The sequence below is a fragment of the Bombina bombina genome, chromosome 4 (genome assembly GCF_027579735.1).
Source record: "Bombina bombina isolate aBomBom1 chromosome 4, aBomBom1.pri, whole genome shotgun sequence".
Taxonomy (NCBI): Eukaryota; Metazoa; Chordata; class Amphibia; order Anura; family Bombinatoridae; genus Bombina; species Bombina bombina.
The window spans coordinates 863,953,903-864,242,260 of NC_069502.1; the positions used below are offsets into that span (position 1 = coordinate 863,953,903).

Below are 288,358 nucleotides of genomic sequence, written 5' to 3' on the forward strand. Positions count from 1 at the left end.
TCATTTTCTATCAGGCCTGTGTGTTTCTGGCTTACACAGCATACTGTGGTTAATTGCTGTCCTAGCAGCAGCCAGCCATCACTCATATCTGCTTAACATTATTTTAAATTTAAAAAAAAAGTTGTAAATCATTTTGCTAGTGTAATCTAATTTATTTTTCTATCATGCCTGTGTGTTTCTGGCTTACACAGTATACTGTGGTTAATTGCTGCCCTTACTAGTAGCCACGACTCATATCTGCTTAACATTATTTTAAATTTTTAAAAAAAAACGTTTAAATCATTTTGCTAGTGTAATCTATTTTCATTTTCTATCAGGCCTGTGTGTTTCTGACTTACACAGTATACTGTGGTTAATTGCTGCCCTACCTAGCAGCCACCACTCATATCTGTTTAACATTATTTTAAATTTTTTTAAAAAACTTTTAAATCAATTTGCTAGTGTAATCTAATTTCATTTTCTATCAGGCCTGTGTGTTTCTGACTTACACAGTATACTGTGGTTAATTGCTGCCCTAGCAGCCACGACTCATATCTTCTTAACATTATTTTAAATTTAAAAAAAAAAACTTTTAAATCATTTTGCTAGTGTAATCTAATTTCATTTTCTATCAGGCCTGTGTGTTTATGACTTACACAGCATACTGTGTTTAATTGCTGCCCTAGCAGCCACGACTCATATCTGCTTAACATTATTTTAAATTTTAAAAAAAAACTTTTAAATCATTTTGCTAGTGTAATCTAATTTCATTTTCTATCAGGCCTGTGTGTTTCTGACTTACACAGTATACTGTGGTTAATTGCTGCCCTACCTAGCAGCCACCACTCATATCTGTTTAACATTATTTTAAATTTTTTAAAAAAACTTTAAAATCAATTTGCTAGTGTAATCTAATTTCATTTTCTATCAGGCCTGTGTGTTTCTGGCTTACACAGCATACTGTGGTTAATTGCTGTCCTAGCAGCAGCCAGCCACCACTCATATCTGCTTAACATTATTTTAAATTTTAAAAAAAAACTTTTAAATCATTTTGCTAGTGTAATCTAATTTAATTTTCTATCAGGCCTGTGTGTTTCTGGCTTACACAGCATACTGTGGTTAATTGCTGTCCTAGCAGCAGCCAGCCACCACTCATATCTGCTTAACATTATTTTAAATTTAAAAAAAAAGTTGTAAATCATTTTGCTAGTGTAATCTAATTTCATTTTCTATCATGCCTGTGTGTTTTTGGCTTACACAGTATACTGTGGTTAATTGCTGCCCTTACTAGCAGCCACGACTCATATCTGCTTAACATTATTTTAAATTTTTTTAAAAAACGTTTAAATCATTTTACTAGTGTAATCTATTTTCATTTTCTATCAGGCCTGTGTGTTTCTGGCTTACACATCATACTGTGGTTAATTGCTGCCCTAGCAGCCACGACTCATATCTTCTTAACATTATTTTAAATTTAAAAAAAAAACTTTTAAATCATTTTGCTAGTGTAATCTAATTTCATTTTCTATCAGGCCTGTGTGTTTCTGACTTACACAGCATACTGTGTTTAATTGCTGCCCTAGCAGCCACGACTCATATCTGCTTAACATTATTTTAAATTTTAAAAAAAAAACTTTTAAATCATTTTGCTAGTGTAATCTAATTTCATTTTCTATCAGGCCTGTGTGTTTCTGACTTACACAGTATACTGTGGTTAATTGCTGCCCTACCTAGCAGCCACGACTCATATCTGTTTAACATTATTTTAAATTTTTTAAAAAAACTTTTAAATCAATTTGCTAGTGTAATCTAATTTCATTTTCTTTTTTTTTTTTTTTTTTTTTTTTCAATTAAATTTTTTTTTTGAGATTCATCATATTATACAATAAACTTGATTCAGAAATATATAACTTTGTATATACACACATGTACATTAACGAAACATATCTTATGTCCAAATTATCTTAGATTCCTCCCGTACCGGGAGTGACTATATACACAAAAACGTGAGATAAGACACTTTTTCTGACTTCACCTCTTCCATACTTGAAATAATCCTTCCAAAAGGAAAGGCAAAAATCTACTTTACGTGCACTTGATTTTGACAAGGAGTAGAAAAAAAAGAACAAAAAGAAAACAAACAATCAATCTGTGTACCTCGACTGCCAGAAAATGCAGTGCTGCGGGGGAAGGGGAGAAGGGCGGCGGGGAAAGAAGGGGGAAAGAGAGAGGAGAAAAAAAAAAAAAAAAAAAAAAAAAAAAAAAAAAAAAGTTTCTGGTCAATGCACCCCCTGCTTACATTACCCTGAATCAGCAGACCCTCTCTGTTAGCCATGACCTAGGCAATATGCCGGATACCGTCAGATTTAAAAATGGTACTGCGTTCTGAAAAGGCTTTAGAAAATAACCCTGCTGCTCTGGTGACAATGAGCTGATCAGGCTTCCCCATTTTTTAAAGTAATTCTTAAACTGTTTTTCTGAATCAGCCTTAAGGTTCTGCCTCTCTACCAGCATCTGTGTTTTAATGATGTTGGTAACTTCCCTCAAACAGGGAGTTTCTCTTTGTCTCCATTTTTTGAAAAGTAGACTACGTGCTATCAGTATAACTAAATTGACCAACTGTCTGTCCCCCATAATGGCCGACTTTTTTAGAAAAAATATATGTTCTGCCTGTAGCTCTATTTTACCCTGAAGATGACAGTTTAACCAATACTGAGCTTTGGCCCAGTATTGCCTTACTTTTGGGCAACTCCAAATGCAGTGTAAAAGGTCTGCCCCTGCCCTTGTGCATTTAAAACAGCTCCCTGTCTTTGGCTCCGTCCATTTTGCCATTCTAGCTGGAGTCAAGTAGAAATTGTTTATGATTTTGCACTGTGACTCTCTCCAACTGATACTTGAAGTCGCCTCGGCCGCAAGTTTAATACTTTCTAATATATCTTCTCCTTGTAGCCTTTCAAAATATTTAGTAAATTTTTCTTTGGCCAGGTTGATATGTTCCAAACCCTTATTTGTCAGAACTTTTTGATACCACCAGGCAATCGACCGTTTCCCTGCATGGTAGAGTTTTAGGCCCGGAGCTATTTGAGACCATCCCCAATCAGTTGCCACTTCTCTGTTGGCTCTTTCAATATAATGGCGTACCTGTAGGTATGCATAAAAATTATTGCTTGGGAGGTGATATTGTTCTACGAGGCTCTGAAAGGTACAGGTCTGGCCGTCCCTATCATTTTTTAACTGCGCAAAATAGCTTAGGCCTTTCTCCCTCCAGTCAAAAAATACTTTTTGGTTGAGACCTGATGGGAAATCCACACAACCGATGATCGGTAAATATGGAGACACCCGATATTCCTGTCCCACTAGAGAGCAGTATAGCTGCCACCCTCTAATAATATTAACAAATGTTAACATTCCGTCCACGTTCTGGGGCAGCTTCCTGTATGGGCAATGTAGCATGGCTAGCGGGCTGAAAGGTCTGATCAGCTCCACATCTAGATTGTAGTATGTAACATATTCTGATCTCGTCAGCCAATCTAATCCAAATTTGGCCAGGGCAATTAAATTGTAATGTCTGATATTTGGAATGGCGAACCCTGCATATATTTTGGAGTTGCTCATTTTATCCATAGAAATTCTTGGTCTCTTTTTCCCCCAAATAAAGGAGGAGCAAGCTTTATTGTATCTAGATATATCTTTCCTTGTAACGAGGAGGGGTAGGTTTTGCAGCAAAAATAGGATTTTAGGGAAAATAATTGTTTTGATAATCATACATCTGGCCGATATAGACAGAAAGAATAGGTTCCACTTATTAAAGTTAATTTGAATATTATCAAAGAATTCCTTGAAATTTAGTTGGTACCATTCCCTAGGGTTCCTTGTAATCTTAATTCCTAGGTAGTTAATGGCCTTCACTTCTCTAAAGATATGGTTACAGCTTTGCCTTGTTTTGTTAACCCATAATAGCTCTGATTTTTTAGGGTTAATTTTATACCCCGAGAAGGTACTATACTCTGTGATAATTTCCAGGACACATGGAATAGAGTTAACTGTATCTTGCAGGAATAAAAGTATGTCGTCCGCATATAGAGAAATGAGTAACGTCTCCCTGCCAATCTTGACTGGTTGTATAGCTTGCCGCAGGTATGCTGCCAAGGGTTCTAAAGCGAGATCGAATAAAAGAGGAGATAATGGGCAGCCCTGCCGAGTTCCTTTCTCTAAAGTAATGTGTTGTGTTAATTCCCCGTTCACTAGCAGCTGTGACCTTGGTTTCCTGTAGACCATTCTCACCAGATCGACCAGCCGGCCCGAGAACCCAAAGTTTTCAAGAGAGGTTATGAGATGATTCCATTCAATGGAATCAAAGGCTTTTTCAGCATCAATGGTAATTAACGCAAAATCTTTTTTAAGAATATTATAAGACTCCCTATTGCACTGCTGGCCGATCTGGTAAAAATGGTCCACCACTGTCAATACTCTTCTCATGTTCCGAACCGAGTTCCTATACGGGATGAAACCTGCCTGGTCTGTATGTATCAGTTTACCTATAACACTCTTCAATCTGTCAGCAATAATTGCCATCAATATTTTATAGTCCTGATTTAACAGGGAGATTGGACGGTAGGCTGATAACTCCTCTGGGTTTTTACCCTTCTTATATATCAGGGTGACGATTGAGTCTGAGAAATATGGGGATTTTAAAGCTTGTGATAGGAAGTAATCATTATATAAATTCTTTAATGTGGTGCCAATATTGGCTGATAGAGTTTTGTAGAATTCGATCGGGAGACCATCAGGGCCTGCTGCTTTTCCTGCTTTTGTCCTTTGTATTACTTTATCTATTTCTAGCTCTGTTATGGCCGCATTAATGTGTTCTAGATCTACTGATGTTATTTTGGGTAGTTCGATTTTTTCCCAAAATTTTGCCTTAGCCCTTTCATCTATTCCGCTACTGGAGTATATGTTGTGAAAATACTTATAAAATGCTTCCCTGATCTCTGCGGGCTGCGTTATTACCTTGTTGCCATCTTTTATTGTTACTATGGTATTTTTCTTTTGTCTAAACTTGACTATTTTAACCAAATGTTTAGCTGAAACCCCCTGGTATCCTTGAAATTTGGACCTCGACTTAAGATCTTCCCCTGCCCATTTCTCTCTGAAAAAATCCTCTCTTTCATTTTTAGCGGAAATATATCTGCTCCATCTATCTTGATTCGATGATTGGAGGTATCTGTTGTATGCATTCCTAAGCTGGTTGGCCAGTTGTAACTCTCTTGCTTTCAATTTGCGTGTTAACTTAACCATGTATCCCTTAATTTCTCCGCGCATGACCGCTTTCCCTGCCTCCCAAAAGGTTTCAGTTTTGTTAATATATTCTTTATTCAGATCACAGTAATCTGACCATTTTAATTTTAACCAGTTAGTGAACTGAATATTATGACACATATAGGCAGGAAAATGAAACGAATTCCCCGGTCTTCTAACCCTCTTGTCTGGCCAGACCCGCATACTTATAATGGCATGATCAGATAACAATATCTCTGCTATTTGGGTTTCAACTTCAAGCTTAGCTATTTGCTGACTTATCAAAAATAGATCGATACGAGAAAAGCTCCTGTGTGCTTTAGATTCGCATGTATATACCCGCTCATCCGGGTGCTGCTGTCGCCAGATATCATTCAACTTTAATGTCTTGATGTAATTCCTGAAAAATTTGGCCTCTCTATTATTTGCTTGACGGCTGCTAATTCTGGACCTGTCCATCTCTGGGAATAACGTGAGATTCATATCTCCCGCTATTATCAAATTCTGTTCTAAGTGTGGTGTGATTTTCTGTTGGATCCTTTGCCAAAAGTTTTTCTCCAGTTTGTTTGGAGCATAGATGTTGCAAAAGGTCCAACAGACGTCCTCTATCCGCATCTGGAGGATCATGTACCTACCCTGCTGGTCGCACTCTTGTTTAAGTATTTTATAGTTAACCTTTTTGTTTATGATAATGGCCACCCCACACTTGCGCTTATTACATGAGGTAGCTATAATATCTGCCACCCAGTTGGCTTTTAATTTTACTATTTCATGATCCTTCAGATGCAGTTCCTGCAAAAAAATAATGTCCGCCTTCTCCCCTTTTAGCATTCTTAAAACATTTTTCCTTTTAATGGGGGAGGTTATGCCCCCCACATTCCATGACACTACCTTTAGCGGTTCTACCATTTTAGTCTAAAATAAGGGCCAAAAGAGAGAGAGAGAGAGAGAGAGAAAAAAAAAAAAAAAAAAAAAAAAGGAGAAAAAAAAGAAGAGAGGGGCTGCCCATTCTCCCCCCCCCCCTTCCACAGTCTATTATAAGATTGCATATTTTATAATTCTGGTTCGTACTTCTTGCTTTTAATAACCTTACAACATACAACTTCCTTCTAGAGCATTTGGGATTCAAATACATTCTTATTACTTTATATAACCTTGTAGAATGAGAATACCCATTCAGACTTCAATGTTATTCTCTTGACAAAAGTCTTGTGCTTCTTTTACTGAGTCTAACACAGCTCTCCCTTCCATTGTTAACACTGTTATTTTGGCTGGATAAATCAGTGCGGCTTTAAGCCCCGCCCTGATCAACCCTGAGCAGAATGGGGCCATGACCCTCCTCTTTGCGGCTGTCTCGGCCGAAAAGTCCTGAAATAACAGGACTCTTTTCCCTTCAATTGTTAATGTTTGTAGTTTCCTATAGTGTTGCATAATACTAATTTTGTCCTGAAAATTCAAGTATCTAATTAAAACCATCCTGGGGCGTGTGTTTCCATCTGGGTGTGTCCTAGCACTTCCTACCCTATGCGCTCGTTCTACCTGGAATGTGTCCCTGTCTGCCTGGATCCCTAATAGCGTGGGTAGTGTGGTTGCTGCAAATTTCAGAAGGTCCTGGAACTCTCTACTCTCTGGGAGTCCTACTACCCTGACATTATTCCGGCGGGATCTGTCCTCCAGATCTTCCACCTTTAGCATAAGTACCTTAATTTTGTCTGTGTTTTCCTTCATTTTTATGTCTTGGATATTTAGTTTATCTTCAGCTTCTGAGACCCTCGACTCTATTTCTACCATTCTAACTGAAAACTGTCTGATCTCCTGTGATAAATCTGCAATATCCTTTTTTACTAGATCAAATTGCGGGAGTAAAAGATCCGCTAGTTGGTTTATGGTCATTTGTGTGTCTTGATTTGCAGCGGGACTTTCCAGGCTAACCTCAATGCCAGCTTCTTGACCTGTCCTCTGTTTCCTGTCTTTCCTTGGTGGCATGGCGGGGGACTTATTTTTTGAATTCGTCATGTATTTGTCCATCAGGACTGATAGGACCTATTCCTAAAGGTGGCTTAGAGTATATAAACTTTTATCAGGGATAGAAATAATCTGACTTTGTTTCTCCTTCCCCCTTCCCCTTCACAGCTACTTGGCTCTGTGTCCGTTTTGTACAACACCTCTGTGTTTTAATGCTACTTTACACTTTTCTTTCACCTCTTTGAATGCGTGCCAACCCACATGCGCTATTTACGTTTTAACCTGTGTGGGTCCCCAAATTATTACCTAACAACTACCTTACACGTCATAAAAATTCCAGTTAATGTGTCTGTGCTTGTCTTCTATGCAGTACTAGTGCCTTTTAAATTTTTAGAGAAAAACAGGAAAGAGTGAAGAGAAGAAAAAATGAAAAAGCACACAACAAAACAACAAAAAAAAAAAAAAAGAAAAAAGAAGGCTAAAAAAGGCAAAGCAGAGACAGAATTAATATGTCTGTTCTGCAATTTTTTGTGGGTGCCTATGTGTTTAAATTTGCCGGTGCGTTTATAGTGCGTACAGATATGTGATTGCCGTGTTATGCATTACTCTTCTTGCATTTAAGAGTTATATACATCAGAAAAAGGCAGAAAAGGAACCTACAAAGGATGCAGGCAGAAAGCCAGGAGGAGAGAGAAAAAGGAAGAAAACAACGTGTTTCTAGAATGCACCTCAAACTAGTGTACCCACCTTTCTGGCTTTCTATGCCTCTTTTATTTGTAGACTTGTGGGCTTGTGTACTTTAAAATATATGGACACAATAGGAAGAAGTCTAGAATTACTTCACCTGATTGAGAACCAGTAATGTTTATCTTATATATGCTCCACAGTTACTGACTGATGAACCTATAGACGTGTAAATATTCTTGTGACCTCTATTGGTCTTTATACAGTTTAACCAATATTTGTCTTGTTGGTTATTCAGCGTGCCCTTATATGAACCTTAATCCTTTACATGTACATCCAAAAAAACAAAAACAAAATAACAGAAAACAGGAATAACAAAGGGATGCAAAAAAAAAAAAAAAAAAAAAGGGAGAGTAGTAAAATGAAAAAGTAATAAAAAATAAAAAAGTAATTTCAGAACATACACCAATAGATAAACCAGTTCACAGGTTATACACAAACCCTGCAGGGGTATCACGAACAGATAATACTCAAAATCCTGTTCCGGGCTATAAACCCCTTATCAAAACTTTCCCTTTTGCCATATATTAGAGATAGTTGGCATGGAGAGAGAAAGAAAAAAGTGTTCTCCAGAGCAGTAAAGTTAGCTGTTCAATCCCAAGTCCGCACTCTGTTCTGCTAACAACTGGTAAGTTTACACTTATCTTGTAAAATCTGCTTACAGACTAGTCACTTTTTCGGGGGGCTGCTATCTGGAGATCAAAAGTTCTGAACCCCGGGTTGGAGTGCACGTTTCTTAATAGACACAGCTCCAATAGGTCAGGGGGCTGCGTGTATTATCTACTTAATTCTATTTTTCAGGAGATGAGTCTGTGCCGCATATTTTAATTGGTCTTTCCAAAGGCACCTTTGTTATCTTTTGACTACACAGAGGGTCCCTTCAGTTTGGGGGGAAACAAAAACCTTCAGCACTGGATCAACAAAAATATTCATATCAGCGGTTTGTGGCCATAAAGGAATGTTACTTACTTACCCCCCACTGTCTTCACGGCATCTGTGCTGTGCTTCTGTTCGTTGGCGTATCTCACTCTCTCAGGAGGGCCTCAGCCTATGCGTATTCCTTGCGGCCACGGCGTTCTAAGGCGACCAGGCGCCGACTCTCCACGAACTACCTGGCCCGCAAGTATGACGTCTGCTGTCTGTGCCGGCTTACGGAGGGGGGGTAAGAGGGTTCCGGACGCTGCTGATTCCGCAACACAAGTTCCTTCCCTTTGAAGGTAAGATCTGTGCCGCTTTCCTCCAAGGCTTTCTCCCGCTTACACTGTCCTCTGTACCGATGGCACCGGGTTCCCTGTCCCAGCTGGGACACCTCTCTCTCGGATCGGAGCACACCGCTGGCAGCTTTATTTCTGTGATGGTCCCGAACTCGGCTGTAGTAGGTCACTTGTCAGGTACTGTGTGATAGCCGGCGGGTCATGGCTGAACGCGGTGAGTCTCAGAGTCTATAACACGTCAGCTCTGTACTGCGGCTGAGTCCGGTCAGCCTAAAAAGGGAGTTATTGTGCTTCCTGGTGCCACTTTCCTTCCCCCAGGCAGGGTGTATCGTTTCCCCAACAATAGGGTTCAGTGGCTGGGAATCAGTTGGTTAGTTGCTCCGCAAACTGAGGAGCTGGAGCGCGCACTCCTACCTCGATACTCCTCCCACAGGAAGTCACCTAATTTCATTTTCTATCAGGCCTGTGTGTTTCTGACTTACACAGTATACTGTGGTTAATTGCTGCCCTACCTAGCAGCCACCACTCATATCTGTTTAACATTATTTTAAATTTAAAAAAAAAAGTTGTAAATCATTTTGCTAGTGTAATCTAATTTCATTTTCTATCAGGCCTGTGTGTTTCTGGCTTACACAGCATACTGTGGTTAATTGCTGTCCTAGCAGCAGCCAGCCATCACTCATATCTGCTTAACATTATTTTAAATTTAAAAAAAAAGTTGTAAATCATTTTGCTAGTGTAATCTAATTTAATTTTCTATCATGCCTGTGTGTTTCTGGCTTACACAGTATACTGTGGTTAATTGCTGCCCTTACTAGTAGCCAAGACTCATATCTGCTTAACATTATTTTAAATTTTTAAAAAAAACGTTTAAATCATTTTGCTAGTGTAATCTATTTTCATTTTCTATCAGGCCTGTGTGTTTCTGGCTTACACATCATACTGTGGTTAATTGCTGCCCTAGCAGCCACGACTCATATCTTCTTAACATTATTTTAAATTTAAAAAAAAAAACTTTTAAATCATTTTGCTAGTGTAATCTAATTTCATTTTCTATCAGGCCTGTGTGTTTATGACTTACACAGCATACTGTGTTTAATTGCTGCCCTAGCAGCCACGACTCATATCTGCTTAACATTATTTTAAATTTAAAAAAAAAACTTTTAAATCATTTTGCTAGTGTAATCTAATTTCATTTTCTATCAGGCCTGTGTGTTTCTGACTTACACAGTATACTGTGGTTAATTGCTGCCCTACCTAGCAGCCACCACTCATATCTGTTTAACATTATTTTAAATTTTTTAAAAAAACTTTAAAATCAATTTGCTAGTGTAATCTAATTTCATTTTCTATCAGGCCTGTGTGTTTCTGGCTTACACAGCATACTGTGGTTAATTGCTGTCCTAGCAGCAGCCAGCCACCACTCATATCTGCTTAACATTATTTTAAATTTAAAAAAAAAAGTTGTAAATCATTTTGCTAGTGTAATCTAATTTCATTTTCTATCAGGCCTGTGTGTTTCTGGCTTACACAGCATACTGTGGTTAATTGCTGTCCTACCAGCAGCCAGCCACCACTCATATCTGCTTAACATTATTTTAAATTTAAAAAAAAAGTTGTAAATCATTTTGCTAGTGTAATCTAATTTAATTTTCTATCATGCCTGTGTGTTTTTGGCTTACACAGTATACTGTGGTTAATTGCTGCCCTTACTAGCAGCCACGACTCATATCTGCTTAACATTATTTTAATTTTTTTTAAAAAACGTTTAAATCATTTTACTAGTGTAATCTATTTTCATTTTCTATCAGGCCTGTGTGTTTCTGGCTTACACATCATACTGTGGTTAATTGCTGCCCTAGCAGCCACGACTCATATCTTCTTAACATTATTTTAAATTTTAAAAAAAAACTTTTAAATCATTTTGCTAGTGTAATCTAATTTCATTTTCTATCAGGCCTGTGTGTTTCTGACTTACACAGCATACTGTGTTTAATTGCTGCCCTAGCAGCCACGACTCATATCTGCTTAACATTATTTGAAATTTTTAAAAAAAACTTTTAAATCATTTTGCTAGTGTAATCTAATTTCATTTTCTATCAGGCCTGTGTGTTTCTGACTTACACAGTATACTGTGGTTAATTGCTGCCCTACCTAGCAGCCACCACTCATATCTGTTTAACATTATTTTAAATTTTTTAAAAAAACTTTTAAATCAATTTGCTAGTGTAATCTAATTTCATTTTCTATCAGGCCTGTGTGTTTCTGACTTACACAGTATACTGTGGTTAATTGCTGCCATACCTAGCAGCCACCACTCATATCTGTTTAACATTATTTTAAATTTAAAAAAAAAAGTTGTAAATCATTTTGCTAGTGTAATCTAATTTCATTTTCTATCAGGCCTGTGTGTTTCTGGCTTACACAGCATACTGTGGTTAATTGCTGTCCTAGCAGCAGCCAGCCATCACTCATATCTGCTTAACATTATTTTAATTTTAAAAAAAAGTTGTAAATCATTTTGCTAGTGTAATCTAATTTAATTTTCTATCATGCCTGTGTGTTTCTGGCTTACACAGTATACTGTGGTTAATTGCTGCCCTTACTAGTAGCCACGACTCATATCTGCTTAACATTATTTTAAATTTTTAAAAAAAACGTTTAAATCATTTTGCTAGTGTAATCTATTTTCATTTTCTATCAGGCCTGTGTGTTTCTGGCTTACACATCATACTGTGGTTAATTGCTGCCCTAGCAGCCACGACTCATATCTTCTTAACATTATTTTAAATTTAAAAAAAAAAACTTTTAAATCATTTTGCTAGTGTAATCTAATTTCATTTTCTATCAGGCCTGTGTGTTTATGACTTACACAGCATACTGTGTTTAATTGCTGCCCTAGCAGCCACGACTCATATCTGCTTAACATTATTTTAAATTTTAAAAAAAAACTTTTAAATCATTTTGCTAGTGTAATCTAATTTCATTTTCTATCAGGCCTGTGTGTTTCTGACTTACACAGTATACTGTGGTTAATTGCTGCCCTACCTAGCAGCCACCACTCATATCTGTTTAACATTATTTTAAATTTTTTAAAAAAACTTTAAAATCAATTTGCTAGTGTAATCTAATTTCATTTTCTATCAGGCCTGTGTGTTTCTGGCTTACACAGCATACTGTGGTTAATTGCTGTCCTAGCAGCAGCCAGCCACCACTCATATCTGCTTAACATTATTTTAAATTTTAAAAAAAAAGTTGTAAATCATTTTGCTAGTGTAATCTAATTTCATTTTCTATCAGGCCTGTGTGTTTCTGGCTTACACAGCATACTGTGGTTAATTGCTGTCCTAGCAGCAGCCAGCCACCACTCATATCTGCTTAACATTATTTTAAATTTAAAAAAAAAGTTGTAAATCATTTTGCTAGTGTAATCTAATTTCATTTTCTATCATGCCTGTGTGTTTTTGGCTTACACAGTATACTGTGGTTAATTGCTGCCCTTACTAGCAGCCACGACTCATATCTGCTTAACATTATTTTAAATTTTTTTAAAAAACGTTTAAATCATTTTACTAGTGTAATCTATTTTCATTTTCTATCAGGCCTGTGTGTTTCTGGCTTACACATCATACTGTGGTTAATTGCTGCCCTAGCAGCCACGACTCATATCTTCTTAACATTATTTTAAATTTAAAAAAAAAACTTTTAAATCATTTTGCTAGTGTAATCTAATTTCATTTTCTATCAGGCCTGTGTGTTTCTGACTTACACAGCATACTGTGTTTAATTGCTGCCCTAGCAGCCACGACTCATATCTGCTTAACATTATTTTAAATTTTAAAAAAAAACTTTTAAATCATTTTGCTAGTGTAATCTAATTTCATTTTCTATCAGGCCTGTGTGTTTCTGACTTACACAGTATACTGTGGTTAATTGCTGCCCTACCTAGCAGCCACCACTCATATCTGTTTAACATTATTTTAAATTTTTTAAAAAAACTTTTAAATCAATTTGCTAGTGTAATCTAATTTCATTTTCTATCAGGCCTGTGTGTTTCTGACTTACACAGTATACTGTGGTTAATTGCTGCCCTACCTAGCAGCCACCACTCATATCTGTTTAACATTATTTTAAATTTAAAAAAAAACTTTGAAATCATTTTGCTAGTGTAATCTAATTTCATTTTCTATCAGGCCTGTGTGTTTCTGGCTTACACAGCATACTGTGTTTAATTGCTGTCCTAGCAGCCACAACTCAAATCTGCTTAACATTATTTAAAATTTAAAAAAAAACTTGTAAATAATTTTGCTAGTGTAATCTAATTTCATTTTCTATCAGGCCTGTGTGTTTCTGGCTTACACAGCATACTGTGGTTAATTGCTGTCCTAGCAGCAGCCAGCCACCACTCATATCTGCTTAACATTATTTTAAATTTACAAAAAAACTTTGAAATAATTTTGCTAGTGTAATCTAATTTCATTTTCTATCATGCCTGTGTGTTTCTGGCTTACACAGTATACTGTGTTTAATTGCTGCCCTACCTAGCAGCCACGACTCATATATGCTTAACATTATTTTAAATAAAAAAAAAGTTTAAATCATTTTGCTAGTGTAATCTAATTTCATTTTCTATCAGGCCTGTGTGTTTCTGGCTTACACAGCATACTGTGGTTAATTGCTGTCCTAGCAGCAGCCAGCCACCACTCATATCTGCTTAACATTATTTTAAATTTAAAAAAAGACTTTGAAATCATTTTGCTAGTGTAATCTAATTTCATTTTCTATCAGGCCTGTGTGTTTCTGGCTTACACAGCATACTGTGGTTAATTGCTGCCCTAGCAGCCACGACTCATATCTGCTTAACATTATTTTAAATTAAAAAACAAAAAAGTTGTAAATCATTTTGCTAGTATAATCTAATTTCATTTTCTATCAGGCCTGTGTGTTTCTGGCTTACACAGCATACTGTGGTTAATTGCTGTCCTAGCAGCAGCCAGCCACCACTCATATCTGCTTAACATTATTTTAAATTTAAAAAAAGACTTTGAAATCATTTTGCTAGTGTAATCTAATTTCATTTTCTATCAGGCCTGTGTGTTTCTGGCTTACACAGCATACTGTGGTTAATTGCTGTCCTAGCAGCAGCCAGCCACCACTCATATCTGCTTAACATTATTTTAAATTTTAAAAAAAACTTTGAAATCATTTTGCTAGTGTAATCTAATTTCATTTTCTATCAGGCCTGTGTGTTTCTGGCTTACACAGTATTTTGTGATTAATTGCTGCCATACCTAGCAGCCACGACTCATATCTGCTTAACATTATTTTAAATTAAAAAAAAAACGTTTAAATCATTTTGCTAGTGTAATCTAATTTAATTTTCTATCAGGCCTGTGTGTTTTTGGCTTACACAGCATACTGTGGTTAATTGCTGTCCTAGCAGCAGCCAGCCACCACTCATATCTGCTTAACATTATTTTAAATGAAAAAAAAAAGACTTTTAAATCATTTTGCTAGTGTAATCTAATTTCATTTTCTAGCAGGCCTGTGTGTTTCTGGCTTACACAGCATACTGTGGTTAATTGCTGCCCTAGCAGCCACGACTCATATCTGCTTAACATTATTTTAAATTTAAAAAAAAACCTTTGAAATCATTTTGCTAGTGTAATCTAATTTCATTTTCTATCAGGCCTGTGTGTTTCTGGCTTACACAGCATACTGTGTTTAATTGCTGTCCTAGCAGCCACGACTCAAATCTGCTTAACATTATTTAAAATTTAAAAAAAAACTTGTAAATAATTTTGCTAGTCTAATCTAATTTCATTTTCTATCAGGCCTGTGTGTTTCTGGCTTACACAGCATACTGTGGTTAATTGCTGTCCTAGCAGCAGCCAGCCACCACTCATATCTGCTTAACATTATTTTAAATTTACAAAAAAACTTTGAAATCATTTTGCTAGTGTAATCTAATTTCATTTTCTATCAGGCCTGTGTGTTTCTGGCTTACACAGCATACTGTGGTTAATTGCTGCCCTAGCAGCCACGACTCATATCTGCTTAACATTATTTTAAATTTAAAAAAAAAACTTTGAAATCATTTTGCTAGTGTAATCTAATTTCATTTTCTATCAGGCATGTGTGTTTCTGGCTTACACAGCATACTGTGGTTAATTGCTGCCCTAGCAGCCATGACTCATATCTGCTTAACATTATTTTAAATTAAAAAACAAAAAAGTTGTAAATCATTTTGCTAGTGTAATCTAATTTCATTTTCTATCAGGCCTGTGTGTTTCTGGCTTACACAGCATAGTGTGGTTAATTGCTTTCCTAGCAGCAGCCAGCCACCACTCATATCTGCTTAACATTATTTTAAATTTTAAAAAAAAACTTTGAAATCATTTTGCTAGTGTAATCTCATTTCATTTTCTATCAGGCCTGTGTGTTTCTGGCTTACACAGTATTTTGTGATTAATTGCTGCCATACCTAGCAGCCACGACTCATATCTGCTTAACATTATTTTAAATTTAAAAAAAAAAACGTTTAAATCATTTTGCTAGTGTAATCTAATTTAATTTTCTATCAGGCCTGTGTGTTTTTGGCTTACACAGCATACTGTGGTTAATTGCTGTCCTAGCAGCAGCCAGCCACCACTCATATCTGCTTAACATTATTTTAAATGAAAAAAAAAGACTTTTAAATCATTTTGCTAGTGTAATCTAATTTCATTTTCTATCAGGCCTGTGTGTTTCTGGCTTACACAGCATACTGTGGTTAATTGCTGCCCTAGCAGCCACGACTCATATCTGCTTAACATTATTTTAAATTTAAAAAAAAACTTTGAAATCATTTTGCTAGTGTAATCTAATTTCATTTTCTATCAGGCCTGTGTGTTTCTGGCTTACACAGCATACTGTGGTTAATTTCTGTCCTAGCAGCAGCCAGCCACCACTCATATCTGCTTAACATTATTTTAAAAATTTTTAAAAAAAGTTTAAAACATTTTAGGTTTCTCACTGAAATTATTTACAAACAGCTTGTGCAATTATGGCACAAATGGTTGTAAATGCTTCTCTGGGATACCCTCTGTTCAGAAATAGCAGACATATATGGCTTTGGCAATGCTTTTTGGTAATTAGAAGGCTGCTAAATGCCGCTGCACATCACACGTGTATTATGTCTAGCAGTGAAGGGGTTAATTAGGGATCTTGTAGGGAGCTTGCAGGGTTAATTTTAGCTTTAGTGTAGAGATCAGCCTCCCACCTTACACATCAGACCCCCTGATCCCTCCCAAACAGCTCTCTTCCCTCCCCCACCCCACAATTGTCCGCGCCATCTTAAGTACTGGCAGAAAGTCTGCCAGTACTAAAATAAAAGGTATCTCTTTTTTTTTGAGCATATTTACATATGCTGCTGTGTAGGATCCCTCTTAGCCCCAAACCTCCCTGATCCCCCCCAAACAGCTCTCTAACCCTCCCCCTCTACATTATTGGGAGCCATCTTGGGTACTGGCAGCTGTCTGCCAGTACCCAGTTTACCAAAAAAAATTATATTTTTTTATTTTTTCCCAACTTTTCAGTAGTGTAGAAAGACTAAACCCCCACCCCCTCCCAGATCACTTCGATTAACTTATTGTAACATTTGTAACATTTGTATTCGTGTAATGGTTCCCACCCGCTCCCTCCCCGTGCACGCGCCCGCCTCCTATGTGCACGCGCGCACATCCGTGCGTGCCCCCCAGCAACCCCGCCCACCTCTACACATTAGTAAGCCATCGATGGCCGCCCACCCGCCTCCCACGTCTGCTCCCACCCACCAACGATTGCTGCATCGATGTCCGGTGCAGAGAGGGCCACAGAGTGGCTCTCTCTGCATTGGCTGGGAAAAATGTTATTGCAGTGATACCTCGATATCGAGGCATCACTGCAATAACCGGAAAGCGGCTGGAAGCGATCAGGATCGCTTCCAGCCGCTTTCAACCCCAACTTCGTACAGGGTGCGTTGCTGGTCTATAAAGACCAGTTTGTGCAAGACGTACCCTGTACAACTTGCGTCATTAAGGGGTTAAAACATAATGGCAACACTAATATTTTTCAAATCACTCCCAATAGAACAGATCACCACATCCCACTTATACAATAGATTTAACAGACTTAGACAGAGGATTTTTTTTCCGATTAAATACCTTATTCCCCAAAGGTCTAAATATGAATATGGACCTATCAGCTTTCCATTAAATTACTCATACATATAGATTATCACTATACTATAAGAAACACCATCGCCTAGATTACGAGTCTTGCGTTAGCCTTAAAAAGCAGCGTAGAGGGGTCCCAACGCTGCTTTTTAACGCCCGCTGGTATTATGAGTCAGGCAGGTACAGGTGTACCGCTCACTTTTCCCCCCGATTTTAGCATACCACAAATCCCCTTACGTCAATTGCGTATCCTATCTTTTTAATGGGATTTGCCTAACGCCGATATTACGATTTCTGGAAATAGTGAGCGGTAGACCCTCTCCTGTCCAGACTCCTACCGCATTTAAAAGTCAGTAGTTAAGAGTTTTATTGGCTAACTCCGTAACATAAAACTCTAAACTAAAGTGCTAAAAGTACACTAACACCCATAAACTACCTATGAACCCCTAAACCGAGCCCCCCACATCGCAAACACTTAACTAAAATGTTTAAACCCTATTCTGCCGACCGGACATCGCCGCCACTTTAATAAATATATTAACCCCTAAACCGCCGCACTCCCGCCTCGCAAACACTAGTTAAAATTTATTAACCCCTAATGTGACACCTACCTACATTTATTAACCCCTAATCTGCCGCCCCCAATGTCGCCGCTACTATATTAAATGTATTAACCCCTAAATCTAACCCTAACCCTAACACCCCCTAACTTAAATATAATTTAAAAAAATATAAATAAAATTAATACAATTAATTAAATTATTCCTATTTAAAACTAAATACTTACCTGTAAAATAAAACCTAAGCTAGCTACAATATAACTAATAGTTACATTGTCGCTAGCTTAGGGTTTATTTTTATTTTACAGGCAACTTTGTATTTATTTTAACTAGGTACAATAGTTATTACATAGTTATTAACTATTTAATAACTACTTAGTTAAAATAAGTACAAATTTACCTGTAAAATAAACCCTAACCTAAGTTACAATTACATCTAAAACTACACTATAATTAAATTAATTCCCTAAACTAACTACAATTAAAAAAAACAAAACACTAAATTACAGAAAATAAAGAAGAAATTACAAATGTTTAAACTAATTACACCTAATCTAATCCCCCTAATAAAATAAAAAAGCCCCCCAAAATAAAAAAAATCCCTACCCTATACTAAATTACAAATAGCCCTTAAAAGGGCTTTTTGCGGGGCATTGCCCCAAAGTAATCAGCTCTTTTACCTGCCGTCTTCACCCAACCGGGCACAAGTGGACCTCCAGACCGCAGAAGTCTTCATCCGATCCGGCCAGAAGAGGACATCCAGACCGGCAGAAGTCTTTATCCAGGCGGCATCTTCTATCTTCTTCCATCCGGAGTGGAGCGGGTCCATCTTAAAGACATCCGACGCGGAGCATCCTCTTCCATCCGACGGCGACTGAAGAATGAAGGTTCCTTTAAGTGAAGTCATCCAAGATTGCGTCCCTTCAATTCCCATTGGCTGATAGAATCCTATCAGCCAATCGGAATTAAGGTAGGAAAAATCCTATTGGCTGATGCAATCAGCCAATAGAATTGAGTTCACATTCTATTGGCTGATTGGAACAGCCAATATAATGTGAGCTCAATCCTATTGGCTGATTGGATCAGCCAATAGGATTGAACTTCAATTCTATTGGCTGATCCAATCAGCCCATAGGATTTTTCCTACCTTAATTCCGATTGGCTGATAGGATTCTATCAGCCAATCGGAATTGAAGGGACGCCATCTTGGATGACGTCACTTAAAGGAACCTTCATTCTTCAGTCGCTGTCGGATGGAAGAGGATGCTCTGCGTCGGATGTCTTCAAGATAGACCCCGCTCCGCTCCGGATGGAAGAAGATAGAAGATGCCGCCAGGATGAAGACTTCTGCCGGTCTGGATGTCCTCTTCTGGCTTGATCGGATGAAGCCTTCTGCCGGTCTGGAGGTCCACTTGTGCCCGGTTGGGTGAAGACGGCTCAAGGTAGGGTGATCTTCAAGGGGGTAGTGTTAGGTTTTATTTAGGGGGGGTTGGGTGGGTTTTAGAGTAGGGTTGGGTGTGTGGGTGGTGGGTTTTAATGTTGGGGGGGTATTGTATTTTTTTTTACAGGTAAAAGAGCTGATTACTTTGGGGCAATGCCCCGCAAAAAGCCCTTTTAAGGGCTATTTGTAATTTAGTATAGGGTAGGGATTTTTTTTATTTTGTGGGGCTTTTTTATTTTATTAGGGGGATTAGATTAGGTGTAATTAGTTTAAACATTTGTAATTTCTTTTTTATTTTCTGTAATTTAGTGTTTGTTTTTTTTGTACTTTAGTTTATTTGATTTAATTGTATTTAATTGTAGTTAGTTTAGGTAATTAATTTAATTATAGTGTAGTGTTAGGTGTAATTGTAACTTAGGTTAGGATTTATTTTACAGGTACATTTGTACTTATTTTAACTAGGTAGTTATTAAATAGTTAATAACTATTTAATAACTATTGTACCTAGTTAAAATAAATACAAAGTTGCCTGTAAAATAAAAATAAATCATAAGATAGCTACAATGTAACTATTAGTTATATTGTAGCTAGCTTATGGTTTATTTTATAGGTATAGTATAGGTATAGGTATAGTATAGGTATATAGTATTTAGTTTTAAAATAGGAATAATTTAGTTAATTATAGTAAATTTATTTAGATGTATTTAAATTATATTTAAGTTAGGGGGGTGTTAGGGTTAGACTTAGGTTTAGGGGTTAATAAATTTATTATAGTGGTGGCGACGGTGGCGGCAGATTAGGGGTTAATAAATTTAATATAGTTGGGGGGCAGATTAGGGGTTATTAAATAAAATGTAGGGTTCGGCAATGTTGGGGGCATCAGATTAATATGATATATGATTAATTTTTGGGAGTAAAGTTAACATCTATTAGTTTAGGGTCTCTTAATTTCATTAAATCCTCTAGAAAACACCTTTTACTAAATACAATACACCCACTTCTTCATGCATAATAGAAATGGGTGCCTATTTTCAATTAGATACAATCAAGTCAGTTTAATATGTATTGAAGACCTATTGTGAATATCATTCAAGAGAGTGTATTTATGTTATGTGTTTCTTTTCTTTCTCTTTTTGTGACCAAACAATACAGGTCCGTTGATAACAGTAAGATTGACAGGGAATTACATATGGAATAATGCTTAATACTGCAAACTAAGACCAATTCATTCGAGGTATGAAAATGTGCCCCTTATTTATTGACTGATGTTATCAAAAACTGAACTGGTGAGAGAAAAGAAAAAATAAGGAAAAAATAATGTTCTTACCCATTTTGATGTTTAAAACATGGTGTCTTAAAAAAGGTTTAACTATCATTAGCTTTGGTCAAATGACATAAAGGGTATTAAGTTGTTTCATAATTTAATAAGAGAGAAATTAAGTATAATTTTCTAAATTGTATATCAAAACATGATGACATTGATCTATTTGTTGGTGCTTTAAACCTCTTCTGTAGCTGTTAAGGTGTTAAAGGGTTAATTGTTGCAGCAGACAATTGATTGTTTAATTGATTTTAAAAGTTAGCCAATAGAATCATGTCCTGTGCCTTTATAATGTGACAAAGGAAATAGCACATTAGGCTATGATTACGGCTCACCAAGCCGAAACGCGTAAGCCGGGGCTCTGCCTGCTGCAACACTCAATGTAAAGGTGCTTCCCATCTTTGTGTTTTAAATTTACCTATTTGGAATAAAAGTTTGTTTTTGACCTGGAACTGGATCGACTCTTTTCTTCGTTGCTGCTGTTATTCTCCCAGTAGATCCTAGCTTAATCCAGGACAGGATTGGTATGCTGCCAGCACCTCCGCTGTTTCCCTACAGGCTTCAGGCGATCCACGAGTGACGTCATCAGAGAAGCGCCCGGTAACCGCTTGAGAACGCCAAGAAGTTGGACGCCTGTCGGAGAGGCTTGCACTGCAGACACGCTGAATAGGGGTGAGTTAGGTAGGGAGCATAGCTCTCTATTGCACCGCAAATATAGCGGGAGGTCCTATCACCTATAGCGTTGTGTCTCACATAAGTGCATTAGCCTATTTCTACATTTAGAAAAGATTTTGCTGGCATGTTGTGGTTCATTGGAGGGTTAACACAAATATTACAAGTCACATATGCTTTTTGAGGATTCAATAGCGAACACACACACCCTCCACTTTTCTATAGATACATATAGATGTCTTGTTTTAGTAACGATTTTAATTATCTTATATAGAGCGCTTTTTAGCGCCATATGCATACAGGGGGGAGGGTTTGGGAATTGGTGTGTTACAGAATGTATCACTTGTGATTGGATATTATGTGTATAAATGACTAACAACAAATTGTAACAATAACAGCCTGATGAAACGGTGTTATACTGAGAAACGCGTCACTGTGTTTTTAGCTTTGATAAATAAATATCATTTTTAAGGAAAACGTATTTTATACACTTCTTTTGCATGGGATTTGTTTGCAAGTAAGAACTTGCACAGTGCTTAACCCCTGCTTTACTTTTTCAGATCCAATCACAACTGCAAACAACCTGCTCTTTTGTTCCTGAAATCTTGCATGAGTTAGACAGACTACTCTAGAATATCTGGTCTGCGAATAAAGCACTTGGCAGTGCTTCACCAAATGTGAGTGCATTATTTGCTTACTTTCTATTTATTTTATACATACATATTGCCCTATGGATGTTCTTCTTTGATCTATTTTAAGGAAGAAGATAATATCTCCATACCTACTGTTGTCACAAGAGGAGAGTTAGCCAGTTTACTCTTGAATTTCTGGCTGGCCTATATTGCACTTGACAGTGCTTTTATAAATGTGAGTGTAAATGATCCACCTTTTTACACCCTATATACATCTGAAACATATTACGCTATGGGCACCTTCATTTCTGTGTATTTATAGGTATATTAGCTAATAGGATCCACAATTTAATGGATGATATCATTCATAGGGATCAATCAGGTTTTATAAAGGGTAGATCATTGATATCAAATCTACAAAAAATACTTGTTTTACTGTCCTACATAAATGTCCAAGATTCTCTAGATAAAGACCTGGGGGCCTATCTATAAAGCTCCGAATGCAGCTTGATGCCCCGTGTTTCTGGCGAGCTTGCAGGACGTGTCAATAGTGATACTATCCAATGAATTTTTGATTCTCCTGTTGGTATTAACCAATGGGAGCTAAGGACATTTTCCATGTTTCACCTAGTTGTACATTATTATTTGCTTTGAGGACCAAGTACATAGATGTTTTGGTGTTTAGTTTGAAACTCTAACTTGATGCTTTTAATATGTATCAGAAAGAGTATTTTCGAACTTGCCGAACTATGTCACTATAGAAGCGGGATCTTGCTTTCTATGTTTGGGGAAGATCGGTACATGTTCAAAACTATACCTTCAAGATTTTAATCTGATAATGCTGATCTGGGACCTGTATCATTAATATTGACAGCTCACTATGTGCGATGAGGTTACATGCGCACTCTCACTGGTATAACTGTGTACTCATAACAAGGGGCGTGTATGCAAGAGGGTGTTTAACTCATACACCAATGAAGCAACGACCGGTCTGTGTGTTTAACCAATTATGAATAATGTATCCGAGTGACATCTTCACCACATACGCATTATAACGCCCTGTGAAGATTATACTACACTAGTGTAGAAAGGTAGAAGTAATCACGATTTTGATCATCTTACCTTTTTATCTACAAATGTACTATTATAATTAAGCAGTATTTGACTAAGTTAACGGTACTTGGTTTGGGAGTAAGGCATACTTTGCCCAATAGTAGGGAGGTGGTCCTACATCATACAACAATCTGATTGGCAAATAACAGAGGTGTGTTTTGTACTGGGCTTGGATTGGCTAACTAAAACATGGGTAGGAGTTAAAAAGAAGCCGCTCTCGGTCACTCGGCTTGAAAACTTTTGCAGTAAACATTGAGAAAGGCCGGCTCCACGGCCGAAACGCGTTTGTTTGGGGTCTTTGAACCCATGAGATCCCTTGTAACTTAGGGATATTTTCTGTCTTTGTATTCAGCCTTACGCACCAATTCTCTGCCTTGGGGTTGTGCTCCTGTCACCTGAAGCCAACGTATCCAGTTATTGGCCAGGAATACAGGGGAGCATATACCACAGGGCTTTGGTACGTGTTTTAGGCTTAGCTCACATAGGTTGTTTTTATATCACTATCTATCTTTACACAGTCTTGTGTGTAGAGGACTGTGTGGTCCTTACTAGTTTTTTAAATTAACCAATTAAACTTTTCTGTTTTTATTACCCTATCACATTACTTTATCCATGGTTTTGATACATGGCATTACTTTAAAAGGAGTGAGAGTGCTACAAACCCCTCTAATTGTCCCTGCTTTTTCCCCTTCCCTTATCTGAGCCTGCAGGCTCGCCAGAAACAGCAGTTATGAAGCAGCGGTAACAAAAGACCGCTGCTCCATAACCTGTCCGCCTGCTCTGAGCAGGCGGACAGACATCGCCGGAATTCAACCCGATCGAGTACAATCGGGTTGATTGACACCTCCCTGCTCCCTCTTGTGAGCTGCTGGTGCAATGCTGAATACGGAGAGCGTATTGCTCTTCGTATTCAGCTAGGTCTGGCGGACCTGATCAGCACTGTCGGATCAGGTCTGCCAGACCTTGTTAAATAGAGGCCCTGAAGTTATTTGACCCTATAATTCTCTCTTTAGATGCCGAAAAGGTTTTCAATTCTATAACCTATGACCATCTATTCACAACCCTACATAAATTTGGTTTTAAGGACAAAATTCTGGACTTAATAAAGTCATGTTATAATTTCTCTACTTGCTCCTTGATAGTTAATTCATCAATTTCAAATTAATTTATGCTATACAGAGGTACAAGACAGGGATGCCCCCTGTCACCACTTTTATTTTTTTTATTTTTTTTTTAAGTTTTTTATTGAGCTTAAATACCAGAACAACAAAAGAAGCAAAATACACTTTCAATAGTATGGAAAGAAGGTAGAATATCCCATGATAATACAGGCAACATAAATATACTGAATTATGCAATCCAAAAGCTGAATATTACACACTATTACATCATATGGGTATAAACTGGCATTTGTGTTAGGCAGCAAGTGTAAAGATGAAACCTCATTTTTCCTTTATGAAGCATAGAAAATCCTCTCAAAGCCCAGGTGGCCTCTTACAGACCAAACAAAGTGTATATCATTAGGCAGAGGAAAACTAGAGAAAAAAAAAAACTTAACTCAAATAGGCCCACTGTTAGGCCTTTGTTACTATGTTTACACATATACTAATGCAAACCGGTTAGGGAGGGGGTTATAAATGATAGAAAAGCAAAATATATCAAAATTTGTAGTTACATAGGGGCATTTAAGAGGATAAAATTCCATAATTTAGGAAGCAGACTATATGGGAGAGAGGAGGGAGAAGAGGCAGTGTGGACTAGGAAAATTGTGGAGAACTACGCCTGCTATCAAAGTATGGGTATTATATATCTAATACGGACTAGGATTTAGCACTACCCTGGAAATCCCCTCAATCATAGGATAGAGATGTATTGCTCAACAAGACAAAATACATAATATTATAGCAGATAATTAATATAACCCAATGTTATCAAACATGACCCAACCAACAAGAAACATTGTAAATATATATCAGAAACTAACACCACTAGCATATAAGTTCAATATTACTATCATTTGATTTTACACTATAGTAGAGACCAAAAGGTCCCACACCAATGTATAGAGCACTCATGCAGATTTAACTTTAGGATGTAGCTCTGATTCCATATAATGGTATCACCTATAACACTGCAATCTGCATAAACTGTTCGCTAAAAAGAGGCATTAGTATAACGGACATGTATAGCAGGAAAGAAACATACTCAAGCAGAGGCCCAACCTATTTTTGTCTCATATAGTACAGGCTGTTATGAAATGTACATCTCCCTATAACTGTCTAAGCAGCATAATACCCAATAGGGGAAACAGAAGAAACACAACAAGTCTATAGGCTTTCTTAGTCCTCTACAGTGACACTGGGCTTTTATATGGGAGCTTAACCTTCATTAACTTTTTAGAGAACATGGAGGAAAACGGCTTAAATGGAAACAAATAAAATATAGGAACATTTACCCCAAAAAATCTTCTACCCCCTAAGATATCATAAGTCTAGGGCAAAAGGAGAAAGAAACCAAAGTTGCGTCCTTATGGAGCTGCGGTATGCTCAAACAGTGTTGTAAGCTCCCGGCTCACCAAGAATACAAGGTCAGATTGGAAGCTGCTTTAGACAAAGAGTCACGCTAGATTAATCCCCATGTATAGTGATGCGAGTAGGCTAGCTGTGGCAATAAACTCCAAATGTCCCAAGCCCATCGAACTGTGTCATAATCTTCTCACCCCACTCCGATCCTGAAGCGACAGATGCTGGAAACTATAGGCATGTCCTCAATCTCCACTGCCTCCTGATCACGGGGCTTCAGTATTAAAATGGCAGTATCTATTCTCGCAGATTCAGAGCCCCACACAAATGCCACCTCCATAACTACCTTCCAGGCAGCCAAATTGTAGTCAGATATCAGCTCACCATCAGATTCCTGCACTCTCAATGCCGCACATGTAGATATGCGTGTTGGGAGAGCTTGCACTTGCGGATCCCTTAACTCGGTGCTGCTGTATGGAGGACATATAGTGACCCGCACCTGAGGTACGGCCGCAGCCCCCAGGGTCAGGTTGGAACTAGCTAGCTCAGGGCAGCTACTGACTCGCCGGAATGACTCCGATTCTTGAGGAGGCATTGTCATGAGCATCGGATATCCTATCTGTGTAAATGGAGGGGGCCAGAGTATAGAATCAAGAGCCTCAATCGCTGCTACTTTAAAATCTGTAAAAATAGTCTGCAGTATTCGCGAGATATCCTCCATGATGAGTAATATGAAGATTAGGCTAATAGTCCCTATTTAGGGATTGTTCTTACTTCAGCACAACTGGCTGGATAGACTGATCATTCAGAGTGATGGGGGGTAGAGACAAGTAGAGGCCGCTCTCAGGCCTGCGTACTTTCTTGATTAAGGGCTGCTTGTTCTTAAAGATATGCAACTGTCATATGCATCTGCTCCAGTAATAATGCTTGTCACACTTCTCGTAGAAAAAATAAAATCTGAAAGTTTTTGGAGAGACAAACAGCAGATTTGTCAGCTCCCACAGTCAGACGAAGTTTAACAAGCAGCCATCTTGTTCGGTGGTTAGACACGCCCCCCCCACTTTTATTTAATTTGGCAATAGAGTCTTTAGCAATTACACTGAGAGCTAGCATTGAAGGAATTAAGATTCTGGGTAAGGAAATATTGATATCTCTATATGCAGATGATCTACTATTATGTATGAATAAAGCAGATAAATATATTCCAATAGTCTTAGACATAATTACAATTTTTTTTCCCCTCTGGATTTAAAATAAACATATTGAAATCTAAAATACTCTGGTTATCTAGGGAACATTCTATAATAAATCACCCTTTTTGAGAAGTAAAAATCTATTTCAAATATTTAGGAATTAAAATATATCACTCTCACCAAAACTCTGGTACGAATTAAATTATAAGGAAAAATTGAATGATGTAATGGCAAGCCTACAATGGTGGTTTAAATTACCATTATCATTAATGGGCAACGTTAATATAGTTAAAATGATCATATTTCTCAAAACATTTTATCTAATGCAGACTATACCTGTATCCTTGCACAAATCGGACATATCTATATTAAATAAAAACCTAATCAAATTTTTTTGGCAGGGGAAAAAAAAAATCAGTATTAAGTCGTGAAAAGCTTCAAATGCCTAGGGACATTGGGGGAAATGAACTTACCCAATTTTGAAATACATAACAAAGCAGCTTTAGCAAAACACGTGCTAGACTGGCTGACTCAGGGAAATTATTATACAGACTTAGAAATTGAGCAAGAAATAGCCTCCCCATTCTCATTAGCTGCCTTAGCCTATATACAAATAAAAAACTTACCTATAATACATAAAAAGATGTCCGCTATAAAGGAACCTATAAAAGCCTGGCAAGATCTATGTCGACTAGGCAATTAAATTTTTTATATTATCCCATACAAGGTAACACCGACTTCATAGACGGTTTCACAACGCAACCATTTTGAGAATGGGCAAGACTAGTACAACTAGTTAATAAAATAAACAATTCATATAAAACTTTTCAAGAACTTAAACAGGAATTTAATATCTGTCAGGGGTTTTTCCCTGCTGTGATTGCCATGTGCTGCTGGCAGCCATTTTACTCACCTTTCTTGCTGACTTTGGTGCATACTGTGTGATGCTGTTCATTTCCTACACTTCCTTTTATGGCCAGACTGGTGTACATCATCTGTGTGAGACAGGATGCAGTCTCAGAATTGTGATGTCATCACTTATTATTTAAAGGGCCTCTGTTCAGTATGCTTTGCCCTTGCGTTGTCTCAGACCTGTTTGTGAGAGCTCCTGTGTATTACCTGGCTGTCTGACGTTCCTCCTGGTTCCTGATCCCTGGCTTGTTCCTGACTCTGCTGTTCTCCTTGTTCCTGATTCTGGCTCGTCTGACTACTCGCTTTGGCTCCTGACTCGGCTCATCTGACTATTTGCTTTGGCTCCTGACTCGGCTCGTCTGACTACCAGCTCTGGTTTTGATTCCTGGCTTGTTTTTTGTTTTGTGGACTTTTTATTATTTTTTGCTATTAATAAAGGTGTGATTATTTTTGCACTTCTCGTCTCAGTCTGGTTCCTGGCACCCTGACATTACGCAAGAGCCATGAATTCTGATGGTGCTAATAATCCACCTTTACCTGCCATCATTTCAAGGATGGATGAACAGGATCACCACTTTGATCAATTTGCACTAGCCCTGTAAACCCTGCTGATTTGCACTGCACATTTGGACCAAAGTGTTCCGCAAGTTATGGCTGCTCCTGTTTCCGCTGCTGCATCTAGTCCTACCAGGAGCATGTCCGGTTCTGCACCTCTACCTCAGCGATATGGAGGAGATCCTAATCAGTGCAGAGGGTTTTTGAACCAGGTGGGCATTTTCTTTGAGATGTTACCTCAGGCGTTTCCCTCTGACAGAGCTAAGGAGGGATTTATCATCTCCTTACTCTCTGATGCAGCTCTTGCCTGGGATAATCCCTTGTGGGAGACTAATAAACCTGTGATTTCAAATTACCCTGAATTTGTGGCCTCCTTTCGAAGGGTATTTGATGTTCTGGCTCGCTCCTCCTCTGCTGCTAAACGACTGATGTCCATTCAGCAAGGTACAAGATCTGCAGTGGTAGGTTGGAACAATGAAGCCCTTGTTGCCGCCTTTTTTCATGGGCTCTCTGATGCGATTAAAGACGAAGTTGCTGCCAGAGATTTACCAGAAGTTCTCGAGGCATTGGTGTCTTTTTTTATCCTAATTGACAGACTAAGTGAGAGGCCCTCTTTCAAGGAGCGCTTGCGGAAGCCTCCTGTTCCGTTGTCTCCTACGTGTTCGTTCCCACCCATGCCTCCCTCTCCTCCCATGCCTCCTGGTCCAGAGTCACCAGGTACTGCTGAGCCGATGCAGTTGGGATTCACGCGTCTCTCCACGGCGGAGAGGGCCTTCAGGAGGAGGGAGGGGCTCTGCCTCTATTGTGGGTTACAGGGCCACCTTTTGAAGTCTTGTCCTACACGGCCGGGAAACGCTCACACCTAAGGTCCTGTTGGGGGCAGACCTTGGGTGGTTCATCCTCGTCCCCGGAACTGCTAAAGGAGAAACCTTTGGTCATGGTTGTCCTTTCCTGGGTGGACTCCTCCATAGTCACTCAGGCTCTTGTTGACTCCGGTGCTGCGGGCTATTTCATTGACAGTGCTTTTGTATCAAAGCACTCCATTCCTGTTTTGCCTCGGTCCGTTCCGCTTGCTATTGAGGCCATTGATGGCAGGCCCCTTCAGCCCACACTTGGTACTCACAAAACTGCTCCGTTATCCATGGCTGTTGGGGCTCTCCATTTTGAAACCCTCCAGTTCCAGGTGATAAACTCTCCGCATTTTCCGGTTATTCTGGTTTATCCCTGGCTCCAAAAGCACAATCCCAGTCTCAACTGGCGCAGGTCAGAAATTTTGTCGTGGTCTCCGCAATGTATTTCCACTTGTCTTCGGAAACCAGTTAAAGTCTTGTGCACGTCTTTGGTATCTCAATTGCCAGAGGAGTACCGAGAGTTCCTAGACGTTTTTGACAAGGTGCGTGCCGGTACGTTGCCTCCTCACTGGTCTTACGATTGTGCCATAGACCTGCAAACCGGAGCCATTCCTCCTCGGGCCGGGTTTACCCTCTGTCTGTTGTGGAGAATAGTGCTATGGAGGAGTATGTAGCCGATGCTCTGTCATGGGGGATCATCCACAAATCCTGCTCTCCTGCAGGAGCTGGCTTCTTCTTTGTTAAGAAAAAGGGTGGCGAGTTAAGACCATGCATCGATTATAGGGGTCTTAATCGTCTTACCATTAAGAATGCTTACCCTATTCCGCTCATTACGGAACTCTTTGACCCCCTCAAGGGAGCTACGGTCTTTACTAAACTTGATTTGAGAGGAGCGTACAATCTCGTTAGGATCAAGGAGGGCCACGAATGGAAAACAGCATTTAACACCAGGAGCGGGCATTATAAGTATCTTGTAATGCCCTTTGGCCTATGTAATGCTCCTGCTGTTTTCCAGGAATTTATTAATGATGTCCTACGAGATATGTTGCAACAGTGTGTTGTGGTGTACTTAGACAACATCCTCATACACTCACCCACATTTGAGGCTCATCGTTCTGATGTTACACGGGTTCTTCAGAGACTACGTGAGAATGGCCTGTTTTGTAAACTCGAGAAATGTGAACTCCATCAGACTCAAGTAACCTTCCTAGGTTATGTTATCTCCATTGCAGGGTCCTCCATGGATCCTGACAAGTTATCTCCAGTTCTGCAGTGGCCTCTCCCAGTTGGTCTTCGGTCCATTCAACGTTTTTTTGGGGTTTGCCAATTACTATAGAAGGTTTATTAAAAACTTTTCGTCCAGCATAGTCAAACCTATCACAGACATGACCCGTAAAGAGAATGATCCACTCCATTGGTCACCTACTGCCATTAAGGCCTTTGATAGTCTTAAGACTGCCTTTGCTGCCGCTCCAGTTCAGGCTCATCCTAACCCTGTCCTGCCTTTCGTTCTTGAGGTCGATGCGCCTGAGACTGGAGTACGTACCCTCTTGTCTCAACGTCCTACGCCTGACTGTTCCTTGCATCCGTGTGGATTCTATTCTAAGAAATTGTCTCCAGTGGAGTGCAATTATGAAATTAGCAACAGGGAATTACTGGCTATAATTTTGGCACTCAAGGAATGGAGGCATCTTCTCAAGGGTACTAGCGTGCCAGTGCTCATTCTTACTGACCACAAGAATTTAACTTATCTATCTAAAGCAAAACGTTTGTCGCCCGACAGGCCAGATGGGCGCTATTTTTGTCTCGGTTTAATTATGTGGTCTCCTACCTGCCTGGTAGTAAGAATGTTAGGGCTGATGCCCTCTCTTGACAAATTTCGCCTCTGTCCAAGGAGGAGTCTGTACCTACTCCAGTTATACCTCCTGACCATATTTTGGCTACCATACGTACTAATTTGACTTCTCCCTTGGGGGAGGAGATCCTGGCTGCACAAACCAATGTACCTTCTGAGAAACCTAGTGGTAAGTGTTTTGTTCCTGAGAATCTTCGAACTAAACTTTTGCACACTTACCACTATCCTAAAGCCGCAGGTCACCCAGGCAAGAACCAAATGATTTAGTCTGTCACTCGACAATTCTGGTGGCCAGCTCTTCGTTCTGATGTTGCTGCGTATGTTGCCTCCTGCTCAGTTTGTGCACAGAATAAGATTCCTCAACGTCTTCCTGTGGGTCTTCTTCAACCTATTGCTTATGGTGAGCGTCATTGGACACATATTTCCATGGACTTCATTGTCGAGCTCCCTGTTTCCAATGGAAATACTGTTATCCTTATGGTGGTTGACCGTTTTTCTAAAATGTCACATTGCATTCCCTTGAAGAAGTTGCCTACCGCTCAGGAGCTTGCTTCAATTTTTGCCTGGGAGGTCTTACGTTTACATGGGTTACCCAAGGAGATAGTGTCGGACTGGGGTAGCCAGTTTGTCTCCAGATTTTGGTGTTCCTTTTGTGCTCAAATGGGGATCCAGCTTTCCTTCTCCTCAGCATATCACCCTCAATCCAATGGGGCTGCGGAACGGTTTAATCAAGCTCTGGAACAGTGCCTCTGTTGCTATGTCTCAGATCACCACAATAATTGGTCTGAACTGTTACCTTGGGCAGAGTTTGCTCGTAATAGTGCTATTAATGCTTCCTCCAAGTGTAAGAAATTACTCTTAAATAACCAAAGGATCTTATGTTAAAAGCTGTTCACGTTGCAAAATTAATATATACATATATCAATAATGGGCCCTGTGCAAACGAATTTCATATACCGTACTGTATATCTATTAAACCCTCCAGAAACAGACAACTATACTACCTTCAACTATTTAAACCATCACACATTTATTAAAGAACAGATAAATAACAAGATTACATGTTATTGTTTACAAGGTTAAACACATAAAAACAATATAACAGAGAAATAATACATAAAATGAATATTACCCCGTTTGTTTCTTGTGGGAGTCCTGGTTACAGCTTGTATCGTTGGTGTTTCCTTTCCAAAGATGAACTCTAGCTTATTCTCCTTTCTCCCTATTCTTATACACTTTAAAACTGCTGATAATACACTTTTGGCCATGTTCCAAACTAGGTATTGTGAGTTATTTGAAGCCCTTTGCAATACTTGTCACTCCCATATCCATATATGTTATATGCTTGCTTACTGACTAGGTCAGCATTATATCATGCCTGATGTTAAAATAGTCATAAGCACACACTAACCTTCTCTGTAACAATATGGACACCATTTATATACTCATTAAAATCTTACAGTCCACCCCTTTGCTAGGCCTTATAGTGTAACGGTAAGGTTTAGCACATTACTCTATAAACTATTCTCTTTATACAAAATTAACATAAACAAAATAATTATACATTTAACAATTAACATTTTTAAAGTAAAATCATACAATCAGATGTTGTAACGTTCTTTTGTTCCCAAAATAATGTCATTGTCCTTGACTTTTATATTTTGCAAAAACAAACTTAAAAATAGATGTTTCTTTGCCACATTTAACCCATTCTGTATAACTTTGTAACATTAGACTGGATCCTTTGCCCAATGCTATGTTAATACATTCAGGATCATAATGTTTATTTTGATGTTGTTGATCATCTTCCAAAACGAGTTCAGTTACATTGATTTTGATACCACATTCATGATTTCCATCTTGAAGTTGTCTTAGACAATCCAAAGTACCCATGTAGTCCTCTGAAAATGCAAAAGAATTTCGTCCAGTAAAACCCTCCATAATCAGTCATAACAACATTAGGACATGGATTTTCCCAACTTGAAGATAGGTTGTCATCTTTTTGGTATTTCTTCAGATTCTTTCTAAGAAAAATCAAATGCAGTATCTGTTAATTCATATATTTTTTAAATTGTTTAATCTTTTTTTTTTTTTTTTTTGTATAATTTCTTTTTATTGAGGTTCACCATATAATACAGCATAATCAAACCAAAAATATGATCTTTGTGGGTATGAACAGAAAAAAATAATACCTCACAATATAGAGATTTACATAACATGACATATAACATACGTGTATTAAATTTCTCCCACACCAAGATCAGGTAGGTAAAAAGAAAAATGACACAAAACACTTGTTCTTGACCTCACTTTTCCAAACTACGAACAATCCTTCCAAAAAGAAAGGAAAAAAATCTGATTAGCTTACATTTAGTTTCTACTAAGTTGAAGATCTGCGTACCTCGGCATCGAAAAATACCAGAAAGGAAAAAAGAAAAAGAGACAACAACAGGAAAAAAAGCACGAAATGCAAAAGGGGAGGGAGAGGGAGCGGAAGGAAGGGAAAAGAAAGAGAGAGAGGAGAAAAAAACAAACACAAAAAAAAACAAAAAACCAAAGGGTTAACCTATATCAAGTGGCCCTCTCTGTTAGCCATAACCTGGGTAAAACACCGGATATAATCAGATTTAAGAATGGCACTGCATTCTGGAAAGGTTTCAAAAAGTGACCCTGCTGCTCTGATGTCCAAGAACTAATCAGGCTTCCCCATTTTTTAAAATAATTTTTAAACTGCTTTTCTGAATCGGCCTTAAGGTTCTGCCTTTCTACAAACATCTGGGTTTTGATAACATTAGTAACTTCCCTAATGCAGGGAGTTTCTCTTTGTCTCCATTTTTTAAAAAGTAGACTGCGTGCCACCAAAATAACTAAATTGACCAACTGTCTATCCCCCGTATTGGCCGTCTTTTTTAAGAAAAATATATGCTCTGCCTGTAACTCAATTTTACTCTGGAGATAGCAGTTCAACCAATACTGAGCCTTTGCCCAGTATTGCCTAACTTTTGGACAACTCCAAATACAATGTAACAGATCTGCCCCTGCCCTTTTACATTTGAAACAATTCCCTGCCTTTGACTCCGTCCACTTGGCCATTCTAGCTGGGGTCAAGTAAAAGTTATTTATGATTATGCACTGTGACTCTCTCCAGCTAATACATGAGGTCGCCTCGGCTGCAAATTTGATACTTTCTGATATGTCCTCTCCTTGTAACCTATCAAAGTATTTATTGAATTTTTCCTTGGCAAAGTTAATATGTTCCAGTCCCTTAATTGTCAGAATTTTTTGATACCACCAGGAAATTGAACGTTTCCCTGCTTGGTAAAGCTTTAGGCCCGGAGCTATTTGAAGCAATCCCCATTCCGTTGCCACTTCTCTATTAGTTCTTTCAATATAATGGCGTATCTGCAAGTATGCATAAAAGTTATTGGTTGGGAGGTGATATTGTTCTACCAGACTCTGAAAGGTACAAATCAGGCCGTCCCTATCATTTTTTAGCTGCGCAAAATAACTCAGACCTTTCTCCCTCCAGTCAGAAAACACTTTATAGTTAAGACCTGGTGGGAAATCCACACACCCGATAATCGGTAGATATGGAGACACACGGAATTCCTGTCCCACTAAAGAGCAGTATAACTGCCACCCTTTAATAATATTGGTAAATGTTAACAATCCCTCTATATTCTGGGGCAGCTTCCTATATGGACAGTGTAACATGGCTTGAGGGCTGAAAGGTCTGATCAGCTCTGCGTCTAACATGTAATATGTTACGTATTCAGATTTGGTGAGCCAATCTAATCTGAATTTGGCCAGGGCTATTAAATTATAATGTTTGATATTTGGAATAGAAAACCCTGCAAATGATTTGGAGTTGCTCATTTTATCTATCGAGATTCTTGGTCTCTTTTTCCCCCAGATAAAAGAAGAGCAGGCTTTGTTATATCTGATTATATCCTTCCTCGTGACGAGGAGGGGTAGATTTTGCAACAGGAATAGGATTTTAGGAAATATAATTGTCTTAATTATCATACATCTGGCCGAAATTGACAGAAAAAATAGATTCCATTTATTAAGATCAGCTTGAATTTTATCAAAAAATTCCTTGAAATTTAATTGATACCATTCCCTAGGATTCCTGGCAATCTTGATCCCTAGATAGTTGATGGCCTTCACTTCTCTAAAAATATGATTAGAACTTTGCCTAGTTTTGTTGACCCATAGTAACTCTGATTTTTTGGGGTTGATTTTATAACCAGAGAAAGTGCTATACTCTGTGATAATTTTAAGGACACGTGGAATCGAGTTTACGGTATCTTGCAGAAACAGGAGTATATCATCAGCGTATAGGGATATAAGTAAGTTCTCCCTACCTATCTTGACTGGTTGTATTGTTTGCCGGATATATACTGCCAGGGGTTCTAGAGCGAGATCAAATAATAGTGGAGATAATGGGCAGCCCTGTCGGGTTCCTTTCTCTAAAATAATGTGTTGTGTTAATTCCCCGTTAACTAAAAGCTGTGACCTGGGTTCCTTATAGACCATTCTCACCAGATCAACCAATCGGCCAGAGAAACCGAAATTTTCAAGGGAGGTTATGAGATGATTCCATTCAATGGAGTCAAAAGCTTTTTCAGCATCGATGGTGATTAGTGCAAAATCTTTTTTCTTGATGTTATGATAATCCCTTCTGCGCTGTTGGCAGATCTGGTGAAAGTGATCTACTACTGTCAGGACTCTTCTCATATTCCGGACCGAGTTCCTGTTCGGGATGAAACCTACCTGGTCTGTATGTATCAGTTTACCTATGACACTCTTTAATCTGTCGGCAATAATCGACATCAAGATTTTATAGTCCTGATTTAACAGGGAAATTGGACGGTAAGCTGATAGCTCATCTGGCTTTTTTCCCTTCTTATGTATCAAGGTGACAATTGAATCCGAGAAGTAAGGGGATTTTAAGGCTTGTGTTAGGAAATACTCATTATATAGGTTCTTTAATGTAGTGCCAATTGTACCTGATAGAATTTTGTAAAATTCGATCGGGAGTCCGTCAGGGCCTGCTGCTTTTCCAGATTTTATCCTTTGTATTACCTTTGCTATTTCTGAGTCTGTTATAGCGGCATTAATATAGTCTAAATCCACTGCTGATAGTTTAGGCAATTTAATTTTTTCCCAAAATTGTCTCTTTGCCCTTTCATCTATTCCACCACTGGTATAGATACTATGAAAATACTTGTAAAATGCTTCCCTAATATCTGCAGATTGAGTTATTACCTTATTGCCATCTTTTATTGCTGCTATGGTATTTTTCTTTAGTCGAAACTTTACTATTTTAACCAGATGCTTGGCTGAAAGCCCCTGAAATCCTTGATACTTAGACCTCGCCTTAAGGTCTTCCCCTGCCCATTTCTCTCTAAAAAAGTCCTCCCTTTCATTTTTAGAGGAGATATAATTACTCCATGTAGCTTGGTTCGGGGATTGGAGGAATCTATTATATGCGTTTCTAAGCTGGTTCGCCAGTTGTAACTCTCTTACTCTCAATTTTCGCGTTAGCTTAACCATATATCCCTTAATTTCTCCACGCATAACTGCTTTTCCTGCTTCCCAGAAAATTTCCGTTTTGTTAATATATTCGTTATTTAAATCACAATACTCTAACCATTTTGCTTTTAACCAGTTAGTGAACTGTATATTTTGACTCATATAAGCTGGAAAATAAAACGAGTTCCCGGGTCTTCTCACTCTCTTATCTGGCCAAACCCTCAGACTTATGATGGCGTGGTCAGATAACAAAATATCTGCTATTTGGGTTTCGGCTTCAAGCCTTGCTACTTGCTGACTTATCAAAAATAAGTCAATGCGAGAGAAACTTCTATGCGTCTTAGATTCGCACGTATATACCCGGTCGTCCGGGTGTTGCAACCGCCAAATATCATTTAATTTTAATGTCTTGATATAGTTCCTAAAGAATTTGGCCTCTCTATTATTTGCTTGACAGCCTCTAACTCTAGACCTATCCATCTCAGGGTATAGCGTAAGATTCATATCTCCCGCTATAATCAAGTTCTGCTCTAAATGTGGTATGAGTTTCTGTTGAACTTTTTGCCAGAAGCTTCTCTAGAGTTTATTTGGAGCATATATGTTGCAAAAGGTCCAGCTGACACCCTCTATCTGCATCTGGAGGACTATATACCTACCCTGCTGATCACACTCTTGTTTTAGAATTTTATAGTTAACCTTTTTGTTTATAATAATGGCCACCCCACGCTTACGCTTATTACAGGAAGTCGCAACAATTTCTACCACCCAGTTCACTTTCAATTTTTCTATTTCATGATCCTTCAGGTGCAGTTCCAGCAGAAAAATAATGTCCGCCTTCTCCCCTTTCAACATTCTCAAAACATTTTTCCGTTTAGTGGGGGAGGTTATTCCCCCCACATTCCATGACACTAACTTTAAAGGTTCTGACATTTTAATCTTTTAACCAGATACATATAAAGAGAGAGAAAAAAAAAAAAAAAAAAAGGAAAGAGGAAAAAAAAAAAAAAAAAAGAGGGGCCGCCCGTTCTCCCCCCCCCCCACTTCCGCAGCTTTTTATTATACTGAGCATTTTAAAATTCTGATACATTCTCCTTGCCTTTAATAACCTTGCAAGATAGATATACCCAATTAAACATTTTGAAATTCAGATACAATCTCATTACCTTTCGTGACCTTGTAACATAAAAATTCCCACTCAGACCTCTATGTTATTCTCCTGACAGAAATCTTGTGCTTCTTTAACTGAATTTAGTACCACTCTCCCTTCCATGGTTAAAACCGTTATTTTGGCAGGGTATATCATCGCTGTTTTAAGCCCAGCCTTAATTAACCCTGAACAAAATGGTGCCATAACCCTCCTCCTGGAGGCGGTCTCGGCGGAAAAATCCTGAAACAACAGGATTTTTTTTCCTTCAATTGTTAATGTTTGTATTTTCCTGTACTGTTGCATAATATTCATTTTGTCCTGAAAGTTCAGGTACCTAATTAGAACCATCCTGGGACGTGTGTTCCCATCCGTGGAAGACCTGACGCTTCCTACCCTATGAGCTCGTTCCACCTGAAGTGTGTCCCTGTCTGCCTGAATCCCTAATAACTTGGGGAGTGTGGTTGCTGCAAATTTCAAAAGGTCCTGAAACTCTCTACTCTCTGGGAGTCCCACTACCCGCATATTGTTCTGGCGGGACCTGTCCTCCAGATCTTCCACCTTTAACATGAGTGCCTTGATTTTATCTGTGTTTTCCCTCATATTGATGTCTTGGATATTTAGTTTATCTTCTGTTTCTGATACCCTAGACTCTACTTTTGCCATTCTGACCGAGAAAAGCTTTATCTCCTGTGATAAATCTGCAATGTCCTTCTTCACCAATTCAAACTGCGGCAGTAAAAGATCCGCTAATTGATTTATTGTCATCTGTGTGTCTTGATTAATAGAAGGGCTTTCCAGACTACTCTCAGTGCAAGTTTCTTGACCTAATTTCTGTTTCCTGTCTTTCCTTACTGGCATGGCGAGAGATTTATTTTTTGGGTTTGTCATGTATTTGTCCATGAGGATTAACAATGTAGATTCCTTAAGGTAAATACAGTGTATACACTACAATCTGGGACAGAGATAATCTAACTTTCCTTACACACTCGTTGTGCTTATATCTACTGTTGTGTACCTCTTTTCCTACTGTTCTCCTGTGCCTATTGAATCTATGTGATTACTATTTTTAGGGTTTCGTAAGGGCTCTGTCCTATTATAGGCCAGTTTAGCGATCTTATTGTGGGATAACCAGCGGCCCTTCTTTATGTGCTCGTGCTTAGCTCAACTTTACCCAATACACTATTGTGTGGTCGTGACAGGGTTATATTATAATTTCTAATTCAGACCTCTATCTAAATTCCCCTATTCCCCCCTCCTGACTCCTTACCCTTATTGTCTGTTAATTATTAAACTTGTGATTAATACCCTGTGACAAAAACTGTGGTAAGTAAAGAAATTAGTGCGTTTTCTACTTATAGGAGGATTCTAAGATTAATTTCTCTGTTCCAGAGCACTCTGTACCTGGCTCTTAGAGTTTAATAAAGAAGGGCATGACAGCTCTCTATCTGATACATTTTTTCAGTCTTGTTCTGCTGCCCCGGTATACCAAAATTTAGATTTTTTCCCCCTGGTGGTTGGGCTACAGGCACCTGCAATTTACCTCCTACAGTAGCCTGCTATTTAGCTTTTTCTGCTAAGCTAATAATGTGTGTGGTATGTTATGTTAACTTACTACATATTTCAAATATATGAAACCATACACATTTAAAATAGAAAACAACCAATCAAGCAGATAAAGCAATATACCATATGTCAGAAAACAGAGGCTTTTGCACCGTTATAAAAAAAGCAAAAGAGACAGAAAGTAATGCCTTGCTAATATGTAAGCACCATGTCCTTTGAAAGCATCATGTCCTTTGACAAGAATTATGGAAAGCCTGCTATCTAGTCTTCTTCGTTATATTTATACATAAATTCTGCTTCTGATTACTTCAACCTGCTCTGTGCCGGAACCGTTGCTTGCCAATACCTGCCAGAAACACACACTTTTATGCCAAACCTCAAGTTTTTAATGTCTGTTAACTTATTTATCAGTCCTCTTGAATTAGGCCAACCTATAGTGTGTCCTCGGCCGCTTTAAAGACACTTTGCAGGCTGATGTTTGGCAGACAGTTCTGACTATCTTTAATTTTCGTCTTTGGCAGAGAGAGTTTAGTTATAAGATGTTTAAACACATTGACTTCTCATGTTTATATAACTTCTTTGCCAATCAAGTTACACTGTTGTATACACTACTCCTTATTCACGATACTCTTATTCTCGTTGAAAAAGTAGGAGTTCGTTGTTATAGCAGAAATCATCAGCCTTAACTTATTAAGAGGAGCTCCTATACTCTATAACAGGCTTAATTATAAAGGTGAGTCCGCAACTTGCAATATGCCAAACTGATAGGTCTTGCAGAGTTAATATCCTTTTACTGAAAGACACCACCTAGGCTTACGGGGAACCGGCTCTTTTAGCTTTACTTCAGGGTAAGTATTTGCCACAAATCAGCAGTTTTTCTCCCTCTTACTTACCCCCGGACCTCTTCACGGCGAGCTGGGCTTACGTACCTTCTAGGCGGCTCTCTCTACCGCCCTTTCTCGGACTGTGTGGAATACTTCGGGCCTCCGTGTTACAGTGCGATCAAACGCACACTCCTCGCACACTGCCCGGCCCGTGGATATGACGTCACCTGCCTTTGCCGACTTACTTGGGGGTAAGGTAACACCGCACTCAGCTGTTTCCGTGAGACCACGGTTCCCTCTTCAATGGTAGGTATCTCTGTGACAAATTCTTGCAGCTTGCTTGTAGGTACTGGCGGCACTCCACCTGGACTCGTTCTTAGCCTTTTCCCGGCTGGACTCGCACCTGGTCTTGCCACTGAGAGAACTGCGGCTTTCACCACACACGAGACGTCTCTCTCCCAGCTCCAACACACTTCCAGGCACTACAAGATTCCACAGAATAAATGCCCGCACTTGAGGGGGTAGTTGGAAAAGTTCAGGCGAGGCCTCTCTAAGGCAGCGCGGCTCGACTAACAGAGTGCAGCCCCTGTCCAACAGAAACGCCCTGGATTCGCCTACACGACCATGTAGTACTCTGCAGCAGAACCAATTATTGCTAACCTTCACCAAACAGCATTCTCCTAGAACAGCTTTCCCCTTAACTGGCTCGGATTTTTGCTCCGCGATTTCTTGTATCTTGCTATTCAGCCGCCGGTATGCAGTGCTCCCCCACACAAGTATAAACTCTGCAATCTGTTTAATCTAATATCATTTAAAAAAAGTTTTTTATTTTCTTATTCATTATTTCAAAGAAATGAAACAATAAGATTATCTTTATCCAAAATACAAAAAGAACAATTCATTTTAGGAACAAATGAGCAACTTTTTTAGACATAAAATCTCATTATTATTACTAAAACTATTACATTCAAAAGATCTAACATTTTGTTAAAAAATGTTTTATTTGAGCTTTACTCCTTACAATATTTTGAGCTACCAACATATTTACATTGTCAATATGCTGTGATACTCATTTTCTTCATAAATAGAAAGAAAATTATCAGGTAAGCATAATTTATGTTTTTATCCAAATTTTTATTATTGCCCCTTGTACATTTGATGTAGCAATTGAAAGTAAAGTCCTTCCAAATGTTTTATTCAATCTACAAGTTATTACTTGATATGGCGTGACACCTGTAGTAGAATGTAGGATATATCTTATGGTCATTGAACATAAAGGTAACATTTTTTCCATGTTGAAAGTTTAATACTACAAATTTTAGTTTATAATTGTTTATAGTATTTATTACCCCTTTATACTGCTCCTGATGATTACAGTCTATAAGCAATATATAATTTATGCTTAATTCCCAATGATTAATTAATTTCCTTGAAATATTTTCCCACTAAATGCAGGCTCATTATTACTTTCTACTACAAATGGCATTCCCATCTATAGAAAAGCTCAAATAAATAACCTATGCAACTATAAAAACTACTTGATTTGTTTTTGGAAAAAAACCTCAATCCATTTTGTGAATACATCTATTACCACTAAACTATACATGTATTCTTCTAGTATTCTAGGTAAAAACCAACAAAACAAAATAATATCTATTTATATTTGTAACCAAGGTTTGTCATGGGGAAAAGTAAAAACCTTAATAATTATTGATTCATATTGACTGAAGAATTAAACTGCAGACAAGGCAAATTTCTAGAACATATTGGAAAAAAACAAAAAATATTATCTTTCATTGGTGGCCACCATTACAAATTTTTCTGTATTTTTGTCACATGTTCTATCTGCAGAATAATGTCCGCCTATAGGAAGCAAATTATATTTTTGAAAATTAATCTACACATTCTTAAAGGGAAAATAAACTTTCATGTTTAAAATAGGGCATGTAATTTTAAACAACTTTCCAATTCACTTGTATCACCAATTTTGCTTTGTTCTTTTGGTGTTCTTAGTTGAAAGCTAAACCTAGGAGGTTTATATGCAAATTTCTTAGACCTTGAAGTCCACCTGTAATCTAAATGCATTTTTATATTTTTTTCACCACTAGAGGGCATTAGTTCATGTGTTCCATATAGATAATATTGAACTCATGCACATGAATTTACAATAGAGACAGCTCTGATTGGCTAAACTGCAAGTCTATCAAAAGAACTGAAATAAGGGGCAGTCTTCTGAGGCTTAGATACAAATTAATTACAGAGGTAAACTTTGTATAATTAAAACTATGTTGGTTATGCAAAACCGGAGAATTGGTAATTAAGAGATTATCTATCTTTTAAAACAACAAAATTCTGGTGTTCACTGTCCCTTTAAGGAATACAACAACTGGAAATACAAACAACATATTTTACTTATTTAAGCACATTAAAGTTCAATTTTCTTCAGATTTTATAAATTTGTAATTTGCCCATGATACTAGTAGGGATAAAGGTTTCCCTGCTAAATGCCTTTATTTTAACATTACATAAGAAATATAAGAATTTTGCAATGACACCAAATTTGCTTTATTTTTATTTTATCTTTTTAATTTAAATTTTTTTTAATGTAATTGCAGAAATCTCAGGTTCCTCATTGAACTCCCATAATTTTACTTTTTTTGCAGCCTTTTTAGCACAAGCATCAACTAAGTTATTTTGTTCATTATGTTCATCACTTTTAGTGTGAGCTTTTTACTTTAATTATTGCATATGGCAATTTACATTTATTTAGCAAATATGAAATATACTTCAACAGATTTGTATGTACCAATGGTCTTTCATCATATGACTTAAACCCATTATATCCATACAAAGGAAGCATTGTCAGTGTATTAACCACATATGCACTATTATTATAAATGTCAATAGCCATATCTGCTTAGTGTTCCAATGTACAACAAACATTAGCCAATTTAGCATATTGAGAATAATGTATCTCACATAAATGCATATCTATTTTATCAGGTAAAATTATTGAAAAACCTGTATATGCTTTACCATCCTTATGATAAAAAGAACCATCACAGTAAACATCTGTACTTTGCACCAAAATATTTAAACTTGGATTGAGAGGAAAAAGACAACACAAAGAAGTGACTATTTATGTGGTTCACCTTCATATAGCAAACATCCTGGCAACAAAGTTGTTTCCTTTATTATAATGTCTATATTTCTTTTCATTAGCATCAGCACCCACTTTTAAAATCTTGCAGATGAAATTATACTGTTTCCTAGTTTCACAATTCAGTTCAAAGGAAAATGTGAACTTTGCAATAACACTTTTTGAAATAATGTTATGTAAAATGTTCTTATATCCAGAATACTGACAACAACCTCACACAGGAATACGTTTCTTCAGTTATTTTCAAAAGGTCGTGATGCATAGGTCACTGGTCTCAGTTTTCCAAACTTCTCTTGACACAGAACTGCAGATAAAGTCTTTTTTTTTTTTTAAGTAGCAACTTTCAATTGAAACATTTTTCTGGGGTTTGTGGAAGCAACACCATCATATTGATTACATCCTTTTTTTAAGTTCTCAAAAGTTTTCTTTCTTTAGCAAGTCATACAAGGGTCCAGCCAAATCTTTAAACTTTGGAATAAAGTCTCTTTGGTATTGGAGCAATCCCAAAATGATCTTAGAACAGTCTTTGACACAGGTATGTTTAGTCTTTTTATGACATCCACTTTTGTTGATCTAGAGTATTTCTTTTAGATGAAATTGTCACTCCTGTAAAGTTCACTGTTGTCTGTAAAAATTGGCATTTCTTTATATTCACTTTTAGTCCAGCATTTGCCAATAATTTCAACAATTCTGTAAACAATTTAAAATGTTCTTTTTCTGTTTCTGTAGTACATACCAAATCATCAACATATTGCATAAGTGCTAATAGTCTTGACAATCTTGATAGAATAGTAGCCATCTTTTTATGTAAAATTGTTTCTGAATTGTTCAGGATCATAGGAAGACATAAACATAACGTGATCTTCTTTCCACTTGAAGAAAACTTGTATTGTGACTTTGGGTGCAGAGATACAAACCAATAACTGTTTGCTATATCAAGGCTTAAATAAAACTTTGTATTTGGAAGGATAAAGGAAAAAGTAGGAACCTCTCTGACATTTTGATGCCTAGGCAGATGTCACTGGATGTAATTTACCTTAATCAATTGTTAAACGCCAATTTCCATCAGGTTTCTGTACAAACTAAATATTAAAATTAGTAACAGATTTATATTTTCTCAATACACCTTGTTCAAGTAAAATAATATATAATTTGCTGTACATATGGCTCACTTTCCTTAATAATATAATAATACTAATAATAATATGGATATTGCTTTTATAGCTAAATGTACATTTCCTGTGATAATCTCTTCCCCATGCAATTTCCCAAATCATATTTATGTTTAGCAAATGCATGTGCAAACTGCTGCAAAATATTTGTAACCTTATCATTTTATGTACAAGTAAACTTAACTTGTCAGATTTCTTTAGACTATAAACATAATGTGAAACAGAAATAACATAATGTTTATCATCTGTATTAAACTATATTTTACCATTAGCATAATAAAGTAAAACATTATATTTTGTGAGAAATTTATAACCCAACATTTACATTTCATCAGACAAATTCACTAAATATTCTTCTAATTCAAAATACCATTATCCATTAAATTCATATCATTTTTAGCTTTATAACATCTTTATATGAACCTTGAAAAACTTGCAACACAATTTGTTTTTCCCCCTACGAACAATGGATTAGATTGAGGTTTTGTGAGGTATAAATAATGAATATAGGTACACCAGTATTTATTAAAAATACATTCCATCAGGGAGGGGCGGAGCCAACTATCACAGAGGAAAGACATGTTATTGCAGAGCTCCTGAGGCCTGAGTATTAAAATCGTTATCTATAGTATTCTAGGAACTTTTATATTTTGGTTATCAAGCTATTAGGATGGGAGAACTTTCTGCACACCTCATTTCTATCTTGGAAGGACTGATTGTCAAAGCCAATAATCATTTTGGCAGTTTAAGAGCCAGCATTGTGGAACTCCGCAGCTAAGATGGCGCTGCTCACCTACTCAGCCGGGACACCCACGTGGCTGACTTTTCATCTACTCTACACTCTTCTGAGTCACTGCAAGAAAAGCATGCCAGTCGACATCCAACTTCAATCTTACCCGGCATCGGTCTGCCACAAACATGCCCAGCTGAACCGGACCAAATAGAGGCTGCTGTGTGTGAGTCAGCGGGATACCTACAGGCCGCGGAACAGTGGCGCTCCCTGCTGTTTTTCCCTCCCTACCTAAGTCGGCTACTAACGCCAACATCTAACATCCTCAAGGCTACAGGCGACGCAGAGAAATTTCGTGGGCAACTAGAAGAGACCCTTCGCTCACCGCTTGTGAAGTCCCGACGCGGAGGTGAGGATTGCCCGGAAGCCATTTGCACCAACATTTGCTCTATAGCTCTCATCCAGGGAGATCGCGGATTGTCTGCCTATCTGATGCCGCTTGGGGGTAATTTGGGGTTGCACTGCTTCCTCCCTGCGCTTAACCCGTTAGTGCAGGTCTTGAGTCTGGGGCAGAGAGCCCGACGGCTGATCTTCATGATGCTCACTGGATGGCTGAGGAGCGCCTTTGATCCGGGAGGCTAACTTTCTTCTTCTCACTTCTGCCTAACCACAAGCTGCCTACCGGAGATGCTAATATGGGGATCCGTGAACTTTTATGCAACCTGGCAGGACGTCTAGGCTTGGTCGTAATTGAAAACTAAACAGTTTGATACCACGGACTGAGCCTATCCCTCTGAGAAAATGTAGTGTACCCCCACATATAAACATCATAGCCATGTTGAAGCTTCCTTATCTCTCTGGGACTTTCTCTGGACTATCTCATAGCATAAATGGACGTTTGCCTGTGGAAACAGATTAGCCTCCAGGGTTCTATATGTATATATGACTGATTATAGTATTTCCCTGGTTAAACTTCACCTGCTATCACTGAGACCATTCAGTTGCAGTAATTATAGTTTAGATATACTGTCTTAACTACACCTCCCCCTTACATCCTTTCCCCATATATTTTATGTAGAATGCAGTAATATCAGTAGAATAGGGGTTACGATATTGGCATAAGTCACATCTTATAACATTTCTGTCTGTTTAATTAGCCTCTTTGGGCTATAGATGTTCTAATGCGGCAAACTTTTTGTCTAATCTTGTAACTATGTTATAGAAGGGATGATTACCAATACTCTTGGGCATAACGATCTAATATATTTGCTTTATGTTAGGTTTCATGTATGTGGTCTATTCTAGAATTTACTCTGCTGCTTAGACAGAGGACTCTTTATCTCTAAGCTCAAATGTTTTGAAGCTATTTTTATATAAGTACAAAGATTTAGTTAAATGTGTTAACTCCCACATATAGGTATAACTACTGTATCATAAATAAACTTACCCCCTAGTGACACATGGCTATTGCCTGAAGATACTGTAGTACTGGGGAAGATCTTTCACTGCCACTAGAACTAACACTTTGATGCCCAAATATCTGGAGCAACTCATAGGAATATTATTTAAGACAAGCCTGCCTCTACTGACAGAATAGAGACACTGTTCAGAGTCACACTATATTAGATAAAGTTTAATTTTTGGGTAAATATATAGATATATGCGGGGAATCTGTGCCTTACTCAATCATGTAGAGCATGGAGAGAATTGTATATCTGTATAAACCATTTTTTTTTATTATTTTTTTTATTTATTTGTATATTAATAATTATACTCCTCTAAGAGCGTAGATACTTTAACTGTGGCATATATTTGCTGAGTATTTATGTATGACTCTTACAATGTTTATGTAAGCTCTCTCAGGCACAGAGTCCCAGCCAACCAGCCTGAGGTTAGACAGACACCTGCACATATCTCCAGTTCCTTCTGGACTGTTTCCTAAGTATCCTTTTTGACAATTAGATCCTCAAGCTTAATGCCCTGTATGTAAAAAGCTCTAGGGGTAACATATCATAAGGCTAACTTTAATTATCACACAATTTTACTTGCAGATGAGTGTGGTTGTCAATTAAGCCTTAAAGTTTAAAGCCCTATATCTATGCTGTCCCACATGTTTTACGCTGTAAGACCAGATTTGATTGTTGCATAATTTCTGTTGCGCACTAATCCTTTAGAGGGTAAAGTCACACCATATGCACACAGTTGAACTAGACCCCACAACTTGAGGTATGAAATCACCAAGATGGTATTGGAACCCTGTTTCTTATGTTGATCTGTTTATAGGCGGTGTATCCTCTTTCAACATGATAATTGCTACTGTAAACCTACACATGCACATGGAGCTCTGCACAGGCTTTTAAACCATGGTTAACAGTCTCTGAATAACAGTTTACTCACAACACATAGGTATTGCTTTTTCTATTATGATTAAAAAAATTTAGGATCCCTAAAATTTTGAGGAGGTACTACTTAGCCCTTATATTCTAAGACTCTCATACGTCACTCAATCACTAGATTAGAGTAGATCTGAACTACATAAGCGATGATTATTTTGACCTGTTTGTAGCCCTTTCCTCCCTAGTTTTGTGTCAGGGCTGTACATATGGTCTAATATAAATAATAGTACCTTCTAATGCTGTCTCTACTAAGTTAAAAGATATATGTCACAATACAAGGCGGAAACGCAGGTTTATTATGTATGGATATCTATATATCTTAAACCCCTGTATATTCCTGGACTTCTGTTCCAGGATACACAAGTATTTGTCAATACCATTAGCTACATGAAAAATGGTCTTACTACTAGTTAATCTAGTCATCTCCTTAATACAGACTTTGACCTTAAGTATTCATCTCCTATTTAATATAACAATGAGTCTAATACAGTGTCCCCAGTTGACAAGTACTATTTATGTATTTCATAGTAACTAGTATTATAAGTACAGCTTGTGTACAGCACCAAGAACTTATATAAGGCTCCGCCCCCCCCATGTTTGACTAGCGGTGCTTATCCGCTGAATATCCCCCCCCCCCATACCCTGAAGCTACTTACCTGTCTACCAGTTTTCTTCATTAAATCCTTAGTGGCCGTATGGCCTGAGAGTTGGTTGCTAACTGGTTAGTCATTTATGTTATTTATCATAAAAACGAGGTTTCATTAGCCTACTTATTGCATACTGTATAATTTTTGAAAAAATTTGTTCAATTCTCACTGTATTTTTCATTTATGATGCGCACAGGCGATTTCTGTTATATGTTTTTTTTTTCTGTAAAACCTCAATAAAAAATATTACAAAAAAAAAAAAAATACATTCCATCATAAGCCCCCATTCATGACTCCTTTAAAAACTGGGCAACTATATACATTACGTCTGAACCTCACTCCAGACATGATTTGGAGGCAATTATTCCTTTTTACCCATTTTCAGAACTGGTAATTTTATTTGTAATTTGAATCAATTTAACTCTTTCCAGTTCCTTTTTTAGATTTTCCAATTTGTATCTAGTTTCAAATTGTTCAGCAGATGTTGCTACAACAGTATTATGTCTTTGTACAAATTTGGCATTAATATGTCTCCATTTTTTACAAAGATAATACTTCAATTTTACCAATATTTTCTTGTTAGAAATGATTTTAGTACATTCTCTGTTATCTGGGAATAGCTTTCCAACTGCAGACATTCTCTGTTTTATTCCCTTGTTAGTTTCATTACACAACTCTGCTCTTTTTAGACATTCAATTATTTTGTTAAAAGTGTTACTTGAAAACACAGTCAAACCAACCAATTTTCTAATTTCTGGATTAATGCGGTTTAGTAACCCACGTTTATACATTTCATTGTTATGATCTGCCTCAGTATTTTCAGGCAAAGTTAGTTTATAAATTTCAAACAGTCTATCAGCAAATCTTTGCACTGATTCATTCTTTCTCTGCTTGTAATTTCCATATGATGAATGAGCATCCATTTAATCAATTCCTAATGTTTTTAGTAACTCATGCACTAACTGTTGTTTAACTCTTGGTCTAAGAAAAACATCTGAAGGCATGCTTACTTTTAATGCATCATCCATACTTGTTACAATTATATCAAATATATCAGTATTTGTTTGCAATTCTTTGTGTATTCTTTCAAACTGTGATAACCTAATCATAACATCTAAGGGATCATCGCCTAATTTAAACTGTCCTAGTTCCTTACTTAATGTAGCAATTTCTGTGCTAGTCAAAGGCTGGTTAATTTTAGTACGTGAAATGATCTCTCCCTCTTCATCCAACAGTTCTTTCACTAGAATCGGTGCCATCTTTACATTCTCCACATTCTTTTTGTCACTCACATCTTCAACACACTCTAACTCTACAAAATTAAGTGGTATTTTGCATGCAGCGATTAATGCATTGCTTTGACCCAGTTTTGTTTGTAAATCATTAATAATTTCATGACATTTAGAATGATCCTCAGGTACACACACTTGCCCTGACTGTTTTAAAACTTGTATTGCTCCATGAGCATCAAGTAACATTTGTTGTAAAGACCCATTCTCTGCACTCAATTCTCTATTTGTCAACAAAGCTTCTCTAGTTTCTTGACTAAAAGAAACAGCTGAAGTATTTGCTAGAGTTAAAGATTCATTCCGACATTTCACCTCAGTTAACTGTCTTTGTAAATCCTGCAATTCTCCAGTTACTTTAGAATAATTCTCTGCTATTTTGTATGCACCAAACATTAATGCTTTCTTTCCCTCAGACTTGGAAAATATCTTATTGTCAATAGATTTATTAACATACTCTTGTACATTAGACCATGGATTAAAAACTCCTTCAATACAGTTTAAAATTTCATTCTGCTTTTTAACTGAAGCGATTTTTCCCAAAAACAGCTCCATAACCTTTTAACCTTGTGAATGTTACAAACAACTACTCATCTAAAGAATGCTAGCTAATTCTTCAGCACAAGTAATCTATCTCTCTTTAACAAAACCTAAAAATAAAGCTATCTGTTGTGAACACGAATCTTAACAATTCTCCTACCTGCTACCGCCAAAATGTAAGAAATTACTCTTAAATAACCAAAGGATCTTATGTTAAAAGCTGTTCACGTCGCAAAATTAATATATACATATATCAATAATGGGCCCTGTGCAAACGAATTTCATATACCGTACTGTATATCTATTAAACCCTCCATAAATAGACAACTATACTACCTTCAACTATTTAAACCATCACACATTTATTAAAGAACAGATAAATAACAAGATTACATTTTATTGTTTACAATGTTAAACACATAAACACATAAAAAATTTAACAGAGAAATAATACATAAAATGAATATTACCCCGTTTGTTTCTTGTAGGAGTCCTGGTTACAGCTTGTATCGTTGGTGTTTCCTTTCCAAAGATGAACTCTAGCTTATTCTCCTTTCTCCCTATTCTTATACACTTTAAAACTGCTGATAATACACTTTTGGCCATGTTCCAAACTATGTATTGTGAGTTATTTGAAGCCCTTTGCAATACTTGTCACTCCTATATCCATATATGTTATATGCTTGCTTACTGACTAGGTCAGCATTATATCATGCCTGATGTTAAAATAGTCATAAGCACACACTAACCTTCTCTGTAACAATATGGACACCATTTATATACTCATTAAAATCTTACACAAGTTATCCCAGTTCATGGCAAATTATGGGTTTCAACCATCCTTGTTGCCCGATTTATTCATGTCTTAGGGTATTCTGGCTTTGGAGGAGCATCTCTGGCAACTCCGTTCCACGTGGGTGCAGATTCAGGATTGTCTTCATCGTTCTATGCAGCGCCAAAAATTCTAGGCTGAGCGTAAGTTTGGCTGTCCTCCCGCAACTTGAACCTTCATGTGCCTTCCAATAAACTGGCTCTCCGTTATGTTGGTCCTTTTTCGAATACTCTGACGGGTCAATCCTGTGGACTACGCTCTTGACCTTCCTCCTGCAATGCGCATCTCCAATGTTTTTCATGTCTCCCTCTTGAAACCATTGGTTTGCAATCGGTTTACCACTGTGTTGGCTCATCCCCATCCTATCTTTGTTGACAACCATGAGGAGTATGAGGTCAGCAGCATTATTGACTCTCATATGTCCAGGGGCCGCGTACAGTATTTGGTTCACTGGAGGGGCTACGGTCCGGAGGAGCGTTCATGGGTTTCCTCCTCTGATGTTCATGCTCCCGCCCTCCTCCGTGCCTTCCATGCTCGTTTCTCCAATAAGCCTTTTGCCCTCCCGCAGGGGAGGGGTCGTTGAGGGGAGGGTAATGTCAGGGTTTTTCCCTGCTGTTTGCCATGTGCTGCTGGCAGCCATTTTACTCACCTCTCTTGCTGACTTTGGTGCATACTGTGTGATGCTGCTCATTTCCTGCACTTCCTTTTATGGCCAGACTGGTGTAGATCATCCGTGTGAGACAGGATGCAGTCTCAGAATTGTGATGTCATCACTTATTATTTAAAGGGCCTCTGTTCAGTATGCTTTGCCCTTGCATTGTCTCAGACCTTTTTGTGAGAGCTCCTGTGTATTACCTGGCTGTCTGACGACCCTCCTGGTTCCTGATCCCTGGCTTGTTCCTGACTCTGCCGTTCTCCTTGTTCCTGATTCCGGCTCGTCTGACTACTCGCTTTGTCTCCTGACTCGGCTCGTCTGACTATTCGCTTTGGCTCCTGACTTGGCTCATCTGACTACCAGCTCTGGTTTTGATTCCTGGCTTGTTATTTGTTTTGTGGACTTTTTATTATTTTTTGCTATTAATAAAGGTGTGATTATTTTTGCACTTCTCGTCTCAGTCTGATTCCTGGCACCCTGACAATATCCTTAATAAACATCTATTTGCTTATTATCAAGTAAAAAGCTGCACAATAAGATTAATTCAACAATATAATTATAAATGGGACTGTAAATTTATGTGCAAAGCTTTCTCACAATTTAGAAACAAAATTTTCTCAATATCCTCTTTATACAAATGTATAATGCACAAAAAGAGTGAGAAAATAATCATGAAAAGTGACAATAAATGGGAAAGACTCTTGTCAGTCAGACTCATGCATAAAACAATAGCTAAAAGTATTACAAAAGCAATTCTAAGGTAGCGCCACACAAAATGGCATCTATATAGACCCATCTATATAGACAGCACCAAAAACCTATTATATATATAATACAAAAGTATATCACTATAAAGATATAAAGAGCACAAGATATAAGAACATATAACAACAAATAAAACTGAATATATTATTTAAACAGTCCATTTAAGAAATCAGAGTCGGCAAAACAATTAGTCTGTTAAACTTGTAAATCAATTACTTGGTTTCTTCTGATGATTGATGGTTCCTATTTATCCGATATGCAGCTCCTTTTCAAATCACTGGTGTGATCTCCTTGACAAAAGACAGGTTCAAAAGACAATCTGTAGAAACAGAAAAAAATGGAGCGCAACAAAGTGCACAAAAGATCTAAGTGCAGATAAAACAAAACCAATTTATTGTTTCAAACAAATAGTAAGATATACACTCACAAGATTTACCCTCAAACATATGAGATATGTCACAACGTTGGTTAAAAGTTGTCCTTAACAACGATCCACATATGGTTTAAAGCTCCTCTGTTATTCTAGAATTCTGGACACCGGTCACTTAACATATGCATAAAAAACATGGAGGTGGTGTGGCTGAGGCAGCGGTCACTCTGCATAGAAGCCGGCTTCAGAAACGCTGCTACTCATATCTCACTGATGTACTCCGTAGCGTAAAATGGGCGTCACCTAACACGTTTTGCAGGGCTCCTCCCTGCCTTGTCAGAGGCTATGCCCATCCTCTTTTTCCAGATTCCTTTATACTAGCTATACACAAAAGACCTCCTACCTACAAATAATATTCTAACTATTGATATGGTATAGCGAATATAACGGAATAAAACAAATGTTCAATAGTGGTAATGCTAAATACACTGCATAAAAAACATAAAATATATATAAAAATATGAGTGAAAAAATGAGTGACAAAACATGAGTGGAACCCCCCCCATAATGGTTGTTTATATTTCAGGTCACAGCCATATAGATCTTGCTCCCTAATTTTTAAAATACCTTAACACAAATTCATTTATCCATTTAACAATTTCATAAAACACAATAAAACATAATTTATGTAAGAACTTACCTGATAAATTCATTTCTTTCATATTAGCAAGAGTCCATGAGCTAGTGACGTATGGGATATACATTCCTACCAGGAGGGGCAAAGTTTCCCAAACCTTAAAATGCCTATAAATACACCCCTCACCACACCCACAATTCAGTTTAACGAATAGCCAAGAAGTGGGGTGATAAAAAAGTGCGAAAGCATATAAAATAAGGAATTGGAATAATTGTGCTTTATACAAAAAAATCATAACCACCACAAAAAGGGTGGGCCTCATGGACTCTTGCTAATATGAAAGAAATGAATTTATCAGGTAAGTTCTTACATAAATTATGTTTTCTTTCATGTAATTAGCAAGAGTCCATGAGCTAGTGACGTATGGGATAATGATTACCCAAGATGTGGATCTTTCCACACAAGAGTCACTAGAGAGGGAGGGATAAAAAAAATGAATTGTGGGTGTGGTGAGGGGTGTATTTATAGGCATTTTAAGGTTTGGGAAACTTTGCCCCTCCTGGTAGGAATGTATATCCCATACGTCACTAGCTCATGGACTCTTGCTAAATGAAAGAAATATATACATGCATGTATAAGTCAATTAAAAAACAAACATAGTAAAAAACATCTGCATATCTGTGCTAAAAATCCTTTCAATGTATACTCTTTACATTACATCAATATCCTAATATTTGATAATACTGGATAACTAATCAGAACCCGTCTACAATCAATGTTTGCTACATACAGGTGACATCTGATAGACATTAAAACCTGAGTGTCCCTATCATATAATTTGATATGCCATATTTTTTATGTATTGTTTTTTATGCAATGTATTTAGCATTAGCACTATTGAACATTTGTTTTATTCTGTTATATTCCCTATACCATATCAATAGTTAGAATATTATTTGTAGGTAGGAGGTCTTTAGTGTATATCGAGTATAAAGGAATCTAGAAAGAGAGGATGGGCATAGCCTCTGACAAAGCAGAGAGGAGCCCTGCAAAATGCGTTAGCTGCGACCATTTAACGCTACAGAGTACGTGAGTGAGCTGTGAGTAGCAGCGTTTCTGAATGCATATGTTAAATGACCTGTGTCCAGAATTCTAGAATAACAGAGGAGCTTTAAACCATGTGTGGATCTTTGTTAAGGACAACTTTTAACCAATGCTGTGACATACCTTATATGTTTAAATGTAAATCTTGTGAGTGTACATCTTACTATTTGTTTGAAACAATAAACTGGTTTTGTTTTATCTGCACTTAGATCTTTTGTGCACTTTGTTGCGCTCCATTTTATTCTCTTTCTACAGATTATCTTTTAAAAGTATTACAAGAGTCAAAAAGGCTTCTTTGGCAGCCTTCCATCAAGAGACACAAGTCAAATGTATTCATAGAACCTACTTAACACCTGAAAGGTTATCAAAATTTACTGGAGTTAGAGAGACCAAATGTAGCAAATGCCGTATTAGAAATGCAGACATCTTACATTGGTTTTGGTATTGCTACAAAATTAAAAAATTCTGGCAATTTTTTTTTTAAAATGGTTGAGTACAATACTCCAGATAAAAATCGATCTGGAACCTCTAGCAATATTTTTTTTTACTACATGGGTCTAAATTTAAAGAAAATACAAACACCTAGATTTCTGCGTTAACCTTAAAAAGCAGCGTTAAGGGGTCCTAACGCTGCTTTTTAACGCCCGCTGGAATTACGAGTCCTGCAAGTACAGGTGTACCACTGACTTTTTTTCCGCGACTCAAGGCTACCGCAAATCCCCTTACGTCAATTGCGTATCCTATCTTTTCAATGGGATTTGCCTAACGCCGGTATTACGAGTCTTGGAAGAAGTGAGCGGTACAGCCTCTACCTCCAAGACTCCTACCGCATAAAAAAGTCAGTAGTTAAGAGTTTTATGGGCTAACGCCGGGACATAAAGCTCTTAACTACAGTGATACAAAGTACACTAACACCCATAAACTACCTATGAACCCTTAAACTGAGGCCCCCCCACATCGCAAACCCTATAATAAAATTATTTAACCCCTAATCTGCCGACCGGACACCGCCGCCACCTACATGATAGCTATGAACCCCTAATCTGCTGTCCCTAACATCGCCGACACCTATATTATATTTATTAACCCCTAATCTGTCCCCCCAATGTCGCTGCCACCTACCTACACTTATTAACCCCTAATCTGCCGACCGGACATCGCTGCCACTATAATAAATGTATTAACCCCTAAATCGCCGCACTCCCGCCTCGCAAACACTATAATAAATATTATTAACCCCTAATCTGCCCTCCCTAACATCGCCGCCACCTACCTACAATTATTAACCCCTAATCTGCTGCCCCAACGTCGCCGCTACTATAATAAAGTTATTAACCCCTAAACCTAAGTCTAACCCTAACCCTCCCCTAACTTAAATATAATTTAAATAAATCTAAATAAATTTACTATAATTAAATAAATTATTCCTATTTAAAAATATTTAAAAATAAATTTAAAAATAAATACTTACCTATAAAATAAACCCTAATATAGCTACAATATAACTAATAATTACATGGTAGCTATTTTAGGATTTATATTTATTTTACAGGCAACTTTGTATTTATTTTAAATAGGTACAATAGCTATTAAATAGTTAATAACTATTTAATAGCTACCTAAAAAAAATACAAAATTACCTGTAAAATAAATCCTAACCTAAGTTACAAATACACCTAACACTACACTAACAATTAAATAAACTAAACTATAGTACAAAAACAAACAAACACTAAATAAAAAATAAAGAAATATTACAAGAATTTTAATCTAATTACACCTAATCTAAGCCCCCTAATAAAATAAAAAAGCCCCCCAAAATAATAAAATTCCCTACCCTATACTAAATTACAAAAGTAATCAGCTCTTTTACCAGCCCTTAAAAGGGCTTTTTGCGGGGCATTGCCCAAAAGTAATAAGCTCTTTTACCTGTAAAAAAAAATACAAGACGCCCCCAACATTACAACCCACCACCCACACACCCCTACTCTAAAACCCACCCGATCCCCCCTTAAAAAAACCTAACACTACCCCATTGAAGATCACCCTACCTTGAGCCGTGTTCACCCAGCCGGGCACCACTGGTCATCCGATTCATCCAGAAGTCTTCATCCGATGGGGCAGAAGAGGACATTCGGACCAGGAGAAGGCTTCATCCAAGCAGCATCTTCTATCTTCATCCATCCAGCATGGAGCGGGTCCATCTTCAAGACATCCGACGCGGAGCATCCTCTTCTTTCCATGGCCGATGACTGAATGAAGGTTCCTTTAAATGACGTCATCCAAGATGGCGTCCCTCGAATTCCGATTGGCTGATAGGATTCTATCAGCCAATAGGAATTAAGGTAGGAAAAATCAGATTGGTTGATGCTATCAGCCAATCGGATTGAAGTTCAATCCGATTGGCTGATTGGATCAGCCAATAGAATGCGAGGCTCAAGGTAGGGTGATCTTCAATGGGGTAGTGTTAGGTTTTTTTAAGGGCGGATCGGGTGGGTTTTAGAGTAGGGGTGTGTGGGTTGTAATGTTGGGGGGTCTTGTATTTTTTTTTACAGGTAAAAGGGCTGATTACTTTGGGGCAATGCCCCGCAAAAAGCCCTTTTAAGGGCTGGTAAAAGAGCTGATTACTTTTGTAATTTAGTATAGGGTAGGGAATTTTATTATTTTGGGGGGCTTTTTTATTTTATTAGGGGGCTTAGATTAGGTGTAATTAGATTAAAATTCTTGTAATATTTTTTTATTTTTGTAATTTAGTGTTTTTTTTGTACTAGTTTAGTTTATTTAATTGTATTTTAGTTTAGATAATTGTAGGTAATTTATTTAATTAATTTATTGATAGTGTAGTGTTAGGTGTATTTGTAACTTAGGTTAGGATTTATTTTCCAGGTAATTTTGTAATTATTTTAACTAGGTAGCTATTAAATAGTTATTAACTATTTAATAGCTATTGTACCTATTTAAAATAAATACAAAGTTGCCTATAAAATAAATTCTAAAAAAGCTACAATGTAATTATTAGTTATATTGTAGCTATATTAGGGTTTATTTTATAGGTATTTATTTTTAAATAGGAATAATTAATTTAATTATAGTAAATTTATTTAGATTTATTTAAATTATATTTAAGTTAGGGGGGTGTTAGGGTTAGACTTAGGTTTAGGGGTTAATAACTTTATGATAGTAGCGGCGACGTTGGGGGCGGCAGATTAGGGGTTAATAATTGTAGGTAGGTGACGGCGATGTTAGGGAGGGCAGATTAGGGGTTAATAAAATTTATTATAGTGTTTGTGAGGCAGGAGTGCGGCGGTTTAGGGGTTAATACATTTATTATAGTGGAGGCTATGTCCGGTCGGCAGATTAGGGGTTAATAAGTGTAGGTAGGTGGCGGCGACGTTGGGGGGGACAGATTAGGGGATAATAAATATAATATAGGTGTCAGCGATGTTAGGGACAGCAGATTAGGGGTTCATAGCTATAATGTAGGTGGCGGCGGTGTCCAGAGCGGCAGATTAGGGGTTAATAATATAATGCAGGTGTCAGCGATAGCAGGGGCAGCAGATTAGGGGTTAATAAGTGTAAGGTTAGGGGTGTTTAGACTCAGGGTTCATGTTAGGGTATTAGGTGTAGACTTAGAAAGTGTTTCCCCATAGGAAACAATGGGGCTGTGTTAGGAGCTGAACGCTGCTTTTTTGCAGGTGTTAGGTTTTTTTTAATGCCAGCTCAGCCCCATTGTATCCTATAGGGAAATCGTCCACGATCACCTTTTTCCAGCTTACCGCTACCGTAAGCAACGCTGGTATTGAGGGTTGAAGTGGAGCTAAATTTGGCTCAACGCTCACTTTTCTGAGGCTAACACAGCCATTCAGAAAACTCGTAATACCAGCGTTGGCTTAAGGGTGTGCTGGAAAAAAAAGGAGCGTTAGCCCCGCAAGTTTTTACCAACAAAACTCCAAATCTAGGCGAAAATGTTTAAACCTGACAATACTTACAGGGAGAAAAATAATACTTAGGATGTGGAAATCCTGAAAAAATAACGCGAACTTGGCGTTATTAGCACCACGCTCTAACCAACTGAGCTAACCGGCCAGCGCAAATAGACACCTTATCTCTTACAGAAAATGGTCTTAAAAAATGTATATAGAATTGTGAGCAATTTATATTGGCACAAGAAATAGGATTCCAAAAACAAAACTTACATCTTTTTGCACATTCGGTATTGTTACTGGAATATAGACTCAGGGGGCAATGGACATGTATAGATGAGTAGCCTGGAGGGGATTGTGTGGGGAAGAGAGGGAATGAACCCAATTTTGCCCCCTCTTCTTTTTTTTCTCCCCTCTTCTTTTCCGTCCATTATGTTTTGTTATGTTCTTTATGTATGACTGATTTCTATAAACATAGGAGTATTATCTATAGTTTAATATATGAAAGTTTTCTTTGCATACATTTATGAAATATCAGAAAAATAAACTCCAACAGGATGTCGCAGGGGATAAGATTTTCTTTAATTAATTAATTAATTATTTCGGATTATTGAAAGATGTCTTATTAACCATTTCTTCTATTTCTGTGGTCCTGATATTTACTTCATGTCATTTTTATTTTGCTTATCCTATTTGGATTACCCTGCGTGGTATCTTAAAGAAGACTGAATTTTCATGCAATTACTATTGGCTATAAACAAATAAAAATGAATAAGCACAGTTATAAACAAAAGAATGTGAGTTGTTTCCTCAACTCTATAGTCAAAACTTTTGTGGATCTATAACTGTATTAGGTAATCATTCTAAAATAAGAAGAAATGTAGAATAATTCAGAGTTTTACAATAAAAATGAGCATTTGTAAATTTTATATATAGCCAATGTTAACTTATACACACGGTCAATTTAAATACCATCTAGAGAAACACTGTCACCTCAGAGATCAGCTTACTATAATGTCCTCAAACAGTACCTACATTTATCAACATATAAATAAGGGTCTTTGTGTATTTTTATCTAACTTTGATCTGCACATGGGGGCTCCCTTGTATGAAACTAGTCATAAAAAGTACTATAGACATTGAAGTACTATAGACATTGTGCAGATGACAACTGTGCCATCCTCTTAAGCGCTGATTTCACAGACTTCCTTTAATATGCATTTTCTGATGAGTAATAAGATATGATTTCCGAGTAAAACATTTCCCACAGTCGGGACTTCCGGTGGGAGGAGCTACAGTGTGGTCGCACTCATACAGAGCTCCGTGCTCAAGTCTGAAAAATACTATATTTTGCAATCCCACACTGGCTCCCAAGCTCTTCCTTGGCTACAGCAAGATCCGAGTTAGCCTGGAGGCATTGTGCATAGCCGATGCAGCGACTTGTGAGGTCGGTACATCTTTCGCCTCACCACCGGAGACATCGCTAACACCTGGCCGCCATCTTGGCTCCCCTCGTGGAGCGTGTACACTGCGCTGACTGGACTGTCTTATGCTCTCACGGAGCCATACACCTCCACACGGACAACCGGGAACGGCTCCTAACTGACACTGGAGCCGGCAAATACTGAGGAATTTCCTGCACAAGCAGCCGGGGATACACGCAGTTAAGAGACCCTGCGCCATCACCTGCAGACTGCTCCTCATGTAAGCGGTCTGTACCCGCTACTACCGGACCATTTCGCAAACGCAGGAGTTTACCAAGCACAACCCTGCTGGAGCTCTATGACTCGTGAGTATGCCCAAAGGGAATGGGATTACTGCTCAGATTACACAACTTGCAGGCCTTCATACTCATATAGCCGGCAACCTAATAATTAACTAAATTGAAAAGGACCACTGTGAGACCTTTGAGTCTAGGGTATTGTGAGAAAGTAAATAACCCACTTCAGCAGGCTTGGTGGTACTGTCTTTAAGAATCATATTAACCGGGTATCTTTAACTGGAAACAAGAACACTAAACTACATGTACTGTTTGTCAAATTGCTGCTTTTGACAGAAACTATCTATCCCTGGAGTGCTCCCCAGGACGACATAGCCCAACTTGCACCCCCTGGGTACACAGGATCTTGACTGTCAACTCCCCTGGTGGCAGACAACCCAGTATTGGAGACAGAATCTTTACAGACCATTGTGTGAAGCTCACACCCTCCATTGCCATTGGGACTATAATATCAAGATATAGGGACCCGGCCTGGGTCTAGATAGTATCTCTCCTCCCCCTTTCCCGCTCCATAGCTGGGAGCGGGTCATATCCTCTCTCCTTTCTCCGACAGAGCCCAGTGGTGGCATACTCCCTGGGGAGAGATACGCAGAGACATAACATCTTATCGCCCTCCCCTTGGCTTGCACCCCCCTCTCTATGGACAGATTTCTAACAACCCCAAAAATGTCGAGCAGAAACAAATCCCAACAGGATAAAAGGCACAAACAACCTCCGGATGCCCAGCATCCAAGCTCTCCAACAAAACCTGCCCCAGTTCGAGAATCTGACAACTCTAATTTGGAGGAACAACAAATGAGCTCTTTGCTACTATCCAAACTCGAAATTCTCCAAAGGGGAATGGACAACCTAACCTCAGAAGTCAAGCAATTCAACTCCAGGCTGACGGGGGCAGAGCAGAGAATTTCTGACCTGGAAGATAACCACCATACTTCCTCTATTCAAGTCAAAAAGCTACTGCGACAAAATGAATATCTGCACCAAAAGCTGGATGACTTGGAAAACCGCTCACGCAGGAACAATATCCGGCTGGTGGGACTCCCAGAATCTGTCCGCCCTTCAGAGCTACTATACTTTGCAGAGAACTCACTCCCTAATCTGTTGGGCATCTCAGCCGATCAGATACCAATGAAGGTGGAGAGAGCCCACCGCATTGGAGGCTTCAAGCCACCTGAAGACGGGAAGAAACCCTCTCCTAGAGGGGTAATGATTAAATACCTTAACTTCCAATCTAAGATCCAGCTTCTACAAGCGTATAGGAGGGTAGAAATGTTGCTATATGATGAAAAACGGATTTATTTATTTCAAGACTACTCAGTGGAAGTTGCTAAGAAGCGAAAAGACTTTGCTCCGATTTGTAGCTCTCTGCACAAGGACAAACGCCAAGCTATTCTTCTTTTTCCTGCACGCCTCAAGCTCCGCACTTCAAAAGGATTCAAACTATTTGATTCTCCTAGAGAAGCACAGGATTACCTGGACCAAGAAAAGAACTCTCCCACTACTCTTTCCCCAGGGAGCAGAGACTCTCCTGGCTGACGTAGACAAACCAGCCGATGACCCTAAGGGTCGGACATACAAAGTGTTGCTGAGGTGGTGAATCTACGCCTCAGATTTCTTCCTATAGGACTCAAGAAAATACCTTAATGGATAGGTATCGTATGAAAATGTTCAGGGACGTTGATGTCCTGGTTGTTATATGTAAATATGTTATGTTTTTGCTATGTGTAATAAGTAATTGGAAACTATATAATGTGTGCCTTACTTTTCAGGGAAATGTTCAGTTAACTAAGCAGCATAGAGTAATGTTCGAGACTGTCAGTATTATGAACATACAATATGTCACTCAACTTGCAGAGATTATGGCAATAATTACAATTGTTTACGTATATGTGAGATATGAGCTGCCCTGTTCTTTGATGCAATATGTCTTAGATCTGTCTTTATACACTGCTAGGCCAGACCGCTGCCTCTGTCCCCCCATGCCCCCCGCAAATGGTGAAATTTGATAGGTCAAGCATGCGCTGCCCTGCTAATTTAGCCAAGCACAGATCGCAGGTAGAGACACGCGCTACACTTGTAATTTCCTACCCCCCCTTTTGTCTTTAAATGACGTTAAAAATATGCTCCTGGAATGTGGGAGGGATTAACTCGCCCATTAAGAGGAAAACTGTTTTGACGTATCTTAAAAAAACGCAGGCCCATATTATGTTTCTACAAGAGACACACCTTACCGCCTCTGAACATGAAAAACTCAAAGCCAAATGGATCGCGGAGATCCTCTACGCCCCATACAATAGCTCTAGTAGGGGAGTGGCGATCCTCATACGCAAAGATCTAGATTACCAGTTAGGGCCGGTAGTCCGGGATCCTGAGGGGAGATTCATCATAGTTAGGCTGAAATGGCAGGAGGATTGGTACACCCTCTGCAATATATATGGCCCTAACCATAGAGCGCCTGCGTTCTGGAAATCTATAACCAACTCTCTAGCTCAACACCTGGACACTAAAATCATTATGGCAGGAGATTTCAATTTGACGCCCAATCCCACTCTCGACAGATTCAGAGACCCTACCGGTATTCTCCAATCTGGGGACCGTAGACCCATGACAACCTTCCCGACCAAGGTCTTTAGGGCCTTGTATGACTCCCTGGGATTACAAGATATCTGGAGGAGACGAAACCCTGTGGGTAGGGACTACACTTGCGCGTCGAGGGCACACAACTCACTCTCTCGCATTGATCTCTTTTTAACTTCTAGCTCCCTAGAACTCTTAGTCACAGAAGCCAAAATAGCTAATTTGACCATCTCAGATCACGCTCCAATCTCTCTGACTATTACCCACTCTCCCCAACCTACTAATAAAAAGGTGTTTAGATTTCCAACCTACCTCATAAAATCTCCTGATTTTATAATGTTCCTAAGGAGACAATGGGACGATTACATGAACAATAACCAGACACATCTCTCCTCCCCAACTCTTTTTTGGGAAACAGCCAAAGCGGTCCTGAGGGGCGACATAATTGCTTATCTCTCTAAACAGAAGCGCCTCCAGAGTGGTAGGGAAGAACACTATAACACTCAGCTGACCAACACATACGCCCAATATTGTCGGTCCCCCACCTCACACAACAGAACCGCCTATTTCACGGCTAAAAGGGAGAGAGATGCTTTCATGTTACAAAACACCATACACAGGGAAACCAAAAACCAAGGCTTATTTCTGCGCCATGGTAACAGAGCGGGAAAATTCCTAGCTTCCTTGGTTAAAATTAAACAAGCTAACAGAGGAGTTCCAGCTATAAACAGCCAGGGCCAACTAACCAATGATAGATCTATGATAGTGACGGAATTCACAAATTACTATACTAATTTGTATCAATCACAGCCACCTCACGACACTGCACATCAACAGTTCTGGAAAGACTTAACCCTACCCACAATCACGGAGGAACAGCTAACTAATCTTAATGCCCCGATCTCTCCTGAAGAGGTCACCCAGACTATTAAATCTCTCGCTTTGGGAAAGACACCTGGCCCAGACGGGCTGCCCACCGAATTTTATAGGATGCTCCCTGACCAAACTACCCCAATCCTCACCACCTTATTTAACCACTTCTTTACAGAACACACCGTCCCTCCTGCCAGCTTTTCTGCAGCTAATATTACAGTCATTCATAAAGCGGGCAAAGATCCCACACTCCCAGCCTCATATAGGCCCATATCCCTTTTAAACGTTGATTACAAGTTACTCACCAAGCTCTTAGCGAACCGACTGAAACATCTACTCCCCCACGTCTTACACCCGGACCAAACAGGTTTCACACCCACCCGCTCATCGATCACAAACATTCGCAAAGTCCTTCATGCAATATCTCACTACTGGCAGGCTAGACAACAGGGAACCCTCTCTTCTCTCTCGGAGGCCTTCCTGCTGTCACTTGACGCAGAGAAGGCCTTCGATCGTGTGGAGTGGTCACATCTCTTTCATTCTATGAGGGCTTTTGGCATATCAGGACACTTCACAACTTTCCTCACTAACATATACTCTCACCCGGTTGCATACCTCTTGGTAAACAATCTATACTCTCCCCCGATTCATCTTCATAGAGGAACACGACAGGGCTGCCCTCTTTCCCCGCTGCTCTTTAACTTGGCTCTAGAGCCCCTGGCAGTGTACCTGAGAGGTGTCTTCCCAGGAATACAACTGGCATCTCATAAGCTTCAAATCGCCCTTTATGCAGATGACATGTTACTTTTTGTTTCTAACCCTCAGACACACATCCCAGCTATCCTGAATGCCATTGAGCTGTTCGGACGGTTCTCAGGGTATAAAATAAATGTTTCAAAGTCTGAAATCCTATGGTTACACCGGAGATCTGACCACGTCCCTGAGACATACCCCTTTAGACCGGTAGAGAACCACTTAACTTATTTAGGCATACATATCTCAGCAAACCCGCAGCATTGGTATTCCCAAAATATAACCCCGCTTGTCCACCAAATCAAAACAGAGCTGGTGGCATGGCAAAACTTGCCGCTATCTCTTATGGGTAGAGTCCACATTGTCAAGATGATGACCCTCCCCAAAATTCTATATCCCATGCAAATGCTCCCATTATTACTCGCACGGAGAGATGTGGCCTTCTTAAACGCTATAATCAGAACTTTTCTATGGAAAGGGGGTAAGCCACGTATTGGGGCACATAAACTCTATCTCCCTTACTCGCGTGGGGGACTAGGGTTGCCGAACCTAGTATATTATAACTGGGCCTCCCTGGCAAAGTTCCCATTAGACTGGGCACTAAACACCCAACATTTCTCTAGCACTCACTTAGAAGAAGCTTCCTTACCTCAAATATCTCCTGCTTTCCTCCCGCATGCCACCCTATCAGAGCTCCCTGCGAACGTGGTTACTCACCCGATGTTTAGAGATGTGCTTCTTGGGTGGAGATCTCTAACCAGAACCTTGGGGTGGGATCCCACCCACACACAGGTAATCTGAGATTCCAACCTGGTATGCTATACCCTGTCTTCCAGATGTGGAAAGCTCTGGGGGTTGACAATCTAGATAAAATGTTAGATCACTCAGCTAAAACAGTCTTGCCCTTTGACGAATTATGCCGAAGATTCTTAATCCCTTACACCAATAGATTTGCCTACTTCCAGGCCAGACACTATATCAACCACATTTTGCAACATTGCGAGACATTCTGGGCCACCCCCCCGCTGGTGCGTACCATAGCGCAGTTTCGAGCTCACAATTATACTATTTCCTCAATTTACACTACACTCATAAGCTCAAAAGCAGCCACGACCATGTCTCACCTTTTAGACAACTGGCGTAAAAAACTACCGACGATCTCCTCTGACAAGACCATCCTAGACAGCCTCACCCTTACCTGGTCAGCGACCTTGGCAGCCGACCTTAGGGAATCCCAAATAAGGGTTATTTATCAGGACTACCTCACACCTAATAGACTGAGTAAATGGAGGGCAGATTTCTCGAATGTGTGTGGAAAATGCTCCTACCCTAAGCCTGACTTTTTACATTATCTGTGGTACTGCCCCAAAATTCGTAGATATTGGAATCAGGTATCCTTTTGGCTTTCTAGACTTATGCGTGCTCCCATCATCCTTACGCCCACTCAAGTGATATTCTTAGAGCACTTAGAGGTCTCAAGGCGAGATAGGAAGCTCTTGATTAATATCATACTCTTGGCGAGAAAGTGCATCTTTCGTAAGTGGTTAAATGTTAATCCCCCTTCTGTTAGTTTCTTAAAGCAAACGCTACTGAAATCTTTAATGTATGAACAATGTGACACTTTGTATGATGTTGATAACAGAGTTGCTCGCTTCATTGTAAAATGGAGACTCTTTTTGGAGTCGCTAGACCTCTCCACCCAGAGGAGAGTGCTCTACCCTTTTAAAAATACGATATACATGTTGGAGGCAGCCATAAGGGGAGAATGGAATATATGGTAAAGGGGCTACATCTTTAGATTAAACTGAAGATGTCTTATAACCTAAGATCTAATTGGTTTCTCCTCATACTGGGCACATGATCTGATTTGATACATAGCAAAAATTTGTTTTGTTGTTAATTGTTTATTCCTGTTCTCTATTTTCATACTAAAAAGCCCCCCATCCTAGGACACATGTTTAGCCTAGGGTGTCATCTTTTCCAAAAAGATATGTTTGAAAAGAAATTGTATAATGAGACTCACTAGGTATCTATGCAATATTTGTAGGTTTTATATGATATCCTGAACAATGACATTCAGTTATGTAACATGACACTGTAACTTGTTTATGATTTTTGTATACTTGTGAGTTTCAACAAAAATAAAAATAATAAAAAAAAAAAAATTTCCCACAGTCAGAACATGTAAATCCTTTCTCTCCTGTATGAATTATCTGATGCCTAATAAGACTTGATTTCATAGTAAAACATTTTCCACAGTGAGAACATGAAAATTCTATCTCCCCTGTATGAATTTTCTGATGAGTAATAAGATATGATTTCCGAGTAAAACATTTCCCACAGTCAGAACATGAATAGCCTTTCTCTCCTGTATGAATTATCTGATGCCTAATAAGAGTTGATTTCAGAGTAAAACATTTTCCACAGTGAGAACATGAAAATTCTTTCTCTCCTGTATGAACTTTAAAATGTCTAATAAGATGTGATTTCTGAGTAAAACTTTTCCCACAGTCAGAACATGAAAATGCTTTCTCTCCTGTATGAACTTTATGATGCCTAATAAGATGTGATTTCTCAGTAAAACATTTCTCACAGTCAGAACATGAAAATGCTTTCTCCCCTGTATGAATTATCTGATGCTTAATGAGATTTGATTTTAGAGTAAAACATTTGGCACATTCAGAACATGAAAATGCTTTCTCTCCTGTATGAATTTTCTGATGATTTATGAGATCTGATTTCTGAGTAAAACATTTTCCACAGTGAGAACATGAAAATACTTTCTTTTCTGTATGAATTTTCACAGGATGAGCTGATGATTTCAACGTAAAACATTTTCCAGATTCAGAACATAAGTATTTCTTGTGGCTTCTCTGATTTTGAAGAAGATTAAAAGAAGTATCAGCACTCTGGTCATGAATAGGATTACTGCAGTTTGTAAGTATACCTGTTGATAAGAAATATAATAAGAGTAATGTTATTTATTAATGACATATTTTTATCCTGAGAGCATTTTAAGGGATCTGAATTAGTGTCCTCTACAAGGGGAGGCACTCGGCTATGACTCTTACACCTTTCACCAGCCTCCGTGCTAAGGATTAGTGGTAGTTTACCGGACATTAGGTAATAGTTTTATATACTCTCCAGCATCCAATATTTGTAAATTACTGAAATAAATAGAAATGAATGCAGTTATAATTTTTACCTATTATTTTTTTTAAATGTATTTAGACCTTTTAAAAAAAATTTAAAGACAATTTTAGTAATTTAATTATTTGAGTTTTAAAACTACTCTTTATAACTATTACTTGTATGCACAAAGTAATCAGTTTTATTTTTGTAGACTGTTGCATTTATACCACATATTTTTTTATTTGTAATGATTTCCTTCACATCAGATTATCATTTCATATAAAAAGTAAAGTATAATGTATAAAAAATATATGTAGAGAACATTGGAAAATAGTTATTTCTGGAATTAATTCAGGTTTTAATGTAATTAAAATAATATTTAGTCACAAAACTGCACTTTATAACTATTGTTTGTGTGCACAAAGGGTGCTTTTGTTATTTGCCCTCATAATGCCTCTTATATTGACTTTGTAAAGTTTGTTTCCTCTGCGCTACAATGCTGTACTGTTGGAGCTTCAGGCACCATATGCATTCTTAGCGCAGTTAAGCGTAAATTTTCTAAGCTAATGATTAATCATTCTTAAAGTACCTTAAAACTTTGGCCTAGCTTAAAGGCATATTGAACCCAATTTTTTTCTTTCATGATTCAGATAGAGCATAACATTTTAAGCAACTTTCTAATTTACTTCTATTATCATATTTTCTTCATTCTCTTGCTATCTTTATTTGAAAAAGAAGGCATCTAAGCTAAGGAGTCAGCAAATTTTTGGTTGAGCACGATGGACAGCACTTGTTTATTGGTGCTGTCCAATCAGCAAGGACAACCCAGGTTGTTCACCAAAAATGGGCCGTCATCTAAACTTACATTCTTGCTTTTCAAATAAGCATACCAAGAGAATGAAGAAAATGTGATAATAGGAGTAAATTAGAAAGTTGCTTAAAATTGCATTCTCTATCTGAATCACAAAAGAAAAAAATTGGGTTCAGTGTCCCTTTAATTTCAAACCTTCAAAGTAATTAATATTAAATAACAATATAATTTACAGTCTACTTGATTTTTTTTATGGTTTAAAAAGATAGATAATGCCTTTACTACCCATTACACAGCTTTGCATAACTAACATTGTTATATTACTATATTTTCTAACCTCTAAATTTGGCTGTTTTTAAGCACCTGCAGGTGGCCTCTTATCTCAGGGATTTTTATTAGTTTTTTACAGCCAGACAGAGCTAGTTCATGTGTGCCATATAGATAACATTGTGCTGACTCCGGTGGAGACCAATAACGGTTATGCAGGAACCAGCACTAATTGGTTAAAATGCAAGTTTATTAAAAGCACTGAGATAAGGGGCAGTCTCAGTGCAGCTAAGCAGAGGTTTAGATACAGGTAGTCATAGAGGTAAAAAGTGTATTAATAGAACAGTGTTGGTTTTTCAATGGGAATGAGTAATAAACGGATTATCTGTCTTTTTAAATAACACTTTTCAAGTAGACTGTCCCTTTAAAAGGTACAGTAACCTCTTTTCTCCTTATTAGATTACATATAAATCACTGTTCTTTTCTGCTTTACAAATCAGTGTAGGACTGACTAAAATGAATACACACAATAGCACACTATTGTTCTCTGTATTTCCTTAATATGTTTCAAGCGTGTATTCTCCTGTGATTAAAAACAATGACTTTCTTAACAAAAATAAAAAACTAATAAAAAATGGGTGTATGATCAACCCCTTAAGGTACTGAAACTTAATGTATAAATAATAAAAAGAACAAATAGGGAGCTTTTCAAAGCACTCATGCGTAAAACACCTTTTTATTAAATACCTTTATGAAAATCACTTGAGTATATGTACATCATATAAATTCATACAAAAATAAAAGAATATAGTATAGCAAAATGTCACAGAAATTAAGCCAGCTAAGAGGAGCTGTCCTTGAAGTAACTTAGATAAGGCGCTATACAGTCAAGTCCCCAATATGTATATATGATGCTGTGCTCACACAGGGTTTGAACAGTATAAAAGCAAGTACTTACCACACTCCCACAGATCTTATATATACTTCAAACAGTCCCTATACATCTCACTAAGCTATTTTTGTCTCAGTTACAATCAGAAATTAACACGTTTGTATGGGGGAAAGTTAAACCACGGATAAATAAAGTAACTATGCATAGACCTTTGGGGAAGGGAGGCATGGGGGTACCAAACATAGAAACATATTATAACGCAGTAACTCTCCAACGTGTCCTAAATTGGCATGGTAAAGTGGAGAATAAGGAATGGCCCACAATTGATGCACATCTTTTACAAGCAATGTCATTAGGAGCTCTATGTTGGGTTTCACCTCATGGAAGGCCAATCTTAGCTAGAACCTCCTTGTTATACACACATATCTTTGAAAGTTGGGATACTATGAGGGATTCTCAGACAGGTATTTCCTCCAGGGTCTCTCCCCTCTCGCCTATTTCATACAATGCAGAATTTCTTGGGGGGCTTGAACCTAAAAAAAACACCCGAGGCAACTTGGGATATACGATCACGTTTGTAAAATTGACCATAAACGGTAGACTGAGGCACAGAAATGAGATGAGGGAGATAGCAGGCGGAAACTATTCATCATGGTTAAAACATGCACAATTAAGCCATCTGATCCATAATTCGAAACACAAGTCAGATTTACTTAGATCCCCTACAAAATTTGAAAAATTATGCTTAATGGAGGTACATATGTCTGGCACTTTATCCATAACCAGGCAATTACTGGAAGATACTTTAACTAACACACTTCCATCATATACTTTAAGCTGGCAGAAAGAATTGGAAACTCCTATCTCAAAGGACTGGGATAATATATTTCATAATACTCATAAATCATCAGCTTCACCAAAGACCTTAGAGATGAACCACAAAATACTGACACAATGGTACTTGACCCCAAACCGCTTAAGACACATATATTCTAATGCTGATGACAGATGCTGGAGGGTATGTGGCCGGAAGGGTAATATGTCACATATTTGGTGGCAATGCGAAAGGATTAGACCATTTTGGACACAGATTGAGAAGGACTTCCAAACAATAATAGGAGACTCTTTTGTATTAAATCCTTTGACTGCAATTTTAAACTATAGACCATTGAGTTTTTGCAAAATTAGATGGAATCTATTGTTGATAGGACTTAATAGTGCTAGAAACCTGATAGCAAGAAAATGGAAATCTGTTGTAATCCCCTCCAGGAATGACTGGATACAAAACACAACACTGCTTTCTCATGACGAATATGTCTATTATAGAAAAGGGATCTTGACAAGATTTTATGACATCAGGTTTTACTGGGACTCCTTCCTGGGTACTATAGATGAATAGATAGCAGACTGTGATGTGTATTCGCCCTGACTCAAATATAACGGATGTACCTAGTTACGAACCTCTCTCTTGCACCCTTGGACTTCATCTAAACCCCTTTCTTCCTTCTTTTCCTAAATTTCATAATCCTAATTTATTCTTAACAGCAAATACCTAGGAAATATATACGACTGCATATACTACGACAAGGATATTATTGAATGTAGTTTTTTTTCCTGTTTATCTTTTTTTTTTTTTTTATCAACAGTTTACTTGAAATCACTTTAAAAAGTAACTTTATGATCTTCTATCATTTTGACAACTTAAGAGGAATTAAAAAATAGAGGCTATATTGGTTTGTGAAACCAAAGGAACTGTAAGGAATAACCTCTGGACTATCATCGACTATTTAGTTCCTGGCGAACAATATATATGTAGAAATATGTTTAGATAACACGATCTGTAATGCCAATATGTTTATATGAATACTGAAAGGTAAACTTTTTGTTTTGCTTTAAAATTTGAATAAAAAATATTGTTTTAAAAAAAAAAAAAAGCAACTACTTAAAATCATGGTGTCTGCCATCTTCTTGCCCTTGAAAATTAGGTGATTATTGGGTGATGGGACATAAATCCATACCTTTGGGCTAAATGCCATGCAACGCCATCGGTCTCAGGCTTCAATACTAAGCCGGGGGGCAGGGGGCGTGATCTCTATGCTGTCAGTAGACGGATCACTCCGCCATTCCTAGCTGCAGAGATGCTGGATATACCAGTGCACTTACCCCAGCAAGCAAGGACCTCAGCTAGAATAGGGGGTAGATTTATTAGCCACTGGTAATGTCCCAGAGATCACAGATGATCAGGTGGCACTATAAACAAGTGCTGTAAAATATATACAGGGAGTGCAGAATTATTAGGCAAGTTGTATTTTTGAGGATTAATTTTATTATTGAACAACAACCATGTTCTCAATGAACCCAAAAAACTCATTAATATCAAAGCTGAATAGTTTTGGAAGTAGTTTTTAGTTTGTTTTTAGTTATAGCTATTTTAGGGGGATATCTGTGTGTGCAGGTGACTATTACTGTGCATAATTATTAGGCAACTTAACAAAAAACAAATATATACCCATTTCAATTATTTATTTTTACCAGTGAAACCAATATAACATCTCAACATTCATAAAAAAAGAGGAAAAAAATAGCTGATTCTCACACTAATATTAAATGAAATAAGCTTTAATCCATGTTGATTAAAAATAGGAGACAAAAAGCACAGGACAAACAGAACGCAGCCAAGCAGAAACGTCTGACCGGTTTCGGTCACACAGGACCGTAATCATAGACATAATTGTACACACATGTTGCTACCCTTAATAAGGGTTAAAAACACACTGATTGGTTAATAACAAATGCTGCGTAATAAACACCTACAAAACATATAGATGTAATGCTTGTGATAAGATAAGAACCTATAGACAATATATAAAGACCTGAAATTTGTCAAAAAAACACAGATATTAGATAACAAAGATAACATAGAAACAGTTATATAACAGTTGGGTATGTCAAAGAAAGGGAATAGACACAAAGGATTATGCTCACATTGATATCATGGACACAGTCAAATAGCAGCAAAAAATGGAATAGATTTTACATTAAATAGTCAGTATATCCTAAATCAGAAACTACAAAAATAAATCATAAAGTACCTTATTCTATATTGCCTCTAACAGCAATGATGAGTAAAGTCAAAAAATGTGAATAAACTACATATGGTAATAAAAGTTACAAAGTAACCTGCTATTTCTAGAGGTATATAATTAGGTCTAAAAAAACACCAATTCATGGAAAAAATTCCAAATAATACTATTATACACTGTAATATTACACTTCACATCAAATACCATATAACTCATAATGCTGAAAATGGTACCAATATAAAGAACAAGTGTGTAGTCACTAACTTATCTGTGCCTACAGTACACAGTAGTGTGAATATAAAGACTATTGATAATTCAGCTTAAATCTTAAACTCAGATGGTGACTGACTTATCTGTGCCAAAAGTTTAGAATGTCATGTTCAGAATTGAAACCCACTGGCACCAAGCAATTTAACTTAAATATCCAGTAGGTTTCCTGTCTGCACAGAGATGTTAGTCTGTCACCTCCCCTGGGGGATTTAGGAATTTGCTCTATCGCTTGCCACTTGAGAGTTGTCACATCACCATGGTGCATATCCAAAAAATGCCTGGAAAGAGCCGAGCACGGCTTCTCACCAGAGATATAGGATAAATGCTCCCTGATCCTAGTGCCAACATCCCTAGTGGTTCTACCTACATAGGATTTCAAACAGCATGTACACTGTATGAGATAAACTATGTAAGTACTCTTACAATTGATACATCCCTTTGTATTAAATGTCTCACCAGACTGGCTTGATACAAATGATCTGCCCACACTGATGTGATCACAGTAGGTGCAAGTGCGTCTGCCACATCTATACGTACCCTCATGCGTTAACCATGAATTGTTGACAATTGGCTCTTTGAGCAAACTTGGAGACAGTATGTTTCCCAAAGTGGCAGCTCATCTCGCTACAAACATACAGCCATCTTCAACCTTGCCCCTCAATTTTTTGTCACCCATCAGTATCGGAAGATTTTTTGCAATAATATTACAAACATCTCCGTACTGATTTGAAAACTGTGTGACAAATTTAGGTTTGGTATCAGTAGATAGATGCTTCCTATTTTTTGGAGGACCTCTGAGCAAAGATGCCCTGTCCATTTTGTTTACCTCGGACTGGGCTTTATACACAACCTCTCGCGGATAGCCTCTTTGTCTGAGTCTCTTGCTCAAGTCCTTACTCTCCTTCTGGAAATCACATTGCTGGGTACAATTGCGTCGCACCCTCATAAATTGGCCCTTGGCTATACCGTCAAAGACATGCTTCGGGTGACTACTTTTAGCGTGTAGCATGGTGTTACCAGCAATGGGTTTCCTATAGAGAGAAGAAACAACCTTATTTGCATCTGGAATACCCTTGAGGGTAATATCCAAAAAGCAGATATCCGTTCTATTCCACTCAAAGGTGAACTGGATACCTACTTCATTGGTATTCAAATATTCCACATATCTCATGGCAGAAACGTAGTCACCCGACCAGATCAAAAGCAGGTCGTCAATATAACGTACATACTTAATAACCTGATCAGAGGGATTCATACCACTACCTCCATAGATGTAGGACCTCTCCCACCACCCCATAAAGAGGTTGGCGTAAGAGGGGGCAAATTTAGCCCCCATAGCGGTCCCACACCTCTGGAGGTAGTAACGACCCTGAAACATGAAAAAATTGTGTTCAAGCAAAAATTTGACTGACCCCACAATGAACTCCTTTGTTCTATCAGAAAGATCTGTATATAGATCTAGATAGAATTCAATTGCCTTCAAGCCATATGTATGAGGGATGGATGAGTACAGGGAAACAACGTCAATCGTCAACCAACTATATTCCTTTCTCCAGGCTACATCCTCCATCACACACATGGCCTGAGTGGTATCCCTGATATAGCTTGGCAGCCTTTTCACCATGGGTTGAAGAAAATGATCTACCCACTTAGAAAGTGGCTCAAGTAGGGAGCCAATACCGGCCACAATTGGCCTACCTTTCACATTTACTATACTCTTATGTACCTTGGGTAAGTGGTGGAAGATGGGAACAACTGGATTAGTAACCATCATAGTGTCTGCAGTTGTATGATCAATAATCCCATCTTCCACCGCTTCATCCACCCAATGTCGTAGTTCATTTGAGTATTTCAAAGTTGGATTACCTGGTAATTCAAAGTATGTGTCACTGTCATTTAGCGCAAATAGCGAAACGGCACTAGGGGTGAGTGAAGTTACTAACGAAGTGTGCTTTTTACTGTGGCCTTACCCCGGTTGGTCTGGAAGTGGCTTATACCGGATGACCCGCTGAGTACAATCCAGTTCCCCGGTCTGTGATATATACGGAGGGTGATCAGGTCTCAGTGTGGTTTACCTGGGAGCAGTATGCATGTATTGGAGTAAGTCTCACCTACCTAGGCCATGTTATGCTATTTTGCACAGAGGGGTTAATAATTGTAGGTAGGTGACGGCGATGTTAGGGAGGGCAGATTAGGGGTTAATAAAATTTATTATAGTGTTTGTGAGGCAGGAGTGCGGCGGTTTAGGGGTTAATACATTTATTATAGTGGAGGCTATGTCCGGTCGGCAGATTAGGGGTTAATAAGTGTAGGTAGGTGGCGGCGACGTTGGGGGGGACAGATTAGGGGATAATAAATATAATATAGGTGTCAGCGATGTTAGGGACAGCAGATTAGGGGTTCATAGCTATAATGTAGGTGGCGGCGGTGTCCAGAGCGGCAGATTAGGGGTTAATAATATAATGCAGGTGTCAGCGATAGCAGGGGCAGCAGATTAGGGGTTAATAAGTGTAAGGTTAGGGGTGTTTAGACTCAGGGTTCATGTTAGGGTATTAGGTGTAGACTTAGAAAGTGTTTCCCCATAGGAAACAATGGGGCTGTGTTAGGAGCTGAACGCTGCTTTTTTGCAGGTGTTAGGTTTTTTTTAATGCCAGCTCAGCCCCATTGTATCCTATAGGGAAATCGTCCACGATCACCTTTTTCCAGCTTACCGCTACCGTAAGCAACGCTGGTATTGAGGGTTGAAGTGGAGCTAAATTTGGCTCAACGCTCACTTTTCTGAGGCTAACACAGCCATTCAGAAAACTCGTAATACCAGCGTTGGCTTAAGGGTGTGCTGGAAAAAAAAGGAGCGTTAGCCCCGCAAGTTTTTACCGACAAAACTCCAAATCTAGGCGAAAATGTTTAAACCTGACAATACTTACAGGGAGAAAAATAATACTTAGGATGTGGAAATCCTGAAAAAATAACGCGAACTTGGCGTTATTAGCACCACGCTCTAACCAACTGAGCTAACCGGCCAGCGCAAATAGACACCTTATCTCTTACAGAAAATGGTCTTAAAAAATGTATATAGAATTGTGAGCAATTTATATTGGCACAAGAAATAGGATTCCAAAAACAAAACTTACATCTTTTTGCACATTCGGTATTGTTACTGGAATATAGACTCAGGGGGCAATGGACATGTATAGATGAGTAGCCTGGAGGGGATTGTGTGGGGAAGAGAGGGAATGAACCCAATTTTGCCCCCTCTTCTTTTTTTTCTCCCCTCTTCTTTTCCGTCCATTATGTTTTGTTATGTTCTTTATGTATGACTGATTTCTATAAACATAGGAGTATTATCTATAGTTTAATATATGAAAGTTTTCTTTGCATACATTTATGAAATATCAGAAAAATACACTCCAACAGGATGTCGCAGGGGATAAGATTTTCTTTAATTAATTAATTAATTATTTCGGATTATTGAAAGATGTCTTATTAACCATTTCTTCTATTTCTGTGGTCCTGATATTTACTTCATGTCATTTTTATTTTGCTTATCCTATTTGGATTACCCTGCGTGGTATCTTAAAGAAGACTGAATTTTCATGCAATTACTATTGGCTATAAACAAATAAAAATGAATAAGCACAGTTATAAACAAAAGAATGTGAGTTGTTTCCTCAACTCTATAGTCAAAACTTTTGTGGATCTATAACTGTATTAGGTAATCATTCTAAAATAAGAAGAAATGTAGAATAATTCAGAGTTTTACAATAAAAATGAGCATTTGTAAATTTTATATATAGCCAATGTTAACTTATACACACGGTCAATTTAAATACCATCTAGAGAAACACTGTCACCTCAGAGATCAGCTTACTATAATGTCCTCAAACAGTACCTACATTTATCAACATATAAATAAGGGTCTTTGTGTATTTTTATCTAACTTTGATCTGCACATGGGGGCTCCCTTGTATGAAACTAGTCATAAAAAGTACTATAGACATTGAAGTACTATAGACATTGTGCAGATGACAACTGTGCCATCCTCTTAAGCGCTGATTTCACAGACTTCCTTTAATATGCATTTTCTGATGAGTAATAAGATATGATTTCCGAGTAAAACATTTCCCACAGTCAGAACATGTAAATCCTTTCTCTCCTGTATGAATTATCTGATGCCTAATAAGACTTGATTTCATAGTAAAACATTTTCCACAGTGAGAACATGAAAATTCTATCTCCCCTGTATGAATTTTCTGATGAGTAATAAGATATGATTTCCGAGTAAAACATTTCCCACAGTCAGAACATGAATAGCCTTTCTCTCCTGTATGAATTATCTGATGCCTAATAAGAGTTGATTTCAGAGTAAAACATTTTCCACAGTGAGAACATGAAAATTCTTTCTCTCCTGTATGAACTTTAAAATGTCTAATAAGATGTGATTTCTGAGTAAAACTTTTCCCACAGTCAGAACATGAAAATGCTTTCTCTCCTGTATGAACTTTATGATGCCTAATAAGATGTGATTTCTCAGTAAAACATTTCTCACAGTCAGAACATGAAAATGCTTTCTCCCCTGTATGAATTATCTGATGCTTAATGAGATTTGATTTTAGAGTAAAACATTTGGCACATTCAGAACATGAAAATGCTTTCTCTCCTGTATGAATTTTCTGATGATTTATGAGATCTGATTTCTGAGTAAAACATTTTCCACAGTGAGAACATGAAAATACTTTCTTTTCTGTATGAATTTTCACAGGATGAGCTGATGATTTCAACGTAAAACATTTTCCAGATTCAGAACATAAGTATTTCTTGTGGCTTCTCTGATTTTGAAGAAGATTAAAAGAAGTATCAGCACTCTGGTCATGAATAGGATTACTGCAGTTTGTAAGTATACCTGTTGATAAGAAATATAATAAGAGTAATGTTATTTATTAATGACATATTTTTATCCTGAGAGCATTTTAAGGGATCTGAATTAGTGTCCTCTACAAGGGGAGGCACTCGGCTATGACTCTTACACCTTTCACCAGCCTCCGTGCTAAGGATTAGTGGTAGTTTACCGGACATTAGGTAATAGTTTTATATACTCTCCAGCATCCAATATTTGTAAATTACTGAAATAAATAGAAATGAATGCAGTTATAATTTTTACCTATTATTTTTTTTAAATGTATTTAGACCTTTTAAAAAAAATTTAAAGACAATTTTAGTAATTTAATTATTTGAGTTTTAAAACTACTCTTTATAACTATTACTTGTATGCACAAAGTAATCAGTTTTATTTTTGTAGACTGTTGCATTTATACCACATATTTTTTTATTTGTAATGATTTCCTTCACATCAGATTATCATTTCATATAAAAAGTAAAGTATAATGTATAAAAAATATATGTAGAGAACATTGGAAAATAGTTATTTCTGGAATTAATTCAGGTTTTAATGTAATTAAAATAATATTTAGTCACAAAACTGCACTTTATAACTATTGTTTGTGTGCACAAAGGGTGCTTTTGTTATTTGCCCTCATAATGCCTCTTATATTGACTTTGTAAAGTTTGTTTCCTCTGCGCTACAATGCTGTACTGTTGGAGCTTCAGGCACCATATGCATTCTTAGCGCAGTTAAGCGTAAATTTTCTAAGCTAATGATTAATCATTCTTAAAGTACCTTAAAACTTTGGCCTAGCTTAAAGGCATACTGAACCCAATTTTTTTCTTTCATGATTCAGATAGAGCATAACATTTTAAGCAACTTTCTAATTTACTTCTATTATCATATTTTCTTCATTCTCTTGCTATCTTTATTTGAAAAAGAAGGCATCTAAGCTAAGGAGTCAGCAAATTTTTGGTTGAGCACGATGGACAGCACTTGTTTATTGGTGCTGTCCAATCAGCAAGGACAACCCAGGTTGTTCACCAAAAATGGGCCGTCATCTAAACTTACATTCTTGCTTTTCAAATAAGCATACCAAGAGAATGAAGAAAATGTGATAATAGGAGTAAATTAGAAAGTTGCTTAAAATTGCATTCTCTATCTGAATCACAAAAGAAAAAAATTGGGTTCAGTGTCCCTTTAATTTCAAACCTTCAAAGTAATTAATATTAAATAACAATATAATTTACAGTCTACTTGATTTTTTTTATGGTTTAAAAAGATAGATAATGCCTTTACTACCCATTACACAGCTTTGCATAACTAACATTGTTATATTACTATATTTTCTAACCTCTAAATTTGGCTGTTTTTAAGCACCTGCAGGTGGCCTCTTATCTCAGGGATTTTTATTAGTTTTTTACAGCCAGACAGAGCTAGTTCATGTGTGCCATATAGATAACATTGTGCTGACTCCGGTGGAGACCAATAACGGTTATGCAGGAACCAGCACTAATTGGTTAAAATGCAAGTTTATTAAAAGCACTGAGATAAGGGGCAGTCTCAGTGCAGCTAAGCAGAGGTTTAGATACAGGTAGTCATAGAGGTAAAAAGTGTATTAATAGAACAGTGTTGGTTTTTCAATGGGAATGAGTAATAAACGGATTATCTGTCTTTTTAAATAACACTTTTCAAGTAGACTGTCCCTTTAAAAGGTACAGTAACCTCTTTTCTCCTTATTAGATTACATATAAATCACTGTTCTTTTCTGCTTTACAAATCAGTGTAGGACTGACTAAAATGAATACACACAATAGCACACTATTGTTCTCTGTATTTCCTTAATATGTTTCAAGCGTGTATTCTCCTGTGATTAAAAACAATGACTTTCTTAACAAAAATAAAAAACTAATAAAAAATGGGTGTATGATCAACCCCTTAAGGTACTGAAACTTAATGTATAAATAATAAAAAGAACAAATAGGGAGCTTTTCAAAGCACTCATGCGTAAAACACCTTTTTATTAAATACCTTTATGAAAATCACTTGAGTATATGTACATCATATAAATTCATACAAAAATAAAAGAATATAGTATAGCAAAATGTCACAGAAATTAAGCCAGCTAAGAGGAGCTGTCCTTGAAGTAACTTAGATAAGGCGCTATACAGTCAAGTCCCCAATATGTATATATGATGCTGTGCTCACACAGGGTTTGAACAGTATAAAAGCAAGTACTTACCACACTCCCACAGATCTTATATATACTTCAAACAGTCCCTATACATCTCACTAAGCTATTTTTGTCTCAGTTACAATCAGAAATTAACACGTTTGTATGGGGGAAAGTTAAACCACGGATAAATAAAGTAACTATGCATAGACCTTTGGGGAAGGGAGGCATGGGGGTACCAAACATAGAAACATATTATAACGCAGTAACTCTCCAACGTGTCCTAAATTGGCATGGTAAAGTGGAGAATAAGGAATGGCCCACAATTGATGCACATCTTTTACAAGCAATGTCATTAGGAGCTCTATGTTGGGTTTCACCTCATGGAAGGCCAATCTTAGCTAGAACCTCCTTGTTATACACACATATCTTTGAAAGTTGGGATACTATGAGGGATTCTCAGACAGGTATTTCCTCCAGGGTCTCTCCCCTCTCGCCTATTTCATACAATGCAGAATTTCTTGGGGGGCTTGAACCTAAAAAAAACACCCGAGGCAACTTGGGATATACGATCACGTTTGTAAAATTGACCATAAATGGTAGACTGAGGCACAGAAATGAGATGAGGGAGATAGCAGGCGGAAACTATTCATCATGGTTAAAACATGCACAATTAAGCCATCTGATCCATAATTCGAAACACAAGTCAGATTTACTTAGATCCCCTACAAAATTTGAAAAATTATGCTTAATGGAGGTACATATGTCTGGCACTTTATCCATAACCAGGCAATTACTGGAAGATACTTTAACTAACACACTTCCATCATATACTTTAAGCTGGCAGAAAGAATTGGAAACTCCTATCTCAAAGGACTGGGATAATATATTTCATAATACTCATAAATCATCAGCTTCACCAAAGACCTTAGAGATGAACCACAAAATACTGACACAATGGTACTTGACCCCAAACCGCTTAAGACACATATATTCTAATGCTGATGACAGATGCTGGAGGGTATGTGGCCGGAAGGGTAATATGTCACATATTTGGTGGCAATGCGAAAGGATTAGACCATTTTGGACACAGATTGAGAAGGACTTCCAAACAATAATAGGAGACTCTTTTGTATTAAATCCTTTGACTGCAATTTTAAACTATAGACCATTGAGTTTTTGCAAAATTAGATGGAATCTATTGTTGATAGGACTTAATAGTGCTAGGAACCTGATAGCAAGAAAATGGAAATCTGTTGTAATCCCCTCCAGGAATGACTGGATACAAAACACAACACTGCTTTCTCATGACGAATATGTCTATTATAGAAAAGGGATCTTGACAAGATTTTATGACATCAGGTTTTACTGGGACTCCTTCCTGGGTACTATAGATGAATAGATAGCAGACTGTGATGTGTATTCGCCCTGACTCAAATATAACGCATGTACCTAGTTACGAACCTCTCTCTTGCACCCTTGGACTTCATCTAAACCCCTTTCTTCCTTCTTTTCCTAAATTTCATAATCCTAATTTATTCTTAACAGCAAATACCTAGGAAATATATACGACTGCATATACTACGACAAGGATATTATTGAATGTAGTTTTTTTTCCTGTTTATCTTTTTTTTTTTTTTATCAACAGTTTACTTGAAATCACTTTAAAAAGTAACTTTATGATCTTCTATCATTTTGACAACTTAAGAGGAATTAAAAAATAGAGGCTATATTGGTTTGTGAAACCAAAGGAACTGTAAGGAATAACCTCTGAACTATCATCGACTATTTAGTTCCTGGCGAACAATATATATGTAGAAATATGTTTAGATAACACGATCTGTAATGCCAATATGTTTATATGAATACTGAAAGGTAAACTTTTTGTTTTGCTTTAAAATTTGAATAAAAAATATTGTTTTAAAAAAAAAAAAAGCAACTACTTAAAATCATGGTGTCTGCCATCTTCTTGCCCTTGAAAATTAGGTGATTATTGGGTGATGGGACATAAATCCATACCTTTGGGCTAAATGCCATGCAACGCCATCGGTCTCAGGCTTCAATACTAAGCCGGGGGGCAGGGGGCGTGATCTCTATGCTGTCAGTAGACGGATCACTCCGCCATTCCTAGCTGCAGAGATGCTGGATATACCAGTGCACTTACCCCAGCAAGCAAGGACCTCAGCTAGAATAGGGGGTAGATTTATTAGCCACTGGTAATGTCCCAGAGATCACAGATGATCAGGTGGCACTATAAACAAGTGCTGTAAAATATATACAGGGAGTGCAGAATTATTAGGCAAGTTGTATTTTTGAGGATTAATTTTATTATTGAACAACAACCATGTTCTCAATGAACCCAAAAAACTCATTAATATCAAAGCTGAATAGTTTTGGAAGTAGTTTTTAGTTTGTTTTTAGTTATAGCTATTTTAGGGGGATATCTGTGTGTGCAGGTGACTATTACTGTGCATAATTATTAGGCAACTTAACAAAAAACAAATATATACCCATTTCAATTATTTATTTTTACCAGTGAAACCAATATAACATCTCAACATTCATAAAAAAAGAGGAAAAAAATAGCTGATTCTCACACTAATATTAAATGAAATAAGCTTTAATCCATGTTGATTAAAAATAGGAGACAAAAAGCACAGGACAAACAGAACGCAGCCAAGCAGAAACGTCTGACCGGTTTCGGTCACACAGGACCGTAATCATAGACATAATTGTACACACATGTTGCTACCCTTAATAAGGGTTAAAAACACACTGATTGGTTAATAACAAATGCTGCGTAATAAACACCTACAAAACATATAGATGTAATGCTTGTGATAAGATAAGAACCTATAGACAATATATAAAGACCTGAAATTTGTCAAAAAAACACAGATATTAGATAACAAAGATAACATAGAAACAGTTATATAACAGTTGGGTATGTCAAAGAAAGGGAATAGACACAAAGGATTATGCTCACATTGATATCATGGACACAGTCAAATAGCAGCAAAAAATGGAATAGATTTTACATTAAATAGTCAGTATATCCTAAATCAGAAACTACAAAAATAAATCATAAAGTACCTTATTCTATATTGCCTCTAACAGCAATGATGAGTAAAGTCAAAAAATGTGAATAAACTACATATGGTAATAAAAGTTACAAAGTAACCTGCTATTTCTAGAGGTATATAATTAGGTCTAAAAAAACACCAATTCATGGAAAAAATTCCAAATAATACTATTATACACTGTAATATTACACTTCACATCAAATACCATATAACTCATAATGCTGAAAATGGTACCAATATAAAGAACAAGTGTGTAGTCACTAACTTATCTGTGCCTACAGTACACAGTAGTGTGAATATAAAGACTATTGATAATTCAGCTTAAATCTTAAACTCAGATGGTGACTGACTTATCTGTGCCAAAAGTTTAGAATGTCATGTTCAGAATTGAAACCCACTGGCACCAAGCAATTTAACTTAAATATCCAGTAGGTTTCCTGTCTGCACAGAGATGTTAGTCTGTCACCTCCCCTGGGGGATTTAGGAATTTGCTCTATCGCTTGCCACTTGAGAGTTGTCACATCACCATGGTGCATATCCAAAAAATGCCTGGAAAGAGCCGAGCACGGCTTCTCACCAGAGATATAGGATAAATGCTCCCTGATCCTAGTGCCAACATCCCTAGTGGTTCTACCTACATAGGATTTCAAACAGCATGTACACTGTATGAGATAAACTATGTAAGTACTCTTACAATTGATACATCCCTTTGTATTAAATGTCTCACCAGACTGGCTTGATACAAATGATCTGCCCACACTGATGTGATCACAGTAGGTGCAAGTGCGTCTGCCACATCTATACGTACCCTCATGCGTTAACCATGAATTGTTGACAATTGGCTCTTTGAGCAAACTTGGAGACAGTATGTTTCCCAAAGTGGCAGCTCATCTCGCTACAAACATACAGCCATCTTCAACCTTGCCCCTCAATTTTTTGTCACCCATCAGTATCGGAAGATTTTTTGCAATAATATTACAAACATCTCCGTACTGATTTGAAAACTGTGTGACAAATTTAGGTTTGGTATCAGTAGATAGATGCTTCCTATTTTTTGGAGGACCTCTGAGCAAAGATGCCCTGTCCATTTTGTTTACCTCGGACTGGGCTTTATACACAACCTCTCGCGGATAGCCTCTTTGTCTGAGTCTCTTGCTCAAGTCCTTACTCTCCTTCTGGAAATCACATTGCTGGGTACAATTGCGTCGCACCCTCATAAATTGGCCCTTGGCTATACCGTCAAAGACATGCTTCGGGTGACTACTTTTAGCGTGTAGCATGGTGTTACCAGCAATGGGTTTCCTATAGAGAGAAGAAACAACCTTATTTGCATCTGGAATACCCTTGAGGGTAATATCCAAAAAGCAGATATCCGTTCTATTCCACTCAAAGGTGAACTGGATACCTACTTCATTGGTATTCAAATATTCCACATATCTCATGGCAGAAACGTAGTCACCCGACCAGATCAAAAGCAGGTCGTCAATATAACGTACATACTTAATAACCTGATCAGAGGGATTCATACCACTACCTCCATAGATGTAGGACCTCTCCCACCACCCCATAAAGAGGTTGGCGTAAGAGGGGGCAAATTTAGCCCCCATAGCGGTCCCACACCTCTGGAGGTAGTAACGACCCTGAAACATGAAAAAATTGTGTTCAAGCAAAAATTTGACTGACCCCACAATGAACTCCTTTGTTCTATCAGAAAGATCTGTATATAGATCTAGATAGAATTCAATTGCCTTCAAGCCATATGTATGAGGGATGGATGAGTACAGGGAAACATCGTCAACCAACTATATTCCTTTCTCCAGGCTACATCCTCCATCACACACATGGCCTGAGTGGTATCCCTGATATAGCTTGGCAGCCTTTTCACCATGGGTTGAAGAAAATGATCTACCCACTTAGAAAGTGGCTCAAGTAGGGAGCCAATACCGGCCACAATTGGCCTACCTTTCACATTTACTATACTCTTATGTACCTTGGGTAAGTGGTGGAAGATGGGAACAACTGGATTAGTAACCATCATAGTGTCTGCAGTTGTATGATCAATAATCCCATCTTCCACCGCTTCATCCACCCAATGTCGTAGTTCATTTGAGTATTTCAAAGTTGGATTACCTGGTAATTCAAAGTATGTGTCACTGTCATTTAGCTGGCGGAGGGCCTCTGTCACATAATAATCTTTGTCCATGACAACCACATTGCCACCCTTGTCAGATTGCTTGATCACAATCTGATCATTGTTTTTTAAATCAGTTAAAGCTGATTTCTCCTTTAAGGAAAGATTGTGGGGTCCCACTGTGGCCGTCATGGACAATTTGGTGAGATCCTCCACTACTCTCTTGTGAAACACCTCAAGTGCTTTGCCCCTCACTTGCATGGGATAGAAGGTAGATGGTGACCTGAATTTGGGAACACTGGTTACAGAACTGATTGCTCCCATATCACCCTCATTGGACAAGCTTTCGAGGGACATGAGTGTACAAGTATCAATAAAGTCCAAATTGCCTGTTTCTTCAGTATCTGGCAAAATAGTTCCCATGTCCAGAGCTTCAGCGTTGTGCTCTGAACCTGAAAAATATTTATGAACTGTAAGGTCCCTAATCAATTTGTTAACATCAACAATTGTTTGAAAAAGATCAAACTTCTTGGCTGGCACAAAACCAAGACCATAATTGAGAACCTTACGTTCAAAGCCAGTCAGACAGTATTTGGAGATATTTATAACAGCATCTAAACATACTTGTTTTGTTTCCTGGTTCTGGTGGTTCTCACAGGATATCTCTGTTGATCCTGATCTCGTATTTGGGGGTTTGAGTTTCTCACAATTTGTTTCCCCCTTCCCCCCCCTTCCGGTGGGTCCTGAGCCCCCTGAAAAACCTGTGGTTTAGAGAGCTGTAACTGATTAAGCCCTGATTTCGATTTTGATTTTGCTCCTTGCTGAACAGAACTCTTTAATATACCTTTTGAGGGAACATTAGTGGAAACTGAGGCACATGCTATTTCTATTTGATTTTCAATTTCAGATGTCTGATCCTCACTAGAACCCCCCTCATAGCTTGAGGCAAATCTGTCCTCTTCAGAGGTATCACCCCCTGAATCTAGAAATGACACTCTCTTAGCACCATCCTGTCCTCTTTCCAACTCTGTTGATTTATTCTGTTTATTATACCTCTGACCCTTTCTTTTATTCCTATTCCTATTCCTTTTCTTATAAGGGATGGTATTCTCAGTGGTGCAATCAAGATCACCCACATTTGACCACTGTCTATTTCTTTGGCGTCGCCGCCAAATGTAGACAGTACCCGATGTATAGTCTTTCTGGTCTCTCAAGAACTTGGTATGTTTAGTTTGAATCACCAATTTCTTGGATTCCTCTAGTGTCTGTTTATAAATGGTTTCAAATCTTAAATAAACCTCATATTCCTTGAATCTTTCCATATCAGAATACACCTTATCTAACTTAGATTTTACCTCTAACAACAACACATCCTTATATTCTATAAGCAGTGAAATCAAAGTTAGAGAACAATTAGTAAGTGCAAGATTCCAACGATCAATAAAATCTTGATCTTTCACATCATAAGTTGGAAACTTGTTGATTCTAAGCCCTCTGGGCACCATTTTCAAATGTAGATATTTATTGAGAATCCATTTGTCCCATTTAAGCTTCTGTTCTTTGAGCTTTAGATATTCATAATCTTGAAAAAGGTCCCCCAATTTGATATTTGGGGAGTCAAATTTAAAAACGTCATCCAGGTCTAAAGAGTCTAAATTGTCCTCATCAATATCAGCAAATAGTGTAATAGCCTGTTCTCCTTGGTCATCCATAGCTACCACCCACAGATTGTAGGGAGCTACTTATTATAATCCGATTATAAGTGAAATTATAAGGAAAAGTATATAATGTATACAGATAGCGTCGCTAGTTATTGCACTATACCCTTTTGCAAAAAGCCATAATTGAATATACTGCTGCAATCAGCCAAGACACCTCATTATCAGGGAAATGTATTATAAGGTAAGAAGATGAACAAATGGTGTCCATAAATGATATTGCTTTGTAAACTCAACCACTTCTCTGTGCAAAATAGCATAACATGGCCTAGGTAGGTGAGACTTACTCCAATACATGCATACTGCTCCCAGGTAAACCACACTGAGACCTGATCACCCTCCGTATATATCACAGACCGGGGAACTGGATTGTACTCAGCGGGTCATCCGGTATAAGCCACTTCCAGACCAACCGGGGTAAGGCCACAGTAAAAAGCACACTTCGTTAGTAACTTCACTCACCCCTAGTGCCGTTTCGCTATTTGCGCTAAATGACAGTGACACATACTTTGAATTACCAGGTAATCCAACTTTGAAATACTCAAATGAACTACGACATTGGGTGGATGAAGCGGTGGAAGATGGGATTATTGATCATACAACTGCAGACACTATGATGGTTACTAACCCAGTTGTTCCCATCTTCCACCACTTACCCAAGGTACATAAGAGTATAGTAAATGTGAAAGGTAGGCCAATTGTGGCCGGTATTGGCTCCCTACTTGAGCCACTTTCTAAGTGGGTAGATCATTTTCTTCAACCCATGGTGAAAAGGCTGCCAAGCTATATCAGGGATACCACTCAGGCCATGTGTGTGATGGAGGATGTAGCCTGGAGAAAGGAATATAGTTGGTTGACGATTGACGTTGTTTCCCTGTACTCATCCATCCCTCATACATATGGCTTGAAGGCAATTGAATTCTATCTAGATCTATATACAGATCTTTCTGATAGAACAAAGGAGTTCATTGTGGGGTCAGTCAAATTTTTGCTTGAACACAATTTTTTCATGTTTCAGGGTCGTTACTACCTCCAGAGGTGTGGGACCGCTATGGGGGCTAAATTTGCCCCCTCTTACGCCAACCTCTTTATGGGGTGGTGGGAGAGGTCCTACATCTATGGAGGTAGTGGTATGAATCCCTCTGATCAGGTTATTAAGTATGTACGTTATATTGACGACCTGCTTTTGATCTGGTCGGGTGACTACGTTTCTGCCATGAGATATGTGGAATATTTGAATACCAATGAAGTAGGTATCCAGTTCACCTTTGAGTGGAATAGAACGGATATCTGCTTTTTGGATATTACCCTCAAGGGTATTCCAGATGCAAATAAGGTTGTTTCTTCTCTCTATAGGAAACCCATTGCTGGTAACACCATGCTACACGCTAAAAGTAGTCACCCGAAGCATGTCTTTGACGGTATAGCCAAGGGCCAATTTATGAGGGTGCGACGCAATTGTACCCAGCAATGTGATTTCCAGAAGGAGAGTAAGGACTTGAGCAAGAGACTCAGACAAAGAGGCTATCCGCGAGAGGTTGTGTATAAAGCCCAGTCCGAGGTAAACAAAATGGACAGGGCATCTTTGCTCAGAGGTCCTCCAAAAAATAGGAAGCATCTATCTACTGATACCAAACCTAAATTTGTCACACAGTTTTCAAATCAGTACGGAGATGTTTGTAATATTATTGCAAAAAATCTTCCGATACTGATGGGTGACAAAAAATTGAGGGGCAAGGTTGAAGATGGCTGTATGTTTGTAGCGAGACGAGCTGCCACTTTGGGAAACATACTGTCTCCAAGTTTGCTCAAAGAGCCAATTGTCAACAATTCATGGTTAACGCATGAGGGTACGTATAGATGTGGCAGACGCACTTGCACCTCCTGTGATCACATCAGTGTGGGCAGATCATTTGTATCAAGCCAGTCTGGTGAGACATTTAATACAAAGGGATGTATCAATTGTAAGAGTACTTACATAGTTTATCTCATACAGTGTACATGCTGTTTGAAATCCTATGTAGGTAGAACCACTAGGGATGTTGGCACTAGGATCAGGGAGCATTTATCCTATATCTCTGGTGAGAAGCCGTGCTCGGCTCTTTCCAGGCATTTTTTGGATATGCACCATGGTGATGTGACAACTCTCAAGTGGCAAGCGATAGAGCAAATTCCTAAATCCCCCAGGGGAGGTGACAGACTAACATCTCTGTGCAGACAGGAAACCTACTGGATATTTAAGTTAAATTGCTTGGTGCCAGTGGGTTTCAATTCTGAACATGACATTCTAAACTTTTGGCACAGATAAGTCAGTCACCATCTGAGTTTAAGATTTAAGCTGAATTATCAATAGTCTTTATATTCACACTACTGTGTACTGTAGGCACAGATAAGTTAGTGACTACACACTTGTTCTTTATATTGGTACCATTTTCAGCATTATGAGTTATATGGTATTTGATGTGAAGTGTAATATTACAGTGTATAATAGTATTATTTGGAATTTTTTCCATGAATTGGTGTTTTTTTAGACCTAATTATATACCTCTAGAAATAGCAGGTTACTTTGTAACTTTTATTACCATATGTAGTTTATTCACATTTTTTGACTTTACTCATCATTGCTGTTAGAGGCAATATAGAATAAGGTACTTTATGATTTATTTTTGTAGTTTCTGATTTAGGATATACTGACTATTTAATGTAAAATCTATTCCATTTTTTGCTGCTATTTGACTGTGTCCATGATATCAATGTGAGCATAATCCTTTGTGTCTATTCCCTTTCTTTGACATACCCAACTGTTATATAACTGTTTCTATGTTATCTTTGTTATCTAATATCTGTGTTTTTTTGACAAATTTCAGGTCTTTATATATTGTCTATAGGTTCTTATCTTATCACAAGCATTACATCTATATGTTTTGTAGGTGTTTATTACGCAGCATTTGTTATTAACCAATCAGTGTGTTTTTAACCCTTATTAAGGGTAGCAACATGTGTGTACAATTATGTCTATGATTACGGTCCTGTGTGACCGAAACCGGTCAGACGTTTCTGCTTGGCTGCGTTCTGTTTGTCCTGTGCTTTTTGTCTCCTATTTTTAATCAACATGGATTAAAGCTTATTTCATTTAATATTAGTGTGAGAATCAGCTATTTTTTTCCTCTTTTTTTATGCCTATATTCGTAGTGGGTACAGGGACCCGCTTCCTGATTCTTTCACTCCTTTTTATCTGTATACATAGTATTGCACTATAGCCCAAGTGAATGCTGTTTTTTTTCTGCCTACGAGTGATTGACAACTCTTTTCACTGAATCTAATTGGAGCAGCTGTACCACGTGGTCCCTGTTTGTTTGCATGGGGGCCTTGGAGTTTGGAGTGACCACAACTTTGCCGGAAGCGTTTTTCGGATGAAAGTGGCATTGGAATAAACACGTCTCCACGAGATCATTGGGAACAGCGCAAATAGCGAAACGGCACTAGGGGTGAGTGAAGCTACTAACGAAGTGTGCTTTTTACTGTGGCCTTACCCCGGTTGGTCTGGAAGTGGCTTATACCGGATGACCCGCTGAGTACAATCCAGTTCCCCGGTCTGTGATATATACGGAGGGTGATCAGGTCTCAGTGTGGTTTACCTGGGAGCAGTATGCATGTATTGGAGTAAGTCTCACCTACCTAGGCCATGTTATGCTATTTTGCACAGAGAAGTGGTTGAGTTTACAAAGCAATATCATTTATGGACACCATTTGTTCATCTTCTTACCTTATCTCAACATTCACAAATATACATTTCTGACATTCAAAAACAAAAAAAAAACAAATCAGTGACCAATATAGCCACCTTTCTTTGCAAGGACACTCAAAAGCCTGCCATCCATGGATTCTGTCAGTGTTTTGATCTGTTCACCATCAACATTGCGTGCAGCAGCAACCACAGCCTCCCAGACACTGTTCAGAGAGGTGTACTGTTTTCCCTCCTTGTAAATCTCACATTTGATGATGGACCACAGGTTCTCAATGGGGTTCAGATCAGGTGAACAAGGAGGCCATGTCATTAGATTTTCTTCTTTTATACCCTTTCTTGCCAGCCACGCTGTGGAGTACTTGGACGCGTGTGATGGAGCATTGTCCTGCATGAAAATCATGTTTTTCTTGAAGGATGCAGACTTCTTCCTGTACCACTGCTTGAAGAAGGTGTCTTCCAGAAACTGGCAGTAGGACTGGGAGTTGAGCTTGACTCCATCCTCAACCCGAAAAGGCCCCACAAGCTCATCTTTGATGATACCAGCCCAAACCAGTACTCCACCTCCACCTTGCTGGCGTCTGAGTCGGACTGGAGCTCTCTGCCCTTTACCAATCCAGCCACGGGCCCATCCATCTGGCCCATCAAGACTCACTCTCATTTCATCAGTCCATAAAACCTTAGAAAAATCAGTCTTGAGATATTTCTTGGCCCAGTCTTGACGTTTCAGCTTGTGTGTATTGTTCAGTGGTGGTCGTCTTTCAGCCTTTCTTACCTTGGCCATGTCTCTGAGTATTGCACACCTTGTGCTTTTGGGCACTCCAGTGATGTTGCAGCTCTGAAATATGGCCAAACTGGTGGCAAGTGGCATCTTGGCAGCTGCACGCTTGACTTTTCTCAGTTCATGGGCAGTTATTTTGCGCCTTGGTTTTTCCACACGCTTCTTGCGACCCTGTTGACTATTTTGAATGAAACGATTGATTGTTCGATGATCACGCTTCAGAAGCTTTGCAATTTTAAGAGTGCTGCATCCCTCTGCAAGATATCTCACTATTTTTGACTTTTCTGAGCCTGTCAAGTCCTTCTTTTGACCCATTTTGCCAAAGGAAAGGAAGTTGCCTAATAATTATGCACACCTGATATAGGGTGTTGATGTCATTAGACCACACCCCTTCTCATTACAGAGATGCACATCACCTAATATGCTTAATTGGTAGTAGGCTTTCGAGCCTATACAGCTTGGAGTAAGACAACATGCATAAAGAGGATGATGTGGTCAAAATACTCATTTGCCTAATAATTCTGCACTCCCTGTATACAAGCTGGAGTCCTTCACTGGGAAATAAGTTAACAAAATAAGCCAACAATCATTTCACCTTGTGCTGAGGCTTCATCAGGGCCCATTTCATGCAAATAATCCTTTGGATTTTTATAGAGCACCTTGTGCCTCTCCCTCCCTGATACAATGCAGGGAAATTTTGGTTCCTACACTTATCCAGTTATTGATTCATACTGATTTTGTTACTTTATGCAACTAATGCAAAATGTATACAAATATAATACAAAACAACATTATGAACCATGGATTTTACAACAATGGTTGTAAAAGCTTCTCTGGAATCCCCTATGTTTAGAAATAGCAGACATGCATGGCTTTGCTATTGTTTTTTATCGGTAATTAGAAGGCTGCTAATTGCAGTTGCGCACGCTTCCTAAATTCTTGGCAGTGAATGTAATGTTCGTTAGAGATTTTCTTATCAGACCAATCCTGACCAGTAGTAGTCTTATGCATACATAAAGACAGAAGCGCTCAACCTGGGAAAGAACAATAGCATAATAGCTTGTTCTATGGCTAGTTACCACCCAGTAGTAGTCTTATCCCAGCATCAAGTCGAAAGATAGGGAAAAATCAAAGAACAAAATTTAACTATTGATGAAATGAGGCAGTACAGGAACAGTTAACACCATAAGCAAGCAAGCTATGAGATAAGTATCTAGGTCTTGGTTCGTTCTTTCCGTCTGTCCATTTGTTTGAGGGTGATAACCAAAGGACAAGGAGACAGTAGTACCAAGTAGTTTGCATAGACCTCCCCCGAAGGTAGGAACAAATTGAGGACCTCTGTCTGAGACGATATTCAAGGGAATGCCATGAAATGAATCACATGGGAGAGGAACAGATCTGCCAATTCTTGGGCAGTAGGCAACTTGTGTAAAGGTACAAAATGGGCAAGCTTAGAAAATCGATCCACTACAACCGAAATGACTGTATTATTGTTGGAAGGAGGTAGATCCACAACAAAATCCATGGCAATGTGTGTCCAAGGCTGCTTTGGTATGGACAGGGTTTGAAGCAGACCATGAGGTAAGGATTGAGGAGTCTTGTTGATGGCACATGTCTGACAGAATTTGACATACTCTTGGGTATCAGACTAAATGGTAGGCCACCAGACATATTGAGAGAGAAGATTAAAGGTTCTCACCGAACCAGGATGACCAGGCAATTTGCTGTCATGAACCCAGGACAGCAGAGGAGTACGGAGACTCGTGGGCACAAAGGATATCAGAAGCAGTAGGAGGTTTTCTATTTTGTGCCTGCTGTAGTCTTTAGAGAAGAGACGTGTTGAGTTGACTAATCACACTAGAGGGAGGAATGATGTGCTCAAAAGGAGTTTTAGAGAAATCAATGGAGTGGGGAAACTGATGGGACAAGGTGCCTGCCTTCTTATTTTTGGTTCCAGGAAGATAGGAGCCCTTAAAAGTTAAAACTTGAGTAGAATAAGGCCCATCTGGCCTGCCTAGGATTGAGATGGAGAGCAGTTTCCCACATCGTAATTTCTCTATGCAGGGGAGAATCGTTTGGAAAAGAAAGCTACTGGGTGCATTTTGGACGTGGAAGGGTCCCTTGGGCTTTGGGTTAAGACCGCACCAGCTCCTATCTCAGAGGCATCAACCTGATAGAGAATAAAGCCAATATGGCTGATGTATATGCACAATATGGATGTATTTAGTAAGAATTACTTTCTAGTAACTTCTGGAAACACAGCTTTATTCACACACAATCCACCTCATCCCTATGGAATGTGTCTTAGTACTAGGTTAGGTTATATGCAGCTCTGGTCACATCTTCACTGCTTTAATGTCTTAGGTCACAAAATTTATGTTTTGTTTAACACATCCACTTTATTTTACACAATGAACCTATTTTCACTATAGAATGTAAGAGAATATTCTGGAACTTTGCTGTTCAAGGATTGGAATAAAAGAAGTTTGTTTATATCTCTGTGTTTGGGAATGTACTGTAGCATCTAATTGGTAGAGAAGTTGGGAAGGCACAGGAAAGATAACAAGAATTGCACATAGAAGATAGAAGAAGTCTGTGGAAGTTCAGAGATGAGAGGGGTGACAAGTTAAGGATCACTTTTGTAATTAAGGAACTTTGGAACCAAGGCGGAAAGGAAAATTTATCAACGACAGGTCGAGAATATTTTGAGCAAAAGGAGACAGGTTTTGACACCTTGCTCAGGGAAAAGGAATCTGCGCAGTGAAAGGAAAGGTGGTCTCCGCAGCACACTCAGTATCCGAGCTGTATCTGGGAGAGTGCACGCTCCTGGGGACATACTTCAGAGATTTTCTTGGTATGTGAGTGTTGTAATAGGTTATTGTATGTAAAATATTAATTTTGTACCCTGTTAGTTGCTTAAATATTGCAGTAAAATAATGAAATGGTTAAAGGGAATAGCAGATTGATTAAAAGAAAATTGTGTATAGTTAAAGGGGCAGTAAACCTAGCAAATAATGTAATATAATTCTGCACATAGTGCAGAATTATATAACATTAGCTTACCACCATGTTTCTAAAGCAAAGGGTTACATAGATATTTAGCAATGTAAACAGAACGCCGCTTCTGGCTCTACTGAGCGGGTCTGTTTTCTTCTCCTAAGAGCATAGTGGGCACTCTGTCTAGTCACAGTGCGCCCGATCGCGCTTATAAACTTAATGTAGCTCGCTCCCACTCTGGTAGCAAGCTACATTAAGTTTAATAGCGCGATCAGGCCGGCTGTGATTTATGAAAAAGAAAAAGGAAATTTATGCTTACCTGATAAATTGATTTCTTCTACAATATGACGAGTCCACGGATTTCATCCTTACTTGTGGGATATTATCCTCCTGCTAACAGGAAGTAGCAAAGAGCACCACATCAGAGCTGCATATATAGCTCATCCCTTCCCCTCCACCCCCAGTCATTCGACCAAAGGTTATAGGAAGAGAAAGGAAAAGCTAAAAGGTGCAGAGGTGACTGAAGTTGTAAATAATAAAACAAACTATAATCTGTCTTAAAGTGACAGGGATGGCCGTGGACTCGTCGTATCGTAGAAGAAATCAATTTATCAGGTAAGCATAAATTTCCTTTTCTTCTACAATATACGACGAGTCCACGGATTTCATCCTTACTTGTGGGATACAATACCAAAGCAACAGGACACTGATGAAAGGGAGGGACAAGACAGAGACCTAAACGGAAGGCACCACTGCTTGAAGAACTTTCCTCCCAAAAACAGCCTCACAAGAAGCAAAAGTATCAAATTTGTAAAATTTGGAAAAAGTATGAAGGGACGACCAAGTCGCAGCCTTACAAATCTGTTCAAAAGATGCATCGTTTTTAAAGGCCCATGTGGAAGCCACAGCCCTAGTAGAATGAGCCATAATTCTTTCAGGAGGCTGCTGTCCTTAGAGGAAGGATTAGGACACAAGGAAGGAACAAAAATGTCCTGATTAATATTTTTATTTGAAACAACCTTAGGAAGAAATCCAGGTTTGGTACGTAAAACCACCTTATCAGAAGGAAAAATGAGATAAGGCGAATCACACTGTAACGCTGAAAGCTCAGAAACTCTTCAAACAGAAGAAATAGCAAACAAAAACAGAACTTTCCAAGATAACAATTTAATATCTATGGAATGCATAGGTTCATACGGAACCCCTTGAAGAACACGAAGAACTAAATTCAAACTCCAGGGAGGAGTAATAGGTCTAAATACAGGCTTAATTCTAGATAGAGCCTGATAAAAAGACTGAACATCTGGCACATCTGCCAAACGTTTGTGAAACAAAATAGACAAAGCAGAAATTTGTCCCTTTAAGAAACTTGCTGATAACCCTTTCTCCAATCCTTCTTGGAGAAAAGACAGAATCCTAGGAATCCTAACTTTACTCCATGAGTAACCCTTGGATTCACACCAATAAAGTATATTTACGCCATATCTTATGATAGATTTTTCTAGTGACAGGCTTTCTAGCCTGTATCAAAGTATCAGAATCAGAGAATCCTCGCTTCGATAAAATCAAGCGTTCAATCTCCACGCAGTCAGCTGCAGAGAAATTCGATTTGGATGTTGGAAAGGACCTTGAATGAGAAGGTCCTGTCTCAAAGGAAGTTTCCACAGTGGCAGAGAGGACATGTCCACTAGATCCGCATACCAAGTCCTGAGTGGCCACGCAGGCGCTATCAGGATTACTGAAGCTTTCTCCTGTTTGATTCGAGCAATCACGCGTGGAAGGAGAGGAAACGGTGGAAACACATAAGCTAGGCTGAACGACCAAGGCACTGCCAAGGCATCTATCAGTTCGGCCTGAGGATCCCTCGACCTGGATCCGTATCTTGGAAGTTTGGCATTCTGTCGAGATAACATCAGATCCAATTCCGGTCTGCCCCATCGGAGAATCAGTGAGGCAAACACCTCCAGGTGGAGTTCCCACTCCCCCGGATGAAAGGTCTGTCGACTTAGAAAATCCGCTTCCCAGTTCTCTTCTCCTGGGATGCAAATTGCCGACAGATAACAAGAGTGAGCCTCCGCCCATCAAATTATTTTGGATACTTCTATCATCGCTAAGGAACTTCTTGTTCCCCCCTGATGATTGATATATGCCACAGTCATGATGTTGTCCAACTGGAATCTGATGAATTTGTTCAAAGCCAACTGAGGGCATGCCTGAAGCGCATTGAATATTGCTCTCAGTTCCAGAATATTGATTGGAAGTAGAGACTCCACCTGAGTCCAAACACCCTGAGCCTTCAGGGAATTCCAGACTGCACCCCAGCCCAGAAGGCTGGCGTCCGTTGTCACTATCACCCACGAAGGTCTGCGGAAACAATTCCCCTGGGACAGATGATCCAGCGACAACCACAAAATAAGAGAGTCTCTGGTCTCCTGATCTAGATTTATCTGAGGAGATAAATCCGCATAATCCCCATTACACTGACCGAGCATGCACAGCTGCAGTGGTCTGAGATGAAAGCGAGCAAACGGAATGATATCCATTGCCGCTACTATTAATCCAATTACCTCCATACACTGAGCCACTGATGGCCTTGGAATGTACTGAAGTGTTCGGCAAGAATTTAGAATCTTGATTTCCTGACCTCCGTCAGGAATATTTTCATGTCTACCAAGTCTATCAGAGTTCCCAAGAAGGGAACCCTTGTCTGTGGAACTAGCGAACTCTTCTCTATGTTCACCTTCCAACCGTGAGTTCTCAGGAAAGACAACACTGTGTCAGTGTGAGATTTTGTCAGTTGATAAGTTGACGCCTGAATCAGAATATCGTCCAGATAAGGTGCCACTGCTATGCCTCGCGGTCTGAGAACCGCCAGAAGCGACCCTAGAACCTTTGTGAAGATTCTGGGTGCTGTGGCCAACCCGAAGGGAATAGCCACAAACTGATGTTTGTCCAGGAAGGCAAACCTTAGAAACTGATGATGATCCTTGTGAATAGGAATATGAAGGTAGGCATGCTTCAAAATCCACGGTAGCCATATATTGACCCTCGTGGATCATTGGTAAGATTGTTCGTATAGTTTCCATCTTGAACGATGGGACTCTGAGAAAATTGTTTAGACACTTGAGATCTAAAATGGGTCTGAAAGTTCCCTCTTTTTTGGGAACCACGAAATGATTTGAGTAAAACCCCTGTCCCTGTTCCGGTTTTGGAACGGGACAAATTACTCCCATGGTATAGAGGTCTTTTACACAGCGTAAGAACGCCTCTCTTTTTATCTGGTCTACAGATAATCTTGAAAGATGAAATCTCCCTCTTGGGAGAAAGTCCTTGAATTCCAGTTGATACCCGTGGGTCACGATTTCCAGCGCCCAGGGGTCCTGAACATCTCTTGCCCAAGCCTGAGCAAAGAAAGAAAGTCTGCCCCCCACTAGATCCGGTCCCGGATCGGGGGCCGCCCCTTCATGCTGTCTTGGTAGCAGCAGCGGGCTTCTTGGATTGTTTACCTTTATTCCAAGTCCGGTTGGGTCTCCAGACTGACTTAGATTGGGCAAAATTCCCTTCCTGCTTTGTGGAGGAAGAGGAAGCAGAGGGTCCTCCTTTATAATTCCAAAAGAAGCGAAAATTATTTTGTTTACCCCTCATCTTAACAGACTTATCCTGAGGTAGGGCATGGCCTTTACCTCCAGTAATGTCAGAAATGATTTCCTTCAATTAAGGCCTGAAAGGGGTCTTACCTTAAAAGGGAATAGCTAAAAGCTTAGTTTTTGATGACACGTCAGCAGACCAAGATTTGAGCCATAACGCTCTACGCGCTAGAATAGCAAATCCTGCATTTTTCACCACTAATTTAGCAATTTGAAAAGCAGCATAAGTAATGAAAGAATTAGCTAGCTTAAGAGCCTTAATTCTATCCAAAATGTCATCTAACGGAGTCTTAACCTTTAGAGACTCTTCCAGAGCCTCAAACCAAAAAGCTGCTGCAGTAGTTACTGGAACAATGCAGGCCGTAGGTTGCAAAAGAAAACCCTGATTAATAAATAATTTCTTTAGAAGACCCTCTAATTTTTTATCCATAGGGTCTTTGAAAACACAACTGTCCTTGATGGGTATAATTGTACGCTTAGCCAGGGTAGATATAGCTCTCTCTACCTTAGGGACCGTTTGCCACGAGTCCCGAATGGTGTCTGATATGGGAAACATTTTCTTAAAATTAGGAGGGGGAGAAAACGGTATACCTGGTCTATCCCATTCCTTTTTTATAATTTCCGAAATTCTTTTAGGAACCGGAAAAACATCAGTGTAAGTAGGCATCTCTAGATATTTGTCCATCTTACACAATTTCTCTGGAGGTATCACAATAGGGTCACAATCATCCAGAGTCGCTAAAACCTCCCGAAGTAACAGGCGGAGGTGTTCAAGCTTAAATTTAAAGGACCTAACATCCGAATTGGTCTGAGGTAACACAGTCCCTGAATTTGAAAGCTCTCCCTCAGACAGCAATTCCCTGACCCCCAACTCAGAACACTGTGAGGGTACATCGGAAATAGCTTATAAAGCATCAGAGGATTCAGTATTCACATTAATACCTGACCTACTGCGTTTACTATGTTTAAATGAATGTGCTACATGCATGCCATCTGCAGAAAAGTGTAAAAAGTTCTTTGAAAAGTGTCAGCAAACAGCTCCTACAAATCCTGTACCTGGTAAGTTAAAAGCAACTTTACATTTAAAAGACTTTCCTGGGTCCGACCACTGACCAAGATGGCTGCTTGTTAAAACACGTCTGACTATGGGAGCTGATAAAACTGCCATTTGTCTTTCCTAAAGCTTCCAGACCTTATCCCCCTCAAGAAAATTGTGACAAGCAATACTTCTGGAACAGATTCATGCGACTTTGATACACCTATAAGAATAAGCAGCCAAGATTAGAGAAGGTATGCAGCAGAGGCCTTGGAGCGTCCTATACCTCTCTTTACCCCCCCCCCCCCATCACTCTGATAACTCAGTATATCCAGCCAGTTGTGCTGAAGAACGACCACATACTAGAACCCATTATGGAGGAACGGTTATGCTATAAAATTAAAGAGCTCATTTCTCTTGTGTTGAGGAGGAAATGACAAAAGTATTACACCACTATATGTTAGAGATTCCTACTGAAGGAGAGACTGGCCTGAGGCAAGCATACCATCTGAGATCCAAAAAGGTCCCTATATACCAGAAAGCAACTACAACGGAGGTGACTTTCCCAAAAGACCCAGGAAAAGCTGAATAACCAGGAGTCTGATACCATAGTCCTGCATATATGGAATAAAGCACATATAATACAGCAAGATGCCAACCCAGATCAATGTAAGGGTCAAGTGTTAAACATCTCCTATAACGCTTACCGGGCTGATGCGCACCACAATATGGAGAAGCCTTTGACCCTGTCCCCCCTAATGGATTGCAATGGGTTATATGCCTTTCCTCCCTTATAGGGTCTTAGAGAATGGTTATTCTGTATTCTTAATATCAGGGCACCAAACTCCAATTTTATATAAGTAGAATGGCCTCACTTCCTATATAAGTTACATAAGAAATAGTGAGTACAATAATTAGAAAGGATGGAGAGAGTGTAAGTAAACTATAATAATGTATATTTATTATGCAGTAAGCAAAATATTACAGAAATAAAGACTATGGTTAGAAATCTAATTTACAGTTATATAAATCAGTTGTTCATTACAAATCCTTATACATACAGAGTATTTACTAAATTAGATGCTTGCAATAGTAATATATCATTTACATACCAATCCAACAGTCTTGACAAGTCTTTGTTATCAGGTGTAGGCTGAAGCTGAATAAAAAAATTCAATCTCCCTGCGTAAGTGTAAGGGGGCTTTATATATGCTTATTTCAGCCGACAAAAGACCATGTTTGGCCAACATCTTCCTGTTATCCAAAATCACTATATATTATTAATAGTTATAATGGATCATTTACTCATGACCTATGATTAATGTAAGTGTCTGGCAAAAATATATAATAATCTTTAAGACTTGCTGATTAGCAGTCTAAGAAAGGTTATCACCAGTATGCAGAAAAGTTTATGTGGTTTGACATCTGCTTCCTGCAACCTTGTGGTTATGAGCTGGAGAAACAGAAAGAGGAAGTATATGTTTTATGCGTATGCCAACTTTTGGAAGTGGAACTTTCACCTACTTATAATCTAGGAAAATAACTAGCAAAATAAATGTTCTTTTTATTTGAACAAAACAGCTTGTTATAAAAGCATATGCGCTAGAGGTGTTTACCTGAAATATATGCATAACCTGTGACACCCTCTCCTTCAAATGAAAAGAACATGTCAGTAAACATAGCAGGAAACATATAGAAAAACTATATATAATTCATCTTTTCATTGTGACCATGGAGGGGAAGCCATAGTGGGTGGTGAGGTTGATGGGAATACATTCTCATAATCAGGTGAAGCGAAGCAGCACTGGAGCCCGCCATGAGGTGGCCGATCATGGCAGAGAAAGCAGATCACTCGATACAAGGTCCTAGCAGGGGGGATACTCTAAGAATGAAACATCGCCCACTGAATCTGATGACAAAGTGGAAACGGTGCTGGAAGTGTAGTGGGATCATGGAGGCTGAATCGGATATGTTCCGCTGCAATAACTTACCAACAGAGACTGCTTCTGGATGGTTGCGCCATGTTGCCCCCTATCTCTGCCTCACTCCAGAGACATATTACCGTCTCAATGCTTACAACACTGTTGGTTAGTGGGGGACTCTAATGTATATATAGGAATCTTCTCTAATTGCCTTAACGCTATGCTCATAATCTCCGATTTTACTGAATACAATGTTATGAGAAGTTTAGGCCTTAGGCAAACTCTTTGTTTTATTTGCCTGTTATTTTTGAACTGACTATTGCATATACCCACTAAACAAACTTGAGTTAAATGAGCCATATGAGGCAATTACTTTATATTATTTAAGCAACATTATTAAGCCTGCAGAAATATAATGTATAATGTAAAAGTGCATGTTGAAGGCGCGATTATTATTTGTACACTGTCTTTAAAATAATAGCAAGAAAATAGTAGGGAAACTGATCTACTAGTAGTGCACTACCTTTTGAGAAGGGGTTAACTTGTTTTAGGGTAAAAACTACTCCTATTTTTAATTACAGAGTATTGTAGTATGGTTTTTTCAACTGTCTTATTTTTTTTTTACATATTGTAACTAGCTCTGGGTCATCAAGAATAATTCTAGTATACTTGCTTAGTCCTTATAATAGCCTTATATGATTACATATACACTATTAAGGTATTCTAGTTTTCAAACTCTGTTTCTAACATGCAACAATTTTGATTCCCCATAGATTGTAACCAGGTACCCCTCTTGACCTAAGCTATTGTTGCTTGTTTTTACGCAGTTTACATATAGATGATTTAAAGCAAGGTTGACATGCTATAACACTATACATAAGCATAGATTTTTAATTCCTCTAACTTTGGGGGAGATAACACCGTAGTGGATGCGTAACTAATCCCAACTGACCCTGAAACCCTTATCATGATATTATATAAGACCTTCTCATATTGTGTTATACTTTAAAAAGGGTGTCAAACTATATTCCCAGGAAGCTTTTTTTCCCTACTAATCTACAAATGCCTTAATATTAGTATAATTTGCAAGTAGTGGGTATAAGCTCTAGCAGCTGTTTATGTTGAGATATTTTTAAGCCCATATTTTCCATCTAGATTTTTATACTTATGATTAATTACCATAGGCCAGTGAGAACCTTTGTCTACCAGGTGTATTCTCCTTCTATACTTACGTCCTCCACATAGTATGTTAAGTTCTACATGAGAAATAATGTGAAGTAGCATATTTTTTTCCTTAAAATAGTCCTAATGGTCTAAAGATTGCCCTATATATTTTATTCTGTTCCTATTACATTTCCCCAACCACGTTCCCCTATTTGTACTTATATGTACATACATTGAAAATAGGGGTCCACTAGATTATATCATATTGAAAAAAGAAAAAAGCAGGTTTCTCATTTGAGACCTAAGAGTGGTCCCCTACTTACTCTACCTCATATAGGTCTATATTTTATATGCTGCTAGGGGGCCTGAGAGTTGCCCCAAGTTTTAGTTAGGAGGTACACATATCATTTGGGCAAGGGATATTTCTATTTGCATTCTTACAAAATGCTATATAGACACGTACTGTACTTTTCTATTTATATTGTTTATATGTTTTGAAACAAACTTTCTGTACATTTTTTATTCTTCAATGTCATAGCTTATATGTAAGCCCTGATTCAAACCTCAATACAAATATTAAAAATATATATATATAAAAGACTTTCCTGGTGCTCAGGGAATGTGAGATACATTGAATAAAATTTTAGTAAAACTAAAAATGTGCAGACAGAACTGAATCAAATTGAGGATAACACTTACTAGCACATTAATCGAGTTGGGTCAACTTGCAAAAACTCTAAATTCTCAAATTGTAAATACACAGGATACATTTACCTCACATCAAAAAGTACAGGATGTTTTAGAAAATGTGGCACATTATACTGAAATATTGTGGGATGTACAGGACCATGCAGCACTTCTTTGAATAGGTTTGGGGACAGAAGGGAACAAATGATTTGGAAAAATGTGCTGCAAAGGGAGCCTCTGTGTATACATTAATAGATTATGGAAAATTTATTCAAACAATGCCCCTTTGGGGTGAACGTAGAGGACCTATTTCTATAATTGTATTTTTGAGGGAGAAATGGTTAAAGAGGTTTACCAGAGGGGGTGGAGTCAACTGCCAAAGAGGCCTGTCGTGTTTTTATGTAGCTCCCGACTCTGGTAACTAACTTCAAGCGTTAATACATTAATAAAGCCTCTAAACTCAACTGAAAGACCCAAGAACTTAAATATTTGTAATCTAGCTCCGGAAAACAGAGAGTCTGACAGTTATCGTGCCACTGGCCTACGCTATTTACCACTCTCTCGGCAAAGCCATGCTGTAAGGAACGCCATTTTATATCATCGGTGCCTTATCCTAAGAGACTTCCTTACATCACAGGCCAGAACTGCATCACACACCCCACCCAGTATTCCGGGTTAAAGAAGCAGTTTTTATTACTGCACACCTATTGTACCCACTTCATCGACTGGAAACATGGAGGAAGATTGTCACAATCAGATTCAAGATCTACTTAAAGAGCTAGACACATGGATGCATTACTGCTTTGAAGAGCTCATGCATACAATTAAAACCCAATTTGTGGAGCACGTCGATGGAGCACCTGTGGTGGGAGTAAGTGGAAGTGTCATGACACAGCAGACGGAACCCCAAATTACAGAAGGTGATCAAACGGAAGCACTCACTTCGAGAGGTTGGCGGCAGAGGGGAGAAGCAGCTATGACACCTTCAATGCTTGAGCGGGGACAGGTCCACGACTATACCACAATTGGTCTAGGCGCTTCAGCACAACTAAGCAGACCTCATCTAGAGACTCCTTCCGCTGACACTCAGGATGGTGCAGCCAACCTCCTGGTAAATAGCGGTAGCGCGATTACCATGCAGAGCTTAGATGTACCAAATCTATCAGTTCAAGGAGTACGAAGAGGTACCTGGCAAATCGCTAGCAGCCTCAGAAGACGATATGGGACATGCGCTCCTCTGTATCTCCTGGTCCCCAGCAGTCCCAGCTTTCTGATTTTATCTGCCGTGAGGCGATCTTCCTCTATATTGACTCAGACTCTGTGTCCATTAATGAGGAGAGCACGAAGTTTGGGCAGATGTAAAATAGGTATCGGCTAGAAGAAACTGAGCAGAAGCTCTGGCACACATGGAGGATTTTATAGTTCGCCATTGCTGGTTAGCCTATAGACACACACACACACACATACACAGGTGAATTAAGTTTTTCATATCAGAGGTTCCAACATCATATTCTTCCTTATGAAGATCTTCGGATCTGAAACCTTAGAGATTTATGCTCACTCTTTCAACAGTTACTATGTTCTCATATTTTCAAGTTAATGGCCAATGATAGTCATATGTATATTAGGTAGCCTCATGTCAGTATATTATAGTCCTGGCATTCCAGTTTTTTATATATGCCATCTGTTCATATTACACTCCTCTCTTAAATTGTGCTCAGGGATTCATAAAAATAGATATCTCAGTGAGTTCTGTATAACTAGATAAATAACATTTCACTTTTCTATAAGCTTTTTCTAAACAAACAACCTCATAAGCCTATATTACAAGTCAGTAACCACAGACATTCCATTTTAAGAAGGTTTTTGTAACACTATCGCAGTTATCTGCCCCTCTTACCGTATGCAAAGCTTTGATATGATTATTTTTCTTCTACAAGTTCTCATAAAATATAACACCTGGCATTTAATTCAAGAAAAATAGGTAAACTCTCATCACCATAAGTCACTACATTTATATATAGTGACTTACATCCAAAGCACTTCCTTACCATAGTAATTTTATCATTATAGAACTTTCCTCCAAATAGCTGATAGCCACACTGGTATCTCCTTTTAAATCAGCGTCAACAATTGCTCACTAGGTTACCGTCTAATTTAAGATCAAAAGCAAGATTGAGACCTACAAAATTAACTCTCCGCCTCATAATGCTGATCAACTTACTACTTACCCCATATGCTCAATATTGGGCATTACCTATGGTAACTCTTTCACATTCTAACACATACTGCCTATAAGTAGGATATATCTGTGCTCTGAGTGTTTTGCGGCTTTCTCCAACCAATATAGTATAAGTACAATGCAATAATTTAATTGTATCACATCTTAGATGTCAAGTATCTTTATCCTATTGAAATGTACTTATTATTTTAGATGAATATATATTTTTCACATTGCTTATATCAATATGTAAAGATTGTATGCTAGTTAAGTTTCTAGTATGGCACATATTTTATATTGCATTTATAAGTGTATTTCTAAGTGTATAATGATGTTCTAATCTCTTATATATACCACAATATTTTATATTTTCACATGGTACAAAAACAATTGTTTACATCATTAAATTTCCTCTATGAGTAATCTTAATTCACTAGGGTTCATGAGTGATCCATCGAAAAGTTGAGAGGAATCAAAAATAAGGAAACAAGAGGTTACACTTCACTACATCCAGTGTATCTATTATTGTTCTATGTGAAGAGAAACTGGTATTTATCATTGCTGTGACTATGTGCCTAACTCGTTTATTTTACATTATATCAGAAATTCTGTAATTCTATATACAACTGTGCAAAGTCATTTAATATCAGATGCTCATCTTTGTTTATTTATGTTCTAAGGCCCAAGAGTGGTCGCGTCAATTGCTAATCCTTATATGTGTATTATTCATATGATTTGGTCCAAGAGTGACCTTCTTAGTTGCAGGAGGAACATTAGCTAGAAAAAAAATGAGGTTTCACTTATATTTGTTTAGCCATACTGTAGATGCTTGTTTCATATACTGTTACTATCAACTTAATCAGTACATTTCAATTGAAGGATATCACTTGTTTATAATTAAATGTCTACAATTAATAGGCAGGTTATTAAACTGTAGTATGTCTTTAGGATATTTACGTTATCAGATAACGCTGTATAGCCCTGAAAATGACCTGTTTCATGACTATTGTTACGTCTAAATAGGTTTTGTATGTTATAATATATAAAAAAAACTCAATAAAAGAAATATAAATATAAAAAATAAAAAAAAGATGTTTACCAGAAAGGGACAGACTTAACATGCTACTTTTGTGGTTACCATCACACCTTAGTGGTTGGATAATGGAGAAAGACCCATCTTTAACAGCAAGTAAAATTGAACAAAAAGGTTATGTTCCCCACCCTCTAGCCACTGACAGGGAGGTTTGGGATGAATATTTTCCCACACAAGAAAGACTGCTGTTGGTTGTGCAGAGTGCTACAGGGATGGAAACATTCACCCCTAATGCTCTGGATACCTTTAAAATGGATACAAATTATGATATGCGTATATGTGCTACTATGTGCATGAGAGCTTGGTGTCTTGTAATGAATAAGGATCCAAATAACATGACTGTTGATGAAATTAAGCAATGTGTTACTGAATTTGTGATTAGTTAAAACTCAGGCCATTTGATTCATCTACTGTTGACAATGCAGCATCAATTTTAATGAAGGCAGTTGTTGGGTAAAAAGTCCACAGGTTCTGCTAAAGTTTTTGCTTTCATAGAAGAATCTTCCTTGCCTATTTCTAATATAGGACGTGGAAGAGGATTTTTCAGGGGTACAATATGCGGGCGTGCTTCTTCCCTACTCTCCCGGGCATTTGGGAAAGTGTACAATTTCCCAAGTTAAGGAGGTTCTTTAGATAGAGGAAAGGATAAAGATCAAAGTGGTTATAATGATATTGTGTGTTTTCATTGCAGTAAAAAAGGGCATACTAAAAAAGATTGTTCTGTTAGACTTCAGCAGTGACAGGGAAAAGAAAATAGTCCTAGACCTATTAGTATTATTACATACTCAACCCCATCAGAAGAAATAGAACACAAGAAAGGGAATCCTTGTGAACAGTGAGTTAATGCATTGCAAGAATGTCAGCATCAAGTGAAAGGTAATGAGAAGCAATGTTGTAGTTTTCTCTAATGAGACCAAACATGCACACAAAGAACAAGAATAGGGGTGTGCACCCCCTAAAGTTGCTGTCATTCAGAAAGAAGTACAGTATTTATATTAAGCTCCTGTCAAGCAGGGTTCTCGTGGCCGTCTTTATGTGGAAGCAACCTTGGAGGGAGAACATGTTGAATTTTTAATAGATACAGGAGCATCATTCACAGTTTTGTCAGGACAAAAGATTCCAATAGATTATGATTTACCCCCTGTCACTTTAGTGGGTTTTAATGCAGCAAAATCTGAAGCTTTTTATTCTAAGCCTTGTGAATTGGAGACACTGCATGTAAGATTACTGGATATATTTGGCCACAAGATTTAGGAACAACAGGATGTATACTGGGAACTGACACATTAAGGAAATTACAATTGTTTGTTGATTTGCAGAATAATTGCATTTGGAAATGCAATGGAGCTAAAAGCCTCCTTCGTGTGTCGATTTACAGTGGTATCCTTTATGTCCCATAGAGACTTTTGAATTAGGGACTGTTGATACTGATGTTTCTTTGTTAAAAGAAGTACAGAAACAGTACCCCTTATTATGGGTTAAATCTAAAACGGAGTCAGGTTCAGGAAGTTCAGGTCCTGATCCCCCACCTGTCCGGCAGTATAAAGAAGCTGAACAGCCAGTGGCAGAGATTATACAAGAACTTGAAAAACAAAGTATTACCAGAAAGGGAAATTCAGCTTGCAATTCCCCAATTTGGCCAGTGAAGAAGGCTCTTGGAGGTTAGTTGTAGATTTACGCATGGTAAATAAACTCACACCTCAGGCTGCTTATTAAGTTGCTGCCACTATTTTAGGCAAACTCAATATTTGTTCAATGTTTTACCTATGGGTTTTCAATCGTCACCATTTTATTTCCATAAGGTGCTGTCAGAGATTATTCAGCCACTAAATTATGGAGATAAAATGATTATTTGCTGATACAGACTGAGACTAGGGAGGAACACCTTGTTATTTTACATGATCTTTGCATGGCTCTGCAAGAGGCAGGATTAAAAATTAATCCATTTAAGGTGTAATTGTTAGTCTCAAGTTTATTTTCTAGGAATCCAAGTAGGCAGTGAGGGTAGGTCACCAAAAGGAGAGAGAGTTCAAGCTATATTACAAATGCCTAGACCTAATACGGTCACTGATTAACAGAAATTTTGGGGTCTTATTCATTTTTGTCATGGTTTTATTGAGGATATGGCAGGAAAGGCAAAGCCATTATATGAGTTACTGAGAGATAAACAAAATTATATTCTCAAGTGGACAGATAAGACAGAACATGCATGGGTCACATTGAAACAGTGCCTTACAACGGCTCCAGTTTTGGCATCACCTATCCCTCTCACACCTTTTATTCTACAATGTTATGCTAGAGATGAATCCATCTCTGCTGTGTTATTGCAGAAACATGAGTTACTGAGACCCATTGGTTATTTCTCTAAACTGATTGTGACAGACTCCGGCCACCCGACTGGGTAGCTCCGCCAAAAGGGTCCTTCCTGTACCTGGAACTTGTAGAGCGGAGAAAGTGATTTTAGCAAGAGCCCACCCTAATAACCAGACAAGACCAGTATTAAGGGAAAACATGAACACACTTTATTGGGAAAACAACACAGCTTATATACACATTCTCATCTTGATAAGAGCCTTATCTGATCCCGCCATTCCCAACCTCTCCAGACAGGCTGGCGACTCCATAGGAGCCATAGTCACATAGAGACCCCCACAGTATCTAGGTCGTGGTTTCAGGTGATCCCGGGGGAGCAGCGGCCATTCCAGGGTGTCATTGGAGAGCTCCTGGTCCCAAGATGCCACAGTCCAAAAAGCTTCATGATCCATTACTGGTGACTAGAGCGGCAGCCTGGCAAAGGTACTCAGGAACAGCCTAAGGTGAGGGTGTCCAAAACCCCCGCTTACCGAGTGAGCTCCCCCTCGGCCCCTGTCCACTAAAGGCATAACAAATCCCCAAAAGAGCGGAGCTCTGGGGCAAAGGGCCTCAGGAGCGACCTATGTTGAAGTTCAGCAGGGACCTCTAGCAAGTCCAGCCGGCGAGTAGTTCCATAAGCCTAGCACGTTATGAAGGGGCCAAGCGGGAAGAAATCAGCACTTTCTGTGACAGCGTTCAATCAGGGTAACAATAAAAGGGGAGCTGGTGGTGACACAATAATCCACAATATGGGAGGAGCTAGGCTTTGCAACCTAGTATCTGTGACACTGATGTCACCTGTGGAGAAAGGGATGTTTGAATGTGTAAAACAGCTAATGGCTGTTGCATGGGCTGTTGGCATAGTAAAACATATCACATGCTTTGAGTCAATGATTGTACAGACACCTCATTCGTTGTTGAAATTGTTACAACAGTCTGCTGAGGATTTAGCAGTTCATTCTGCACATATAGCTCAATGGATATTGTGCTTGCAAGCAGAAATAATTAATATTCAGACCAGCCCTGCTTATGTTTTATCTCAGTTAATGCAGATACCAGGTGATGTACATGATTGTATGTTACAAGTAGAAAAGAAGAAAATGTCTTGATTCACTTTGATTTCACATGGGTATTTTTTTTTTAGTAGACATGATCCTTTTCAGATGGCAGTTTTCATACAGGATTTGTATAATAATGGTCACATATAAGTTTCGTTTACTAGGACAAAAACAGCATTGGAAGCAGTGAAGTTTAAAAGGTAAGTTTTTTTTCTCAACAGCAGTGAAATGTAAATTTTGATGAATTAAAGTGCCCCTGTTTTTTTAATCGAATTTTTAAAAACCAGGCACTTTAGCATCAAAAATGACATTCACTTTAAACACAGAATTATGGTGTAAAAAAGCAGACTCTGGATGTTTGTTACCATATGTTCCTAATCCTTTGTGAACAGAAATGTTTAAATTCAACCATGAAGTGTTAGGACATGTGGGGCGAGACAAATTATACAGCATTTTAAAGAAAAAGTATTTTCACCCAAATTTACATAAGATTTGTGAGGAAGTGACACAAGAATGCTTGATATGTTTGCAGAATGCAAGGTCCCAGCTGGAATCGTATGGAACTATGCACCGGTTGGGATCGGCTAAAATTTACCCGGAGTTGCTCCGGAAGTCCATTGCCCCAGCACGCTGCTCTTTTGGGGATTTATTATACACTTGATGGGGCATGGGATGGGGTGATTACTGAGAGGGAGTTCACTCAGAAATCCTGGGGTTTTTCCAACCACATCATGGACCGCGCCCAGGTACCTTCTTCCATTCTGTTGCTGCGGCTCCCAACCACGGATTATGTTGCTTTTTGGACTGTGACATCTGGGGGTCCTGGGCTATCGAATTGCCGCCGCTCCCTCGGGATCACCCCATAAATATTAACCATATGATATGCGGGTATCCCTCTCCCTAGTACCTCTAAGGAGGCTCCAGGCTATCTGGGGTGAGCATTGTTCTTTTGATGGAATTAGACTCTTATGAGATAGCAATTGTATATAAATAATGTGGATTTGTTTTAATAAATCAGTTCTTGTTTCACCTTAATACTGGTCTTGTCTGGTCATTAGGGTGTAATACTGCTAAAATCACTTGCTAGCTCCATTTCTACATGATCCAGTGATGAGGATGATCTTTCTGGCGGAGATACCTAGGGCTCGCTTCCATTGAGTCGTAATTCAGTTTGCGTGCACTCGCAAACCGATAAATATGCTGTCGGAAGCAATATCGTTTATCGACTGTTTCCAATGGCGTGTTATACCTCAATATCGGCAGCCGGACTTCGGCTGCCGAAAAGATTTTCGCATCCCATAGAAAGTAATAGAAGCCGTTAATCAATAAATTATACCAGGTTTCCAATGAAAGCGCAAACCGTTAATACACTGTCGGAGGCTGTCGATACATTGAGAAATATTACACCCAGCTCAACTAGGTGTAAAAGAGGAAAATTGTGCTTTTTGAGACCTATTTTCTATTGAAATTATAAAACTTGCAAATAATGCAAGTGTTTTAATGTATAAATAAATTGTTATAAGTAATATTTATTGTTGTCTCATGTATAGAAATAGTTGAACTTATATTCTAATAGAAATATCAGTATATATTTAAATATAATAATATATGCAAGAACATATCTACAGAATGCAAACTAGACCTATGCCTAGGGCAGCAATAAATATTACTTATATTTATGAAGTGTTAAATATAATTATATTAGAAAATAGTATTTGATTATTAAAAATATGGATAAGTGTTTCTTTATTTTTCTTGAGAGGTGATCACCGGTAAGGAGCACGGACATTAAACGTAAATTCTATAGTGTAAGGTCGGGTTACCTTAGCAACTAATTGATTTTCAAGAAATCCGACATCAGATGGAAGCGTTAACACAACGTTAACTTACAGCTACACGAAAAGAGCGACTGCACGCTATCCGCAAAATATTTCAATGGAAACCTGGTACTAAAATTGGAGCCGTAAATTACTTTTAGCTGTCGGCCGCTTCGGTATCTTACGGCTCCATTTTTAAAGACTCAATGGAAGCAAGCCCCTAGTCGGGGTATCAGGAGTCCGTCACAGCTCCCTGTGCTTAATGAGGCAAATTATCCCTCAGAGACATCACACACATGCACTCACCTGTACTGAGATTGTCACTGATTTCTTGCTTCACAGCTTTAAGCTGACTCTTTACATAAAGATCATTTGTTTGTTCAACATTAAGTGTGACTTCAGTCTTATCACCTGCATAGATCATATAAATATAGTCACATTTTAGCTTTTTAGCACTGCACAATGAAGTTGTAATAGCAGACACATACATGCACTCACTTGTACCCTGAATCCATAATACATTACACTCACATGTGACCTGCGTCCCTCACACACATACACTTACTTGGTCCATGCAGCCCTCAGACACATCATAAAAGTACATTCACTTGGACTCTGCGTCCCTCAGGCCCATCACATACATTCACCTGTTCCATGCACCCCTCATACACATCACAAATGTACACTCACTTGGACCAAGAACCTGTCAAGACACATCCCACATGTACACTCACCTGTACCCTGCATCCCTAAGACACATCCCACATGTACACTAACTTGGACCAAGCACCTGTCAAAACACATCACGCACGTACACTCACCTGTACCCTGCATCACTAAAACACATCACACACGTACACTCACCTGTACCCTGCATCCCTCAGACACATCACACATGTACACTCACCTGTGCCCTGTATCCCTCAGACACATCCCACATGTACACTCACCTGTGCCCTGCATCCCTCAGACACATCCCACATGTACACTCACCTGTGCCCTGTATCCCTCAGACACATCACACACGTACACTCACCTGTGCCCTGTATCCCTCAGACCAGTGTTTTTCAACCAGTGTGCCGTGGCACACTAGTGTGCCGTGAGAGATCCTCAAGTGTGCCACGGCAGACTGACAACAGTGTGACATATTTTTTAAACTTTGCTTGTTTTTTACTCCCAGTGCAGGGGTAGTTTGTAGGAGGCATGGCATAACAGCACAATACATACAGTAGGTGTATATTTATATGCTGTATTAGGCTACAATGTGTGATTTTTTTTTAATTTTGGGATGGTGGTGTGCCACAGGATTTTTTAATGTAAAAAAGTGTGCCACGGCAAAAAAAAGGTTAAAAATCACTGCCTCAGACACATCACACACGTACACTCACCTGTGCCCTGTATCCCTCAGACACATCACACATGTACACTCACCTGTGCCCTGTATCCCTGACACATCACACACATACACTCACCTGTGCCCTGTATCCCTCAGACACATCACACACGTACACTCACCTGTGCCCTGTATCCCTCAGACACATCACACGCACACTCACCTTTACCCTGCTTACCTCAGACACGTCTCACATGTACACTCACCTGTGCCCTGTATCCCTCAGACACATCACACACGTACACTTACCTGTGCCCTGTATCCCTCAGACACATCACACACGTACACTTACCTGTGCCCTGTATACCTCAGACACATCACACACGTACACTTACCTGTGCCCTGTATCCCTCAGGCACATCACACATGTACACTCACCTGTACCCTGTATCCCTCACACATCACACACGTACACTTACCTGTGCCCTGTATCCCTCAGACACATCACACACGTACACTTACCTGTGCCCTGTATCCCTAAGACACATCACACACGTACACTTACCTGTGCCCTGTATACCTCAGACACATCACACACATGTACACTCACCTGTGCCCTGTATCCCACAAACACATCACACATGTACACTCACCTGTGCCCTGTATCCCTCAGACACATCACACATGTACACTCACCTATACCCTGTATCCCTCAGAATCATCACACATGTACACTCACCTGTACCCTGTATCCCTCAGACACATCACACATGTACACTCACCTGTGCCCTGTATCCCTCAGACATATCACACATGTACACTCACCTGTGCCCTGTATCCCTCAGACACATCACACATGTACACTCACCTGTGCCCTGTATCCCTCAGACACATCACACACGTACACTCACCTGTACCCTGTATCCCCAGACACATTACACATGTACACTCATCTGTGCCCTGTATCCCTCAGACACATCACACATGTACACTCACCTGTGCCCTGTATCCCTAAGACACATCACACATGTACACTCACCTGTGCCCTGTATACCTCAGACACATCACACACGTACACTCACCTGTGCCCTGTATCCCTCAGACACATCACACACATGTACACTCACCTGTGCCCTGTATCCCTCAGACACATCACACACATGTACACTCACCTGTGCCCTGTATCCCTCAGACACATCACACATGTACACTCACCTGTACCCTGTATCCTTCAGACACATCACACACGTACACTCACCTGTGCCCTGTATCCCTCAGACACATCACACATGTACACTCACCTGTGCCCTGTATAAATCAGACACATCACACATGTACACTCACCTGTGCCCTGTATCCCTCAGACACATCACACAAGTACACTCACCTGTGCCCTGTATCCCTCAGACACATCACACACGTACACTCACCTGTGCCCTGTATCCCTCAGACACATCACACACGTACACTTACCTGTGCCCTGTATCCCTCAGGCACATCACACATGTACACTCACCTGTGCCCTGTATCCCTCAGACACATCACACATGTACACTCACCTGTGCCCTGTATCCCTCAGACACATCCCACATGTACACTCACCTGTGCCCTGCATCCCTCAGACACATCCCACATGTACACTCACCTGTACCCTGCATCCCTCAGACACATCACACATGTACACTCACCTGTGCCCTGTATCCCTCAGACACATCCCACATGTACACTCACCTGTGCCCTGCATCCCTCAGACACATCCCACATGTACACTCACCTGTGCCCTGTATCCCTCAGACACATCACACACGTACACTCACCTGTGCCCTGTATCCCTCAGACCAGTGTTTTTCAACCAGTGTGCCGTGGCACACTAGTGTCCCGTGAGAGATCCTCAAGTGTGCCACGGCAGACTGACAACAGTGTGACATATTTTTTAAACTTTGCTTGTTTTTTACTCCCAGTGCAGGGGTAGTTTGTAGGAGGCATGGCATAACAGCACAATACATACAGTAGGTGTATATTTATATGCTGTATTAGGCTACAATGTGTGATTTTTTTTTAATTTTGGGATGGTGGTGTGCCACAGGATTTTTTAATGTAAAAAAGTGTGCCACGGCAAAAAAAAGGTTAAAAATCACTGCCTCAGACACATCACACACGTACACTCACCTGTGCCCTGTATCCCTCAGACACATCACACATGTACACTCACCTGTGCCCTGTATCCCTGACACATCACACACATACACTCACCTGTGCCCTGTATCCCTCAGACACATCACACACGTACACTCACCTGTGCCCTGTATCCCTCAGGCACATCACACGCACACTCACCTTTACCCTGCTTACCTCAGACACGTCTCACATGTACACTCACCTGTGCCCTGTATCCCTCAGACACATCACACACGTACACTTACCTGTGCCCTGTATCCCTCAGACACATCACACACGTACACTTACCTGTGCCCTGTATCCCTCAGACACATCACACACGTACACTTACCTGTGCCCTGTATCCCTCAGGCACATCATACATGTACACTCACCTGTACCCTGTATCCCTCAGACACATCACACACGTACACTTACCTGTGCCCTGTATCCCTCAGACACATCACACACGTACACTTACCTGTGCCCTGTATCCCTAAGACACATCACACACGTACACTTACCTGTGCCCTGTATACCTCAGACACATCACACACATGTACACTCACCTGTGCCCTGTATCCCACAAACACATCACACATGTACACTCACCTGTGCCCTGTATCCCTCAGACACATCACACATGTACACTCACCTATACCCTGTATCCCTCAGAATCATCACACATGTACACTCACCTGTACCCTGTATCCCTCAGACACATCACACATGTACACTCACCTGTGCCCTGTATCCCTCAGACACATCACACACGTACACTCACCTGTGCCCTGTATCCCTCAGACACATCACACACGTACACTCACCTGTACCCTGTATCCCCAGACACATTACACATGTACACTCATCTGTGCCCTGTATCCCTAAGACACATCACACATGTACACTCACCTGTGCCCTGTATCCCTCAGACACATCACACACGTACACTCACCTGTGCCCTGTATCCCTCAGACACATCACACACATGTACACTCACCTGTGCCCTGTATCCCTCAGACACATCACACACATGTACACTCACCTGTGCCCTGTATCCCTCAGACACATCACACATGTACACTCACCTGTGCCCTGTATCCCTCAGACACATCACACATGTACACTCACCTGTACCCTGTATCCTTCAGACACATCACACACGTACACTCACCTATGCCCTGTATCCCTCAGACACATCACACATGTACACTCACCTGTGCCCTGTATAAATCAGACACATCACACATGTACACTCACCTGTGCCCTGTATCCCTCAGACACATCACACACGTACACTCACCTGTGCCCTGTATCCCTCAGACACATCACACACGTACACTCACCTGTGCCCTGTATCCCTCAGACACATCACACACGTACACTTACCTGTGCCCTGTATCCCTCAGGCACATCACACACGTACACTCACCTGTGCCCTGTATCCCTCAGACACATCACACACGTACACTCACCTGTGCCCTGTACCCCTCAGACACATCACACATGTACACTCACCTGTGCCCTGTATCCCTCAGACACATCACACACGTACACTTACCTGTGCCCTGTATACCTCAGACACATCACACACGTACACTTACCTGTGCCCTGTATCCCTCAGACACATCACACACGTACACTCACCTGTGCCCTGTACCCCTCAGACACATCACACATGTACACTCACCTGTGCCCTGTATCCCTCAGACACATCACACACGTACACTTACCTGTGCCCTGTATACCTCAGACACATCACACACGTACACTTACCTGTGCCCTGTATCCCTAAGACACATCACACATGTACACTCACTTGTGCCCTGCATCCCTCAGACAAATCACACATAACACTCACCTGTATTGATATTGTAACTGATTTCCTGCTTCACAGCTTCCAGATCATTAGGTTGTTCAGTAATAAGTGTGACTTCAGTCTTAAAATCCCCTGCATAGATCATAAAAAGAAAATTTAGGCTTACCTGATAAATTTATTTATTTTTTGACACAATGGCCTCTATTTATCAAGCCGTCGACTTTCTTGCATTCAACGGCCCCAATACGCTCGCCTAAGATCACCTAACATCGCCGCCGCGGACCTGAAAGCTGTCAAAAAGCCGCAAACCAAGTACGGAGCGATGCTCTTCGGCTTTTTTACAGCTTTCTTGCTATACTGTCACTAAGCACCCACACTATACTGTATGGTTTACCCCCTAGGCCGATGCTCCCGGAGCCCCCCCCGCAACTAAATAAAGTTATTAACCCCTATCCTGCCACTCCCGGACCCCGCCGCAACTAAATAAAATGTTTAACCCCTAAACCTCTGCTACCGGAGCCCACCGCCACCTACATTACATTTATTAACCCCTAATCTGCCCCCCCTACACCGACGCCACTATATTAAATGAATTAACCCCTAAACCTAAGTCTAACCCTAACCCTAACACCCCGCTAACTTAAATATTATTTAAATAAATCTAAATAAAATTACAATTAATAACTAAATAATTCCTATTTAAAACTAAATACTTACCTGTAAAATAAACCCTAAGATAGCTACAATATAACTAATAATTACATTGTAGCTATCTTAGGATTTCTTTTTATTTTACAGGCAAGTTTGCATTTATTTTAACTAGGTACAATTGTAACTTAGGTTAGGATTTATTTTACAGGTAAATTTGTATTTATTTTAGCTAGGTAGTTATTAAATAGTTAATAACTATTTAATAACTATTGTACCTAGTTAAAATAAATACAAAGTTGCCTGTAAAATAAAAATAAACCCTAAGCTAGATACAATGTAACTATTAGTTATATTGTAGCTAGCTTAGGGTTTATTTTATAGGTAAGTATTTAGTTTTAAATAGGAATTATTTAGTTTATAATAGTACCTTTATTTATATTTATTTAAATAATATTTAAGTTAGCTGGAGTGTTAGGGTTAGACTTAGGTTTAGGGGTTAATTCATTTAATATAGTGACGAAGGTGTAGGGGGGGCAGATTAGGGGTTAATAAATGTAATGTAGGTGGCGGTGGGCTCCGGGAGCGGTGGTTTAGGGGTTAAACAATTTATTTAGTTGCGGCGGAGTCCAGGAGCGGCGGTTTAGGGGTTAAACAATTTATTTAGTTGCAACGGGGTCCGGGAGCAGTGGTTTAGGGGTTAATAAGTTTATTAGAGTGGCGGTGGGCTCCGGGAGCGGCGGTTTAGGGGTTAATAAGTATAATGTAGGTGGCGGCGGTGTAGGGGGGGGGCAGATTAGGGGTATTTAGACTCGGGGTACATGTTAGGTGTAGACATTTCCCATAGAAATCAATGGGATATCGGGCAGCAGCGAACATGAGCTTTCAATGCTGTCAGACTCCCACTGATTCCCCTGGAGGCGGCGGATTGAAAACCAGGTACGCTGGGCCGGATAAGTGGCGACCGTACCTGCTAGTTCTTTGATAACTAGCAAAAGTAGTCAGATTGTGCCGAACTTGCGTTCGGAACATCTGTAGTGACGTAAGCATCGATCTGTGTCGGAATGAGTCCGGCGGATCGTATGTTACGTCACTAAATTCTACTTTTGACGGTCTCTAGCCTTTGATAACTAAGGCGAATCAGGCTCGCCACAAATACGCTGCGGAATTCCAGCGCATTTGCGGTTGACAGCTTGATAAATAGAGGCCGATGAGTCCATGGATCATCTTAATTACTAATGAGATACTCACCTCCTGGTCAGCAGGAGGTGGCAAAGAGCACCACAACAAAGCTGTTAAATAGCTCCTCCCTTCCCTCCCACTCCAGTCATTCGACCGAAGTTAAGGATAGAAAGAAAAAACCAAAGGTGGAGAGGTTTACAATACCCAACAACCTGTCTTACAAGAACAGGGCGGGCCGTGTACTCATCGTGTCAAAAAATAAATAAATTTATCAGGTAAGCATACATTTTATTTTATTTTTTTATGACACAATGAGTCCACGGATCATCTTAATTACTAATGGGAATTAAATACGCAAGTTAGAGTACACAGATGATACAGGAGGGACAAGACAGGGAACCTAAAGGCATCGCTGCTTGAAGAACCTTTCTCCCAAAAACAGCCTCAGCCGAGGCAAAAGTATAAAATTTTTAAAATTTCGAAAAAGTGTGAAGAGAGGACCAAGTTGCAGCCTTGCAAATCTGTTCCACAGAAGCTTCATTTTTGAATGCCCATGAGGAAGCAACAGCCCTCGTGGAATGAGCCGTAACCCTCTCGGGAGGCTGCTGTCCAGCAGTCTCATATGCAAAACGTATGATACTCTTCAGCCAAAAAGAAAGAGAAGTAACTTTCTGTCCCTTACGTTTTCTTGATAAAATAACAAACAAAGAAGAAGAATGACAAAAGTCCTTAGTCGCCTGCAGGTAAAACTTTAAAGCACGAACCACGTCCAAATTGTGCAGAAGTCGTTCTTTTTTGAGAAGAAGGATTAGGACACAAAGAAGGAACAACAATCTCCTGATTAATGTTCCGATCAGAAGCAACCTTAGGAAGAAATCCTAATCTAGAACGTAAAACTACCTTATCTGAATGGAAAATAAGGTAAGGAAACTCATGCTGCAATGCAGAGAGCTCTGACACTCTACGAGCGGAAGAAATAGCAACAAGAAATAAAACTTTCCAAGATAATAATCTAATATCTAAGGAATGCATAGGCTCAAACAGAGCCCCTTAAAGAACTTTGAGAACTAAATTAAGACTCCATGGAGGAGTAACTGGTTTGAACACAGGCCTGATCCTGACCAAGGCCTGAAAAAAAATTGTACATCTGGGACATCCGCCAGACGTTTGTGTAGCAAAATAGATAGGGCCGAGATTTGACCCTTTAAACCCTACTCCAAACCCTCTTGGAGAAAAGACAAAATTCTAGGAATCCTAACTCTACTCCATGAGTAGCCCTTAAATTCACACCAATTGAGATATTTACGCCATATCTTATGGTAAATCTTACTAGTTACAGGCTTACGAGCCTGAATCATGGTCTCTATGACCGAGTCAGAAAACCCCCGCTTGGACAAAATTAAGTGTTCAATCTCCAAGCAGTCAGCTTCAGAAAAACTAGATTTGGGTGAAGGAAGGGCCCTTGAATTAGAAGGTCCTTCCTCAACAGAAGTCTCCAAGGTGGCAGAGATGACATGTCCACCAGATCTGCATACCAAATCCTGCAAGGCCAAGCCGGAGCAATGAGAATCACCGACGCCCTCTCCTGCTTGATTCGAGCAATGACCTGAGGAAGAAGCGCAAACGGAGGAAAACATAATTTATGTAAGAACTTACCTGATAAATTCATTTCTTTCATACTGGCAAGAGTCCATGAGCTAGTGACATATGGGATATACAATCCTACCAGGAGGGGCAAAGTTTCCCAAACCTCAAAATGCCTATAAATACACCCCTCACCACACCCACAATTCAGTTTAACGAATAGCCAAGCAGTGGAGTGATAAGGAAAGGAGTAAAAAGCATCAACAAAGGAAATTTGGAAATAATTGTGCTTTATACAAAAAAATCATAACCACCATAAAAAGGGTGGGCCTCATGGACTCTTGCCAACATGAAAGAAATTAATTTATCAGGTAAGTTCTTACATAAATTATGTTTTCTTTCATGTAATTGGCAAGAGTCCATGAGCAAGTGACATATGGGATATCAATACCCAAGATGTGGAGTCTTCCACTCAAGAGTCACTAGAGAGGGAGGGACTAAAACAAAAACAGCCATATTCCGCTGAGAAAATAATCCACAACCCAAAAATAAGTTTATTTTCACTTTTGAAAGAAAAAAACTTAAATAAAAAAGCAGAAGAATCAAACTGAAACAGCTGCCTGAAGAACTTTTCTACCAAAAACTGCTTCTGAAGAAGCAAATACATCAAAATGGTAGAATTTAGTAAATGTATGCAAAGAGGACCAAGTGGCTGCTTTGCAAATCTGATCGACTGAAGCTTCATTCTTAAAAGCCCATGAAGTAGAGACTGATCTAGTAGAATGAGCTGTAATTCTCTGAGGCGGGGTTTGACCCGACTCCAAATAAGCTTGATGAATCAAAAGTTTCAACCAAGAAGCCATGGAAACAGCAGAAGCCTTCTGACCTTTCCTAGGACCAGAAAATAAAACAAATAGACTAGAAGTCTTCCTGAAATTTTTAGTAGCTTCCACATAATATTTCAAAGCTCTTACCACATCCAAAGAATGTAAGGATCTCTCCAAAGAATTCTTAGGATTAGGACATAAAGAAGGAACAACAATTTCTCTACTAATGTTGTTAGAATTCACAACCTTAGGTAAAAATTGAAAAGAAGTCCGCAAAACTGCCTTATCCTGATGAAAAATCAGAAAAGGAGACTCACAAGAAAGAGCAGATAGCTCAGAAACTCTTCTAGCAGAAGAGATAGCCAAAAGGAACAACACTTTCCAGGAAAGTAGTTTAATGTCCAAAGAATGCATAGGTTCAAAGGGAGGAGCCTGTAAAGCCCTCAGAACCAAATTAAGACTCCAAGGAGGAGAAATTGACTTAATGACAGGCTTAATACGAACTAAAGCCTGTACAAAACAGTGTATATCAGGAATTATAGCAATTTTTCTGTGAAATAAAATAGAAAGAGCGGAGATTTGTCCTTTCATGGAACTTGCAGACAAACCCTTATCCAGACCATCCTGAAGAAACTGCAAAATTCTAGGAATTCTAAAAGAATGCCAGGAAAATTTATGAGAAGAACACCATGAAATGTAAGCCTTCCAAACTCTATAATAAATCTTCCTAGAGACAGATTTATGAGCTTGTAACATAGTATTAATCACTGAATCAGAGAAACCTCTATGACTTAGAACTAAGCGTTCAATTTCCATACCTTCAAATTTAATGATTTGAGATCCTGATGGAAAAACGGACCTTGACATAGTAGGTCCGGCCGTAACGGAAGTGGCCAAGGTGGGCAACTGGACATCCGAACCAGATCCGCATACCAAAACCTGTGTGGCCATGCTGGAGCCACCAGCAACACAAAAGACTGTTCCATGATGATTTTGGAAAACACTCTTGGAAGAAGAACTAGAGGCGGGAAGATGTAAGCAGGTTGATAACACCAAGGAAGTGTCAGCGCATCCACTGCTTCCGCCTGAACATCCCTGGATCTGGACAGGTATCTGGGAAGTTTCTTGTTTAGATGAGAGGCCATGAGATCTATCTCTGGAAGCCCCCACATCTGAATAATCTGAGAAAACACATCTGGATGGAGAGACCACTCCCCTGGATGTAAAGTCTGGCGGCTGAGATAATCCGCCTCCCAATTGTCTACACCTGGGATATGCACCGCAGAGATTAGACAGGAGCTGGATTCCGCCCAAGCAAGTATCCGAGATACTTCTTTCATAGCTTGGGGACTGTGAGTCCCACCCCGATGATTGACATAAGCCACAGTTGTGATATTGTCTGTCTGAAAACAAATGAACGGTTCTCTCTTTAGTAGAGGCCAGAACTGAAGAGCCCTGAAAATTGCACGGAGTTCTAAAATATTTATTGGTAATCTCGCCTCTTGAGATTTCCAAACCCCTTGTGCTGTCAGAGACCCCCAAACGGCTCCCCAACCTGAAAGACTTCCATCTGTTGTGATCACAGTCCAGGTTGGGCGAACAAAAGAAGCCCCTTGAACCAAACGATGGTGATCTATCCACCATGTCAGAGAGTGTCGTACATTGGGATTCAAGGATATTAATTGTGATATCTTTGTATAATCCCTGCACCATTGATTCAGCATACAAAGCTGTAGAGGTCTCATGTGAAAACGAGCAAAGGGGATTGCGTCCGATGCTGCAGTCATGAGACCTAAAACTTCCATGCACATAGCCACTGAAGGGAATGAAGGGAATGACTGAGACTGAAGGCGCCGGCAGGCTGCAACCAATTTTAAACGTCTCTTGTCTGTTAGAGACAGAGTCATGGACACTGAATCTATCTGGAAACCTAAAAAGGTGACCCTTGTCTGAGGAATCAAGAAACTTTTTGGTAAATTGATCCTCCAACCATGTTTCCGAAGAAACAACACTAGTTGATTTGTGTGAGATTCTGCAGTATGCAAAGACTGAGCTAGTACCAAGATATCGTCCAAATAAGGAAACGCTGCAATACCCTGTTCTCTGATTACAGATAGTAGGGCACCCAGAACCTTTGAAAAGATTCTTGGAGCTGTTGCTAGGCCAAATGGAAGAGCAACAAATTGGTAATGCTTGTCTAGGAAAGAGAATCTCAGAAACTGATAGTGTTCTGGATGAATCGGAATATGAAGGTATGCATCCTGCATTGTGGACATATAATGTCCTTGCTGAACAAAAGGCAGAATAGTCCTTATAGTCACCATCTTGAAAGTTAATACTCTTACATAACGATTCAAAATTTTTAGATCCAGAACTGGTCTGAACAAATTTTCTTTCTTTGGTACAATGAATAGGTTTGAATAAAACCCCAAACCTTGTTCCTGAAGAGGAACTGGCATGATTACCCCTGAAGACTCCAGGTCTGAAACACACTTCAGAAAAGCCTGAGCTTTTACTGGATTTACAGGAATGTGTGAGAGAAAAAATCTTCTCACAGGAGGTCTTACTTTGAATCCTATTCGATACCCTTGAGAGACAATGCTCTGAATCCAATGATTTTGGACAGATTTTTGAGTTTTTGTTCCTTATTCTGACGAAAGGAACGAAAACGGTTAGAAGCCTTAGATTTACCCTTAGGTTTTTTATCCTGAGGCAAAAAAACTCATTTTCCTCCAGTGATAATTGAAATAATAGAATCCAACTGAGAACCAAATAAATTATTACCTTGGAAAGAAATAGATAGTAATCTAGATTTAGATGTCATATCAGCATTCCAAGATTTAAGCCACAAAGCTCTTCTAGCTAATACAGCTAAAGACATGGATCCAACATCAATTTTGATAATATCAAAAATGGCATCACAAATAAAATGATTAGCATGTTGCAGTAAACGAACAATGCTAGATACGTCAGAATCCAATTCATGTTGCGCTAAGTTTTCCAACCAGAAAGTTGATGCAGCCGCAACATTACCCAAAGAAATAGCAGGTCTGAGAAGATGACCTGAATATAAATAGGCCTTCCTTAGATAAGATTCAAGCTTCCTATCTAAAGGATCCTTAAAGGAAGTGCTATCTTCCATAGGAATAGTGGTACGTTTAGCAAGAGTAGAAATAGCCCCATCAACTTTGGGGATCTTTTCCCAAAACTCTATAGATTTTGCTGGTAAAGGATACAATCTTTTAAACCTTGAAGAAGGAACAAAGGAAGTACCTGGCTTATTCAATTCCCTAGAAATCATATCAGAAATAGCCTCAGGAATGGGAAAAACACCTGGGGAAACCACAGGAGGTTTAAAAAAAGCATTTAAACGTTTATTAGACTGAACGTCAATAGGACTGGTTACCTCAATATCCAAAGTAATTAACACTTCTTTTAATAAAGAACGCATATACTCTATTTTAAATAAATAAGTAGATTTGTCAGTGTCAATATCTGAGGAAGGATCTTCTTTTGCAGATAGATCCTCAGCAGAAGAGGATGAATTATTATGTTGTTGGTCATTTGAAATTTCATCAGCTAAATGAGAGGTTTTAAAAGACCTTTTACGTTTATTAGAAGGTGGAAATGCAGACAAAGCCTTCATAATAGATTCAGAAACAAATTCTTTAAAATTTACAGGTATATCATGCACATTAGAAGTTGAAGGAACTGCAACTGGCAATGTACTATTACTGATAGAAACACTATCTGCATGTAAAAGTTTATCATGACAACTATTACAAATGACATTCGGTGGAATAATTTCTACAATTTTGCAACAAATGCACTTAGCTTTGGTAGAACCGATGTCAGGCAGCAATGTTCCAGCAGAAACTTCAGAGACAGGATCGGATTGGGACATCTTGCTCAATGTAAAAGAAAAAACAACATATAAAGCAAAATTATCTATTTCCTTAAATGACAGTTTCAGGAATGGGAAAAAATGCAAAAGCATAGGCCTCTTGATAGAGAAGAAAGCAGGAGGCAAACATGAATGGGGTATTGAAATAATGAAAAAAATTTGGCGCCAAGTATGACGCACAACGTAACGTAAACTTTTTTGGCGCCAAAAATGACCGGAAATGACACACTTGCGTCACTAATGACGCCGCCGTGTGAAAGGTCTCAACGTCACGTATGGCGCCGGAAATGACGAAGTTGCATCAAAAAACGTAATTTCCCGCGCCAAAAAAGTTCGCGCCAAAAATGATGCAATAGAGTCTAACATTTGACGCACCCGCGGGCCTAATACCCGCAAATGCAAAAGTAGTAAAAATTTAAAAAGACTAAACCCCAGGTAAGAAACAAATTTCTTAAAGTGTTTATATTCCCAAATATGAAACTGACAGTCTGCAGAAGGAAATACATGAACCTGACTCATGGCAAATATAAGTACAATACATATATTTAGAACTTTATATAATTTGCATAAAGTGCCAAACCATAGCTGAGAGTGTCTTAAGTAATAAAAACATACTTACCAAAAAGACACCCATCCACATATAGCAGATAGTCAAACCAGTACTAAAACAGTTCTTTAGTAGAGGTAATGGTAAATTTGAGAGTATATCGTCGATCTGAAAAGGGAGGTAGGAGATGAATCTCTACGACCGATAACAGAGAACCCATAAAAAAGACCCCTGTTAGGGAAATCATCGTATTCAATAGGTGATACTCCCTTCACGTCCCTCTGACATTCGCTGTACTCTGAGAGGAATCGGGCTTCAACAATGCTGAGAAGCGCATATCAACGTAGAAATCTTAGCACAAACTTACTTCACCACCTCCATAGGAGGCAAAGTTTGTAAAACTGAATTGTGGGTGTGGTGAGGGGTGTATTTATAGGCATTTTGAGGTTTGGGAAACTTTGCCCCTCCTGGTAGGATTGTATATCCCATATGTCACTAGCTCATGGACTCTTGCCAATTACATGAAAGAAATAGGTATGCTAGACTGAAGGTCCAAGGAACCGCCAGAGCATCTATCAGTTCCGCATGGGGGTCCCTGGACCCGTATCTCAGAAGCTTGGCATTCTGTCGAGATGCCATGAGATCCAATTCCGGTAGACCCCACTTGATAATCAGGCTGGAGAACACTTCCGGATGGAGTTTCCACTCCCCCGGATAAAAGGTGTGCCTGCTCAGAAAGTCCGCCTCCCAGTTGTCCACCCCTGGGATGTGGATCGCCAACAGGTAGCAAGAATGGGCCTCCGCCCACTGAATTATCTTGGTTACTTCCATCATCGCTAAGGAACTCCTCGTTCCTCCCTGATGATTGATGTAAGCCACTGAAGTTATGTTGTCCGACTGGAACCTGAAAAACTGGACCGAGGCTAACTGAGGCCAGGTCAGAAGAGCATTGAAGATCACTCTCAGTTCCAGGATGTTTATAGGAAGAACAGACTCTGACTGAGTCCAAACTCCCTGAGTCTTTAGGGAGCCCCAGACAGCTCCCAACCCGAGAAGGCTGGCGTCTGTTGTCACAATCACCCAAGACGGTCTGCGAAAGCAGCTTCCCTGGGAGAGATGATCCAGAGACAACCACCATTGAAGAGAGTCCCTTGTCTCCTGCTCCAGAGTTATTCGAGGAGACAAGTCTGCATAATCTCCGTTCAATTGCCTGAGCATGTTTAACTGCAGAGGTCTGAGGTGGAACCGAGCAAACGGGATGATGTCCATTGCCGCCACAATCAGCCCCATTACCTCCATGCACTGGGCCACTGACGGCCGAGGAGTGCACTGAAGGACTAGACAAGTATCGATAATCTTTGATTTCCTGACCTCTTGTCAGAAAAATCTCCATTGATATGGAATCTATTATGGTTCCCAAGAAAGATACCCTTGTTCTTGGGACTAAGGAACTCTTTTCCAAATTTAACTTCCACCCGAGAAACCGCAGGAAGGATAGCACTATATCTGTGAGGAATCTAGCTTGTTGTAAGGATGGCGCTTGGACTAGAATGGTGTCCAGATACAGCGCCACAGTCGATAATCCTGAAGCAGGAACCTACCCCTGGGGTGAAAGACTTGAACTCTTATTTGTATCCCTGGAACACAATGTACAACACCCAGGGATAATGATCACAAAACCAAAACTGATTGAGGAGAACCTGCCCCCTTACGGGTCGGGTGCACGTCCCTCATGTTGAGTCAGCAGCAAGCTTCTTAGACTGATTTCCTCTATTCTAAGTCAGATAGGGTCTCCATGCTTGGTAGGAGGAATAAAATAATTTACCTAGGAATCTCGAGAGAAACAAAATTATCTCTTATCTCCTTTTCACTATATTACATTAAAGGAGCCTACTCACTTAAAGGCCCTTCTACTATTAATGTGAGAGGGGTGTCTGTCCATAGAAACAGACAACGCAACAAACCAGTACGTCACCCGCTGGAAACAGTAGTCACACCAACCGCAGGTTGACAATGTAGACCCTCTAACTATTAATCGTAGGGTCCTTCATCTGCATAGAGTCCTGAAGGAACTACTATCCTTTATGTTAAAAGACTCTAGACCAACGTGGAGATTCTCATTTCCCTTAGGTATCTCCTTCCTTCTAAGTGTAGGAGAAAAAAAAAGGGAAAACCCCTATAGCCCTATCAGGTACAGGAATACTTCCATCATAAAGGGTACATCATAATATTAGAATAACTTACTGGTGTCGGAGCCACCCAGAGTAGCTACAACCTCCTCAAGAAGCAAATGGAGGTATTCAAGCAAGGAAAAAACAAGCTCCTGATAAGATAAAGGTATTTACCTCATCCGAGACTGAGAATTCCTTGTCCGGTACTATCGAAATATCTTCCTCCTTAGTTACAGGGAAGAATCATTTGAAATAACTACAACTGAGTCAATCACACTATTCTGAGTGAATAAGACCTCATGCACATTTTTGCAACAGCGTAGGAAAAAACAGACAATGTATTAAAAGTAGGGCAACTCCATGTAGCCTATAAATATTTTGGGACACCTTAGGAGAAATTTGTGGTATATTTGACCATTGTTACTAGGCTCCTAAGCAATATGCGACTAGAAGAAGTAGGTTTAGAACAAGTCTATCCTTATCGATTACAGAATTTTAATAAATGAAAAATAGAAGTGGATTGGTAGAACCACATTGGAATCCAAGCCTAAATCAAGAGACCTCTAGCAGGGCCTCGTGGACCACCTTGAATCATAAAGGATGATTACACATATAAACAGCTGGATTCTTTAACAAATTTAGCACATAAAAAACGTTACTGTCTCTTTAAATTTAAAAAAAGTAACTTGTTATTTCTGTGTGCATAGGTAAGCTAAATTAGCATGCAAACATTGCAGAACTTATCAAAAACGTTACTTCTTTGTTCACAGATATCGCCATGGCATTAAAGAAGTGATGTCTTGTGCAGAAATTGCAGATGGAAATTGCAAGGAACTGCAGGGCACTGCATGCGTGTTAGAAAATGTAATGGACACTTCCTCAATCAATCTGTCTCACATATGGCAGAATAATTAAATAAAGAAGCAATGTCTTGCACAGCAACTCCAGATGGAATTTGCGAGGAGCCGCAGGGCACTGCATGTGTGTTATAAAATTTAATGTACGCTTACATAAAAATTAACATATAGCAAGCGTTACTGTCTCTTTAAATGTTAAAGAGTAACTTCTTTATTTTTATGAGGTCACAAATGACTGAATATGTATGAGAGGAATTTCAGTACTGCTAAACTCTCTCTACACCTTAGTTTGACCCAGCTGGGGCATCAAACAGCCTCTCTACACAATCCTGCCCTTGCTATAGCGCTGTCTTAAGCGCAAGAACTGAGACAAGAATTTCTCAGTTTCTTCCGATAACCGGAAAGGTTAGGAAGGAAGTGCCTTCTACAAAGCGCATATTCTAATCTTAAATTCCTCCACTCCTTGCGATAGTCAGAAGTGTTAGGAGGAAGGAGTGCAAAACATTGGCGGCATTTACAAGCTCCGCCCCTTGTGGGCGTTTCACAAGCCATCTCCCGGTCGCCATTGTTTAAGTAAAGGCACCAGGAGCAAAAGGATAGACTTTACAACTTCAAATAAAAGCTGCTTAGTCTGTTCTCACGGAAACACTCACACTGTGACCAACAGTTTACCACTTAAATAAACAAAAGCTCATATGTGATCTCCCTGAAGAGACTGATATGGCACAATCTTGCACTACTTTTAAAATAATAAACTCTTGATTGAAGAATCTAATCTAACACCTCACTTTGCCACTTCCTATCACTAACGTAGGCAAAGAGAATGACTGGAGTGGGAGGGAAGGGAGGAGCTATTTAACAGCTTTGCTGTGGTGATCTTTGCTACCTCCTGCTGACCAGGAGGTGAATATCCCATTAGTAATTAAGATGATCCGTGGACTCATCGTGTCATAAAAAAGAAATATGGTTAAATTTTAGCACTGAACAAGGAAATGTAATATAAGACACACATACACTCACCTGTACCCTGTATCCCTCAGACACATCACACATGTACACTCACCTGTACCCTGCATCCCTAAGACACGTCACACACGTACACTCACTGGGTCCATGCGCCCATCAGCCAAATCATACAAGTACATTAATTTGGAAACTGCGTCCCACAAGGCACATCACATGCACTCACCTATGCCATGCACCCCTCGTACACATCACAAATGTACACTCACCTGTACCCTGTATCCCTCAGACACATCACACACAAACACTTACCTGTGCCCAGCATCCCTAAGACACATCACACACGTACACTCACCTGTACCCTGCAACCCTGAGACACTTCACATACACTCACCTGTGCCATGCACCCCTCAGAAACATCACAAAAGTACACTCACCTGTGACCTGCATTCCTCATACACACCACACATGTACGTAAACCCAATTGGTCCATGCACCCCTCCAACACATCACACGCACACTCACTTTACCCTGCTTACCTCAGACACGTTTCACATGTACACTCACATGTGCCCTGTATCTCTCAGACACATCACACACATAAACTCACCTGTGCCCTGCACCCCTCAGACAAATCACACATTACACTCACCTGTATTGATATTGTAACTGAATTCCTGCTTCACAGCTTCCAGATCATTAGGCTGTTCAGTAATAAGTGTGACTTCAGTCTTAACATCCCCTGCATAGTTCATAAAATATGGTTACATTTTAGCACTGAACAAGGAAATGTAATATTAGACACATATACACTCACCTGTGCCCTGTATACCTCAGACACATCACACATGTACACTCACCTGTGCCCTGTGTACCTCAGACACATCACGCATGTAAACTCACCTGTGCCCTGTATACCTCAGACACATCACACATGTACACTCACCTGTGCCCTGTATACCTCAGACACATCACACATGTACACTCACCTGTGCCCTGTATACCTCAGACACATCACACATGTACACTCACCTGTGCCCTGTATACCTCAGACACATCACACACGTACACTCACCTGTGCCCTGTATCCCTCAGACACATCACACATGTACACTCACCTGTGCCCTGTATCCCTCAGACACATCACACATGTACACTCACCTGTGCCCTGTATCCCTCAGACACATCACACATGTACACTCACCTGTACCCTGTATCCTTCAGACACATCACACACGTACACTCACCTGTGCCCTGTATCCCTCAGACACATCACACATGTACACTCACCTGTGCCCTGTATAAATCAGACACATCACATATGTACACTCACCTGTGCCCTGTATCCCTCAGACACATCACACATGTACACTCACCTGTACCCTGTATCCCTCAGTCACATCACACATGTACACTCACCTGTGCCCTGTATAAATCAGACACATCACACATGTACACTCACCTGTGCCCTGTATCCCTCAGACACATCACACACGTACACTCACCTGTGCCCTGTATCCCTCAGACACATCACACACGTACACTCACCTGTGCCCTGTATCCCTCAGACACATCACACACGTACACTCACCTGTGCCCTGTATCCCTCAGACACATCACACACGTACACTCAATTGTATTGATATTGTAACTGATTTCCTCCTTCACAGCTTCCAGATCATTAGTTTGTTCGACATTAAGTGTGACTATAACTGTTATTTACATGAGGCAAAATGTCACCATCACAGAATATTCCCTTTACTTAACCGCTTGAGACTGATGTACCGTGGACGTCCATGGTCGTTAAAAGTTTAACTAGCGCAGCTTCGCAGACAGAAGTGAAGCTGTGCTAGGACCGCATGCCTGAAGCAAGACCTGCGCTATATCCGGCAGATGTTTGACGGTAATGTGTTAATTAGTGTTAATCACCTGTAGCCGTATTTATAGGAACTTCATCCTCCTCAGTCTTCACGTGATCACACACGTACGGTTCTCCTCCGTGCTCAACTGCTGAGCCATCTGAAGGCGTCACATCCATACCGCCTGTACAATAAGAATATACATGTATGTGTAAGTTGTTTGTAGTGCTTTTGGGATGTATCAATTTCTCTCTCGTCTATACTATAATTGCGTTTGTAACACATCCGTCACCGTCGTAGGTTGTGCGCGCAGCCAAATAAAAATAAAAAATCCCTGCAGCGCAAGACTATTTGTATACAAAAATATAACTAATAACCAATAGAGGACGCTGTATGTAACTAAGAACCAATAGAGGGCGCTGTATGTAACTAACAACCAATAGAGGGCGCTGTATATAGCTAACAATCAATAGAGGGTGCTGTATACTTATATACAGTGCCCTCTATTGATTGTTAGTTATATACAGCGCCCTGTATTAGTTATTAGCTATATACAGCACCCTCTATTAGTTATATACATCGCCCTCTATTGGTTACTAGTTATATACAGGGCCCTCTATTGTTTATTAGTTATATACAGCGCCCTCCATTGGTTGTTAGTTACGTTGTTAGTTATATACAGCACCCTCTATTAGTTATTAGTTATATAAAGCGCCCTCTCTTGGTTGTTAGTTATATACAGCACCCTCTATTGGTTATTATTTATATACAGCACTCTCTATTGGTTATTAGTTACATACAGCGCCCTCCATTGTTTGTTAGTTACGTTGTTAGTTATATACAGCATCCTCTATTAGTTATATACAGCGCTCTCTATTGGTTGTTATATACAGCGCCCTCTATTGGTTATTAGTTATATACAGTGCCCTCTATTGGTTATTAGTTATATATAGAGCCCCCTCTATTGGTTGTTAGTTACATACAGCGGCCTCTATTGGGACAGAGGGATAGGAACAGAGGGACAGGGATATAGACAGAGGGACAGGAATAGAGACAGAGGGATAGGGACAGAGGTATAGGAATAGGGATAGAGGGACAGCGGCAGAGGGATAGGGACAGAGACAGATGGATAGGTATATTTCTTTCATAAAACATTTTGGCCCGTGTACACGGGCTTTACCACTAGTTATATATAAATACAAATCATGTGATGACCCAAAAATTACTATGTGCACACAAGAGACTTATTAAGTAGACTATCACACTTACTATGCACACTCACCTGTAACTCACATATAATATATGTGCACACTCACCTGTAACCCAAATACCTCACATACAATATATGTGCGCACTCACCTGTAACTCACATACCTCACAAACAATATATGTGCGCACTCACCTGTAACTCACATATCTCACACACAATATATGTGCACACTCACCTGTAACCCACATACATCACACACAATATAGGTGAACACTCACTTGTAACCCACATACCTCACACACAATATATGTGCACACTCACCTGTAACCCACTTATCTCACACAGAAAATATATGCACACTCACTTGTAACCCGCATACCTCACACTCAATATATGTGCACGCACCTGTAACCCATGTACCTCACACACAATATATGTGCACACTCACCTGTAACCCACATACCTCACACACAATATACATGAACACTCATCTGTATCCCATGTACCTCACACACACACACAACACAATCATGCTACCTTCATCCCCCAGACAACATACATGCACACTCACTAAACATGTGTCCTCGAGAAACAACATATGTGCCCAATCCCATGTATCCTCTGTCTCTCACACAAAACATGTGCATACTCACCTGTAACCGTGTCCCTCGGACACAGCATACAAGCACACTCACCTGTATCCTGTGTCCCTCACACAAAATATGTGCATACTCACTTGTAACCGTGTCCCTCAGACACAACATACAAGCACACTCATCTGTATCCTGTGTCCCTCTCACACACACACAACATGTGCACACTCACCTGTATCCTGCGTCCCTTAGACACAACACACATGCACACTCACCTTGGCTAAAATTGTCACTGGTTTCCTCATCTGGTGCTTCCAGCTGTTGTCTCACACACAGATCTTCTGTTATCTCAACTTTCACTATATCAGCTTTATCTTCATCTGTACAAATAAATCAGATTCAGTTTTTATATCACATGATCTAGTTTTTTTTATAACTTTACCATAAAAAAGTTTTTATATTTCCCTGACAGACAATAACACCATATACAAACATTCTACTCCTTTTCCCTCTCATCCTTTTTTTGACTGTGATCTGCTATATTCCAGTATGAAAATACAACATGAACTAAACAAGGGTTAAACTCATTTTGTTATCTGCGCTTATAAATCAGACAGTAAACTACAAGGGAGAGCAGTAAGTAACTGTGTGCACAGCCCCGGCAGACTCTCACGTATTACTACTCACTGGCAGGGAGGGAGAGCAGTAAGTAACTGTGTGCACAGCCCTGGCAGACTCTCACGTATTACTACTCACCGGCAGGGAGGGAGCAATGTATTTCAGTCTGATGACTATTCATGTCATGTGTCTCATCATCTTCCTTCACATTTAATAGCCCGGTGCCCGGGTTTTCCTCTAGACACCCTGTAATTACAGCAGGAGTTACCTAATAGTACACGGTACAGGTTATAATATAAACTTGTAAAACAGAATTAGTAAAAGCCTAATAACATACGGCTAGATTACAAGTTTTGCGGTATGAGTGAAAAAGCAGCGTTAAGGCTCATAACGCTGCTTTTTAACTACCGCTGGTATTACGAGTCTTGCAGGTTTAGGGGCACCACACACTTTTTTGGCCGTAACACAAATTAACTTACGCAATTTGCGTAAAGTCTTTTTTCAATGGGACTTCCATAGCACTGGTATTACGAGTCTGCCTGGGAGGCCAAAAAGTGAGCGGTACACCCTATACCGCCAAGATCAATACCGTAAACTGAAGTCAGTAGTTATGAGTTTTACGCTACAAAGCTGTAGCATAAAACTCATAACTAAAGTGCTAAAAAGTACACTAACACCCATAAACTACCTATTAACCCCTAAACCGAGGCCCTCCCGCATCGCAAACCCTAATATAAAATTATTAACGCCTAATCTGTCGCTCTGGACATCGCTGCCACTATAATAAACATATTAACCCCTAAACCGCCGCCCCCTGCATCGCAAACACTAGTTAAATATTATTAATCCCTAATCTGCCCCCCCAACGTCGCTGCCACTATACTAAATTTATTAACCCCTAAACCTAAGTCTAACCCTAACCCTAACACCCCCTAACTTAAATATAACTAAAATAAATCTAAATAAAAATGACTATCATTAACTAAATAATTCATATTTAAAACTAAATACTTACCTATAAAATAAACCCTAAGCTAGCTACAATATAACTAATAGTTACATTGTAGCTATCTTAGGTTTTATTTTTATTTTACAGGTAAGTTTGTATTTATTTAACTAGGTAGAATAGTTACTAAATAGTTATTAACTATTTACTAACTACCTAGCTAAAATAAATACAAACTTACCTGTAAATTAAAACCTAACCTGTCTTACACTAACACCCAACCTTACACTACAATTAAATCAATTACCTAAATTAAATACAATTACCTAAATTACAAAAAAAAACACTAAATTACACAAAATAAAAAAAGAAATGATCAGATATTTAAACTAATTACACCTAATCTAATAGCCCTATCAAAATACCCCCCCCCCAAAAAAAACAGAATTTATGCTTACCTGATAAATTACTTTCTCTTGCGGTGTATCCAGTCCACGGATTCATCCTTTACTTGTGGGTTATTCTCATTCCCTACAGGAAGTGGCAAAGAGAGCACACAGCAAAGCTGTCCATATAGCTCCCCCTCTAGCTCCACCCCTCAGTCATTCGACCAAAGGTTAGGAAGAAAACGGAGAAACCATAGGGTGCAGTGGTGACTGTAGTTTAAACAAAAAATTTTTTACCTGACTTAAATGCCAGGGCGGGCCGTGGACTGGATACACCGCAAGAGAAAGTAATTTATCAGGTAAGCATAAATTCTATTTTCTCTTGCAAGGTGTATCCAGTCCACGGATTCATCCTTTACTTGTGGGATACCAATACCAAAGCTTTAGGACACGGATGAAGGGAGGGAACAAGACAGGTACCTTAAACGGAAGGCACCACTGCTTGCAAAACCTTTCTCCCAAAAATAGCCTCCGAAAGAAGCAAAAGTATCGAATTTGTCAAATTTGGCAAAAGTATGCAGTGAAGACCAAGTCGCTGCCTTACAAATCTGTTCAACAGAAGCCTCATTTTTGAAAGCCCATGTGGAAGCCACTGCTCTGGTAGAATGAGCAGTAATTCTTTCAGGAGGCTGCTGGCCAGCAGTCTCATAGGCCAAACGGATGATGCTTTTCGGCCAAAAGGAAAGAGAGGTAGCAGTCGCTTTCTGACCTCTCCTCTTACCAGAATAGATAACAAACAAGGAAGATGTTTGTCTGAAATCCTTAGTTGCTTGTAAATAGAACTTTAAAGCACGAACTACATCAAGATTGTGTAATAGACGTTCCTTCTTCGAAGATGGATTAGGACACAGAGAAGGAACAACTATTTCCTGGTTAATATTCTTGTTAGAAACAACTTTAGGAAGAAAACCAGGCTTGGTACGCAAAACTACCTTATCTGCGTGGAACACCAGGTAAGGTGAATCACACTGTAAGGCAGATAATTCTGAAACTCTTCTAGCAGAAGAGATAGCTATCAAAAACAAAACCTTCCAAGATAACAACTTAATGTCTATGGAATGTAAAGTTTCAAACGGAACCCCTTGAAGAACTGAAAGTACTAGATTCAAACTCCATGGCGGAGCCACAGATTTATAGACAGGCTTGATTCTGACTAAAGCCTGAGCAAACGCTTGAACGTCTGGTACCTCTGCCAGACGCTTGTGTAATGGGATAGACAAAGCAGATATTTGTCCTTTTAATGAACTAGCTGACAATCCTTTCTCCAATCCTTCTTGGAGAAAAGACAATATCCTGGGAATCCTAATCTTACTCCATGAGTAACCATTGGATTCACACCAACAAAGATATTTCCGCCATATCTTATGGTAGATTTTCCTGGTGACAGGCTTTCTAGCTTGAATCAGAGTATCTATAACTGACTCAGAGAACCCACGCTTTGATATAATTAAGTGTTCAATCTCCAAGCAGTAAGACGTAGAGAAACTAAATTTGGATGCTTGAACGGACCCTGTATCAGAAGATCCTGCCTCATTGGCAATGTCCATGGTGGGACAGATAACATGTCCACTAGGTCTGCATACCAAGTCCTGCGTGGCCACGCGGGCGCTATCAGAATCACCGAAGCCTTCTCCTGCTTGATTCTGGCAACCAGACGCCGGAGGAGAGGAAACGGTGGAAAAACATAAGCCAGATTGAAGGACCAAGGCGCTGCTAGAGCAATACCGCCTTGGGATCCCGGGACCTGGACCCGTAGAGAGGAGGTTTGGTGTTCTGAAGGGACGCCATCAGATCCTACTATGGAGTGCCCCAAAGCTGAATTAGCTGGGCAAATGCCTCCGGGTGGAGTTCCCACTCCCCCGGATGAAAAGTCTGACGACTTAGAAAATCCGCCTCCCAGTTGTCTACTCCTGGGATGTGGATTGCTGAGAGATGGCAGGAGTGATCCTCCGCCCACCTGATTATTTTGGTTACTTCCGTCATTGCTAGGGAACTCTTTGTTCCCCCCTGATGATTGACGTAAGCTACGGTCGTGATGTTGTCCTACTGAAATCTGATGAATTTGGCCGCAGCTAGTTGAGGCCATGCCTGAAGAGCGTTGAATATCGCCCTCAGTTCCAGAATGTTTATCGGGAGAAGAGCTTCTTCCCGAGACCATAAGCCCTGAGCTTTCAGGGAGTCCCAGACCGCACCCCAGCCTAACAGACTGGCGTCGGTCGTTACAATGATCCACTCTGGTCTGCGGAAACACAATCCCTGAGACAGGTGATCCTGAGACAACCACCAGAGAAGAGAATCTCTGGTCTCCTGGTCCAACTGAATTTGAGGAGACAAATCTGCATAATCCCCATTCCACTGTTTGAGCATGCATAGTTGCAGTGGTCTGAGGTGTATCCGAGCAAAAGGGACTATGTCCATTGCCGCTACCATTAGTCCGATTGTCTCCATGCACTGAGCTACAGATGGCCGAGGAATGGAATGAAGAGCTCGGCAAGTAGTTAACAGTTTTAACTTTCTGACCTCCGTCAGAAATATTTTAATTTCTACCGAGTCTATCAGGGTTCCTAGGAATGGAACTCTTGTGAGGGGGGAGAGAGAACTCTTTTTTACGTTCACCTTTGACCCGTGAGACCTCAGAAAGGCCAATACGATCTCTGTGTGAGACTTGGTTCTTTGGAAAGTCGACGCCTGAATTAAGATGTCGTCTAAGTAAGGCGCCACTGCTATGCCCTGCGGTCTTAGAACCGCCAGGAGGGACCCTAGCACCTTTGTGAAAATTCTGGGAGCAGTGGCCAACCCGAAAGGAAGAGCCACAAACTGATAATGCTTGTCCAGAAAGGCGAACCTGAGAAACTGGTGATGATATTTGTGGATAGGAATATGCAGATACGCATCCTATAGATCCACGGTAGTCATATATTGACCCTCCTGGATCATTGGTAAGATTGTCCGAATAGTCTCCATCTTGAATGATAGGACTCTGAGGAATTTGTTTAGAATTTTGAGATCCAGGATTGGTCTGAAAGTTCCTTCTTTTTTGGGAACCACAAACAGGTTTGAGTAAAAGCCCAGTCCTTGTTCTGCAATTGGGACTGGGTGGATCACTCCCATTGTAAGTAGATCTTCTACATAGCGTAAAAACGCCTCTTTCTTTGTCTGATCTGTAGACAGACGAGAAATGTGGAACCTTCCCCTTGGAGGAGAGTCCTTGAATTCTAGAAGGTATCCCTGGGCTACAATCTCTAATGCCCAAGGATCGTGTACATCTCTTGCCCAGGCCTGAGCAAAGAGAGAGAGTCTGCCCCCTACTAGATCCGGTCCCGGATCGGGGGCTACCCCTTCATGCTGTCTTGGTGGCAGCTGCAGGCTTTTTGGCCTGTTTACCCTTATTCCAGCCCTGGTAAGGTTTCCAGGTTGCCTTGGGCTGTGAAGCGCTACCCTCTTGCTTTGCAGCCGGAGAGGATGAAGCGGGGCCGTTCCTGAAATTGCGAAAGGAACGAAAATTAGCTTTGTTCTTTGTCTTAAAGGGCTTGTCCTGAGGGAGAGCATGGCCTTTTCCCCCGGTGATATCTTAAATAATCTCTTTCAATTCAGGCCCGAAGAGGGTCTTTCCTTTGAAAGGAATATTCAAAAGCTTGGATTTAGACGACACATCGGCCGACCAGGACTTTAGCCATAGCGCCCTGCGCGCCAAAATGGCGAAACCTGAATTTTTCGCCGCTAACTTAGCTATTTGGAAAGCGGCGTCAGTGATAAAAGAATTAGCTAGCTTTAGAGCCTTAATTCTATCCATAATTTCCTCATATGAGGTCTCCGTCTGGAGCGAGTCTTCCAGCGCCTCAAACCAGAAAGCAGCTGCAGTAGTTACAGGAATAATGCAGGCGAAAGGTTGGAGAAGAAAACCTTGTTGAACAAAAATTTTCTTAAATAAACCCTCTAACTTTTTATCCATAGGGTCTTTAAAAGCACAACTGTCTTCAATTGGTATGGTTGTGCGTTTAGCAAGTGTAGAAATAGCCCCCTCCACCTTAGGGACCGTCTGCCACGAGTCCCGCACAGGGTCAGGTATGGGGAACATTTTCTTAAAAACAGGAGGGGGAGCAAAGGGAACACCTGGTCTATCCCACTCCCTAGTAACGATATCCGCAATCCTCTTAGGGACCGGAAACGTATCCGTGTAAACAGGGACCTCTAAGAGGTGTTCTAGTTTAAATTTAAAAGCCAATGTATCTGAATCTGTCTGAGGAGGAACCCTTCCTGAATCAGAGACTTCTCCCTCAGACATCAAATCCCTCGCTCCCACTTCAGAGCGTTGTGAGGGTATATCAGATACGGCTACCAAAGCGTCAGAATGCTCATAATCTGTTCTTAAAACGGAGCTATCACGCTTTGCAGGTAACACAGGCAGTTTAGATAAGAAGGCTGTAAGAGAATTATCCATGACTGCCGCTAAGTCTTGTAATGTAAAAGTGTTAGACGCACTAGAGGTACTAGGCATCGCTTGCGCGGGCGTAACTGGTTGTGACACTTGGGGAGAGGCAGACGGGCTACCCTCGTTACCTTCAGTCTGAGAATCATCTTGGGCCACATTTTTAAGTGCAACAATATGATCTTTAAAGTGTATAGACATATCAATACAAGTGGGACACATTCTGCAAGGGGGTTCCACCATGGCTTCTAAACACATTGAAAAAGGATTTTCCTTAGTGTCAGACATGTTTAATAGACTAGTAATATATACAAGCAGGCTTGGAAATCACTTTAATCAAATAAAAACACAATTTGAAAAAAAACGTTACTGTGCCTTTAAGAGATAAAAAGAGCACACAATTTTACAAAACAGTGAAAAATGCAGCAATTCTCCTGAAATTTTCATAGTATGTACCAAAAGCCTTAATAAGATTGCACCACAAGTTTCAAAACGATTAACCCCTTAATGCCCAAACCGGAGCAGCCTAAAGCCAGCACCCGGTTAAAAATAGTACAGCACCTTGCCACAGCCTTGCTGTGGCCCTACCTGCCCTTAGGGATCAGATTTTGGGGGAAAAAAGCTTCTATAAGGCCCTCAAACAGCAGCAGGACCCTCCACGTGAAACAGCATGAACTTCTCTGCAATTCTAACTGCGCATCTGAGGCGCGAAATTAGGCCCCTCCCACTCTACTCCGGAGTTGTGAGGCCTAGTAAATCACTCTTAAGTGACTAAAAACCAGCCATGTGGGTAATAACCCCAGAAAGAACCCCACAAGGACTTTCAAAGTGTCTACAAACGATATTATTCATGAATAAACAATCGATTGCCCTGAATCAGTGTCAACCAGCATAATTAGCCCTGTTATGTAAGCATTCAATTCCTTACTAAGTCTGTGAACATAGCTTACCCTCCCCTCATGGGGATATTGTCAGTCTCTTCTAGCATTATCTCAGTCTTGTCTAGAAATAAATGACTGAACATACCTCATTGCAGATTACCCTGCAAACCGTTCCCCCCAACTGAAGTTTTCTGGTACTCCTCAGTCCTGTGTGGGAACAGCAGTGGATTTTAGTTACAACATGCTAAAATCATTTTCCTCTCAGCAGAAATCGTCATCACTTTTCTGCTAGAGAGTAAATAGTACAAACCGGTACCATTTAAAATAACAAACTTTTGATTGAAGATAATAAAACTACAATTCTAACACCACATTCACTTTACACTCCCGAGAGAAACCCTAGTGCTTAGAGCCGGCAAAGAGAATGACTGGGGGGTGGAGCTAGAGGGGGAGCTATATGGACAGCTTTGCTGTGTGCTCTCTTTGCCACTTCTTGTAGGGAATGAGAATATCCCACAAGTAAAGGATGAATCCATGGACTGGATACACCTTGCAAGAGAAATAAAAAAAAAACTAAAAACTAAAAACTAAACTACCAATAGCCCTTAAAAGGGCCTTTTGCGGGGCATTTCCCCTAAAGAAATCAGCTCTTTTACCTGTAAAAAAAAATACAAACAACCCCCCAACAGTAAAACCCACCACCCACACAACCAAAACCCCCAATTAAAATCCTAACTAAAAAAAGCCTAAGCTCCCCATTGCCCTGAAAAGGGCATTTGGATGGGCATTGCGCTTAAAAGGGCATTTAGTTCTTTTTCAAGTGCCCAAACCCTAAGCTAAAAATAAAACCCACCAATCAACCCTTAAAAAAACCTAACACTAACCCCCGAAGATCCATTTACAAGAAGAAGAAGTCGTCAACGAAGCCGGGAGAAGTCTTCATCCAAGCGGCAGAAGTGGTCCTCCAGACGGGCAGAAGTCTTCATCCAGACGGCATCTTCTATCTTCATCCATCTGGCGCAGAGCGGGTCCATCTTCAAGACATCCTAAGTCTTCTTCCAGAATGAAGGTTCCTTTAAGTGACGTCATCCAAGATGGCATCCCTTGAATTCTGATTGGCTGATAGAATCGGAATTAATGGTGAAAAAATCCTATTGGCTGATGCAATCAGCCAATAGGATTGAGATCGCATTCTATTGGCTGTTCCAATCAGCCAATTTGCTATTTGATTAGGTGTAATTAGTTTAAATATCTGATAATTTCTTTTTTTATTTTGTGTAATTTAGGTAATTGTATTTCATTTAGGTAATTTATTTAATTGTAGTGTAAGGTTAGGTGTTAGTGTAACTCAGGCTAGGTTTTATTTTACAGGTAAATGTGTATTTATTTTAGCTAGGTAGTTAGTAAATAGTTAATAACTATTTAGTAACTATTCTACCTAGTTAAAATAAATACAAACTTATCTGTAAAATAAAAATAAACCCCGAGATAGATACAATGTAACTATTAGTTATATTGTAGCTATCTTAGGGTTTATTTTATAGGTAAGTATTTAGTTTTAAATAGGAATTATTTAGGTAATGATAGTAATTTTTATTTAGATTTATTTTAATTATATTTAAGTTAGGGGGTGTTAGGGTTAGACTTAGGTTTAGGGGTTAATAAATTTTGTATAGTGGCGGCGACGTTGGGGACATCAGATTAGGGGATAATAATTGTAGGTAGGTGGCGGCGATGTTAGGGGAGGCAGATTAGGGGTTAATAATATTTAACTAGTACGGTTAGGAATGTGAGAATAGTTTTACCTTGTAGAGCAAAATTGGGTTTGGGTTAGATTAGGGGTATGTGGGTGGTGGGTTGTAATGTTGGAGGGGGGTATTGTATGTTTTTTTTCACAGGCAAAAGAGCTGTTTCCTTTGGGGCACACCCCGCAAAAGGCCCTTTTAAGGGCTGGTAAGGTAAAAGAGCTTTTCTATTTTAATTTTAGAATAGGGTAGGGCATTTTTTTTATTTTGGGGGGCTTTGTTATTTTATTAGGGGGCTTAGAGTAGGTGTAATTAGCTTAAAATTGTTGTAATATTTTTCTAATGTTTGTAAATTATTTTTTTATTTTTTGTAATTTAGTTCTTTTTTTATTTTTTGTACTTTAGTTAGTTTATTTAATTGTATTTATTTGTTGGTATTTTATGTAATTAATTTATTGATAGTGTAGTGTTAGGTTTAATTGTAACTTAGGTTAGGATTTATTTTACAGGTAATTTTGTAATTATTTTAACTAGGTAGCTATTAAATAGTTATTAACTATTTAATAGCTATTGTACCTGGTTAAAATAATTACAAAGTTGCCTGTAAAATAAATATTAATCCTAAAATAGCTACAATATAATTATTAGTTATATTGTAGCTATATTAGGGTTTATTTTACAGTTAAGTATTTAGCTTTAAATAGGATTAATTAATTTAATAAGAGTTCATTTATTTCGTTAGATAAAAATTATATTTAACTTAGGGGGGTGTTAGGGTTAGACTTAGCTTTAGGGGTTAATAAATTTAATAGAGTAGCGGCGAGGTCCGGTCGGCAGATTAGGGATTAATACTTGAAGTTAGGTGTTGGTGATGTTAGGGAGGGCAGATTAGGGGTTAATACTATTTATTATAGGGTTATTGAGGCGGGAGTGAGGCGGATTAGGGGTTAATAACTTTATTATAGTAGCGGTGAGGACCGGTCGGAAGATTAGGGGTTAATTATTGTAGGTAGCTGGCGGCGACGTTGTGGGGGGCAGATTAGGGTTTAATAAATATAATATAGGGGTCGGCGGTGTTAGGGGCAGCAGATTAGGGGTACATAGGGATAACGTAGGTTACGGCGGTGTACGGAGCGGCAGATTAGGGGTTAATAATAATATGCAGGGGTCAGCGATAGCGGGGACGGCAGATTAGTGGTTAAGAAATATAAGGGTCGGCGGTGTTAGGGGCAGCAGATTAGGGGTACATAAGTATAACGTAGGTGGCGGCGGTGTGCGGTCGGCAGATTAGGGGTTAAAAAAATTTAATAGAGTTTAGAAAGCTCTTAACTCCTGGCTTTATTCTGCGGCTGGAGTTTTGTTGTTAGATTTCTAACGCTCACTTCAGCCAAGACTCTAAATACCGGCGTTAGAAAGATCCCATTGAAAAGATAGGATACGCAATCTGCGGTATTGAAAAGTCGCGGCTGGAAAGTGAGCGTTAGACCCTTACCTACACGACTCTAAATACCAGCGGTAGCCCAAAACCAGCGTTAGGAGCCTCTAACGCTGGTTTTGACGGCTAACGCAGAACTCTAAATCTAGGCGTAAGTATGCTCAGAAGCGTGCACGTGCCTGGAGCACTGTATGTATAGCACACTCCCCAGACTACTTCAGTATGCTCTCATGATAAACATTGCTGCCAAGTTTGCTCTTGTGCCACTCTCGGTATGCTCTTCTGACAAACACTGCTGCCATATATTCAGCATGCTCCTGTGCCTACCTCAGTATGCTCTCATGACAAGCACTGCTGCCATATATTCAGCACACTCCTGTGCCTACCTCAGTATGCTCTCATGACCAGCAGTGCTACCATATATACAGCACACTTCTGTGCCTAACTCAGTATGCTCTTATGACAAGCACTGCTACTATATATACAGCACACTCCTGTACCTACCTCAGTATGCTCTCATGACAAGCACTGCTGCTATATATACAGCACACTCCTGTGCCTACCTCAGTATGCTCTCATGACAAGCACTGCTACTATATATACAGCACACTCCTGTGCCTACCTCAGTATGCTCTCATGACAAGCACTGCTACTATATATACAGCACACTCCTGTGCCTATCTCAGTATGCTCTCATTACAAGCACTGCTGCCATATATACAGCACACTCCTGAGCCTACCTCAGTATGCTCTCATTACAAGCACTGCTGCCATATATACAGCACACTCCTGTGCCTACCTCAGTATGCTCTCATGACAAGCACTGCTGCCATATATACAGTACACTCCTGAGCCTACCTCAGTATGCTCTCATTACAAGCACTGCTGCCATATATACAGCACACTCCTGTGCCTACCTCAGTATGCTCTCATGACAATTACTGCTGCCATATATACAGCACACTCCTGTACCTACCTCAGTATGCTCTTATGACAAACACTGCTGCTATATATACAGCACGCTTCTGTGCCTACCTCAGTATGCTCTCATGACAAACACTGCTGCTATATATACAGCACACTCCTGTACCTATCTCAGTATTCTCTCATGACAAGTACTGCTGCCATATATACAGCACACTCCTGTGCCTACCTCAGTATGCTCTCATGACAAGCACTGCTGCTATATATACAGCACACCCCTGTACCTACCTCAGTATGCTCTCATGACAAGCACTGCTGCTATATATACACAACACACTCCTGTACCTACCTCAGTATGCTCTAATGACAAGCACTGCTGCTATATATAAAGCACGCTCCTGTGCCTACCTCAGTATGCTCTCAGGGCAAGCACTGCTGCTATATATACAGCACACTCCTGTGCCTACATCAGTATGCTCTCATGACAATTACTGCTGCCATATATACAGCACACTCCTGTGCCTATTTCAGTATGCTCTCATGACAAGCACTGCTGCTATATATACAGCACACTCCTGTACCTACCTCAGTATGCTCTTATGACAAACACTGCTGCTATATATACAGCACGCTCCTGTGCCTACCTCAGTATGCTCTCATGACAAACACTGTTGCTATATATACAGCACACTCCTGTACCTATCTCAGTATTCTCTCATGACAAGTACTGCTGCCATATATACAGCACACTCCTGTGCCTACCTCAGTATGCTCTCATGACAAGCACTGCTGCCATATATACAGCACACTCCTGTACCTATCTCAGTATTCTCTCATGACAAGTACTGCTGCCATATATACAGCACACTCCTGTGCCTTCCTCAGTATGCTCTCATGACAAGCACTGCTGCTATATATAAAGCACGCTCCTGTGCCTACCTCAGTATGCTCTCATGACAAGCACTGCTGCTATATATACAGCACACTCCTGTGCCTATCTCAGTATTCTCTCATGACAAGTACTGCTGCCATATATACAGCACACTCCTGTGCCTACCTCAGTATGCTCTCATGACAATTACTGCTGCCATATATACAGCACACTCCTGTACCTATCTCAGTATTCTCTCATGACAAGTACTGCTGCCATATATACAGCACACTCCTGTGCCTACCTCAGTATGCTCTCATGACAAGCACTGCTGCTATATATAAAGCACGCTCCTGTGCCTACCTCAGTATGCTCTCATGACAAGCACTGCTGCTATATATACAGCACACTCCTGTGCCTACCTCAGTATGCTCTCATGACAATTACTGCTGCCATATATACAGCACACTCCTCTGCCTATTTCAGTATGCTCTCATGACAAGCACTGCTGCTATATATACAGCACACTCCTGTGCCTACCTCAGTATGCTCTCATGACAATTACTGCTGCCATATATACAGCACACTCCTGTACCTATTTCAGTATGCTCTCATGACAAGCACTGCTGCTATATATACAGCACACTCCTGTACCTACCTCAGTATGCTCTTATGACAAACACTGCTACCATATATACAGCACACTCCTGTACCTACCTCAGTATGCTCTCATGACAAGCACTACTGCTATATATACAGCACACTCCTGTGCCTATCTCAGTATGCTCTCATGACAAGTACTGCTGCCATATATACAGCACACTCCTGTACCTATCTCAGTATGCTCTCATGACAAGTACTGCTGCCATATATACAGCACACTCCTGTGCCTACCTCAGTATGGTTTCATGACAAGCACTGCTGCTATATATACAGCACACTCCTGTACCTATCTCAGTATGCTCTCATGACAAGCACTGCTGCTATATATACAGCACACTCCTGTACCTATCTCAGTATGCTCTCATGACAAGCACTACTGCTATATATACAGCACGCTCCTGTACCTACCTCAGTATGCTCTCATGACAAACACTGCTGCTATATATACAGCACACTCCTGTGCCTACCTCAGTATGCTCTCATGACAAGCACTACTGCCATATATACAGCACACTCCTGTACCTACCTCAGTATGCTCTCATGACAAACACTGCTACCATATATACAGCACACTCCTGTGCCTACCTCAGTATGCTCTCATGACAAGCACTGCTGCTATATATACAGCACACTCCTGTACCTACCTCAGTATGCTCTCATGATAAGTACTGCTACTATATATACAGCACACTCCTGTGCCTACCTCAGTATGCTCCTATGCTCTGATGACAAATACTGCTACAATATATACAGAACGCTCTTGTGCCTACCTCAGTATGCTTGCATGACAAGCACTGCTCTCATACGGCAATATTACAAGTCATGCGCTGACCGCTGGGTGCACAATATGGTTTCTCTTTAGGCTCCCTCTAGTGTCTTTAGCCTCGCTAGCCTCACCAGTCCTTGTGTTATTTAATAAAGTTTCCAATTTATTTCTATAATTAAATTTTCTTAGTTCCTATGACATTCTGTACTGAAGAAATACCTAGGTAGGCATCTGGAGCACTACACGGCAGGAAATAGTGCTGCCATCTAGTGCTCTAGCAAATGGATAACATTCTTGCATAACTGCTGCTATATAGTGCTCCAGAAATGGTCCGGCTCCTGAGCTTACATCCATGCTTTAAAAAATAAATAAAAAAAAGATACTGAGAGAACGAAGAAAAATTGATAATAGAAGTAAAATAAAATGTTAATTTTCATATGCCTTTAACCCTTTACAGGTGCAAGCTGCTGATGCCCAGCACATTTACACTGGGTGCCACCATCTTGGAGTGTAGGTATTCTCGCACCCTGGGACACTAGCAGTGCGCATTCACCGAACAGTGATGTTGCCGGCTTTTTTTTATTTTTTATTTATAAATATTTTTATTAAGGTAGTACGTACATACATGTAATGCCATTGAATTAAAACATTACAATAAAAAAGTGCAGTACATTACATGCGAAACATAATAATGTATATTGAGAACACTTTCTATGCCAATTTCAACTCCTGAAGGTTTACTTTGTTAAGCATATATTCAACATAGTGTTTGTTCTAAAATCTTACCTTATTTTAAATTAAGTCAAAAGAGAGCATATAAAAACTTCATCAGTTTCTCTCCAAAGAACATACTGAACCCTATTAACAGAAATGTATGTAAGATTCCATGTAATCTTTGAGAATGATAACCTCTTAGGCCAAACTATGTACCTTTGATACATTAGATTTCCGCTAAGAGAGATTTACCTTATTTATCATGAACCTTGTCTATATAAGTTTTCTAGTCAACACGTAGTAGTCATTAAAAGCATGACTAAGGAGAATCCTTAGTTGGATGCTTCAAGTAACTTGCTTCTCATATGGGGAAGGTAAGAGAAAAAAAGAAAAAAAAACAGTCACATAGGGAGGGTGAAAAGAGTAGGCTAATATTTATGAGAATGTGTGGTAGGGGTCATATACCTAGCTAGTCTTGAAACATTTCATTCCATTGGGACCATACTTCATAGTGGACACTGAGTTTATTTTGAATCCTATATACGTATTCTTCCATTTTTTGGACATACATCATCTGATCTATAACAGCCTGTATTGTAGGTGGCTTAGTTTGTTTCCATTCACTCACAATAATCAATTTAACTGATGTAAAAAATAGTTAAGAAACAATTTCCTAGGTAGAGTCATCCTTGGGAAGAACAAATGTGGTATATTTAAATTTAAGTCACCTAACATTTTAAAACATCCTCTCCAGAACAGTCGGAGACTTGGACACTCTCACCAAATATGGACCCAAGAGCCCAACTGGCCACAATTCTTCCAGCATAGAGGGGACGTGTTTGGAAAAATCTTGCGTAGGCATGTGGGCACTATGTGCCATCTTACTACTATTTTATAATGTAATTCTCTCATAGCAACGCTATGTAAGGCTTTCATAGCAATCTCCCTGTTCCAATAACTGGTGTCCACTGCCAAGCCCAGATCAATTTCCCATGCCTTTTGAGGATGGGACATGGGCTCTAGTTGTGCGTCAGTAATATTGTAGTAGTTGAATGACAACACTCCCCTCGATCCCTCCTCCCCTTTAAGTTCTCTAGATCTCTCTTTCAGGAAGCCCCATAATCTCAGAAGGCTGAAGAACCGAAAAACCTCAAATTTATATTTCATAGGGATTGCAAAGTTTTCTATAAATGATTGAGGGCTCATCCAACTCCCACTGTCCTGGAGATCTCTAACTAGGAGGGAACCCAGACTATGCTAATATGAGCTATGCATCTCTGGCATGCAACTCACTATACTCCTGATGGAATGAACCGGCGATGGGTGCGGAGCTACATTATGATGATGTTTAATTTTGTCCCAAGCATTTAGACTATCAAGTAGTATAGATAGGGTGATCAATTCCTATACTTCTCCTATAATGAGTTGGTACCCAGAGCAAGTCAGATAATTGTATAGATCGGGGTATCAACTCCTTTTCTACATCCTGCCATCTCGTTGAGGTTGCTACATTACCCCAGGCTAATACATGGGAAAGACGGGCTGCGTTGTGGTATATAATCAAATTAGGGAGGGCCAACCCTCCATTACCTGTCGATTTCTGGAGTAAGCGTGTGGAAGTGAGGGGCTTTTTACCTTTCCAAATATATTTTGTTACTAGGTCTTGTAGTTTGTGAAGAGTAGTGCTAGGAACCTGGACTAAATCGGTAAGTTACCCTTGGGAGGAAGGACATCTTTACAGCCGCAATTCTGCCCATCCAAGAGATCTCGTCAAACTCCCACGATTCCAGAAGTGCTCAGAACTCGGGGATTCTATCTACAACATTTTTAGGTATAACAGAAGGAATATCTGGGCCTAAGAAACCCCCCAGGTGTTTAATAAACTCCCCTGACCAGTCAAAGTGATATCTTCCCTGAAGAAATTTCAGCTCTGTTTCCGAAATATTTATATGCAAGACCTCCGACTTGGAAACATTTAATTTATAATAACTCATGTCCCCAAATAGTGTTACTATATCCACTACTGCCGGCAAGGAAGTTCTAGGTGATGTTAAAAGCAGTGTCATCGGCAAACAAGGTGATCTTATTCTGGATGTTACCGATCTTTATTCCTGTGATGTTATCTGCCTTGCTAACTGCCTGGGCCAAAGGTTCTACAGCTAATGTGAATAATAACGGCAACAGGGGGCACCCTTGACGAGTACCGTTAGTTATCTCAAACTTCTCTGACACAAAATCAATTCCTCTGACTCTGGCTGTGGGGTGTGTATACAGAGCCTGAACTGCCACTATATAGGATTTAGGAATGTGAAACACCTCCAGGGTTCTCCACAAATAATCCCACCTCACCCTCTCGAAGGCCTTCTCTATGTCCAACGACAAGACAAGGAGGGGGGTCCCTTTCCTGTTAGCTTCCGTGAGTACGTGGAGTAAACTCCTAGCATTGTCTTGCCCCTCCCTCCCCGGGATAAAACCCACCTGGTCTTCATGTATGATTGTAGGAATAACCCGGAGTATATTTTTGTGTCTATGTTGATAAGTGAGATTGGTCTGTAACTCACACAATTTTGGGGGTCCTTGACGGGTTTTAACAAAGTGATAATAGAGGCCTCCAAACACTCAGCTATTTTGTTCTATTGATAGCTATTTCGTTAAAAAAATCTTGTCAAAACGGGTGTCAAGAGTACTCTTAAGCTTTTATAGAATCTACCCGAGAAACCATCAGGGCCAGGTGATTTCCCAAATTTCAAATGTTTAATTACTGTCTCAATTTCCGCTGGAGATATTGGACCATATAGGTGTTCAGAAGTTAGTGAAGGGAGCCCTAAAGTGTCTAAATATTCTCATATCTGAGGACTCTGGGGGATAACAATTTTGGACTGGGGGCCTAAGTTATATAATGATTGGTAATACTTTTGAAACGCTTTCCCTATATCCTTAGGTGAAGTCACGCTTTCGTGACCATTATTAATGGATAGTATTCTGCGCTGTGCTGTCCTGTTACGTTTGTTAGCTAGATGAGATGTCGCCTTATTGTTATTATAATAAGGTAATTGTTTGAATTTCTCCAGAGTCCTCTGAACTCTCAGAAGTTCTAGGTCTCTGATCTAGGTTTTGGTAAGCTGTAATTGAGCATTAAGCTGAGGGGTATATTGTAACGTTAGTTGGCGGTGCAGGTGTCTCAGTCGACACGTTAACTCTGCCAGAGATCCTCCACTACTCTTCCTCGCTATGGCCTCCCTCTTTATGAAGTATCCTTTAATATATGCCTTAAAGCCATTCTATAGTACCTGGATTGATGTTTGCCCATTATCATTTAAGCTCATAAAATCTCTGATTGTTCTATCTATGTCAGCTTTTTGTGTAGGTGTACCAAAGAGTCGATCAGCAAGTCTCCAGGTAAATCTTACCCCCTGAGGACTATTCCCCACTACAGCTAGTACCGAGTTATGATCTGACCAGTAAGAAGGGAGGATTTTGGATTGAGACATCCTATCTAAAGTACTCGTGGAAGAAAAAAAAGGTATCAATTCTAGAATACGATTTATGAGGATTTGAGTAAAAAGTGAAATCCTTTTCAACTGAGTTCAAAGCTCTCCAGGTATCATATAATTGGTACTGAGCCATCAGTTTTTGGAAGGCTCTAGAGAGTGATCCTGCAGCCCTATCTCGCCCTACCACCTTAGGAAGTAGTCTATCCATATCTGGGTCCCATGCAAGGTTAAAATCCCCTCCCACCACAAGTTCTCCCTGCCTGACAGCGGACACCAGTCTAATAAGTTTCCAAAAAAATCGAAGTTGCCATGTATTTGGGACATAAACATTGACCAGGGTAAGCAAAACATTATTAATCTTGCATACTACTATTATGAAGCGTGCTCGAGTATCCCTTTCAATAAACAGTATCTCGCAATCAAGTATAGCTACTCCTCTTGATTTTGTGTCCAATGAAGCTACAATTACTTGTGAGTAATTTCGAAAGTGATACTTTCTAACATTGGTCTGAGTCCAATGGGTCTCCTGCAGGAATACCAAATCAATATTGTGTTTTTTTAGACTGTGCTTAAGGAAGCTTCTTTTAGTAGGGGTATTTAGCCCCTTTGTGTTGTGTGTTAGTAACCTTAGGGCCCCCAATTTCATGGAAAGGGGGAGAAGGAAGGAGAGGCGAGATAGGTAGAGGGGGGAAGAAAAAAAAATGGGAGGAAAGTGGAGTGGGGTAACAGCCGACTGAGATGTGTTACCTGATTATCTGTTATTCCTCTGAAAGCTGGACCCCTACGTGTTGATTGCTTCCAACAAGTTTAAGACAACGCTAAATGTAAAAATCTGAACTTAAATAACCAAGTTGAAAATTTGTATAGATAATGTTCGCAAAATGTACTTATGACAAGAGCGGACCAGAGCTGCTTTTAATATTAAACAGAGACCCAATCGATAGACTGGTTATGTAACCAAAGGTTGATTATTATTATGACATAGTACTGAGTGGTGAAGGGGAGCAGAGTTCTGAAATCTCTACTGTTTGAATGGTTAGAGTGGTCAACAAATAGTATCCGTTTACCAACCTCCAATACCAAGAATTAACTATATAGGGTGTATATGGGGGTCAGGGAAACACATCTCAAGAAAACATTAATAACCTTTGAGTATAGTACAGAGAAAAAAAACGTTCAACTACATTTTATTATCCAACTGCTTAACTCATAACTTTAAACTTTCCACTTGTGGCATCCTAAGGTATCCTGCGACATCTGCTGGGCTAGGTCTATTGATCAAGTCAGACAATCCATATATAAGGTTTAGATCTAATCCTGTTGCATTATCAAGCTATATCTCTCCTGTTTTATCTTGTATCCCCGTTATAATAAAACACTGTGCTGAGCTTTAAAATCAATAAGTCAGAGCTAACATTGCATCATGCTGAGTGAACACTCCCTCACTCCCTTATAGCCATGAAGTTAATGATAGCTTTCTACTTTTACTAATCTGTGACTGTGGAGGAAGAAACCAGTGTTAGAAGAACAACAACCATCTATATTGTACATTATGCATTCTCAAAAATGTATTATCTTATAATATGCTAATTCCTTATGTTTATCTCCTTCACTTATCTGAACATTCTGATTATTGAAGTTACATTTCCAGTAGGAAGATTTTGAGATTATAAATAACATATTCCCACAACTTGCCAAGGATCTGTAATTTAGAGATATGTCTTATTTACCTGGATTATCAGACCTGAAGGCATAACCAGACTTGTGTACAGTGAGAGAACTACATGTTGCAACCAGACCCTGCTTGACAGCTGTCATCTCCTACTTACTTGCCACTTTGTTGTAATTTCTCACTGAATCGCTCACATTAAACTTGAGTCATAATTTGGATATGACACCATGCTCCTTTAACTGATTAACAGATCAAGGGATAAGTGAAAGTCTATGGTTCTACCTTCCGGGTATTTCTAATTCTAGGAGGGAAGGATTGAAGAAAAGAAATAAAAAAAACCACAAAAAAAAAAAACCTGGGTACCTCTGATCTAATATTACCTACTGGATAAGTTCCCTATCTCTAAACTTAATATGATGAGACCTTTCTACTCATACTCCCTACCTGTGGGGGAAATAACTAGTGTTAGAGAGACATCAACAACATAAATTGTACATTGTGCATTTTCAGGAGTGTCATAACTTATAATGTGCCAGATCAATATAGTCTCCTTCTTTACTCATCTGAACAGTCTGATATTAGAGTCATATTTCTAATTAAGATATTTAGTGAATATAGAACACATTTACCCAAGTCTTACTAAAGATCATCTATATGGTAATGTTCCTTTTTTACTTAGAGTATCAGACCGGTAAGTATATCAGAATTCCCAATCAGTTAAAGAACCCCAAATTACTACCTTACCCAACCTAGCGTCTGTCGTCTTCACTCTACTCGTCTTGAGTTAAGGATTGTCAGCAATCAGATCTTTTCTTTTGTAGGATGTAGATGAATGCCCTCTTTTGGGTAGCGGATCCCACCCTGGAGCCGCAACCCATAGACCCTTTGTTATATCTGAGGACGGTGTCTGTGTGAGAGGAAGCATGTGGAGATTCAATGACTTTAACAGATTGATCCCTCTTTCCACATCCGAGATCACATATGACTTATTTTCCTTTTGGAAGAATATTTTGATGGAGAATCCCCATCTATATTTGATTCCTGTTTTTCTTAGGGTCTCGGTTATTGGCATAAACAACCTTCTTCTGGAGAGGGTATGAGCCGATAGATCCTGGTAAAGCTGTTTTTCCTTTTACTTAATCGGGTATATCTTTGTTGCTGAATGCTGCTCTGATGAGCTTTTCTTTGAAGGTGAAATAGTGAAATCAGATGATCACGTATCTGGGCTGATCCGAAGAGGCACTTCTCAGTATGAGCACTCTGTCCATCAATGATTCCAACTCTTGAAAGGTCCCCAGTATAGCCTTGAATAATCCTGTTAGGAAGGGAGATCAGCCATTGTGATCTCTTCCGGGATCCCTCAAACTCTGATATTGTTGCGGCGGGACCTGTCTTCCTGGTCTGCCAGTTTAGCCTCAAGGTCTGCAATCTGTTCGGCTAGGTTTTGTGTATAGGACAGTAAGTTGGCATGGTCTACAGACAGATCTTCTTTTCTTCTTTCTATTAGCTCCGTCCTTTCAACAAGAGCATTAATGTCCCTTTTTAATTCCGATACAGAGCTTTAAATTTCGCTTTTCAGTGAGGCATAGTGAGAGTCCATTTTAGAATAGAGAACTTTAATGGATTTCATTACAGAGTTGTCACTAGCAGCATGTCTTGACAATCCTGGAGGGCCATTTTCTGTATGATATTTGAGGCTAACCAGTGAATCTCTTGATTCTTCATCTGAGCAATCCCTGTCCAATAAGTTTTTACTATGGAAGTGGTCAGCCACCAGTCTTGATAAAAGCCTTTGAGAGGCCGAAACACGTTGACCACTGGTAAGCATATTTTCATTTACTACTTGTATCAAAAACGATCTACACTATTGTACCTTTCTTTTACAGAAGGACCAATCAGGGAATTTCTTACACATTCTTCAAGAGAGTTGAATACTACTAAGATACTCCTTTGGGGAGTTGAATATTCTTGACACACTATACAAGGAGATATAGGACTCTTTCTATAGGACTCTTTTATTGAAGTTTGTCACTCAAAGTTTCAGCGTAACAACGCTTACAAGAGTGACTGAAATAAAATTGCTAATTTTATATTGGATACTTGGGGGATAACGGACATTCTGTTTAAAAACCACCACTGTTTAAATACCTTCACTGACATATTCACTGGCCAGTTTCACGAAGCACTTTGGTTATTACACTGTTTTGGACACTACTAATTTTTAAGTTTTGTATTTTTCCTTTTATTTTTTAATTTTTTACATTTTTATTATTTTTTACTTTTCATCTTTACAATATTAAAAACTTGTTTGAAGGCACAAAGTTGCAGGACACAATTTACTGGACACACTCGCTTTATGTCATTGTTTTTTATTTCATCGATTTATTCATCTCTATTGGACAGAACCTATAAGACACAATATTACTATGTTTCTTGGACATTTGTCTTGGATACTAACATTAACAAGACAGTTAATCATGATCATTGATTCATGAATACTTTGTACACCTTTATGCTTATATGGTCATTGTTTTTAAATTCATGTTTATTGTTTATTAATTACATGCATCCATGGTTTTGTTTTTATGAATTGTAAAACTAGAAATAAATTTTATGTGCTGTAAATTTTATATACTATAATAAGTGTTCAAATGTATAAGTTGTCCGCTATTATCAGACCCTGCCTCCGTCAGGTTAGGTGCTTTGGCTACACTCTCACCATTTGATTATACTGTTTGACAGCTAGGTGTCAATCTTCCAAAGCACAAGGGTCCACTGTTAGAAGGTGCTAGGTGTATACCACTGCATTCGTACCTGACGTGTTAGACCCTCAATAGCCAAGAAATTGCCTTAGTCCTTTCAGTGAGGTGCCTGTTGGATTTTTTCTATGTCCTCCGGTCACATAAATGAGAAAGCAGATTCAGTAACGTCACCGAGCACGGGACCAGCCGTTTTTAGGACCGGAATGCAGGTTATATTCTTCACCCAGGGCCTCACCCGTACTCAGTTCTATCGCGGAGGAAATGGAGTAAAGATGGAGGCCGTTCGCGCCACTCAGCTTGACGCCAATACTGCAAGGCCTTTCCTACTGGTTTTGGTTGTTGGCTCTGGTAAACTTAAAGTGAAGGTAAAGTTTGTTATATCACATTAGTCATGTATACAGATCACCCTAAAATAATGGTACTTTCATTCATCATTTTTTTATATTTTTATTATACACTGAGTTTTCGCCGTTTATAGTTACCTTATTTCAATCGCAAAATTCAACCCGGTGTTTTTTGTTTTTTTTTTTGGCTTGCAGGTCACGTTTTAACAGTAGCCAATTGAAATACTGGCCGTTAGGCGGCCGTCATATTACGTCATTAGTCTCTTGGATGATTTGCGCATGCGTTCCTGAAATGTTATTTGACAATGAAGACAAGCGCACTCCCGTTGCGCGCATGCTTATAGCAAATGTTTGATTTTTGCATGCATTGCAAATGTTTTTTTTTGTTTTTTTAGTAAGACGTAGGGCGCTTTGTTAAAAACTTTGACAATATCTGTGTCTCAAATCCGGAGTGATAGAATTATAACAAGCTTATTGGTGACTGTAGACGACGCTATGCGCATGCGCAATTCGTGGAATCCTAGTGAATGCGCTTTAGAGAGAGCTCTATATGTCAGACTGTCAATACTGATGGGAGGAGTCTGTAACGCACGGTAGGGAAATAAAAAACATGTTTATTAGAAAAATAAATAATTGTTTAGGGCAAAGAAGGTAGCGATTAGATTCTTTAAAATTTGACTAATGTATCTGTATATAGAGAAAGTGAAAACTTTACCTTGACTTTAAGGAGAGCCCTCCAGCTGGTCTGCCTGTTATTTCCAGTGGTCTAGTGGGAGACTGGGATCCGTCTCAGTGGTCGGCTAGTTCTTCTTAAGCCTTCTATAGTTGTGAAGCCACTATCTGTTAGCATAACTGTGGTGGAGGCCTCCCCCTTGTTCCGATCACAAAACTTGTCGCCGGCTATTTATAATCTGTACTGTGCACCTGGGATTAGTGTTTAGGACTAGCCTGGAGCTTTAAATTTTTGCAGCCCCTGCTTTGCTCTATATTATTCATGTTGCTTTTTATACAAAATATTTAACTTTTACACTGTGTATAAAAACTGCAAAAATGTAAAACACAATACTGCTGTGAGAAAACTCAAATATGGCATTGCCCTGTATTAAAAAGCAAAGATACAGCATTCAGCACCTGTAAAAAGGTGAAATATGAGTAAATCTCTAAATAAGAGTAAAGCTCTAAAGAGATCTGCAGGCAGAAGAGGAAAAACAATAATATGGTGAGTAGTGACCATTGTGTTGTAGTTGTGCCCAGCGATTTAATATTCCCAGAGGCAACATTTTTGTTCACTTTCTGCGATACATTTTTTTTAGTGAAAATGTTTCTGCGGGTCCTTTTTAAATAAAAAATGTAATTTTAAATTACGTAGTTACACTAAAGTACCAGTTCAATTGCAATGTGTTGGCTAACTGGAAAATAAAGCAATTTTTAAAGTTTTAGAATATACTGCAGCAGTTGAAAAAATGCATTGCAAATTAGCTGCATACAAAAAAGAAATTGTAAAATTTCTCTTAAATAGATTTGTTTTCCTTTTCTCTTGGTCTAACATAGAAATATAGTAATTAAAAAATGAGCATTGCTCATAAGAACGTCTTACATTACAAAATCACAGCTTTGCAGACAGGGAAAGGCTAGGGGGCAGGTTTGAAAAAAAATCCCTGATAGCCAGTCAACAATCAAAGCACTGCTGCTTTGCAGTGCTACTACATATTTTACAGATACGTCAAACAGCACTTTGCTCTGGATGCATTGTGTTAAGGAAAACGTACACAGTGCAGCCAGAGAACAGCTCTGTTTGAATAGAACAGACTAATGTGGAGCAACGCTGCAAAGTTAAAGCACTTACTGTTCCTGCAGGTGCAGAGTAAAAAGGATGCTGGAGTCGCAATTGTGCAGTAGATGTGACAGCTTTATTTCATCCAATAAAACAGGTTACAATAGTGACAGCCCTTCCATAGTGTACAAGCTTACGCGTTTCGGCAGTTATGCCATAATCATAGCTCCATAGCTAATCATAGCTATGATTACGGCATAACTGCCGAAACGCGTAAGCTTGTACACTATGGAAGGGCTGTCACTATTGTAACCTGTTTTATTGGATGAAATAAAGCTGTCACATCTACTGCACAATTGCGACTCCAGCATCCTTTTTACTCTGCTACTACTAGCCGTTTTTTGGAGTCGGCAGTTGGTTATTTCCAGTTCCTAATTAAGAATTTCCATTCCGGATACTTACGAGGTGGACGAGTGAGGACCTTACGATTGAACATAAGAATCGGGGACTCCTGACCCCCCGCAAGTCGGCTACGGAGGATGACGTCACACCTGTAAGCCGGGTGAGTCATTGCGGCAGCGACCTACGTGATGCTTGTTAGAGCGTGGAGGCTCCAAGCCGAATACACAGACCGGCGACCGCGCAGTGAGTGTTACACCAAACGGCTGCAAACATACAGGTACCCACCACGAGACCTAAAGCCGTGAAGAGGGGGGTAAGTTTCTTTGCATTTGTGCATCCACGCATTATGTGAATTTCACACACAAGTATCCTATAGGATCACCACGGAGGGGTTTGTTTGTTTTTCCCATACTTGGGGGAACGGACTTTCTATGTGTTCCTGCAGGTGTCCCATTCTTTTTGCAGACATGCTGCATTTTCTACGATGACATCTCAGATAACTCATGTTATGCCTTGGGATTCATGTCCCTTTAATGCTAAATAGTGACTGTTATGTATTGTCTCATATGAGGTGAATCTAAAATGACCTATGTCTATGACAGTATAAAGCCGCGGTGGAACCATAACAGTAGGAAACTTTAAGAGAACCCAAGTAAAACCCCTGATTCTAAGGGACACTGGACCCAAATTTTTTTCTTTCATAATTCAGATAGAGCACGTAATTTTAAGCAACTTTCTAATTTACTCCTATTATCATTTTTTTTCTTTGTTCTCTTGCTATCTTTATTTGAAAAAGAAGGCATCTAAGCTTTTTTGGGGTTCAGACCCCGGAACAGCACTGTTTTATTGGTGGATGAATTTATACACCAATCAGCAAGGACAACCCAGGTTGTTCACCAAAAATGGGCCGGCATTTAAACTTACATTCTTGCATTTCAAATAAAGATACCAAGAGAATAAAGAAAATTTGATAATAAGAGTAAATTAGAAAGTTGCTTAAAAATGTCATGCTCTATCTGAACCACGAAAGAAAAATTTGGGTTTTAATACTCCCTATATGTGACCAACAGCAACACATACACCTTATAGTAACTACACAGCTCTGTGTCTATAAACCTTATTAAACGCCTGATTTAGTGCTCCCTGTATGTGACCAACAACACTACATACATATTATAGTAACTACACAGCTCTGTGCCTATAAACCTTATTAAACCCCTGATTTAGTGCTCTCTGTATGTGACCAACAACACTACATACATATTATAGTAACTGCACAGCTCTGTGCCTATAAACATTATTAAACCCCTGATTTAGTGCTCCCTGTATGTGACCAACAGCACCACATACACATTATAGTAACTACACAGCTCTATGCCTATAAAGCTTATTAAACCCCTGATTTAGTGCTTCCTGTATGTGACCAACAACACCACATACACATTATAGTAACTACACAGCTCTGTGCCTATAAACCTTATTAAAATCCTAATTCAGTGCTCCTTGTATGTGACCAACAACACCACATACACATTATAGTAACTACACAGCTCTGTGCTTATAAACCTTATTAAACCCCTGATTTAGTGCTTCCTGTATGTGACCAACAACACCATACACATTATAGTAACTACACAGCTCTGTGCTTATAAACCTTATTAAACCCCTGATGTAGTGCTCCCTGTATGTTAGCAGCATCACCATATACACATTATAGTAACTGCACAGCTTTATGTCTATAAACCTTATTAAACCCCTGATATAGTGCTCCCTGTATGTTACCAGCATCACATACATACACTGCAAACAGTTACCTACCAATCAGAAACTTTTAAGCACAGGGACTAATACAGAGTGTGAGGACTTGATGACAATCTCATCTTTAAAGGGACACTGAACCCAATTTTTTTCTTTTGTGATTCAAATAGAGCATGCAATTTTAAGCAACTTTCTAATTGACTCCTATTATCAAATTGTCTTCATTCTCTTGGTATCTTATTTGAAATGCAAGAATGTAAGTTTAGATGCCGGCCCATTTTTGGTGAACAAACTGGGTTGTTCTTGCTGATTGGTGGAAAAATTCACCCACCAATAAACAAGTGCTTTCCATGGTTCTGAACCAAAAAATAGCTTACATGCCTTCTTTTTCAAATAAAGAAAGCAAGAGAACGAAGAAAAATTGATAATAGGTGTAAATTAGAAAGTTGCTTAAAATCGCATGCTCTATCTGAATCCCCAAAGAAAAAATTTGGGTTCAGTGTCCCTTTAACAACAAGACTATAGTGGGGTTTTTAAACTTTGTTTAGCAGAAACGTCTGTACATTACCAGTATTCTAACCACTATATTCCTTTAAAGCAATCCGATCACTAAGCTTTGTTTTATATTATCCCATTCTGATGACAAAACCAGGTGACATGCACGTGACGTCCTGCTTACCTCCATGTGCATCAGGAAGCTCTGAGCTTTGGTTCTTGGACTTTTCAGACATTGTCTTGTTCAACACAACTCAATCTGTCAGATATTATTATAACATTTCTCCTTTTCCAGCAAACACAGTGATCTGTATTGTATGTGATCTTCACAGTAACAGGAGCCTAAACACACACACAGAGAGAAAGAGGGGTCTCATGTACAAATCATTGTCATAGAGGGAACGTTTTGAATTATTAGATGTCCAACACCTGTATCTGAGCATCATAAACAGACCAGGTCTCAGCAATCACTCTGCTTGGTCACAAAGGGATAAAGTGAATAAAACTGAATTATCAAGGACAGTTAGTAAAATAAATAAATAAACTATTCTAAGTGTACATATATTTATGTCACTAATTACTTTTATCTTTTTATTTCTGAGATATTTGACACCTCAGTATTGAAGCTGTTTTTTTAACAATTTGCACATCTTTGTATTTAAACATAAATTCCAGTGGGGGATTTTGGCGAGTTACCCACACAAATTATATGCTGTTTTTCGGCAAACCAAACACTTTTAGAAACAAACTTTATTTGCATTAATACACAAATATGAAAAAAGCAGTCATACGAAATGCAAAGATTTTTGTGTAATTTTTCTACAACCTACATGACAGAAGTCAACAGTATGTCAATATTATCTTTAAAAATGGCTATACCCACACCCATATAAATATATATATCAAATTATTTTATGTGCTTTATGGTTAGTTTTGCACTACATTGTATTAAGCATGATACTACAGAGCGAAAAATAAAGGCTGATTTACTACAGGGGGTATAACAGTAATTGGTGCTAGTGAAAATAAAACATTTTTAAATAAGCTTTATGAAATTAATAATGGATTTTTCATAACCAGTGTTCTCCACAGAAAATGTTGCCAGCCAGGTGCCATTATGAAGTACCTGGGTGGGGGCAGTGTAATATTTTTTAATATTATATAATTTTCTGCTATCCAAAGCAAAAAATAATTGTATAATTTAACATAAATGTATTTAATTATAATTTGAGCAATAAAAATTGAACATTATTAATATTAGTTAATTTTAGCTTAATATTTTAAAATTTTAGCCGGGTGGTCAGTAAATGCAGGTGAGTGGTACACTCGCTAGAAAGTTCCTGGGGAGAACACTGCATAACCATTGTCACTAATGTCTTCTACATTCCCTGTATCTGCCTCACCCACATGCACCCTCCCCAGCACCTTATATATAGACACTATACACAGAACCTATAGAGAGATCCTCTCTGCATCACATGCACCACACACTGCTATGGCATCTCATGTAGAGATATACAGTACTATAGAGAGGGCCCATATATCTTAAACACACTTCCCCCCAGTACCTTATATATAAACATTTATATATACACTTCCCCCCAGTACTTTATGTTCCCTCAGCTTCACACACAGCAATCTACACACTACCTTATATACAGGAATATAATATACAGAAAGTCTCCCTCTGCCTCACACGAAGCTCCGTCCACAGTACCTTATATATAGATCTATATTATTATAGGCTCTGTCTCACACACATATACAGCCCCTTCCCCAGTACCTTAAAGGGACATGAAACCCACATTTTTACTTTCATGATTCAGAAAGAGCATGTGAATTTAAACAACTTTCCAATTTACTTCTATTTTTTAATTTTCTTCTTTCTCTTGTTATCCTTTGCTGAAAAGTTTATCTAGGAAAGCTCACAAGCAGCAAAGAACCTAGGTTCTAGCTGCTGATTGGTGGCTGCATATATATACGGATTGTCATTGGCTCACCCATGTGTTAATTTAGAAACCAGTAGTGCATTGCTGCTCCTTCAACAAATGATACGAAGATAATGAAGCAAATTTGATAATATAAGTAAACTGGAAAGTTGTATGTTCTACCTAAATCACGAAATAGATTTTTTGGGTTTCATGTGCCTTTAAATATAGATATATAACAAAGAGATTTCCTCTGTTTCACATACACTGCCTCTCCCCTGGAACCTTATATGCAGATCTATATTATTATAAAGATGTTCCCTCTGTCTCACACACACAGCTCCTTCTCAGTTCCTAATATACAGATATATATTATTATAGAAAGGTTGCCGCTGTCTCACAAACAAAACCCCTCCCCAGTATCTTATATACAGATCTATAGTATTATAGAGATGTTCCCTCTGCCTCACACACATCCATTCTGATCCCTATTACCGTATATACAGATGTTTGTTATACAGTGCCTCATATACAGATATAGAGTATATTATTAAAGAAAGGTTTCCTCTGTCTTACACACAAAACCCCTCCCCAGTATATTATATACAGGTCTATATTATTATAGAGAGGTTCACTGTGTCTCTCTCATACACACAACCCCTCCCCTGTAACTTATATACAGATCTATATCATTATAGAGTGGTTCCCTGTGTCTCACACTCACAGTCCCTCCCCTGCATCTTATATACAGATCTAATTATAGAGATGCTCCATCTGCCTCACACATTCATCCTGGTCCCTATTACCTTATATACAGAGGTGTTATTGTGAGGTTCCTACTGCCTCACACACACAGCTCCCTACCCAGTACCTTATATATACAAATATATAATACTATAGAGAGGTCCATCTGCCTCACAAACCTACCAGCAGCTCTCTCACCAGACCCTGCTACTTCATAAACACGCACAAGCCTCTTTTAGTACAGTATATAATACGAGTATATAACAATAATACAACGGTGGCTTTGTTCGTGTTTACCTTTGTGATAGTGATAGTGTAGCAACTAGTTCCGTTCCCGCAGAAGGATCAAATTATGTCGCAGCAGGTCACATGACTGCCGTGATCTCACGAGAAAGAGATTAGAGAACTACTGGAAGTAGCTGGGCGGGAGCTTCCTGTAGCTGTTTGTACTATTTGCTCGATGCCTGAAATCATGTAATTACTGTTGTATGGAACAAGCTGCTGCCGTCTCAGCACTAAATACGGGGTTTTCGTGTAAGTAACTTTCTAGTTGGTGATTTGTCTGTGTATAAAGCACTGGGGAGCTGTTTGAATAGCACAACAAACCTCTCTTTAATAGTGAATATCTCTGTATAAGCTACTGCAGAAGACTTTATGTGAGACAAAGATGAACCACAATATTATATATCTGTATAATGAACTGGGGAGAGAGTTGTGTGTGTGAGACAGAGGGAACCTCTCTTTAATATAAGGGAGGGGGCTGTGCGTGAGGCAGAGGGACCTCTCTATAATATTATATATTTGTTTATAAGGTAACTGGGTAAAATCTGAGTTTAGCGTTTTAAATTATTTTCTCGGCCATATAACAATATTTTACTTCAAAAATTGGTATGGGGATTCAGATGAGGGCTACCAACAATACTGCAATGTTTGTGTCTCCAATAACAATAAGGGGAGCAGTATTTTGGGGTATAAAGTCCCTGTTTTCCCATAGACTTTCCCCAGCCAGCCCTGCTCACCTACATATATTGTATCAAATCCTCAGTCTACAGGTTTTTATTTTATTTCTGCAGGTTTTTATACATTTGTAACTGCTTACTGTACACAGACACTTAAAGGGACACTGAACCCAAATATTTTCTTTTGTGAATCAGATAGACCATGCAATTATAAGCAACTTTCTAATTTACTCCTATTATCAAATTTTCTTCATTCTCTTGGTATCTTTATTTGAAATGCAAGAATGTAAGTTTAGCTGCCAGCCCATTTTTGATGAACAGCCTTAGTAGTTCTTGCTGATTTGTGAATAAATTCACCCACCAATAAACAAGCTCTGTCCAGTGTCTTGAACCAAAAATTAGCTTAGATGTCTTCTTTTTCAAATAAAGATAGCAAGAGAATGAAGAAAAATCGATAATAGAAGTAAATAGGGCTGCAACTAACGATTATTTTCATAATCGATTAATCGGCCGATTATTTTTTCGATTAATCGACTAATCGGATAAAAAATAAATAAATCATTTTTTCCTATATTTTAAATAAAATCCACATACTGAGTGTTATAAATATAAACTTAAGACTAAAACTTTACATTAACACAACTGTTGGTCCAATTTGTTAAGCAGTAGAATTTTTTTTTTTTTTTATAATTAAGCAAAACAAAACCACAAACTGTTTAAAAAGAGGTAGAACTAGTAAGAGGTAGGTAGACTAACACTGTTTATAACATTCTGTTATTCAGTCTTTAAGAAACTTTGCATTGAAATGCAAAAATGTCAACATATTCACATGCTCCTGGCTGAGGCTGGCTCTTTTTGCAGCTATTTTGCCTTCAGCAGAGAAGAGGCGCTCAGATGGTGTTGAGGTGCCTGGGATACATAAGTAGGGTTTTACAAATTTCACCAAGGTGGTCTATTTATCTTTGTTAGCTCTTACCAATGCAAGGGGCTTCTTAATAAAGTAAGCCTGGACTTCATTCTGACATAAAAATATCTTGAATATCTATTTGCAATGGTAAACAACCAGGTTAGGGGGGACAATATCTAGTGCACTCTTAAAATAACAGGTATATACTTACAGAGGTTGAATTTGATACATATCCAATTAATTAAAAATATTAAAAATAAAAAAGGCAAAAGAGCTAAAGACTATATATCAGTAACAGGACACAGCCTTACACATTTATCTATACAGTACATATAATCAGCAATAGCAAGCGATCCACTAAAAATTGTGTAAACAGGTAATAGTGACATTAATTCATATAACAAATGTCATCAATCTAGGGCTAGGTGGAAATAACAAGCTCAGCACTATATCATGCAAAGCATAGTCCCAAATCACTTGATTTAATATAAACAATCCACATTATGACTCCTATTATTTCTGGGTTGCACATAAGTAGGAGTAGTTGTAAACTTAAAAAGAAACTTATAGTGTCCTGAAAAAGTATAGAGTGAGCGTCTGTAGATGTCCTTTAGGCTAAGGGCATAACCATAAAACACAAAACCATGTGCAGGAGCTCATTGGAGTGAAGCAGCTGGTGTCATGCACAGACCAACTAATTGCAAACCGATTAATCGATTATTAGATTCGTTGACAACTATTTTCATAATCGATTATGACGATTAGTTGTTGCAGCTCTAGAAGTAAATTAGAAAGTTGCCTAAAATTGCATGCTCTATCTGAATCATGAAAGATAAATTTTGGGTTAAAGGGACAGTTCACCCAAAAACTTTCTCCCCTTTAAATTATTCCCAATGATCCTTTTTACCTGCTAGAGTGTATTAAATTGGTTGCAAGTAGCTCCTTTACTCATATTTCAGCATTTGAAATAGCTGATTTAGCTTGTGGTTTCCCAACCTATACTGAAAGTTTTGATACTGGCGTATATGCTATTGACAAGCCTAAGTAAATACAGCCAGCAGAAGAGATTACACCCTCAGTGGGGGGCAGGATAGTTAAGTAATAAAATGATAATTTTCCATTGTTCTCTCTATGTATTGAGCTTTGGTGTTCCAGACAAATATAAGATAAGGAAGCAAGTCTGTGTACATGAAAGTGATAACATAATGAGATCTGATATTACATGAAGCTCAACCCATTGTAATAGGCTGTGGTTTCAAAGCACAAAACCAGCTACTTCAGATACACAAATAAACCTGAAAATGCAATTTCTCAAATATTTTATACTCTGCAGTTGGTATAACAAGTCATTTAAAATACATTTATGGAAAAACAATTTTACAGTGTACTGTCCCTTTCAGTGTCCCTTTAAAGCAGCCCTGTCAGTACCAAAAGTACAACCTGCTGAGAAAAGAATGATCACACAGCACAGCCTTAAGGGGCAGCTTGGCACCTGCTCACACAGTCTTAAAAGGGCAGGCACACACAAACGTTAGTGGGTAAACTCACACCACATATAGTCTTAAAGGGAGCAATAACAGTGTGCATACGCATGCATGCACACATCCTTAAAGGGATACTCTGTCTTAAAGGGACAGGGGCACCTGCGCACACACACAGCACTCACAGCCTTTAATGGGACAACTTGCACCACACACACACACACACAGCATTAAAGGAATAGCTCACACCATGCACACCCAGTGCAGCCTTAAAGGGCAGCTCACTTCATGCTCACAGTCTTAAAGAGGCAGGCACAAACCTTTAGTCGGTAAACTCACACCACACGTACAGTCTTAAAGGGAGCGATAACAGTATGCATTTGCATGCAATGCACACACAGCCTTAAAGTGAAGTTCAAGTCCGCTGCTCTCAATTACATAATTCTATTTATCATAATAAAAAACTATAATGTTCATTCATCAAAACTCTCTAAATAATCGCTTACGTTTTATTTTTTAATTTTAATTTACCCTCCGTATTCCCGCAATTGTCCGCCCGACATTGTTTGCCTTTTGATTGACATTTTTTCAGAATTTGATTTCCAATCCCTTCACTTCCCCCGGGGCATCCTGCCCCTTTTTCCCCGCGTCATAACACAGTTTCGCGCATGCATATAACAGCGATTGTCTCGTTTGTCGTCATGCTCGTGCATGACTTGCGCTTGCGTGTTAGCCTTTGTCTCTGGATCCGATACTCTGATCCTGTATGAACTGCGGGAACGGAACAAAAAATTTTACGCATGCGCGAATGAAGACAGGATACGCATGCGCATATCGCATCCGTTCTAGTGCACGAGCATTGAAGTGACGACGTCAGCTTGTTCTTACGATCGCAACGTCAGTTGAGGGAAATAAGGAAGTAGACCGGGGGAGGGGTAAAGGTAAGAAAGAGTGATATAATATATATATATAAATAACTCCGAAATCATATCCATTCTCTGTAAAAAAAAAAAAAAAAAAAAAGTAAGCGACTATTATATTGGGAGGTTAATGTATACATGGGTGGTGCGCAGTTGTTTGAAATTTAACTTCACTTTAAATGGACCCTCTGTCTTAAAGGGACAGTGGCACGTGCACACACATAAACACAGAGCACTCACAGCCTTTAAAGGGACAACTTGCACCATACGCACACAGTCTTTAAGGGACAGACACACAGGCTTTTAAGCACACCAAATTGCACAATGCCTTAAAGGGGCACTCAGTCTTAAAGTGGAAGACACAAAAACAGCCTTTAAAGGGTCAGCTCACACTGCACGCACACAGTTTTAATGGTACAGGTGCACAAACACAGCTCACACAGCCTTAAAGGAACAGATCACATTACGCTTGCACAGTCTTAAAGGCACAGACAAACTCACATTAAACTTTTCTCTTTGTCTAAACAGATATGGAATGTTAGAGATATTTTAGATGGAGTTTGACTCTTCAGTTGTAATGAAGATGCGCTATAACTTACTTTTTAATGTAGCACTGAAATTCGAATACCTCGCGCTCCAGCCACCCACTTCAAAAGTAATATGTTTGTTGAGCTAACAGTTTGAACTGTTCTCCAATCTGTACTCTACAACAAGAGTGCTTTATGTCTAGAGCGCTGATTATTTCAAACCGTTAGCTCAACAAAAATATTAATTTTGAAGTGGGTGGGCCATAGCACAGGGTATTTCAATTTCAGCGCTAGTTATAGCGTATCATCATTACAACTGAAGAGTTTAAACTCCATCTAAAATATCTCTAACATTCCTGTTCTGTTTAGACAAAGGGAAAAGCTCACTATCACTTTAAAGTGAAAGTAAAGTTATACTAATCGTTCATTAGCAATGTAACTTAATTACAAAATAAAGTGTACTTTAATTCATGATTATGTATAGATCGCTTTATAACTCTCTATATTTAGTTATTTCGTTTGCCGAATATTGTCGCCGTTGCTCCACCTGCATAAAAAAATTTCTAATAACAGCGTGACGTTTTCATCCGTATCTAACGGATTGGTTCCCCCATTGGCGTCTAACTCGCCATGATTACCTCCCACTTGTTCTAATGCGCATACGTGAAACCTTTCATTGCATCGCAGACCACTAGCGCGTTCACGGAAGCCGCTAAGTGACTAAACAATGAATCAAAAGATTCATTGCTAGTATGTATCTTTACGGAGAAAGTTAGTTAGAGCATGCGCATAGATTAGCAATCACGAGAACGCGCACGTTGACTTATGCATGTGGCAGGTGGGACAGCAGAAATCAGTTGAATACAGAAACCCGGAAAAGAGTGAGTGGGCAAAGGAAGGGTAATAAAACGGCGATCATAAATATATAAAATATAACATTTCTAACATTTTTATTTAAAAATGAAGTTAGCGACTATAATCTTGGTGACTATATTATACTATAGCAATATTGTCCACTCGAAAAATTTACTTACACTTTAAGGACTGTGTGTATTGTGTGAGGTACGTGCCTTTAAAACTGCTAGCGTAATGTGCTACCTTTAAGGCTGTGTATGCTGTGTTTGTGCACCTGTGGTGTGCCCCTTTAAAGGCTGTGTTTGTGCCTGTCACTTTAAAACTGAGTGCCCATTTAAGGCTTTGCGCATTTGGGTGTGCTTAAAAGCCTGTGTGTGTTGTGTTTATGCACCTGTACCATTAAAACTGTGTGAGTGGTACAACCATATTACCAATGGGGATGTTACTCCCACTAGAATTTAAAAAATAGATAACTAAATGGGAAAACAAGGGTCTATACCGGGTGGCGGATTTCATGGATAAAGGGAAATTGCTGACGTACACACAACTAAGAGATAAAATTAGCCCCAACACATTGCATTGGTTTTTGTACCACCAAATATCACATGCGATACATAAATACAGACAGGGTGTTTCTCCCTCCCCAAACACTACCTTAGAGCAAATTATATTGACACCAGGTAGAAACAAAATAATGATTACAAGACTATACCTGGCTATCCAAGGGGCGAAAAACGTAACAAAGCAGAGGCTACACAATAGATGGGAACAAGATCTAGATATAACATATAATGAAGAAGAATGGAGACAAATATTCTTATCGCTAGGCAAAAGCCTAGTAGGGGCTGACCTTATTGAGAATGCGATCAAAACAGCATACCGATGGTACCTTACACCGCTAAAGACATCACATTTTACCCCACAGAATAATAGATTATGTTATCGAGGCTGTTCAGGGTTAGGTACTTACTTACACATGTGGTGGGAATGCCCGGTGATACAGCCTATATGGGATAAACTAACACAGCTGATTAAGAATTCATTAGATGACTCATTCACACTCTCAGCCGCAAAGGCCCTACTTCACATTCCTCTAGACTCTCTAAATTCGGCCACTAATAAGTGGGTTAATATAATATGTACAGCCACCAGAATATGCATAACTAGGAAGTGGAAGGTGGGAGCGCCAGAATGGTGCGAAATACTTGACAAAATTGAAAATATCTACATTATGTCTGAGTCAGCTGCATGGTTGCAGGGTAACTCAGAAAGCTTCCAAAATATCTGGATCTATTGGATCCTGAGTAGACATGATGGGATTGCCTGGTCTAGAATTATAGAAATCTATATAAGCATAGAGAAAATCTATAAAAAGGTCTCCAAAAATTGTGGCACTGCTCGACGGGAAAGGTTCATAGTTAAAAGTTTGACCTAGTTAAGTGGTCTTTTGTTAGTAGGGGGGGGGGGTGGGAAGGGAGGGGGGGGGGAGAGAATCAAGTGTTGGGGGGGGAATAAAAAATAATAACTATAGGAAAAAAACAGAAAATTGTACAGTGTGCAGAATATATCTTTATATCTAAATGAATAGAAACATATATTATTGAACTGATGCACACTGTGATGTTGTAATGTACTTGTTGTGAAACATCAATAAAAAATATTTCAACTAAAACTGTGTGAGTGTGGTGTGAGCTGACCCTTTAAAGGCTGTTTTTGTGTCTGCCACTTTAAGACTGAGTGCCCCTTTAAGGCATTGTGCATTTTGATGTGCTTAAAAGCCTGTGTGTCTGTCCCTTAAAGACTGTGCATGGTGTGAGCTGTTCCTTTAAGGCTGTGTGCGTGTGGTGCAAGTTGTCCCTTTAAGGTTGTGAGTGCTGTGTGTGCAGGTGCCTCTGTCCCTTTAATATAGTGACCCTTTAAGGCTGTGTGTGCGTTGTATGTGGATGCATACTGTTATCGCGTCCTTTATGACCGTTTGTGTGGTGTGAGTTTACCCACTAAAGGTTGTGTTACCTTCCCTTTTAAGACTGTGAGCATGCAGCAAGCTGCCCTTTAAGGCTGCGCTGTGTGTGCATGGTGTGAGCTGTTCCTTTAACGCTGTGTGCGCGTGATGCAAGTTATCCCTTTAAAGGCTGTGAGTGCTGTGTGTGTGCAGGTGCCCCTGTCCCTTTAAGGCTGGGTGCATACTATTATCACTCCCTTTAAGTTTGTGTGTGTCTGCCCCTTTAAGACTGTGAGAGCAGGCTGAGCTGCCCTTTAAGGCTGCGTTGGGTGTGCATGGTGTGAGCTGTTCCTTTAACGCTGTGTGCATGTGGTGCAGTGGCATATTTAGGTTTGTGCTGCCTTAGGCAACCAAAATACTGCTGCCCCCCCACCTGTGACGTGACCTTTTTTTCCATGGCATTTCCAAAGTAAATGTTCATGTTCAAGTGCGCTTGTGTTTATATGTGTGTACGTGTTTGCGTGTGCGTGTAGTGTGTCAAGTGCTGCCCCCAAAATAATCTGCTAGGCTAGTGCCTTGTTTGCCTAGGCTAAAATACGCCCAGGTGTGGTGCAAGTTGTCCCTTTAAAGGCTGTGAGTGCTCTGTGTGTGTACGTGTCCCTGTCCCTTTAAGACAAAGTGTCCCTTTAAGGCTGAATGCAGATGCATACTGTTATTGCTCCCTTTAAGACCGTGTGTGTGGTGTGACTTTACCCACTAAAGGTTGTGTGTGCCTGCCCCTTTAAGACTGTGTGCAGGTTTCAAGCTGCCCTTCAAGGTTGTGCTGTGTGAACAATACTGTTATCTGACCCTTTAAGACTGTGAGTGTGGTGCATGTTGTTCCTTTAAAGGCTGTGAGTGCTCTGTGTGTATGTGTGTGCACATGCCCCTGTCCCTTTAAGGCTGTGTGTGCATTGCATGCAAATGCATACTGTTATCGCTCCCTTTAAGACTGTACGTGTGGTGTGAGTTTACCCACTAAAGATTTGTGCTTGCCCCTTTAAGACTGTGAGCATGAGGCGAGCTGTGCTGGGTGTGCATGGTGTGAGCTGTTCTTTTAATGCTGTGTGTGTGTGTGTGGTGCAAGTTGTCCCACTAAAGGCTGTGAGTGCTGTGTGTGTGTGCAGGTGCCCCTGTCCCTTTAAGACAGTATCCCTTTAAGGCTGTGTGCGTTGCATGCAGATGCACACTGTTATTGCTCCCTTTAAGACTATATGTGATGTGAGTTTACCCACTAACATTTGTGTATGCCTGCCCCTTTAAGACTGTGTGAGCAGGTGCCAAGCTGCCCTTTAAGGTTTCACTGTGTGAACATTACTGTGATCTGTCCATTTGAGACTGCGTGTGTGTGGTGCTAGTTGACCCTTTAAAGGCTGTGTGGGTTTTTGCCTGCCCCTTTAAGACTGTGTGACCAGGCGGTGAGCTGCCCTTTAAGGCTGGGCTGTGTGATCATTATTTTTTCAGCAGGTGGTACTTTTGGTACTGACAGGGCTGCTTTAAGTGTCTTTGTACAGTAAGCAGTTACAACTGTATAGAAACCTGCAGAAATAAAATACAAACCTGTAGACTGAGGGTTTGATACAATGTATCCATGTAGGTGAGCAGAGCTGGCTGGCTGGGGAAAACTGGGACTTTATACCCCAAACTATGGCTCCCCTTTTTGTTATTGGAGACACAAACATTGCAGTATTGTTGGTAGCCCGCATCTGAATCCCCATACCAATTTTCAAAGTAAAATAATGCGACATGGCCGAGAAAATAATTTAGAAAGCTAAACTCAAATTTTACCGGTACCTGGGAGGGGGTTGTGTATGTGAGAGGCAGAGGGCACAACCTTCGTAAATCGTGTGTGTATATGTGTTAGATATATGTATACATGTATGTGAGGTGTAAATGTTGGTTTATGTATTACATGTGATGTGCAGTTTGTATTTATGCTTCTAGATTATTTTGTATGACCATTATTCCCATATGTGAATTTTCTGTATGTGCCACTGTTGCAGGTCTCGGTGTTAGTCAATGTCACTGACCATGAACAAGATGAAGAAGCTGCCTGAGCAGATCCTGAATCACATCCTGGAGATTCTCTACCTGCTGACTGGAGAGGTAAAACATAACACCACAGTAACCTCCTGCAGTGACTATGTATATTAGTTGCTTAGCTACAAGAGGTAAAAATAGAGAGACCGTAGACGCACTCAACTGAGACAGAACATAAGCTAGAAAAACTTCTGTGCTTGTCCACAAGGCCAATGCCACTCAGGGTGCAGTTTTAGCACACTATGCCTTTCACAGAGAAAAATATCCTGTAGGATATCAGTCTGACCCTGCTCAATAACAGTCCAGCGCCGAAATACCAGGCAGTTCTTCTCTGCACAAGGTTAAAAAAAAAAACCCAGATTTACATTTCAGCCTCCTTTGGGCCTCGTCAGTGAGGTGCAGTTGCATCTCTCTAGGGCATATGTGCAAGGAGTCCACGTCCGGTTTCCCCTTTTTATTCTTAGGGCGACCAAAGAGTAATTTGTATAAAATCATAAAAATAGAGAGACGCACTCAACTGAGACAGAACATAATCTAGAAAAACTTCTGTGCTTGTTCACAAGGCCAGTGCCACTCAGGGTGCAGTCTATTTTTATGTTTGTGTAGAGTTAAAAGGGGAAACTAGACGTGGATTCCTTGCATACATGCCCTAGACCTAGAGAGATGCAACTGCACCTCACTAACAAGGCCCAAGGGAGCCTGAACCATACGTCTGGGGTTTGTTGTTTCTCTTGTTAAAAGAAGAATTTTGTGGTATTTCGGCGCTGGACTGTCATTGACCAGGGTCAGACTGATATACTACAGGATATTTTTCTATGTGAAAGGCATAATGTGCTAAGAGACTGCACCATGAGTGGCACTGGCCTTGTGAACAAGCACAGAAGTTTTTCTAGCTTATGTTCTGTCTCAGTTGAGTGCGTCTCTCTATTTTTATGTTTTTTAGCTACAAGAGGTGATAGAGGCTCGGCGGTAAAGAAAGCCGGTGTTTGTGCGAAAACAAAAATATAGAGTTATTCTGGGAATATTCTGTTGTAGAAATTCACATGAGGAGACAGTTATTTCCCAGCAGCCTTTTGTTATTTGTTCCATCATCCCCATACATAGGCCAGCAATAGACAGCTTATGAAGTGATGTCATGCTTAAGCTAATAAAGAATGAACTGGTATTTATATGGTATAAACATGTAGTCATTTGTGCAGAAGAGGAAGTGATATTGTATAGAATAGCCATAAACATGCGTACATAATATGCCATATATAGATAATACCTGCACATACACTGGCTAGCTGGTTAGTCTGCTCACATCCTGTGCCTGAAAACTTCATTCCATATGTTCTTGTTAATGTATAGATGACATTTTATATTTCTAGTGATTTCTGTATCACTTGGTGCATTTCTTCACATTTGCCTTCAGCATTTTTACTAATATTACTTAGTGACTCAGGTACTTTTATTTTCATTTTCACTCAACAAGTTTAATCGGCTAATGTTATCAACTATCAAAGGGACATTAAGTCAAAATAAAATTTCTCGAAAAAGTTTATTATATGCAGTGAACACAAAGTAGCTTAATATGCCTGTTTTCCCTGTCATTTATCTTTGTATATTTTGTTACTGACTCCCAAAGAGAATGCAGTGTATCTAGATAATGATCCTGCAACATGCTACACAGTAATTGCTTGATCAGTACAGGAACTTAGTTTATATTTTTGCCCATCTGGTCACAGCAAAGGAGATGTTGTTTAAGAAGCGTCTCAAGGGTTGTGTGTCTGGTCTTCAAAACATTGTGATTATTGCTAACAAAATGACCGTCTAAATGCTTATAAAATATATTTTTTCACAGAGCTTTTAAAATGCAGCTCTTACAGGGACAGTGTATTGTAAAAAATGGTTCCCCTGTAATGTTTTTCTAACTGCAATCTATAAAATGTATAGGATTTTTGTTATTTGCTAGTTGAAGCTACCAACCATATAAATGGTCTGAGCTTGCACTCTCATTTTTTCTCTCTATAAACTCTGGCCTCATTATCTTATCTCTGTCTAATTACATATACACAAGTGCAATTGAAAATTAACATTTTAGTATAAATCTCTCCCACCTCCCAAAGAAAGCATACATTCTTCTGCACTTCATTATTCACATAGCATTAATATAACAAATACTTAAGTACTGAACTATTCAGTATAGGTGGGGATTAGAACAGGCAAAAACAGCTACTTCAAATGACAAAATAAAAAGGTAATTTGAGAAGGGTCAGTTAGTCTGATGTTTTTATGTTTCACTCTTGCAGCGTGTGACTAACTCACTGACAGCGAGGGACTTGACCGGGGACAAGATGACAACAGAGAGCATACTAACCCACACTCTGCAGATCATGCACCTGCTGATAGAGGCGGTGAGAGCTTATGAAATATATCATAAGAGCTGTGTGTCCCTGTGACCGGCTGTATTTGTTTACATGCATTAAAATGGTTTGAAAATAATATAATGGGCAAATTACATTACGTGCCCTCGCTCATTCTGTATATGAGGTAAACTACCTTTTCACCCTAAGGGTCCATATTTCACTTTATCGCTTGAAATGTCTAGCAGTGAATGGGTTAATCAGTTAGCTTGTAAGGTAGATTTTTTGCTGTAGTGTAGAGATTACCCTCTCACATAACACCTCTCACCCCCTTATCCCTCCCAAACAGCTCTCTTCCCTCCTCCTCCCTCTCCCTGGTCACCAGCCTGCCAGCATGCATTTGTTTTTTATCTCTAGTGTAGGGTCTATCTCACCCCCCCCCCCAAAACATGTTTTTTTAGTGGCAGCTTTTATGCCAGTAGCAAATTATTAGTTTTAATTTTTAATATTTTAATAAATATTTGTTTCTGTAGTGTAGCGGTCCCCCTCACCATCTCCTCCCACAAACGATTACTGTAGGGTTTCCTCTCCCCCCCCCCCCGCCCTCAAAACTTTCAATACCTGCATAATATGGCACCCCCATCCCTTCCTCTGCATGCCTTACATTTTTTCTGCAGTGTCGGGAAGGCCCTCCCCAAACCCCCACCCCACACACACCTCGCTGTGCTGATCCACCTGCCTCTCTCCTACTGCTCCCACTCAGACTCGTTAATCTCTGTAACGATCAGGGATTTGCCTTCATATAGTAAGGAAGCACGATCAGCTAATTATTTTAGTATATGAAGCCAGATGCCTTCTGTCCCCAGCTGCAGCCTTCCCTGTCTAAGCTCACAGTGGGGACTGCAGCATGCACGACAGTGTTGGATGTAGGTATGCTGGGCAAAGTACTGTTTGATGTAGTACCTACATCAAATGGACAAGGGGTTAATAAAATATGACCAAAAATTAAACTCGCATATTAAACAATGTATTATGATATAATTTAACTCCAAAACTATTCAATAATTTACATCACATTTCCAATAATTGAGGATGCTTACTTAACTGCCAACTCTCAAATAAATGTGTTTATGCAAACAAAAGTTAAGCATCTGAAAATCAGGTTTCAACGTTATAGGGATTAATAGGGGTTAGTGAGTTTTAGTGCTTAGGGATTTTTTTGTGCAGTGGGGGCCTGACAGGTTATAGGTTAAATGTGATGGGGGTTTTAGGCAGTGTTAATTTTGACGGCAAATTTCAATTTCGTTTTAGTATTTTGACTAAAATGCCATTTGAGTTTGTAGTATTTTAGTCATCTGAATTGTTTTAGTCGACTGAATCTCCAGTAGATTTTAAGCGACTAAATCTCCAATAGATTTTAGTCGACTAAAATCTAAAGGGTTTAGTTAAAGTGTAATGCATTATTTAAAGGGACAGTTAAGACACAAAATAAACATTATTCAGTAGGTTACTTGCCACACGTTTATGGGGCACATCGTTCTCCCTGTGCTGCAGTCCTTAGTGATTATCCATTTTTTCAAAAAAACAAACTGCCGTTCACAGGAAAAAATGGAATCCTAACTCCTCCTCCCATTGTCTTCTTCCCCAGTTGCTTCTTTTGAAAAGTTATCATGCACGCCCAACTTGAACGAGCCTTTAGCCTAACGCATGCGCAAAGTGGTATTTTTTTTATTTCCTACAGAATGCAGTGGGGATCCGTTTTAGTGCTGCACCGGAAGCACTACTTCTAATACCACTGCTAATAACAATATACTCTGATGTTCGGTATAATGGCGTGACTAGTACTGTGCTTAGGGACTGTCAGTATGCTTACAGCATGTGAGTAGAGAATAAGCGTCTCATAACCCAGGTTATTCAACGTAAATACACTGGCTGTGATACTAACGGTATAATAAAGTGTTCACTGTAATAGCGTGACTAACCATATGCTATGGAAACCGTTTATCATAACATGCATTTACAGCATCAGCGTGTCAGCTGCACAAGGTCTGACACAACCCCGGCACTACACATATCAGCTGTAATCAAAACAGTTGGGTATCGAATTGGTTCTTAGTAGTTGTAACAAAAATGCAAGAGTTACCTAAACCCAAACCTGTAGTAAAATAAATTGTAACAATTAGGATAATAACCATGTATTATCGTGTTGCTGTGTAATGTAAGTAATGTAAGTCATCAATCATTCATCAACATTTCTTTGGGGATAACAACATACTCACAGTGACACTGACGGCTGATATATATTGCCACTGAACCTGTAAAGCAATATTGAGACTTTTAAGTCATATACCGTATGCCTAACCGAGAACGGTTTTATTACCATACTTACAAACCGCTCAGACTTTCAACGTTATCTTAGATTTTTTACTAGGTTTTGATCTGTCTGGGGAGACGTCACAATCAATGAACTTCCAAAGGCAATATGTACCTCTAAAGTGCCCAAGAGCAGATCAGTATCATATATGCTATTTATTATAAAGATGAATGTGAGGGCGCTAAACAGCCAGAATTCAGAGATATAAAATAATAATAATAGTCGGCAGTGTAGTTTAGGAGCTGCTTTCAGATAATAGTGTGTCTTAGCACCAACAGCACCAAAGAAACAACAGCTCATTTCGGCCCTGCTATCTCTGCCTTGTCTGCTAAAGAAGATATTATGGGTTGTGCCAGACTTAGTTTAGTTGATTTACTTATGTTGCTAATATGTGTTCTGACTAGATAACAGCTCCTGCACGATGGTGACAGTCCCGTCATTACAGCTACCAATCACAGCTAATCCTACACTATTATCTGAAAGCAGCTCCTAAACTACACTGCCGACTATAACCTTTTATATTTTAGTTTTTTAAATTTTTGAGAATACACTTTAAATCTTGAAAAGTGTTTATATAAACAGGATGAACAAAAAAAAAGGAGTACAAAGGGTCTGTATATGTGGTTCTATATAAGCTTGGGGCCACTTGGTGTACTATTACAATTTATGTGACTCACTGTCACTGTCAATTTATGTGACTCACTGATTTAAAGTGTATTCTCAAAAATTTAAAAAACTAAAATATAAAAGGTTATAGTCGGCAGTGTAGTTTAGGAGCTGCTTTCAGATAATAGTGTAGGATTAGCTGTGATTGGTAGCTGTAATGACGTAAAAAATCTAAGATAACGTTGAAAGTCTGAGCGGTTTGTAAGTATGGTAATAAAACCGTTCTCGGTTAGGCATACGGTATATGACTTAAAAGTCTCAATATTGCTTTACAGGTTCAGTGGCAATATATATATCAGCCGTCAGTGTCACTGTGAGTATGTTATTATCCCCAAAGAAATGTTGATGAATGATTGATGACTTACATTACTTACATTACACAGCAACACGATAATACATGGTTATTATCCTAATTGTTACAATTTATTTTACTACAGGTTAGGGTTTAGGTAACTCTTGCATTTTTGTTACAACTACTAAGAACCAATTCGATACCCAACTGTTTTGATTACAGCTGATATGTGTAGTGCCGGGGTTGTGTCAGACCTTGTGCAGCTGACACGCTGATGCTGTAAATGCATGTTATGATAAACGGTTTCCATAGCATATGGTTAGTCACGCTATTACAGTGAACACTTTATTATACCGTTAGTATCACAGCCAGTGTATTTACGTTGAATAACCTGGGTTATGAGACGCTTATTCTCTACTCACATGCTGTAAGCATACTGACAGTCCCTAAGCACAAACATAAAATTATACGCTGCCATTTATCACCCTATGTTCAGACATTTGAAGTTTTGTTCTTTTGCTAAAACAGTTGTAGGTTTTACTATGACCAGTGCACAATGTCTGTGCTACAAATAAACTGACGTTTTGTTGCTATAACTCGGCTACGATGTGCTGGAGCCAGAATATTTATAGAATCTATATTCTATGAAACTAGACAGACTGGCTAGTTTCATGATGTATTATACATGGAGGGGGATTTCATACTAAGATAGGAACGAAAGCAAAGAAATCTCATCAGGAAGCCTAGAAGTTGCAGTGACACAAATGTGATAGGATCAGAGACACCCCGGCAAATGTATATAGATTCTATAAATATTCTGGCTCCAGCACATCGTAGCCGAGTTATAGCAACAAAACGTCAGTTTATTTGTAGCACAGACATTGTGCACTGGTCATAGTAAAACCTACAACTGTTTTAGCAAAAGAACAAAACTTCAAATGTCTGAACGTAGGGTGATAAATGGCAGCGTATAATTTTATGTTTAAATTTTTTTTCCCCTTCAGCTGAGATCCTCTCACAGGTCAGCGCTCACTGCCCCATCTTTGATTATGTGCCCCCTGAACTTATTACCCTCTTCATCTCCAACACTGGGGGAAATGCCCCATCCTACATATACCACCTGATGAGTGAGCTCTAATAATAAGAAGAGGTATATAACATGTCACACGTAGCAGGAGCTTACTGTCCCTTTGGTTGTTGTCTGGAAGGAAAGTTCCGCTATCAGTAAATACAAGATCAGCCCGTAAAGGGGGTTAGCTGTTGTATAGATATTTTGGTCTGGTCTCTGTTTTTTTCTTCACCTGGGCTAAATTTGCACTTCAAAGACTTGCTTGGTTATGAAAAAGCTAAGCTAAGGTAACACATCAAAAATATCGCACTAGGATTCACATTTTCTTCTGTCATGTTAAAAGCACATAGTATTAAAAAAACTTTCGATCATGTATATGAAAAAAATGTAAACACTATTGTGGAGCTTAAGAACCCCTGTGATATCATCGCCAGAGCAGCTACACAGATTTTAAAACCTGTCATGAGTAGAGTGTGCGCGTCATATTACAAGGGGAAATCACTCTTACCTATATAAACAGCGGTCCGTCACTGAAATAGGAACCTTCTTTCAGTTCCTTTTATTATGAGACTGCTAGTGACTAAAATGAACAAGTGCGCATGCGCAAATGGGCGTGAGCGTCGTGGCCGACACTCATGTCATTTGCTGTTAGAATCAGCCTCCAAATTACGTCAAGTTAGGAGGAGTTAGGAGTCCATTTTGGCTGTGAACGGCAGTTGTTGTTTTTTTTAAAAAATGGATAAACACTGAGGACTGCAGCACAGGGAGAACGATGTCCCCCATAATCGTGTGGCAAGTAACCTATTGGTTAAAGATTATTTTGAGTCTTAACTGTCCCTTTAAGCATTTCTCTATAATTTGCAAACCGATTTATATACTCCAGGAGTAAATATAACACCTGTTATTATTTATGGTATTAAGGTTTAAACATACAACACAGATTTAGCCGTTGTGATATATAACATCTTTATTAAACTTAAAATTAAATAAATCCAAGTTTCATAAACAAACAGAAGTGCAACTTAAAAATATAAAAAAACAAAACTGTAAACTGTATTGGCTGTATTGCACATATTACCCAATATAAAAACGTTAACAGTTCTCTGTTAATAATTAAAACAAGTATCAAGTAACTCAACACAACAAAAAGTTTCTGCAGCTAGCACAGGCACAGCATAACAAACAACAAAAGGTATTCCAGCCTCCAAGAAATTTAAAACGAACCTTTATTTTCTTACATAGGGTCCTCAGAAAAAAACATACAACTTTTCAAACCTGCTATAGGCTCTTAATCATGTATACATGATTAAGAGCCTATAGCAGGCTTGAAATGTTATATGTTTTTTTCTGAGGACCCTATGTAAGAAAATAAAGGTTCGTTTTAAATTTCTTGGAGGCTGGAATACCTTTTGTTGTTTGGACTGTATCTTTGGACTTTCCTATATTCCGTGCCCCACAAGCCTGGATAGCCGTGTGCTGTTTTCCAAACCTTTTCTATTAACAGCATAACTTCATACTTGTGAGTTATGCTTATTTCTATAGGAAGAATCAATTGATTGTTCACTGATTCGAACATTTTTCGGCAACGATATTAGCACTGCTCTAGAACTTCCAAACTCATTATATACTCCTGGAGTAAAGGTTTATTAACCTGTTTTTATTTATGGTATTAAGGTTTGAACATGCAATACAGATTTAACTGTTTGGTATATAACATGTCTTTATTTATCTTAAAATTTAATAAAATTAAGTTTTGTAAATTTTACAAAAGAGCAGTAATTAGATATGGATTGATTATAACACCTTGCATAAAATGTTTTTGTCAGCAAATTTTGATTTAGTTTTAGAAATAGAGGCCTATTTATCAAAGGTCTGTCAGACCTGATCTGCGGATCAAGTCCGACAGACATCGCTGAATGCAGAGAGCAATACACTCTCCGTATTCAGCATTGCACCAGCAGCTCTTGTGAGCTGCTTGTGCAACGCCGCCCCCTGCAGACTCGCGGTCAATCGGCAGCCAGCAGGGGTTGTCAATCAACCCAATCGTACTCGATCGGGTTGAATTGTGGCGATCTCTGTCCGCCTCATCAGAGCAGGTGGACAGGTTATGGAGCAGCGATCTTTAGACCGTTGCTCCATAACTTGCGTTTCTGGCGAGTCTGAAGACTCACCAGAAACACGATCCCTCAAGCTCCATTCGGAGCTTGATAAATGGGCCTCATAGTCTTTTTTGACTAAAATGTTCTTTTGATTTAGTTTTAGTCGTAGTCTTTTGACTAAAATGTAATTTTAGTTTTAGTCGTATTTTAGTCATCAGAATTTCTTTAGTTTTATACTAGTCTAGTTTTAGTCGACGAAATTAACACTGGTTTTAGGTAATGGTAACCGTTTACACCAGTATTTAAAAGCATCATGCACATTGTGGATGTAATATCTAGCTGGTAATATCATGTTAATTAGCACACTGATTAATGGGTACCAAGTATAAGATATGCTAATTTAACCACACACACACAAAAAACGAGTCTCTTGTTACATGTTTTTAACATAATACTTCTAATTCCAAATCAAGAAATGCTGATGATATAAGGCAGAGAACAAAGTAGCTCCCTTTGTGCAATCAGTATGGTGAGAGTTGTAATCTAGAACAGTGATGGCCAACTTCTAACACATGGGGCAGCAGATAATTATTTTATAACCCTTGTGGGCCACAAATCAATATATGGCTATTGATCACAAAAATAATAATTATATATTTCCTAAAAATGTGCAGTGATACAGGGCCATATTTAGGTACGGTTACAGGGTACCCTCTATCTGTTGTTTTTCTCTCCAGACGGCTCACCAGAAGTCCTAAAACACATATTTCTTTCATGTAATTGGCAAGAGTCCATGAGCTAGTGACTTATGGGATATACAATCCTTCCAGGAGGGGCAAAGTTTCCCAAACCTCAAAATGCCTATAAATACACCCCTCACCACACCCACAATTCAGTTTTACAAACTTAGCCTCCTATGGAGGTGGTGAAGTAAGTTTGTGCTAAGATTTCTACGTTGATATGCGCTTCTCAGCATTTTGAAGCCCGGTTCCTCTCAGAGTACAGTGAATGTCAGAGGGATGTGAAGGGAGTATCGCCTATTGAATGCAATGGTTTTCCTCACGGGAGATCTATTTCATAGGTTTTCTGTTATCAGTCGTAGAGATTCATCTCCTACCTCCCTTTTCAGATCGACGATATACTCTCATATTCCATTACCTCTACTGATAACCGTTTCAGTACTGGTTTGGCTATCTGCTATATGTGGATGGGTGTCTTTTGGTAAGTATGTTTTTATTACTTAAGACACCTCAGCTATGGTTTGGCACTTTATGCATTAATATAAAGTTCTAAATATATGTATTGTACTTATATTTGCCATGATTCAGGTTTCAGTATATTTCCTTTTGCAGACTGTCCGTTTCATATTTGGGAAATGCATTTTTTAGGAAAACTTATTTCTTACCTGGGGTATAGTCTTTTTTCAAATTGACTATCATTTTAAATTTGTGGGCAGAATTAGGCTTGCGAGGGCGCAAAATGCCAAACTATATTGCGTCATTTTTGGCGCAAGATTTTTTTGGCGCAAAGTTACGTTCGATGGCGCAAATTCGTAATTTCCGGCGTCTTTGACGTTGAATTCTTTCACAAGGTTGCGTATTTGTGGCGCAAGTGTGTCGTTTCCGGATGTTGTTAGCGGCAAAAAAATTTCTCTGTTCGTTTGTGCGTCATACTTGGCTCCAAATATTTTCATTATTTAAACCCCATTCCTATGTGCCTCTTTTCTCTATCAGAGGGCTATGCTGTTTGCATTTTTTTCCCCCATTCCTGAAACTGCCATATAAGGAAATTGATCATTTTGCTTTATATGATGTTTTTTCTCTTACATTTGCAAGATGTCTCAATCTGATCCTGTTTCAGAAGTCACTGTTGGATTCCTGCTGACTGATATCAGTCCTACCAAAGCTAAGTACATTTGTTGTAATTTTGTGGAGATTATATCTCCAGCTGTGGTTTGTAATAAGTTGTCTTGATAAACTTTTACATGCAGAGAATGTGTCCATCAGTAATAGTACATTGCCTGTTGTTCTTTTAACATCTAATGTACAAAACATACCTGTGAATTTATAACAATTTTTTGCTGTTTCTATTTAGAAGGCTTTGTCTACCATCCCGCCTTCTAATAAATGCAAAGGTCTTTTAAAACTTCTCATAGAGTTGATGAAATTTCAAATGACTGACACCATACAGAATTATCCTCCTCTGATGAGGATCTATCTGATTCAGAAGATCCTTCCTCAGATATTGACACTGACAAATCTACTTATTTATTTAATGAAGTACATTCGTTTTTGTTCTTAAATAAGGAACAGAAATCTTATTCTTCCCCAAGGAATCTATTTCCAATTGGAAGCCTTCTTCAAATTGGAATAAATCCAAGCCATTTAAGAGATCAAAGCCAGCCCCTAAGTCTGCATGATGGTGCAGCTCTTTTCCAGCTCAGCCGGTAGGGGGCAGATTAAGATGTTTGGGTCAATTCGGTCCAAAATCATTGGATAGGGGTACAAAATAGGATTCAGGGTAAGACCGCTTGTGAGAAGATTTTTTTTAATCACGTATTTCAGCAAACCCAGTAAAAGCTCAGACTTTCCTGAAGTGTGTTTCAGGCCTGGAGTTATCTGGGGTTATCATGCCAGTTCCGTTTCAGGAACAGGGTCTGGGGTTTTATTCAAATCTATTCATTGTCCCAAAGAAAAAAGATTAATTCAGACCAGTTTTGGATCTAAAATTTTTTGAATCAATATGTAAGAGTACCAATTTTTAAAATGGTGATTATAAGTTATATTCTGCCTTTTGTTCAGCAAGGTCATTATGTGCCCACAATAGACTTACAGGATGCATATCTTCATATTCTGATTCATTCAGATTGCTATCGGTTTCTGAGATTCTCTCTTTTAGACAAGCATTACCAATTTGTTGCCTTCCTTTTTGGCCTAGCGACAGCTCTAGGAATCTTTTCTAGGTTCTAGGTGTCCTACTCTATGTTATCAGAGAGTGAGGTGTTGCAGTGTTTCCTTATTTGGACGATATCTTGGTACTTGCTCAGTCTTTAAGTTCTGCAGAATCTAACATGAATTAAAGGGACATTAAACCCAATTTTTTTCTTTCATGATTCAGATAGAGAATACCATTTTAAACAACTTTCTAATTTACTTATATATTCTAATTTGCTTCATTCTCTTGATATTCTTTCCTGAAAAGCATATCTAGATATGCTCAGTAGCTTCTGATTGGTGGCTGCACGTATTTGCCTCATGTTATTGGCTCACCAATGTGCATTGCTATTTCTTTAACAAAAGATATCTAAAGAATGAAGCAAATTAGATAATAGAAGTAAATTGGGATGTTGTTTAAAATTGTATTCTCTGTCTGAATCATGAAAGAAAATTTTTGGGTTTAATGTCCCTTTAACTTCTGTTGTTTCTTCATAGACATGGTTGGAGGATCAATTTACTAAAAAGTTCCTTGATTCCTCAGACAAGGGTCACCTTTTTAGGTTTCCACTTAGATTCAATATCCATGATTCTGTCTTAACAGACGATTTAAATTGGTTTCAGCTTGTCGGAACCTTCAGTCTCTATTTTTTCCTTCAGTAGCTATCTGCATGGAAGTTTTAGGTTTCATGACTGCAGCATTGAACGTACTTCCCTTTGCTCGTTTTCATGTGAGACCTCTCCAGCTTTGTATGCTGAATCAATGGTGCTGGGATTATGCAAAGATATCGCAATTAATATCCTTAAATCCCAACGTTCGATTATCTCTGACTTGGTGGTTAGATCACCATGATATAGTTCTAGGGGCCTCTTTGGTTCGTCCAACCTGGACTGTGATCACAACAAATGCGAGTCTTTTCAGGTTGGGGAGCTTTTTGGGGATCTCTGACAGCACAAGGGGTTTGGAAATCTCAAGAGGCAAGATTACCATTCAATATTTTGGAACTCCGTGTAATTTTCAGGGTTCTTCAGGCTTGGCCTCTGTTGAAGAGAGAACCGTTCATTTGTTCTCAGACAGACAATATCACAGCTGTGGCATATGTCAATCATCAGGGTGGGACTCAGTCTCCTAGCTATGAAAGAAGTATCTTGAATACTTTCTTGGGCGGAATCCAGCTCTTGTCTAATTTCTGTGGTACATATCCCAGGTGTAGACAATTGGGAAGCGGATTATCTCAGCCATCAGACTTTACATCCGGGGGAGTGGTCTCTCTATCCAGATGTGTTTTCTCATCTAAACAAGAAACTTCTCGGGTACCTGTCCAGGGTTCTTCAGGCGAAAGCAGTGGGTGCGTTGACACTTCCCGGGTGTTGCCAACCTGCTTATATTTTCCCGCCTCTAGTTCTTTTTCCAAGAGTGATATTCAAAAGTCATCATAGAACAGTCATTGTATTGCTGGTAGCTCCAGCATGGCCTCACAGGTTTTGGTATGTGGATCTTGTTTGGATGTCCAGTTGACAACCTTGGCCTCTTCCATTAAGGTCAGATCTTCTGTCTCAAGGTCTGTTTTTCCATCAGGATTTCAAATCATTAAATTTGAAGGTATGGAAATTGAACGCCTAGTGCTTAGTCATAGAAGTTTCTCTGACTCAGTGATTAATACTATGTTACAGGCTCATAAATCTGTTTCTAGGAAGATTTATTATCGAGTTTGGAAGACTTATATTCATAAATTCATTTGGACATTCTTTTAGAATTTCTAAAATTTTGCAGTTTATTAAGGATGGTTTGGATAAGGTTTTGTCTGCAAGTTCCTTGAAGGGACAAATCTCTTCTCGTCTCTTTCTGTCTCATTTTACAGAAAGATTGCTAAAGCTTCCTGATATTTACTATTTTATACAGGGTTTGGTTTGTATCGAGCCTGTCATTAATTAATTTTCTCCTCCTTAGAGTCTTAATTTGGTTTTGAGGGCGTTTCAGCTTTTGTTTCATTCAGCTTATTTAGGGTCGGGTCAACCCCCGCCTAAGAGAAATTACAGCTCATTCTATTAGATCAGTCTCCACTTCATGGGCTTTTAAGAATGAAGCTTTGGTTGATCAGATTTGCAGAGCCGCAACCTGGTCTTCTTTGCATACATTTACTAAATTCTTTGCATAAATAAAAAGAGAGAAGCGCTCAACCTGGAAACGAACAATAGCATAATAGCTTGTTCTATGGCTAGTTACCACCCAAGAAGCAGCCTCTTTTTGCTCAACATGTGCCTTTCACAGAGAAAAACTTTCCTGAAGCATATCAGTCTGATCCTGACTTCACAGTACAGTCCAGCCCCGAAATACCAGGCAATTCTTCTCTGAACGAGAGAAACAGCAAAACCCCAGACGTACGTTTCGGCCTATTGTGGGCCTCGTCAGTGAGGTGCAGCCATATCCCTCTAGGCACACTGAGCAACGGGTCCACGTCTGGATTCCCGCATCACACTTAGGGAGACTTCCCAAAATGTCATAATTTTCATAAATAAAAAGAGAGAAGCGCTCAACCTGGAAACGAACAATAGCATAATAGCTTGTTCTATGGCTAGTTACCACCCAAGAAGCAGCCTCTTTTTGCTCAACATGTGCCTTTCACAGAGAAAAACTTTCCTGAAGCATATCAGTCTGATCCTGACTTCACAGTACAGTCCAGCCCCGAAATACCAGGCAATTCTTCTCTGAACGAGAGAAACAGCAAAACCCCAGACGTACGTTTCGGCCTATTGTGGGCCTCGTCAGTGAGGTGCAGCCATATCCCTCTAGGCACACTGAGCAACGGGTCCACGTCTGGATTCCCGCATCACACTTAGGGAGACTTCCCAAAATGTCATAATTTGCATAAATAAAAAGAGAGAAGCGCTCAACCTGGAAACGAACAATAGCATAATAGCTTGTTCTATGGCTAGTTACCACCCAAGAAGCAGCCTCTTTTTGCTCAACATGTGCCTTTCACAGAGAAAAACTTTCCTGAAGCATATCAGTCTGATCCTGACTTCACAGTACAGTCCAGCCCCGAAATACCAGGCAATTCTTCTCTGAACGAGAGAAACAGCAAAACCCCAGACGTACGTTTCGTCCTATTGTGGGCCTCGTCAGTGAGGTGCAGCCATATCCCTCTAGGCACACTGAGCAACGGGTCCACGTCTGGATTCCCGCATCACACTTAGGGAGACTTCCCAAAATGTCATAATTTGCATAAATAAAAAGAGAGAAGCGCTCAACCTGGAAACGAACAATAGCATAATAGCTTGTTCTATGGCTAGTTACCACCCAAGAAGCAGCCTCTTTTTGCTCAACATGTGCCTTTCACAGAGAAAAACTTTCCTGAAGCATATCAGTCTGATCCTGACTTCACAGTACAGTCCAGCCCCGAAATACCAGGCAATTCTTCTCTGAACGAGAGAAACAGCAAAACCCCAGACGTACGTTTCGGCCTATTGTGGGCCTCGTCAGTGAGGTGCAGCCATATCCCTCTAGGCACACTGAGCAACGGGTCCACGTCTGGATTCCCGCATCACACTTAGGGAGACTTCCCAAAATGTCATAATTTGCATAAATAAAAAGAGAGAAGCGCTCAACCTGGAAACGAACAATAGCATAATAGCTTGTTCTATGGCTAGTTACCACCCAAGAAGCAGCCTCTTTTTGCTCAACATGTGCCTTTCACAGAGAAAAAAAAGCTATTATGCTATTGTTCGTTCCCAGGTTGAGCGCTTCTCTCTTTTTATTTATGCAAATTATGACACTTAGGGAAGTCTCCCTAAGTGTGATGCGGGAATCCAGACGTGGACCCGTTGCTCAGTGTGCCTAGAGGGATATGGCTGCACCTCACTGACGAGGCCCACAATAGGCCGAAACGTACGTCTGGGGTTTTGCTGTTTCTCTTGTTCAGAGAAGGATTGCCTGGTATTTCGGGGCTGGACTGTACTGTGAAGTCAGGATCAGACTGATATGCTACAGGAAAGTTCTTCTCTGTGAAAGGCACATATTGAGCAAAAAGAGGCTGCTTCTAGGGTGGTAACTAGCCATAGAACAAGCTATTATGCTATTGTTCGTTCCCAGGTTGAGCGCTTCTCTCTTTTTATTTATGCAAATTATGACACTTAGGGAAGTCTCCCTAAGTGTGATGCGGGAATCCAGACGTGGACCCGTTGCTCAGTGTGCCTAGAGGGATATGGCTGCACCTCACTGACGAGGCCCACAATAGGCCGAAACGTACGTCTGGGGTTTTGCTGTTTCTCTTGTTCAGAGAAGGATTGCCTGGTATTTCGGGGCTGGACTGTACTGTGAAGTCAGGATCAGACTGATATGCTACAGGAAAGTTCTTCTCTGTGAAAGGCACATATTGAGCAAAAAGAGGCTGCTTCTAGGGTGGTAACTAGCCATAGAACAAGCTATTATGCTATTGTTCGTTCCCAGTTTGAGCGCTTCTCTCTTTTTATTTATTTACTAAATTCTACCATTTTGATGTATTTACTATTTCGGAAGCAGTTCTTGGTAGAAAAGTTTTTCAGGCAGCTATTTCAGTTTGATTCTTCTGCTTATGTTAAGTTTTTTTTCTTTTCATTCATGAGAATAAACTTATATTTTGGGTTGTGGATTAATTTTTCAGCGAAAAATGGCTGTTTTTATTTTTATCCCTCCCTCTCTAGTGACTCTTGCGTGGAGTTCCACACCTTGGGTATTACTATCCCATACGTCACTAGCTCATGGACTCTTGCCAATTACATGAAAGAAAACATAATTCATGTAAGAACTTACCTGATAAATTCATTTCTTTCATATTGGCAAGAGTCCATGAGGCCCACCCTTTCTATGGTGGTTATGATTTTTTTTTTTTGTATAAAGCACAATTTTTTACAAATTCCTTTGTTGATGCTTTTTACTCCTTTCTTTATCACCCCACTACTTGGCTATTTGTTAATCTGAATTGTGGGTGTGGTGAGGGGTGTATTTATAGGCATTTTGAGGTTTGGGAAACTTTGCCCCTCCTGGTAGGATTGTATATCCCATATGTCGCTAGCTCATGGACTCTCTTGCCAATATGAAAGAAATTAATTTATCAGGTAAGTTCTTACATAAATTATGTTTTTTCTGTTTCTACCTCTTTCCTAGTCCCACCAATCTATGGCACCCATTGTTAGTTTCACTTTTTTCACGGGAGCCACAACAACTAGTGCAGAAGGCCACATGTGGCCTATAGGCCGTCTTGGCCACCTCTTTTCTAGAACATAGTGTTTAACTTGGATAAGTGGAGGTTATATTTCATCATAAAGGGACATAATACACTCATTTTTTTTTCTTTGCATACATGTTTTGTAGATGATCTATTTATATAGCCCATAACGTGTTTTTTTTGCTTATTTTTAAATAACATTGCTCTGATTTTCAAACTCCTAACCAAGCCCCAAAGTTTTAGGAGAATACCAACGTATACCTACTCCAGCTTGCTCCTGTTTGTGTAAAGGGTCTTTTAATATGCAGGGGGAGGGAAAGTGTCTGATATTTCCCACGTGCAGTGGGTGTGCCAGTAACCTTTTAAACAGAGCTAAACTGGAAGCTTCTAAGTAAGTTTTATACTGGATTTTTATATCCGTGTCTGTGCATATTCTTCTTTATAGTAGTGCCTATTACATGCAGTTATATGGAAATTGGTGTATACTGTCCCTTTTAAAGGACCACTAAACACAGTAGAATAACATCATTAATTATTAAATGCATAGTAAATAGAAAATGCAAAAGCACTTAGTTTTAATTTCACATGAGTAGAAGATTTGTTTCCTTCCCACTGCATCATGTGACAGCCATCAGCCAATCACAAAATGCATTTATGTATATGCTGTGAATCTTGAACATGCTCAGTAGGGGCTGGTACCTTAGAAAGTGTGCATATAAAACGATTGTGTATATTTATATAATGCTCTATCTGAATCATGAAGTTTAATTTTGACTATCGGTCCTAAACCCTTTGAGTGCTAAGCACTTTCCCTCCTGGGTGCTAAGCTGATTTGAGGTTTATTTTATTTTTTATTTTTTTAAATATATTTTTTTTTTTTTCCTTCAGATCCCCAATACCGTTGTAAAGGTTAGGCGATTACCTTTCTAACGGTGGATCTTGGGGTTCTGTAGCTGCATAGATGCCTGAGATAAAGGCTTCTAAGCAGCATGCCCCCTTTCCCTATACTTGTCATTGTGATTTTTAAATTGCGCGGTGACGTCACTGCAGAAAACATGAAGCTATACAGGCCCGATCGCCGGGGTAGGAGCGGGTGGGAGCCCCCAGATCTCCCTCAAGGTGAGAGAGTGCTAGCGACGGCTCTGAGTCGTCGTTGGCACCTGACTGAGACAATTTGTGACAGCTCAGAGCCGTTGTTAGCACTCAAGGGGTTAAAGGGTCAGTCCAGTCAAAATTAAAACTGCATGCCCTATCTGAATCATGAAATTTTACAACAACTTTCTAATTTATTTCTATCATCAATTTTGCTTTGTTCTCTTGGTTTTCTTTTTTGAAAACTAAACCTAGGTAGGCTCATGTGCTAATTCTAAGCCCTTAAAGGGCACCTCTTATCTCAGGGTATTTAGACAGTTTTCAAAGCTAGACAGTGCTAGTTCATGTTTGTCATATAGATTACATTGTGCTCACTCCCGTGGAGTTATTTATGAGTCTGCACTGATTGGCTAACATGCAAATCTGTCAAAAGAACTGAAATAAGGGAGCAGTCTGCAGAGGCTTAGATACAAGGTAATCACTGAGGTAAAAGGTGTATTCATTTAACTGTGCTAGTTAAAACTGGGGAATGGGTAATAAAGGGATTATCTTTTTTTTTTTTTCTGAATAAATAATCTGGAGTAGATTGTGCCTTTAAGGGTCACATTCTAGCCTTTAGTCTTATGGTTAGAAAATTTGAAATGCATTACTGAAAAAAATCCCTCCCATAGCAACATTCACCGTCTGACCAGAGAGGTGAGGACTGTTTGGGAATTTGACATTATACCAGCGTCAGGTCACAGTGACTCCCTTTACTGACCCATGTGGCCTTCTGTACCTGTCCTCTGTCTGTGTCTCTGCATTAACCTGGCTCTGTCAGTAAAAGTGTGTGACAGAACCAGTCCCTGTGCCAGCGCTGAATCAGGTGTGTGTGTTTCAGGTGCCTATAAAGTGTGATGATGTTGCTGTGTATTTCTCTATGGAGGAGTGGGAGTATATAGAGGGGCACAAGGAGCTTTACAAGGACGTCATGATGGAGACTCACCAAGCACTAAGTACTATGGAGATCTCAGGTAATGCTGTATAGTAATAAAAATCTCACTCAGGAAATGCACAAACACTACAGACCTGACTGACTGACAGAAAGTAATTCTACAGTGAATACATTATGTGTGAACTAATGAGCTGTCTGATTATAAACTAGTTGTATACCCAACATAAATGTAAGAACATTTTTAAAGCGTGAGAAGCAAAAATGTTGTCAGAAATTATCTATCAATATTTTTATATTTAATAACTTATTTATGCAGCAAACTAGTAGAAGACACCATTCGCGTTCTTAGGTTTTGATTAACATTGTCAGTCTTTACAACGCAAATAGGAAAAGATAGGTTTATCCTGCAACAGATCGCTTTTTTTTTTTTTTTTAAATGCATTGTAAGACACTACAACAAAAGGTGTTTTAGTATTAGCAAAATAAACTAATACCTACATAGAGACCTTGTACATAATATTCAGCCATCAGATGTCTCTGCAGGTGAGTGATCAATGGTATAAGCTTCACACTTAAAAAAACCTCTGATTCTGATATTATTTCACCCTATAAAAATGATGAGCCTAGTTACAGACAGATTGTAATAATTAAACATATTTGGTACACACACACGCCCTCTCTTCCCTTCTCTCTCACCCTCTGCTTCATGTAAATAGTACACACACACGCCCTCTCTTCCCTTCTCTCTCTCACCCTCTGCTTCATGTAAATAGTACACACACGCCCTCTCTTCCCTTCTCTCTCACCCTCTGCTTCATGTAAATAGTACACACACACGCCCTCTCTTCCCTTCTCTCTCACCCTCTGCTTCATGTAAATAGTACACACACGCCCTCTCTTCCCTTCTCTCTCACCCTCTGCTTCATGTAAATAGTACACACATGTCCTCTCTTCCCTTCTCTCTCACCCTCTGCTTCATGTAAATAGTACACACATGTCCTCTCTTCCCTTCTCTCTCACCCTCTGCTTCATGTAAATGATACACACACATGCCCTCTCTTCCCTTCTCTCTCACCCTCTGCTTCATGTAAATAGTACACACATGTCCTCTCTTCCCTTCTCTCTCACCCTCTGCTTCATGTAAATAGTACACACATGTCCTCTCTTCCCTTCTCTCTCACCCTCTGCTTCATGTAAATAATACACACACATGCCCTCTCTTCCCTTCTCTCTCACCCTCTGCTTCATGTAAATGGTACACACACATGCCCTCTCTTCCCTTCTCTCTCACCCTCTGCTTCATGTAAATGATACACACACATGCCCTCTCTTCCCTTCTCTCTCACCCTCTGCTTCATGTAAATGATACACACACACGCCCTCTCTTCCCTTCTCTCTCACCCTCTGCTTCATGTAAATGATACACATGCCCTCTCTTCCCTTCTCTCTCACCCTCTGCTTCATGTAAATGATACACACACATGCCCTCTCTTCCCTTCTCTCTCACCCTCTGCTTCATATAAATGATACACATGCCCTCTCTTCGCTTCTCTCTCACCCTCTCCTTCATGTAAATAATACACACACATATCCCCTCTTCCCTTATCTCTCACCCTCTGCTTCATGTAAATAATACACACACATGCACTCTCTTCCCTTCTCTCTCACCCTCTCCTTCATGTAAATAATACACACACACATGCCCTCTCTTCTGTTCTCTCTCACCCTCTGCTCCATGTAAATGGTACACACACATGCCCTCTCTTCTGTTCTCTCTCACCCTCTGCTTCATGTAAATGATACACACACACCCTCTCTACCCTTCTCTCTAGCCCTCTGCTTCATGTAAATGATACACACACACATGCCCTCTCTTCCCTTATATCTCACCCTCTGCTTCATGTAAATGATACACACACACACACACATGCCCTCTCTTCCCTCCTCTCTCTATCACCCTCTGCTTCATGTAAATGGTACACACACATGCCCTCTCTTCCCTTCTCTCTCACCCTCTGCTTCATGTAAATGATACACACACGTGCCCTCTCTTCCCTTCTCTCACACCCTCTGCTTCATGTAAATGGTACACACACACATGCCCTCTCTTCCCTTCTCTCTCACCCTCTGCTTCATGTGAATAGTACACACACATGCCCTCTCTTCCCTTCTCTCTCACCCTCTGCTTCATGTAAATGATACACACACATGCCCTCTCTTCCCTTCTCTCTCACCCTCTGCTTCATGTAAATGATACACACACACATGCCCTCTCTTCCCTTCTCTCTTACCCTCTGCTTCATGTAAATGATACACACACACACGCCCTCTCTTCCCTTATCTCTCACCCTCTGCTTCATGTAAATGATACACACGCATGCCCTCTCTTCCCTCCTCTCTCTATCACCCTCTGCTTTATGTAAATGGTACACACACATGCCCTCTCTTCCCTTCTCTCTCACCCTCTGCTTCATGTAAATGATACACACACACATGCCCTCTCTTCCCTTCTCTCTCACCCTCTGCTTCATGTAAATGATACACACACACACGCCCTCTGCTTCATGTAAATGATACACACGCATGCCCTCTCTTCCCTCCTCTCTCTATCACCCTCTGCTTCATGTAAATGGTACACACACATGCCCTCTCTTCCCTTCTCTCTCACCCTCTGCTTCATGTAAATGATACACACACGTGCCCTCTCTTCCCTTCTCTCTCACCCTCTGCTTCATGTGAATAGTACACACACATGCCCTCTCTTCCCTTCTCTCTCACCCTCTGCTTCATGTAAATGATACACACACATGCCCTCTCTTCCCTTCTCTCTCACCCTCTGCTTCATGTAAATGATACACACACACATGCCCTCTCTTCCCTTCTCTCTTACCCTCTGCTTCATGTAAATGATACACACACACACGCCCTCTCTTCCCTTATCTCTCACCCTCTGCTTCATGTAAATGATACACACGCATGCCCTCTCTTCCCTCCTCTCTCTATCACCCTCTGCTTTATGTAAATGGTACACACACATGCCCTCTCTTCCCTTCTCTCTCACCCTCTGCTTCATGTAAATGATACACACACATGCCCTCTCTTCCCTTATCTCTCACCCTATGCTTCGTGTAAATGGTACACACACACACGCCCTCTCTTCCCTTCTCTCTCACCCTCTGCTTCATGTAAATGGTACACACACATGCCCTCTCTTCCCTTCTCTCTCACCCTCTGCTTCATGTAAATGATACACACACACATGCCCTCTCTTCCCTTCTCTCTCACCCTCTGCTTCATGTAAATGATACACACACACATGCCCTCTCTTCCCTTCTCTCTCACCCTCTGCTTCATGTAAATGGTACACACGCACACACGCCCTCTCTTCCCTTCTCTCTCACCCTCTGCTTTATGTAAATGGTACACACACATGCCCTCTCTTCCCTTCTCTCTCACCCTCTGCTTCATGTAAATAGTACACACACATGCCCTCTCTTCCCTTCTCTCTCACCCTCTGCTTCATGTAAATAGTACACACACATGCCCTCGCTTCCCTTCTCTCTCTCACCCTCTGCTTCGTGTAAATGGTACGCATGCACACACGCCCTCTCTTCCCTTCTCTCTCACCCTCTGCTTCATGTAAATGATACACACACATGCCCTCTCTTCCCTTATCTCTCACCCTCTGCTTCATGTAAATGATACACATGCCCTCTCTTCCCTTCTCTCTCTCACCCTCTGCTTTATGTAAATGGTACACACACATGCCCTCTCTTCCCTTCTCTCTCACCCTCTGCTTCATGTAAATAATACACACACACATCCTCTCTTCCCTTCTCTCTCACCCTCTGCTTCATGTAAATGGTACACACACACATGCCCTCTCTTCCCTTCTCTCTCACCCTCTGCTTCATGTAAATGATACACACACACACATGCCCTCTCTTCCCTTATCTGTCACCCTCTGCTTCATGTAAATGATACACACACACACATGCCCTCTCTTCCCTTCTCTCTCACCCTCTGCTTCATGTAAATGATACACACACATGCCCTCTCTTCCCTTATCTCTCACCCTCTGCTTCATGTAAATGATACACATGCCCTCTCTTCCCTTCTCTCTCTCACCCTCTGCTTTATGTAAATGGTACACACACATGCCCTCTCTTCCCTTCTCTCTCACCCTCTGCTTCATGTAAATAATACACACACACATCCTCTCTTCCCTTCTCTCTCACCCTCTGCTTCATGTAAATGGTACACACACACATGCCCTCTCTTCCCTTCTCTCTCACCCTCTGCTTCATGTAAATGACACACACACACACACATACCCTCTCTTCCCTTCTCTCTCACCCTCTGCTTCATGTAAATGATACACACACACACATGCCCTCTCTTCCCTTCTCTCTCACCCTCTGCTTCATGTAAATGATATACACACACACGCCCTCTCTTCCCTTCTCTCTCACCCTCTGCTTCATGTAAATAGTACACACACACATGCCCTCTCTTCCCTTCTCTCTCTCACCCTCTGCTTCATGTAAATAATACACACACATGCCCTCTCTTCCCTTATCTGTCACCCTCTGCTTCATCTGAATAGTACACACACATGCCCTTTATTCTCTGTTACCCTCTGCTTCATGTAACTGATATATACACATGCACTCTGTTCCCTTCTCTCTCACACTCTGCTTCATGTAAATAGTAAACACACAACCCTCTATTCTCTCTAACCTTCTGCTTCATGTAACTGGTACACACACATGCCCTCTCTTATCTCTCACCCTCTGCTTCGTGTAAATGATACGTACCCATGCTCTCTCTTCCCTTCTCTCTCACCATCTGCTTCATGTAAATGATACACACATGCCCTCTCTTCCCTTCTCTCTCTCACCCTCTGCTTCACGTAAATGATTCACACACATGCCCTCTCTTCCCTTCTCTCTCTCACCCTCTGCTTCATGTAAATGATTCACACACATGCCCTCTCTTCCCTTCTCTCTCACCCTCTGCTTCATGTAAATGATACACACACACACATGCCCTCTCTTCCCTTCTCTCTCATCCTCTGCTTCATGTAAATGATTCACACACATGCCCTCTCTTCCCTTCTCTCTCACCCTCTGCTTCATGTAAATGATACACACACACACACGCCCTCTCTTCCCTTCTCTCTCACCCTCTGCTTCATGTAAATGATACACACACACACACACACGCCCTCTCTTCCCTTCTCTCTCACCCTCTGCTTCATGTAAATGGTACACACACACATGCCCTCTCTTCCCTTCTCTCTCACCCTCTGTTTCATGTAAATTATACACACACACATGCCCTCTCTTCCCTTCTCTCTCATCCTCTGTTTCATGTAAATGATACACACACACATGCCCTCTTCCCTTCTCTCTCACCCTTAGCTTCGTGTAAATGATACACACACACACACACACATACCCTCTCTTCCCTTCTCTCTCACCCTCTGCTTCATATAAATGATACACACACATGCCCTCTCTTCCCTTCTCTCTCACCCTCTGCTTCATGTAAATGATACACACACAGACATGCCCTCTATTCCCTTCTCTCTCACCCTCTGCTTCATGTAAATGATACACACACATGCCCTCTCTTCCCTTCTCTCTCACACTCTGCTTCATGTAAATGATACACACATGCAAAATAAACTAATTGCATTCTTTATTGGAACTAACAGGTCGCAGTGATGAAAATCTAGACACAAAGGCACATGGAGAACTTGTACAGAATATTCAGCCATCAGATGTCTCTGCAGGTGAGTGATCTATGGTATAAGCTTCACACTTAATAAAAACTCTGATTCTGATATTATTTCACCCTATAAAAATGATGAGCCTAGTTACAGACAGATTGTAATAATAAAACATATTTGGTACACACACATGCCCTCTCTTCCCTTCTCTCTCACCCTCTGCTTCATGTAAATGATACACACACACATGCCCTCTCTTCCCTTCTCTCTCACCCTCTGCTTCATGTAAATAATACACACACACACCCTCTCTTCCTTTCTCTCTCACCCTCTCCTTCATGTAAATGGTACACACACATATCCCCTCTTCCCTTATCTCTCACCCTCTGCTTCATGTAAATGATACACATGCCCTCTCTTCCCTTCTCTCTCTCTCACCCTCTGCTTTATGTAAATGGTACACACACGCCCTCTCTTCCCTTCTCTCTCACCCTCTGCTTCGTGTAAATGGTACACACACATGCTCTCTCTTCCCTTCTCTCTCACCCTCTGCTTCATGTAAATGGTACACACACATGCCCTCTCTTCCCTTATCTCTCACCCTCTGCTTCGTGTAAATGGTACACACACATGCCCTCTCTTCCCTTCTCTCTCACCCTCTGCTTTATGTAAATGGTACACACACACGCCCTCTCTTTCCTTATCTCTCACCCTCTGCTTTGTGTAAATGGTACACACACATGCCCTCTCTTCCCTTCTCTCTCACCCTCTGCTTCATGTAAATAGTACACACACATGCCCTCTCTTCCCTTCTCTCTCACCCTCTGCTTCATGTAAATAGTACACACATGCCCTCTCTTCCATTCTCTCTCACCCTCTGCTTCATGTAAATGATACACACACATGCCCTCTCTTCCCTTCTCTCTCACCCTCTGCTTCATGTAAATGATACACACACACACAGGCCCTCTCTTCCCTTCTCTCTCACCCTCTGCTTCATGTAAATGATACACACACATGCCCTCTCTTCCCTTCTCTCTCACCCTTAGCTTCATGTAAATGATACACACACATGCCCTCTCTTCCCTTCTCTCTCACCCTTAGCTTCATGTAAATGATACACACACACGCCCCCTCTTCCCTTCTCTCTCACCCTCTGCTTCATGTAAATGATACACACACATGCCCTCTCTTCCCTTCTCTCTCACCCTCTGCTTCATGTAAATGATACACACACATGCCCTCTCTTCCCCTCTCTCTCACCCTCTGCTTCATGTAAATTATACACACACACACACACGCCCTCTCTTTCCTTATCTCTCACCCTCTGCTTCATGTAAATTATACACACACACACACGCCCTCTTTTCCCTTCTCTCTCACCCTCTGCTTCATGTAAATGATACACACACACGCCCCCTCTTCCCTTCTCTCTCACCCTCTGCTTCATGTAAATGGTACACACACACGCCCTCTCTTCCCTTCTCTCTCACCCTCTGCTTCATGTAAATGATACACACCACACGCCCTCTTTTCCCTTCTCTCTCACCCTCTGCTTCATGTAAATGATACACACACACGCCCCCTCTTCCCTTCTCTCTCACCCTCTGCTTCATGTAAATGGTACACACACACGCCCTCTCTTCCCTTCTCTCTCACCCTCTGCTTCATGTAAATGATACACACCACATGCCCTCTCTTCCCTTCTCTCTCACCCTCTGCTTCATGTAAATGATACACACATACATGCCCTCTCTTCCCTTCTCTCTCACCCTCTGCTTCATGTAAATGGTACACACACACATGCCCTCTCTTCCCTTCTCTTTCACCCTCTGCTTCATGTAAATGATACACACACATGCCCTCTCTTCCCTTCTCTCTCACCCTCTGCTTCATGTAAATGATACACACACATGCCCTCTCTTCCCTTCTCTCTCACCCTCTGCTTCATGTAAATGATACACACACACATGCCCTCTCTTCCCTTCTCTCTCACCCTCTGCTTCATGTAAATGATACACACACATGCCCTCTCTTCTCTTCTCTCTCACCCTCTGCTTCATGTAAATGATACACACACACATGCCCTCTCTTCCCTTCTCTCTCACCCTCTGCTTCATGTAAATGATACACACATACATGCCCTCTCTTCCCTTCTATCTCACCCTCTGCTTCATGTAAATGGTACACACACATGCCCTCTTTTCCCTTCTCTCTCACCCTCTGCTTCATGTAAATGGTACACACACATGCCCTCTCTTCCCTTCTCTCTCACCCTCTGCTTCATGTAAATGATACACACACATGCCCTCTCTTCCCTTCTCTCTCACCCTCTGCTTCATGTAAATGATACACACACATGCCCTCTGTTCCCTTCTCTCTCACCCTTAGCTTCATGTAAATGATACACACACACGCCCTCTCTTTTCTTCCCCTCACCCTCTAGTTCATCAAATGGTATTCTGAAAACTGTTTTATTGTGGCCATTAAAAGTTATGTGACAAATAAAATGGCAACTGGTACTTTGCAATATAATTATCATTTTGAATCAATGATTGTAGTGAGACATTATTTAATCTACTAATTATTATAGTTACATTTAAATGGACAGTAAAGTCAAAACTAAACTTACATGGGTTGGATAGAGCCTGAAATATTAAATGTTTCGATTTACTTCTATTATCAAATTTGCTTAGTCCTCTTGGCATTATTTGTTAAAGAGTAATTCTACGTGAGCTCAGGAGCGTGCACGTGTCTTTAGACATCTGGCAGCAGTGTTTGCAACTTTGTTTATAGTCATGTTATGCAATGTTGCAAACACTGTTGCCATATACAGCTCCTATCAGACTACCTAGATTTACTCTTCAACAAAAGATACCAAAAGAGCAAAGTAACTCTGATAATAGAACTAAATTGAAAAGTTGTTTAAAATTACACGCTCTTTCTAAATCATGGAAGTTTAATTTAGACTTTTCTTTCCCTTTTTAAAGGGATAGTCAACACCAGAATTTTTATTTAATTAATTTCTGAAACATGTTTTTGGGTGTATATGCTTTATACCCATGCCTTCAAATTTGCTTTATATTTTAAATATTGAATGTGACATCTGAATTTTCAAATCTAATAAAAATACTTTTTTGATGTTATCAATCAAATCTCAATATACCCTCAGTATGTGTATGAAAATTATTAATTACCCATTACTATGTTAAACATTAGTTGCTTTTGGGGAGAAATAAAATGCTAAACAATGAAATATTGTCGGCAATAAATGTTCTTACAGATGATATTAATACTGACGTAGATGTTAAAACAGAAGATCTGAGTGTAACGTGTCAGCTGGAAGCTCCAATGCAGGAAAAATGTGACAGCGACAATTCAGGTAAATGCACGTGTGTGTGTGTGTGTGTGTGTGACGTATCTTCTGTTTATGGGGTATTGCCTGGGTTTTATAACTTATTGTCTGTAAGTGCTGTACATTATATCACCAGTCAGGGTGTCACCTTAATCACACACTAAGTGTCACAGTACAATATAGCCTGATACTCACTGACTGTTGTCACATTTCTAGTGTTTGATTATATTAGTCCTAATCTATGACACCCAAACAGGAAGACCTTATACAGCTGCTGTCATATCTGCCAGAGAATAATCATTGTGATCTGATCAGCTGCAGATACACTGTAGCACTTTGTAGGAGCATAAAATAAATCCCACAGAGCTATGTTATCTTTAAAGCAGCTCATCAGTATGTTTTTGTCTGTATATTGTGAGTTAAAGGGACAATGTACTTAAACCTTTATTCCATAAATGTGAAAGACCAGCAGAGAAGCATGTTTGTAATACAGATAGAAAACCCTTTATCTAAACTGCTTGGGTCAGGAAAAGGTTTGGATTTCGGAAAAGTTTGAATTTTGATTTTTTTTTAAAAAAAATATTAAATAAAAGGTTTGTATTTCAGAATAAGCGCCAGATTATGAGTGGAGCAGTAGTTTGCGCTCACATTCGAGCGTTAAAACCACTAGAAGTAATTTTTTTGCTCTCAGAGATTTGCTCTCGTATTACGAGTTGATGGTAAAAAGTATATATACATATTTAGTTATATATTTATCTTTATGTTAAAGCCCTTTGCACTGCCGTCCTTTTTTTTTTTTTTTTTCTAACACCTGAGACCTTATATCTTTGAGCCCTTATAACTTTTTTGCATTTTTTTTTAAATTTTCATAAGATGGTGTTATTATGAGTGTAACTGTATTTTTAAATGTATTTTTGGTGTGTTTTATTCAACTTTTTAGTTGACTGTAACAGTTAACCAGCGCTCTGAAGTTGCGGTAATCATTCTAGCATAAATTGCGATTGTGCTCACACATTCGCATTTACTTTTAACTTACTTTAAACTTGTAATATTAGCGGAATACCCCAAATCGCTTACAAGCCAACGAAAGCGCTCCACTCGTAATCTAGTCCTAAATTAGAATTTTTGAATCCCTGATGTGGGAATTTGTACCTGTATTTATTTGTACCTGGAAATTTTAAAAGCGACATTGTACTCTACCAGAAATTTAAATACAGCACCAACCAAACAGATGCAGGTAGCACAATACAAATATGCAAAAAAGGCAATATTGGTAATAATTACACAGAAAGTGGCAGCAGAGCTGTACATGGAAATTGTAAAAGTGTGCAATAGTGTGCCCAGTGAAATTGCGTATTCTAATGAGCTGTACACATGGAGACATGCAGGGATGTGGCCTGTGGGTGGTACATTTATTTTACATACATCTAGTAAGAAAGACCATGAACCTCTCTGTAATCAGGATTTGACTGTGGGTGTGAGCTTGTGTAGTGTGTCTGTGCATGTTTTCACGTGTATATCTGTATGCGTGTGTTTGTAGTTCTGCAAAATCTTACAAATATGAGCAATACTGGTGCTGTATTGTCCTCATGTCCGGTATAGGGGTTGTTGGAATACTAGTGCTGTATTATTCTCATGTCAGGTATAGGGGTTGTTGGAATACTAGTGCTGTATTATTCTCATGTCAGGTATAGGGGCTGTTGGAATACTAGTGCTGTATTATTCTCATGTCAGGTATAGGGGCTGTTGGGATACTAGTACTGTATTATTCTCATGTCAGGTATAGGGGCTGTTGGGATACTAGTGCTGTATTATCCTCATTTCAGGTATAGGGGCTGTTGGGATACTAGTGCTGTATTATCCTCATGTCAGCTATAGGGGTGTTACTGTGATGTGAGTGCATTTATACAATGTAACATAATTATTTCTTCCTGATTCAGATAGAGCAGCAATTTTAAACAACTTTCTAATTTACTTCTATTATCAAATTTTCTTTGTTCTCTTTGTATATTTTGTTGAAAATCAGGGACTTAACATCTCAGGAGTGTCCACGTGTCTGGAGCACTATATGGCAGCAGTTTTGCAAGAATATGCAAGAGCACTAAAGTGCAGCACTATTTCCTGCTATGTAATGCTCCAGACACCTACCTAGTTATCTCTTTAACAAAGAATACCATGAGAGCAAAGCAAATTTGATAATAGAAGTAAATTGAAAACTTTTTTAAAATACTGAATAACAAAAGAAAAACCCTGTAAAACACATCAGATGGGAATTCTGATTGGTTACAATGAGGCTGTATTTGTAGCTAGTAAAGTAACAGATTCCCAGCTAACTCCCTTTTACTGAATGAAACAGGTTGTATTATGTTTCCTCTAGATGTTACTGTTAGTGATTGTCATGGATACCAGACTGCCAAGGCTACCCCCACCCCCCTTCTACCCGGCTCTCCGCTTAGCACACTGGTTGCTTGCTTTCTTGTTTGTACCTCCTCACAAAAGAGCTGATCCCTGACGGGAAAACCCTTTTTTGCTGGCCAGGCTCCTGGAACTGCCGGTCGGCCTCATCACCCCAGATACCCGCTAACCTTTACCCCAGGTTGCTCCAGCAGCCCATTGCCCCAGAGCTTTTGGGGATTGGTAGCCCCTAGGGAGGACAAGAGGTGGGTGATTGCCGGAAGGGAGCTCCCTTGGAAACAGGGGGTTTTGGACACCCCCACCTACATATCTTTACCAGGCTGTATCTCCGGTCCCCAGTAACTGATCATGCTGCTTTTTGGACTGTGGTATCTGGGGACCAAGAGCTTTCCAATGACACCCACTCTATGGCACTGGGGCTCCTATGGAGGCACCGGACTGTCTTGAGGTGTGGGAATGGCGGGAGATCTAGGGGTCAGATAAGACCCTTTTGTGTGTGTGTGTATATAAGCAGAGTGTGTTTCACAATAAAGCAGTTCTTGGTTCACCTGAAAACTGGTCTTGTCTGGATATTTGGGTGGGCTCTAGCTATAATCATTTTCCAGCTATACAGTTGCTGGCTCCGGGTAGGAAGTAGGACCTTTTGGTGGAGCTACCCAGTCGGGGGATCCGGTATCCATCACATTGGCTGGCAGCAGCGGGATCTGCTTCTTTCACACGGTTCCTGCTGACAGAGAAGTGCCACAGTAGCCGGCAACCATGGAAACGGAGTTCCGATGGAGAATGCAAGAGGCGCTGGCCCAGCTGGACGGTCCTGGTTCTGAACAGGACGAGCTGGAATGGAGGGACTTTATCCGCCGGCAACTCTGTTGGGAGGCTCTTCAACAGGAGCAGGACTGTTATGGAAAGGTCCTCACTGACGAGGAAAGGTACTGGTTCCAGCTGAACTCACAAGTGCATTTCCATTTCCAGCCCAGTGAGGAGTGGCTATCTGAATTAGATGGACTGATCCAGACAGAGATGGAGGTAGAGGAAAGGTACCAGGCACTGCGGTGGTGTGCGGCCCATATATGTCCGGATAGGGAGACGGATGATGCTACAGAGGGCTTTGGCGGCCCTGGATTACTATTTTCAAAGCTGGCCCAGGACCCAGACTTGAGGAGTCTCCGAAGGACATTAGTGAGTACCGAGAGAGACTGCTGAATCTCTCTGGGGCACCCTGGCTGCAATGGGCGCTGGAAAAGGCATACAAGAGGCTGCTAGATCTCGTTCAGCAGCATGCCACAGAGTCTGCAGGAAGCTATGGTACAGTGATTGGGATGTATTGGACTTTTCCTCAGAGGAGTGGCCACCAGGAATGAGCTACCAAGAGCTGCTAGAGCTCAATTAGCAGCCTGGCCCCGAGCTTATGGTCTTGGACAAGGGAGCCATCCAAGCAGAAGTGCTGGCAACAGGGCAGAGAGCCGCTGACTTCTACCCTACACCTGTGACATGTCTGGAGTCACAGGGAGAGGAGGTAGTCGGCCTCTTGCCCCAGACCCAGAGATTGTGAATCTTATTGACTTTTCCTCTGTGGAGGGACAGACCTCCAGCTGAAGAGATGACAACAGAGCAGAGCACCGCTGGCCTCTGCCCAGCACCTGCAGCAGCTCCTGGAAACAAGGGAGCAGAGGTAGCTGACCTCCCTCCCCAGCGACAGAATCCCTTCCAGGGAGAGGAGACAGCCGGTCTCCCTCCCCAGCAACAGAACTCCTCCCAGGGAGAGGAGGTAGCCGACCTCTCTGCCCAGCGGCAGAATGGCTTCCAGGGAAAGGAGGTAGCTGACCTCTCTCCCCAACGACGGAACCCCTTCCAGGGAGAGGAGACAGTCGGTCTCTCTCTCCCTAGCAGCAGATCAGGCTCCAGGAAGAGGAGGTAGCCGACCTCTCTCTCCCCAGCAGCGGAACCTGTTCCCGGGAGATGAGACAGTCGCTCGCTCTCTCTCTCCCCAGTGACAGAGTCAGTTCCAGGGAGCGGAGACAGCCGGTCTCTCTCCCTAGCGCAGAGCCATCCCCAGGGAGCGTAGGTAGCCAAACTCTCTCCCCAGCAACAGAATCCCTTCCCAGGAGAGGAGACAACCGGTCTCTCTCCCCAGTGACAGAACCCTTTCCCGGGAGAGGAGACAGCCATTCTCTCTCCTCAGCGGCAGAGTCAATCCAAGGAGAGGAGACGGCTGTTCTTTCTCCCCAGCGGCAGAGCCTTTCCCTAGGAGCGGAGGTAGCCTCCCTCCCCAGTGGCAGATCAGTTTTCAGGAAGAGGAGGTAGCCAACCTCTCTACCTAGCGGCAGAACCCCTTCCCGGGAGAGCAGACAGCCAGTCTCTCTCTCCAGTGGCAGAACCCTTCCCAGGGAGCGGAGGTAGCCCACTCTCTCCCCAGCAGCTTGGCGTGATCCAGGGAAAAGAGGTCGGCATCCTCACCCCCCGGCTGCTGTGGCCAGCCACCAAAGTGAAAGGGAGTTTAGGGCTGGACCATCCAGCTAGCTCAAAGCCATACCTGCGGGGGAGATGTAACAAAAGCCTCTGTTACTTTCGGAGAGGAATATTTTCCAGTGGGGGGGAGTGAGACCACAGCCCCCACATGTGAACCCCAGGAATGCAGGGCAGTCTGCCCCGGTCCCCAACCTTGGGCTGCAGCAGTCCCAGCTACCCTGCCTTCTCTCCAGCAGCCGATGCCTTTCATGGGAGGCCCCTCTATGACTTGTGGGAGGGCACATGTTCTGGGGCCGGCATTGGAAACTTGTTTTGGGACTTGGCTTTATGTGGGATAAAGCCCAGCGGGGAGCAATGAGGATGCCACAAGCCCAAGATGCCACTAGCCGGGTTTGCCGGACAAGGGGGGGAGCACTGTCATGAATACTAGACTGACAAGGCTACCCCAACCGCCCCTACTACCTGGCTCTCCACTTGTCACACCGATTATGGCCCTTTTATGGCTCACTGAATCTCCCAAACTCTTAATATTGCTTGCTTTCTTGTTTGTACCTCCTCACAAAAGAGCTGATCCCTGACCGGGAAAACCCTTCTCGGCTGGCCAGGCACCTAGAACTGCCGGTCGGCCTCACCTCCACGGATACCCGCTAACCTTTACCCCAGGTCCCTCCAGCGGCCCCTTGCCCCAGAGTTCCACTCTTTTGGGGATTGGTAGCCCCTAGGAAGGACAAGAGGTGGGGTGATTGCCGGAAGGGAGCTCCCTTGGGAACCGGGGGTTTTGGAAACCCCCACCTCCATATCTTTACCAGGCTGTAACTCCAGTCCCCAGTAAAAGATCATGCCGCTTTTTGGACTATGGCATCTGGGGACCAAGAGCTTTCCAGAGCAGAGTGCGTTTCACAATAAAGCAGTTCTTGTATGGTTATTTTGGTGGGCTCTGGCTATAATTACTTTCCAGCTATACAGCTGCAGGCTCCGGGGAGGAAGCAGAACCTTTTGGCAGAGCTACCCAGTCAGGGTAGCCGGTATCAGTCACAGTGATGTAGACTCAGGTTTGTTTACCATAAACAACACAATTCTTTCAACCTCATCTGCTATGTTACTATGTAAATAGTGATTCTTTTGTTTGTAAAAATGATAGTAAGATTTCATGTAACAGGGAACAAGCAGAAAACCTGTGGCTAGGAAATATTACAGAAGCTGTAGAGCAGGAAATACTTTTCAATATTAGTACAGGTGAGTGTATGTGTGACTTGTCTGAGGGACGCAGGGTAACAGTGAGACATTCAGACATTACGATTTCCTTGCGCAGTGCTAAATAGCTAAACTGTGACCATATTTATATGATCTATGCAGGTGATGTTAACACTGAAGTCACACTTAATGCAGAACAAAGAAATGATCTGTATGTAAAAAATCATCTGGAAGCTGTGAAGCAGGAAATCGGTTACAATATCAGTACAGGTGAGTGCACGTGTGTAATGTGTGGTGAGAGACTCGGGGTACAAGTGAGTGTACGTGGGATGTATCGAAGGGGCACAGGTGAGTGTATGTGTGTGATGGGTCTGAAGGATGTAGGGCTCGGGGGAATGTTTGTGTGTGATACTCAGATTAGTTTCCTTGTGCAGTGTTAAAAAGCTATAATGCGACCATATTTATATGATCTATACAGGTTATGTTAAGACTGAAGTCGCACATAATGCTGAACAGAATAATGATCTGTATGTAAAGAGTCAGCTGGAAGCTGTGAAGCAGGAAATCAGCGACAATATCCGTACAGGTAAGTGCACTTGTGTGATTTGTCTGAGGGATGCAAGGTACCATTGATTGTTTGTTTGTGTGTGACATTCATTCAGACATTACAATTTCCTTGCGAAGTGCTCAAAAGCTAAAATGTGACAATATTTACATGATCTATACAGGTGATGTTAAGACTGATGATCTGTATGTAAAGAGTCAGCGGGAAGCTGTGAAGCAGGAAATCAGCGACAATATCAGTACAGGTTAGTGTACGTGGGATGTATGTAAGGGACACAGGGCACGGGGGAATGTTTGTGTTGACACTTAGATATTACATTTCCTTGTACAGTGCTAAAAAGCTAAAATGTAATTATATTTATATGATCTATGCAGGTGATGTTAAGACTGAAGTTACACTTAATGCTGACCAAACAAATGATCTGTATGTAAATAGTCAGCAGGAAGCTGTGAAGCAGGAAATCAGTGACAATATCAGTATAGGTGAGTGCACGTGTGTGATGTGTCTGAGGCATACAGATCATCTGCTCCACTAGGGAGGTTTTTATAAGTCTTTATAGTCTTTTTTTTAGAATAGAAATACTTGAAATAATAGCATTGTTCTCCACTCAGAAGACTATATCTAATATCATGTGAATATCGAGTATGCATAAGTCTTAATTTATCATAAATTATGATCCATGATAAAAAAAAAAGTGGACAAGGAGGCTCAATCATTGCAGATTAGATAAAACACAATTTACATACCATTTTGAATATATAAATCAACAGAAATATCAATGTTTTCGAATTAAGACCTTTCATAGTGAACGATCGATCATACTGAACAGTACCTGTCTGTATCAAGTCAGAATGCTAACGCCGCCGCGAGTTGTAACCCGCGTGTCAGGCGACTCAATTTTGCAAGTTAATGACGTCACCAAAGCGGGCCGCGCAAGACAGTGTACCTGGCGAGCCCTATGCCATTCAACATCATCGTGGGCATGTCTATTTTAGGAATAATGGTACCTCGCTAAGATGTAATCATTGGCACTCACCTCCCTTACATTAAAAGTAATATCTAGGCCCTTCTCTGCCCAAATTCAAGGTAGTTATATCTTTTTATAAGCACATTAGATCATCTAGATAATATCGTGATAGGAAAATATTATGAATTCTTATAAACTATGAACAAACAATTAAACAAATCCCAATGAAAATAAGTGATGACATTTTATCATATGTAAAATTATATACTATCAGGTTAAAATATTAAGGGCCAGATTACAAGTGGAGAACTAAATTATTGCGCGCCCGCAAATGGGCAGGTTTGCCCATTTGTAGGCACGCAATAGTTAACCAGCTATTACAAATGGAGATCAGATCTCTGGTTAATTTTTTGAAAGTGCCCCAAATATCCTCAAAATAGAGGGCATTGTAGTTTTTATTATTATTATTTTTTTTAGCTTTCCTTCTAATGATAATGAGGGTCCACAAAAACATTGGGAAATACTTTACCTGGCCACCAGGAGGAGGCAAAGACACCCCAAACAGAACATTAAATCTCCCTCCCACTTCCCCTACCATCCCACTTGTTTCATGGAGGTAGGCAGAGAAAAGATGCTGTGTTTAAAGAAGATTTTAGCCCTCTTATAGATTGTTTTCCTTCAAGAGAGGGCAGGGGAAGGGAGACTATGTAAATCTCTCTAAGTAGAGTAATGGTCTGTACGCTGCTGGTAGTCACTGAGAAGCTTCTTATGTCTCTTTTCCAACTTTCTGAAGGCTTTTCCCTATTTCTTCTTAAATGGAAAGAATCCACAGCTGCATTCATTACTTTTGGGAAATAAGAACCTGGCCACCAGGAGGAGGCAAAGACACCCAGGCCAAAGGCTTAAATACTCTTCCCACTCCCATCATCCCCCAGTCACTCTTTGCCTTTCGTCCCAGGAGGTTGGCAGAGAAGTGTCAGAATTTATTTCTCTTATGGAGGGTAGTTCTCTTCGACATGGGACAGGAGTTTTAAGTAATCCTATCAGTCTCTCAGTGAGGGCTTGGATGAAAGAGTCCAGAGATGCAGGGAGAGTCTTTCTGCGAAACCATCCCGACTCATGTTAACAGCTCCTCAAGCAATTGGCGTTGTCGAACTTCGCGCCGCTGCCTGCTTTCTTCTCTCAAGTCCATGGCGGAGACGATGCTACTATCCGTCGCACTTGAAGGGCCGTGTTACTGTTTCACGGCGTAGATTCCGGTAAGATCGTTTCATTTTACTTTCTTCGTGAATGTACTGTAATTCAGATGTTTTCCCGAGAGGCTACCACCTTGCGGGTCTAACTTTAACATAAGGGTTTCAGTGAGTCTCCTTTAGTATCTTGGAATCAAGGGTTAATATCTCCTGATGGGGGTTATTGAACAGGGGTGGGGGGGTTTAATCATGTTTGTTATGTGATTCAACCTGCTTATGTGTGGTGTAAATTGGGCTCATGGTTTGGAACATTTAAGGCCTCTGTAAGTGACGCAACCTTATGGTTGGGTGCGCTTTTTTAGATTGTACAGTTCACCTTGTGGCCGGTCGTGATTATGTTCCGTCTTCCATTTCCGCATTCCTGACCGTGTGGCGAAGGAGAAATTCTAGTCCGCAGGGATCTGGTTCATAGGAGGTGGTGAGTGCCCCAGTCATTGTGGTTGTCAGCTGCCATTTAATTTTAATTCTTTAGTCTATATTTGCATATCTGTTATCCAGTTATGGAGGATTCTGATGCTGAGACTGTTCAAATTTCATATTCAGTTTTGGAGGATTTCAGATTTTGCGTCTGGTCACGAATCCGGATTGGCCTCGTTGACACATGTCAACCAGTTATGTTCTGTATGCCATATGAGAACGCCTTGTTCCTCGGGCTCGGGGAATCAAGGGACAGCTAAACCATCCGCCTCTGGGGGTCCCGTCCTCCGAGAGGCGAGTTCCCTACCGCTCCATACTTCTACACATGCGGGTAACCCAGTTTATGACTATTCTTACATACAGGGCGGCGTGTTCCCCCCGGAGGTGGCAGCACATTTTCGTTTCCACGTATTTTTGTCCCCGAGTGTTGTGCCTTTAGTTACAAAATTGCGTGCCTTCGTGTATTACTCAGACATTTTTGGGGGGGTTATTAAATTACCCTATCCTTAAAGGATATGGGAATTTTCAGTCCTCATTAGACATGTGGGGATGATGTAATCTCCTGATTGTTATTTCTTTTACAAAGATATGACGAGTCCATGGATTTCATCCTTACTTGTGGGATATTAACCTCCTGCTAACAGGAAGTGGCAAAGAGCACCACAGCAGAGCTGTATATATAGCCCCTCCCCATCCCCTCTACCCTCAGTCATTCTCTTTGCCTGTGTTATACTAGGAAGACATGGTAAAGTGAGGTGTTGGTTTTAGTTTCTTCAATCAAGAAGTTTTTTATTTTAAATGGTACCGGTGCGGTTTGAGGTTTGATGAAATTAGCATTTATAACTAAGATCCACGCTGGTTCCCACAAGACTTCTGAAGGTAACCATGAGACATCTTCAGTGTGGAGACCGGTTTCATGCTACACGCAGCATTAAGGTATGTGCAGCCTTTTTTTCTGAGGAGACTTGGTGTATCAGAACTGTCTGGCTTTATTTCCCTGTATGGGAATGGGGTAAGCAGTAAAACCTATTTTAATAAGAGGGGTGTTACTGGAGTCCCTATTTTATATTTATCATTAGTTGATATTTGGGCATTATGTGACATGGGAGACAATATAAAAAACTATGTTTTTTATTTTTGGCACTTAAAACTTATTGGTTTTATGCTTGAGGGTTATATTGTGTGTGTATTTTTACTTTAGTGCAAAACTGCATTTCCATGCAGTGTTGTTTGGGCCTACTCCGACTTTTGACCTTAATGGGCGGAGCCTATTTTGATGCAATTTCTTCAGGCTTAGTAGCAGCAAACAGTAACTTGGTGGCTCCTGGACTGTGTAGCTGGTCTGAAGGGTTGGAAACTTGATTCGAAGTACCCTGGGGGCAGGTAGGCGACACAGCAGAGCTATGGCGAGGTGCAGAGTGTATTTTTATCTATCTCTTGACTACATGTTGATATAAGTACTTCTAAAGCCTTATTTCTGCCCTTGCTTCTGGGAGCAGTAATTTTTGGATTAACCAACGATATTAAGTTAAATTTGGGAATAATTTAACGTTTTTTGTGCATTTTGGAAAAATTGTTCACTTTTTCTTTTCTTAAAGGCACAGTACACGTTTTTTTTAATGTTTAATTTATGCTATAAATAAGTGTTTAAACGACTTTTGTGGTATTACTAGTCTGTTCAAAATGTGTTTAGAAGCTATTGTGCAACCCCCTCTAACATTGTGTAACTTTTGTACTGAAAGGGCTTTACAATGTAAAAAGCATATTTTAAATAAAGTAAGTGTGCCTAGGGATGATTCTCAGTCTGAAGAGAATCAGGATATGCCATCCAATTCTCCCCAAATGTCACAACCTTTTATGCCCACACAAGCGACGCCTAGTACTTCTAGTGCGTCTAATTCCTTTACTCTGCAGGAGATGGCTGCAGTTATGTCAACTACCCTTACAGAGGTATTGTCTAAATTACCAGTGTTGCAGGGTTAACGCAGTAGGTCAAGTATTAATGTAAATACTGAATCCTCTGATGCTTTATTAGCTATTTCCGATGTTCCCTCACAGTGCTCTGAGTTAGGGATCAGGGAATTACTGTCTGAGGGTGAAATTTCTGATTCAGGGAATGTTTTGCCTCAGACAGTTTCGGATGCTATGTCATTTAAATTTAAGCTTGAACACCTCCGCCTGTTGCTTAGGGAGGTTTTAGCGACTCTGGATGATTGTGATCCTATTGTGATTCCTCCAGAGAAATTGTGTAATATGGATAAATATTTGGAAGTTCCTACTTACACTGACTTACACTTAGGTTCCTAAGAGAATTTCGGAAATTATTAGTAAGGAATGGGATAGACCAGGTATACCGTTTTTTCCCTCTCCTAATTTTAAGAAAATGTTTCCTATATCAGATACCATTCAGGACTCATGGCAAACGGTCCCTATGGTAGAGGGAGCTATATCTTCCCTAGCTAAGCATACTACTATACCCATTGAGGATAGTTGTGCTGTCATGGATCCTATGGATAAGAAATTAGAGGGTCTACTAAAGAAATGATTTGTTAATCAGGGATTTCTTTTACAACCTACGGCTTGCATTGTTCCAGTAACTACTGCAGCAGCTTTTTGGTTTGAGGCTCGAGAAGAGTCTCTTAAGGTTGAGACTCCATTAGATGACATTCTAGATAGGATTAAGGCTCTTAAGCTAGCTAATTCTTTTATTACTGATGCCGCTTTTCAAGTTGCTAAAAAATGCAGTATTTGCTATTTTAGCACGTAGAGCATTGTGGCTCAAATCTTGGTCTGCTGATGTGTCATCAAAGCATAAGCTTTTAGCTATTCCCTTTAAAGGTAAGACCCTTTTTGGGCCAGAATTGAAGGAGATCATTTCTGATATTACAGGAGGTAAGGGCCATGCCCTACCTCAGGATAGGTCGGTTAAAATGAGGGGTAAACAGAATAATTTTCGTTCCTTTTGGAACTTTAAAGGAGGACCCCCCGCTTCTTCTTCTTCCACAAAGCAGCATGAAGGGGTGGCCCCTGATCCGGGACCGGATCTAGTAGGGGGCAGACTTTCTTTCTTTGCTCAGGCTTGGGCAAGAGATGTTCAGGATTCCTGGGCACTAGAAATAGTGACCCACGGTTATCAATTGGAATTCAAGGATTTTCTCCCAAGAGGGAGATTTCATCTTTCAAAATTATCTGCAAACCAGGTAAAGAGAGAGGCGTTGTGTAAAAGACCTTTTTTACTATGGGAGTAATCTGTCCTGTTCCAAAATTGGAACAGGGACAGGGGTTTTACTCAAACCTATTTTTGGTCCCCAAAAAAAGAGGGAACGTTCAGACCCATTTTGGACCTCAAGTGTCTAAACAAATTTCTAAGAGTTCCGTCATTCAAGATGGAGACAATCGAACGATTTTGCCAATGATCCAGGAGGGTCAATATATGACTACCGTGGATTTGAAGGATGCTTACCTTCATATTCCAATCCACAAAGATCATCATTGGTTTCTAAGGTTTGCCTTCTTGGACAAACCTTATCAGTTCGTGGCTCTTCCTTTCGGGTTGGCTGCAGCACCCAGAATCTTCACAAAGGTTCTAGGGTCTCTTTTGGTGGTTCTCAGACCGCAAGGGATAGCGGTGGCGCCTTATCTGGACGATATTCTGAATCAGGCGTCAACATATCATCTGACAAAATCTCAAACGGACACAGTGTTGTCTTTTCTGAGAACTCACGGCTGGAAGGTGAACATAGAGAAGAGTTCACTTGTTCCACAGACAAGGGTTCCTTTCTTGGGAACTCTGATAGACTCGGTAGCCATGAAAGTATTTCTGACGAAGGTCAGAAAATCAAAGATTTTGAATACTTGCCGAGCACTTCTGTCCATTCCTCGGCCATCAGTGGCTCAGTGTATGGAGTCTCTACTTCCAATCAATATTCTGGAACTGAGAGCAATATTCAATGCGCTTCCGGTGTTGCCTTTGTTGGCTTTGGCCAAATTCATCAGATTCCAGTCGGACAACATAACGACTGTGGCATATGTCAATCATCAGGGGGGAACAAGGAGTTCCTTAGCGATGATAGAAGTATCCAAGATAATCAGTTGGGCAGAGGCCCACTCTTGTCATCTGTCAGCGATCTACATCCCAGGGGTAGAGAACTGGGAAGCAGATTTTCTAAGTCGACAGACTTTTCATCCGGGGGAGTGGGAACTTCACCCGGAGGTATTTGCCTCATTGATTCTCAGATGGGGCAGACCGGAATTGGATTTGATGGCATCTCGTCAGAATGCCAAGCTTCCAAGATATGGATCCCGGTCAAGGGATCCTCAGGCCGAACTGATAGATGCCTTGGCAGTTCCTTGGTTGTTCAGCCTAGCTTATGTGTTTCCGCCGTTTCCTCTCCTCCCACATGTGATTGCTCGAATCAAACAGGAGAGAGCTTCAGTGATCCTGATAGCGCCTGCGTGGCCACGCAGGACTTGGTATGCGGATCTAGTGGACATGTCCTCTCTGCCACCGTGAAAACGTCCGTTGAGACAGGACCTTCTCATTCAAGGTCCTTTCCAACATCCAAATCTAATTTCTCTGCAACTGACTGCGTGGAGATTGAACGCTTGATTTTATAGAAGCGAGGATTCTCTGATTCAGTTTTCAATACTTTGATACAGGCTAGAAAGCCTGTCACTAGAAAAATCTATCATAAGATATGGCGTAAATATCTTTATTGGTGTGATTACAAGGGTTACTCATGGAGTAAAGTTAGGATTCCTAGGATTTTGTCTTTTCTCCAAGAAGGATTGGAGAAAGGGATATCAGCAAGTTCCTTAAAGGGACAAATTTCAGCTTTGTCAATTCTGTTTCACAAACGTTTGGCAAATGTATCAGATGTTCAGTCTTTTTGTCAGGCTCTATCTAGAATTAAGCCTGTATTTAGACCTATTACTCCTCCCTGGAGTTTGAATTTAGTTCTTCGAGTTCTGCAAGGGGTTCCGTTTGAACCTATGCATTCCATAGATATTAAACTATTATCTTGGAAAGTTCTGTTTTTGGTTGCCATTTCTTCTGCTCGAAGAGTTTCTGAGCTTTCAGCATTACAGTGTGATTCGCCTTATCTCATATATTTCATTCTGATAAGGTGGTTTTATGTACAAAACCTGGGTTCCTTCCTAAGGTTGTTTCGAATAAGAATATTATTCAGAAATTGTTGTTCCTTCCTTGTGTCCTAATCCTTCTTCTAAGAAGGAGCGTCTGTAACATAACTTGGACGTGGTCCGTGTCTTAAAGTTTTATTTACAGGCAACTAAGGATTTCCGTCAATCATCTTCATTATTCATTGTTTATTCTGGAAAGCATAGGGGTCAGAAAGCTACAGCTACCTCTCTTTCTTTTTGGCTGATAAGTATCATCCGCCTGGCATATGAGACTGCTGGACAGCAGCCTCCTGAAAGAATTACGGCTCATTCTACTAGGGCTGTGGCTTCCACATGGGCTTTTAAAAACGATGCATCTGTGGAACAGATTTGTAAGGCTGCGACTTGGTCGTCCCTTCACACTTTTTTTCCAAATTTGATACTTTTGCTTCTTCTGAGGCTATCTTTGGGAGAAAGGTTCTTCAAGCAGTGGTGCCTTCCGTTTAGGTTCCTGTCTCGTCCCTCCCTTTCATCCGTGTCCTATTGCTTTGGTATTGGTTTCCCACAAGTAAGGATGAAATCCGTGGACTCGTCATATCTTTGTAAAAGAAAACTAAATTTAAGCTTACCTGATAAATTTCTTTCTTTTACTATATGACGAGTCCACGGCCCACCCTGTTCTTTTTAAGACCGTTTTTCTTTATATTTTTTGTAAACTTCAGTCACCTCTGCACCTTTTTAGCCTTTCCTTTTTCTCTTCCTATACCTTCGGCCGAATGACTGAGGGTGGATGGGAAGGGGAAGGGTTATATATATATATATACATACAGCTCTGCTGTGGTGCTCTTTGCCACTTCCTGTTAGTAAGTAAGGATGAAATCTGTGGACTCGTCATATCGTAAAAGAAAGTAATTTATCAGGTAAGCATAAATTTAGTTTTTATTGAGATCTTTCCCAGTTTATGGAAGATCAGGGCTCCGTTTGGCTGGTCCTGCGGGTAGGCCTGTTTCTTCTTGTACGTTAACCTCCGGGTTGCCTTATATTTTCTTTTTATCCGATAGGATGTTTTTTATTTGTTTGTTTCCTTCGGAAACCTTCTGGGATCGATACTCTTTGTTACTACTTCGTAAGTTGTTTTGGACATGTTAGTCCTATGTTAAAAATGTCTGTTTTCCTTTCTTCCCTCTGAGGAAGGATTTATGCAGCTTGCCGGTTAGGGCCCTGGGTGCAGGCTGGTCCTGTTGGGTTCATTCTGTCTTGCGGCTGTTCAGACACGTGGCGCTGTTCTGCTTGGCTGGTCCGGTTGAGGCACAGAGTGCTCAGGTTATCATTTGTTTTACATGTTTCAACTAAGCATTCAAGAGGACCTGTGTTTCCGTGAGGCGGGAAGGATTGTTTCAGTCCTTATAGCCTTCAATCATGGATGACTGGGTCAGTGGAGTTTCCGCTGCGTCACTTTCTCTTACGTCTGGTATTATCGGACCCTAGAGTTTCCTCCTTCACGCAGTGGAGGGTTGGAGGGCTTAGCACCCTCTTACCGCTGTTTAAGCGGTTTGGCCTTCTTTTTTGAGGCTCCGGATTTGTCCTTTTTGGACTTGGTCCATCAACAGCTAGTAGTGTATATAGCTTACTAGCATGTGGAAGGTTTGCAGTTTGAAACCAGCTGCAGCTCTTTGCACCTTGAATGTGTGCTCACAAGCTGTTTAATGTAACCAGCTGCTGCTATTGCACATTGACCGTGTACTGTCTAGCTGAGTTATAAGACCTTCTTGGTCTTCTTCCTTTGTCTGCAGGTGAGTTAGGTCTCCATTTAAGGACCTGGGTTCCCTCCGGGAGATGGTTGATCCCTGTGGGGGCACTGGGCTTAGCTCAGAGCTCCCCGGATCTGGGAAGGCTTTGCGCCTTTTCTCCCTGTATTCCTCTGTTTGTATGGAGGTGATGTGGAGACTAGCCCTGCTTGAGGGGTTTTGACCTTGAGGTATCCCTTTCTTTGTTGTCCTGAGGCTGTTTGAGAAGTCTAGGGGCTCTAGGGTCGTAATAAGACTTCTATCGCCTTGCTCCTTGGAGCGTAGGAATTTTGCAAGGGGTGTTTCCTTCCTTCGGCCGGGACTTATGAGTTCTTCTCGTTATCCGGATTGATCTGGATATTGCATTCATATCCCTTGTGTCTGGTTTATTGTTAGACGGGGTGTTCAGTTCTCGGGTATTGTTTGATTAAACAATTGGGTGCCCGGACCTGTTTTCTCCCTGAGGCTTCGCTCTGCGTTTTCCCTTTTGGACCCAGTTATGGGTTGTTACTGGAAACTTAGGCCTAAGGCCTGTATGGGGTTCCCCAGTACCGGGAACTTGAGCTATGTCCTTTACTCAATCTACCTGACCTGGTCATGGTTGGCCAGGTTTTCTGAGTGTCTGTTACTCATTAGGCTTGATGCGCCTTAGGTTTGGATTCCCTAGGTCAGCTTGTTAGGGTAACCCTTGGATTCACTGCTCTGCAGGCGAATGGGTTTAAAGTGTCTCTGCTGCATCCATTATACAGGGGATGTGTGTTAGCAAGCTACTTTTAGGGGGGTCCTTGAGGACAGATGTTGCCCTTCTGGCTCCATCCCTTTTCTTAAGGGGTTATGGAGATGAAGTCCCTTTCTTGGGGCTTCTCCTGGATTCAGGAGGTTGGAACTGTGGGTTAACTTATCGGAGAGGGGTGTCTCTCTGGGTTGTTACGTTCCATCTGGTGTCTTGCTGGCTCCAAGTTGAGACTTTGTTGGGCCTTTTTGCTAGATCCTTTGGGTCTGCGGTCTTGTAGTCTGTTTTAGGAGTCGAGTTGTACCCGTGCTCTGTGGGGATGGCTGTGTCCATTCTTCCGCTCGTTGTTGAACTGGTTTCGGGCTTCTTCTGTTCCCCTGTTTCTGATCCGCTGTTGCTGGGTTGGTCCGGCTGGGTGTGGGTTCTGAGAACTGTTGTAATATTCAGGATCTAGGTGGGCATAGTTGCTAGCTAGGCTTACAGGCAGAGGGTCCAGGATTACACCTCCTTTGGGCTCTGCGTGTAACTGCTCCTTCTCGGGGGACCTCGATTGAGGTTCTGTGTTCCCCTTTTGGAGACCTGTGTGTAGGTCTGGCGGCTTAGGTTGCCTAGAACGTGCCCTCTTTCTGGGAGTTGCATTTTGCAGTCTGTTCTCTTATTGGCTGCTTCTACTTACTAGCAAGTATCCTCTGTGTCGTCCTGATGTTGATTCTGTGTTCTGACTCAGGGTTTTTTGTCTGTTACACATTTTTTTTTGTGGTTGGATACTTTTGTTTTCTATGTTCGTTGCTGTGAGGACTCTGTCTTCTGTTGTCTTTCACTGCTTGCATGATGTTGAAGAGAAGACTTTCTCTGTCTCCCTGCCCAGTCTTCTCCCGGGTTCCCCTTGGTCTAGGCATAGCCTCCTTTTCTCTATTGGGCCAATTTGGGTCTTTGTGAGCTGGGCTCACTATTGGAGGTTTCCTTTTATGGATTGTGGTGACCTTTTTGGTTTCCTTCGGTTCTCCTTTGCCTTGTCCCTTTGGAAGTTTAGGCTGATGTTCCCTTCATTAGTGTGGGGGGAGTGGTGAGGTGACAGACTGTTGGGCGACGGTGTGTCCTGGAGGACTGTTGGCTCAGTTGAGTCCAATTTGCGGTCTCTAGCTTGGCTTCTGGCCTATCTGCGGGTCGGTGTCCTTGGGGCCTTTCTTTTTAAGGTTGTTTTTTTTTGTTGGTAGGGTTTCAGGCCTGGTGCCCTCAGTATGGGCCGCCTATTGTACCCTCCCGTCTTGACATTGTGTCCTCTATAGCTTGGGTATTGTTTTTCCAAAACTAATGAATGCAGCTGTGGACTCTTTCCATTTAAGAAGAAAAACATAAATTATACTTACCTGATAATTTTCTTTTCTTCTGATGGAAAGAGTCCACAGCTCCCCACCCTTATTTTTTTTCACCTTTCACCTGATATTTCTTCTACTGGTCCTTGTTCCTTGGCTGAATGACTGGGGGGGTGAGGGGAGTGGGAGGAGTATTTAAGCCTTTGGCTGGTGAGTCTTTGCCTCCTCCTGGTGGCCAGGTTTTTATTTCCCAAAAGTAATGAATACAGCTGTGGACTCTCCATCAGAAGAAAAGAAAATTATCAGGTAAGCATAATTAATGTTTTTACCTTGCAAATGTCGGTGTCAGTGACACTTTATTCTGGGTGAGTCAGAAATTAGAGGACTTCCCTGGTAAATTTTAATTTTTATCTTAAGTCCCTATTCTGATTTAAGGGGTTCTTCTCCCAGTGGGAGTAGCCTATACATATATGCCTGTACATATGTTTTTATGAAGAGGTCCCTCTCCTAGTGGAAGTAAACCTGTATATGAGTTGGGATAAACAGGATATATGAGCAGGGGCTAATACCTCTACGGTCCCACTCTCCCAGTGGGGGTATACAGAATCTAGGGGGTGGATGATCAGATGTGTTTTTTTTTAATTATTATTATTCAGGCATGTGTGATAAGCGTTGTCTTACTGAGTGCCTGACATACATTTGGGCTGATTAATTTATTGTAGAGGAGCCCTACCATTTTTATTAGTATGCATAGGGATTAGTGCGACCGGATCGAGGGTATGCAGATTGATCTGGTGTGCACTTTGACGGCATTTGAAATATACAGGCTGCGTTAGGCTGCTCTGGTGGAGTGTCCCATGGGACTTGTAGTAGTAATATGTGATATATACAATATATATATATATATATATATATATATATATATATATATATATATATATATATATATATATATATATATATATATATATATATATATATATATATATATATTCTGTACGATGCAGGATTACAATTTCCAGAGATTACAAACTGTTTAGCAAGAATTCTCTGGTGTTTGCTGCCATCTAGTGGATGTTGTTTATGCTACATATTAAAATGATTTAATATGGTTTCTTTCTTAAGACACAGTGAGTCCACGGAATCATCAATTACTGTTGGGAATATCACTCCTGGCCAGCAGGAGGAGGCAAAGAGCACCACAGCAAAGCTGTTAAGTATCACTTCCCTTCCCACAATCCCCAGTCATTCTCTTCAATGCAAGGAGGAGGTTTAGTTGTCTGTTAAAGAATTTCTTCTATCAAGATTTTATTTTGAAAGCCTGAGCAGGTTTGCTCTGATCTTTCCTGACAATTGGGTATAGCTGTACTCCACGTTAGTCTCTTCAGTAGAGCTGTGGTAGATTTCAAGCAGTTAGGAACTTGTGAGTTGGGCCTCACTGCACTTTCCTGACAAATTGCTGCCCTGATATAGAAATCCAAAGTAGGCTTACTCTGTCCTTTTCTTAATTCCACAGGAGTGGCTTCCTCTCATACCAGGTGAGATGTCGTCCTGCTAGACAATGTAGAATGCAGGTAAGTGCCATTTTGGGTTTCTTCTGGGGAAGAGCTTTGGCACTGAAAGTGGGCTGCATTTAAAATTCGGACTGTTTCCTGAGGCTTAGGAATCAGAGCAGGGTGGCTCAGTGACTTTATTTTTATCCGCTATGGAAAACGGTCATTCCCCCCTTTTATCTCTATTTTTTAATAACAGTTAAAGGTATGTGTTTTGTTTACTATGGCCGTCGGGACCGCTCCTGACGTCATAGGAGGCGGATCCCTTTCTGTGGTGGCATTGGAAGCGCTTGCTTTCACTTGAGGTGATTTCCGTGGCGCAATTCTTTCTGCTTCCTGTTCGATCCGCGTGTGTCAGCGGTGAACAGTCCTAGAGGTTCTGAGCGGTTGCGATCTTCCTAATCAGTGTCGCAAGCAACTCCGCAGCACAGAGGGGGCAGGTAGGCGCCTCAGCTATAGCTGAGGTGTAGAGGGGGCCATAAGTCTTTGTGAATGAAATGTAAGCTCTGTTTTGATAACTAAGTGGACCCTACTTTGCCATTTTGTTCCTCTTGTATTGAGAGAACTCTGATGTACGAAGAGACTTTTTACTGAGCTACCATTCATTCATGATGACGTTGGTCAAGTAACAACACAGGCAGTGCCCTGCGGTTCCTCTCAATCTCCAGGAGGAGTATATTTGCAGGCAGAAATTGCTGCCCAGGTATCCTCGGCGGTATCTGAGGCGCTGGCTGCCATCCCCATGCTTCAGGGAAAACGCAAGAGGAAAATTTAGCGAATCAGATAGTAAGGTTTCTGATCCAATCCAGGCTAGCCAAGTTGATGTTTCTCATAAGTCGGAAGAGGAGGATACTTTAGTAGCCTCTGAGAGGGAAATCTCAGATTTGGATAGTATAATTCCTCCTTCTGATGCTGAAGTGGTTTCCTTCAGATTTAAGCTTGAACACCTTCGTGTTTTGTTAAAGGAGGTTTTGGCTACCTTGGATAATTCTGATACTCCTGTCGTCAACCCTAAGAAATGTAGCAAATTAAATAGATACTTTGAGGTCCCCCCCCCCCCCTGGGAAGGTGTTTCCAGTGCCAGACCGTGCCACGAAAATTATTACCCGGGAATGGGAGAGACCTGGCATCCCTTTTTCTTTCTCTCTCTCTCTCTCTCTCTCTCTCCTGTTTTTAGGAAGATATTCCCGGTAGCTGACTCCATTAAGGAGTCGTAGCAGACAGTCCCCAAGGTGGAAGGGGTGATTTCTACACTGACCAAGAGAACTACTATTCCTATCAAGGATAGTTGCTCTTTCAAGGACCCTATGGATAAGAAGCTGAAGGCCTTCTTAAAGAAAATGTATATTCATCAGGGATTACAATGGCAACCAGCCGTGTGTATTGCTACAGTAATAAGTGTGGCAGCTTATTGGTTCAATGCCTTGTCAGTGTCCCTCTAAGCAGACACTCCTTTGGAGGACATACAGGATAGGATAAAGGCTCTTAACTGACTCTTCTTTGCAGGTCATTAAGCTGGGGGCCAAAATTTCTGGTTTCGCAATTTTGGAGCGTAGAGCGCTATGGCTGAAATCTTGGTCAGCAGATGTTTCTTCTAAAGCTAAGCTTTTGGTGATTCTTTACAAGGGTAAGACCTTGTTTGGGCCGGGTTTGGCAGAAATTATTTCCGATATCACGGGAGGTAAAGGATCTTTTCTGCCTCAAGATAAGAAGAACAAAATCGAAAGGACGCCAGAGTAATTTTCGTTCCTTTCGTAACTTCAGAGGCAAGTCATCCTCCTCTTCTACCAAGCAGGATCAGTCCATGCCGTCTTGGAAGCCCAATCAGTCATAGAACAAGGGGAAGTAATCTAAAAATCCTGCAGCTGAATCTAAGTCAGCATGAAGGGTCTGCCCCCTATCTGGGATCGGATCAAGTGGGGGGCAGACTCTCTGTTTTGTCAAGTTTGGGAACGAGATGTCCCAGACCCGTGGGCCGTGGACATAGTACCCCAGGGTTTTGGGTTAGAATTCAAGACCTTTCTTCCTAGGGGCAGATTCCACCTCTCCAGATTACCTGTAGACTAGATAAAAAGAGAGGCGTTCTTGAAATGTGTACAAGATCTTTCCCTCCTGGGAGTGATTGTTCCCATCCCAATTTTGGAACAGGGTCTCAAATTCTACTCCAACCTGTTCGTGGTGCCCAAAAAAGAGGGAACTTTCAGGCCTATTCTAGATCTAAACAAATTTCTCAGAGTACCGTCCTTCAAGATGGAGACTATCCGCTTCATTCTTCCTCTGGTTCAAGAGGGTCAATTCATGACAACCATAGACCTGAAGGATGCATACCTACATGTTCCTATTCACAAGGATCATCACAAATTTCTGAGATTTGCCTATCTGGACAAACACTTCCAATTTGTAGTGTTCCGTTTGGTCTAGCTATAGCTCCCAGAATTTTCTCAAAGGTCCTGGGAGCCTTGTTGACAGTAATCCGGTCCAGGGGAATTGCAGTGGCACCTTATCTGGATGACATTTTGGTTCAGGCGCAATCTTTTCATCTAGCAAAATCTCACACAAAAATCTTGTATTTTTCGTGCCCACGGATGGAAGGTGAATTTTGGAAAAAAGTTCCCATATTCCAGCTACAAGGGTGGTCTTCTTAGGAACCATTTTAGACTCCCTATCGATGAAATTTTTTTTGACTGAGGTCGGTGGAGACAAGATTCTTTCCTCTTGCCTAGCACTACAATCGACCATACGGCCATCAGTGGCCCAATGTATGGAGGTAATTGGTCTGGCGTTAGCTTCCATGGACATAGTCCCTTTTGCTTGATTCCATTTGAGAGCGCTTCAGTTATGTATGCTCAGTCAATGGCACGGGGATTATGCAGACCTGTCTCAGAGAATAGTTCTGGATCAATCGACAAGAGACTCTCTACCGTGGTGGCTGTCTCAGGAACATCTGGCCCAGGGGACATGCTTTCAGAGACCCTCATGGGTGATTGTAACCACGGACGCCATCCTTAAGGGCTGGGGAGCAGTCTGGGACTCGTTGAAGGCGCAGGGCTTTTGGTCTCAGGAGGAATCTGCTCTCCCCATGAACATTTTGGAGCTGAGAGCGATCTTCAATGCCTTGATGGCTTGGCCTCAACTGACTTTAGCCCGGTTTATCAGGTTCCAGTCAGACAACATAACCTCAGTGGCTTACATCAATCACCAGGGGGGAACGCTTGAGTTCCTTAGCCATGAAGGAGGTGTCGCGAATCATTCAGTGGGCGGAGGCTCACAATTGCTGCCTGCCTGCCATCCACATCCCAGTGGATGGACAATTGGGAAGCGGATTTCCTGAGCAGACAGACTTTTTATCCCGGGGAGTGGGAACTTAATTCGGAAGTGTTCTCCAGGTTAACAACCATATGGGGGTTACTGGAATTGGATATGATGGTGTTCTCGTCAGAACGCCAAGCTTCCAAAGTACGGTTCGAGGTAGACAGATCCTTAGGCCTTTCTGATAGATGCTCTGGCAGTTCCTTGGAACTTCAGGTTGGCATATCTGTTTCCTCTGTTTGCTCTCTTTCCACGAGCCATTGCTTGGATCAAGTAGGAGTGAGCGTCCAGCATGGCCTAGCAGGATCTGGTATGCAGATTTAGTGAAAATGTTGTCTCTACCTCTGAGGAAAGACCTTCTACTTCAGGGGCCCTTCCTTCATCCAAATCTCGTTTCTCTGAAGCTGACTGTTTGGAGATTAAACGCTTGATTTTAGCTACACGTGGGTTTTCCGAGCCGGTCATTAAGACCATAATTTAGGCTCGTAAGCCTGTCACTAGAAAGATTTACCACAAGAAATATCGTTATTGGTGTGAGTCTAAGGCATACTCTTGGAGTAGGTTCAGGAACCATTTCATCCTTTCTCGAGGAAGGTCTGGAGAAGGGTTTGTCTGTCAGTACCCTGAAAGGTCAGATTTCTGCGCTTTCTATTTTGTTACACAAGCGTCTGGTGGATGTGCCAGATGAACAATCATTTTGTCAGACCTTGGTCAGAATCAGGCCTGTGTTTAAATCTGTTGCTCCACCTTGGAGTCTTAGGGGCCTATCTATCAAGCGCCGAAAGGAGCTTGACGGCCTGTGTTTCTGGCGAGTCTCGGGTTGATTGACACCTCCCTGCTGGCGGTCCATTGGCCGCGAGTCTGCAAGGGGCGGCGTTGCACCAGCAGCTCTTGTGAGCTGCTGGTGCAATGTTAAATGCGGAGAGCGTATTGCCCTCCGCATTCAGCAATGTCTTGTGGACCTGATCCGCACTGTCGGATCAGGTCCGCAAGACATTTCTTAAATATGCCTTGTAACCTTGTTCTTAGAGTTTTGCAACAGGCTCCGTTTGAGCCAATGCATTCCATAGATATTAAGTTGTTATCTTGGAAGGTTTTGTTTCTTACTGCTATTTCTTCAGCGCGGAGAGTTTCGGAACTCTCTGCTTTGCAGTGTGATTCTCCCTATCTCATATTTCATGCAGATAAGGCAGTTCTTCGTACCAAGGTTTTGGTTTTCTTCCTAAGGTTGTTTCGGATAGAAACATTAAATCAGGAAATTGTTGTTCCTTCTCTCTGTCCTAATCCTTCTTCTCATAAGGAACGTTTGTTGCACAACCTTGATGTTGTGCGTGCTCTTAAGTATTATTTGCAGGCGACTAAGGATTTTCAACAGTCTTCTGCATTGTTTGTTTGTTTTTCTGGGAAACGCAAGGGTCAGAAAACTACTGCCCCTTCTCTTTCTATCTGGTTGAGAAGTATTATTCGTTTGGCATATGAGACTGCTGGACAGCAGGCTCCTGAGAGAATCACAGCTCATTCTACTAGGGCTGTTTCTTCTTCTTCTTGGGCCTTCAAGAACGAGGCCTCTGTAGAAGAGAGATTTGCAAGGCTGTGACTTTTTCAAAGTTTTATAAGTTTGATACTTTTGCCTTGGCTGAGGCTTCTTTTGGGAGAAAGGTTTTGCAAGTGGTGGTGCCTTCTGTTTAGGTTACCTGTCTTGTCCCTCCCTAATCATCGGTGTCCTGTAGCTTGGGTCTTGATTACCAACTGTAATTGATGATTCTGTGGACTCACCGTATCTTAAGAAAGAAAACAAAATGTATGATTACCTGATGCATTTATTTCTAGACATGGTGAGTCCACGGCCCACCATTAATTTCAGACCGTTTTTTATCTAAACCTCTGCACCTTGTGTTGTTTTCTTTCTCTCCTTTCGCTACGGTCGAATGACTGGGGATTGTGGGAAGGGAAGTGATACTTAACAGCTTTGCTGTGGTGCTCTTTGCTTCCTCCTGCTGGCCAGGAGTGATATTCCCAACAGTAATTGATGATTCCGTGGACTCACCGTGTCTAGAAAGAAATACATTTATCAGGTAAGCATACATTTTGTTTTTTCGATACTTTCTTATGCTAATGAAAATAAGTATATATGATGGATTTTTGGCTCTAGAGAGGCTTAACCATTCTTCGTCTGCTACAGAAAATAATTGTATATGGTAACTTGTTAACCTTAGAAGGGCTTAACTATGTTCATTGCTACTGAATAATTTAATATGGTGACTTACTAGCCTTAGTGAGGCTTGAAAAGGTTTAACTATGTTTATGCTAAAGAAACTCATTTTTATATGGTAACTTATTAACTTTCGTAGGGCTTAACCGTATTTATTTATGTTAAAGGAAACATTTTAATGTGGTGACTCATTAACCTTAGAAAGGTCTAACCATACTTATTTCTACTGAAAAGAATAGTATTATATGGTGAATTAGTAGCCTCAGAGTGGCTGAACCATGCTTATTTCTGCTGGAAGAAATATTTTAACAGGGTAATTATTAGCCTTAATCTATGCTTATTTCTGATGAAGAAATAATTTAATATATAGCAACTTATTAACCTTCAAAGGGTTTAACCCTGCTTATTTCCGCTGAAAAAAGTAACTTGATATGATGAATTACTAGTCTTAGAAAGACTTATCCAAACTGTTCTCGGCTGACGAAAATAGCTTATATGGAAGGTTTAACCATCCTTATTTCTGCTAAAGAAAATAATTCTCTATGGTGACTTCTTAGCCCTGGGACGGCTTAACCATTCTTACCACCATTCTTCTTTCTGTTGAAAGAAGATAATTTTAATATGGTGATTGTTAGCCTTAGATAGGCTTAACTATAATTATTTCTGCTGGAAAATATAATTTAATAAGGTGGCTATTAGCTTTAGTGAGGTTTAATCTTCTTGTTTGCATTTTCAATGCTTAATCAATTTTATATGGTAAGGTGTATATCTACCGGCCACTTTATTAGGTACACCTAATCAATTACTTGGTAACACAAATTGCTAATCACATGGCAGCAATTAAATGCATTTAGGCATCTAGATGTGGTGAAGATGACTTTCTGAAGTTCAAACAGAGCATCACAATGGGTATTTAAGTGGCTTTGAACGTGGCATAGTTGTTGATGCCAGACGGGCTGGTCTGAGTATTTCAAAAACTGCTGACTGCTGATCTACTTAGTTTATCTTTTTGGGTGGAACGTAAAGTTCTCGGGTGATGCAGGAGGTTTTCCTCAATTTCAATGGACGGAGACATAACATTGTCAGATATTAACCATCCACATCTAGGTGTGGAGAATTGGAAAGTGGATTTTTGAGCAGACAGTCTTCCTCTGAGGGATATGATCCCTAATCAAGGAGGTATTGTGCGGGTTCATTTACAGTTGGAGGTGTCTGGAGTTAGACCCTGGTCTTCTGTTTCATTGCCAATTTTTGAGCTTCGGGTTGAGAGATCCTTAGGCGGAGCTAGTAGTCAGAGTTCTGTCTTTTTTTTTTTTTTCTTTTTTTTTTGTTGGCTCATTTTGCCAGATGTCTAGGTGTTGTTCAGGCTATTGCTAGGATTAAACCTGTTTTCATCCTGTTGCTTCTTCATGGAGCCTTTTTCTGCATTCTTCAACAGGTTCTGTTTGAGTCTTTGCATTCTGTTTATATTAAATTGCTCTCTGGGGAGGTGATCCATTATTATCTGTTTCTTGGGTTTCAGAGTGTTGGATTTATCTGATTTTAGATATGTCCTGCTTTCCATCTGATTATAAGGAGGAGTTGTATAATTTGGATATGGTCTGAGGTTAACATTCTACTTTCTCGCAACTCAGGATTTTTGGCAGTCATTCTTTGTGTTTTCTGGACTCAGCCGTTACTTTTTCCTTGTGGCTATAATTTCTGATCGCATGGTATATCAGATATGGGCCAGCAGCCTCTAGCTTGAATTTTAATATATTTTACCTGTCTTAAACCTTCCCAAAATGAAGTTTTAGGGCTGCTTCATGATAATCTCTTTTCGCTTCTATGAATGTATTGGTTTTTGTCTCAGCAGAGGCATCATCTGGGAGAAAGATTCTACAAGAGGTGGTGCCTAGTAATTTGGACTGTCTTCTCTACTTTCCCTCCCTAACATTCATGTACTCCTCAGCTTGGGTATTGATTTACCATAGGTTATGAATGTTTTCGTGGGTCCTCACTGCCATTAGAAGAAAAACAAACTTAATGCTTACCTGATAAAATGTATTTCCTTCTTAGCAGCGAGGGTCCATGAACCCACCCTGATCTTGTGTAGTGGTGGCAGTCTTGGCATCTCTATACCCCCTTGTCTCTCTACTTTCCCTTATCCTTGGTTTGAACTATTGAGGTGGGAGGGATATGTCATTGTTCTGTTTGGGGTGTCTTTGCTTTCTCCTGGTGACCAGGTGAAGTATTTCCCATAGGTTATGAATATATTTGTGGACCCTCACTGACAAGAAGGAAATACATTTATCAGGGTAACAAATTTCTTTTTTTTTTTTTTTTATAATAAACAACTGTACTCTGTGGGATGTTAGAAAAAAATTATACTGAAAAGTGCCTTTACATTGCAGTCTATGGGAACCGTGTGTTCCCAGTAAATATATATGTATATGCTTATATTAATGCATAAATATATATGTATATAATTATACATATATTTTTAAAAAATATGCTGCCATTGCTGCTCTACTTACCCATTCGCTGCGCAAGGTTCTGATGCTGTATTTGACTGCATCAGAGCGAGGCTCCCATTGCAGCCTAGGGAAGTAGCATGCAAGCAATATTTAGCGCTCCACTCGTAATCTAGCCCAAAGTGTCCACACCAATGTGATAAAATAAAAATTAAATAATCTACTAAAACAATCTACCATATCTAGGTCATAAGTTTAGAAATATAACATACATTTTACTGAAATTGCTATACAGTTTAAAGTCCATTTAACTCATTTTTAGGCAATCAGTGATGAAGCTACTCCAAAATTACTGACTTGCAAATTTCTGAACTGGCTCTTTGGTTTAAATAAATTTGTCAGCCCTGCAGTATCTCATACAAAACGAGGACAGTTGTTTTTACATGTTTACTAATAAGGAAAAAAATCTATGCTGGATTACTCTGCCCTTTAAAAATTCACTAAATAATATAATTAGCTTGTACTTCAGAATATTGATTATATCCAATTGGTGGTCTCTTGATTTAAGATTAGATTGTGTCTGCATTAAAGGGGTCCTTTTTTTAGATCATTAAAAAAAAAAGCCTAAAAAAACTTACCTGTCTGAAAACTGTGGCCTTGCTTCATTTCATGCTTGAAGCCAGCTGATAAAGGAGTAATTCCTGGGGGGGGGGTGCTTTTTGGAGGGCTGTGGAACCAGAGGGGTGTAAAGGAGTACATTGGCATTGAGAGTTAATCTTTTTTGGTAGTATGTCACTTGCCTGCCTCAGGTAAGTAGGCATTTGCTCTCACATAGCCCACAGGTCATTAGCATGAATGTACACATGATTCACATAGCCTGGGGACATAGTTACATACACCAGATAACACTACATGCAGTTTTAGGCACACTTGGGCACTTGTATACATTTACAGTAAAATTGAGGTGCTGTCTCTTTATATTTCCTTGTGCAGGCTTTAGCATATATCAGAGCTCTAGTCCTCATTCTCATCAGGCTCTCAGACGATTAGGATTGTTTCTGAAGGTGGGGAACTTTTTTTCAGAAGTTTCTGAACCTCCTTCTTGCAGACATCAGGGGTTTAACTTTTTAAAATTTCTTTCATAATCATGAGAGTCCATGAGACCCACCCTGTTTTTCCATAACAGTTGGCGACAGTAATAGTTTGCACTTCTTTTACCCTGCTTTTCCTTTCCTATGTTCTCCTTTCTCTTAACCATATATATATATAACTAAGGGATCATGGAAAAGTGGGAGGGATTAAAACTCTGTGTGGGGTGATTTGCCTCCTCCTGTAGGACTAGACATGTGCTGGCTCATGGACTCTCGCCATCATGAAATAAATTATTTTATTTAGTAAGCATAAATTTATTTTTTTCTTTTGTTTAAATTAACTCTAAAATAGCAAAAGTGGAACTAACAGAAGATCTGTGTGCGGAGAAGTCCCTTGACATTCAGGAGCAGGAAAATTATGAAGATACTGACATGAAAAACCACAAGGATACAGACACAAGTGAGTGTGTGATATGTAATGTATGACGCTCAGTACCAAAGAAACATCAGCAAATCCCAAGTCTGTGTGGTAAATAAACACAAATGCAGTTTGACTAAAATCACATGTGTGGTCAGTTTATTAAATGTATTTTATGGAATCCTCAAAATGCTGAACCTAAAATAGCTGTAACAGGTCAAGGGGCTATTTCTAGACCATAAAACTGTGGGAGCTAATTTAGGTTAATACAGAACTGCATAACAAGGGTCACAGGTGGTATTGAGGTGTTATCATTTTCATCTACTTACATCTGTTTTTGATATTTAAAGGGACATTAAACAAATGTTAGATATGATATAGTCCACTATATACTAAGCCTAAGAATAGTAGGTAGACATATATGTTTTTTTTTAAATTGTATTAGTTTAAATATCGTGAGAAAAAGTAAGAGAGGTTTTTGCCTTGACTGTCTCTTCTGCTGTGACCAGTTAGTGACAGATCTAAAACAGGCAATAAAGGGAGTGTGCAAGCAAAGTTGTGTTTAAACATACGATTGTTAAAGAAACTATTTAACAAGGTTTCCAAACAGCCATGTTTGCGTAGTCTCTTTTTGCCCTTTTTTTATATATATATTCCTAATTATCCTCAGCAGAAGAGATGGCTAAAAGTACACCTAGATTCCAAAATGCTGACACCCATTATAAAGTCGGTGGAATTGAGAAAGACTACACTTTTCTGAGTTAAATTACAACAAAAGTGGTAAAATAAACATTGGAACTATATTACAATGTTTTCTACTACAGAGTTAAACGTTTTATATTAAAATCTATAAAGTGTTTAATTTCCCTTTAAATACTGTACTTGTTTACCTTCATTCTTGTCCTCTGTAAGCAAAAAAGAAAACTGTAAGGAGATTGATCTCACATTTAATGCTGTTGAATAATACATGAATTGTAGTTCTATAATTGCAAATGCTAAGCTCCTCCCATGTAAGACCAGCACTGAACATGTCTCTCTTTAGAAACATAATTTCTTGTTTAACATCAAATTCATTGCACAGTGTAACCTCTTTTTACTAAACAGATGTCTATGAATGAAACATGTTTATATAAACTCAAGGAATCCGAATGTGTGTATGTAGGCAATAATATAACTGAATTATTTATATTAGAGCAGCAGTTGCTAACATCCACACTCATACTCACCGTATGGCTCACTCAAATTATAGTCATCAATATTGCAATTATTATAAAGATAAAATAAATAACTATTCTCACTGTGCTTTTTTTCAGCAGATCGATCTAAGAGTTCAGCTATTCCTCGTCTAGACCGGAGTGATGATAATTCTTTCAGTCTCCTAAAAGTTCCACGAAGCCAATTAGGAAATAAATCATTTTCATGTTCTGAATGTGGAAAATCATTTACCCTGAAATCAACTCTTATTAGGCATCGGAAAACTCACACAGGAGAGAGAGAATTTTCATGTTCTGTATGTGGGAAATGTTTTACTCAGAAAACAAATCTTATTGGCCATATGAAAATTCATACAGGAGAAAGAGAATTTTCTTGTTCTGAATGTGGGAAATCTTTTACCCAGAAAGCAACTCTTATTGCTCATCAGAAGATTCACACAGGAGAGAAAGCATTTTCATGTTCTGAATGTGGGAAATTGTTTATCCATAAATGGGTACTGATTAGGCATAAAAAAACTCATACGGGAGAAAGAGAATTTTCTTGTTCTGTATGTGGGAAATGTTTTAGCCGGAAATCAACTCTTATTACTCATCAGAAAATTCACACAGAAGAGAAAGCATTTTCATGCTCTGAATGTGGGAAGTGTTTTAACCAGAAATCATTATAAATCACTCATCAGAAAATTCATACAGGAGAATGCACTTTTGTGTTCTAAATGTGGCAAATGTTTTACTCATAAATAGGAACTTATTAGACGTCAGAAAATTCATACAGAAGAGAGGATTTTCATGTTCTAAATGTGGGAAATGTTTTACACATAAATTATTTCTTTACTCATCAAAAATGCATACAAGAAAGAACTCCAATAGTAAATGTTTAGCCCACTTTAGTAAATTTTAATGTTTCCTCCCTGTCTGATGGTAACAGAAGCATGATTTGTAAATGATTTACAGCCACACAGTTTTTTTTTTTATTTATGGCGGTAGACAAGTAATAGTATGCATACCCAGTAGTATCCAAAATACAACACACTTGAGCTCAATTTTTTTTTCTGATGCACTCTAGTAGTATGGGGGTTGGAACTTTGGTCAGCTGATATTTCAGTTGTATATGTTAACCACTCCTGAACAGCTCTTGTTGAGTAGTCTATTACCTAAATTGAGAAATTCCAGTGATATTGCATTGTTGTTTGATATATTTGCTAATGTTCCACTGGTGCTGTACTATTATATTTGGAAAAAAATAAATTTATTTCCAAAGGCAGAGAGAGTCCACAACTTCATTCCTTACTGTTGGGAATATCAACACCTGGCCACCAGGAGGAGGCAAAGACACTGCAGCCAAAGGCTATAAATATTCCTTCCACTTCCCCTATCCCCTCAGTCATTCTTTGCCTTTTGTCACTAGAGGACGGTGGCAGAGAAAGTGTCAGAAGATATGGATAGTCCTTTAATGGGTATTTCTTTCATGTAATTAGCAAGAGTCCATGAGCTAGTGACGTATGGGATATACATTCCTACCAGGAGGGGCAAAGTTTCCCAAACCTTAAAATGCCTATAAATACACCCCTCACCACACCCACAAATCTGTTTTACAAACTTTGCCTCCTATGGAGGTGGTGAAGTAAGTTTGTGCTAGATTCTACGTTGATATGCGCTCCGCAGCAGGTTGGAGCCCGGTTTTCCTCTCAGCGTGCAGTGAATATCAGAGGGATGTGAGGAGAGTATTGCCTATTTGAATGCAATGATCTCCTTCTACGGGGTCTATTTCATAGGTTCTCTGTTATCGGTCGTAGAGATTCATCTCTTACCTCCCTTTTCAGATCGACGATATACTCTTATATATACCATTACCTCTGCTGATTTTCGTTTCAGTACTGGTTTGGCTTTCTACAAACATGTAGATGAGTGTCCTGGGGTAAGTAAATCTTATTTTCGGTGACACTCTAAGCTATGGTTGGGCACTTTTTTATAAAGTTCTAAATATATGTATTCAAACATTTATTTGCCTTGACTCAGGATGTTCAACATTCCTTATTTTCAGACAGTCAGTTTCATATTTGGGATAATGCATTTGAATCAATTATTTTTTTCTTATCTTAAAATTTTTTTGACTTTTTCCCTGTGGGCTGTTAGGCTCGCGGGGGCTGAAAATGCTTCATTTTATTACGTCATTCTGGCGCAGACTTTTTTGGCGCAAAAAATCTTATCTGTTTCCGGCGTCATACGTGTCGCCGGAAGTTGCGTCATTTTTTTGACGTTCTTTTGCGCCAAAAATGTCGGCGTTCCGGATGTGGCGTCATTTTTGGCGCCAAAAGCATTTAGCCGCCAAATAATGTGGGCGTCTTATTTTGGCGCTAAAAAATATGGGCGTCGCTTTTGTCTCCACATTATTTAAGTCTCATTTTTCATTGCTTCTGGTTGCTAGAAGCTTGTTCCTTGGCATTTTTTCCCATTCCTGAAACTGTCATTTAAGGAATTTGATCAATTTTGCTTTTTATGTTGTTTTTTCTCTTACATATTGCAAGATGTCTCACGTTGCATCTGAGTCAGAAGATACTTCAGGAAAATCGCTGTCTGGTGCTGGAACTACCAAAGCTAAGTGTATCTGCTGTAAACTTTTGGTAGCTGTTCCTCCAGCTGTTGTTTGTACTAATTGTCATGACAAACTCGTTAATGCAGATAATATTTCCTTTAGTAATGTACCATTACCTGTTGCAGTTCCATCAACATCTAATGTTCAGAGTGTTCCTGATAACATAAGAGATTTTGTTTCTGAATCCATCAAGAAGGCTATGTCTGTTATTCCTCCTTCTAGTAAACATAAAAAATCTTTTAAAACTTCTCTTTATACAGATGAATTTTTAAATGAACATCATCATTCTGATTCTAATGACTCTTCTAGTTCAGAGGATTCTGTCTCAGAGGTTGATGCTGATAAATCTTCATATTTATTTAAAATGGAATTTATTCGTTCTTTACTTAAAGAAGTACTAATTGCTTTAGAAATTGAGGATTCTGGTCCTCTTGATACTAAATCTAAACGTTTAGATAAGGTCTTTAAATCTCCTGTGGTTATTCCAGAAGTTTTTCCTGTTCCTGGTGCTATTTCTGAAGTAATTTCCAGAGAATGGAATAATTTGGGTAATTCATTTACTCCTTCTAAACGTTTTAAGCAATTATATCCTGTGCCGTCTGATAGATTAGAATTTTGGGACAAAATCCCTAAAGTTGATGGGGCTATTTCTACCCTTGCTAAACGTACTACTATTCCTACGTCAGATGGTACTTCGTTTAAGGATCCTTTAGATAGGAAAATTGAATCCTTTCTAAGAAAAGCTCATCTGTGTTCAGATAATCTTCTTAGACCTGCTATATCATTGGCTGATGTTGCTGCAGCTTCAACTTTTTGGTTGGAAACTTTAGCGCAACAAGTAACAGATCATGATTCTCATAATATTATTATTCTTCTGCAACATGCTAATAATTTTATCTGTGATGCCATTTTTGATATTATCAGAGTTGATGTCAGGTTTATGTCTCTAGCTATTTTAGCTAGAAGAACTTTATGGCTTAAAACTTGGAATGCTGATATGTCTTCTAAATCGACTCTACTTTCCATTTCTTTCCAGGGTAACAAATTATTTGGTTCTCAGTTGGATTCTATTATCTCAACTGTTACTGGTGGGAAAGGAACTTTTTTACCACAGGATAAAAGATCTAAGGGTAAAAACAGGGCTAATAATCGTTTTCGTTCCTTTCGTTTCAACAAAGAACAAAAGCCTGATCCTTCTTCCTCAGGAGCAGTTTCAGTTTGGAAACCATCTCCAGTCTGGAATAAATCCAAGCCTTCTAGAAAAGCAAAGCCAGCTTCTAAGTCCACATGAAGGTGCGGCCCTCATTCCAGCCCAGCTGGTAGGGGGCAGGTTACGTTTTTTCAAAGAAATTTGGATCAATTCTGTTCACAATCTTTGGATTCAGAACATCGTTTCAGAAGGGTACAGAATTGGTTTCAAGATAAGACCTCCTGCAAAGAGATTTTTTCTTTCCCGTGTCCCAGTAAACCCAGCGAAAGCTCAAGCATTTCTGAAATGTGTTTCAGATCTAGAGTTGGCTGGAGTAATTATGCCAGTTCCAGTTCTGGAACAGGGGCTGGGGTTTTATTCGAATCTCTTCATTGTGCCAAAGAAGGAGAATTCCTTCAGACCAGTTCTGGATCTAAAAATATTGAATCGTTATGTAAGGATACCAACATTCAAAATGGTAACTGTAAGGACTACCTTGCCTTTTGTTCAGCAAGGGCATTATATGTCCACGATAGATTTACAGGATGCATATCTGCATATTCCGATTCATCCAGATCACTATCAGTTCCTGAGATTCTCTTTCCTGGACAAGCATTACCAGTTTGTGGCTCTGCCGTTTGGCCTAGCTACAGCCCCAAGAATTTTTACAAAGGTTCTCGGTGCCCTTCTGTCTGTAATCAGAGAACAGGGTATTGTGGTATTTCCTTATTTGGACGATATCTTGGTACTTGCTCAGTCTTTACATTTTGCAGAATCTCATACGAATTGACTTGTGTTGTTTCTTCAAGATCATGGTTGGAGGATCAATTTACTAAAAAGTTCATTGATTCCTCAGACAAGGGTAACCTTTTTGGGTTTCCAAATAGATTCAGTGTCCATGGCTCTGTCTTTGACAGAAAAGAGACGTCTAAAATTGATTTCAGCTTGTCAAAACCTTCAGTCACAATCATTCCCTTCGGTAGCCTTATGCATGGAAATTCTAGGTCTTATGACTGCTGCATCGGACGCGATCCCCTTTGCTCGTTTTCACATGCGGCCTCTTCAGCTCTGTATGCTGAATCAATGGTGCAGGGATTACACAAAGATATCTCAATTAATATCTTTAAAACCGATTGTACGACACTCTCTGACGTGGTGGACAGATCACCATAGTTTAATTCAGGGGGCTTCTTTTGTTCTTCCGACCTGGACTGTAATTTCAACAGATGCAAGTCTTACAGGTTGGGGAGCTGTGTGGGGGTCTCTGATGGCACAAGGAGTTTGGGAATCTCAGGAGGTGAGATTACCGATCAATATTTTGGAACTCCGTGCAATTTTCAGAGCTCTTCAGTCTTGGCCTCTTCTGAAGAGAGAATCGTTCATTTGTTTTCAGACAATGTCACAACTGTGGCATACATCAATCATCAAGGAGGGACTCACAGTCCTCTGGCTATGAAAGAAGTATCTCGAATTCTGGTTTGGGCGGAATCCAGCTCCTGTCTAATCTCTGCGGTTCATATTCCAGGAATAGACAATTGGGAAGCGGATTATCTCCAAACGTTGCATCCGGGCGAATGGTCTCTTCACCCAGAGGTATTTCTTCAGATTGTTCAAATGTGGGAACTTCCAGAAATAGATCTGATGGCTTCTCATCTAAACAAGAAACTTCCCAGGTATCTGTCCAGATCCCGGGATCTTCAGGCAGAGGCAGTGGATGCATTATCATCCTGCCTATATCTTTCCGCCTCTAGTTCTTCTTCCAAGAGTAATCTCCAAGATTCTGAAGGAATGCTCGTTTGTTCTGCTGGTAGCTCCGGCATGGCCTCACAGGTTTTGGTATGCGGATCTTGTCCGGATGGCCTCTTGTCAACCGTGGACTCTTCCGTTAAGACCAGACCTTCTGTCGCAAGGTCCTTTTTTCCATCAGGATCTCAAATCCTTAAATTTAAAGGTATGGAGATTGAACGCTTGATTCTTGGTCAAAGAGGTTTCTCTGACTCTGTGATTAATACTATGTTACAGGCTCGTAAATCTGTATCTAGAGAGATATATTATAGAGTCTGGAAGACTTATATTTCTTGGTGTCTTTCTCATCATTTTTCCTGGCATTCTTTTAGAATTCCGAGAATTTTACAGTTTCTTCAGGATGGTTTAGATAAAGGTTTGTCCGCAAGTTCCTTGAAAGGTCAAATCTCTGCTCTTTCTGTTCTTTTTCACAGAAAGATTGCTAATCTTCCTGATATTCATTGTTTTGTACAAGCCTTGGTTCGTATAAAACCTGTCATTAAGTCAATTTCTCCTCCTTGGAGTTTGAATTTGGTTCTGGGGGCTCTTCAAGCTCCTCCGTTTGAACCTATGCATTCTTTGGACATTAAATTACTTTCTTGGAAAGTTTTGTTCCTTTTGGCCATCTCTTCTGCCAGAAGAGTCTCTGAATTATCTGCTCTTTCTTGTGAGTCTCCTTTTCTGATTTTTCATCAGGATAAGGCGGTGTTGCGAACTTCTTTTGAATTTTTGCCTAAGGTTGTGAATTCCAACAACATTAGTAGAGAAATTGTGGTTCCTTCATTATGTCCTAATCCTAAGAATTCTAAGGAGAAATCGCTGCATTCTTTGGATGTTGTTAGAGCTTTGAAATATTATGTTGAAGCTACTAAGTCTTTCCGAAAGACTTCTAGTCTATTTGTTATCTTTTCCGGTTCTAGAAAAGGCCAGAAAGCTTCTGCCATTTCTTTGGCATCTTGGTTGAAATCTTTAATTCATCATGCTTATGTTGAGTCGGGTAAAACTCCGCCTCAAAGGATTACAGCTCATTCTACTAGGTCAGTTTCTACTTCCTGGGCGTTTAGGAATGAAGCTTCGGTTGATCAGATTTGCAAAGCAGCAACTTGGTCTTCTTTGCATACTTTTACTAAATTCTACCATTTTGATGTGTTTTCTTCTTCTGAAGCAGTTTTTGGTAGAAAAGTACTTCAGGCAGCAGTTTCAGTTTGAATCTTCTGCTCTTTTTTTCAATAAACTTTATTTTGGGTGTGGATTTTTTTCAGCAGGAATTGGCTGTCTTTATTTTATCCCTCCCTCTCTAGTGACTCTTGCGTGGAAAGATCCACATCTTGGGTAGTCATTATCCCATACGTCACTAGCTCATGGACTCTTGCTAATTACATGAAAGAAAACATAATTTATGTAAGAACTTACCTGATAAATTAATTTCTTTCATATTAGCAAGAGTCCATAAGGCCCACCCTTTTTTGTGGTGGTTATGATTTTTTGTATAAAGCACATTTATTCCAATTCCTTATTTTTTATGCTTTCGCACTTTTTTCTTATCACCCCACTTATTGGCTATTCGTTAAACTGATTTGTGGGTGTGGTGAGGGGTGTATTTATAGGCATTTTAAGGTTTGGGAAACTTTGCCCCTCCTGGTAGGAATGTATATCCCATACGTCACTAGCTCATGGACTCTTGCTAATATGAAAGAAATTAATTTATCAGGTAAGTTCTTACATAAATTATGTTTTTCCCTTCAAGAGAGGACTAGGGCTTTGGAGTAGTCATGTAAATCTCTCAGTGAGAGTGTTGATGAAAGTTAGTGTCTAGAGATGCAGGGAATGTTTTTCTGTTACTTGATTTAGACAATCAATCTAACAGCCCCTGGTAACCAGTGTTGAGTTACACTGTTTTTCCTGTCAGCGCAACACAGAGAGACTGTCACACCTTGAGATGCTGTATCTGTTCCACAGCACTGATCCTGCATTGTAAGTCCTTTTCATCTAATCTTAGGGGAAGGTACCTAGTGGCTTTATTCTCCCCTCTAAGATTTATAAAGGGACCTCATTTGCTCACAGTGTTACACTTAAAGACTCTACCGGATCTGTGGTTAATATCTCCTTCATTACGGAGATGATTTAGAAGGAGCAGTTGGGGACACGGCAGTGGAACTTTTCAGTGTATTTTACTATTCACTTTAGACCCTGCACAGCTCCTAATAGCTTTGCATGCCGTCTCGTATAGAGGGGGCGGTCTCAGCTTGTGCACCATGTGATCGGGCATGATTCCCTTCTGTTTAGTCACTCCAGTTCTCCTTACAGCAGGGTCCCTTGTCGCTTTTACGAGGAGTCTTTTTTTTTTTTTTTTTTTTTTTGTCCGGTCTGGGTCTCTAGGAGGTGGTGAGTACTCTATCCGTTAGTGTGGATAGAGGTGCCTCTCTGTAATTCAGAATTTCTGTTTTTTGACTTCTAAAATTGAGACTCAATCTCTAGCTATGGAGGACCCTGAAGTTAACAGTTTAGTGGGTTCTGTGTTGACTATAACAATTTCCAATGCTTGTCTATATTGTGAGAAGACTTTTGTTTGTCCCCCTGCTCAACTTTGTTCCAATTGCTTGGGTGTTCTAAATTTGTTAATCCCTCTGATAAGTTTATCCCCTCTAAGCCATCCACCTCTCAGGACTCTGTTGTCCAGGTGATGCCTACCCTCACTCCGCAAAATGGATTTAACCCTATTTCATATGCAGCTCCCCGCGGAACACCTATTCCTTCTGTTGGATTTTTTTTTTCTTTCAGCTGACTTTACTTCGCAGTTACACTCTACTTTGCAGCACAAGAGCAAGGTCAAACATAGCTCTATTGATTTGGGGGATGTATCTTCTTTTCAATCAGATCTAGCTAGTATGCCTCAGCTCTCTGAGGATGAGTTAACCTCTGTAGCATCAGAGGGTAAACATTTGGAGTCAGAGGTTTCAGAAGCTATACCTCCTTCAGAGGAACCTAACTTCAGATTTAAAATTTAACATCTACGTTTCCTTTTAAAGGAGGTTTTATCTACACTAGATGTTCCAGAAGCTAAGCTTACTAAGGAGCCTAAAATTCCAAAACTAGATAGTCTATGAAGACAAGAAGGATCCACAGACTTTCCCAGTTCCAGTTTGCATGGCGAACATTATTACTAATGAATGGGAAAGGATTGGAATGCCTTTTTTCACCTTCTTCAACCTTTAAGAAATTATTTCCAATTCCTGAGTCACATCTGGAATTGTGGAGTTTCATTTCTAAAGTGGATGAAGCCATTTTGATGCTCGTCAAACCGTACTACTATCTCTCTAGAGCAGAGCTTTCCAAAGTTTTCGTGTTGGTGACACACTTTTTAGACCTACATAATTTGGTGACACAGTAATTCAGTTGTAATAGCAAACAGGAGGTTAAACTAACTTGTTTAAAGAGATACGGGCACATACATAAATTATATAATAACAATGTATTTATAAGTAACATTATGTATGTTCAAGAATAAAAAAAAAGTGTAATACCACCAATAGCTACCTACTATTTTAATGGGATGTATGAGGTTGATGGGATGAACACAGTTTCTGAATATTTAGTGGAATATTTGATAAAGACACTTGCATTTCATCATCAAGCATTTTTAAGCTTCCACTTCCTATCCATATATCAAGACCAGGAGTAGCAATGCACTACTGGGAGCTAGCTGCAGAAAAAAAACCCACTTTGACTTCTGACTTCAGCTCAGTGTTTAAGCTGCACCCCTCGGAGCTCTGCGAGTTGCACTGACTACTGCCTGCACTGCAAACACACTGCTATCCCACTCACTGACTACACATGCAGTCACGAGCCAATTGAGGAGACTACACGTGCAGTCAGGAGCCAATGTGCCGCCAATGGGAATAGTTTTAGTTCCCACTGAGCTGCGCCAATAGGTTAAGAAGATCTGTGACCCACTAGGTATCAATCACGAGTCAACCATGTGATATGCGTAGCAAGCAGGTGGAAAGTCGGAAACCAAAAAAAAAATTTAAACTCAAAAAAATTTGTGCTGAAGCAGGGACACACCTACACACTGCTGCCGACACACTAATGTGTCACGACACACAGTTTTGAAAGCACTGCTCTAGAGGATAGTTACTCTTTTAGGGATTCTATGGATAAAAAATTGGAGAGCTATTTGAGAAGAATGTTTCAACACATGGGGTTTTCTTTTTCAGCTAGCAGCAGCAACAGCCACCTATTGGTGTGACTCTGTCAGAACTCATTGAGGTTGAATCCCCACTTGAGGATATTCAGGACAGGATTAAGGCACTAAGGATAGCCAACTCCTTTATCTGTGATGCGAATATGCAGATTGTCCATTTGAATGCCAAAGCTTCAGGTTTTGTGGTCCTAGCACGCAGGGCCCTCTGGATTTAGAGACCATATCCGCGGACCAAGACTTCAACCAGACTCCTTTCATTAACATTTAAAGGGAAGATTTTATTTTGACCAGGTCTGGACTCCATAATTTAAGGTTACTGGGGGGAAAGGTGCTTTCCTACCCCAGGACAAGAAAACCAGACAAGTCCCAAATAACTCATTCATCCTCCAAGCCCGAGCAGTCCATGGGCACTTGGAAGCCTGCTCAGTCTTGAAACAAGTCCAAGCAGACCAAGAAGCCTGCATATAACAAATCTGCATGAAGGGGTGGCCCCCGATTTTTCTCAGACGCCTGGGTTCAGGACATTCAGGATCCTTGGTTGTTCGATGTTGTATCTCAAGGATATGATTCAAATCTCATCCTCCCAAGGGCAGATTCCTCCTCTCCAGACTGTCTTCAAGACCAGAGGAGAGGACAGCCTTTTTTAGATTGCGTCCGGGATTTAACTTCAATGGGAGTAATCGTCCTGGTGCCTGCCTCAGAAAGAGGACTAGGGTTTTATTCAAGCTTCTTCGTGGTTCCCAAAAAGGAGGTAATTTTTCGCTCAATTCTGGACTTGAAATGTCTCAACAAATTTCTCAGAGTCCCTTCCTTCAAAATGGAGACTATCAGATCGATAGTCTCTGATACAGGAAGTACAATTTATGACTACAATTGACCTGAAGGATGCATACCTTCATGTTCCGATCCACAAGGATCATTTTCAGTTCCTGAGGTTTGCTTTTCTGGACCAGCCTTTCCAGTTCATAGCACTACTGTTTGGCTTAGCTACTGCTTCCAGAATATTTACAAAGATTATGGGTGCTCTTCTAGCTGTGGCCAGATCTCAGCAGTGCCTTACCTGGACGATATCTTGGTATAGGCTCTATCTTTGTGTTTGGCAAGGGAACACTCAGAATTTCTTCAGAGTCTTCTTCGTCACATGGATAGAAGATAAATCTGGAAAAGTGTTCTCTGGTTCCCAGTACAAGGGTGTTTTTTTGGGTACTTTCAGACTCAGTGTCCATTAGGATCTTTCTGACAGATCAGAGACGTTCCAAGCTCATTGCAGCTTGTCTCTCCCTCCAGGCCTCTTTAAGACCATCAGTGGCCCAGTACATAGAAGTAGTTGGGCTCATGGTATCTTGTATGGACATTTATTCCTTTTGCCCGATTCCATCTCAGACCTCTACAACTATATATTCTAAGTCAATGGAACAGCGATCACTCAGACCTGTCTCAACAGATTGTTCTGGACAGCCCGACAAGAGACTTTCTCTCTTTGTGGCTCTATCAAGATCACCTATCTCTAGGCACATGCTTCTTGCGACCATCCTGGGAGATTGTGACTACGGATGCCAGCCTCTCAGGCTGGGGAACTTTTTGGGGTCCCAGGAAGACTCAGGAGCTGTGGTCTCAAGAGGAATATTCTCTTCCGAGCAGTGTTCTGGAACTTTGTGTGAGTCACCATGCGCTGAGGGCTTGGCCCCAACTAGGTTTGGCCAGGTATTTCAGATTCCAATCAGACAATATAACCTCAGTCGCTTACATCAACCATCAGAGAGGAACAAGAAGTTCCTTAGCGATGAAGGAGGTGACTGGGAAGCGTACAATCCTTTCACCCGGGGGAATGGTCTCTCCACCCCGAGGTGTTTGCAGAGATTTGTCGCAGATGGGGAATGCCAGAGATCGATCTCATGGCTTTTGGTCTCAATGCCAAACTACCAGATATGGGTCGCGATTAAGGGATCCTCAAGCAGAATTAGAAGCATTAGCGGTTCTATGGAGGTTCAGACTCCATATCTTTTTCCTCCATTGGCTCTTCTCCCTCATGTAGTGGCTCGCATCAAGCAGGAGCAAGCCCTGGTGATTCTTATAGCGCAATCCTGGCCTCAAAGGACCTGGTGAGAATGTCCTCATCTCCTCCTTGGAGGTTACCTTATTGGAAGGGCCTTTTAATACAGGGGCCATTCTTACACCAAAATCTAGATTTTATGAAGCTGACTGTGTGGAAATTGAATGGTTAGTCTTATCCAAAAGAGGATTCTCTGATAGTGTCATAGACACTTTAATTCAGGCTTGTAAGCCGGATACTCAGCGCATCTATCATAAGGTGTAGTGGACTTACCTGCACTGGTGTGAGGAACGCAGTTTTTTCTGCCAGCTCTCTGAAGGGTCAGATATCGGCCCTATTTGTCTTATTGAACAAGAGATTAGCTGATCTTCAGGAGATTCAGTCCTTTAAGACTCTGACTAGAATCTGACCTGTATTCAAACCTGTTGATCCACCATGGAGCCTCAACCTTGTTCTTCATGTTTTACAGCAAGCCCTGTTTGAGCCTATGCATGCTGTTGATATTAAGCTGATGTCCTGGAAAGTTTTGTTTTTGTTGGCCATTGCCTCAGCTCGCAGAGTCTCTGAGATTTCGGCTTTACAGTGTGATACCCCTTACCTCGTTTTTCATGCCGATAAGGCGGTTTTACGTACTAAGTTAGGGTCCCTTCCTAAGGTGGTGTCAGATCACAACATCAATCAGGAGATTGTTCCTTCCTTTTGTCCTGATCCTTCTACCGTAAAGGAACAATTGCTCCACAATCTGGACGTTTTTCGTGCCTTGAAATTCTACCTTCAGGCTACTAAGGAGTTTAGACCATTTTCATCCTTGTTCTTTATGCGGGTAGGCACAAGGGCCAGAAGGCCACTGTGACTTCCTTGTGGTTGAGGGGTGTCATCCGCTTAGCTTATGAGATAGCGGGACAGCAGCCTCCTGAGAGGATAACGGCTCATTCCACTAGGGCAGTTGCTTCCTCCTTGGCTTTTAAGAACAAAGCCTCTATGGATCAGATTTGTAAGGTGGCTGCCTGTTCCTCCTTACATACTTTTTCTAAGTTTTATAAATTTGATGTGTTTGCTTCGGCTGAAGCAGCTTTTGGGAGAAAGGGGTTACAGGCTGTTGTGCCCTCGGTTAAGTGGCCACCTTTTCTTTTTTGCCCTCCCGATTTTTCATTCAGTGTCCTCTGGAGCTTGGGTATTGATTCCGAACAGTAAGGAATGAAGTTGTGGACTCTCCCTGCCTTTGGAAAGAAAAAATTTATGTTTACCAGATAAATTCCTTTCCTGGCAGGGAGAGTCCACAACCCCACCCGTGAGAATTTTTAGGCGGCTTACCTTTTGATTTTTTTTCTTCTGGTACCTCTATACCCTGATGTTTCTCCTGCTTTCCCTTGTTCCCTCGGCCGAATGACTAGGGGGATAAGGGAAGTGGAAGGGATATTTATAGCCTTTGGCTGGGGTGTGTTTGCCTCCTCCCGGTGGCCAGGTGTTGATATTCCCAACAGTAAGGAATGAAGTTGTGGACTCTCCCTGGCAGGAAATAAAGGAATTTATCTGGTAAGCATAATATTTTGTTTTTATTCTCAAATAACATAGTATTTTGTATATTTAACCTTGCTCTTAGTGTATTCTCGTGTTACCAAAATTTTCTAAATAAAATATAAAAAACACCCACTGGAATATTTGCTTGGCTGTACTACTTTTTATAATGAGTAATTTTCAAAAAAGGTTTTAGCATTTGTGATTAAATGTTCTTGGTTATCTGAACTGGTTATGGTCCACAAAGATTATGAGTCCCCCTGCTGGATAACACCTCTAACCTCTTTTCTCTCCTTGATATCCAACTACTTGCTGAGTGTTACCTTCTAGTCAAGACAATAGCAGAATTAATTATAATTCTCCAACTAATGTATTACATAATTATTTATAGGGAGGACTACTTCACGGTAGTATAGCCGTTTTATCAAGAGCAGGATGACTTTCCACCTGCAAGCTCTCCCCCTGTTTCAATAAGAGCATTTACTCATAAGCAACACCTATCTGAAGCTGATCTGATATACTACATGAAAATACCTTTTCCCTTCATCCAAACTGGTGTGATCATCTTCTGGTGAACCCAATTTTTGTCTTTTGTGATTCAGATAGAGCATGCAATTTTAAGCAACTTTCTAATTTACTCCTATTATCAATTTTTCTTTGTTCTCTTGCTATCTTTATTTTAAAATAAAAGCCATCTAAGCTTTTTTGGGTTAAGAACTCTGGACAGCACTTTTTGATTGGTGGATGGATTTTTTTCCACCAATCAGCAAGGACAACCCAGGTTGTTCACCAAAATGGGCCGGCATCTAAACTTAGATTCTTGCATTTCAAATAAACATACCAAGAGAATAAAGAAAATTTGATAATAGGAGTAAATTAGAAAGTTGCTTAAAAATTCATGCTTTATCTGAATCACAAAAGAAAAATTTTGGGTTCAGTGACCCTTTAACTGCTTTACCATCTGACCTGCTGGTGTCCCTTGGTGATTGTATGTTCTCACTCAAGCCAACTGTATCTTTGACAAGTATGATAAAGAGATTGATATTTTGCTTCTAAAGTGTGAGAATCTCTGCAGTCTCTATACTATGAGCAAGCAGGAGCAGGTCTGCATACTAGTTACAAATACATTGAGAAATTCCTGTACTTAAATATCTAGGATTATATTAACAGTAAACTAAATGAGTCAGCTGCATTCCTTGGGTGAGTAATGGTTCAAGAACCAATTGATGGAAAGAACTAACTTTATAGCTTCACATATTTACCAATTGATGGAAATAGCTTCACAGTGGTACATTATCTTAATCCAGGAGCATGTTACCAATAACAAGCCCCAATTGTTTTCCTGACCTTCACTGTAGCCTAGAATCTGCAATTATCTTTTGAAGCACATTGGCTAGCCTCCTGATTAGTGCACTTTTGTCATACAGGGTTTATATAGGTTTTGTTAGCAGTAGTTGTCAATGTGTAATCACTGATCAGACTCCCCACAAGGAATACTGCAATTGATTTAAATATATGTAAGTGAGCAGCTGAATATGCAGGCTCAGATTAGAGAACAATTTAGCAACCAATTAAGCAGTTGCATATGTTGAACAAAGAGAGAGCTTTAGTTTGAATAGGCAGTTCATAAACAGGATTCATGCAGTAGGTGCTGAACGAAGCAGATAGTTTAAGCCAGTGATTTTTAACCTTTTTTTTGCCGTGGCACACTTTTTTACATTAAAAAATCCTGTGGCACACCACCATCCCAAAATTTTAAAAAAAAAATCACACATTGTAGCCTAATACAGCATATATATATATATACACATACACACAAACACACACATACTGTATGTATTGTGCTATGCCATGCCTCCTACAAACTACCCCTGCACTGGGAGTAAAAAACAAGCAAAGTTTAAAAAATATGTCACACTGTTGTCAGTCTGCCTTGGCACACCTGAGGATCTCTCACGGCACACTAGTGTGCCACGGCACACTGGTTGAAAAACACTGGTTTAAGCAACAGTAAAACAGGGAGTCAGTTTTCAGGAAGCAGTTTGAGGCAGAACAGCATTTGATATGGTTTGGTTATGCAGATGAGAAAACAATGTCTTAACTGCTAGAAAAAAAGGGAACAGTACTTAGCTTAGATTAGTGGTTGTTAAGCTGAGCTTCCAGGACAGTAGGAAAGTAGAAAGGCTGCAGGTAAACTCTTTGTAGTAGCAAACAAGGTGTGACTCCAGTAACTAAGGCACAACAGGAAACTCTGCAGTGGAAGATACATAAGTAGAGTGTCGGGAAGTTACAGCATAAATAGGGTGAAGTAGGAAGGCCAAACTTAAAGGGGCAGCAGGATCATTACAACTTCCTTAATTACCGCGAAGATAACTACTGGGGAGGCATGATGCGCTACCCCCTCTGATCCCCATAACTGTTCTATTTAGAGTTTTCCATCCACTCACGTACTGCATAATAGAGTTGTAGTTAACTGGCTAAATGTGGACAGCCTAAGTCACATTGATACTGCTCTGAAGGATGTTACATTGGTGGAGCTATTACCACAGGATATTCCTATCTGGGGCAATAGAGACTTGCCTGTGTCTACCTGAGTTAATGAGCAGAATAAGGCTACCATGGTGTTGGAAATATGTACAGGCTGACTGCAGATGCCTTACTTAGAAAGGATTTAGGCTACACCCATTATGTAATAAAAGAATAAGGTCAGAGAGCTGTTTATTATCCCCTGGGCTTTTGTAGTGGTGCAGTTGCCAAACAAACATGGTAATGCTGCTTCTGCATGCTCTTTTGACAACTTGTTGACTAGCTCACCCCAGATGTCGGCCGCGCACTACAGGTTGTGTTTCAGAATTTGACCCAGACAGTGTCACTTCAGACAGTTTCACAGGGGCGCCTGCATCTTTCCCTGGTGGTCCGCCCCCTAAAAGATTAGCCACCTGCAACTCTACTGCATGTCTACTGCTGCTGAAAGCCACAGCCCAGCTGTAAGTGATTGTGCGGCATGTCCCCCCCCCCAAATGCCACATCCCCAGAAATTTCCCGTTTTAGTGCCCACCCTAGTGTAAATTTGGATGCAGCAAATTTTACACCCATTCAGTACCTGGATATATTTTTTGGGGAACATATTATGCAAGCGATAACCTCCCATACAAATAAATATATGCTGCCCAATATCTTGCTTCAAACCCCACGTTTTATAGCCAAATTTAATTGCTGCTACCCCACCAATAATATTGAATTAAAAACATTTTGGGCCCTAACTCCATATATATATGGGCATTAACAAAACAATCTACACTCTTACATTTTTTTTTTAACTCTGCGAGAGTGGAAGTGGGTATACCTGGGCCTTTTGGGTGTAAGGACATCCACCTTGATCCTCCAGGTTTCCCAGACTATCTGGAAACCAGCACCAAAATAGTTTGGGACCTATTTCTATTTACCCCCCCCCCCCCCCTTTTTTAAACAAAGGGTTCCATTTATATTTGGCTCATTTTTATACCAGTTTTCTTTTGTTCTGCATTCTTTACTGTTTGGATACCTTGGCCTGTGGGATAATACGTAAAACTCAAAAGGGGTTCCCAAAAGAATTGTTTGATGTCCATTTTAAAAAGGGGGGCAAACTCAGCTTTGCACCAAAGGGACAAAAAGGACGTGCTCATGATTATAACAATCCATGATGAGAGCACTGTCGCTGTCTGTGGCTGAGGTTCTAAGAAAACCAGTGTATATTATGTCATATAATAAACACATAAGGGTGTTGATCTTGCTGATCAGTTACTGCAGCCATACCTCGCTTTGAGGAAGGGTCTGATATAAAAAGGTTGCAATTGATATGATGCACATGGCAACGTATAATGAATCTATTTTGTTTAAAAGACCAGTCATGGAAAGATATTCAGCTTCCTCCAATATCATCTTCAGATAACAGCAGGATTTTGCCTCTTGGTACTGTAAGGAGGACAGCGCACTTGAGTTTGCTCAAGTAAGGGTAAAAGGATAGATACAATCTACTTCTGTCCTGGCTGCTCTTCATAGCCTGCACTCTGCTTTGTTCATGCATAAAAGATCCCATTTTAGTTTATACAGGCATCTTTCTCCCAAATCTACCATTAGTGAAGGAGTTTAGAATTTTACACCTTATAATTGCCCAAGAACCAGGTCAAGATGGGGGCACTGCTGTGCTCAGTGGGGGCATATCATGATGGTCCTGATTTGAGTCTGAGGGCTTCGGAAAAACTCCAAATCATAAATGGTCCCAGTAAATGCAACCGGTAAAATTAAATCTCTGGAATTTAAAAAAAAATGTACAATTGGGGGTACTGCTATGATCAGTGGGAGCATACCATGATCGTCCTGATTTTACTCTGGGGGCTTCAGTAATGGGCCCAGTAAACAAATCTGGCAAAAAGAAAAATGTATGCTTACCTGATAAATGTATTTCTTTTTTGTCCACGGATCATCTAATTACTATTGGGAATATCACTCCTGCTCAGCAGGAGGCGGCAAAGAGCACCACAGCTGTTAAATATCACCTCCCTTCCCTCCCAACCCAGTCATTTGACCAAAGTAAATGAGAGAAAGTAACAAGGTGCAGAGGTGTCTGAAGTTTATAATAACCAACAACCTGTCCTTCAAAAACAGGGCAGGCCGTGGACTCATCGTGTCAAAAAAGAAATAGATTTATCAGGTAAGCATACATTTTCTTTTTAATGACACAATGAGTCCACGGATCATCTAATTACTATTGGGAATCAATATCCAAGCTAGAGTACACAGATGATACGGGAGGGACAAGACAGGCAACCTAAAAGGAAGGCACCACTGCTTGAAGAACCTTTTTTCCAATAGCGGCTTTAGCCGAGGCAAAAGTGTCAAATTTGTAGAATTTTGAAAAAGTGTGAAGAGAAGACCAAATTGCAGCCTTGCAAATCTGTTCCACAGAAGCTTCATTTTTGAATGCCCATGAGGAAGCAGCAGCCCTTGTGGAATGAGCCGTAACTATCTCTGGAGGCTGCTGTCCAGCAGTCTCATATGCAAAACGGATGTTGCTCTTCAGTCAAAAAGAAAGAGAAGTAGCCATAGCTTTCTGTCCCTTACGTTTTCCTGAGAAAACCCACAAACAGAGCAGAAGACTGACGAACATCCTTAGTCGCCTGCAGGTAAAACTTTAAGGCACGAACCATGTCCAAATTGTGCAGAAGCCGTTCCTTCTGAGAGGTAGGATTAGGACACAAGGATGGAACAACAATCCCCTGATTAATGTTCCGATCAGAAACAACTTTAGGAAGAAATCCTAATTTAGTATGTAAAACTACCTTATCTGAATGAAAAATAAGGTAAGGGGACTCATACTGCAATGCCGAGAGCTCTGACACTCTGCAAGGAGAAGAAATAGCAACAAGAAATAAAACTTTCCAAGATAACAACTTAATATCTAAGAAATTTATAGGCTCAAACTGAGCCCCTTGAAGAACTTTGAGAACTAAACTGGCTTGAACACAGGCCTGATCCTCACCAAGGCCTGACAAAAAGATTGTACATCTGGAACATCTGCCAGACGTTTGTGTAACAAAATAGATAAGGCAGAAATTTGACCCTTCAGGGAACTTGTCGATAATCGTTTCTCCGAACCCTCTTAGAAAGAGAACAAAATTCTAGGAATCCTAACTCTACTTCAGGAGTAGCCCTTGGATTCGCACCAATAGAGATATTTACGCCATATCTTATGGTAAATCCTTCTAGTTACAAATTTATGAGCCTGAATCATGGTCTTTATGACCGATTCTGAAAAGCCCTGCTTGGATAAAATTAAGCGTTCAATCTCCAAGCAGTCAGCTTCAGAGAAACTAGATTTGGGTGAAGGAAGGGCCCTTGAATTAGAAGGTCCTTCCTCAATGGAAGTCTCCAAGGTGGCAGAGATGACATGTCCACCAGATCTGCTTACCAAATCATGTGAGGCCAACCCGGTGCAATGAGGATCACGAGACCCTCTCCTGCTTGATTCGAGCAATAACCCGTGGAAGAAGAGCAAACGGAGGAAATAGGTATGCTAGACTGAAGGGCCAAGGTACCGCTAGGGCATCTATCAATACCGCCTGAGGGTCCCTGGACCTGTACCTCGGAAGCTTGGCATTCTGCCGAGATGCCATGAGATCCAATTCCAGCCGACCCCATTTGAGAATCAGGCTGGAAAACACTTCCGGATGGAGTTCCCACTCCCCTGGATGAAAGGTCTGCCTGCTCAGGAAGTCCGCCTCCCAGTTGTCCACCCCTGGGATGTGGATTGCTGACAGACAGCAAGAGTGGGTTTCCACCCAGTGAATCATTTTGGTTACCTCTGTCATCGCTAAGGAACTCTTAGTTCCTCCCTGATGATTGATGTAAGTCACTGAAGTTATGTTGTCTGACTGGAACCTGATAAACTGGACCGAGGCTAACTGGGGCCAGGCCAGAAGAGCATTGAAGATCGCTCTCAGCTCCAGAATGTTTATAGGAAGAACAGACTCTGACTGAGTTCAAACTCCCTGAGCCTTTAGGGAGCCCCAGACTGCTCCCCATCCTAGAAGGCTGGCGTCTGTTGTCACAATCACCCAAGATGGTCTGCGAAAGTAGGTTCCTGAGAGAGATGATCCAGAGACAACCACCAGTGAAGAGAATCCCTTGTCTCTCGATCCAGTAGTATTCGAGGAGACAAGTCTGCATAATCTCCGTTCCATTGCCTGAGCATGTCTAACTGCAGAGGTCTGAGGAGGAACCGAGCAAACGGGATGATGTCCATTGCCGCCACCATCAGCCCGATTACCTCCATGCACTAAGCCACTGATGGCCGAGGAGTGGACTTCAGAGCTAGAGAAGTATCAAAAATCTTTCATTTCCTAACTTCTGTCAGAAAAATCTTCATTCATAGGGAATCTATTATTGTTCATAAGAAAGATACCCTTGTATTTGGAACTAAGGAGCTCCTTTCTAAATTTACCTTCCAACCGTGAGATCGGAGGAAGGATAACAACATTTCCGCGTGGGATCTTGCTTGTTGTAAGGATGGCACCTGGACCAGGATGTCGTCCAGATAGGGCGCCACTGCAATGCATCGTAGTACAGAAGCACCGCCAACAGCGAACCCAAAACTTTTGAGAAAATTCTGGGAGTGTTTAGCTAGAAAGGCAAACTTCAGAAACTTGTGATGATCCTTGTGAATAGGAACATGCAGGTACGCGTCTTTTATATCCACTGTTGTCATAAATTGACCCTCTTGGACCAAAGGGAGAATGGAACGAATAGTTTCCATCTTGAAGTACGGTACTCTGAGGAATTTGTTTAGACTGTTGAGATCTAAAATTGGTCTGAAGGTTCCCTCTTTCTTGGGAACCACGAACAGATTGGAATAAAATCCCGACCATGTTCCTGTATAGAGCTAGAACAGAGAAACCTGAAATCTTTGCTCCCAGTTTGATAACTTGAAGGGAAGCATGAGTAATAAAGGAATTCGCTAATATAAGAGCTTTTATCCTATCCTGGATCTCATCCAGTGGAGTTTCTGTCCTAATAGCATCAGACAATGCATCAAACCAATATGCTGCCGCACTGGTGTTGGTAGCAATGCACACAGCTGGTTGCCATTGTAAACCCTGGTGTACATACATCTTTTTGAGTAACCCCTCTAATTTTTTGTCCATAGGATCTTTAAAAGCACAACTATCCTCTATGGGTATAGTAGTTCTCTTAGCTAGAGTGGAAACCACTCCTTCCACCTTGGGAACTGTTTGCCAAGCCTCCTTGATAGAGTCGGCTATGGGGAACATTTTTTTAAATCTAGGAGATGGAGAAAAAGGGATACCGGTCTCTCTCACTCCTTAGTAATGATCTCAGAAGCTCGGTCTGGTACCGGAAAAACATCTATTGAGGAAGGGACCTCAAAATATTTGTTAAGCTTACTGGATTTCTTAGTATTAATAACGACCGTGGAGTTGTTGTCATCCAATGTAGCTAAAACCTCCTTTAGTAGCAGACGGAGGTATTCTAGCTTAAACCTGAAATATACCACTTCAGTATCAGTAAGAGGGATTACACTGTCAGAAACTGAAATTTCTTTCATGTAATTAGCAAGAGTCCATGAGCTAGTGACGTATGGGATATACATTCCTACCAGGAGGGGCAAAGTTTCCCAAACCTCAAAATGCCTATAAATACACCCCTCACCACACCCACAATTCAGTTTTTACAAACTTTGCCTCCCATGGAGGTGGTGAAGTAAGTTTGTGCTAGATTCTACGTTGATATGCGCTTCGCAGCAGGCTGGAGCCCGGTTTTCCTCTCAGAGTGCAGTGAATGTCAGAGGGATGTGAAGAGAGTTTTGCCTATTTGAAGTCAATGGTCTCCTTCTACGGGATCTATTTCATAGGTTCTCTGTTATCGGTCGTAGAGATTCATCTCTTACCTCCCTTTTCAGATCGACGATATACTCTGATATACCATTACCTCTACTGATTCTCGTTTCAGTACTGGTTTGGCTGTCTACTATATGTAGATGAGTGTCTTAGGGTAAGTAAGTCTTATTTTTTATGACACTCTAAGCTATGGTTGGGCACTTTATATGTAAAGTTCTAAATATATGTGTTTAAACTTATATTTGCCTTGATTCAGGATAATCAGTATTCCTTATTTCAGACAGTCAGTTTCATTATTTGGGATAATGCATATGAAATATTTTTTTCTTACCTTTAAAATTATTTTCAATTGACTTTTTTTCCCTGTGGGCTGTTAGGCTCGCGGGGGCTGAAAATGCTTCAATTTATTGCGTCATTCTTGGCGCAGACTTTTTTGGCGCAAAAATTTTGTCATTTCCGGCGCCCTAATTGACGCCGGAAGTTTGCGTATCGTTGCGTCATAGTTGACGTTCAGACGTTTTTTGCGCCAAAATTGTGGGCGTCGTCGGCGTCACAGGATGTGGCGTCATACTTGGCGCCAAAAAATATAGGCGTTGTACTTGGCGCCAATAATGTGGGCGTCATTTTTGGCGCCAAAAAATGTGGGCGTCATTCTTGTCCCCACCTTTTTTTCAGATTATTTCAGTCTCATTTTTCATTGCTTATGGTTGCTAGAGGCTTGTTCATTTGGCATTTTTTCCCATTCCTGAAACTGTCATTTAAGGAATTTGATAATTTTGCTTTATATGTTGTTTTTTCTATTACATATTGCAAGATGTCTCAACATGACCCTGGATCAGAATCTACTTCTGGAAAGACGCTGCCTGATGCTGGTTCTACCAAAGTTAAGTGTATCTGTTGTAAACTTTTGGTAACTGTTCCTCCAGCTGTTGTTTGTGATAACTGTCATGATAAACTTTCTAATGCAGATTGTATTTCCATTAGTAATAATCCATTACCTGTTGTTGTTCCTTCAACATCTAATGTTCAGGATGTCCCTGTTAATGTTAAAGAATTTGTTTCTAAATCTATTAGGAATGCTCTGTCTGTTATTCCTCCTTCCAGTAAGCGTAAAACTTCTCATATTTCAGATGAATTTTTAGGTGACCGTCATCATTCTGACTTATCTGTTTCTGATGAGGATCTATCTGGCTCAGAAGATTCTGCCTCAGATATTGACACTGATAAATCTTCATATTTATTTAAGATGGAGTTTATTCGTTCTTTACTTAAGGAAGTGTTAATTGCATTAGATATGGAGGAGTCTAGTCCTCTTAAAACTAAATCTACTAAGCGTTTAAATTCGGTTTTCAAACCTCATGTAGTTATTCCTGAAGTTTTTCCGGTTCCTGACGCTATTTCAGAAATAATTTCGAGGGAATGGAATAGTCTGGGTACTTCATTTACTCCTTCTCAAAGGTTTAAGAAATTGTACCCTGTGCCATCTGATAGATTAGAGTTTTGGGATAAAATCCCTAAAGTTGATGGGGCTATTTCTACTCTTGCTAAGCGTACTACTATTCCTACGGCGGATAGTACTTCCTTTAAGGATCCTGTTACAGAAGCATTAGTTATTTTGTTGTGAAGAGCTTATTTCCCAGCAGCAATGCCTGAACCAGCAAGCCAGCGCCTAAGAAGGGCTCCAAGAAAACCGTAACAAGTTTCATTTCATAAAGAGTTAACTCTTTTTTTTTCAGCTTTTAGAAACTATTGTCTAATCACCTCTGGAGCCAGACTGCTAATTGATAAGATGAACTTGTAAACTTGTTATCTTAAGTACTGTAATCCTATTGTGGCCTGTCAAAGGACAGTGCTCTCTATCTAAATGTGTGATGGGGGATTTTGTGCTTCCCCCCCTCTCCCCCTGGGAGTGCCCTGTGTGCATGTAACCTTAATAAAAAGCAGGCTGGGCATCCCAGTCCTGAGTTCTTGTTTTGACCCTCAATCGCAGCGTTGACTCGTTTTTGTGGGCAGAAGGGTATCCTAGCTGTACTGCAGCTAAGGGAGATTATTCTATATTTGCGAGACTCATATAGAATACTATGGAAAGCAGCTTCTCCCCTCTTTAGCAATAGGGATCCAGGCTACTAAGCGGTCCATCTCTCAGCGAGACTAAGGGTAACCGTAACATTTGGCGGCAGCGGCGGGATTTTCCTGGATTTCCTAGGAGAGGTACAGAACGGATGGAGAGCGCTTACGAAAAATTGAAGCGTACAACCCTAAAGGATTTACTTGAAAGCAGAGGGGGGTACGCCAGCAACCGGCCGAGGAGAGAGCTGATCGCAGAATTGACCGAACTGGATCAGAGCTTCACAATGGCGGAAACACCGACCACGATTAGTGGCGAAAAAACCAGGATTGTTCGGGAAAGGCTCTCATTATACGGGCCGAACCCCTCCATGGAATTGGTACAGCAGTTGATGGCGGAGGCGGACGAGGATATACGAGAGACTCGAGCCCACGAACTCAACCTAGCGAACGCACACCGCAATGCTGAAGCCCCGCAGGTAATCATCCCTGTCGAAAATGCTGGGAGGCCCAAGATACCCTATGCGGCATTTCGACCCTTCCTAGAGAGCGAGACAGGGATTGATGAATATTTGGCGGACTTCGAAAGGCAATGTGCCCTGCACCAGATTCCCAACAGAGAGTGGCCCACGATATTGTCTGGGAAACTATCCGGGCGAGCCCTGGAAGCCTTTCGTACTCTGGGTGCTGAGGAAGTGACACAGTATGAGCTAGTTAAGGAGACACTGTTGCGACGGTACGCTGTAACTCCGGACACGTATCGCCGACAGTTTCGGGGCACGGAAAAGAAGCCTAACGATACCCATATGGAATGGGCGCACCGAATGCAGAGAGCGGCAAATCACTGGCTGAGCGGAAGTAAAGCGGTGACTGGGGAGGAAATTTTACAATTGTTTCTCTTAGAACATTTTTATAATGGCATGGAACAGCAAGGGAAGGAATGGCTGCGAGACAGGCGGCCTTCTACCTTAGAAGAAGCAGCCAAATTGGCCGATGAACATTATGACTCCCGTCTTCACGAACCCATGAACTACCGAGCTCCAGAGAGGTTTACCGTGCACCCCCTCGTGCTGAATTCCGAGCCCCGGTGCCCACAGGGCCCGTCCGACACTCAGGACCACCCAATAACAGCTCTGAGCGTCCCAGACCGACTTGCCACCGATGCAAGCAACCAGGGCATTTCATGGCTAGCTGCCCCCTTAATACGCACCAGACACCCAGGAATTACAATTACCCCTCTGGGTCCTATCGTCCGGCCCGGGCCCTCTGTGTTAACCAAGAGGCCCCTATGGAGGGATATGTGGGGCCGCTTCACGAGGCAGACCCTGTATATGCTGCCTCAGATAACCGCCAGCACCATCGGCAGAGGGTATGGCTCGAGGGGCGATCTACCGAGGGATTGCGAGACACAGGGGCTACTATCACGCTGGTACAGAGTCATTTGGTGCCAGAGCACAAGCGATCTGGACAGACTGTGGCCGTTAGAGTGGCGGGGGGGGATGTGTACAAAATTCCAACAGCTAAAGTGCATCTTGATTGGGGAGCGGGAAAGGGGGCTGTGAACGTGGGCCTAATGGATAATTTACCTGCCGAAGTACTACTGGGCAACGATTTGGGCCCCATGACTTCTGCCTATGCTCCAGTATGCAACAACGAGGCAGACCCAGTGACTACACGGGCCCAAGCCCGGACGGAGCGAGAGCGTTCACCAGTGCGGGAGACACAGGTAAGACCTACCCCGACCTTGCCTGACAGGTTAGGCCCCATACCCTGGGACACCCCAGATGCTTTCGAGGCAGAGTCTAAGACTGACCCGACCTTACAAAAGTACCGGGAACGAGCAGAGACCGGAGGGGGCGGGGCAGATAACGAAACATTCTTATGGGAAAAAGGGAAACTATACCGCTGGACAGAGAAAAGGGGACAGCGTAGGCGACAGCTGGTAGTGCCCCACAAATACCGTCAAGAAATCCTCAAAATAGGCCACGACATCCCCTTAGCAGGCCACCTAGCCATTACCCGTACCCTACACCGCATTACTCACACGTTCTTTTGGCCAGGGGTGCACGCTGACGTTAGAACTTACTGTAACACCTGCGATGTGTGTCAACGAGTAGGAAGGCGAGGCGATCACCCTAAAGCCCAGCTAGTAAATATGCCCATTGTAGAGGAACCCTTCAGCCGGGTTGCTATTGACCTAGTGGGACCACTGGCTACCCCTAGTCCCTCCGGTAAGCGATACATTCTTACCGTAGTGGACTACGCTACCAGGTACCCAGAGGCTGTCGCCCTATCCAACATACAAGCGGATACGGTAGCGAATGCACTAGTACAGGTGTTCTCCCGGGTAGGATTTCCAAAAGAAATCCTATCCGACCGAGGCACCCAATTTACGGCTGAATTGACCCAACAACTCTGGCAGGTTTGCAAAATTAAGTCCCTCCTAAGCTCCCCATACCACCCCCAGACGAACGGGCTGTGTGAGAGGTTCAATGGGACCCTCAAGCAAATGCTCCAGACGTTCACTCAGGAATACCGAGACTGGGAACGCTTCCTGCCGCACCTCCTATTTGCTTATCGGGAGGTGCCCCAGGAAACGACAGGGTTCTCTCCCTTCGAGTTGCTCTACGGAAGAAAGGTACGGGGACCCCTAAACCTGATCCGGGAGCACTGGGAGGGAGAGATGGAGGCTGACGGTGTCCCAATTGTGCCATACGTGCTGGAACTCAGGGACCGAATGGAGCAATTAGCCAAATCCGTGCGGGCTAATCTCCAGTTGGCCCAGAGAAGACAGAAAGTATGGTACGATCGGGGGGCCCGAAAGAGAATCTTCACCATAGGACAAAAGGTGTTAGTACTTAAGCCGGTGAAGACAGACAAATTGCAGGCGTCCTGGCAGGGTCCCTACCAGATCGTAGAGAAAAGGGGAGACACCACTTATGTGATAGCTAGCTGCCACGACAACAATCTTAGAAAGACATTCCATGTAAACATGCTCAAGGAATATTTTGAGCGACCAGAGAACGTGACGGCCGTATGTTGTTCCCCTCAGGAAGACCCCGACAGTTTACCTATTCCAGACCTATTAGAAAAGAGCCTCCCCACAGGTATAGTGGCGCAGGTTCAGATAGGGGACCGACTTAGCCCCACTGAAAGGGAGCAGCTCAACCAACTCCTCCAGTCCAAACACCTCACCTTCTCCCCGAAGCCAGGGTACACTACTTTAACCACCCACCAGGTAGATACTCCGGGACAAGCTCCCTTGCGCCAGGCTCCGTACCGAATCCCCGAAGCAGTTAGGACAGGAATGAAGAAGGAGATCGATGAGATGCTCCAGCTCAGGGTAATTGAGCCCTCCGATAGTCCCTGGGCCTCCCCAGTTGTCTTGGTGCCCAAGAAAGATGGGACCACCCGGTTCTGCGTAGACTATCGGAGGCTCAATGAAAATACCGTGACGGACGCTTACCCTATGCCCAGGGTAGACGAGCTACTCGATCGTATAGCCAGGGGAAATTACCTGACCACTATTGACCTCTGCAAAGGTTACTGGCAGATTCCCCTGGCCCCGGAGGCTATCCCCAAGTCGGCATTCGTCACCCCATTCGGCTTATATCAGTTTAGGGTAATGCCGTTTGGGATGAAGAATGCCCCAGCTACATTCCAGCGCTTGGTGGATAGGCTCCTGGATGGCTTCCAGAGTTTTGCTTGCGCCTACCTGGACGACATAGCGATCCACAGTGAGTCCTGGGAGGACCACTTAGCTCATGTGGGAATGGTTCTGGATCAGATCCGGGCTGCTGGCCTGACTCTGAAGCCAGAAAAATGCCACTTTGGGATGGCCGAGGTACAGTACCTGGGTCACCGGGTGGGGTGTGGAAAGCAGCGACCAGAGCCGGCCAAAATAGAAGCTGTCACCAATTGGCCCACCCCCATCACTAAGACTCAGGTCCTAGCCTTCCTGGGCACGGCAGGGTACTATAGACGGTTCGTACCAGACTACAGCACACTTGCCAAACCCCTGACTGACTTGACCAAGAAGAACTTACCTCGACAGGTCCTGTGGTCTCCCCACTGTGAAACGGCTTTCCAGGCTCTCAAAAATGCTCTAATTAACGCTCCTGTCTTGGCGGCCCCAGCCCTTAACAAACGTTTTATCGTCCATACAGATGCTTCCATGTTCGGGCTGGGAGCCGTCCTCAGCCAAGTAGGCGAAGATGGAGGGGAGCATCCAGTTGCCTACATCAGCCGGAAGCTCCTGCCCCGCGAAGTCAGCTATGCAGCGGTCGAAAAGGAGTGTTTGGCTTTGGTGTGGGCATTAAAGAAATTGACTCCCTATTTATATGGTCAGGAGTTCACTCTGGTCACCGACCATAACCCGTTGGTGTGGCTGAACCGGGTCTCTGGAGATAACGGCAGGCTATTACGTTGGAGCTTATCGTTGCAAACCTTCAATTTCACCATTACTTACAGACCTGGGAAACAGAATGGCAACGCCGACGGGTTGTCCAGACAAACCGACCTCAGCCCCGCATAACCAGCGGTCTGGACAGCCTTAGTCTGCCCCGAAAAGGGGTCAGACCGTGTCTGCCAGAGTGTTCCACAGAAAGGGAGCAATGTTACAGAAGCATTAGTTATTTTGTTGTGAAGAGCTTATTTCCCAGCAGCAATGCCTGAACCAGCAAGCCAGCGCCTAAGAAGGGCTCCAAGAAAACCGTAACAAGTTTCATTTCATAAAGAGTTAACTCTTTTTTTTTCAGCTTTTAGAAACTATTGTCTAATCACCTCTGGAGCCAGACTGCTAATTGATAAGATGAACTTGTAAACTTGTTATCTTAAGTACTGTAATCCTATTGTGGCCTGTCAAAGGACAGTGCTCTCTATCTAAATGTGTGATGGGGGATTTTGTGCTTCCCCCCCTCTCCCCCTGGGAGTGCCCTGTGTGCATGTAACCTTAATAAAAAGCAGGCTGGGCATCCCAGTCCTGAGTTCTTGTTTTGACCCTCAATCGCAGCGTTGACTCGTTTTTGTGGGCAGAAGGGTATCCTAGCTGTACTGCAGCTAAGGGAGATTATTCTATATTTGCGAGACTCATATAGAATACTATGGAAAGCAGCTTCTCCCCTCTTTAGCAATAGGGATCCAGGCTACTAAGCGGTCCATCTCTCAGCGAGACTAAGGGTAACCGTAACAGATCCTTTAGACAGGAAGATTGAATCCTTTCTAAGGAGAGCTTATTTCAGGTAATCTTCTTAGACCTGCTATTTCTTTGGCTGATGTTGCTGCTGCTTCAACTTTCTGGTTGGAGGCTTTAGCGCAAAAAGTGTCAGACAATAATGCTTATAGCATTGTTAAACTTCTTCAACATGCTAATAACTTTATTTGTGATGCCATTTTTGATATCATTAGAGTTGATGTCAGGTATATGTCTTTAGCTATCTTAGCTAGAAGAGCTTTATGGCTTAAATCTTGGAATGCAGATATGACCTCTAAGTCAACTTTGCTTTCTCTTTCTTTCCAAGGTAATAAATTATTTGGTTCACAGTTGGATTCTATTATTTCAACTGTTACTGGGGGGAAAGGAACCTTTTTGCCTCAGGACAAAAAATCTAAGGGTAAATACAGGGCTGCTAATCGTTTTCGTTCCTTTCGTCAGAATAAAGAACAGAAGCCTGACCCTTCCCCTAAAGGAACAGTTTCCGTTTGGAAACCTTCTCCAGTCTGGAATAAATCCAAGCCTTTCAGAAAGTCAAAACCAGCTCCTAAATCCGCATGAAGGTGCGGCCCTCATTCCAGCACAGCTGGTAGGGGGCAGGTTACGATTTTTCAAAGATATTTGGATCAATTCGATTCACAGTCTTTGAATTCAGAGCATTGTTTCTCAAGGATACAGAATAGGTTTCAAGATAAGACCGCCTGTGAGAAGATTTTTTCTCTCTCGCATTCCAGTAAACCCAGTGAAGGCTCAAGCATTTTTGAAATGTGTTTCAGATCTAGAGTTGGCTGGGGTAATTGTACCAGTTCCAGTTCTGGAACAGGGGCTGGGGTTTTTTGTTGTTTTTTTTGTCACTTTTTTTTTTATTGAGGAACAATGATACAGGCATTTTGCGTGATAGACATAATACAGAAAATAAACACATCAAGTCTAACTGCGATTGATCTACAAAATTGAAAGTCCTCCATTTTCAGTCCCATAAGTAGCGATACAGGTCTCTTTTGGGCCTGATTTAGTGATTGTTTAAATCCATGGGGTTAACATTCAGCAAAGGAGAGATAGGTTGAGGATTTGCACTATACTAAAATAAAATCAGCATAAGGATATTCAATTATCAACACTAATATCAGTTTACACCACAAAACATAGATGGATACCTTCACTAATATTCCTCACTTTTTGTGCAAGGCTTTAAAATTTTAAGTCAACACATAAGTCCCAGGGAGTTTTATAATGTAGGGATATAGGGAGTTATAATAATTAATAGCCATAACCACGCTATCCAGCTCTTTATAGGGTGGAGGTATTATATCCAGTGTTGGTTATGAGGGGTTATGTCACATGCTATGTTAAGGGGACTGTAGGAAGGGAAATCCATAAAGGCAGACCTCGCACACAATGCCGTAATGTAGAGAGATGTAGGGTAACACTGCGTGATAGATAACATTGTTGTAATACAATTTTATACTGTGACTCATTCTCATACAACCTATTGTAACCAGACTTTGCTATACTAGGAAATAAAAACTAGCATATTGGCAATGTAAAAAAAAATGACTCAGAAACATCTTAAAGTATAGCTAAACAAACTGTAAAAACTTTAAAGCAAGCTAGTGTCCACTGTTCTTAGCGTTAAGTACCTCGAGGATGTGGCTGTAAATAAAGCTGGTGATCAGTTCATGCTGCAAGTTGTCAGAGGTTCTAATTTTAACTTAACTATAATACATTTATCCTCTAGTTGCAAATAGCATCTTATTGAACTGATTTGAAGTGTTTCTTCCAGGGAGGATATTTGCAGTCTACCCTACCCCGGATCTATAGATGTAACCTCCGCAGGGCGTTAAAACACATGTCCCATCTGAATCAAGTGAGCGTAGGCGATCCTGGTGTCTGTGAGATGGATGAGGCACAGGGAGTCGGTCCATCATCTTCCAAGGAGTTTCCGATGCGCTGCGGATTTCAGAGCTTTCCACCCCCGTCAGGCACAGCTCCTTCTCAGCATAGTCCGGTCTCCATCCCACCGCGGACTGCAGCACCCTTCCTCTCGTTAGCCATAGAGCCGGTTCTTCTAAGGAGAATATTTTCTGCCAGGTGGTCTCTTTTAGGCTCATATTAAGCTGGGTCTCCCTCTTTACTTTGCAAGGAATCTTTGCGTCTGTCTGTACTGTTTGTGGGTCTCTCTGTATCTGATGTGACACCAAATGGGATGCAGGCACCATGCTTCCAAAATGCTTTGCTTCTGTTGGTTCAGCTGCGATAGGGAATGCCCGCAGTATTAAATAATCATAAGGAGCTTTATCTATCAACTTATTCATTAGGCGTTCAAATCTTTCTAGGTGTGGGTCTGAATCTTGCTTGAAACAGTCTCCCGCCACATCCGCCATTTTAGTTGTCTGCAGGATGCGTAGTCACTAAGGTTATGATTGTAAATCTCTCCCCTTGTAGTTAGAAAAGCCTTGCAATATATATTGAAAGTCAGTAAGGCAAGCAGCTGCCGCCAGCACTGTAGACCCGGTATAACCGGGGGGGGTCGTTACCTATGTGTAGGCCGCCGCCTTAGGATTTAACTTGCCGAACTGTAGCTCTGATTTCATGAAAACAGGAATCAAACTGTGTGAAATATCTATTATATCCGCTGCGGCTATAATATGTTTAATTATAAGCTTGATTTGGCTGTTAGATGCTCTTTAATCGGCGGATTATTGAAGTTTCTTTCAGAGCTCTCAGTAGATGCGTCCTGTCAGGTACGCTGCTCGGACACGCCCCCCAGGGGCTGGGGTTTTATTCAAATCTATTCATTGTACCAAAGAAGGAGAATTCCTTCAGACCAGTTCTGGATCTAAAAATATTGAATCGTTATGTAAGAATACCAACATTCAAAATGGTGACTATAAGGACTATTCTGCCTTTTGTTCAGCAAGGGCATTATATGTCCACAATAGATTTACAGGATGCATATCTTCATATTCCGATTCATCCAGATCACTATCAGTTTCTGAGATTCTCTTTTCTAGACAAGCATTACCAGTTTGTTGCCCTTCCGTTTGGCCTAGCAACAGCTCCGAGGATCTTTTCAAAGGTTCTCGGTGCCCTTCTCTATGTAATCAGAGAACAGGGTATTGTGGTATTTCCTTATTTGGACGATATCTTGGTACTTGCTCAGTCTTTACATTCTGCAGAATCTCATACGAATCAACTTGTGTTGTTTCTTCAAAAACATGGTTGGAGGATCAATTTACCAAAGAGTTCTTTGATTCCTCAGACAAAGGTAACCTTTTTGGGCTTTCAAATAGATTCAGTGTCCATGACTTTGTCTCTAACAGAAAAGAGACGTCTGAAGTTGGTTTCAGCTTGTCGAACCCTTCAGTCTCAATCATTCCCTTCGGTAGCTTTTTGCATGGAAATTCTAGGTCTCATGACTGCTGCATCGGACGCGATCCCCTTTGCTCGTTTTCACATGAGACCTCTTCAGCTTTGTATGCTGAACCAGTGGTGCAGGGATTATACAAGGATATCACAAATAATATCCTTAAATCCCAATGTTCGGTCTTCTCTGACTTGGTGGTTGGACCACCATCGTTTAATTCAAGGGGCCTCTTTTGTTCGCCCAACCTGGACTGTGATCTCAACAGATGCGAGTCTTTCAGGTTGGGGAGCTGTATGGGGATCTCTGACAGCGCAGGGGGTTTGGGAATCTCAGGAGGCAGAGATTACCAATTAATATTTTGGAACTCCGTGCGATTTTCAGAGCTCTTCAGTTCTGGCCTCTTCTGAAGAGAGAGTCGTTTATTTGTTTTCAGACGGACAATGTCACAACCGTGGTGTATGTCAATCATCAAGGGGGGACTCACAGTCCTCAAGCTATGAAAGAAGTATCTCGGATACTTGTATGGGCGGAATCCAGCTCCTGTCTAATTTCTGCTGTTCACATCCCAGGTGTAGACAATTGGGAAGCGGATTATCTCAGTCGCCAGTCGTTACATCCGGGCGAATGGTCTCTTCACCCAGAGGTATTTCTTCAGATTGTTCAAATCTGGGGACTTCCAGAAATAGATCTGATGGCCTCTCATCTAAACAAGAAACTTCCCAGGTATCTGTCCAGATCCAGGGATCCTCAGGCGGAAGCAGTGGACGCGTTGTCGCATCCTTGGAATTATCATCCTGCCTATAGCTTTCCGCCTCTAGTTCTTCTTCCAAGAGTGATTTCCAAAATTCTAATGGAACGTTCGTTTGTACTGCTGGTAGCTCCAGCATGGCCTCACAGGTTTTGGTATGCGGATCTCATTCGGATGGCCAGTTGCCAACCTTGGACACTTCCGTTAAGACCAGACCTTCTATCTCAAGGCCCATTTTTCCATCAGGATCTCAAATCATTAAATTTGAAGGTATGGAAATTGAACGCTTGATTCTTAGTCATAGAGGTTTCTCTGACTCAGTAATTAATACTATGTTACAGGCTCTTAAATCTGTGTCTAGGAAGATTTATTATCGAGTCTGGAAGACTTACATTTCTTGGTGTTCTTCTCATAAGTTCTCCTGGCATTCTTTTAGAATTCCTAGAATTTTACAGTTTCTTTAGGATGGTTTGGATAAAGGTTTATCTGCAAGTTCTTTGAAAGGACAAATCTCTGCTCTTTCTGTTCTTTTTCACAGAAAGATTGCTAATCTTCCTGATATTCATTGTTTTGTGCAGGCTTTGGTTCGTATCAAGCCTGTCATTAAGTCAATCTCTCCTCCTTGGAGTCTTAATTTGGTTCTGAGGGCTTTACAGGCTCCTCCGTTTGAACCTATGCATTCTCTGGATATTAAATTACTTTCTTGGAAAGTTTTGTTCCTTTTGGCCATCTCTTCTGCTAGAAGAGTTTCTGAGTTATCTGCTCTTTCTTGTGAATCTCCTTTTCTGATTTTTCATCAGGATAAGGCGGTGTTGCGGACTTCATTTCAATTTTTACCTAAGGTTGTGAATTCTAACAACATTAGTAGAGAAATTGTTGTCCCTTCATTGTGCCCTAATCCTAAGAATTCAAAGGAGAGATCTTTACATTCTTTGGATGTAGTAAGAGCTTTGAAATATTATGTTGAAGCTACTAAAGATTTTAGAAAAACTTCTAGTCTATTTGTTATCTTTTCTGGTTCCAGGAAAGGTCAGAAAGCTTCTGCCATTTCTTTGGCGTCTTGGTTAAAGTCTTTGATTCATCATTTGCAAATCAGCAACTTGGTCTTCTTTGCATACTTTTACTAAATTCTACCAGTTTTCTCTTCTTCTGAAGCAGTTTTTGGTAGAAAAGTACTTCAGGCAGCTGTTTCAGTTTGATTCTTCTGCTTATGATTTCAGTTTTTTTCGTTATTTGGATTAAAACTTTTGATTTGGGTTGTGGATTATTTTTTCAGCGGAATTGGCTGTCTTTATTTTATCCCTCCCTCTCTAGTGACTCTTGCTTGGAAGTTCCACATCTTGGGTATCTGCTATCCCATACGTCACTAGCTCATGGACTCTTGCTAATTACATGAAAGAAAACATAATTTATGTAAGAACTTACCTGATAAATTAATTTCTTTCATATTAGCAAGAGTCCATGAGACCCACCCTTTTTGTGGTGGTTATGATTTTTTTGTATAAAGCACAATTATTCCAATTCCTTATTTTTGATGCTTTCGCTCCTTTCTTATCACCCCACTTCTTGGCTATTCGTTAAACTGAATTGTGGGTGTGGTGAGGGGTGTATTTATAGGCATTTTGAGGTTTGGGAAACTTTGCCCCTCCTGGTAGGAATGTATATCCCATACGTCACTAGCTCATGGACTCTTGCTAATATGAAAGAAATTAATTTATCAGGTAAGTTCTTACATAAATTATGTTTTCACCTTCAGATGCTACTATTGTATCCCCCTCCTCAGACTTCTGGGAGGGGGCATCCGCAATAGCAACAACTGCGTCAGAAACCTCGCTTACTGAATGTTTGATTTTCCTCTTACGCTTTCCCTGCAACATTGGAAAAGCAGACAACGCATCTGAAACTGCAGAAGACATGAGAGAAGCGATGTCTTGTAAAGTAACCGGAGCAGGAGCTATAGAGGAAGCGCAGGGCACTGCATGTGAGGGCGTTAAAATTTTGTACGCTTGTGTAGAAAGCTGCGGCATAAATTGAACATTGTCATGGGATTCCTGAACAGCATTTTCTTTTGAAAAAGTTGGCTCAGAAAAAAGTCTATCCCTATAGTTTAAAGTTCTCTCAATGCAAGAGGAACAGAAAGGGATTGGTGGTTCCACGTTGGCATCAAAACATAAAGAAGAAGTGACACCTTGTAAGGCCTCTTGTTCCATACTGACTCACAATGAAAACAATTTTTCATAAAAAAGTATAAATCTTTTAAGAAAATCAAAGCATACAAAAAAAACGTTACTGTCCCTTTAAATTTTAAATGGTAATTTTTTTCCTTTAACTTATTTATTAAAGCTAGACAGTACAGAAGTCTTAACTAACACTGCAGAGCACCTCTACACCTCAGCAAAACTTTGCTGAGGTGCCTACCTGACCTCTGAACTATCTGCGCAGGAGCCGTTCCCACACTGACAGATCCGGAACTCGCAGCAGCAATATAAGACCGTCTCTGACTAAACACGCATATTGTGAGATGCGTAATAGAAACCAGCATAAGAACTTCACCTTCCGTTGTTAGGAAGTGAGAGGAAAAAGGCGTGCAACACAATCGCCACCTCTGCTTGTACCGCCCATCGTGGACGTAGTCTATACAACGATCTCCCGGTCGGCCTATTTGTTAAGTAAACGCCGGGAGATGTAAACACCGCCAAATGAATTACCTGTCCCAGTGCCTGTGTCTATGCTGTCCCCATAATGTCTCCTGACTACAAAGGAGAATATATGTGCCAAAATATAAAGTGCCCAATTTAAATAAAGGCTTCCTTATATGTCCCTCTTATGAAATAAGGTGAGTTCCGTTAATCCCAGAAATTTAAAGTCAGCACTTACCTCATATACTGCCTAACAGCAAGGCAGCTCCCAGGTTTGAGAGGTCCTCTCCCTCACATGGACCTGCGACAAAAAAAAGAAAGGACTGAGTAAGATCTCAGTTTTTCAGAGTTAGGGCAACATCAGTATGGGAGGCGCATTGAGAATTATGTCCCACAAGTTCCCATTGCTCTAAAGTCACCACTGCTCTACTGAAGAGACTGATATGGACTACAGCTACACCCCAGGACAAAGCAGCACAATCTTGTACTACTTTAAAAATAATAAACTCTTGATTGAAGAATTTCTAACACCTAAATTTACTACCGCCTTGCTCTTAACGTAGGCAAAGAGAATGACTGGGTTGGGAGGGAAGGGAGGTGATATTTCACAGCTTTTCTGCCTCCTGCTGGGCAGGAGTGGTATTCCCAATAGTAATTAGATGATCCGTGGACTCATCATGTTATTAAAAAGAAATAAAGCCTGGAATCTAAAAAAAATGGCTGCACTGAAATGCCAGCATACAATTGCCCAAGGTTAAGGTGTACATTGGGGGTACTGCTATGCTCAGAAGGGGCATATCATAATGGTTCTGATTTGAATCTGGGGGCTTCAGAAAAAATCCAATGAGAAATGGGCCCAGTAAATACTTCAGGCAAAATTAAAAAAATTGGCTGCACTAAAATGCCACCCTATAATTACCCAAGAACCAGGTCAAGGTGTAGATTGGGGTACTGCTGTACTTGGGAGGAGTTGTAAAATGTTAATATGCAGATTTTGGAGTTGTAAAATGCAAATATGCAGGTTTAACAGTAACCAGACACGTCATGTGTGTAAAATTCACAGTCAATGTGATAATAAATGTGATAAAGTGCAAAGAAAAATAGGTGCAATATATAAAGATAAAGGATATGTCCATCCTAAGCAATGTAGTAAATCAATCTGTGCCTTCAGATGTACCTTAAATGAAAGAAAAAAAAAAATATAAAAATATAGTGTAATACTGCAAATAGGTAATATTTCTTACTTGAGTGAAGGTTCCCTACTCACGTGTAGTAGAGCTAAAACAAGCTCTATAATATGCGCACACTCACTTTTATACTGGTGGGTAAACAGTCCTCCTCGAATATGTAAGGAAAAAGATTTATTAAAATATTAAAAACGCCAAATGCTCAGTGAATATTATTTACACAAAGGGTCCCAATGTGAGACAGTTAAAACACACTGTCCAGAGTGAGCCGACAAACCGGATGGATACAGATAGAGAGCAGTCACAATACCGCTTCAACCGGCAAGGTGACACTCAGCCCCAAGCATCACTGGCACGTGATGACGTGTATATCTTAGGTATAGTTCCACAATTCCGACGTACATTTCGCTGTTTGCTAACAGCTATTTTAAGGAATTAAGTGTACATGTCTTTTTCATCTTATATATGTTATTGGTAAAGTAACCGGAAATGCTTTTCCTTTCATCAAAAAATGTTGATACTGGTAAGAACATAATTTAGCCAAATATGGAAACAGAATATCTGGATAGAAATTAAGGGCAAAATAAATCCCACATTGTTTGTTCATACAATAAGAACAGCACAAACAAAACAATACAAATTATTCCAAATTATTAATTGATACAAATATAGTATTCAATAATATATGTACATACCATTGCACAGTACAATATACTGATATATAAACACAATTCTAACATATTACTAAAACCATAATTAATACATCTTTATAAAAAGTGGTGTATTTCAAAGTATTTATTTAGACTGTTTGGAATGAGAGAATCCATGGTAAAAATCCATTTCATTTCTATACGACCTAAAGCATTTTGGATATCTCCCCCTCTCCAATTGCCCTCTACTTTATGAATACCCAAAAATTCTAATTCAGCCATATTTCTATTGTGTTCCTTATCAAAGTAAGCAGAAACAGAATGTTTGGAAAAAACACTCTACATGTTATATATGTTCATTTAATCTGGTCCTTAATAGCCTAGAGGTGCGACCCTATGTAAATCAAATTGCATGAACAGCGTAGCAAATATATTACGTTTTTGCGGTTACATGTAATGAATTGGTTTACATTGTATCTTTTAGTTCCATACTTGGAATATAATATATTGGTTACTTTTTCAGACTTTTTCATTTGTTTGCAACAGCATCTAAAGCCCATGTGAGTAGGAAGTAACCAATTTTTACAGATGTTAGTGTTCTTAAAGTGAATGTAAATTTTGATGCTAAAGTGCCCGTTTTTTAAAAATTTGATCAAAAACAGGGGCAGTTTAATTAATCAAAATTTACATTTCACTCGTGTTGTGAAAAAATTCCTTTTAAACTTGACAGCCGCTCCAGCTTCCTCCGCCCGTCGCAAAGCCTCTTCCTGGGTCTAAAATGAGGAATCCGGCTTCCTCCAATCACAGCGTTGAATCAGACACTGATTCACCGGGGGAGGGGGGAGCCGTGATTGGAGGATGACCGATCCATCATTTCTGACGTCAGAAATGGCTTGCGACGACCGAGGGAAGCTTGAGTGGCTGTCCAGTTTAAAAGTATTTTTTTCACAACGAGTGAAATGTAAATTTTGATTAATTAAAGTGCCCCTGTTTTTAATCGAATTTGTAAAAACCGGGCACTTTAGCATAAAAAATTACATTCACTGTAACTATAATATTGGACAATTGATTTCTAAGGTTAGGGACTTTCTTGAAAATTATACTTTGACGTTCTCCTAAAATGTCTGCCAGCCCAGGGTCACGTGTGAGATTACCCCAATGTTTATTTATAATATCCCTCAGTTCCATACTCTGAGTACTATGTTGAAATATATCAAAGTGTTAAACATATTGTTCCCCTCATATATATTATTAGTTTTCGTCTTATATTTATATATGAGAAGTTCTTTTCTCTATAACTATCAATATCTTTACAGTTTCTTCTAATTCGGAGAAACTGTCCTCTAGGTATATTTTTAATCTAAAACTTCAGATGACAACTTTGCATATCTATGTAGTTATTCACATCAATCTTTTTAAAGAAGTTTATACTTTTCAAGTTATTTTCTATATATATATATATATATATTTCTAGGCCCAAAAATTATATTTTGGTTTGGCTATATTTCCAGTAAATTCATTTTCTTTTAAATGGTTCATAAATTTCAATAATTGTGATTCACTACCTGACAGGTCGTCTATGTAGCGATGGTAAGACACCAGACACCAAAACTGAGCCATAAACATATTTCTCTTCCCAATTATCCATATACAAATTGGCATAGCTGGACGCAAATCTGGTGCCCATCGCTGTATCTCCAACCTGCAAAAAATAGTTGCTGTTAAACCAAAAATAATTAGTCTCAAGAATCAGTTTTATTTTCTCAAGGATAAATCTAATTGTTAGGAATTTCATTTTTCATCTTTAGTCACAATATTGTGTCAATGTGATTGTGATTTGTCTGGAAAAAACGCAAGAAAAACACGTTCCCACTAGATTCATCAGCTATTGGTGGCTTCTGAAGTGCTCCAAATGAGACATGGGTCCAAGAAAGTAATTCTTCAAAAGTACACGTCTGGAATCTGAAATAGACAGCACTGAAATGCCACCCTATCAATGCCCAAGAACCAGGTCAAGGTGTACATTGGGGGTTCTGCTGTATGGCCAAATTATGAAAGGAGCAGTATTTATCACTCGCACACAGACTCCACTAGAAGTAAGCTTTTAAGCGCTTGTATTACAAGTTGAAAGTAAAACGTTTTTGCTTGGGAGAAGTTGTAAAATGCAAATATGCAGATTTTATAGTAACAGGAAATGTCATGTTTATAAAATACATGGGGTATAAATACAATTCTGTGTGTGTGTGTGAAAACACAAGAAAACAAAATATAACCAAAGGATATGAAAGAGACTGGCAACAAAATGTTTAAATATTAAGGGCTAAAGTACAAGTGGAGCGCAAATTTTTGCGCGGCCCACAAATGGGCAAATTCACCTGTTTATGCGCACATAATAAATACCAAGCCATTACAAGTTACTGGTTATTGCTACCGCAAGCTCACGGTAGCAAATACCACTCAAAAGATTAAGACGAGGTAAGACCTCTGGTTAATTTTTAAAATGTCACCCAATTGCTCCCAAAATAAAATGTGAGGTCCCTTATTGAAAATGTAGCATCTTTTTTTTTTTTTTTTTTAAATTAAAAAAACCGCACTAAGCAGTTTTTAGGGGTTAAAGTTGGTAGGTGTGGGGTGTTAGAAAAAAAAATGGCACTGAAAAGGGCCTTTACATTGCAGTCTATGGGGACTGTGTGATCTCTATAAATATATATGTATATGCTTATAAACATATATATATTTATGTATTAATATCTGTATATACTGTACATATATAAAAAGCACATAACAGGAGCACAAAAGCTATAATAAAATATTGCATGTAGCAATACATAATAAATGTCAAAAACCAGTACTATATAACGCACATTACCATGAAAATATATATATAAATAAAGAGTACAAAGTGCGAATAATGGTAATAACATTAACCTCTTAAGGACATATGACGGAATTTTTCCGCCATAAAACAATTGAGCAAACTGAAAGCTGTGTCCTTAAAGGGTTAATAAGCTCCTGAAAATTGAGATATGATGTAGAAAATAAAATAGGATAAACAGGAGAAAGGGGTAAATGGAAGGCACTGTATCATACTATCCAGTACTAAAATATTGAGAAACAGTTGGTGTACAAAAATTTGAATCACAATGATATATATATATATATATATACATATACCACCTTAATTAACTGATATAGAATAATTCTTTAATATATAATATAGGCTAACTTTCCAAGAAGAGCACAAAATAAATACCAAGTACAAAATATGGATGAAAGAATATATAAATACTGCTGTACACTAGCTACCTATATAAGGAGCAGAGAGAATATAATATATAGCTTGATATCAAAGGGGACACCCTGTATGTGAAGGGGTTATGTAAAAGGGGAGCTAAGTGATGTACCACTATGTAGACACTATAGATGACAGTTAGCATGATAAAGGATACAGGCAACCAGGGGCGGACTGATCAGCTGGGCAAATAGGACCTGGACCGAGGGCCCAGCATGTATGGGGGCCCACAAATTGCATCCCCATGGCTCCTGGTGTGCTGCTTGGGCTTAAACCTGCCCTATCAGTAACTAAGCAGTTAAGTGTGGGTTCAGTGGGGGCCTTGTGCCTGGGTGTGAGGTTTTTGTTCAGGGGGTCTATAGTAGGGGGGTACCTGTTGGTGGTCTGTCACTGTAAGGCCTTTGGAGTGTGGGGTCTTGCCCTGGAGGTTAGGGGCCCTGTCTCTGGCCCTGGAGGTTAGGGGGTCTGGTGGGGACAGGACAGGGAGGCTACAATGTTCATTTGCATAAATTTGAATACATTTGGGTCAGTGTGAGACAGTGGGGGCCCTTCCCTAATTTTGCCCAGGGCCCTGATTGGTCTCAGTCCGCCCCTGACTGTATGTACAATAAAATTGCTACGGTTATTTAACCCTTTTTTGCAGTGTTTACTCAGACATGATGGAGATTGATTCAGTGGTTATAAAGTGAACAATGCTACTCCATAATAAAGAAAGAGACATAAAGAATTGGTTATGAATATATCTTTGCATTAAGTTTCTTTTAAAGTAACAGGATAGTCTGTGGGACATATATTACTAGAATAATGAGAATGAAATAAAGACAGCAGATACACTATAATGAGCCATGGTTGAGTTGTTTCTAATAAGAAAAGCAAATCATTTATAACTATAGTATTATGACAGTCTGTATCAGATATGATGGATACAAATAAAAACAGCAGCAGCAGCAGCAACTTGTAACAGTAAAACTAACGTAACACAGCACAGGCAAAATGTATCACTTATTAAAGAGACAAGAAACACTAAGGGTCAGATTACAAGTGGAGCATTATTTAACACTCCCACTAGAACTTTAACTGTGCTAGAATTAAGCTTTTTGCACACATTGGGGCCAATTTAGCAAGCTCTGTATGGAGCTTGATGCCCCGTGTTTCTGGCGAGCCTTCAGGCCTAAAGACCACTGCTCCATAACCTGTCCGCCTGCTCTGAGGAGGCGGACAGACATCGCCGGAAATACGAATACGATCAGTTTGATTGACGCCCCCTGCTAGCGGCCGTGAATCTGCAGGGGGCTGCATTGCACCAGCAGTTCACAAGAACTGCTGGTGCAATGCTGAATGCGGAGAGCGTATTGCTGTCCGCATTCAGCAATGTCTGTCGGACATGACAGAAATTTGATAAATCAGCCCCATTGGGTTGAATTCGTATTACAAGTTTAAAGTAAACAGTTTTTGCTTGCGCACTAACCCGATGAGTGCAAAAAGCCTAACTTAGAATATTGTGTGCGCGATAACCTTATTCACCCATAGAAGTCAATGGAGAAAAAGAAATGGAAAAACACCCAACACGCGTGCAAACCCGACAAAATCTCATGTTTGCTAACCCGACATGAAAATATGAATATTTCACATTCCAATGTTCTTCACATAGAAGAATATGTTCTATTTATTCATAAATACATATTTCTACATATATATGATGTTTTTTGATACAGTATATATCTATACACACATATACATCTTTAGACATAAATATAAAACAGTAATAGCGCTAATCAAATAATGTGCAACAAAAAATTAATAAAATGATTTATTATTATTATAGTAAAAAGTCACTGAAAAACATTAAAATTGCACTTGAAATTGCATTAGAAATACTAGACATACAAAGATGTGTTTCCAATTATTGCATTGAGAATACTGAACATAAAGCGGTGTGTTTACAATTTGGGGAACTCTGAACAGAGTAAAAAATCAGGCTGGTTAAAAGCAATGGCTGCTAAATGCACACCCGTTCCGAAAAATCCTATGCAAGTTATATTTAATGCACTTAATAATGCAGTCAAAATTAAATAAAAGTTACACAGTGAAAAGCAGGGGCGGACTGATCAGCCGGGCAAATAGGACCTGGACCGAGGGCCCAGCATGTCAGGGGGCCTACAAATGGCATTTCCCTGGCTCCTGGTGTGCTGCTTAAGTTTGGGCTGACAGCTGCCCTATCATTTACTAAGAACTTAAGAGTGGGTTTAGTGGGGGCCCAAGCCCCAGAGTGGGGGCCTTGTTCCTGGATGTGGGGTTTATTGCTGGGGGGCAATAGGGTGTGGGGGAGCCCTGTCGGGGGTCTGTCACTGTGAGGGCCATGGAGTATGGGAACTAGCCCTGGAAGTTGGGGACCCTGACTCTGGTCCTTGACGTTGGGGATCCTGGTCTTGGAGGTTGGGGGACCTGAAGCACAGGGCAGGGAAGCTACCTTGTTAATTTGCATACATTTTGATACATTTGGGTCAGTGTGAGATAGTAGGGGCCCTTCCCTAATTTTTGCCCGGGGCCCTGGTCGGTCTCAGTCCGCCCCTGCAGGCAACTACTATTACTCCCAACAATTTATAAGGTCATATTTAAAGTTTAAATCTTGGGGTGTTCTGGTCCTCAAAGTGAAAATGCAGAACACCTCATGTTTAGCCAGAAGGATATCAATGTCACCTCCTCTCATCTATAGTGTTCTATAGTGTTGCACCTAACTTGTAATACCAGCACACTTTTGCATGTGCTGGTATTACTAAATGGAGCGCAAATATGGCTTTTGCAAAAGCGATATTTTGCACTCAATTTGTAATCTAGCCCAAAGTGTCAAAAGGCCTCTAGAAAAATTCCCTGGGGTGTTAGAAACAATAAAAAAAAAGAGAGACGAAAAAAGAAGATTATCTGAGAATGTCACTCCAAAAGGAGATTCCCAATATCAGATCAAATAAGTGATTAAGTTTTGGGAGTGGTTGCTGTATACTGAAGAAAAAATGCTATTTACAGTGGTAATCTACCACAAAAGTGTATACTAGATAGCACACCTTACCATTAATACCACCATTAGTATACTGATTTATATAGGTATTATCCCCATATTGGAGGAACAAAGGAAAAACTAAAACATAACTTTTATTAAAGGGGCAGTCTAGTAAAAATTAAGATAGAAGGGAGACAAAAGGAGGCGCCACAATAGTGTGAAATCGTAGGTTAAAGGGACCCCCACAAAACGATTCAGGATCACTTACTAGATTTAAAGCACTTGAGAAGTGCCACAGGTGCAGGCTGAACTATTCAAAGCTGTCCAGCGAGCTTATCCTCACGGTCCAAAGGCCTAAGGGTTAACTTCAAATTCCCCCACAGGTATTCGAATCAACGATAAAGCCAAAAATTAGTGGTAGTGGGTTTCCACTCAGGGAAGAAAATCCAGTTCAAATGGGGCTGAGCGTTAGTAAAAAAGTCAGACCGACTTCATAAAAGCAAAGATAAAACAAGCGTGATGACAAATAGGTAAAAATATAACCACAAAAGTTTATTTAAACCTCATACACTACGCGTTTCCCGGTCACAACAACCGTTTCATCAGGTGTAAAAAGCTAACAGTCATCACACTATTTAAAACAAATCTCGGCGTTCCTATTATTCCCTTGCGCATGCCCATTGTAGCCATAAACCAATGAGATGAGATTCTGAGCCGGCATAATTTGGATAGGTCAAGAACAGGGGCGTGTGATACCAGCCCCCACCCGGAATGTTACCTGTCACTCAAATGACGCCACTAAAGAACACGGCTCGTATCTAATAACTAAAATCCGCCGGCATTTCTAACACTATAGTAACTATGTTGTATGGTCACAACGGGAGAGACTACACAATTAAGATTCCCTCTTGTGATCCCGACTCAGGCAAAAATGATACTCTTAAAAAAGGTAGTAAATATATACATATAAAAAATGAATGGATATTATTCCTAACGAAAAATTAAAAATATTAAAAATATATAATTATAACTCTTCTTGCATATAGCCCTGGAAAGAATTCCTAGCCTTATATATACTTGATATGGATACATCAAATATACAAAAAAAGGGGGTAACACCCCATAGTGGAGGTGGGTATCTTATATAATATAAAAATATAAAAATGTAAAAAAAGTGTATTGCCACTCGTATAGGAACAAAACTATATGACTGGATGTTGACATAGCCAGCTCAGAGATCATCTGATTGGTCATAACTTGATACTCTATGTATTAATAGTCTAGCAACTAAACATAAGTATGCATATTACATATATTGCACAAAAAAATATATACATACTATGACGTCTAGACCCATAAATAATACACATAAAAATCTCAATTAAAATCACATAGAAGCAAATACCAAATAAGACAGATGAAAATATACAGTTCCAAAGAAACATAAACATACATGCCAAATAAGACAAAGAGGAATTAATAATGGTCACTCAATTGAAAGCTGCCATGTCAATGTTTTCATTTAAACCATGGGGTTTCAAAGTTTTTAATTTCCATATCCAATAAGTCTCTCTTTGTCGCAAGTATATAAACCTATTTCTACCCCATTTTGGAGCAACATGTTCTATAGGAAGAATACTATAAAGAATACTAGTAAAAATTAAACTTTCATGATTCAGATAGGGCATGCAATTGTATACAACTCTCCAATTTACTTTAATCATCAAATCTGCTTTGTTCTATTGGTATTCTTTGTTAAAACTAAACCTGTGGAGTTATTTATGAGTCAGGCTAAAATGCAAGGTTGTCAAAAGAACTGAAATAAGGGGGCAGTCTGAAGAGGCTTAGATACAAGGTAATCACAGAGGTAAAAAGTATTCCCAAAATTATCTTATTAGATGCATCATAATAGTTAAATAGGTATAATAAGTGAGGGCTGTATGAGTATCAATAAATATAAGTGCTGAGCCCCTGAAAACACTAGGATAATACACTGTAGATTGTGCTAGATCATCTTGCCCACCGCTTGGTGTGAAGGGAATGAATAGTATGTGTTTTATAAGCTCCCCTATATGAGGACAAATGGGATCCTTATTTTTATATATATTTTATGTTAAGTTGGTATCAATAGCTATAGCTTTTGTGTTAAAGTGAATGTAAATTTTGATGCTAAAGTGCCCGGTTTTTAAAAGTTCGATTAAAAATAGGGGCACTTTAATTCATCAAAATTTACATTTTCACTCCTGTTTCTGATGTCAGAAATGATGGATAGGTCATCCTCCAATCACGGCTCCCCCCCCCCCCCCCCCGGGGGAATCAGTGTCTAATTCAACGCCGTGATTGGAGGAAGCCGGATTCCTCATTTTAGACCCAGGAAGAGGCTTTGCGACAGGTGGAGGAAGCTGGAGCTGCTGTCAAGATTAAAAGGTAAGTTTTTTTTCATAACAGGAGTGAAATGTAAATTTTAATGAATTAAAGTGCCCCTATTTTTAATCAAATTTTTAAAAACCGGGCACTTTAGCATCAAAATTTGCATTCACTTTAAATTAACATAAAAATATCAGGGGCGATGCTTTAATATCCATCAATCCTATGGGGATTATCAAGTGAACAGTAGCCTCTCACACATGTGATATTAATACTGAACGCTGACTTTAATATACGCCATTGTGTGATTTTGGAATTCAAACACATCCTTGTTTAAGTGCTAAGCAGCTTTGAAGTCCAAACACATACATTGTAGACCAATATCTGGCTATATAAAATGACCTGTTCCTTCTATATAAATGACTTTACACACTACACTAGTAGCCTAATTTAAATAGCTGGCATCTTCCCCGTCATGGCGTTATACTACTGAGATTACACTTAGCTTGTGCTGCTCAGTTTTATATTTAAGCAATTCTATTAAAGGGTTAGAAATCTTTACTTTTGAAACATAACAAATTCATAATCACATAGTTAAAGTTTTGTAGATTAAAACCTAGCAATTCTTACCTTGAAACGAAGCTTTAATATTTAGTAAAATTATGTTTTCATTTCCCTTGTAAATGGCATTAACGACCACCCATAAATGTAGGCTGTATTTACACATAATGTATGCCATTCCCTCCTCCAATGGCGCTGCAGCACTGATCCCCTAATTAGCATATTTACATAACGGCTTCTCCTCAATCTCGGCATGCACAATCTAATGTGTGGGCACTCGCATGCGCAATGAAATGTTAAAATGCAGTCTTCCATTTTTGTGTTTAGCCTTCAGTGCTCTGGTGTACCACTCCTATGTCACGCACCTCTTAGTCGGCTTCCAGCGAGGTGATGATATCGTGGCAGATGAAACAAGAGAGAACATAGATATGTGCATGCGTTGTCTAAAGTTAGTGTAAATGCGCATGCAGGGACGCCATCATATTTCTACCTAGGTAGAACGCTGTAATTAGATTGCATAATGAACCAAAGAAAGGGTTTGGCAGAATTTATATTTTCAGGTCCAATTTTCAGGAAAATGGTTCAAATCAGCAAATAGGTGTTATTTGATGACTTGAACAGCAAAATATAATATTTTTTTTAAAAAAATGAAATTTTTTTGGGGGGTTTACTATCCCTTTAATATACTATATATTTATATGGTGAGGCAATTCAGTACAATCTAGCAAGGTGATCTAGCACAATCTACAGTGTATTATCCTAGTGTTTTCAGGGGCTCAGCACTTATATTTATTGATACTCATACAGCCCTCACTTATTATACCTATTTAACTATTTTGATGCATCTAATAATAGGATATTGGGGCATACGTTCCCAATAGGGATGAGCCGTTTTCAATGTACATTTCCACATATGTTATAACCACAAGACACATGTACAATTAATAAAGATACTACTTACATCATTTATTTTATTTGTTCTTTCCCATTTTTTTTAACCACCTTTATCTTAAAAGAACATGAAACCCAACATTTTTCTTTCATGATTTAGACAGAACATTTGATTTTAAAAAACTTTTAAATTTGCTTTTACGATCTAAATCGCTTCATTCTCTTGGTATCCTTAGTTGAAAACTCAGTAGGCTCAGGAGCAGCAATGCATTACTAGGCCCTAGCTGCTGATTGGTGGCTTCACAAAAAATGCTAACTTTTCATTGGTTCAACAGATGTCTTCGGATAGCTCCCAGTAGTGCATAGCTTCTCCTTCAAAAAAGGATACCAAGAGAATGAAGGAAATTGGATAAAGTAAGTAAATTGGAAAGTTGTCTAAAATCACATGATCTATTTAAATTAGAAATGTTGTGTTTCATGTCCCTTTAATAAAAGTTATGTTTTAGTTTTTCCTTTGATTCCTCCAATATGGGGATAATACCTATATAAAACAATATACTAATAGTGGTATTACTGGTAAGGTGTGCTATCTAGTAGACACTTTTGTGGTAGATTACCACTGTAAATAGCAAATACCCTGGTGTCTCTAGTTTCTGCAAATATATACTTTTGTGTATTGTTTTCGTATTGGGTGACCGTTAAGCTTACTTTCCAAGCACTAAACTAATAATTCCATTCTCATGGTATTTGCTATAAATTACTTGATAACCTAGACATATGAGATATTTCTAGAATTAGGAGAAAAACCAAAATTTATGCTTACCTGATAAATGTACTTATTTCCGGATATGGTGAGTCCATGACACCATCAATTACTGTTGGTAATATCACTTGTGGCCAGCAGGAGGAGGCAAAGAGCACCACAGCCACACTGTTAAGTATCACTTCCCTTCCCACAAACCCCAGTCATTCGACCGAAGGTAATGGAGAAAAAGGAGTAACACAAAGGTGTAGAGGTGCCTGACGTTTAGTCATAAATGACTGTCTCAATAAAAAGGGCGGGGTCGTGGACTCACCATATCTAGAAAGAAAGAAATTTATCAGGTAAGCATAAATTTTGTTATGGTGAGTCTACAACATCAATTACTGTTGGGAACCAATACCCAAGCTAGAGGACACAGATGACTAGAGAGGGACAAGACAGGCAGACCTAAACAGAAGGCACCACCTCTTGAAGAACTTTTCCTCCAAAAGAAACCTTGTCCGAGGCAAAAACCTCAAATTAATAAAATTTGACAAAAGTATGCAAAGAAGACCAAGTTGTAGCCTTGCCATACTGATCCACAGAAGCTTCATCTGTGAAGACCCAAGAAAAAGAGACAGCCCTCATGTAATGAGCCATAACTTTCCCAGGAGACTGCAGCTCCACAATCTGAAAAGCAAACAAATTAAACTTCTCAACCAGAGAAAAGAGAAGAAAAAATATTAAGCATGCACAACATCCAATTGTGCACACACGTTCCTCAAGAGATAAGAATGAGGACACCAAGAGGGAACAACAAATATTCCCACTTTGGAAAAATAACCGCCATATCCAAAATAAGATAAAGCGAATCACACTGCAAAGCCGAGAGTACCTAAACTCTCCGAGCAGAAGATATAGCAAAAAAAGAAAACTTCCAAGATAAAAATTTAAAATCGATGGAATGCTATGGCTCAAACTGAGCCTGCTACAAAACCTTAAAACAAGGTTAAAGTTACAAAAGGAGCAAGATACTTAAAAAAAAAGGCCTGAAACTAACCAGAATCTGACAAAAAATTACACGTCTGACACATTCGCCAGACACTTGTGTAAAAAAAGGGTAACGCAGAAATCTGACCCTTCAGAGAACTGACTAACAAACTGTCCTCCAGACCTTCCCGGAGAAAGAGCAAAACCCCTAGGAATCCTGACCCTACTTCCAAGAGTAGTCCTGGGATTCACACAAATTAGGGAATTTACACCATACCTTATGGCAAAAGTTACCAGTAACAGGCTTGCAAGCCTGAATCATGGTCTTAATGACCGAATCAGAAAACCCACTCTTAGACAGAATAAAGCATTCAATCTCCAAGCAGAAAGCCTCAGAGAATTGGATGAAAGAATGGACCCTGATATAGAAGGTCCTTCCTCAGGAACAAACATGAAGGTGGAAGAAATACATCTCGGCTAGGTCTGTATACCAAATCCTGCAAGACTATGCAGGAACTAATAAAATACCAATGCTCACTCCCATTTGAAATGAGCAAATACTCGTGGAAGGAGAGCAGACTGAGGAACAGGGATGTCAGACTGAAATCCCAAGGAACCGCCAGGGTATTAAACAGAGCAGCCTGCTGATCTCTTGACCTTCAACATAACTTGGAAGCTTGGCGTACTGCCATCTCCAACTCCAGCACCCCCCATTTGAGGGATAACCTGGAGAACACCTCCGGGAGAAGCGCCTACTCCCGGGATAAAAAAACTGACTGCTCAAGAAATCCGCTCCCGGCACTCACTCCTAAAATGTGAATAGTGGATAAACAACAAATGTAAGCATACGCCCACCGAACAATCCCCGCCAATCATATCAAAGGAACTCCAGGTTCCTCCCAGGTGGTTAATGAAAACCACTGAAATGAAATTGTTCAACTAGAACCTGAAAAATCGGATAAGACAACTGAGGCCAAGCCATCAGAGCATTGTAGATCGCTCTCAACTCCAGTATGGTTATGGGGAGAGCAGACTCCTCCGACGTCCATAGTCACCAATCTAACAGGCTAGCGACTGTGGTCACTATTACTCAGGAAGGTCTACGGGAACATGTGCCCCAGACAGATGTTTCTGAGAAAACCAAAAGATTCTGGTTAATGTGGCAACGATCACGATACCTCTTGCAAGTTAAGCTCTCATTCTACCACTTATTCCCCTCTCTGATCCACAGGGAAGAATCTCATGTCGACAGACCTAGGTTTATCCTCCAAGACAGCAGGCTCTCATATGGCATTGAGCAAAGGGATTATGCCCAATGAAGCAACCATCAGACCAATTACTTCCATACATTGAGCCACTGAAGGGCCAAACAGTAGAGTGCCAAAAGAGGGAAGAAGAAAGAATCCTCTAATTTCTGACTTCTGTCAAAAATATTTTCAGAGTTAGGGAAACTAATATGGTCCCTAAGAAACTACCCCTGTAGCTGGAACGAGGGAACTCATCTTCAGATTCACTTCCATCTGTGGAATGAAGAAAAACAAAAAGATCTCTGTATGAGAGTTTGCTTGTTGAAAAGATGGCGCCTGAAACTTATGACATCCAGGAAGGTCCTGGAACCTGAACACTGGCAATACAGTCCCTTCTAAGAGCTATGGCAAGGCCAAAGGGAAAAGCCACAAACTGAAAGAGTTTGACAGAAAGGTCTATGGTCACCATGAACTGACCCTCTTGGACCAAAGGAAGAATGGAACCAATGGTTTCCATTTTGAAGGACGGTACCCTGAAAACATGTTGAGACACTTAGATCTATCATAGGACGAAAATTCCTTCTTTTTCGGGAACCACGAACAGGAATGAATATAAATTCTAGACCCTGTTACCTTACAGTAACGAACTATCCCTCACAGGGAAGAGAGGTCGCAAACTCACTTCAAAAATGCCTCACTGTTATCTGGCCTGCAGATAAAATTGAGAAGAGGAACCTGCCTCTGGGAAGAAGGTATTAATTCTATGTAGACAAGCTGAGAAACTTTGTCTATAGCCTATCTGGGACATCTCGTATCCATGTTTTAAGACAGAGAGAATACGCCCCCCACCTGGACCAATCCCGAATTGGGGGCAAACTTCATTAGGTCTATTCATCTTGCCTTGAGGTAGAAAAGACCCTTAACCCGTAATATCACACATATTCCTGACAGATCATGACCGAACAAGGTTTTACCCTTGTAAGGAAGCATCAGAAGCTTGGGCTCAGAGGAAAAATCCACTGACCATGAATATAGCCACACTGCCCCGCGGACTAGCACAGCAAAGCCAGATATCTTGGCTCCTGGCTTAAAAACTTGCATGGTAGCATCAGAAATAAAATAATTGGCTAGTTTAAGAGCCTTAATTATGTTCTGGATCTCCTCCAAATAAGTGCCTACCAAATTGGGTCAAACAAAGCATCGCACCAATAAGATGCCGCACTTGACACAGTGGAAAAAACAAACTTCCATGTAAGCAGTCAGCTTAGTCCATAGATCCTGAAAAGAACAGCTATCCTCTCTAGGAATCGTAGTTCTATTAGCCAGAGTAGAAATGCCCTACTTTAGGCACCATGCGCCATGATATTTAATGGAGACAGCAACAAGAAACATCTTTCCAAAGAAAGTAGACTTGGAAAAAAGGAATCCTTTACTTCTCCCATTCCTTGAAAGAAGGGAACCCAAGTAGCAGCAGGCGGACCAGAAAACTCACTATCTGAGTCTCTAATGTTCCTCTTGCGATTTCCCCTTTAGAATAGGAAAAGCAGATAATGCCACAGATACCTCTGAAGATACCTGAGCATCAATTTCTACAGGCAAACTAACTCCTCCAGGAGATTGATAGGAACCCCAGTGCACTGCATGTGACGCCATAGCGGCTTGGGAAGTTTAAGGAGAAAGCTGTGGCATTGCCTGAACAGCATCATCCTTGGATACATAAAGCTTAGAGGGCAACAACCTATTTAATCTTTAATAGGGCAGGAGACATTTTGCAGTACAGAGTTGCATTAGCAAATCAACTGTGTCTCAAGCATAGAATTTGTAGTCTATCTTTAAAAGAACCCAGATCTGATCTATGAATTAATTCATTAGGCCAGTTTTAATCTAAAACAAGTGAGACAGAGGCATGCTTTAGTTAATGTACTGTCCGAATCTGTGATGTATACCACTGTACCAATTTGACCCTGCACAGGACAAACATAAGATTAGCCATATAATCAAATATTTAATTTTAAATAAAAAATAAAAAAATACTGTCACTTAAAAAGAGCACATTAGCGCTTTAGACTGCAAAACACGGAACTCCACTGAGCTAAAATTAAATTATTAAGAACTGCAGGCATAGCCATATTGAGAAGACGCTATCTAACCTTGCAAGGCAATTGCGCCGATCCACTGAGAAAGCAGAAAAGAAACCCGGTCACATGACGATCTCCCAAGTCTGAACTGCGCAGCAAACAAAAAATGTGCCATTAATTCTGTTGCGACTCTGCAAACAGAATAAATCTCATGTTCCGCCGTGCTGAGATAAATGACAGTGACAGGCAAGCTATGAACCCATAGCAATAAAGGTGGCTAACAAGCAGTGAAACATACCATTTAAAACTGACTCAGTAAATATAATTAAAAACAGATTGTAACACATTTTTTTACAAGCCCTGACAGTAAATAAAGGAATTATCCTCTGAGGTATTATAAAACCTCTGATTATGAGCCATAACTTAACGAAAAACTAAATTTATGCATACCTGATAAATGTATTTATTTATTGACACAGTGAGTTCAAGGATTATCAATTACTATTGGGAATATCACTCCTGACCAGCAGGAGGAGGCAAAGAGCACCACAGCAAAGCTGTTAAGTATCACTTCCCTTCCCACAACCCCCAGTCATTCGACCAAAGGAAAAGGAGAGAAAGGAAATAACACAAGGTGCAGAAGTGCCTGAGGTTTATATAAAAAAACATAATTTATGTAAGAACTTACCTGATTCATTTCTTTCATATTAACAAGAGTCCATGAGCTAGTGACGTATGGGATATACATTCCTACCAGGAGGGGCAAAGTTTCCCAAACCTTAAATGCCTATAAATACACCCCTCACCACACCCACAATTCAGTTTAACAAATAGCCAAGAAGTGGGGTGATAAAGGAGCGAAAGCATCAAAAAATAAGGAATTGGAATAATTGTGCTTTATATAAAAAAAATCATAACCACCACAAAAAAAGGGTGGGCCTCATGGACACTTGCTAATATGAAAGAAATGAATTTATCAGGTAAGTTCTTACATAAATTATGTTTTCTTTCATGTAATTAGCAAGAGTCCATGAGCTAGTGACGTATGGGATAGCAGATACCCAAGATGTGGAACTTCCACGCAAGAGTCACTAGAGAGGGAGGGATAAAATAAAGGCAGCCAATTCCGCTGAAAAAATAATCCACAACCCAAATCAAAAGTTTTAATCTTTATAATGAAAAAAACTGAAATTATAAGCAGACGAATCAAACAGAAACAGCTGCCTGAAGTACTTTTCTACCAAAAACTGCTTCAGAAGAAGAAAACACATCAAAATGGTAGAATTTAGTAAAAGTATGCAAAGAAGACCAAGTTGCTGCTTTGCAAATCTGATCAACAGAAGCTTCATTCCTAAAAGCCCAGGAAGTAGAAACTGACCTAGTGGAATGAGCCGTAATCCTTTGAGGCGGGGACTTACCCGACTCTACATAAGCATGATGAATGCCAAAGAAATGGCGGAAGCCTTCTGACCTTTCTTGGAACCAGAAAAGATAACAAAAAGACTGGAAGTCTTCCTAAAATCTTGTGTAGCTTCAACATAATATTTCAAAGCTCTAACTACATCCAAAGAATGTAGCGATCTTTCCTTAGAATTCTTAGGATTAGGACACAATGAAGGAACAACAATTTCTCTACTAATGTTGTTAGAATTCACAACTTTAGGCAAAAATTTAAATGAAGTCCGCAACACCGCCTTATCCTGATGAAAAATCAGAAAAGGAGATTCACAAGAAAGAGCAGATAACTCAGAAACTCTTCTAGCAGAAGAGATAGCCAAAAGGAACAATACTTTCCAGGAAAGTAATTTAATGTCCAGAGAATGCATAGGCTCAAATGGAGGAGCCTGCAAAGCTTTCAAAACCAAATTAAGACTCCAAGGAGGAGAAATCGACTTAATGACAGGTTTGATACGAACCAAAGCCTGTACAAAACAATGAATATCAGGAAGATATTTCAAAGAACTTGCAGACAAACCTTTCTCCAAACCATCCTGAAGAAATTGTAAAATTCTAGGAATTCTGAAAGAATGCCAGGAGAATTTATGAGAAGAACACCAAGAGATGTAAGTCTTCCAAACTCGATAATAAATCTTTCTAGAGACAGATTTACGAGCCTGTAACATAGTATTAATCACTGAGTCAGAGAAACCTCTATGTCTAAGAATCAAGCGTTCAATCTCCATACCTTCAAATTTAATGATTTGAGATCCTGATGGAAAAATGGGCCTTGAGATAGAAGGTCTGGCCTTAACGGAAGTGTCCAAGGTTGGCAACTGGCCATCCGAACAAGATCCGCGTACCAAAACCTGTGTGGCCATGCTGGAGCCACCAGCAGTACAAATGAATGCTCCATTAGAATTTTGGAGATCACTTTTGGAAGAAGAACTAGAGGCGGAAAGATATAAGCAGGATGATAATTCCAAGGAAGTGACAACGCATCCACTGCTTCCGCCTGAGGATTCCGGGATCTTGACAGATACCTGGGAAGTTTCTTGTTTAGATGAGAGGCCATCAGATCTATTTCTGGTAGACCCCAGATTTGAACAATCTGAAGAAAAACCTCTGGATGAAGAGACCATTTGCCCGGATGTAACGTCTGGCGACTGAGATAATCCGCTTCCCAATTGTCTACACCTGGGATGTGAACCGCAGAAATTAGACAGGAGCTGGATTCCGCCCATACAAGTATCCGAGATACTTCTTTCATTGCCTGAGGACTGTGAGTCCCACTTTGATGATTAACATATGCCACGGTTGTGACATTGTCTGTTTGAAAACAAATAAACGATTCCCTTTTCAGAAGAGGCCAGAACTGAAGAGCTTTGAAAATCGCACAGAGTTCCAAAATGTTGATTGGTAATCTCGCCTCCTGAGATTCCCAAACCCCCTGCGCTGTCAGAGATCCCCATACAGCTCCCCAACCTGATAGACTCGCATCTGTTGAGATCACAGTCCAGGTTGGACGAACAAAAGAGGCCCCTTGAAATAAACTATGGTGATCCATCCACCAAGTTAGAGATGATCGAACATTGGGATTTAAGGATATTAATTGTGATATCCTTGTATAATCCCTGCACCACTGGTTCAGCATACAAAGTTGGAGTGGTCTCATGTGAAAACGAGCAAAAGGGATCGCGTCCGATGCAGCAGTCATGAGACCTAGAACCTCCATGCAAAATGCTACCGAAGGGAACAATTGAGACTGAAGGTTTCGACAGGCTGAAACCAATTTCAGACGTCTCTTTACTGTCAGAGACAAAGTCATGGACACTGAATCTATTTGGAAACCTAAAAAGGTTACTCTTGTCTGAGGAATCAAGGAACTCTTTGGTAAATTGATCCTCCAACCATGTCTTTGAAGAAACAACACAAGTTGATTCGTATGAGATTCTGCAGAATGTGAAGACTGAGCAAGTACTAAGATATAGTCCAAATAAGGAAATACCGCAATACCCTGTTCTCTGATTACAGAGAGAAGGGCACCGAGAACCTTCGAAAAGATCCTTGGCGCTGTTGCTAGGCCAAATGGAAGGGCAATAAACTGGTAATGCTTGTCTAGAAAAGAGAATCTCAGAAACTGATAGTAATCTGGATGAATTGGAATATGCAGGTATGCATCCTGTAAGTCTATTGTAGACATATAATGCCCTTGCTGAACAAAAGGCAGAATAGTTCTTATAGTCACCATTTTGAATGTCGGTATCCTTACATAACGATTCAATATTTTTAGGTCCAGAACTGGTCTGAAAGAATTCTCTTTCTTCGGTACAATGAATAGATTTGAATAAAACCCCAGACCCTGCTCCAGAACTGGAACTGGTATAATTACCCCAGCTAACTCTAGGTCTGAAACACATTTCAGAAACGCCTGAGCCTTCACTGGATTTACTGGAATGCGTGAGAGAAAAAAATCTTCTCACAGGCGGTCTTACCTTGAAACCTATTTTGTACCCTTGTGAAACAATGTTCTGAATCCAAAGATTGTGCATCGAATTGATCCAAACATCTTTGAAAAATCGTAACCTGCCCCCTACCAGCTGCGCTGGAATGAGGGCCGCACCTTCATGCGGATTTAGTAGCTGGTTTTGACTTTCTAGAAGGCTTGGATTTATTCCAGACTGGATTAGGTTTCCAACCGGAAACTGTTCCTTTAGGGGAAGGGTCGGGCTTCTGCTCCTTACTCTGACGAAAGGAACGAAAACGATTAGCAGTCCTATAATTGCCTTTAGCTTTTTTGCCCTGGGGTAAAAAGGATCCCTTCCCCCCAGTAATAGTTGAAATTATTGAATCCAACTGAGAACCAAACAACTTATTACCTTGAAAAGAGAGAGAGAGAGCAAAGTTGACTTAGAAGTCATATCTACATTCCAAGATTTAAGCCATAAAGCTCTTCTAGCTAAAATAGCAAAAAAGACATATACCGTACATCAACTCTAATGATATCAAAAATGGCATCACAGACAAAGTTATTAGCATGTTGAAGAAGTTAAACAATGCTATATGCATTATGGTCTGTCACTTGTTGCGCTAAAGCCTCCAACCAGAAAGTTGAAGCTGCAGCAACATCAGCCAAAGAGATAGCAGGTCTAAGTAGATTACCTGAACATAA

General features: G+C 40.2%; 2 protein-coding genes across 3 annotated transcripts; one reads left to right on the forward strand and one right to left on the reverse strand.

The window, feature by feature from the left end:
- Positions 1–76,517: 76,517 nt before the first annotated feature.
- On the reverse strand, positions 76,518–163,026 carry LOC128657333 (gastrula zinc finger protein XlCGF26.1-like). The gene is made up of 9 exons (XM_053711639.1): positions 162,902–163,026; positions 160,231–160,388; positions 133,664–133,771; positions 133,183–133,287; positions 131,175–131,288; positions 129,898–129,987; positions 116,605–116,694; positions 111,560–111,664; positions 76,518–77,649 (listed from the first exon to the last, which is right to left on the reverse strand). Exons 2-9 carry the CDS (start codon positions 160,280–160,282, stop codon positions 76,805–76,807), a joined length of 1,509 nt encoding a protein of 502 aa, XP_053567614.1. The 5' UTR covers positions 160,283–160,388; positions 162,902–163,026; the 3' UTR covers positions 76,518–76,804.
- A 118-nt stretch (positions 163,027–163,144) lies between these two features.
- On the forward strand, positions 163,145–232,239 carry LOC128657334 (zinc finger protein 614-like). Of its 2 annotated transcripts, none has more exons than XM_053711640.1 (12): positions 163,145–163,252; positions 172,352–172,454; positions 174,680–174,784; positions 191,346–191,478; positions 197,119–197,196; positions 200,417–200,515; positions 206,729–206,836; positions 207,045–207,152; positions 207,295–207,375; positions 207,506–207,613; positions 229,696–229,803; positions 231,075–232,239. In XM_053711640.1, exons 2-12 carry the CDS (start codon positions 172,368–172,370, stop codon positions 231,641–231,643), a joined length of 1,584 nt encoding a protein of 527 aa, XP_053567615.1. In that variant the 5' UTR covers positions 163,145–163,252; positions 172,352–172,367; the 3' UTR covers positions 231,644–232,239. The 2 variants fall into 2 exon arrangements, with proteins under 2 accessions (XP_053567615.1, XP_053567616.1); XM_053711641.1 differs by having other exon boundaries at positions 231,078–232,239.
- Positions 232,240–288,358: the final 56,119 nt, after the last annotated feature.

Coding starts and splice junctions, on each gene's coding strand:
- LOC128657333 (XM_053711639.1), bottom strand. CDS start 160,282: ATGTCTGAAAAGTCCAAGAACCAAAGCTCAGAGCTTCCTGATGCACAT. Junction 131,289..133,182: donor CAGTGACAATTTTAGCCAAG/GTGAGTGTGCAT, acceptor CTTATTGTACAG/GCGGTATGGATGTGACGCCT. Junction 129,988..131,174: donor TCCTATAAATACGGCTACAG/GTGATTAACACT, acceptor TGAACTATGCAG/GGGATGTTAAGACTGAAGTC.
- LOC128657334 (XM_053711640.1), top strand. CDS start 172,368: ATGTCACTGACCATGAACAAGATGAAGAAGCTGCCTGAGCAGATCCTG. Junction 172,455..174,679: donor TCTACCTGCTGACTGGAGAG/GTAAAACATAAC, acceptor TCACTCTTGCAG/CGTGTGACTAACTCACTGAC. Junction 197,197..200,416: donor GCCATCAGATGTCTCTGCAG/GTGAGTGATCTA, acceptor ATGTTCTTACAG/ATGATATTAATACTGACGTA.